The 288,358-nt window shown below is 39.4% G+C and overlaps 1 long non-coding RNA gene and 1 pseudogene across 3 annotated transcripts, besides 6 other annotated features; both read left to right on the forward strand.

The window, feature by feature from the left end:
• Positions 4,386-4,435: an enhancer, noted in NCBI's record as "active region_28122". NCBI's record gives its function as "activates an Ori minimal core promoter by ATAC-STARR-seq in GM12878 lymphoblastoid cells {active_cell/tissue: GM12878}" and the evidence as "EXISTENCE:reporter gene assay evidence [ECO:0000049][PMID:35858748]".
• Positions 10,993-11,494: an enhancer, noted in NCBI's record as "NANOG hESC enhancer chr9:1273747-1274248 (GRCh37/hg19 assembly coordinates)". NCBI's record gives its function as "activates a minimal SCP1, AML or CMV promoter by ChIP-STARR-seq in naive H9 embryonic stem cells {active_cell/tissue: H9 hESC(naive)}" and the evidence as "EXISTENCE:reporter gene assay evidence [ECO:0000049][PMID:30033119]".
• LOC102723803 (uncharacterized) lies at positions 35,514-218,137 on the forward strand. 3 transcript variants are annotated; one of them, XR_002956872.2, is made up of 8 exons: positions 35,514-35,677; positions 36,560-36,658; positions 48,186-48,278; positions 201,389-201,479; positions 207,786-207,945; positions 212,811-212,874; positions 213,755-213,902; positions 218,101-218,137. It is a non-coding gene; the product is annotated as an uncharacterized LOC102723803 (long non-coding RNA). The 3 variants fall into 3 exon arrangements; XR_929415.3 differs by lacking the exon at positions 207,786-207,945; XR_428436.4 differs by lacking the exons at positions 201,389-201,479; positions 207,786-207,945; positions 212,811-212,874; positions 213,755-213,902; positions 218,101-218,137 and adding exons at positions 64,320-64,419; positions 65,671-65,833; positions 70,393-70,429.
• Positions 71,083-71,199, forward strand: RNA5SP279 (RNA, 5S ribosomal pseudogene 279; annotated as a pseudogene).
• Positions 228,220-228,299: an enhancer, noted in NCBI's record as "active region_28123". NCBI's record gives its function as "activates an Ori minimal core promoter by ATAC-STARR-seq in GM12878 lymphoblastoid cells {active_cell/tissue: GM12878}" and the evidence as "EXISTENCE:reporter gene assay evidence [ECO:0000049][PMID:35858748]".
• Positions 252,701-253,202: an enhancer, noted in NCBI's record as "OCT4 hESC enhancer chr9:1515455-1515956 (GRCh37/hg19 assembly coordinates)". NCBI's record gives its function as "activates a minimal SCP1, AML or CMV promoter by ChIP-STARR-seq in naive H9 embryonic stem cells {active_cell/tissue: H9 hESC(naive)}" and the evidence as "EXISTENCE:reporter gene assay evidence [ECO:0000049][PMID:30033119]".
• Positions 259,801-259,850: an enhancer, noted in NCBI's record as "active region_28124". NCBI's record gives its function as "activates an Ori minimal core promoter by ATAC-STARR-seq in GM12878 lymphoblastoid cells {active_cell/tissue: GM12878}" and the evidence as "EXISTENCE:reporter gene assay evidence [ECO:0000049][PMID:35858748]".
• Positions 259,931-260,000: an enhancer, noted in NCBI's record as "active region_28125". NCBI's record gives its function as "activates an Ori minimal core promoter by ATAC-STARR-seq in GM12878 lymphoblastoid cells {active_cell/tissue: GM12878}" and the evidence as "EXISTENCE:reporter gene assay evidence [ECO:0000049][PMID:35858748]".

A 288,358-nucleotide genomic window follows, 5' to 3' on the forward strand; every position in this document is an offset into this window, starting at 1 on the left:
AACTGTGATACAATAGTAGTAGTACCACTCTGAGGGTCCATTTGTGTGTGTGTGTGTGTGTGTGTGTGTGTGTGTGTGTGTGCGTTTTGTGAAAACGTACACAGAGCACTTAGAACAGTCCCTCAGTAGCTACACCTGGTAGCGGCATCATTCATATAACACCTTTTAAATTCATTAAACAAATACTATTGAGCACCCACTATATGCCAGATCTTAGTGAAATAAGCAAAGTTTTCATTAGAGAGGGAGGAGGGATGGGGGTATTGGAGGTTTGAGGAGGGAAGGTATGAAGTAATCACTACAGAGAAAGGGAGGGTGTGTTGATTAGGAAAACAGAGTAGAATTCCTGCACAATTCGGAGGGACTTGAGAATCCCTCCTTAAAAGGTTGAAAAATGTGCAATTTCTTAACTGTGATTTTTCAGCTTCGATTTTTTTTGTTTTTTAAAGCAGAGGAACCACTTCTTCAAAGAAGTCCTGTGGAGGCCATCAGTATATTGAAGGCTAAAGGGGAGCTGTTCTGGTTGAGGTGGCTGGGGGAGTGGTAGCCTCCTCCACACATGGACTCAACCCCTGTCCTCTGTGAATGTCTTTCTGGTTCCTCAGTAGCATCTCTAGAGATCTGGGGAACCCAGTTTAGAAACCACTATTTAGCTCAGCTCAATAACAAAGCCTCAGTCATCAAAGCAGAAAAGCAACTCGAGATCAAGCATCATATTTGACATTCAGATTTGTGAACAGCCCAGTCTTCCATTTACTGTATCTGAGTTTTGTGGAAGTTGCAAAAGACAAAGAAAATATAATACTCATTTTGATATCAAGGGTTTTATGACAGTGCAATTTTATAAACAGCATTACTTTAATACCTTTATCAGATATTTCTTGCCCCAATAATGCTGCATCACAAACCACCTCCAAACTCAGTGGCTTAATTCAGTGATCATTTATTGTCCTACCCCTGGTTCTGTAGGTTGGTGGGGGTGGCTCTGATGCAGGCTGTGGGTCTGCAGGTGGTTTTTTCTTCTGTGTCTCATACTGGAGCCCAGGCTACCCAAGGTAGATTTGCACAGTGATAGCAGAAGCATGCTTGAAGCATCTGCTCACATCTTATTTACTGAAAGCTCATGTTAAAGCAAGTCATGTGGTCAAGGCAAAAGTCAAAGGGCAGGGAAGTACACTCTGCTCATCATGAGGTCACAGTAAGGATGTGGATGTATGTTACTACTAGAGAGGAGTGCAAAAGTGAGACCAGTAATTCAATCCACTACAATACCCATGGAGCAGAGTGTAATCACCTATGGGGAGAGTGACATTCTCTTCCCTTCTGCCTGGACTGCAGCCCAACTTCTACACATTGAGGAGAAGAGAATCCAGGCCTGCTTTGGCACCTGGAGGCTTCCATGCATCAGAGGCAGCACCTGGTGGAAGTGGTGGCAGTGGCCAGCAAGGTTGATGGTGCTTGGTAAGGGTAACTGGACCGTGTGTTCTGGAAACCGTGGCAAGTGTCCACAAGCAGTTTAGTGTGTCAGAGGTTTCAGTAGAAGGCAATGGTAACAGGAGGTGGAGCAGGAGAGAAGGAAAGGATCAGATATTATAGTGGTTAACAGGACTTGCAAGGACATGTGAAACATCCCTAGAGACCCCTAGAAACAACTAAGAGTGACTTCGGGTGTCTATACCAGCAGTTGGAGGTGGTTTATTGCTGTTAATGCAACACCATATATTTCAACAGTTTAAAGTGGCTGGAGAAACTGGTTTTCAACAATCAGACATAGAATCTCAGAGCTGAAAATGACCCTAGATCCATCTGACTCAAGCCTCTGCTCCATAATATCGCAGATATATGTCATTTGACACCTGTTTGAACCCCTTCAATGATAGATAACTCACGCACAGAAGGCAGCTCATCCAGCTTTAGATACCAACATTGACAATGACCTTCTGAGCTTGCAACATTCAGGACTAGAGCATGAAACAGATAGGAGAGGCAAAAGTCTAGAATGAAAAGAGGTTTTTGGAGAATGGCTAATTTAGAGAAAAGGTTCTTTTCATTGTTTTCAGAGGAAGAAGAAGAAGGGAAAGAGAGGCCAACTGAAGACAGAAAGAATGGGAACTATTTTTTTTCTCTTTTGCTTTCATGTTCTTTGTAGATTTAAAAATTAATTACCATGCTTAACAGGGAATAAAACCTGGGAAATGGAGGAAGTACAAGCATTGGCTGCTCCCTAGCAATTGTGTCTATGATGAGTTAGAGTGGAAGGAGAACTTTGGGGTAAGATCTATATATGGTTCTCCTGCAATACATCGACATTAGCTAAAGTTTGACCCTGGTTTAAACCTTCCATTTCCCATCTCATGAATTGCTCTCACAGATAAGGGAGCAGATAGCCAGGGACATACCTACCACTGAGTAATGTCAACCAAGGAATACAAATTTTATCCTATAGTTCTACTCTAATAAGCCTATCTTTAGAGCTGATAAGAACTTGGTGGTAAGTCTAGGGTACAAGTCTGAAGTTAGTTTATACAGTTATAAATTTTGTCCTCAATGTTTAATTTTTAGGGAGTTGGGAGCCAGAACCACTCTCAGGTTCTTTCAACAATAACACTAAAATCAGCTGTCAAGTCAGTTGGGTTGCAGGCGGGGAGATGGGCACTGGTCAGACTGGTTATTTCACTACTTAGGTATAACCAGCCAAAGAAATAACAACTACCACCGACAGTTTAAAGACTGAATTTTAAACTTTTCAACAAGCCGTGCCGACATATAGCGACAACCTTAATGTGCAAACCACTTCAAGCAGAGCGACTTTTAAAAGCTGTAAATTAAAATCACGTTTCTTTTGCAAACCCTTGAAACCTTTGAAAAACAAATAAATCAGTTAGTTGGTCCCCTATTGAGATCCCCAAATTTTTTCAGCAAACTTAGAGCTCAAAAAGAAATTAAAGCAGAAACTTGAAAATGTAATTTTAGACTAACGATTGACTGCCTGTCAGGGGGTATGAGCCACATTTTTATTCAATTTCATGATATATTCCTTCTCCTAAACCTTTCCTCTTGACACCTGGATTCAAATGCAGTCACAATGCTGGTCAACTGCAGCTGGACTTACCTGGTATGTCCTCTATGTGGTGATCTAGATTAGAGCCAGGCCCCGGTGTAGTGGTCTGGCCAGAGCAGAGTAGAATGAATGCTTATGGGCCTGAATGGCAATGGGGTCGCTGTCAGGAGAGAAAGAAACTCATCGAAGTGGCCCGGAGATGAGGTCTTTTTAGATCAAAACTAACATCAATGTTGATCAGAAATATTTTGCTCTAAAAATGCCCATTGTAAGAGGTAGAAACATAGAGTTTCTCAAAACCAGGACTGAGACACCACAGATCTTTGCTGAGATGATTACCACATTAAAACAGGCAGGTTTTGGTCAACAGTAATCTTGGTCCACCTAGATATCTGTGGTTCCAGCTACCTTAGGGGAGACCTGAGGCTGTTTCTGGAATCCAGTTTGTATATGTGCTTTTCTGTTCTCTATGGAAATATACATAAAGGTTTTGGGTTTGTGGCTGCATCTTATGTCTGCGCAATGCCACCATATTCTCCATCGTACAATACCGTTATTTGAGAATAGTCAAACTCACCCCTGTGGTCAGGGGAGAGGTAGAGAGCCTACACCCTGCCTGAATGGCTAGTTAAGAATATGATTTTATGGAGTTCACAAATTCTTCAAGAGGGCCATTCCTTGAAAGAACTATGTAACCCTGTAGCTGCCTCCAGTGACTTAGCAGAGCCACTTGCCCTCTAGAGAAAGAGCTGTCGAATAACCATAGCTGTCAAAATTTTCTGTCTACCAGAATGGCTTATGCTGTACTCCATGGCTGGCAGTCATTTGAGAGGACGGTGGCAAGCATAGCCACGGAGGCAGCAGGAATGGCTACTGGGAACAGAAAAAAATGTAGGACCCCCACATTGCCAGCCTGTTCCTCCATTCCAGCTGGGGTCTTTATTTTGGGAGCAAAGAAGGGTGACTGTTTTGGTGGTTTTGTTGTGCTGGTGGGGTGAAACAGGTAGTAGTCATCAGTGAAAATAGAGTAGGGATGAGTTAAAAATTATTGCAACTAGGAAATCTCAGGGTTTGGGAGTGTGACTCATACCACTTACAAGGTATCAGAAATACTTAATAACTCTCTGTTCTGGCAAACATCTCAGATTCTCAGATGGAAGGATTCAGTGGTGAAGGATGAGGAGAGGGTTTTGGTTTTACATACTATATATATATATATCTATATATATATATCATATATATATATCATATCGTCCATAGCGGACAACAATTCACTATTCGAAAAGTAATTGTTAGCAAGCTATTGGGCTCCAATAGAGACTGAGAGTCTAACTACAGGACAGCAAGTGGCCATGTAGTCAGAAGTGTTCATTATGCAAAGACAATGAGTCATTGCAAGAAGGAAGTGTTACATCCAGGGTTGGCTTGAGAAAGCTCAGAGGGCACAGTAGCTGAATGAACAGATGAAGGGGATTCCATGTCATCTACCACTGTTGCACAGATGGCCCTCCCTCAGCTCTCACCTATGGTTTCGTGGGAGTTTTCCCATGACCAGCTGATAGAAGAGAAAAAAGCCTAGGCTTGGTGGGCACAGTATATTGGTGCAAGCCAAAAATAGACAGCTGTTAGACTACCACCCCACCTAGGAGTGCTGAGGGGAAATCCTCAGGGAGGGGGCGTTTTAGGCAAAGAACTTGGCCATTCATTTTGCGTGAAGGGAGAAGTGATCCAAGGTAAGCATTTACACAGGTGTATGGGCATTAGTGATCGGCTTTGCTGGTGGTTGGGGCCTGGAGAGAGCATGGTCAGAAGATAGAAGACGAAGTGGTCTGGGGAAGAAGCATGTGGCCGATGATGTGGGAGCAGGAATAAAGTGTGAGGAACTTTGTATTGCATAGTGATGCTCACCAGAGAACATCCACTGCAGAAGTGGCATTAAATAACCACGTGGATAGGATGTCAGCCAGCTCTGCCCTTGGCCAACTCACTGGCAAGTTGATTACATTGGAACCTTGCCACCTGGGAAAATCAAGACTTCATCCTGCACAGGATTAACACATCTCTTGGGCATGGGTTTTTCTTTCTTGCTCCTGTCTGCCTGGCTATATGAGGGCTCACAGAGTATCTGAAAATTGGACACACGGTCCTGCAAAATATCACTGTGAAGCAAGGGGCCCACTCTATAGCAAAGGAGTCATGACAGTGAGCACAGAATTATGGGATCCATTGGTCCTGCCCCAGGCCGTGCAGCCTGGTGTGATGGTGGCATGACCCCTTCAAGGTGACAGCTGAGGCTCTAGCTTGTAGATAATACCCTGTGGGGCTAGAGTAGTACATTGCAGGATGCCATATTCATCTTGACCTGTGGACACTGGGTAGAATACGTGGGTCTTGAAACCAGGGGATGAAAATAGGAGGGCACCTGCTCCCCAATCACTCCCAGGGACCCACTTGGGGAATTTATGTTTTCCATCTTCAGTGTTAGGTTCTGTGGATATATACATTCTGATTCTCAGATGCGGATACTTCCACAAAGGTTCAAAGTAGGAATTGTACTAAATTTAAAGCTATGGCTGTGACTGGTCACTTTGGGCTGAACATGCCAGGACAGCAGGCAAAAACAAGACTTGGTCTATTGGCAGAGGTAATTGACCCCCATCATCATGAGGAAGTAGGGTTGCTGCCAAGTCATGGGGGCAGACAGGAAAATGGTTTGCAGTCCAGCGATCCACTGGGGTATCCCTTCCCTGTCAATTCTAACAGGCAATGGGCAATTATAGGAATGCTGATCTGTTAAAGGCATGGTAACCAGGGGCTCAGATTCTTCAGGGATGAGATGAGAACCCTCTGCCAGTGGCCTATGTGATGTTATCTTGACCAGGAGAAAAGCCAGCTAAGGGTGAAGGAATCTAGGATGGTTTAGGGTGGGATGAGGAATTGAATTAATCCTTCAATTCAACTGATGAATTGAAGCCATCAGTTCTAGCTCGGGACCAACTGAGCAGCTGAGACTGTACTCTCTCAAATGAGTCTTCCTTTTATATGTTTCCCTAGACATGCTGAGCAGTCACAGTCCCAGAGAAGCTGTTCCTGGAAGGACTGAACTTAATGTGAGAAACACAGGGCTCCGGGCAGCGGGTTGGTGCCCTTCCTAGGCTCACTTCATGGGGCCAGGGCCCCTCTCTGCAGCTGCTCTAAGGTCAGATGCTAAGCGCTCACAGCTTCACTCATTTCTGGGGTAGCCTGTCTTCAGATGGGAGGTTATGCTTCTCCCCTCTTTTGTAGGGGCAACCTGCAACCAACGACTGCATGATATGGTAGTAGTGGTGGTAATTTATTCTGAGACTATAATTCTGAGTTGTAATTCATGCTCCAGAGCTACCCATAGGATAAAACTGAAACTTGACTTCAGCTGCAACCTCATCCTAGCTGAGTGTTTTCCCCTTTGTGTCCTGCACCTCTTTCTCTCTTACAGGTTTCTCCTGAGCTTTCACAGGAATCTCTCTTTTAGTTCTCCTTCTACGGAACCCAAGCTAACACAGTGGTCAATAGGAGAGACTTTTGCTTGGCAGGCAGCCCTTTTCTGGGAGCTGAGACCACACCGTGCAGGCTCCAAAGATACCCCCTACAAAAAAGTGGTGTTGGGGGATGCATAACCTCCCATCTGAAGAGGAATTTCTTCAGAGATGAATGGAGCTGTGAGTCCTTAGGACCCAACACAGAGAGCAGCTGGAGAAAGGTGCCCTGGGCCTTTAAAGTGGGTCTGCTTGCAAACACACAGTCAGACTTCAAGCCAGGCGGCTCCCTCTTCACATTGACCCTGGGATACAGTCCTGGCCTCACCAAGTTATCATCTTTTTAAAATTCAAGCCCAGTAGGGTGGGGAAACAGGGCCTCACTTCTCCCACCTGGCATCTTCCGGCTCCCTGTGGATCCCCTGCTCTTCAGGCGCCTGGGGCTGCTCTTGTCAGCTTGAGAACAGGAGGGCAGTGGGTGGACAACACCTGGTGAAGAAATTTACACACTGAAATAATGGTTTCCACGTTGGTTTTTCATAATTAACTAAACAGACTGGAGTTAAGTTTCATGGGTAAAAAACTTGTGAAGAACTCTTGACAAGAAATGAAGGTTGATGAGGGAGTTAAAGTTTTTAAAAACTTTCATCTTCCTTGGACTTTGTTCCCTTTTTCTTTGTCTTCCTCCCCCCCCACATTTCTTTCTCTCTGTCTCCCTCCCTCCCTCTCTCCTTCTGTCTCTTTTTCCCTCGGTTTTTCTCCCTCCACCCCCTCTCTCCCTCTCTGCTTCATCTGCTTCCCTCTCCCTCTTCTACTTTTTCATTATAAAACCCTCATTGGTCACGTTTGGGTTTTCATGTATTCATACAAACTTTCACTTCCCAGCATGTGTGTGAAAAGAAAAATAGTAACATCAACAGCTTATATTAGTGCTTCTGTAATTTGAAAATTCCATCTGCAGATGTGTCTCTGATCTTGAAGGAAAAAAATGAAAGGCTTTGTTATGTCTCCGGCAAAAGAGATATGGAAAACAAATGGGACGGCAAGTGGTTGGAGCTGAGATGTGAAAGCACAATGAATGGAGGATGCCACATCATTACCTGGGGAGAGAGCACTCTGCCTTCTCATTGAATCTCAGCAACTTGTCTAGGGTAGGAGGGGGCATTGCTATAAAACCATTCCTTCTTTGTGAAAATGGACCTTGAACTTACCGGTTTCTTTAAGAGCCTACCATATTTGCTGAGAGAACAAAGGGCTTCATTCCAGTGCCTGGATCAGACTTAGATATTTTGAAACTTCACAGCTCATATTGCTGACAAAGAGCATGCTGCTCTTTCATGTGATTTATATGAAATGGTGGCCCAATAAAAACTTGAGGAAGAATGGCTACCTTCTGCCCTTAGGAGATTCTGCCTTTTTGACTCTATTCTTGGTTAGCCAAAAGAACAATGAGAATTAAGGTGCTTTGTTTTTTTTTTTATTGACAATGATTGGTTGTATTTTCTTACTCAGCTGTTCACTCAACACCAAAAGCCTTAAAAAAGTAAGAACCAAGATTGCAGATGGCAGTGAGGCCTTTGAGACCCTCAGTGCTCTGTGACGGTCTTTCAGGAAGTGAGCCTTTTTACCTGAGTTAAGTAGGAACCTTGTAATTGCATAAATTCTCCATGCTTGCTGGTTTTTTTTTTCCCCCAGAGTGGGTTTTTGTGGGTAATATATTATAATGTGGGTTCTGTAACCTTTCCTCATGTTCCAGACACATTTACTCTGACGTGGAGGGTCTATTCTGTGGTTTTTCTTTGGGACTGAATATAGACTGTAGATTCCTCCTACAGGCTCTGGGTGGTTTGGGGTAGACCATGGACATGTTTGGTGCTCTTGGTCATCTGAAGTGCCCACAGTTCCCACCCAACACTGGTATTTGAGATACTCTATATATTAGTTGCTATCTACTTATTTTTAGAAGTACTGCTTACTGATAAAATAGCATTATCCATAATAATTAACATATTGTTTTAGACATCCGAGTTCCTGAAAAAATGCTGTTTTCGGTGCTTAAGAATTGTAGGACAATGGAATCTCTTTACCCTCTTCCCTATAACTTTTTTTTTTAAAACAAATACTTCTATTAGAGAAATTCTAAACCTCATTTTCCAAACTTGATAGATTTGGGAAAATCATTACTTAGCAACAGACCAAACAGAAAACCCTTCTCCAGCCTGTCATTGAGAAACCAGATGAATTGCTTCCAACGTGGCCCCACCTCCACCACAGCCCTTTCCTGTGCCCTCCCCTCATACACAGGCTCTGCCCTGTTCTACCCACCCTCTCACAGCCACCACCCTCTGTTCTCAGCAATCTCCCTGCTTGACTTGTCTATTCTTCCCAATCCAGCTCTCTTCCTTGCCTTTCCCACAAGGACTCAGCTGACTGCTCCTGCTCACCGACTTCATTCTTTCTCTGGACTCCTGTTACACTCGTGTCAGTTCTACATAGCTTAGTATTTGCTTGTGTGTTCTCTAATAATATTATGTCAATTTTATTTTTTCAAACCTTTGCATCTAGTAGTAGTAGTTACAATTTATTAAGTCCCGTTATGTGTTAAGCTCATTAATTATGTGCATGACCTCTAACTGTCACAAGAACTCTGCCAAGTATTGTTGTCCCATTTTTAAGGCTAATAAGGTGGAAGTGAAAAGTGGTTAACAACTTGCCCAAGTGGTAAAGCCTGAATTGAAACCCAGAACTCTCTGATTCTAATTTTCATGCTCTTAACATTTGTCTCAGCCCTGCCTCTCAAAGGCCAACACTATATTGTATATTTTTTGTATATATACACATTTTTTTGAGACAGGGTCTCGCTCTGTCGCCCAGGCTGGAGTGCAGTGGCGTGATCTCAGTTCACTGCAACCTCTTTCTCCTTGGTTCAAGGGATTCTTGTACCTCAGCCTTCAGAGTAGCTGGGATTATAGGCATGTGCCACCACGCCAGGCTAATTTTTGTATTTTTAGTAGAGACGGGATTTTGCCATGTTGGCCAGACTGGCCTTGAACTCCTGACTTCAAGTGATCTGCCTGCCTTGGCCTCCCAAAGTGCTGGGATTACAGGCATGAACCACCACGCCCAGCCTATTTTTCTTTTAGTTTCACATTATTTAGCATACAACTGGGTACAGAAGAGGTGACATATAAATTCCTGAATGCCTCTGTAAGGCTTTATATAGCATTTTGTGTTTTCTCATAATGTTTCAACACAGATGTTTAAAAACTCATCTTCTGTTTAACATTTATTGAGTGTAATTTTCATGCCAAAGCCTGCACCTGCTGCTGTGGACACAGAGATGAGTAAAGTGGGGTCCTTATCTTCCAGGTGCTTACATACCAACCATAAAATCTAATATAACTGGTGCGTTATCCGGAAGGATTGCCCTTGGGCCTTATTTTGATCACTGGTATTGGATTTGTGCAGATGCAGCCATTTTCTTCCAACTTCATGACAAACGTGAATTTTTGTGATGTTTTGCTAGAACCAATCTGTAACAAATATACAAAAAGTAGGAAATCCACATGAATGGAAGAATCCATAACTTTAACCAACTAAGCAGTAATACATAATTGATCTTTTGCATTTTTGGAATATTTCTCTGTAATGGTATGCATGATATGAGTTTAGGTTGTCCAGGGAGTCAATTCTAATTATCTTTAAACAAAATGCAGTGTCTGGACATGGAATCACTAACTACTTTGCAAGGCTAGTATTTTAAGAAATTCTTGGTTCAGTGAAATCTTATATTGATGTTTCAAAATTCCTTAACTTTTTAAACTCTTAGAAAAATTTTAAATGCTGTTTAGGAAGTCTTTGTTGCTATGCCTCTCCTAAGAATAAACTACTGATGATTTGTAACACATATTTTTTCTTCTTTAAAACTCAAGACCTTTAAAATTTCTAGGAATGTTCCTAGATGTATTCTGTGTAGTTGAAATTTTGTGACATCTACCTGGAGAAGTGGAAAGTTACATTCGAACACAAAATGCTGGAAAGTTTATAGTGTATGAAATGTATTTTCCATGTAGTATTCTCAGTGTAGATGAGCAGTCTTTCAAGGAAATTCCCAAACTCTAAGCCATACCAATTAAACGATACATATTTAATTCATAAGAAAATTACTATGAAATGATTAACTTTCCTTTAAACATTTAAATCATTACTTAATTTAAAAAGTGAAATAAACCGTAAGTTTTTAGGGGATTATCTATATTCTGAGTATAGCACAGTACCCCTTGCATTCTTCCTGGTATGTTGATATATGGAGAATATACAAACTGTGGGCTAAATTGAGACACACATTAAGTAGAAATATTTTATTTTTCTGTCATTTGCATATCATCACACACAAAATTTTATGTTGTGATTCTGTTTACTCTTTTTAGCTTCTGACTTCCAGCCAACAAGATTTTCCTTCCAAATTTGCCCTGTTTTATTGAGTTGAAAGATTTGTCCCTCTCATGTAACCTGGTCTGGATCTTCCTATAAGAAATTTGCAGTCGTGCCATGAAAAATGCTTGTAGCACAGACATATGCAAAGTATTACCACTTTGCTTTAATCACCAGAGCAGAGTCACTCCATGAATAATTCGAGCCACTAGCATCCTGTTGAAAGCCAAGACCTCTGGGTTGTGAGTCATCTGTTCTTTTCTGTGGCAGGTGTTGGGGTCAAACACTTTGGATCTTTACTATGGTTTGTAGAAAGGACAGTTAGCCATGTATGTTCCTAAGCTGCTGCGGTTAGTGCACTTTCATTAGATGAAAGCTCATTTGAGGTGGTTGCATCCTGGAGGAGACAGTTTGCTTTTCTTTCTGCAGACCTGAGTTTTACGGTCTCTCTGTAGTATTTCATATGGAAGCAGCTGTTGATGGATTCTAGTTCCTCAGAGTTGGACATTTTATCTGAATCACAAAACCACCAAGTGATTTCACATGAGAATAAACCTGTCAAGGTCTGTTTTATGGAGAGCCAGGTATGGACAATGGTTGGACAGGCCAGTGCTGCTGCCACCTAGATCCCACATTCAATTTGGTTGAATTTTGATATTAATATTAAGTAATCGTCAGGCTGAGAGTAAGTGGGGATACTCTAGTACAATATTATTGTTTAAAAGAGAGTAGCATGAGTACATGAAATCCCAATTAAAAATGATATACTATGACTGAAAAATATCATTCATTCAATTCCTTTGTTCACTCATTCATTCATTCAATCCACTCTGATTAGTGGCAATCAGGAGGTTTATCATAAGTTATGATACTAATTTGTAAGTGGCATATTAATTGATTTTATACGTGCAGATGCCTCAAAAATTCCTGAAGGCACTAAAAATTTCTCCCTAAAGATATATAATACATAAAAATATAATACAGGATAATTTCTCGAAATGCCGTTTTTTCCCTTTCTTTCTGGTTAGGATCTTGAAAAAAGTTAAAAAGCAGTGATTACATTCAACATATGGTGTTGGGAAAATGGAATATCAACAAGCAAAAAATGGGGTTTGACCATTATCTAACATCATATACAAGCATTAACTCAAAATGGATCAAAGACCTAAATGAAAGATATAAAATTATAAAATTCTTAGAAGAAAACATAGGAAAAAATCTTCATGATGTTGAATTTGGCAATGGTTTCTTGGATATAACACCAGAAACACAGGCAAGAAGAGAAAAAATAGACAAATGGGACTTCACGAAAACTGAAAAATTTCGTGCGTCAAAAGACAATATCAACAGAGTAAAAAGACAACCCATAGAATGGAAGAAAATATTTGCAAATCACATATGGAATAAAGGGATTAATATCCAGAATATACAGAGAACTCCTAAAACTCAACAACAACAAAAACAAACAACTGGATTCAAATGTAGGAAAAGGACTTGAATAGGTACTTCTCCAAAGAAGATATACACGTGGCCAGTAATGGCATGTTAAAAAGATGTTCAACATCACTACCATTAGGAAAATGCAAATCAAAACTACAATGAGATGCCACCTTACACCCATTAGGAGTGACTACTATTGCTACTATTAAAAAAAAAAAACCAAAAAACAAACTGAAAACAACCAGTGTTGGCAAGGACATGGAGAAAGATGAAATCCTTATGCGCTTTTGATGTGAATGTAAAATGATACAACCACTGTGGAAAGCAGTAGGACAGTTCCTCAAAAAACAAAAATAGAATTACTGTATGATTTAGCAATTTTGTTTCTGGGTATATACCCCAAAGAATCGAAAGCAGGATCTCAAAAGATACTTGTATACTTATGTTTATAGCAACACTGATTCACAATAGATAAAATGTGGGAGTGACCTAAGTGGCTGCCAATGGATGAATGGATAAACAAAATGTGGTATACACAATACCATGAAATAGTATTCAGCCATAAAAAGGAAGGAAGTTATGACACAGGCTACATTATGGATGAATCTTGGGGACATTATGCTAAGTGAAATAAGCCAGTCACAAAAAGACAAATACTGTATGATTCCACTTATGTAAGATACTTAGAGTAGTCAAGAGCATAGAAACAAATAAAATAGTGATTGCCAGGAGCTGAGGGAGAGGAGAAAGGGGAACTATTGTTTGATGGGTATAGAGTCTCAGTTTATAGAGATGAAAATAATTTTGGAAATGGATGGTGGTGATGGTTACACAACAATATGAATATATTTAATAACACTGAATTGTACACTTAAAAATGGTTAAAGGCCAAGGTAAGGAGATTGCTTGAGGCTAGGAGTTCAAAAACAGTCTGGGAAACATAATGAGACCCTGTCTTTACATAAATAAATAAATAAATAAGCTAGCCATGGTGGCACACATCTGTAGTCCCAGCTACTCAGGAGGCTGAAGTGGGAGGATTGCTTAAGCCCAGGAGTTCGAGGCTGCAGTAAACTGTGATTGCAGTAAGCTGGGATTGTACCACTGTATTCCAGCCTGGGCTGCAGAGCAATACCCCATCTGTAAAAAAAAAAAAAAAAATTTAAAAATAGCCAAGATGGTAAATTTTATGTTATGTGTATTTTACGCCAATAAAAAAAAATGTGATAAGCAGCAATGATTCCACCGTCTAGCAACCATAGGCAATGTCTATATTTTTGCCTCTCTTGCCTCAGGATAGTTAATAGCTTCTTTGGATTTTTGTGATTCTCTAGAGAAAGTCTCCAGCAAGTCTTTGGAAGCCCTGGGGTTTCAAAGGGAAGACGCTGGAATTTCCTGTGTGTGGTGAACAAGAAGTGTGGTCAACTCAGGAGCTGACCTGGGCCTCCTCCTGTGCCATGTCACAGAAACAGCAGGCCCACTGAGGGGGATGGCAGTGTGAGTGTTGGGGATGGGACGCTAAGTGAAGTTTGCCTTGCAAAGTAGGCAAAGGACCTGGGGCAGAGCCAGAAAGAGAGGGGAGATGTTGTGAGCAGAGCAGTTGCTGCCTTCAAATGGTCCATGCTTGCTTGGACAAGGGCATCTCAGGGGTGACCAGTGAGATGCTCCTTCCAATGACAGAGAACCTTCATCCATAAAAGTGGGAAACTATCATAAGGCCCTCATAGATGGTAGAAGGCATATGGTAAAATATTTGATTTAAGTGCTTTGTATATGGTAAACAATAACTATTTGCCATTTTATTATTTTATTTCCTTTTATACTCTTATTTGTCAAACTTAGGTATTCTGAAGGGTTTTTATGAAGGGTTTACCAACCAAAGGCAAACTTCAATCTGGCCTGTGTCCAAATTTTCACAAATTCAGAATTATGGAGATTTTAATATGGATTATATATGTGGTTAGCGTTTCTATTTTTATAGTAAAGATAATTACTACTTTATTTCTATTACATTTGTCACTTGAAAGTAATTTATACTCACTCTAGAAATGTTTGGAAAGCTTAAGAAAGTTAAAGAAAAGAACTTACTCAAGATCTTTTTACTTGGGGTTAACTACTATTAATTTTCATGTATTTCATTCCAGTATTTTTGAATACACATATAGAGTATATATGCACATATAACAAAATTTGATATATGCATATATTATAAAATTGGAATCATTACTATATAAAATTTGTACCGTGTGTTTTTAACATTAGTATTTTATCATAAACATTTACCTATGTTATTAAATATTCTTCAAAAATATGACTTTTAATTCCTACCTAATATTCTATTACAGGACCATACTATAATTTACTGAATCTTTTCCCTATTGTGGGATCATAACTGGGTGATAAATATTTTTGTACATAAATCTTTTACTACATCTCTCATTTACTTAGGATAGATTTCTAAAAGTATTATTGATTCAAAAGTATGAACAATTTTATGACTTATAATACATATTGCCAAATAGCTTTCCAAGTTAAATTCCAATGGAAATATATGAGAATACTTGCTTTTTTTTTAACCTCTATTAGCATTAAATATTACCTTTAAAATGCATTTTAATTTAATAGGAATTTTAATTTGTAGTTAAAAAAATTAGAAGTTAGACATGTTTTCCATTTTCCACAAGTTTTGGGTTCACCTTATGTTTTTCTCTCATGAGTTTTTTGGTCATGTTCTTTTTCTCTTTTTTATTGATATATTAGTATTTCTCCTATTGATTTTTGTAAGAATTTAAAAATCTGGTATAGATATTAACCCTTTATCATATTTATAAATTAGCTAATAATTTTTCCTAGTCATTTACCATTTACTGTTGTTTAGATTTTTTTAACATACAGAGTTTAAAAAATTTAATGTATTAAATATGTGAGTACAGGTTGAGCCTTCCTAATCCAAAAATCTGACATCCAAAATGCTTCAAAATCTAAAACTTTTGGAGTACTGACATGACACTCAAAGTTTATGCCCAAAGGAAATAATCGATTACTGGAACATTTTAGATTTTGCATTTTTGGATCGAGGTGCCTAACCAGTATGTATAATGCAAATATTTCAAAATCTGAAAAAAATCTGAAATTTAAAACACTTCTGGTTCCAAGTATTTCATTTAAGGGATATTCACCTGAATTTACTTTGTGATTTGACTCACTGTTTTATATTTTGAATAGCCTTCAGACTCTGATCAGTTAAAGAGCTTCCTACATATTTTTTGTGCTATATTAAAAAAGAAGTCTGACTCCTTAACTTTTAAAAAAATTAATGTCATTTTAATTGACAAATTGTTATTGTGCACATTTAAGGGGTACCGTGTGATATTTCGAGATACACACACACACACACACACACACACACACACTCACACAATGATGAATGATTAAATCAGGCTAATTAACATATCTATCACCCCACTTGCTTATTATTTTGTCTGGTAAGACATTTGAAATTTACTAAGTTATTTTGAAATTTACAATATATTATTATTATCAACTGTAGTTACCCTGCTGTACAGTAGATCTCAAAACTTATTCCCCATGTCTAACTGCAACTTGTACCTTTTGACCAGTAACTCCCCGTTTCCTCCCCCGTGACTCCTTAACTTTTACGGAAGTTGTTTTAGCACATGCTATAAGACAAGACTCTGACTTTGTGTTAACTGACAGGGCGAGAAGCTCTGGAGCTGAAGGCTCGGGTAGGTCTTATAGACTGGGCTCCCAAAGCTTTCTCTTTTCTCTGTCATTACTGAGTTAGTCTACACAGAGCTAATTGAGATGGGATTGATTTTGTTTTAAGCCATGACATAGGATTTAACTCATGATATAAGATGATCCATGACTTGTTCTCCTTGATCCTATCTTGTTTGTTAAGAGTTTGTATCAGGAAAGGTAGTTAACTTTTTAACATTGATTTATTAATATCTAATTTTCTATATTATGTCTAAAGAATGTGGCTTCTATTTCTAATTCATTGAGATTTCTGTTGTGTCTCATCCTGTAACAAAATCATGTTCTCATTGATTTATTTTTATTTTTATCATTGTTTAAGAGATCAAACACATTTTTAGAGCTTGTTATGAAGAGCAGCAGTCATCCCCCTACCCCTAACTTCCCATCATCTCGACCTTCTCAGAGGCCACCAATCTTTCCGTAGATTGTTTTAGCATTTCCCTCCATGTCTCTCTCTCTCTTTTTTTTTTTTTTTTTTTTTTGAGACGGAGTCTGGCTCTGTCGCCCAGGCTGGAGGGCAGTGGCGCGATCTCTGCTCCCTGCAAGCTCCGCCTCCCGGGTTCACGCCATTCTCCTGCCTCAGCCTCCGGAGTAGCTGGAACTACAGGCGCCCGCCACCGTGCCTGGCTAATTTTTTTTTTTTTTATTTTTGGTAGAGACGGGGTTTCACCGTGTTAGCCAGGATGGTCTCGATCTCCTGACCTCGTGATCCGCCCGCCTCGGCCTCCCAAAGTGCTGGGATTACAGGCGCGAGCCATAGCGCCCGGCCCCATGTCTCTCTTTATAACATATTTATTTTGCTACTTCTCACAATGGAAGCACAAAGACTTACTCTTCTGATTTCCTCAGACACATACAGACACACAGACATACTCGGAGTTCTCACAGCCCCCAGTCTTTCCATTTTCCCCTGATATATTTATATATTTACTGGTAATGTTAGTTTGCTTTCTATTCAGTGTTTATGTTCTCATTTATTACATCAGTACAGTTCACAGCTGGGGAGCACTTGGATGGGACTTATTGATTGTTGGTGTCCTTGCATTTTGAGTTGACTTGGCTGTTTCACTGGGAAGCCAACCCTTGGAGGCTAAGACCTGGGTGACTGCATTGGAAGCTGTGCAGGGCAGAGGCTGGCAAGGAGGGGTGGTGGTGGTTGGTGTGTGCTAAATCCCTTTATTTCTGGTATGGTCCAGCACCCTTGCCCTCACCTGTATCTGATATCCCCTTGTCCAGAGCCTTCTGCTATACAGTCTCTAGAGAACAAACTTCCAATTTTATGTAGAAATTGGAGGAAGGCTGGGGAAGGGATGGGCTGTTGGCTGGCCACCTAAAGTAGAGGGGGGATCTTGGGGATCTAATTACTTCTTAAACGACTTGCACAAATCCTTCTTTAGTCTGACCTTCACCTCCCCCTTACAGAGGTACTTGGTGCTGCCAATTTCTGAGTCTTTTGGGTGTTCTTCAGGGTAAATTGGGTTGTTCATGGCTTTTCCCACTGTCAGCTTAGAATTCCGCTTTCTTAGGTCTGCTAAGTCAATTACCATGGGCCATCTGCTTTCCAGCTTCCAAAATTGTGTTGCTGTTTTCCTTTCTCCTGCTCTGTTTGTTCTTATGAGTTTTTGTCTTTATGAAGCTCCCTTTACTGTCACTTTAATAAATGAAGATTGTTAAGAGCAGTTTATGCAGATGCAAGCAACTCCCTGTCTCTTTAGTAGCTCATTTTTTCTCTATTAAACAAATGCTATGTCCTCATTTTAGAAAAGCTGGGAAATACAAGGTAGGCAAAGTATTTAAAAATCATCCATAATTTCACTTTCCACACATACCCATCATTAATATAATTTTGTTGTAGAGCTTTCAAGATACAAATATTTTTTATTTATTGAATATATTTTTAAAGAAATGGGAATATGATTTCCATACCTTTGGTAACTTCACTCAAGAGCATCTTAATCTGGTCATAAATATAAATTTACTTTATTCTTCATACTATACTTAATTGGAGCAAGTAAAAAAGATTGTCTAGATACTTTTATAAATATGGTTTCAATGCTGAATGTAAATGTCAAAGATAATGCTGAAAGGAAAGATATATTAGTAAAAAATAATTTCAACTATATTCTTGCTTTTATCTACCAAACAGTATTAAACAAAGGCTTAGGAAATGGGAGTAGGAAGGAGGTAGAGTAAATTCCTTCTTTTAGATAACGGGATGTTAAGAGATTCCATTTTATTTTCAATTTTGATTACTAGAAAAAAATACAGCTTAAAAATATTTTGTTTAACTTATGTGGTAAAGATAAGAGTAAATACAACGTAGAAAGAAAAGAGAAATTGCAATGAAATGAATACAATACAAAGGAAAAATAAGAGCAGAAAATGAAAGGCAAAAATAATAATTTCTCATGTAATGTTTTCTTTTTCCTTCTGTATAATTTCTTGTCAGCCTCTTGCAAGTTAGTTAAATTGATTGGACCATGATGCCAACAACGGTAAAAGCCAATTTTCTTGTTTTAAAAGTATTTCTTGTAGGAGTGACTCCAGTCAGTCATTTATAAAAATATATGCAATTTCTCCAAGAGTCTCTAGCAAACATGTGGATGACTGGTAGCTGAAAGACATTCTTTTTTTTTTTTTTTTTGCGACAGTGTCTCATTCTGTCACTGAGGCTGGAGTGCAGTGGTGCGATCTCAGCTCACTCCAAGTTCCGCCTCCCAAGTTCACACCATTCTCCTGCCTCAGCCTCCCAAGTAGCTGGGACTACAGGCGCCTGCCACCATGCCCGGCTAATTTTTTGTATTTTTAGTAGAGATGGGGTTTCACCGTGTTAGCCAGGATGGTCTCGATGTCCTGACCTCGTGATCCTCCCATCTCGGCCTCCCAAAGTGCTGGGATTACAGGTGTGAGCCACCACGCCTGGCCTGAAAGACATTCTTAAATCATGGAACAGTAGATTAGAATACACATCTTTTTCATTGTGAGTCAACTGTATTATGTTCTATATTTTAAAATAGGTGTTATATTGGCACTTGTTTGCTGGGCATTGCCAGGCACTTAAAAGGTATATACATAATCTCTAATCATAAAAATAAGGTCAAGGTATGTATTATCCAGTGCACTTATTATGTAAGGAAGCAAAGGCTCAAAAAGGTTAAGTAGCTTGTTCAAGTTTTCTTACTTAGTATGTAGCAAATTGTGGACTTGAACTAAGGTCTTCTATTATCAAATTCTGTGCTCTTCTGCAAGGGGCTACTTCCAACAGACATAAAGGTTCACTTACTTTTCCCCAATCAAATGATTAAGCTGAGCCCCAGTGCAATTCCACCTCCAAATGCCAATCTTGGAAAACTGTTTTTCAAGTTGTAATTATGTATTCCAATGCTTGGAAAAGCTTAGGGGGATGCCGCATTAAGCAATGATAAATAAACACTTCTGGGAGTCTTGTGAATGCTGGTGTGTATTGTGAATCATTAGAGGCAGTGCTTTATAGCTAATTTTATCAAATTCCTTGACTATGAAACCCCTTTTGTTTCTGATTTTACTGGAATTGATTCACCTAAAATAGTTATATGGGGAACATTGGTTTGGGTCATTATGTTTCCAGTGATCAATACTAAGTAGGATCAATACTAAGTCTTGTAACTTCTTTCCTCCCAAAAAAAAGAAATGGAAAGAAGGAAGGTGGAAAAGAAGGAAAGAAAAAAGGAAGGAAAGAAAAAAGAGGGAAGAGAGGCTGCACCAATTATGGGCAATATCCTTTCCTTGGGGAAAGCAGTCACTAGGTTTTGCCATTGGAAGAGATTTTCTGTGGTTTTGGAAATCACAATAGACAAATGATACAAGCTTTTCATGATTGGGGGAGTGTGTATTATTTAGCTTTATATCTATAGTCCTTAATGCAGAGCCTACCACAGAGTCAGTGCTCAATAAATTAATGAACAAGTGAATAAATAAGTGAACAGAATGGCAAGTCTGAGGTGTGAAGTCCTTGGGTGACTTTGGGAAGCTCACTTGGTCTCTCTGGTCCTTGTGGTTAAAAATGACAACACATCTTTTGTTGCAGGGTGTTGTGAGGTCTACACAGATGGTAACATCCCTACCACAGTGTCCAGGGAGAGTAGAAACTGACCTCATCTCAGTTACCTTCCTTTTCTCTTCCAGGGGAAGACTTCTTGCTTGACACTGGCAGATTATTTTAGGAATCCCTGTTTCTTGGGGACATTAGAGATGAGGTGAAGATGTCCATAAATTAATATGTTCTTAGTATTCAATCATCTTTCTTTTATCTCAAGGATTTTCCTTTCAAATAAGTAGTCTCCGACCCATCCTGTTACACTTTTCTGCACAACACTCATATGCTGAGTATTGATCAAGACTCCAAAACATACAAACGCCTCCTCAACATAAGTATGGGGATTGATTTTATAGCCATCACCTAGCTGCTGGACAGCAAGAAAGTACTGCGTGATGCTTAGCTAGGAAAGTTAATGTATAAAAATAACGGGCTTGTCATTACATGGGCACCAAAGGCACCCCTTGGGAAGAGACAGGCAGGAAACAGTAGGGGTTGGGGCAAAGTTCATTGGCTGGCTTTTAATTATCACCACTTCTTTCTAAAAACTAACAGAATCCATACAGATTTTGTGAATTTAACATTTTTATTCCACTAGGTTTCCTTTCTTTCTCACACCTCTGCTCCTAGTCATGTCGTATTACCAGGGATTGAAGCTTAGCTTGCTTTACCTTCTTCTGTTTGTTTAAAATTCTCTAAGAGAAGAGAGAGTAGTGGGCCAATGAACACCTAGTAATCCTTCAATGAAAGCAGTGGTTTTTCCTTTTTCCTGGTTTTTGGGTGGAATAATTCTGTACTCTGTGTGTGTGTGTATAACTCTGTGTGTGTGTGTACACACACACATACACACCCCCCCACACACACAAATGCCTTTAACAATAGACCAGAGACAGTGTCTGATTTCACACCTGATAAGCCCTACGAATGGAAGGAGGAGAAAGAGAGTTAATTTTAGGTGCTGAATGTGAATACTTTTGTTTCCCCTGGGACCTTGTATTCTGAGACGGTACACAGTTTGACTCCTCAAATTTCCTCAGACTTCTCAACTTGGTATTTAAGCTGATGGTATGTTGACGTCTCTCTCACCAGCAATAGCAAAACCGCCACTGCACATATTTCTTTCTACCTCTCTCTGCATGGATGGATTGCTTTCTTCCAAAAAGGTTTAGTTACCACAGGTTGGTGTTCTCTTGAGTGAGTCTTTTCATTATTTTTCTCAGAAAAGCGAGGGGAGAGGAGGGCTCTTGTTTGAGAGCATGTCTATCCATTAAGACCCGATGAACCACATAACACGTAGGTTTAGTTTGTTTGGGGATCATAGTGTGTGCTCAGCCTGTCACTTGCGGGATGTCGGCCAAGTTCTCCTCATTCTGTTCTTGAGGCCTCCCATTGGCTGGCCTGCCCTCCGTCTCACCCATACCTCTTGTTCCCGCTCTGAGTCCTTCCTTCCCTCTAACTTTGCTTGCTGACTCACCTCCCTCGGGGACAAGCTTTGGAAGTCGCAGAGCTCAGCTCTAAAGAACGTGAGGGGCTCAGGTGATCCCAGTTCCTCCTGTAGGACTCGGTGTGGTGGAAAGACCCCTGGTTGTGAGTTAGAGACCTGACTCTCCCGCTTACTGTCCCTGACCCCTGAGCAAGCCTTGGTAGCAACACCCCATGTTCAAATCTATAAAATGGAGGAATGACATGTGGATGGGTGTGTGGTTTTGTGAGGCTTAAAATAATAATCACTACAAAAGTAGTTTGCATTTTGAAAAGCCCTGGGCTTTCATAGCTATTATGGCTTAGAAGGGGGGAATGTACCTATTTACGTTCTTTTTCCACATCTCAGCAAACCCCACCTGCACTTTCACCAGCGTAATGAGATCCTTTCCACTGTCTCAGCCCTTCTTGGTTCTCTCTCTGATGCTTTACCCTGTTGCTCTGACCACACTGGTCTCTCCCTACTGGCAGACTATGTTTCATCACTTTAACAAATTAGCATAGTTTTGTGTTTTAATGTAACTCCTCTGCTTGTATCACACAATAGATTGATTCTCCTCCTGACTAGTCTGAGCAGTGTCATATTCAGAAAACAGCTAGGTTCAAACTCTAAAATTAATTGAACATCTATTAGGTCATTACTATAATCTTTCTACAAATACCAAAGAGGGCTGACTTTGCAGGACCCAAAAATGCCTCCTCCTCGTCACAGCATTACAGCATCTCTTCTCCTCCCTCAAAACTCCTTTTATAGCCATTATGGCTTAAAAGGGTGGATGTGCTTGGTTTTTCTTGGACCCAGGTTCGTTTTTTCCATCCTCCTGGGTCTATTTTCTTTTCTCTGTGAGTAGATCTCTACTCTACCAAAGATAAAGTTAGCCTTTCTGACCATTTGAGGGAAAAGAATAATTTTGAACCCTTCACAGTGCCTAGTACAAGGCTGTAATAGGCATGGGGTAGGTGCGCACTCAATAATCGTATAGAATCCATCCCATAATAACCATGCAGAGAGTGCAATGAAGAAAATCAGACTGATGGTGCCACAGTTCTTGGGTCTTGGGGTGGCTACAGGAGATGAGATGGCTGTGTTCTTGGAGGCTGGAGAAATGTAAGAAACAAGAGCCTTCGTGACTATTTTGTGTTTCCAGCCTGGCAGCTGGCCAAGGTCTGCTGTCAACTCTGGGGCCAGTGGCAGGCGGAGATGTAGGACTCAGGCTCAGCCCCCGTGTCCTGCCCTCTCCTCCTTGGCCCTTCTCCATTGCACACTCTCCAGTTGGTGCTGTGACCAGGGCTTACATGGTTACTTTTTCTTGGAAAAGGAACCTCTTGAGCACATCTCCCACAATCTCAGTTTATTACCCAGCTAGGCCCTTTTCATCCCTTACATTTGTCAATAATTCCCAGTTTTCAAGCTAATTTCATGTACATTTTTTACGATATGATATTCAAAACAACCATGGAAAACAGAAAATACAGGGCTCTGAAATGGGACATTATCTCCTGTTCACAGATGAAGGAAGGGAAGTAGAAGCATGAAGTTTCTTTTGTCCCTTTCTGGCCACACAATGTCTTCCTAAAACCCTCTCTGGTATATACGTATCCCAGTCCTTTAAGTTTTTTTTAAATTTTTATTTCTTTGATCCATGAGTTATTTAGTTAATTAGTTTTTATAATTGACAAGAGACAATCTACAGAATGGGAGAGAATATTTGCAAACGATATATCTGATAGATTTACTTAGTTTTATCTACTACTTTTCCTTTTCTTTATTAATTTAATTGATGCCATGATCCATTTGTCCTATACCCTTTAGGTTCGTCAGCACTGGTCTGTCTTCACTGTGTACTCTCTGGAGAACAAAATCTCATCAATCTGAACTCATGGAGGGGGAGTCAGCACAGCATTCTGCATTTATTTTGAGAAATGCTTCTGTCTTGATGGTGTTGACAACGGCATGCCTGTTGGAAGCAGGGTTTGGGGGCACAGATGGTGACCAAAGGAGTGAAGATCATTTGGGAAGATTCTCCTCTTTGACATGTAACAGAGTGGAAGGCACACCTGGACTTTTATGGGGGGAAATGAAAGGGAAATCATTTCCAGGAAAGATGGGTCTTTAACCAGCTCCGCCCAGTCCATCTGGGCTAACTCTTAAACATGAGCCCTGCACCATTCATCCATGGTTTTGTGAACATCATCTGGTTAAGATACTCAGGTCTGTACTTTAATAAGCTCGCCAAACCTGACACTGTTTGGGGTCCAGCTGTATTTTACTGTTTTTGCTTTTAAGATCAATGTTCCCAGGTTCAAACCATGAAAAGTAGATGGTTCCTTGAAGTCACGAGTCCTAACCTGGTAGAGTTTGGGCCTCATTTGACCCCACAGATGTGTTTTGTTTAGCTTTCTTTTCTTTTCTTTTCTTTTTTTCTTTCTCCCTTCTGCTTCCCCTTCTCCTTCCTTCCTTCCTTCTTTCCTTCCTTCCTTCCTTCCTTCCTTTCTTTCTTTCTTTCTTTCTTTCTTTCTTTCTTTCTTTCTTTCTTTCTTTCTTTCTTTCTTTCTTTCTTTCTTTCTTTCTTTCTTTCTGTTAGTTTTCAACCTTTACAAAATGTGAGGTTTCAAGTAAAATTGTATTTATGGCATCTTTAGAAAAATTAACTTGTCCGGGGTCAGTGGGGTTGAATAACTGCATGTGAGTGTTTGGCTAGGACTAGCTAGTGTTTGGCCAGGACTAGCTAGTGTTTGGCCAGGACTAGCTAGTGGGGCTGTGGTGTGCCGCAGTCCTATAAGACTGCCTCCCTCATCTGTATTGCTTTCCTGGCCCCTGGGGGCACTTTGAGTTTCCCACCTCTTCTACCTAAATGTCATTTTCCCCCAAAACTCTCTTTTTGAGCATGGCATTGAGAAACACAAAGATGGAATGTGAAGCTAGGGACTGAGGGGAGAAAAGAGGAATGGTTGACAAGGAAATCTTTTTAGGTTTCATTGAACTTCTTTTCTTTCTATTCCCAACCTCTTCTCTCATGGGTAACTTACTTAAGACCAGTGTATTACAAAGAAGAGGCTGGAGGCATGCCAGGTTTGTTCTGTGAATGATAGGTTACAAGAGTGGTTCTTGACCTTGGTGCACACGAACTCCTATACAGTCATTTAGATGAGAACATACCAATGCCTGGGCTCCACTCTGGACCAATTAGAGTTTTTAAGGGTGGAACCTGAGCATCAATAATTTTTAAACTTCCCTTAGTGGTTCTAATGTGCATCCAGGTTGAGAACTGCTGGGTTAGGCTTTTGACAAGGTTTATGGAGGATCTTTCGGGTCTTTGAGCTGAAGGATGTTCTTTACTATTTTGCTAGGTGGACACAGAGAGGCATCTTAGATGCATCTTTCCAGGGTTAGCTGAGAAGACTTGAGGGCAGATGTCTTCTCCATCAAGTTAAAGGGTCCAGTCCAACATTTAATTTCCTGCCACAGTGGGACTGGTACATTGGTCAAATGCCTCATCTAAGTTCATGAAACTTTTTCAAAGCACTAAGGATTCTTTAACTTACACTCTGAACTTCCAATAGAGCAGCAAAAATAAGTTATCTCCTACCCATCCCGAAATAAAATGTTAGAGCAAACCAAGACATTTTTTATTAGCTTTAAAACCAATGCCAGTAATACAAACCAGGAAATTTTATAGCTATATGTAGAGAAATAGGATCCGTGGACAGGGGTTGTATCTCAGGCACTAATTCTATCTGATTTTCAAATGCTACTTTCACCTACACAGGTCAGAGCTGCACGTGTGAGTAATTCTCAGTGAGATGACTAACTGATATGTAGCTAATGGGTACCTCCTGCAACCGTAGATGGTATACTGCAGAGGTTTCAAATTCTGACTGATCATTTTAAATCCCTTGATCACTTTAGAAAAATACAGATACTTAAAGTTCCCACCTGCAGATATACTGCATCAGACTTTCTAAGGGCATGGGGCCTTGGGCATCTTATTAAGAAAAAATTACCCCCACCCCTCCCCTGTAAGACTTCTTGTGTACTGCTGGTGGGATATAAATTGGTAGAACCTTTTAAGAGGGACAGTTTGACTATATCTATCAAAAGCTAAAATGTACTTCCCTTTGAACCAGTTTGAACCAGCAATTCTACTGCATGTATTGGATAAATTTGCACAAGTTTCAAATATATATGCAACTTTGTAATAGCAAAAAAAAAAAAAAAAAGAAAACAAACTAAACATTTGTTATAATGGTACTGGTTGAATAAATTAAAATACATCTCCACAATGGAATACTATACAGTTGTTACAAATAATAAATGAGATAATTTGGGAATAATCTATGTATGGTGGTATGGAAATATACCAAGTATACGCATGTATATTTTAAGTGAAAAAATAAGTTGCAGAAAGACTTGATTATTTTGATCCTGTGCATGTATGTGTACACACACACATGCATACATACACATATTTCAGCCTATAAGAGTACACATGCGGCTACACATCCATATTTGCATGCACATACACATGTGTATACACTGGTTGAACTGCCAAAGTTGGATTCTTGGGCCAAAGAAATAATCCTAGGAGCCTCCCAGGAGATATTCTGTGAATGTCCATTTTAACTGAAGAGAGAACCGCTGCTTTGGTCATGTTAAGGTAGCAACTAGATTGGTTTTGAGACCACCTTGAATGTCAAGAATTCATTGCCGTAGTTTCAAAAGTAGCACTATATTTATTTTTCCGGGCATTTTTTTTCCCTCTTTGCTTTCATGGATAAAGTAAATTCAGAAATATATTTTAAGAATAAAAGAGGTGATCTTGTTTTCCTGGTGGAAATAATATTTCAATGACTTTGACCCTATGCATTTTATTTCATAGTTTTTTATTTTATTAAATAAACTGCTTTTTCCATTTTATCAATGTAAAGAGGAACTTTATGATGGTGACCATTGATTTGAATCAATTGTTCAGTTTCAAGAAAGCAAGAGGCTTTGAGAAGGTTCTTGTTCTTATAAATAGTACATATGACATCAGATGGTGGAGGCACAACCAGTTTCTCATTTAGATTAAAGGCCTACCAAGGTAGCACTGTGAGAAATCTCATTTGAATGCTGTGTAAGTGGTGAGACACAACGGCCTGAATACGAGTGAGGAAAATGCCCGGGTCCTTTTATCAGTTTGGTGCGTTTGCTGCCGCTGTTGCTGCTGTTTGCCTCAAACACTGTTTAAACTGTTAACCTACAAGGTGGCTTTTATGTACAAAGTTGTTAATACATCCAGTTAATGATGTCTGACATGCTATTTTTGTAGGGAGAAAATATGTGCTAATAATAATTTTAGTTAAAATAACTTTAGGGGAAAATTTGCTGAAAATTTGCACTTTTGTTACAATGCTTATGCTTGGTACAAGCTTATGCTGTCTTTTGAAAAATATTTATTTATTTATTTATATGAGATGGAGTCCCACTCTGTCGCCCAGGCTGGAGCGCAGTGGCGCGATCTCAGCTCACTGCAACTCTGCCTCCCGGGCTCAAGTGGTTCTCGTGCCTCAGCCTCCTGAGTAGCTGTGACTACAGGCATGCACCACTATGCCTGGCTCATTTTTGTATTTTCAGTAGAGATGGGGTTTTACCATGTTGGGCAGGCTGGTCTCGAACTTTTGACCTCAAGTGATCAGCCCACCTCGGCCTCTCAAAGTGGCTGTCTTAAATTTTATATATATATAAAAAATAGTTTCTGTAAGAAACCAGCTGGTTTAGAAAAGTTTAGTATGTGAAGATAAACTAGAAGTTATCTTTATATTCTAGTATTTTCAGCACTCCATAAATTCCATTACCCAAGTATTGCCACACTATTTTGTGATTTTTAAATTCTTACTAAGGAATACAAACTTTAATATATGATACAAATAAATTCATTAAAGGGCTACCATTTTCTTGACCCTGCCAACCCCTTCTCCTCTCCTTCTCCACTACCAGGTGATTGCGCACCAATGCAAGGGGTATGAGAAACTAAAGAGAGCAAATGGGTTTTGAGAAGTAAACCATTCATACAAACTTTTATAATTTCTCTGAATAAACTCTGCAAGAAGCTATTACTATTCTTATTTTACAAATGAGGAAAAATATTGACAGGGACTTTGTGAGTTTCCCAAGGTCTCATCCAGTTCGCAAATGTCGGAACTAACATTGGGACTCAATAGGCCCATGTCTTTTCCACTGTCTCCACCAGGTAAGCCCTAAATTAATAATTTTTAATAATAATATTATCTTGGGTATGAAAACAACACAAGAGTCATTTTGTCAAGATTGGAGAATGTTGGTAGCAATTTTAAGTGCTAACCTTTTCCTGACTGATTCCAATATATTTGTGTGTGTGTGTGCAGATCTTCCTTACGTTCTGTGAAATGGTAGCAGGTTAACATTTTAAAAATATTTTCTCTAATTCGTTTTGTCCCTTTGACCCCTTTGCAATTCATTCAGGTAGACTGGAGGTATTGCTTGTCTTAGGGGAGGAATATTATGATAGCAATACTAGAATCTATTTTTGATAGATTCTAGTATTTGATAGGGCTGCAGTAACAATGTTCCACAACCTTTGTCATTTAAGGGTGGCGTAAATGACAGCAATGTATTATCTCACAGTTCTGGAACCTGTAAGTTCAAGACTTACAGAGTTGGGTTTTTCTGAGGGGGGTGAGAGAAAATCTGTTCCATGCCTCATGCCTGGCTCCTGGTGGCTTGTTGGCAATCTTTGGTCTTCCTTGGCTTGTAGATATCATCTTCACGTAGCATTCTCCATGTCTATGTTTCTCAGTGTCCAAATCCCCACCCCTTTTATAAGAACATCAGTCATATTGAATTAGAGCTCACTCTAATGACCTATCTTTACTACTTACTTCAGCAGCAAACTGGTTTCCAAATAATGTCACATTCTGAGGCATTGTGAGTTAGGACTTCAATATATGGATATTTGGGGGACACAAGTCAGCACATAGTACAATCCATGACAGATCTGGAGAACTGAGTGACAAGGAGACCTGTGGCTCACTTCTCCAGCAGAGGACCAGACCCCACAGTGGAAATGACCAGGTAGTAGGTCCATACAGAGAGGCCTCAGCCCTACAAGAGGGAGAGCAGCAGAATCATCCTGTGTGGTTGAGCAAGTAGACATGTAAATTGGAGCCATGGATACCTGGGTCATAAACTGGTTTTAGAGGGCTCATGATGTTTCTGAAACCCATGACAGTGCTGGAGCAGGAGAATGTTTGCATGTGCTGAGAGGGTCCCACTAAACTCAGAGCAAGATCCAAATGGGAAGGGTCTATTTGGACAGGGATGAGAAAGAACAGAGCTGCCATCAACATGGAAACTTGGAGGAAGAAAAGTGATTTCTGTTGTTGTCTGACTGTGGAGAGGACTCAACCCTTCTCTCCTCCCTCCACAAGAGGAGTTTTGTCTGGATGTGTGCACTCTGGCGAGCCAAGCTTGGGTTGTGCCAGGCTAGACCAGAAGTGATGCCCGCAACCTGTTCCTGCCATTAGCGCTAAAAGAGAAAAACCTCAGGAGGGCAGGGGCTGCTGGAGCCAAGCTGGGATTCTGGGGTATGCTATTCTCAGACACCCCCAGAGGAAAGGAGAAAGAGAAACTTCCCAGGGTGGCCATTTAGTAAAACAAATTGACTGACCTATTAGCCAACATTTCACTGCACATTGGGGAAAAACAAGTATGAACTCTTTTCCTCCCCATTGCTGATTATAGGTTGAAACTCCCTTATAATAAAATGCCATGAGACACTAGAAGCCAGGTAGATGTTTCAAAGAGAAACAGACATTTCTAAACATTGGCAATGATTTTCTTTGTAAATAGGTTTAACCTTAGACCTTCTGTCATCTCACATTTTTATACAGGAAATTAATTTTCTTCATCCTCTTGGTGTTTGAGGGAAGGGAAAGAAAGTTGAACAAGTCCCTGAGATTTCAAAAAGCTGCCATATAAACTTTAAAATTAAACAGATGTTATATGAATCACACGTAAATTGGAGCCATGGGAACCTGGGTCATAAACTGAATGGGATGTTCTGAAGTGAGAGAAGTGGTGGATTTTTTGGCAATTATTAAAGGTCTCATGGATCAAAAATATCAAATGAAAATGGATCTTCGTGTTCAGCAAGAGTTAGAGAATATTCCAAAGCATAAATCCTTTCCAGCAGATTTTAAACTTCCTGAGGGCAGAGGCTATATCTTTCTCCACTTTCCATTCCTAGCACCTACAAGTGCCTTGCACAGGGCAGACGCCTGAACCATTTACTGAATTCAACCCTTTGAGAGCAAGCATGTCATTGCAGTAGGTAACTTTTAAGTGCTGGGATTCCTATAGCTGACCCCAGTTTCATTCTTGACTGCTTTAGCTTAGTTTTTCTCAGAAGCAGAGGCTGAGTCAAAGACTTGAGTATAGAAAGTATATTTTAGAGGTGACCTTGAGAAGCAAGAGTGAGGGAGAGGTGACAATGAGAGGAGAGGAGGAAGAGACAACATTACAGTGGACTATCAGGGTCTCTGCTGTAGGAAATGGCCAGGATGGATTTTGCTGGAACCCCTTTGAAGTGTACAGAATGCCTCCTAGAATGGTCCATCCCAAGGACAGAGGCTGGGGCATTTATCCACTGGCTCTAGTGGCCCATGTTGAGAGCAGGCTTTGAGGCAGAAAGACAGAGAGATGGATCTACATGCACTTGAGTGGGACACTTATCATGGGTTCAGCTCTGTGGGGATTGAAATCAGAAGCGGCCCAGGAGGATGTGATATGGCACAGAAGAGTGTTTCCTCCACTTACTGTCATAGCTTCCCTTCTCTCCGTCTTCTTTGATGAAGATGCTCCTATTTGATCTATTCTAGGTGGTGTTTATGGCTATCTCTGAGTATTTTTTAAACAGAAAAAAACTTACCCTTGATTTTAAGTGATTACTTTTGCAATTTCTAGTAACAGGGTGGGGGAACCAAATCGGTATCAGAAAGCTTGTGAGCACATTCTGTCTCCTTAGGTGCTTGCCACACCTTTCGTGGGGAAAGATTCCTGGAGGGTAATTCGTCCCATGCCTTGTCCACTCAACCTCCTTACTCTTCCTTTCTCTCTGCTTCCTACAGTGAGTCTTGGCCCTGCCATGCCAATTTCACTTCTGCCCATATCTTTGCTGATTCAAGTTAGTCATCAATCAATTCACCTAAGAACTGTCTCTCTACTTCCATACCGCTTTCTAGCTGTCATAGGTTGAATTGTGTTCATCCTGCCCCCAACTCCCACCCTTCATGTGTTGAAGTCCTAACCCCCAGTACTTGAGAATATGACCTATTTATAAATAGAGTCATTGCAGGTGCAATTTGTTAAGCTTGTCAATACTTGCCTGTATACATAGCACAATCTCCTTTGTTGATGGCCAGTAGGAGTAGGGAGGGCTCCTAATCAAATATGACTGGTGTCCTAATAAAAAGGGGAAATTTGGACTGAAAGACAGACAAGTATAGACAGAAGACAAAATGAAAAGACACAGGGAGAAATTGGCCATCAACAAACCAAGAAGAGAGAGAAAGTGAGCAGATCCTTCCTTCACAGCCCTCAGAAGGAAACAACCTGGCCAACACCTTGATTTTTTAATTCCAGCCCCCAGAACTGTGAGACAACAACCTTCTGTTGTTCAGGCCAACAAAATAGTTGTGGTGCTTTGTCACCATGTTTGTGATACTGGGTTACCATGGTTTGTGTCACTTTGTTATGGGAACCCTAGCAAACGAATAGGCTAGCCACCCTCCATGCCTGGCTCAAAGCTTTCCTCTTCCATGAATTTCAGTGGATTGTAAAGAGCCTTGGACCAGAAGTTAGAAACTCTGGGTCTAGTCCTGGTACCTATCACTACAAGAAACAATAAATTGTATAAATATGGGCAAATGTCTTAACTTCTTTGGGTCTCTTTCTTCACAGGGCAAAATAAGGATAATACCACCCTGCCCCTGTTGCCTCAGAGCAGGCAGTGGGAATCCAAGGCAAATACATGTGAGAAAGTGTTTGTAAACTAGAAAGCACGACACAAATGTAAGGAGTGGGTGTAAAAAAGAGGAACTTGTTGAATCTTGATCTGGGAGTCAGTGCAACCTTGGGACAGTTGTTTATTTCATTTGAGCCTCAGTTCCATCTACTGTAAATTGAGATTATTTTGAAGGTCCCTCCCAGCTCTCAAGCTCTAGGATTACGTGCTTATTATTAGTCATTTATTGATTCAATAAACATGGATTGTCTGCTCCATGCCAGGCTTTGCATGAGGCACAAGGGATAGGAGCATGAGTAACTTCAGCTCTGGTCTTCCAGGAGTTTTGTTCCTCCAAAATTTTCCTTCTCAGTAAATCCCATAATGGCCATCTCCACCCTTTGATGACATATTTTTCTCATCCTTGGAGGAACAAAAGTTTGGAGAAACGTAAAGATGGGAGTAGGAAGTGATGGTTTTGGAGAGAGACTACTTCCAAAGCCATGTTGTTTTGTCAACAGTCAAGGAAGCTGTTGGCTATGGATTCCCCTTTTATAGGCCAAGAGTGACATTTTATTAAAGTTTCATCTTCCCAAATGTCCTAGCTCAGTCTGGCTTCATTTTGTTGGCATACCTCTGGGTTTACTAACAACATGCAGCTGTGTAAGGTGTGGGGCGAGCATGTCCTTTCCTTGAGTTACTTCTGACAGCCAGTATTTGCACTGTAAGTTGTGTCACCATCTCTTCTTTGGTTTTCAATTAATCTTTGTTGTATTTTGCATCATGGACACTCTGTTTATAAGAAATGTAAGCTGTCTGTCCTTATGTCACTCAGGCAAAACTCTGTGTGTGTTTGTCTCTGTGTCCAAATCACAGTGGCTGGACACTGGACTGAATCTAGACCCTGGACTTGAAGTATTTTATTGATTCATCCAGCAAAAATGCTTTTTAGGGTATCCACACCTGGTTCTCTAATAGTAGTTGGGAACACAATAGTGACAAGCCAGGGAAGCTTATTGTGTGCATTGGAGGTTCCCTTCTGCTGAGAATGTAAGAAGCATATGAGGAAACAAAATAAGTTCAGATAATGAGTGCCAGGACAATGTGATAAACAGAGAGAAGGATGGACCCCAACAGCATTAGAAGAGGTGACCAAATAAGTCCTCTTTGAGAAATGATTTTTGAGCAGACACTTCAATGAAGAAAAGTGAGACATAGATTTGTGGGGAAGTGTGTTGCATGCAGAGGAAGCAGAAAATCTAAAGACCTCAATGACAGGAAGAATTTAGCACGTTGAAGAAATAAGAAGAAGGCATGGATAGATTATAGAAGCTGCTGGAATGCTGATATTATTCCAACCCTTTCCCACCCCTCATTTCTCTGCTTCCCTTTTGTTTGAATGAGTTCTTTGGACCGATTCCTCATCCTGCCTGTCTACTTCCATTTCATCAATCTGCTGCATTGTCTTCATGGTTCCCTGAGAACTGCATTTATTAAGCCTGAAGCTATGAGAAACTGTTTCTTGGGATAGTTTGCTTTAGTTAGGTAAATGGGAGAAGGCAGCACAGAGTTGAAGAAGTGAACTAAAATATATCTCAGACAGGAGTAATTTAATCATAAAAAGATGAACTCATTGAATTAGCATGAGAAAAGTAGGATTGATTGTAAGGATGGAAAGGATGCTCTTGGAACTCAAAGGTAGGGGGTACAGCTAGGCTTCATTGTCTTAGGCAGATCCTCTCTTTGTTGTCCTCTTTACGGGATGCTCGTCCTCTTATATCTACTTTTCTGCATGTCTGGTTCATTTTCTTCTTTGCAGCAGCTTCCTCAGCAAGGCTTTTAGTTACCTCTTGCCCATAACTTTGAATTGCACTTGACTTAGGTGGCAGGTATATAGCTTGACTGTTAGTGCCCAACCCTAAACCCTATAGTGACTATAGCCCAGTAACAATAGACTTCATTCTCAACTACAAATTCCAGAACAATGACTCTGGCTGGCCCAGCAGGGATAAGGCATCCATCTTTGGCCAATTCAGATATATCTGATATGGGGAGTGTTCTCTTGGTTCATAAGAGTGCCTCTAGGGCCTGTGGGTGGGACAGCTTCTCTAATGAAATGGAATAGGTGGGAATAAAGTCAATGCCATCTTTAGCAAAAAGGTTATAGGTAGAATGTGCTTGGAATAGGAGGATTTACACCAAGAGAGAAAATGTAGTCTAGACAGAAAACCAAGAGAGGGAAGGAAAATATTTGGTATTGTTAAGAAGTATGGTGGCCATGAAGATAGAGGTTTAGATTTTTTCTGATTTTTTAATACCATGCTTTTGTATACATGCACACACATACACTCCATCTCTTCCCACAAATGACTTGATGCAGCTTTTATGAAAACATCTAAATTAAAATTCAGAACTGGAAGAAATAATATGGAGCTTAAGCTATTTTATTCTGCTTTATTGTCTATCTTTCCTAAACAGACTATGAATTTTTATATATGTCATCCATAATTAAGATTTAATTATTTAAGGCTGCTATGTGCACAACAAAGTCCATGTTTTCTTACTTTTTTAGCAGATAAAAAACATACATTTCCCAGTTTCTCTGCAACAAGAGGTCTATGTAACTAGGTGGTGGCCAATGGTATACGAGCAAACTTCCCATCCCTGGCCTCTGAAACATTCCCAGTGAATCTCCATGCTCCAGTACTCTTCCATTTTCTGCCATCTTGATCCTGAAGATCCAGTAGGGAATTCCAAATTCATAGAAGCTGGTTTAGCCACTGGGTGGAAAAATCTTAAATTCCTGAATGACTCGATGGAGCAGAAACTGTGACGTGAGTAAGAAATGGGTAAAGCCATTGAGCTGTTCTATACTGACCAATGCATTGAGAATGTAGATTCTTTTCTGGGGTTTCTGCCTTCTCACTTAATGTGCGGCAAAGATGGTGGCATATTTCAATGTAAAACTAATAAATGCATATGATAGAATGGAGTAAAAAATAACTGCAAAGGGGATGTATCCATTTGACCCCAAGGAAATTGTCTTGAAATTGAAATATCTAGGAATGTGCCTAAGATGCTAAATCTTTAGGGATGGCATATAATTCACTTAGTGATTTGTTTTTTGACAACAGAAGTGGTTTGCTTTCCATAAGAATGGATTCATCAGCTTAAGTTCATTCCAAAATGTCATCTACAATGTGCCCTCTTATTTACTAATGTCGTGCAGAGAGACATTTTCTTAAGAAAAAAAGTTAATCCTTTCCTCTGCCAAACAATGAACTTTTGGTAATGGAAATGCAAATAGAAGCACAATTCATTAACGTTTAAATTTTTCCCTGGCCACACATATAACTGACATAGACATGTAATGTAGATGGTATATCCAAATACATAAAAACACACACGTGTGCATGCACACACACATACACAGAGCTATCTTAGTTTGCCTTACATGCTGGTAAAGGTGTATAGTTTGTTTATTCTTGCTGCTTTGAAGTTTCTAACAGTCCTGTACTAATTTGTTTAGTTTTGTTTTATCATGAATTCTAAGTTTGCACGTTGTAGAATTCTCTAAAAGCTGTAGAAAAAGCAGTGAGCAAGAGTCAGTGATTTTAGTCTCATCTCTGCCACTACTTGGCCTGTGACCCTAGACATTACCTCATCTCTTTGGATCTTAATTTCCTTAAGCATAAGATAAAGTTGCAGTAAGAAAATGGGCTTCAGAGTCTGATGGATCTGGGTGACTGGGCAAGTTCTTTAGCTTGTCAAACCTTCATTTCTCTAATTTATAACATAAGGACAGTACCTTCTTCCTGTCAAGGTTGAGGCAAGCATTAGTGAGAAACGTCTCAAGGCCTGGTTCACAGTGAGTATTTAATTATTTGCTTCCCTTGTCCTGTCCTCTGGATATTGAGAGCTGACGCCTTCTACCCAAAGGAGCAGCAGATGTGGAAATCCACTCTTTAGCTTGTTGGAGGTCAGGCTGTTTCAGCTTTTACAGGGCAGAACTGGACTTCTTCTATTCTATTCTCTTAGTGATCAAAGTAGACATGCCTAGAAAAGGAGTGTGTTGGAGACATCATCCATTACATATCACAGTCACTGTGAGCACTGTACCAGATAAGGACCTAGCCCTGTGCAAAAGCAGGGATGGGCACACACCCATGACAATTTAGACTCACTGTATGCAAGATTGAGTCAGCCATTGCATGCACTTTATGTTTGAAATGGAGTCTCGCTCTGTTACCCAGGCTGGAGTGTAGTGGCATGATCTCGGCTGACTGCAACCTCTGCCTCCCAGGTTCAAGCAATTCTCTTGTCTCAGCCTCCTGAGTAGCTGGGATTGCAGGTGCCTGCCACCACACCCAGCTAACTTTTGTATTTTTAGTAGAGATGGGGTTTTGCCATGTTGGCCAGGCTGGTCTTGAGCTCCTGACCTCAGGCGATCCACCTGCCTTGGCCTTCCAAAGTGCTAGGATTACAGGTGTGAGCCACCACACCCAGACCACTGCATGCGCTTTTATGAGGTTCTTGCTTCCTCTTATATGAGCACATAGACAATAGGAGAGAAGAGGTAGGAAGGAGGGTAGAGATCCCATCTTGGCTACATGTTACTCTGATGGTGTCAGAGTAAATCCACAAGGGAGTCATCAAAGATCAGTTATCAAGAAACATGTTTACAATCTATGACTTATAACCTCTTTTTTAAGATACTGTTTTCTCTCAGTAACCAATTGGTTTCTCTCAGTTAAAGGTCAAAAAAGAGAGAAAACATCACTGTTCTCTTCAGCAGAACTTTTGTCAGTGTGATCGAGAATTGTCTCAAGTGACAAGTGAGCTGACCAGGGTAAGACATAGTTTCCTGTGTCTGTTCTTGGCCTTGTTACTTTCCGGGAAGGGACAGATTCCAGAGGACCCCCTCATTGTCCTTGCCCTCAGCCTCAAAATGTGGATTGGGAGTTAGAGTTTTTTTTTCTAGGAACAGAAAACCTCATTTCTTTTTCTTTTTTTTCACACGGAGTTTTGCTCTGTCACCCAGGCTGGAGTACAGTATCACGATCTCAGCTCACTGCAACCTCCACCTCCCAGGTTCAAGTGATTCTCCTGCCTCAGCCTCCTGAGTCTCTGGGATTACAGGCAACCACCACCTTGCTGGGCTGATTTTTGTATTTTTAGTAGAGACGGGGTTTTCCCGTATTGGCCAGACTTGTCTCCAACTCCTGGCCCCAACCAATCTTCTGGCCTCAGCCTCCCAAAGTGCTGGGATTACAGGAGTGAGCCACTGCACCTGGCCAGAAAAACTCATTTCTTGTCCTGGCTTTGCTACTAACTCGCTTGTAACCTTTAGCTAATCTTTTAATTTTCTGGGCCTCGGTTTCTACGTTTTTAAAATTGGAGAGTTGAAATGATTGATCTCTAAGATATTTAGTACTAGTGTTATATAATTTCAGCATAGAATTTTTCTCAAGTATGTTCTAATACATGTGTCTCAAAATTCCCTAATTTGCACGTCACCTCACTCTACAGTTTTTCCCTTTGTCTATGCATTATATAGGCTAGACGATCATTTGTGGAATATTTTTATTTCAGTCCCTTTTGAAATTTATCTTCCTGAGCTGTAACATTCATGAGCTTACAACTTGATGGTATACACACACACACACACACACACACACACACACACACACACAAAATCCCCAGCTATTATCTTTTTTGTGTTCTTACATGTAATAACATATATTGGGAAATGCTACCATAGTATAGTATTTTGTGAGACAGATTAATATACAATACTCAAACATTGATCTTTATCTTGAGTGGCTTATCCAGTGAAGATCAAAAACAATGTGCCAATGTTTATGCTGGTCTATCGCCATTTCCCACTCACCAGGAAAAATCTGAAGTACGATATTGTTATTGTTCTAACAACCTTTGAGGAATGCGACTTGCTCTTCTTGGTAACACCTGTTGGTTTACACCTAGAATTCTGTGCAACACAGATGTAACATAGCTTGCAAGACCAGAAAATCAAAGAAAGATGCGGAAGGGGGGTTAGAACATTATTTAGATCAAATTATGAGTAATAGAATGTTACTTGTTTCACCGAGAAAGCATTGAATCATCTGACAATGCATTGTGTATGTCCTCTCTCTTCTATATTTTTGGCATATGAGCTAGGTTGTATATACACCTTCTTTAAGTCCTCTTTTAGATATTTAAAATATTGAATGTGTACACATTTATTTAATTAATCTTCATTTATTTAATTAATCTTGGAAGATGAATAATTTCTTGTACATCTTGGTTTTGAAAGAGTTCCATAAGAATTAGAATTCATGAAACACACAGCAAGTTTAACCTAGCCTTCATTTTTGAAATCACCTGATATCAATTAGCATTCCTCCAGTTTGGGACTGATTTATGATGCCCTTGTAAGGCCCTGAAAATATGAAAGCAGAGAAGCAGTATTTCAAAATGCAGCATAAAATCAACAATAAAATGTATATTTATAACCTGAAAAGTATGATTTCATCTTGGAGAATTACCAACCCAATAGCAGTAATAAGCATGATTTTCATTGTACCATATTGTACTTATTAAGCACTTCAGGGGACTTGTGAATAAATCAAATTGTGGGATCAGTTTTGGATATCTGAACACATTTTTAAATATTGTAAAAATGTGGAAAAGTATCACAACTGGTTATCATTTGTTCATGCTTTCCAAAGGGTTTTAATCGTAAGCTCATTCTTACATCCTCCTACAAGCTGGACTAAGGTTGGAATGGCCCTTAAAGTGAGGACCTTTGAATAAATGCAGGTTTAATATGGTCAAGAGATAAGATTAGATCCTTCAAAAATCCCATTCAAATACCACAGATTCTAATTTATGCTCATAAAAGTCAGGGAAAACTAGGTGGTTTGGAGGATGCAATGTTATCAGAGAATTTAGGGTGATGTACATGCCTGCTTTGGATTTAAACTTTAATAAAAATATTCAGGATGGAAAGTTAAGGCATTGAATTGAAATGTCCCAACTTGCTCTGTTTGCATTATGTTGGCTTCCACAAGTCAAGTCAATTCAATCCAACAAGTATTTGTTGACAGTGTACAATGTGTCAGGAAATGTGACAGGTGTGGGGGCTACAAAATCAAGAGATAGCAGTTTGGGGGAGCTCTTGCTGGCATACAGATCAGTGTGACAGAGCTGAAGTTCCAGGTTGACCCCAGAGCATAGCCTTCCCAGATTTGGATAGTATTCTGAATTTAGATCAATTATCATGCATTCCAATGGAAAAGGGATGTATAGCTTGGCCTGATCTGCAGAGATCAGTATCCCCAATGAGTCATTCTAGGGTGATCCCAGGTTAAGTCCCAAGTAGCAGTGGGGTTAAGCTGGAGTGTCTGGCAAAAGTGTCTCAGATGGATGGTTCACCTAATGAGAACCTCCATAATCAGGAGTAGGTTGGTAACAGGGGTTTCTCTAAGAAGCTTTAGGATCAGGACAAATAAACAAGATTTTTAAAAATCCCAACATTTTATTGACATTACCTTTTTTTATAGGGTAATTAGATCATAGGTTCTATAGCTGAAAGCAAAACAAACCACTTTTGCTTCAGGGTTATACGCATGTCAGGGTGTAAGCCTCCCTCCAGGTTTCTCAAAGGGAATGATAGACATGAGAGAGCACTAAAGAATTGTGTCAGGATGGCATGCCTTGAATTGGAGGTCTACTCACGCAGCCCTGCCCTGGCCCATATCACACATGCTGGAGACCCAGAGTCTCTGCCTATGAACCTTTGGGTTCTTGCCTACAAAGTAGCTGACCTACAGCTTCTGTAAGCCAAACTGACATCACTTATCTGATTCTGTTGTCTCTTTACAGTGTTAATAATTCTGGGAGGTGATGAGGAGCAAAGGAAAGCAAGTAAAAGGATATGGAGGTTATTTAAAATGTTTTCTATTTATATTCCAATGGGTTGCATGTTTTCAGTTCCAAATTTGCTTGGATACCAAATTCTAGTTCTTACTAAACAATGGAATATTGTGGTAGTTTTGGAAATAAATATAAAATTGGATGACTATCTTCTCACACTTTACTATTCCATCCTCCCTTGGTAACATGCATAGAGTACCTATCTTGCCAGAGAAATGCAGACTGCAGACAGGGGCCACATCTCAGTTGCAAAGTCTAATAAAGGGGACTGATGACACAGATGCTTCCAGTGAGTAGATAATTTGAATATCACTTGCATTTGTGTGTGATCATACCAGTACTAAGACTGATAATAACGGCTACCATTTGTTAAGTGCTTACTTTGTAGGAAAATAACTGTGCTATGTATTTTATATAAGATCCTCCTTTTGAGCCCCACAATATTTCTATGAATTAGCTATCATTACATCAGTATACTTAAAATAAAAAAAATTTAAAGCTCAGAGAAGTTTACTTCTGAGCTGGATCTAAAACCAGCCATTTTTCTTCCACAGCCCACCCATTTTTATTCTTACCCTATACTGCTTACGTTGAGATAATATATCAAGGTTTTCTGATATGCTTTTCATGTTTTTATGAGACTGGGAGTAAACCCCTCTGGAAAACCCCTGGATGGATCATTTGAACCCTGGAAAAATAGACAGTGAGCCAGTGTATTTCAAACTGGATTTTAGCCAGTTAACAGATCACGAAATCAATTATTAGTGGATTGTAATCAGTAATTTTTTAAAAAGGAAATAGACCATAGAATAGAAAATATCAGAATACATAGAACTGAAGCTAACTGTTATTTCATGAAACTTTTGGCATATATATTAAATAAAAATATTATATATTATGTATTATATAATTTTGGGTATATATTTTATATAATATTTATGTGTGTGCATGTGTGTACTCACAATGTAAAATATTTTTTTTTACTGTGAATTTTAGTCACAAAATTTGAAAACCACTGCCTTAGGATATAGATAGGGTGAGCAGGGAGTAAGACTTATGGTGTATAAGGAAGGAAGAAGAATTTGGGGTTATTTGTGGGGGTCAAGCTAGGGAGGAGCAAGGAGGAAGTCAAAGGGAAGAGCAAGGAGACCCCAGTAGCAAGAAACTGTCGCCTGTAACGTTGGGAGGATATACTGGATAAAGGTTGGAACAGAGGGATGTTGACTCTTGTGCTAAGGAATGTGGACTTGATTTTCTGGGAGTGGATGGAAATCCATCAAACAAATTTGAACCAAAATGTGACATGACAAAGCAGTCCCTTGGATGGAATAATCAGGCCACTGTATGTATGATGAATGACAGGTACAGAGACTGGAGCAAGGTGTACCATTTAGGAGGCTTTTGAAATAATCCAGGTCAGGGACACTGAGTGCCTTGAATAGGCAGAGAGGAGTGGGAAAAAAGAGGTGGGAGATACAGTAAACATGAATATGGAAGTAGAGGCAAATGACTGGGAGATAGGCAGAACCTTTGACTAACATAGAAACAGGGCAAAGAAGCAGGCCTCGAGGGTAAGATGATGAATTCAGTTTGGCACATGCCCAGTTGATCCGCAGGAGGGACATCTAAAGTGGATGACTACAAAGCAGGGAGCCATGGAAACATGAAGCTTGGTGCAATGTAGTTGAGTAAAAGGGCTAACACACAGTTGAGCTAGGCAACAATGCAGCATTCTCTATATAGGTGCTGACTGAATGGTTGATCTTGGTGACAGCGGTGGGATATATGCATTTTTCATCTTGATACTCCCTCCATTAATATTGAAAGAGCAATGAGACATTTGTCCACTGGCCTGTGGGATGTTCCAGACTTTGGGATTTTAAGACAGCATTAATACAGAGGAATTGGTTTTGATGGAATGATTATCAGTATTTTTAAGCATGGTTATGTTTGTCAAATATCTGTTTTGTTTTAGAGAAAAGTCTTTTCCAATGAAATGACTAATGGTCTTAGCATCTTTGGGATTAGGATCCTTGGGATCCTTGGTCTTAACATCCTTGGAATGCTTAAGGGTCTTGGCAACCTTATCAACCTTGGTCTTAGCATCCTTGGGATCCTCTTGATTGTTGTTCTTGTCAGGAGAAGGGAGAGGCAACAGCCTACGAGCACTGAAAGTTGCCTAACAGTTGGGCATAAAGGAAATTTGCCTAGGCTTCTCCATGGAGGTCATCCCAAGAGTAGAAACATAACTGGTACCTTGTGATAGGATTATGTCTGCAGATAAGGCATCTTCTATTTGGATGCTTTTTGTGTGTGTGGAGGAACAACTTTTATCACTCCTAAGTGAAGTTTAACTTTGTGGCCTCATTTACAAGCATGAAACCACACGCAATGAAAACACATTTACTTCCCTAAATTTGGAGTTGCTTTGGCTTTTCTGGACCAGGTTTCCTAACAGTATTCAGTTTCATACCCTGAATGGATCCTGGTGCTGATGGTAGTCCTTTAGGTAGAGATTGGGCTGATGTTTTCCACCAAAATACTGACTGGTCTCTGCAACATGCACATGAACAGATGCATTTTAGAGCTTCAGATCCTGAGATGTAGTTCTTATTCCTTGATTGGTAGTATGCAAATGACAGGGATCAGGCCCTGGAGGTGGACCGAGGTCTCTAAGCTGCAGCAGTGACATGCAAGGTGACTTGTTCTAGGAGTTCCTGCAGAAACAGAGTTTGGTGATTTGTGGGCTTTTAACAGACTAAGTTACTTCCTCCATCGTGTCTACCCTGGTCTCTTAGTCTGCAGACCTTACAGTAAGAAATGCCCAATAACCAAGAAGCTGAAAGCAAAGCCATGGCAGGCTTCTCTGCCAGTCAGTGCATTCCTTAGGAGAGCCCTTGGTATAAATCCATTTCCCCATAACTGGTGAGTTGATTTTCACACCATAAAACCTCATCTTGTTAGCTGGAGGAAAATATCATGAAAGTAAGGTATGTCATTTCCATGAAAAGAGAAAAACCCTGAATCATAGTTATCTCTTTGAATACTCTATAACCAATTATTTATTATTTGTGCCTCTAGAAATTTTAAAAATGTATTAATTAAGAATCAATTGTGAGCTAAGGCAAATAAGATCAACGTGTTGTTTGCACACCTTATGATGGTTAAGACATTCCTAGAGTTAGTTTTGTCTGCTGTCAAAAGCCACTCATGGCCCCAGGAATTTAATATCCAGGAACCTGTAGAATTTATGGGGATAAGTGATCCCATGTGATGCTTTTGGGGCCTGGAAGGTCAGCACTAGATCTGGAGTGTAGGTTGACTTAGGATGGGGAAGCAGAGGGCCCTCAAAAGTAAAAGCGGTCCTGTTTGGGGAGTATGAGGAGCACTCTATGAACTAATAAATACCAATGAGGGTCAAAATACCTGGAGAATCCCTAGGACAAAGTATACCTCAAGCCACTGGCTTTATCTCTGTCTTCCAACCGTTTTGTGAATTACTATCTGTGGGAGGCTGAGAGAAAAGGAAGAAAGAAGTGTCTAGAATAAATATGGATTATAGTCAGAATAAATACAGGAGTCTAAATGAGACCTTAACCAACATTTGCACACTCTTCTGCCCTCATGCTCAATGGTTCAGGCAGTTGTGAAGTTCTTACGGCAATGAGCATACTTCTTTTATGTTTGAACCCCTAAGAGTTTCTAGTTTCTGGCTCATTGTGTTAAAAAATTACTGGACAAATGGATCATACAGAATATCTAATCTTTTATTTAAATAATTCCAGAAAAGAGGCTAAAACTTTTGCGGGAATTCACTGCAATATATCTGATCCGGGTTTTTTGTTTCATTTTTAAAAAGTGTTCTTAGAACTTATCTACTATACTGTATAGCATCTATTAAAGGCTTACCATGTGTCATTTATTGGGGTAAGGAGTTTACATTGTATTAAGAGCCTCTGTTGTAGGTACTATTTTTATTCTCATTTCTCAGATGAGAAGATAGAGCATGAGTAGGTCGTATAGGTAGAAAGTGATGGAGCTAGGAGTTTTTATTTCAGATTTTATGTCTGTAGAAAAAACATATTAGAGCTTATTATTTTAAAAAATAGTCACTTAACTGGCTAGGTTCCTAAGACAAGAATCTGTTCTTATCTATACCTAATTTCTCTTGTGTGGTCCTCCATGGCAATGAAGAAGGAGGGTCTGCAGGGTTTAGTCACTTCATTGTCTTGAAGACCACTCTGAAGTCATGCACTAAATTTTTTAACTTAAAAAATATGATTTGAAGTTTTGGAGCTCAGAAGACTTAGACATTTTAATTTTGATATCTCCAGCACCTAACATGCAGCCCGGCAGATCCAGTGTCAGGTTATGATCCCAGGCAGGGTCATGTGGCATATGCCTATGTGAACACTCTCTGTGCAGATGGTGCATCTAGAGTTGTGTGATGTCAGGCCCTAGGCCGCATTCTGTTCTAGTACCTTTCTGATACTAAAGGTGCCACACACTGCACCATCTCTCGGTAAGCACAGATTGATTATTCCAGGAGGAGCTCCAGATGCAAATGGACCTGAAACTACACGGTTCCTGAGGCATGGAGTGCAGAGCCCTCTGGATTTTGAGGTGGAAAACTCAGGGGCAGGTGAGGGGCCATCCAAAGGTTTGGTCTGCATCAGAGTCACAAATATGGTGTGTTCTTACTACTAATTCCTCAGAAACAGCTGCTGGTTGGAACATAGGCATGGTTTCGTGAACTTTTCTTTCCAGAGTCTCAGAAATTCAGACTTTTAAGAGGCGGTTGTGATGTATTAATGTATCATCAGATGTTTCCATGATTGATATTTGTGGAGACCAGGGTCAGGGATAGCAATTTTTCAGGGAATGTTTTGCTTTGTAGTTCCATTACAATAAACAGAATCTCATACACTCTTTGCAATTCTTTTCCACTTCATTTACTCCCACAGACATTTTTGCATTTCCTACTGTGTGCAAAAAAGGTGCTCGGGCTCCTGCCCGCTAGGGATTTAACGTTCACTCCTCTGTCAAAGAATGACATTTTTCTTCTGACGGGTGATTTGCTGAAATGTTATGTATGTGCACTGATTATATATATGCTACTTAAAACTTTAGTGGAATTATAAGGATAGCCAATAGGACAATATAAGCAAATGACTTTTTAAAAGTGAAAATTCTAAATTGTGAATATTTCAAAATTTCTGAAACTGATAGAATGTATTTTCATTTGAAGCCCCCTTGATCTGGCTTGTTAGTTTCTTCTTCCCTTTGTCTCTGGCTGGGGACTCCCTATGTCTCTCCTGTCTCTCCTCTTCTTCTGACTCTAGGACTTTGGGTCTTTCCCTTTCCCGGTAATGAGTCCTAACCATATCTTTCATTTACCCTGAGAACTGTATGTACTCCACCTCCTAACCTGTCAAACTCTCAGTAGTGAGTGAGTCTGGGTCTCCACCTGTTATACTTTTGCAAAATTATCTGGACAAGCTGAGGCAGAGACTGTGACTTGCTTCTCCCTTTAGGTTTGATATTCCAATGGAAGCGCTGCATGTGCGGCCAGGAGAGGGGTGCGCAGGGGTGGTCATGGCAGGCTGTGTGGACCTGGCACCCACAGCAGCCCTGTCAGCATTTGGGTGTCTGGATGTGGATTGTTGTCTTTGGTGAACATCAATAGCACATTTTCAAAGCCCTGCTGGCTGCTGCTTCTCACTGAGGATGCCATTAACCACCTCCCTCTAGACAGCTGATGTGTGTTCAAGGAATAAAAACTAATATGAATCCAGCATATGGACTGTAGACACAATTGATCTGAAATCTTCATAATCTGAGAAATAAACATCAGAATTTTTTCTGCATTAAAAAAATAGACAAGATATAAAACATAGCTGAATTTGTGAGATGGCTTTGGTGCTCCCTTCTCCCCACTGTAAGTCTTTGACTTCTTTAATGAAATAGGGCCAGAGTGCTCAGAGATAGGTGGTGAGGTCACAGTTGGGCCCTCTAGTAAGTCATGGATTCAACTGACTTAGGATATATAGTCTGTTTGGCTATTTGTATAGGATCTCATGTAATACCACTACAGTTTCTTTCTTGTGCCCTAACTTAACATCACGGAGCTTGGAAGCTCTCTGACCTTTACCTCTCTTCTGTGAGGCCTTCAGGTCTTTGGCTTCCTGTGTGATGATGTGTTGTTTTCCCTAGCATCTCTATTCTTTCTCCCATTCCTCCCTTCCCTGCAGGCTTCAATACTCAGATTCTACCTCTTCGGGTGCAAGAAACTGCAAGTCTTCCGTAATTCTGGGAAAAAAGTTGTTGTACTTGGGGTAAAAACATTTCAATTTTTGTTAGAAATCAGTAATGTGTGTGTCATTCATTCATTTATTTATTGGACAATTATGAAATTATTAAGTACCTTTTATTTGCCAGAGAACACTCTACAAGTTGGGAATACAGGGTTAAAATCTCTGCTAGACCAAATAGAAATTGGTACTATTTTCTCCTTATTCTTCAGGCATGGGTGTGTCTTATGTCTCAATTAAAGCGGCTTGAGAGGAGAGATTGCCTTCTGTCAACCACACAGGCAGTAGAATTCACACAGGCTATGGGTTTCTCCCCATCTCCTTTAGAGTGGCTCAGGCTGATGGTAATTTTGAGGGGCCAGAAAAATTTGGGATCCTTGCCTCCCCCAAGGGTAACAGTGTATTTGCAGAGTACCTGCTATTTGGAGCCACGTGGGAGGACTGGTGTCCTGAGGTAGTATATTTAGAGTGTCACCTATTTTCTAGGATGGGCCAAATGACAATTTCATGTCATTATTTGGCAGGGAGGGAAAGGATTAGTCTATCAAGCATGTAACTAAATATGATTTCATTTTACATCTTTTAAATATTCTCACAAATAAAAATACATTCTTGTCAAACTAGGAATCCTAACTTTGGGTTTAGAAATATATGCAGGGACATAATGTAAATGTACATTGATATTTTCAGTACTATCTCAGCACAACTGACATTTAGCTTGACTTGCAATTAAATTCTGTCAGCAGTTTCCAACACTAAAATTTTGCGTGGCCAAGTACACCAAAAGGAAGCCAGGGAAAGTCTTAACCTTGAGTTTGCTTTCTGTTAAAGGGAGTGTTTTTATGGATTTTATTAAAGATCATGCTTGTAAAAAGAATTGGGTACATTATTTTGCCAAAAAATAACTTGAAAATTAGTTTTTCCTCTTGCCTTTCCCACTGTATATGAACCTGAGAAAGAACAAATGTGATGCTGTGCTAGGTAAGAGACATGTGGCTGCAGATGGTCTGGAGAGCCTTGAGGCTACCCAGTTCAAGTCAGATGCACCTGGATCTTTTTCAGGGGTTGGGATAGAGGGGCTTGGAGTTTTTTGGCCTGGTAACTGATGTGCTTGATTAACTAACAGCATCAAATGAAAGCAGGCCAGGGCTTGGCTGTGAATTTCACTACCCTCTGCAGACTCACCTAGAGTCCTCCCACGTTGAGTGGAAGCACAGGCTTCTGTCTTTCATGTGTCTAATCTGCTTTTCTACTGCACACTCTCTGGTTTCTCCCATCATGATCCCTGGGAAAGAAGGAAGGTCCAGTCTCTTTCTGCCCCTCAGGAACAGCCTACCTTATTCTCTCCTTGGCTTCCTGCAGCAGCCAACGCTTCAGGCTTAGAAAGAAAAAGAAAACCCTAAAGGAGAGTGACATCTGCCAGAATGATTATTCCCACATTTAAGGCCTGACTTGGGTTAGCATGAATTGAAAGATCAACAGGCATGTATTTTTTTTTCTGAGGAAAATGTATCTTTCTTATTCTTTTTTACTGGGTGGGGTAGTGGGATGTGTATGGGAAAATCCAAAGACAGGGTGTACTGTGTGTTTCAGAGCTGTATGAATATGAGATATAATCCAGGAGTAGAACTCATGTCTACTCTCACCCCTTAGGCCTCTAGCGGAATTTGTGGAAAATGAAAATAAGACTTGAAATATTCCAGATATGGCTCACTGAGGCCACTTCTTCTTCTTTCTTTTTTCTTCTTCTTTCTTCTTCTTCTCACTTTGTTGCCCAGGCTTGAGTGCAGTGGCACCATCTTGGCTCACTGTGACCTCCACCTTCCGGGTTCAAGTGATTCTCCTGCCTCAGCCTCCCAAGTGGCTGGGCCCACAGGCATGTGCCACCACTTCTGGCTAATTTTTAGTGGAGATGGGGTTTCACCATATTGGCCAGGCTGGTCTTGAACTCCTCACCTCAAGTGATCTGCCCCTCTCAGCCTCCCAAAATTCTGGGATTACAGGCGTGAGCCACTGCGCCCAGCCCTCACTGAGACTTCTAATGTAAGTTGCTAACCTTGACTGAGTCAGTATTAAGTACTAGGTATTGTGCATGTACTTCATGTGCATCTTCTTTAATTTTTACAGGAACCCTGGGTGGCAGGTACTATTGGCACCATTTTCCAGATAAAGAAAATGAAGTTCTAAGCAGTCAAATGACATGTCAAGATCACCCAACTGGTAAGCGACTTAGGGGGTATTCCTGCCTTCCTCAAAGATGTTTGGGTTCCCCCAGTGAGGATCTCATAACATTGTTGATAGACATGTCAAGACACCCTCGAGTATACTAGCTGCAAATGTCCTGTCATACATCCCTGGTGCCACATGATGGTAGGCATTGTTGAGAACAGCTCCAACACCAGGGAGGAGGACATAAGGCGTATATGTAAGGAGCATCTATGATAGAATTCAAAACAAGCAGGGCACAGGCAGAGGGTCTTCTATAGTATTCTTTCATAACTGGGATACCTGTCTTCTTGTGAAGAGGACAGCAGCTACTTTTCATTTTTCTGAAACCTTAAGATTGTAGGGAGGCCAGGGGCTTGACAAAGCAAGCATATGTGTGTGAAATGTGTGTGTGACACAGACTCAGGTCTGTGTCAGTGTATGTGTGTGCAAGGGCACTGATGCTGGTTGGAATCCTTTTCCATCCAGAACCCAGTAAACCTCAGAGAGGGAGGCTTCTTGGCTAGACTCTATCTGACAGGACAGAGAGATAATGGTAGCCATTAGAGGGGATTCCAAGATAATGATTGGAAACCCAGCTTCATAGGCTCACTCATTTCACAAACCCAGAACTATGTCATGGACCAAAGAACACAGGGACAGAGTGAACTATGAGAAAACTTGCATATCTAGGCAAAGGCTGAGGGAATTTCCGAAATTATTTCTAATAAGATGTGAAAGTTAGGCTTAAAAGATACTTGATCTAGTATGTTCATACTTCATGTAGCTTAGAATAAGCTATTCAACAGTAAACTGCATGCTCAACTTGAGTAAGGATCTCTGCTCTACTGCTTTATAAATGAGACGAGAATGTGGTTTGTGGCATCAGCATCAAATGGAAGATTGTTAGAAGTGCAGAATCTCAGGTCCCATCCAAGACCCACTGAATCAGAGTCTGCATTTAAAAAAGATCCCCAGGTAGGTTGGATGTACAGTGATGTTTGAAAACTACTCTGCTAAAACATACTAAACAATAGCACAATGTGCCAAAGATATTGATTAGTAGTCTCAACCCTGGCTGAATATTCCAGTCTTTGGGTGGCCCCACTCCAGACCAATTATATCAGATTTTTTTTTTTTTGGAGTAGAGGCCAGGCACTGGCATTTAAAAAAACTTGTAGGGTGCAGCTAAGATTGACAGTGCCCTGATTTAGATGGTAGGTGCCCCACATGAGTGGGTAAATGTTGCTTTATTGACTGGAGTTCTGAAAGAGTTGGCCCTGTGACATGGTATTACTTAACGTGTCTGTTAGTGATTTAGGAGAGTACATATAAGACATCCTGATTCCATCTGCCAATGATAGGGGATTGCACTATATTGCTAGCTAACATCCTGAAATTCAGCAGGATTAAAATGCTAAGTGATTGTGACAAGAGTGGAAAAAGTGTGGACAAGTGTGAAGGTCCTACTGATTCTCAGAGGACATTCATCCATTCATAACAAGAAATTGTCCAGCGGTCAAAGTGAAGAATGGCTCAGCAATGGAGGGCTGTGATTAAAAAGGCAGAGAAAAATAAGAGCATGAGAAATGTAGAGGAGAAACAAATCATTACATAGTCTTCCCCTGGTACTTGATATTGGTTAGGACTTTCTATGGCATCACCCAAGTTAGGATGCTGGAATTGAAGTGCAATTATGATGAGCTTTGGATATTTTCAGGGGAGAATAATAAATATCAGGCATAAAAAAGCAAAAGAGGCTGCTTTTATTTAGTATGCTGAAAACAAGACTAAGGGGAGAACTTAACATTTTTCAAATACAGGAAAAGGTGCTTTTACATGAAAGATGGTGATTAGCTGATCTTTTACCAGAAGGAGAAGAGAACAGAGAATAGACGTTAGGAAGAACTTTCTAACATCAAAAGTGGGCAGTCTCTGAAAAAGCTTGGGGAAAAGAAACCTATATCTACTAATGTTGCTTTGGGGCCCAAGAGGCAAAACGTGGTCTTCATGAGAAATCTGGAATGTAAGGCCCCCTACCAATGGGTAATAAAAGACTCCGGTAACTTTCGCTCTACATAGAAGGAATGAGACATTGCTCTGGAATCCTGAAAACATTGATGAAGTTAGTGCACCTTGAGTCTGCTAAACACCTGAGACAACTTTGATTTCTGCATATCCAGTCTTAGCCAAGTAGGACTAGAAGAAACTTCTTTATCCTAATTAAGGGCATCTACAGATGCCTTTCAGCAAACATCGCACTTGATGGAAAACATTTGAAAACTCTTAAAAATATTAATATATTATTTTAAATGGACAAATTATAATTGTATACATTTATGGGGTAGAGTATGATGTTTTGGTATTTGTATAGAATATGGAATTATTGAACCAAGCTAATTAACATATCCACCTCACTAACATCATTTTTTGTGTGTGTGATGAGAGCTTTGAAGTTTACACACTTAGCTGTTGTGAAATATATACTACATTATTATTGAATATAGTCACCTTGCTTTTCAATAAACCTCAAAAATGTATCTCTACTGTCTAACTAAAACTTTGCATCCTTTTACTATACTCTCCGGTCTCCCTGCTGCCTCTTGTAACCACCATTCTACTCTCTACTTCTATGAGTTCAAGGTTTTCAGATTCTGCAAATAAGTAAGATCATATAGTCTTTGTCTTTCTGTGCCTGGCTTACTTCACTTAGTATAATGTCCTCTAGGTTAATTCATGTTGTTGCAAATGACAGGATTTCCTTCTTTTTTTTTTTTTTGGAGACAGAGTCTTGCTCTGTCACCTAGGCTGGAGGGCAGTGGTGTGATCTCGGCTCACTGTGCAAGCTCTGCCCCCCCGGGTTCATGCCATTCTCCTGCCTCAGCCTCCCGAGTAGCTGGGACTACAGGCACTCCCCACCACACCCGGCTAATTTTTTCATATTTTTAGTAGAGACGGGGTTTCACTGTGTTAGCCAGGATGGTCTCGATCTCCTGACTTCATGATCTGCCCACCTTGGCCTCCCAAAGTGGTGGGATTACAGGCGTGAGCCACTGCGCCTGGCCAGGATTTCCTTTGTTTTGTGACTGAATAGTATTTTATTGTGTATATATGTCACATTTTCTTTATCCACTTACCTATTGATGGACACTTAGGTTGATGCCATATCATGACTGTTGTGAATAATGCTGTGGTGAACATGGGAGTGCGGATATCTCTTCAACATATTGATTTGAAATCCTCTGGATATGTACCTAGACAGAGGATTGCTGGAGCATATGGTAGTTCTATTTTTAGTTTTTTGAGAAACCTCCTTACCACATTCCACAATGGCTGTACTAATTTGCATTCCCATCAATATTGTACAAGGGTTTTCTTTTCTCCATATCCTTGCCAACACTTTTGTCTTTTTAATAGTAGTTGTTCTAATAGGTGTGAGGTAATATCTTATTGTGGTTTTAATTTACATTTGCCTAACGATTAGTGATTTGAGTATTTTTTCATGAACTGTTTTCCATTTTTATATCTTCTTTTGAGAAATATCATTCAGTTCTTTTGTCCGTTTTATAATTGGGTTCTTTGTTTTCTTGCTATGAGTAGTTTGAGTTTCTTATATATTTTGGATATTACCTCCTCATCAGATGTATGGTTTGCAAATACTTGCTCCTCTTCTGTGGATAGTCTCCTCACTTTGTTGTTTCCCTTGCTGCACAGAAGCTTTTTAGTTTGATGTAATCTGTTCTGCCTATTTTTGCTTTTGTTGCCTGTGCTTTTGGGATCATATTTAAAAAATCAGTGCCTGGACCAGTGTTGTAGAGCTCTTTAACTTATGTTTTCTTTTAGTCGTTTTAAAGTTTCAGGTCTTACATTTAAGTATTTAATCCATTTGCATTTATTTTTGTATATAGTGTGAGATAAGGATCCAGTTTCATACTCCTGCATGTGGCTATTCAGTTTCCCAGTACCATGTATTGAAGAGACTGTCTCTCTCTCATTGTATGCTCTTGGCACCTTTGTTGAAATTCAACAGACAATAAACACATGGATTTATTCCTGGGCTCTCTATCCTGTTACACTGGTCTTTGTATCTGTTTTTACGCCTGTACCATTCTGTGTTGATAACAATAGCTTTATAATATCTTTTGAAATCAAGGAATGTGATGCTTCCACCTGAAAACATTATCTTGAAGGTTGCAAACAAGACAAAGTTGCCTCTGTCACCACTTCTGTTCAATTGTACTGACATTCCCAAACGATGTGTAATACAAGAGAAAGAAATTATACATATGCAAGCCTTAGAAAGGAGGAAACAAAACTATAATTCACAGATGATATGTATAACTAGGGTTGATTAGAAAACCATAATGAATCTTTAAAGAAATGACTGGAAATACTAGCAGAGTTTGACAATGTTGTTGGATATAAAAATCAATATAATAAAATCAATCACATTTCTATATACCAACTACAATTGAAAACTAGTTTAGAAAGATAGCATTTACCACAGAATAAAAAAAAAATTTAAAAACTAGAGTTTTGCTTCCAGTAATGGCTGACTACAATATTCCAGACCAATCTTTATAGAAAAGCTGGATAACATACAGAAGGTTGTTGGAAGATGCAGAGAGAATTTTCAGGATCAAGGCCTGGAATAAGAGGGAAGCTACAAGAGAAGTGAGTTTAGCATTTGGAGGTTGCTTTTCATCTTGAGGTAAATGCAGATTCTGAAATCAAAAGCAATGACTGAGAGATCCAGAAGCTGGCCAGAGCTTTCAGCACTCTAACAGGACTGGAGTGACAAAAGGAGTAGGTCAAGGCCCATTAATAAGGAGGTGCTCTGATAAACACCCCAGGCTTTCAGTTGGAACCCTAAAGGATTATATGCTAGGAGTAAGAGTGAACCTGAGCAAGTCAAATCCTCACAGGACTAGAGCTCAAAACAGCCTAATTTTTATTGGATTAAGGTGATTTGCTCCCACCCTAACTGTCTGAAGAATAACAACATCATTCAGAGTAGCATATTGCTTCTATAATTTGTCCTACGAAATGTCTGGTATGCTATCAAAAATAATTGGGTATACAAAAATATAAGTGTATTAGCCCATTCTTACACTGCTAATAAAGACGTACTTGAGACTGGGTAATTTATAAAGGAAAGAGATTTAATTGACTCACAGCTCAGCATGGCTGAAAAGGCCTCAGGAAAATTACAATCATGGCAGAAGAGGAAGCAAACACGTCCTTCTTCACATGGTGGCAGGAAGGAGAAGAATGAGAACTGAGCAAAGGGGAAAGCTCCTTATGAAACCATCAGATCTCATGAAAACTTACTATCACGAGAATAGCATGGGGAAAACCACCCCCATGATTTAATTACCTCCCACCAGGTCTCTCCCATAACACATGGGGATTATGGGAACTACAATTCAAAATGAGATTTGGGTGGGGACGCAGCTGAACCATATCACTAAGACCTAATCAAAAAACAAGAGAAAAAAGATACAATACAAGCATACTGAACAGAGAGATTCAGTTATTAGAGTTAACAGATATAGAGTTTAAAATAACTGAGATCAGCATATTAAAAGAGCTAAAATAAAATATGGAAGACATTGGCGAAGAATAGGAAAAAAGAGCCGAATGGAAATTCTAAAATGGACAAATGCAATACTAAATTTAACAACCAATGGAAGGATTTAACGAGTATACACAGCAGATGAGAGAATGAATAAACTGGAAGATAGATCAGAATACAATATCTCTACTGAAGCCTGAAATGATAAAGGATGGACATGGGCGACTATAGAAAGAGCATAAGAGGCATATGAGGCAGAGTGAAAACGACTAACAAAAGTTGGTGAGGGAGAATGTGGCAGAAGCCGTATTTGGAGAAGTAACAGCTGAGAATTTTCTAAAATAGATGAAAGGCCTCAAGCCACAGGTTCAAGAATTGCCATAATCCCCAAACAGAAAAAATGAGAAAAAAACCATATCTGGGTACATTTTCTTATTTCTTTGATTCCAGTATTTCTTTCAGCTCAGCTGTCAGTCTTGCTATTGCTCCTATGAAGGTACTACATTTTTTTCCCTCTGACTTGCCCTACCCAGTAGGTATATTGGCATACGGGTAGGAAATAGACCACATGAATAGAATAGAGAGATCATAAATGGACCCATGAATACATGGAATTTATTATGATTATTTGGCAAAGTGAAAGCAAAAGTATATGTTTTTAATAAATCATGTGGAGACAATTGGTTACCCATTTAGAAAATAAATGAAATTTGACTCCTACTTCACATAATATTTAACAATTAATTTCAGGTACATCAAAGACCCTAATGTGAAAAAGGCAAGACTATAAAATTAATATGAGAGAATTATTGTGATATTATGCTAGAGAAGGACACAAGACACAAATAATAACCCATGAAGGGACATATTGATGAAATTAGTTTACAATTTCAATTTCTATTCCTTAAATTACATCAAATTAAGAATTTACTTTCATTAAAAGACACCATACATTGAGTGAATATATTATCCAGAAGATACAAATTCCTACTAATCAATAAGAAAAAAAGCAACATTATAGAAAAATGGGCAAATGAATTAAAGAGAAATTTGAAAGGATCAATTTCACATGAAGAATGAGTCAATGGTCAATTTCATTACTAGTCAGGGAAATGCAAATTGAAACCTACTATTTTATACTCAACTCTTTGACAATACCAAGTCGTAACTAGGACCTGCAGATACAGAAATTCTCGTCCACTGCTCTTGGGTGTAGAAACTGGTATACCATTTTGGAAATGACTTTGGCAGCACTGAATTATGAGCATACCCTGTGACCTACCAATTCCATGACAGGATATCTACTATAGAGGGAATCTTGCATGTGAGACACAGATATTCATAATGACACTTTAAAATTATGAACAAAATATGTAACATATATATTTATATAGTTGTTCATCAATAGAAAGATGTATACTCATATGCTGGAATACTATACAGCCATAAATATGAAACATTCTTTATGTGCATCAACAGGGACCAATTTCACAAACATAATATTGAATACAAAAAGCAAGTCACTAAAAAGAACATATTGCTATAATTCCATAATTTTAAAGTTCTAATATAGACAGTTAAATTACATGTTGTTTAGGGATACGTGCACAGATGGTAAACACTATGAATTATCAGAATTCAATATAGTGGTTACCTGTAAAGAAGAGGAATGGGTTGCAGTCAGTGAGGTATAAGTGGCTTCTGGGGTATGGTAATATGTGATTTCTTGGAATGGATGATGGGTGTCCATTTTAAGAAATATTGCAGCAACTTTTCTCCTTTGTGTGGGGCTGGATGGTATTGCTCAGTGAACCTGTAATCACCGACATCCTAGCAAAGGGTGTGCATCTGAGCAAGCTAACTTAGTTGAGCCAAATTTAGCTAAGTCTCCAATTGTGATTTTCCTTTGGTTGCACTTCTCTTAAAATGATCAACTCACATTCATTTGAAAACACACCTAACTCGTGACATTCAAGTTATTTGTGACCAAATTGCTGAAATATGACTTGGGTATTGCTACTTGTTTCATGAAATCTTTGGAGACTATTTGGAACACTCTTTAAAGTTGTTCTTCTTTTGCCACGCCCAATAAATTCTGACAGATTTGGGATGATTCAGTTTTTCTAAGCTGAAGGCCCCCATCCAAGGTCAAATTATGGTTTTTGCTCCATTTGGATTCCATGAATGTCATGGTTTCACCCTTCTGCACTGCATATTGTTTTATATCAGTTCTCCTGAGCTCAAGGGAACACCCTTCAGTTCAGCTGCAGGAGCCCAGGGAAGCTCCTATCCAGAGGTTTGGAAAGCTCTCTCTGAAAGACGAGCTTGGTGTCACACAGTGTCTGTGAAAGCACAGTGGCTTTCAGTTCAAAGGTGACCTTTCCCTCTCCTCCTAAGATCATCTGCTGTTTGTACAGGCTACCGGTTCTTCCTCTAATCGTTTGGCGTAAATTAGGGTGAAGACCTGGAGGGTGTGTGTGTTTGTGATGGGGTGTGGGAGACTTGAGTTTTCATGAAGACTGTTTTATTTATTGTTTGTTTACCCCTGCTTAATCCCCTGTGATTTGTAATCCTCCCAATGAACCTTTCCCCAGTTTCCTAAAATATAGTGGATTTTAGCATTTCTCTCCTTCCTAGTGTTTTGGTGCTAGTATATACTTTGAACAAATTATATCCACCTAAAAAATCAGGGGAGGAGAGGAGGCTGCAGGCAGATCCCTTGGGTGAGGGCAGGAGTGAGTAGTGGGAGGAGAGAAGGATTGTTTGTGTTTTCTAAAGAGAGGTGCAAATGCTGCTTCTGAAATCTTTGGTGGATAACCCTTGCTTATTTCCTTCTGAAAATTTTGTGAATTACTGTGTTGTCCTTTATTATGCTAGCAGCAGTAGTGGCCGCTCAGGTTTCTAATAAGGAGGAGACATTGCCTCGTGGCCTTATGAATTTCTGGAGGTGAAAGAATGTAAACTTATGGCCCCATGTCCCCACCTCAGACCTTATTATGGCCCGACAGCTGGGAAAAGCATAGGAAGCAATTAAAACACCCTGTATTAGTCACAAAGGAGATCCCAGCCCCAGCCAACAGTGAAAGGAGCTGATCTGCAAAAGAGTGCGAGAGAGAGAGAGAGAGAGAGAGAGAGAGAGAGACAGAGACAGAGACAGAGACAGAGGAGAGTGAGCCAGAACAGTTAAAAATGGAGAGATCCTACCCAAGTACTTTCCCAATTAACTTCAGCACCTGTCTGGTTGGAAATTGTTTGTAAACGCATTAATTGAAAGGGGCATGTGTGTGTTTGGTTGGGGTGGGGGAGCAGTAATTCAACAATCCAGAAACCCAGAGAAGAAGAGGGAGGAGGAGTGGAGCTGAGCAGGGACCACTGGAAAACCATCATCCCAGAGGGGGCCCTGGTGCCTCCTCTCTCTCCTGCTGAAGGGGCTTCTTTGCTGGGACCTCTGGAGGGCAGAGAGCCTGTGATAGCTAAATCACTGGATGCCCAGGGAAGAGGCTTGTTTTTGCTTGGCCTGCTTCTGTTTTATAGCCTGATGGATTTTGGCTCTCTCTTTTCCTCTTCAGAGGCCTACAATCCGCACCAAATGTTTCACATTACTCAGTGTGAAAAACCTCCTATTCTTTCAGATTTTTTACAAGTTCATACATCCTTGGAAACCCGATATTCCATATTTCATTCTGCTTTGTGGATGTCATTGTGAAGGATGCGGGTTCACATGCAACAGGCCTCTTCTGTCTTTGATCAGTTTGACCGCAACTAATTGTAAATGGAGAACAAATGAAAGAAATATTTACAAATTTCATGGGAATTCAGGCGGGGTCTAAGCCTTTCCTAATGCCTCAATTCACTGTAAATGTTTATTGAATACTTTGACTCTACTGTGCACCTCAATATTTATATAGTATTAGTTTCTAGCTTGTTCCAAGGGGATCCAAAGAATTAGTAAAGTGACCTTCCCCTTCTCTGCTTTACCCCCTTCCCCTCCTGCAAACTTCCTTTGTTTCGCATCTCAAAATCTGTTGCTGCCTAAAGAAAACCAACTCAAATTCCAAAGCTACAGCTCTAAGAAGGAGAAGGAGAAAACGGGGTGGGGAGGAGGTGTTAACAAAGAGACCGGAAAATTTAAAACAAATTTTGAGTTGCATAGTCAAGTCGGGAAAAATCAAATGAAAATGTTAAAGATTTGTTCAAAATAAAGTCATAAATGCCTGGAGCCAAGTTAAACAGCTGTTGGGTCAGGCAGGCTAAAGCCTGAGAGGCAGCACCAACTAAGAGCTGAATATTATGCAATTAATCAGCACTTGCCTGGTTATAAACAAACATGTGTAACCCTGTCGGAAGATTTTAAATGGAGGCCTTGCCTTTCCTAAGCACACTTTTCCAGAAGAATTTCTGTTTACTCAGGAAGCAAGCTACCTTCATGGCTTCTCCCTGGAGGTTTTGGAGAGGAGATGCTCTAAGGCTGGGAAAGGGTCAACTGCCTCCCTCCAGCTCCCATGCCTCGTGGCATATGCTGGAAGCCCCGTCAGACATTACCTTCTTCCCACTGCTGTCATGAGCTGCCTGCACTTCCAGGGCAGCTTGGACAGATGACGGGCCAGATGCTGAAGGGAGGAAAGGAGGTGACCTCTGTCCAGAGAGTCCTTTTGCTATCACCTTCTTGGATGCCCAGTGTGTCTGGGGTCTGCCAACGTCGTCATAATAAATGCTCTAACAACTGCTCTTTTAATGAGGAACATTTCACATCTGTGTCTGCTGTACCCTGGGCCTGTTCCACCCCAGGAGTCGTAAAAGTTGGGCTAGATTCTGTCATCTGTGGAGGCTGGCTTAACCTGCCATTCTTCATCTTTCCACTCAGATATGAAAGGCAAGATTCAAGGATCACACCAACTAGAGGGTGAGTGACCCCAAACAACCCCGAATGTTTGATGATACAGGGGCATGTGGCAGAGGGCAGTTGGAAGTGGCTTAGGATAGATGGCTGGAAACAGAGTGGCAAGCAGCTGAACAGAGGAATGGGACTTTGGAGAAGGAAGTCAATGCCAAAGCTGATACAAAACGAGCATGACATCCTAAAGGAGGGTTTGGAGTATTTTACTGGTACAAATTTCTTTATAAAATCCAATTTTAACTTTTACTCTTTGAGGAGACATTGATTTCACTGACATCAAGAAAGCCTTTTTTTCTGAGCACAAAAATTTGAAATCAAAGTTATTGGCTTTTAAAATCAAGGCTTTCTGTGTGTTTTGGTTTCATGGCATTGAGAACATTCTTATTCATAAACATCAGTAGCTTCAAAAACGAAAGGTTTCAACATTTCACTTTGCGGTGTTGATTCTTTTTAAACTGATCTAGAACCTTGAAGGAGGATTATGCAATATTTTTGTTTCAGAATTCAACTGTTGACATTTCCTAACATAATTATAAAAGTCAGAGAAGCATCCCAAAATTATAAATGGCAAAACTATCTATATAAATACAACATCATAATAAAACATGTAAAATGTTTATATGTATAACTAAGATGCATTGAAAATATGGCTGACATTTAATTAAGCACAACATATGCATTCTATGTTAAGAATGTCCTTATTTGCCTAGTTTTATATGAATGGACTTTCACAGTTCTGATTTTTTTTTTTTTTTTGGGAAGGAGTCTCGCTCTGTCGCCCAGGCTGGAGTGCACTGGCCCGATCTCGGCTCACTGCAAGCTCCGCCTCCCGGGTTCACGCCATTCTCCTGCCTCAGCCTCTGGAGTAGCTGGGACTACAGGCGCCCGCCACCGCGCCCGGCTAATTTTTGTATTTTTAGTAGAGACGGGGTTTCTCCGTGTTAGCCAGGATGGTCTCGATCTCCTGCCCTCGTGATCCACCCACCTCGGCCTCCCAAAGTGCTGGGATTACAGGCGTGAGCCACCGCGTCAGGCCGTTCTGATTTTTTTTTAAAGGAGATGTCTGGTCATACACAGTCTACTCAAAGGCCTGTTTACAAAAATTCCTGTATTATTTCATAAGCTATAATGTGTGATATATGTGGACATTCAGATACTTTTGTCAGCGTATCAAACCGTTGGGGATGACTTTTTTTCCAGTGATGGGTGTCAGGATAAAATGACAAATTCAAGATTTTATGTATTTATTCCTGTGGTCTTTTCTGCCACAGACCCAGACTTCCAAATCCAGGGAAGGGAAGGAAAAAGATCTGGCACAGAAAGAAATTATCCCAACACTTCTAGATCTCTTCTGTGGGGAGAATCTCTCTCTCTCTCTGACACTGTCAGAGAACAGCACCCCATGTAGACAACCTTGATCTTTCACTTCCCAGCCAATACCGTCTTCTGGGAGCATTCTTCTCCTCATCCTAGGCTCTCAGTGGTGGAAATTTTAGGCTGCCCTCTTGAAGACCTTGCTTTCTCTCTCAAGATTTTAGGAGGACATGGCATCATGTTAAGCTTCTTCCAGGCTGAATGAAGGAGTGCCATGCACCACTCTGCCCCTGGTTTCACTATGGTCCTTGATAGATTAGTATTGAACAAGACTGAATGGCATCAATAGATCAGTAACTGTAGTTGTGTTAAACATCTAGAAATCAGTCCCTGAAAATCCCACATCCGGCTAGACTGGTCCTGAGTGATGTCCGTTTCACGCTCCTTCCAATTCTCTTCTTTTACCACTGGGGCTGCCACTTCTCGTCCCCAGGAGTCCTGTTTTTTCTTAGATGCCCTCTTCCCATCAAAACATCCTCTTACAGCCCTGTTTACCAGTAAATGTAACTGGATACGAATAACAAACTTTTCATTTTGAAAGAAAACTTGCAGTAGGGAAAATGGACCGACCCGGAGTGGTGGGATAGTGCCACAGATCAGGGCAGCTTGGAAGAGACCTGACTGACCATGTGCAAGCAGTGTGTCCCACAGGTGGTCATTTAGTGGGGGACGCGGGTCTTGTGAGTAAGGAAGTGCTCTGTAGATTCAAGGAGCAGGAGGGCATGGTGCTTAACAACTTCAATTTTGGAATCAGACAGCCAGGTCAAATCCTGTCTTTGTTACTTATTACCTGTGTGATGGGTGAGTTTCCCCAACTGCTGTCTGCTTTGGATTTCTTATCTATGAAACTGGGCTAAGGATAGCGCCTACCGCATAGCTTTGATTTGAGAAGTGAATGAGTTAATACACAAAGAATATTTTGAATGGCACCTAGCACATAATAAATGGTACATCATTTTTAGCTGTTTTTATTGTTTCAGGAGGCAGGAGGCATTTTCTTTATCAAAGCATTCATTAAATTCCTACTGCCATTTTAGCAAAAGGAATGTTTATTGAAGTTAGATTTCTTTACTTTGTTAAAGAGATCCCCTACTTTAGGACCTTTCCTGGATTAACAATCCTATTAATTTACATTTAGCACTCAGGGATTATTGGTATATAAATGTTTTAGTTATTTCTTTTGAATTTTAATCCAATGCTATATTTATTTTTAATCATACATGTATTTTAAGTATGAATTTTCCTCCTTAAGAACTGAGGGGCAGGGGGCGGAAATCCACCTGCAATGCATTTGCAGAAGAATGCTCAATTAGAAAGATCTTCAAACTTGCCCTAGCAGCACAAGTATCCTTAGATCAGTTTTCTTCAATGTGCCTCAACCAAGAAAATGACCTTTTCCTTAATTACCTATTCTAAAGGTGGTGATCAAAATTTTTAAGTGGTCAGATATCAAATGTATTGTTCCGAAACAAAATGAGAGGCTTTGTTAGTCAGTGTTAATTAATGGAAGCAGAAAGAGGAGAATGTGGAGCAGTGTTATTTATCTTTCCTATTAAGAACTTGTCTGGAATTTCATAAATGAGGTACAGAAGACACTTATTCTACTTGTAATTTGAGCTATGAAATTTGTCCTATGTCTAATGCAACCAGCATTTAAAAAAAACACAATTAAAAGAAAGAAAAAGAAAGCTAGCAGCTTGCAAACGGTGCCTCTTTGCACGAAAGGACCACATTTCAGAATGTGGTTTATGGGACTCCGCCTGTATTAAGCTGACCAAAATGGGGGTGACCCATAGACAATAGATTTCTTTATTGTATTGTTTTGACACAGAACAAGTGACATTCCTCAGGCCCCTTTTCATGTTACAGTCTGCCACAAAATACGTCTGTACTCCTTTTACCTGCAGAACTGGGTTATATCAACCCCATCACTTTTAGGCTTATCTGATGACAAATGAAAATTGATACTGGTGGGGAGGCTAATGACAACTTGGTTACCAGACAACCATTCACCTCTGTTTCAAAGTTCTTTGAGCTGTTTCAGTGTAAAACTGGAAAAATGTTTATGAGCAACAATAAACTCACATTTCCATAAATATATTTATACAAGAAAAATGGGAAACCATGGACAAATGTGTTCTTTATATAATATATAATATGTATTAATGCAAAGATTAGACATTATATTATGATTATGTGTACATACAGATTTCTTGTGTACCCCTGTTTATATGTTCTAATATGACTTTATCTGTGTATGTTGATGTGGATATAGTTATGTGTGTAGTCAAAGCATTTTTTGAAACACTCTGGAAATAATGCATATGTTGCTATAGAATGAACAAAGTGCCTAAACCATTGATTGTGTGAATGCTGCTCATATAATATGTAGGTTCTATGTGCTTCTATGTATCAGAATGGCTGGAAAAGGGAGGAGTTCTTAGAATATCTTCTATAATACTCCTAGTGACATCATGATTTCATTGTTTTGGAATATAGCATGAAATAGATTTGTACCTTTTTCCCCCCTTGAGCACTGAGAAAATTATATGTTCTACCAAATAGTAAGGAAATAAGGATCTGTTGAAAACAATCTATTTTAAATATTTTATGAATGATTACACAAGCATTATATAAATATGCAGTAATTACATATGCTAATACATACATTTGATATATCTAAGTTTTCAACTGCAAATATTTTCTAGCATGCTTTTCTATAGTTACATTTACTCTGTATGGAAATTGTATCTTAGCTTTAGCCTTGGATAAATTTCAAAGAATCACAGATCACTGCAAATGGCTCCAGATGCCACTGAATACAGAGATGGAAACCTGGCAGCCAGCATGCCAGAATTTGCCTGCAATGTATATATTTTTGGGCATTCAGTGTGTGTGTGTGTGTGTGCGTGTGTGTGTGTGTGTGTGCGCGTGTGTGTGTGTGTGCTGAACAGCTTTATTGAGGGGTAACTGACACAATAAACTGCACATACACCATACAGTTTGATATGTTTCAATAAAGGTAAACACCTGTGACATCCATTATTTGGATAAAGGTATACACAATGTTAAATTGTTTATCCTAAAGCTGCTTCCTTACGTATTTTAAGTTTGGCCTAAAGGTTTCTGTGTACATAGTGAACTGTAACCTACCTAGATACGGAAATAGACTATAACCTACTCCTGTACCAATCACGGAGTTTTGGCCAAAGGTGGCCAACTATTCAAACCATGTTCAAATAAGGCAAATGCTGAGCTGTAACCAATCGGGCTGTTAACATGCCTCCCTTTTAGTTTCTGTCCATAAATCCTCTCTGTCCACACTGACAGTGCCAGAGTTATTCTGAACCTATTCTGGTTATGGGGGCTACTCAATTCTTTGCTCAGTTAAACTCTGTTAAATTAAATTGTCTGAAGCTTTTCTTTTAACAGTGGGTAAAAACATCATCACAATCAAGATAATTAACATATTCAGCACCATCAAAGTTTCCTTATGCCCCTTTGCAATCTCCTTTCCTGTTCCAGCCCCTCCAGGCAACTGCTCATCTAATTTCTGTCATTATAGATTTGTTTGCATTTTCTAGACTTTTCTGTGAATGGAATCATAAAATACGTGTTTTTTTCTCTCTGCCTTCTTTCATTCAGCATAATTATTTTGAGAGTCCCTCCACAGTCATAGTAATTAAAAAGGTTTCTTCCTATGTTTACTTCCAGAAGTTGTATTATTTAGGTTTTATAATACATTAAAGTCTCTATCTATTTTAAGTTAATTTTTGAACAGTTGTCTGAGGTATTGACAGAAGTTCATTTTTTTCATGTGAATAACAATTTTTTTATTTTTTTGAGACAGTCTCACTCTGTCGCCCAGGCTGGAGTGCAGTGGTGCGATCATGGCTCACTCTAACCTCCGCCTCCTGGGTTCAAGCAATTCTCCTGCCTCGGCCTTCTGAGTAGCTGGGATTACAGGTGTCTGCCACCATACCTGGCTAATTTTTGTATTTTTACTAGAGACAGGGTTTTGCCATGTTGGCCGGGCTGCTCTCAAACTTCTGACTTCTGGTAGTCTGCCCACCTCGGCCTCCCAAAGTGCTGCAATTACAGGTGTGGACCACCACACCCTGCCAGAAAGACTATCCTTTCACCATTGACTTGCTCAGCATTCTTTCAAGCTGGGGCAATTGTAAGGCTCACCTCATTTTCCATTTTTCAGAGACTACTGCCCTTCATTGATTGATGTCCGGTGCCTGGAAAGCCATGGTTTTATGCAGTTTGTGGATTTTTTATTTTTTTTCTTTATTTGAAATGGGAAGGTAAGTCTGATCCTTGTTACTTCATTTTGGTCAGAAATGGAGGTCCCCTACTCAGTGTTTTTTTTCCTGTTTTTGAAACAGTTTAATTTGTTGCCAATGGATAAAAATGAGGAGATATCATATTAAAATCTAGATTTCCGGCTTCTCTTGAAAAATCTGCAGACCTGGATTTACACTCCACCCAGCAACAACAGATTTCAGAGAAGCAGTGGTTTCCCATGGTCCTCTCCTTCCTTCATCCCCCTGGGCCTGATTAGTCCAAACCTCTCATTTTATTCAGGAGGAAACAGCAGCAGACAGGCAAAGTGGGTTGGAATTCGAATCTGAGACTTCTGACTTCAAATCCAATAGTGTTTCCACAGAGATTGAGCAAGTACACTGTATTATTAGTACGAAGCTGAGCAAACTGAAGGTCTGAATATTTGCTGACAGATTTAGATGCTCAGTGCCTCTAATGCACACTCTTTTTTCACTTTCTAATAATGACCTGTGAAGTTTATTATAATTTATCTGTTGTCATATTTGGAAAGCAAACCATGTGGCAGGATTTAACTGTTACTTAATTCTCTTAAAGGAATTGTTCATCCAGCAAAATTACCATTTGAGAATTATGTTTATTTTTTCTCATAAAAAAAGTGCCTGCAGCATTTATATTGAGTGTTTCGATCTTTAATGAGTTCCCACCATAAAAGAATACTGACATGACTACAATGTAGAGAATATGTTTGCAGTATTCCTCATCCATGCATAACTTTCTGACTTACATTGTTGAAAATGTTCATGTCAGAATAAACTGAGAAATTCAATTTGTTAGCCTGGGAAATTGTGTGATAAAAAGCTGTATCTACCATTTTCCTTTCCTGTCTGATTAGCCAAAATGTTACCAAACTCTTGTGCAGTATATAGAAATACAAGTCAAAAAATAAACCGAAAAACCAGTAAGAATTATGTGAAGTAATACTTTGTAGATTTGGTAGACAGATGCATTTTTGGAAATAAACCCAATATTTAACAAAAATTGATATATTTACTCTCAATAGTTACACATGATGAAAATATAGACAATGAAGAATGATCTATAACTTTTGTTTTCATATTCTGACTTTTTCTTTAACCTAGATCCTATACGAGAAGAACTGAAAATAAAATATGAAATGACTTTGATATTATTTTACTGCATTACCACAGATGACTATTACTAATTTAAAAGTGAAAAGGAATGTTGAACTATCTTATGATTTTCTTGTTTAGGATCACATTACATCGAACAGAAACTGTTTTACCTTGCTTGCAAGGAGGTGGAGGCCTCCTTGCCCCCAAGTGTGGTGCCACTTCCGGGTTCCTTGAGCACTTCCAGGTTATCAGCCCAGCTCTCCTCCAGTTTCTGGGGCTGCTGAAGAAGCTGTTGGGGAAAGTAGGTACCCCTCTTGAGTCCTTGCTGTTGCACCGGCCTTCTCCACAGGACATCAGTAACTTCTTCCTCTTAAGCCATAGCATTATCAGTTATACAGAAATACACGTTAGGAAACTATCTTCAGGAGGACCTGGATGAGTTCATTTATACAGTCATCACAGATCACCCCTAAGCTCTACTTCAGTTAGAGAAGGCTGTAAATTCAGCATCTGCACTGATATGAACAGGAACAGGATCAGTTTCAGAGGATTTCTAAATACATACAGATTCTGTGATCATGTCTGGACTTTTGTATTGAATGATGTTAAACTCAGAGAGATGGCAGAGGTTATCAAAGTGAATAAAGTGAAAATTGTAGCCTGTGATGGTAAAAATATAGGCTCCAAATATTACAGAATGAATAGGAGAAAAAGGCTTTTTAAAATGCTATCATCTGTCATTCGGTATCACTTTTTGAAGAGCAGTACTGACAAGATTTAAAAAAAATTTTATTCTAGCAATGCAGAAATGGCTACACTGTGCTACACTAATCAGAGAATGTCAGATGAGAAATGCTTACAACTGTGGCCTTTTATATTACCTTTATTATGCAACATGAAGAAACATAACTTTTTAAATTGACAAAGTAAAAGTTGTCACCTTTCTAGAAACGTTAATAAACCCATGTTTAACTCAATGTGAATAATAATTGGTGGAGCTACGAAACTAGCGATGGGAAGATAGTAGATAAACATTTTGAAAAAGTACCATGTTCTTTGCAAGGGAAGTCAGAAAAATGTGTCATTTCAGTAAAGTCAAGTTAGTTTTATCAATTGTATTTTTTGCCATTGATAAAAAGCATTAGCAGGGACAATAGCAAATCCCAGATAGACTTTACTTAGAAATCAATTTTTTAGAAGTATAAAAGCAGGGGTAACACTGGTATGACAAATCTCCTAAGAAATACAATTCTGTTAGGAAAGTGGATAATCTTTTGTGAGCTTCCCTAGCCAAAACAAAACAACCAAACCAAACCAAAACACCTGTTCCCAACAATGTAAAATAGTCCCTATGTGAAATGTAAATTATTTCCTGAACTGGCCATATTTGCTGAGCCTTATACATTTTAAAATTATCTTAAATTCTGCCAGTTATTAGACTTTCAATTAACACATTTTACTAAGTGTAAAAAATATGCACCTAGTAGATGTGGAGACTCTTGAAGTCTTTAAGTTGAAACTTTTAATGCTTAGATTCATCTTGGTAAACAGGAACACAGTGAGTTGGAGTAGAACTCTGTGTTTTCTGGATTCTTCTTGGGGTTTCAGTAGCTGCCTTTTCTGTGATTCTCTTCAGCTGCCTTCCCTTTTGAAATAAAGGGGAAAATGCTACTATTGTATGGTGCAACCCCAAGCAGAAACAAGTAACAAGCAAAGAAAATTCTCCTAGAAGTAGCAGTTGCTGACCTGCTCATTCTGGCTTCTGGACCTTCACTATAATAGGTTGAGTCCATTGCTCCAGGGGTTCATACACAGCACTTGGAATGATATATTTAACATGGGTCTCTGAAAATTATGAAAGAAGGCATCATGACATGAAGCATCCAGCAAAGTGTGCTTCCAGACCATGGGCATTAGGAAGATCATGCAAGGCTGGGAGAGGTGGCTCATGCCTGTAATCCCAGCACTTTGGGAGGCTGAGGCCGGCCAATCCTTTGAGCCCAGGAGTTCAAGACCAGCCTGAGCAACAGGGTGAAACCCTGTCTCTGCAGAAAATACAAAAAGTAGCCCAGCATGGTTGTGCCTGCCTGTAGTCCCAGCTACTTGAGAGGCTGAAATGGGAGGGTCACTTGAGCTCAGGAGGTCAAAGCCTGCAGTGAGCTGAGCATGCCATTGCACACCAGCCAGGGTGACAGAGTGAGACCCTCCCTCAAAAAAAAAAAAAAAAAGAAAAAGGAAAAAAAAAGATCACACATCTCAGAGTCATCCTGAGGTCCAGGACTCTACCACAGTTCCATTCAAACTGTAACTCTTTGTGTGTGGTCTGAGAGCCCACAATTTGAACAAGATCCTCAGATAACCCTCACTGAAGTTCCGAAGCCTCTGCTCTTGTAGTCAGTTTCACTGTCTCTAGATTGAGTACATCTGAGTTCAAATCCTCATTCTGCACCCTTTTAACTGGGAGAGCTAGAAAAGCTCTTTAAGCTCCCTGAGTTCCACTTTCTCCATCTGTAAAAATAGGAATCATGATAGTGCCTACCTCCTAGGGTCGTGCTGAGAATTAAATGAGATAATGCAATGCACTTACCACTGTAGCTGGTTCATATGAAACACTTATAAATTAGAGAGGCTACTGTTATTACCATTATTATAAAAAGTTTTATGAAGGATATCCAAACCTCCACTCTGGTTTGAGAGCAATAAATAATGTATGGCTAAAGGAATGAGTACAAACTATACACTTCTTCACTAAGGGGAGCCAGTAACATGCTTAAAGCCATGGTTACCTCCCTAGTGCTATGGCTTGAATGTGTCCCCTCCCAAATTCAGGTGTTGTCAATGTGATAATATTAAGAGGTGAGGTTTTAAGAGGTGATTAGCCCATGAGGGCTCCTCCCTCATGAATGGGATTAGGTGCCCTATTAAAAAGGGGAAGTTTGGCTAGCTTGCCTTTCCATCATCTGCCCTGTGGGGATATAGCATTTCTCCCCTCTATAGGATTCATCAATGAGGCACCATTATGAAAGCAGAGAGCAGCCCTCAGCAGACACCAAACCTCTTGGCACCTTAATCTTGGACTTCCCAGCCTCCAGAACTGTGAGAAAATAAGCTTCTGTTCTTTATAAATTACCCAGTCTCAGGTATTTGGTTATAGCAGCACAAAATGGATGAAGACACCTAGGCTTGTGGCATTTTTCTTGTCCCAGATTCTGCTGATGCTCTTTTAGATGCTCTGTGTAGTTCTTGTCCCAAAGAGTAAAAGATACAGCCCTCTGTTATTGGTTTTAAGACCATTATTCCTGAGTTTCTGCTTTTGAAGCAGCTCCAAGGGGAGTCTTTAGCAGATGATTTACAAAGAAGTCTTTGATGTTCTCCAGTGTGTCCTGCAAAATGCTGTCAGTTTGCCTTACTTGTTAACCTTGGTGGCCTTTGAGAACAAGGGCCTGCAGCTGTCTCCCTCCAACCACTTTCTGGTCCCAGGCTGCATCCTTTTTCTGCTGGGTTGTCTTTTCTTTTGACCACAGCCTGTCCTCTATAATTGTAGAATCCCATTTTCTGAGACTTGGCAGGACAAATCACTTCCTTGTGGCCATCTGAGCAGCAGAGGGATCCCTCATGCAAATAGGATAACATTTCCTGGATAACACTACTAAATATTAAATATACTTAATTATTTTTGCAAATTATTTTTGTAATTTTAATCAATTTAAATTTGTTGGAGCTTAGGGGGCATATTAATGACAAAGAATCATTAATTATCATTAATTCTGAGGGTGGAAAAGCTCTTGAGCTATAATTTATTTGACTCTTCTAGAAAATATCCTAGGACAAATCCAACTCTTCTAAGTACAAGAAGCATAATAAATAATAATTCTTTTTCTTTTAAGTAACATTGGCCAACACTACATGTGATGTAAACTTGAAACTGTCAAGGTTAGTTGGAATGTCCTACATTCAACATTCCTTTTTCGTGACCACAGCACTAAGCCAAGGCATTAAGAAAGACAGCCTGCCTTCTACAAGAGTGCATCCTAGTTGGGGAGATAATACTCGTGACCGGAAATAGCTTTACATAAAGGCTGCATAAGGATGTGAATAAGTGCTGAAGAATAGAGGACTTGGGGAAGAAAGAGGCATGTGTGGGACAAAATGATTTCTTGGTCATTTCCTACTTGCATTTCTTGCTCTTACTTCCAGGTGATTCACCACTGACATTGCATTGACTTTGTTAAGGTTATCTGTGGGTAACATACCCACAGTAGGAGCCTGGCAGTCTCAGAAAGTTGGCTCTCATTGGCTGCTGCATCTTGTTGGCAGAGGAAAGGGGAAAGGGGTGGGGACAGAGTGACCATGCAACTGCCTCTGTGTGCAGGTGCTTTGCCTGCAATACCTTATCCAAACTTTCAGCAACCTTGGAGGAAAAGAGGTACCATTTCTGTTTAACATGCAAAAGAATGAAGGCTGGGGGTGTTAGTAACTTCCCCAAGTTATCATGCAATTAGTAAGTGGGTTAAAATTCATGTCTTTTTGATGCTATGACAAACCATCTCATGGTCTACTAATATTGAAAGCCCAGAATTTTAATGGTCATGAATTACTCTCTAGGAAAATTGGCTCAAGTTTAGCAGTAGCCTTATATGCCAGGAAGCTACCTAGGGGGTGAGCTGTGAGAAGACCCAGAAAAATCAGCTATAGACTAAACCATTCATTATGGATCCCTTAGGGCTAATGCTTTATCTCTTTCCACCTTCTCCCTTTCCTTTTTTCTGAAATTGAATGCTCTTTTAATCAGTTCTAGCTGTTATAACAGAATACCATGGGTGGCTTAAACGATACAATTTTTTTTTTTTTTTATCACAGTTCTGGAGGCTGGGAAGTCCAAGATCAAAGTGCCAGCAGATCAGTAACTGGTGAGTGCTCTCTTCCTGGTTTTCAGACCACTGTTTTCTTGTTGTATCCTTATGTGGTCGACAGAGAAATAGATCAACTCTTTTTTTGTCTCTTTTTATAAAAGGGCACTAGTTCCATTCGTGAGGCCTCCAACCTCATAACCTAATTACCTCCCAAAAGCTCTACCTCCAAATACTATCACGCTGGAGATTTAGGCTTCAACACATGAGTTTTGGGGAGATACAGATATTCAGTCCAGAGGCCATGCTATAGCTACAATGAGAGTTTATCAGAGACTCTCATTGTACAACTTGCAAATCCAGGGCACTTCAAGTCTTGTAGTTTGGTTTATGATAAAAAGGCAGACTTGAGATTTCTGGTCCCGAATGGAGTAAAAGATAGAGTCCTCCTGGAGCCTGGGACTCACTGGGCTGAAGAGTCCAGGTTCTTATGATGCCACAGAGGGCAGCATGAAGACCACACATGTCCTTGGTCAGAGAAGCCAGGAGACGGAACAGGCTCTGAAAGGGCAGGGGATAATGCCTGGATTTTATCATTTTTGCTGCAACTCCATCTCACATCGGCAGCTATGTGCAGAGGGTGAGAGTGTGTACATAGGCAGACTGGGCAGATTCTGACCCATTGGAAATTGATTAAGTCTATGGCCTTACCACCCTGAACATGCCCAATCTTATCTGATCTCAGAAGCTAAGCAGGGTTGGGCCTGGTTAGTACTTAGATGAGAGAAACTGGGTGAGCACCAGCTCCAAGCCAGGTACTAAACTTGCCACTTTTTTTTTTTCTATGACTTTAAGCTTTCCTGGGTGGTACCAGACAATCAACTCCCTCTTATTCATAAATGAGGGTCCTAGGAACCAGGATAAAAAATCTACAAGTTCCTTTGGGGAATATGAAATTGGAGCTGGGAGAGCTGGAAGATCTGAGGCAGATTCCATGAGGTGTAGTTCCTAGAGTCCCCTCTTTCTTGGGACGTCTGTGCCACTTGGAACAGGGTGCCAGCATGGTAGAGTGGTAAGAACGCATGTGAGTTTTGGCATTAGAACAATCCTGAATCAAATCCCAGCTCATCCATTTATTAGCATCATACATTTAGGCAGCAGATAACACCCACAACTAGCATTATTGAATTTCTACCATATATATCAGACACTGATCAGGTTTAGACACCTTGCAAAGTATTAACTTACACGTATTTTTCAGTATGCACAAGTAGGCTGTGGGGTACATGCTGTTATTAATGTCATTTCACAGTTGAGGAAACTTAGGCATAGAGGGTTAAATAACTTGCCTGAGGTCAGACAGCCAAGATTGGAACCCAGTAAATGTGCCTTCAGTGCCCATGCGCTTGACCACTATCTCCCATTTCTGTGTCTTTATCTGCAAAACAAGGACAAAAGTAGCTACCTCAATATTGTGAAGATGAAACTACATTGGATATCAATATATGAAGTTGGGACACACTGGGTACCCAACTGCTAGCAGCTGCATTCCTGCCTTCCTTCCTCATAATATACAGGAACACCTTTTTGGAATGAAGCTGGAATACCTCTTGTATGTCCAGCTCTCCTTTCCTTTGTCTCTGGTGCCAGCCACCCTTTTTTTTTATACTCATACCTGCAGCTCCACCTTCCTCATTTCTGCCCTTGTTCATCATAACTCATTATGATTTCTGAGGGTGGGCTTATTTTACGTGAAATCATTTCTAGCAAGCTGCTTCCTGGCCATGTCTATAAGGCACCTTAATCTCTTCAGTTATTCCCTACATCACACTGGGGGGTAGATTACTTCTGGGAAGGGCCATCTCTCTGTGCGTGGCTTTCTGCTAATTTCTCTTTCAGTGAAAATGTCTTTCCTGACCTTCTCTGTTGACTCTTTTTCACTTCCAGTATTCAATCTGAGGTCTGCCTAAGTAGACCAAAAACACTGCTCTAGCTCTGCACCCAGCAGCCCCTGCAGAATCTGAGAATCCACTAGGGAAGAGTCCTTCCCAAGTCCCATGCCTGGGATCTCTCTGGGTTTGACTACCTTGGGGAGGGTCCGTCCTGGTTAATTTTCACTGACAGCTGAGCCTGCACCCTCCACGATCCTCTCTCCTCTGTTCTTTGCCAGGCTGTGTGTTTTCGGAGGCTGACCCCCTGTGGACTGCATTACCTGGGATCTTGTGCCTTCTGGCTTCCGAGTGGGTTTGGCCAATGGGAGGCACCAGCTGCAGATAGAGAGGAAGCAGTAGCTATGGCTGTCCATGACAGGGCCCACCTCTCAAGGGGCTCCAGTCATTCTGCCTCCTCCCCTGGCCCCTGTAGTCCCTGGGGATGCACATGGCTGCTAGGCTCTAGGTATTTTCCCATCTGTTACATATTCCCATAACCCTGCCCACACCTTTATGTGTGGGCTCTTCATTAACGCGTCTTCAATTGAATAACATGGGATGAATTCTGTGTTATTTGGGTCCCTACAGATTTGACATAGGATGAATTCTGTGCCTTTTTAGGTCCTTACAGATTTGGGGTTCTTTGCTAGAACCAAAAGGTAACTGGGGATATCTTTTGTAATTCTCACTTTTGTAAGTATAATTCTTACTCTAACGAGTGAAATCACGAAATTCAAAATAAAAACACAGTGTCTCCAAGTACTTGGCTATCTCTTTACTCTTCAATGCAGGGGGGACGATTGCTATTTTATCAGGACCCTGTGAAGAGCACGGCTTAGTAGAGAAAGTTGTGTTTTAGTAAAAGCTCTGTTTTGGAATCTAAGTTTTTAAGATAGATTTCTAATTGTGTGACTTTGGGCAAATCATAAATTTCTGGATATCAATTTTCTTATTGAAAATGATGAAGCCACTGAGGTTATGAAGTCTAACCTTGTTCTAAAAAGGTAAATATCAGCAAAGGTGCCACTACCTGGAACATTTAGAGCTGGCCAAGGATCTTGCTTTGGGCCAAAGGTTAAGGCTGCCCCAAGCTTTTCCCACTTGCCCCCTGATTTGGACCTCTGAGGTTTCTGGTACACCCTTGACCACCCCTCAGCCTGAATGATTTCATTGCTGCACTTGTTTCTCCCAAGGTGATGTGCTCCATTTTGACACCTTCCCAGGCTTTACATGCAAATTTGTCTTTACTTTCCTACGAAGCTTGAGAGGTGAGATATTTCATTTGCCCTTCTCTTTGGGCCTGCTTATGTCAAAGGTTGGTTACTCTTTTCTATTTTAAATTTTATTTTTTTTTTTTGTCTTTTGCCTGCTGGAAGAACACTCGGAAGCCTGCAGAGTCGCTGCCTTGCTTATCGGGCGTCTTTTTTGCTTTTTCAGAAATTGCTATAATAAGGCATAGATGAGAAATGTGAGAAACAAGATAGGAAAAGTTTCTTAACAGTACAAGGCTGTGACCCGTATGGAAATGTCTCCTTCTGGAGGGAACCCAGAGGAAAAATATCTCCCTATTCCAAGGGTCACATCCAAAGCCACTCTGCAAGTGACCCGAACCCTCTTCCATCTCCAGTGGGCAGACTGTATTAGCTTTTACTTAAGATAACATCATTCACCTTGACAAAGTCAGGTCTCTGATTTCTGCTTTCCCTCAGCCTGAACATTCTTATCCACATTACTACTAGTTCCTTAATCTACTGGATGTTAGTTTCCGACTACTTTAATTTGAATAGTTGAGCTAAATATTTGTAATCACTTCTCAGGGAAATTATGGGCCATTTATATTAGAAAGAACTTTTGTAACTCCAGTGCTAAAATTGAATTATTTCTCGCTGACATTGTGGCAAAAATAACTCAAGGATGTGTACAAAATATCTTGTGGGTTATTTACCTTCAAATAGCCTCATCTGAAAATAATTACAGTAAACTCACACTTTCTGTATCTTGTGATGAAAAATATTGATATTTCACATACAGCATGTTTGAAACAGTTGGCCTCAACAGGCTTTTCAAGTTATTGTTTACATTTATTTTTTTCTTCCAAGTGAGGGATAAGAATGACAGGAGACAACTTCACTCAGCAGATGGGAATGTGGAAGAATCATGACTAATGGTTAGGCCGTGTATATGTTTGGGGTTGCTTGTTTGTTTTTGTCCTACCTATCCCCTCCCCAATCCTGCCAATTACTAGCTTGTGTGTCCTTGGGCAAGTTCACCTCTCTGAACTTGGTTTTGTGCCAGTTGTGCTAACACTGAGAGCAGTGGCTCTTAAGTAGGAATCAGTTTTGCCCCTCAGGGGATGTTTGACCGTGTCTGGAGATATTTTTGGCTATCACAACTGTGTAGAGGTGTGCTACTGGCATCTAGTGGGTAAAGGTCCCAGATGCTGCTAAACATCCTACAAATGGACAAAGACTCTCCCACAACCAAGGAATATCTAGCACTGCATGTCAATAGTGCCAAGGTTGACAAATCCTGCTTTACAGGTCATGGTTATGGAGAAATGTTAGCATCAGGTGCTTTGTGAATTGTTCAGAGATGTATAAATATCAAGTGTTACTATATTATCTCTCAGGCATGAGTGCTAATTATGACTGTAACTATTTAGTACCCAACTGCCCAAAGCACTGTTTAAACTCTGGGACTCCATTTCTTTATTGTGAAAACTTATTAGGCTTCAACGATCTCCAAGAACATTTCTGGCTCTGATAATGTATGTGGGAAAAGCATTATATGGTACTTTGGCCCAAAGTTGACAAAACCAATAGTTGCTAATTTCAGTATTTTTTTTTTTTTTTTGGCTCTCATGTAGATCACTGATCTGAATCTTTGCTCTCCAGATAATCTGAGATTTCCTAAAGCGGAGGAGGCAAAGAATTTTTTATTTATTTATTTATTTATTTATTTATTTATTTATTTATTTATTATACTCTAAGTTTTAGGGTACATGTGCACATTGTGCAGGTTAGTTACATATGTATACATGTGCCATGCTGGTGCGCTGCACCCACTAATGTGTCATCTAGCATTAGGTATATCTCCCAATGCTATCCCTCCCCCCTCCCCCGACCCCACCACAGTCCCCAGAGTGTGATATTCCCCTTCCTGTGTCCATGTGATCTCATTGTTCAATTCCCACCTATGAGTGAGAATATGCGGTGTTTGGTTTTTTGTTCTTGCGATAGTTTACTGAGAATGATGGTTTCCAATTTCATCCATGTCCCTACAAAGGATATGAACTCATCATTTTTTATGGCTGCATAGTATTCCATGGTGTATATGTGCCACATTTTCTTAATCCAGTCTATCATTGTTGGACATTTGGGTTGGTTCCAAGTCTTTGCTATTGTGAATAGTGCCACAATAAACATACGTGTGCATGTGTCTTTATAGCAGCATGATTTATACTCATTTGGGTATATACCCAGTAATGGGATGGCTGGGTCAAATGGTATTTCTAGTTCTAGATCCCTGAGGAATCGCCACACTGACTTCCACAATGGTTGAACTAGTTTACAGTCCCACCAACAGTGTAAAAGTGTTCCTATTTCTCCGCATCCTCTCCAGCACCTGTTGTTTCCTGACTTTTTAATGATTGCCATTCTAACTGGTGTGAGATGATGTCTCATAGTGGTTTTGATTTGCATTTCTCTGATGGCCAGTGATGATGAGCATTTCTTCATGTGTTTTTTGGCTGCATAAATGTCTTCTTTTGAGAAGTGTCTGTTCATGTCCTTCGCCCACTTTTTGATGGGGTTGTTTGTTTTTTTCTTGTAAATTTGTTTGAGTTCATTGTAGATTCTGGATATTAGCCCTTTGTCAGATGAGTAGGTTGCGAAAATTTTCTCCCATGTTGTAGGTGAGGCAAAGAATTTTTAACCTTGTTCCTTAATGAGTAGATAAGATTTATCTGTGACAGTGTTTTCTTTTGTACCACGTAGAATAATAGCAATGTTAACAGCAATAAGTAAACAATGGACAGTGCCTACTGGGTGACAGACATTTGAACACCTACTGTGTGCCAACCCCTGCCATAGCACTGTAACTGCAAGATCTCATTTTATCATTATAGCATGGCTGGTTAGTATAATTGCTTCAATTTTACAAAAATGAGGAAAATGAAATTCAGAGAGGTTGGGGACCTTGCCTGAAGTTGCACAGTTGTTGAGGCATCCACTTGCTTTAAAAGACAAACCAGGAGCACTTTCTGCTTCTCTAGATTCTTACTCAATATGGTCATTATTAGAAATTTGCAGTGGAGAGTTAAGCAAGAGTAAAATGAATGCCAAGAAGGCAGGAGACAGCCTTGCTATTTTGTAAAAAGCTTTGTGCTCTGTGGGTAAATGTTTGGTATCTGGTAAATTGGAGAAAAGACTGGGGGTAAATCTTGCCATCAGCCTGAGTTGTCAGAGGGCAGTAAAGGACAGTTCAAACAAGTGGTCTTTTTCTATCCTTTTCAAGTAATTCATAAAATAGCTCCTATGGATAGGGTCAGGGCAGAGCTCCAGGTACTACTGGAAACATTATTGATGATAATCAAAAAACCTATGGTAATATCAAGTGCCAATAGAGAATAACATATAATCTGAATAAGGATTTCAGATTATATTTGAATGGAGTTTTGAATATATAGGAATCAGTTATTCTCCTTTGATGAGGGCGACCATTCTTCTCAATCTGCGGTTTCAGTGTTGGCTTCCTTTGGGATCTTTAACAAATCCTAATGCCCGAGCTACATCTAGGCCAATTAAATCAGAAGCCCTGGGTGGGATCCTGGCATCAGTAATTCTCAAAGCTCCCCAGATGATTTCAATGGGCAGGCAAATTTGAGAACCAGAGTGCTATATCAGCGGTCCTTAGACATCTGCGTATATCAAAATCACCTGGAGAACTTGGTAAAGCTGGGGCTTCTAGGAGCTTTATTAACTCTCCAGGTGATTCTCGTAAACATCATAGTTGAGAACTGCTTCTCTATTTCACTCTTTAGGGTCTATTCTATTTTAAAATAGAAAAAAAATAACACTCTTCCTAGTTGAGGAATTGCCTAGAGTAAACACTACATGCAGGTGGGCACATTTGGGTCCTCACAACTCATTACTGGGTCTTGTGCCAGGCACTGGCAAGCTCCCATGTCCTGTAGATGCCAACCTTGCCCTCTGCAGCCCTTCTAACTCCTTTCTGGCAATGGCCCCTAGTCCAGTTTTGAAGTATCTCTCAGTCCTAATTTGAAAGTATGGCGAATCTGTTGTTCATATGACACATTTTGAGACTTGGTCCATAAGAGACATGGTGGTTGCTCAGTCAGGAACTCAAGGTAAGGCCACTTCCTGTAGACATCTTGTGTCTTATTTTACCTCTGGTTGCTTTTCACAGATTTTCATGCTTTCTGAATTGCTGATTTTTTTGAAACAGTTTTCTTGGTTGTTGTTTCATGGAACAATTCCCATGTTCCAGAAATGCAGTCCCAAGCCTGCCAGGACTTGTATTGTCAGGCACTTCAGTAAGTACTCTGAGTTTAAACATCTGAATCTTTGAAGCTCAAATTATTTACATTATTCTGTAGTTTGCTTTATGTTCCTCTTGTTACATTCAGTTTTAGGGAGTTGGGGGAGGCAGAAACTGTGGAATGAGGTAGTTCAAATTTATGTGTACTTTTAATTTAATTTAATTCTTTAGAGAAAAGAGGTCTTTGTTACCTGTGATGAGAAGTTGAGCAATTAGAAATTCATGAGGGAGATATAGGATTTGGAGAACACAGCAATTCATACTACTGCTTGTCTTTGGATGTAGCCAAGAGTCCATAGGAGTCCTGAGTGTGCATTTCCAGCCAGTCTTTCTCATTGGGCAGGGCTAAAAGCTTCCAGGAAAGCAATTTAATTGGCCTAATTGTATCAGAAAACAATATTCATGTTATAGCAATTGGTGGGTGCAATATTTAGGGCTATGTTTCTTGCTAGAAGAGCCACATCTTAGGCCACTATATAGGATGATGTGAATTGAAGGATTGACAATAGCCTCTCCAACCAAAAATAACTCTTTGGTCGTAGATGCTACAGTGTTTCAATGGACACAATTAGAGAGCTTTCCTTTGAGTTCATTTATCCAACAAACTTTTACCAAATACCCCTACTATGTACCAGATTTTGTGCCAGGCACCTGGGACATAAAGATGAATAAGACCTGATCTCTCCTGCTGGGAGATTCACAGTATAGTGATGGAGAGAGACAAACAAGTACATTTTGGAGCAAAATGGGGCAAGCACTTTCAAGTATGCATGTATGGAGTGCTGTAAGAGTCAGGTTAGAAAGGGCTTTTTTGTGGGAAAGGGCATTTTGAATTGGGGTTTAAGAGATGAAAAATTATTTTGTAAGTGAAGAAGGACTAGGATGTTTATTCTTTGAATGAAACGTCACTGAGCGAAGGATGTGCATGAAAGCCTAGGGTCCCCAAATGTTGATCAGAGAAAGTAAAAGTATGTGTGTGCCTGGACCATATATGGATGGAAATGGGTGTGGATAATGAGGCTGGATCACATTCAGGAGCATCTTGTACACTACATAGGGAGGGTGGGCCTCTATCCTGAAGGTATTAGAAAACAAATTGAGATGTCTAAGCTGGGGATGGAGCTACGTGTTTATGAATTTTGTGAAAGAATATAACTCTTACAGTATGAGAGATAGTTTAAACTAGAAAGAGGCTGGTTATGAGAAGTGAAGCTTTTTACAATATTTCAGGCAAGAGATGATGAGGCCATAGGCTAAGGATTTCATATATCTGCCATGTGTCCTACTACTCCTTTCTGCACCATAACAGACATTACTAGTCAATCTGTTCTGTTCCCTGGTTATCCTAGAATTTTTCTCCATACAGCACATCAGGAAGCCACTGTTTATTAACATACAACATATAAACATATAACATATAAACATAATAATAATGTTTATAATGATGAAACTTGTTTATCATCTTTGTCAGAGAAGAGGGAAAGAAACAGAATAAACATGATAACTGACAGCTTAAACGTTGAGGCTTAAAGAGAAAGTCAGGAATAACTAACTCTTTCTCTATTGGAAGGCTTAGAGGCATGGTGATACAACTAAATAAAACTGACCTCAAAGGACACAGAACATCCTTGGGGTGGAAGATGATAATTTCAGTTTGGGTTGTGTTTTGAGATGCAAGCACAACATTCAAGTGGAAGTACACGCAAGTTAATAACTACGAGGTGCATATAAGACTTTAAACCAGTGTTATTCACCACATTACCCCACACTGGCTATGGTTCTTAGCCAGGAATGTATGTCTGGAGCTTGCAAGATATTTTAGAGCTGGAAATATAGGTTTGGCATATTTTACTCTAGAATATAGATTTTGCCATTTAAGCCATGGACATCATTCAAGGAGAGGGCTATTAACTCAGAAGTCTTTTTTAAAAGTGTCAATACACATGAGAATAATATTAAATTAATTTACAAAAAAGTATTAGCATGATTTCAGATATCTTTCTCAAGGATTATGGCCTCAGGCAGTATCCTAAAATCAATGGGATATGGAAAGTGAAAAGTGATAGAGGGTTAAAAAGGGACATAGAATGTAGATGAGTAAGTGAAAGACAGATTTCGCTCACTTGGCAATTTTATTTGGGGTCGAGTCAATTCTTAAGGGAGGCAAGACTTAAGAATAGTTTTGATCTGTGGCACTGTTGAATGAAGTACTTTTACTTGGTTTTAGCCATGGAGTTATGTGCTTCCTAGCCTTATCTTAATATTTTCTTCCTCAATGAATAATTATATTGAAGCAACTTGGAGAGAAGACCACATAATAATATGTTAAACTGATTTGTTTTCCTCCTGATTAATGTACACCAGAAGATTTTCCTCTTTGTTCTTGTTAAATCAATTAACTTGGTATCTGAAATACACCAACGGGTTATGTTGCCCAGAGGAGAAATAGAAATGTCTAATATTCTATCATTTCATATGAAAACTATAGTACTGCTTGGTAGTTGTTCGTTTACTTAGGGTTGACTATAGGAAAACAAACCATCAGCCTTCAAAACTGAGATTTACCTTCTCCCTGACCATGACTGGTAGTGAAGTCTTGAGAACTGTGAGGAAATGTTTTGGCTACTTGTTCCCCTCTCGGTGGCCTATAGTGTCTTGGAAGCATGTGGCAGGCATTCAAGGGATGTTTCAGCTTATTTTAAATCCCTGGTTGAAAGGAGTTGAGATACAGACATGGCAAGGTGAGCCACTTGCTCTGGCAGCACAGGCCAAGCTCATTCTTTCCGTCTGTGCTCAGAAAAGCTGCAGCTCCGGGCTTTCCTGGGCTTGGAGTATTCTGTCTCTGTCCACTGGTCTTTTCACTCTTGGGCCGGGGAGGGCATGCAAAAGGAAAGGTTGTGTCTTAGTCATCTTTGGCTGCTATAACAAATTATAATAGACTGGGCAGGTTAAACGCAGGTATTTTTTTCTCACTGTTCTGGAGGATGGAAATCTGAGATAAGGGTGCTACCATGTCTGAGTTTTGGTAAGGTTCCTCTTTCTGATTTGCAGACAGTCATCTTCTAGCTGTGTCCTTACATAATGAAGAGAGAACTGTCTCTCTTCCTGTTCTTCTAAGGGCCCTAATCCTATTATGAGTGCTCCACCCTCATGGCCTCATGTCTCCCTAATCACCTTCCAAAAGCCCCATCTGCAAACACCTTCACTTTCGGGTTAGGGCTTCAACATATGAACTTGGGGGGACACGATTCAGTCCATAGCAGGTTGGCTGCACATTCATAAATTTCTGGGTTTCCTGGATAGCTGGATTTACTAGGCTCATTTCATACCACGCTCTTTCCAATGTATTTACTTTTTTTATTTTTTTAATTGGCAAAAATTGTTTATATTTATCTTGTATAACATGTTTTGAAGTATGTGTACACTGTGGAATGGCTAAATCAGCTAATTAACATACGTATTACCTCACATACTTATCTTTTGTGATGAGAGCACTTAAAATCTACTTTCTTAGCAATTTTCCATAATATAATACAGTGTTATTAACTATAGTCACCACATTGTACAATAGGTCTCTTGGACTTATTCCTCCTGTCTACCTGAAATTTTGTACCCTTTGACCAACATCTTTTCCCCTTTCCTACCCCAGCCTCTGGTGCCCACCAGTCTACTCTCTGCATCGATGAGTTCAGTTTTCAGATTCCACACGTGAGATCATGCAATATTCATCTTTTTGTGCCTTGCTTATTTTAATTAACATAATGTCCTCCAGGTTCATCCATGTTTTTGCAAATGATAGTATTTCCTTCTTTCTTATGGCTGAATAGTACTCCATTGTGTATATATGCCACATTTTCTTTATTCATCCTTTAATGGACACTTAAGTTAATTCCATGTCTTGGCTATTGTGAATAGTGCTGAAATAAACATGGGAGTCCAGATAGCTCTTTGACATACTGATTTATTTCCTTTGGGTTTATACTCAGCAGTGGGATTGCCGGATCATATGGTGGTTCTATTTTTAATTTTTTAGTGAAAATCCATACTGTTTTTTATAGTGGCTATGCTAATTTACATTTCTACCAACAGTGTGCAAGGGTTTTCTTTTCTCTACATCCTTGCCAGCACTTGTTATCTTTCGAAAATAGGCTTTCTAACTGGGGTGAGATGACAACTCATTGTAGTTTTAGTTTGCATTTTCTTGATGATTAGTGATCTTAAATATGTTTTTTCATATAGCTGGTGGCAATTTTTTATGTCTTCTTTTGGGAAATGCCAATTCAGTTCCTTTACCAGTTTTATAATTGACTTTTTTTTTTTGCTATTGGAATGTTTGAGTTCCTTATATATTTTGGACATTGACTCTTTATCAGATGTGTGGTTTGCAAATGTGTTATCCCACTTCATAGTTTATCTCTTTCTCTGTTAATTGATTGTTTCCTTTGCGTGCTGAAGCTTTTTAGTTTGATATAATCTCTTTTTTTATTCTTGCTTTTACTGCATGTGCTTTTGGAATCATATCCAAATAATCATTGCCTAGACCAACATCATGGAGCTTTCCTGTATCCTTTTCTCTAGTTACTTTACAGTTTCAGGTTTTAAGTCAGTAGTTCATTTTGAATTGATTTTTTTATCTGGTATTAGTTAAAGGTATAATTGTATTCTTCTGTATGTGGATATCCAGTTTCCTCAACACCATTTATTGAAAAGACTATCATTTCCTATTGTGTGTTCTTGACACCTTTGTCAAAAATCAATTGACTGTAATTGTGTGGACTTATTTCTGGGATCTCTATCTTGTTCCACTGGTCTGTGTATCTGATTTTTGCCAGTGCCTTGCTGTTCTGATTATTATACCTTTGTAGTATATTTTGAAGTCAGGTAGTGTGATGCTTCCAGTTTTCTTGTTTTTGCTCAAGATTGTTTGGCTATCTAGGGTCTTTTGTGGTTCCATGCAAATTTTAGGATTTTTTTCTATTTCTGCTAAAAATGTCATTGGAATTTTGGTAGGGTTGCATTGAATCTGCAGATTACTTTCGGTAGTATGGACGTTTTAACAATATTTATTCTACCAATCCATGAACTTGGGATATCTTTCCATTTATTTGTGTCTTCTTCAATTTCTGTAATCAATGTTTTATAATTTTCAATGTACAGGTCTTTCACCTCCTTGGTTAAATATATTCTTAAGTATTTTTTTTTCTGGTAGCTATCATAAATTAAATTTTTTATTGATTTCTTTTTTGGATAGTTGTCAGTGCATAGAAACACTATTGATTTGTATATGATGATTTTGTATCCTCCAACTTTACTGAGTTTTTCAGTTCTAGCAGTTGTTTGGTAGATTCCTTAGGGTTTTCTAAATATAAGTTCATGTCATCATAACATGATCTTATATTTATAAATAAATATGAAAGGTAACAAATGTTTGTCTTAAAAGACAAGACAATTCTCTTATCTTTTAAAAACCTAAGTCAGATCTCCTTTCATCTCTACTCAGACCCCAGAATTGTCTTCCCATCTCGCCGAGGGTAAAAGCCAATGTTCTTACATAGCTTGCAAGACCTTTGGTGATCTGGCTCCTGAAATGCTCCCTGTCATTCATTCTTCTGCAGCCATCCTGTCCTCTCTCCTGTCCTTTAAACAATCAGGCACCTCCCTAGCACCTCAGGGCCTTTGCACTGGTTGCTTGTTCTGCCTGGAGCACTCAGATGTACACACGTCTTGCTCTCTTTCTCCTTCAAGTATTTGATCAAATATCCCTTTCACACCTAGGCTAGGTGTGAAATACCCTACTTAAAATAAAATTGTTGCCTGCCCGCTTACTGGTCTGCTCAAACTAGTCACCCTGCTTTATTTTCCTCCATAGGACTTACCAGAGTCTTACAAACAAATCCTTATTTATTTTCTTTATTGTCTGCCTAGCCCCTTTAGAACAAAAGCTCTATCAGGGAAGAAATTTTAGTCTGTTTGGCTCAATGTGGTTTCCATGTCTAGATTCTACGTAGGGCCTGGCACAGGTATTCAACAGACATCTGTTGAATAAATGAATTTTCTTTCTGTGGTAAAGAGAGGAGTCCCTGGGGATATGGTAGAGCTGGAATTTCCCCGTTAAATCCTTTTCATTTCATGCTTTTCTGTTCTGCGTTATGCTCCACTTTGGAATAACTCAACTAAATAACCATTAGGTAGAAGACCAACCCTACACATAGTGTTTTAGAAATTTCTATTCCCCAAATGAATTACATACTCCCAAACATCTCCCTGTGGGCCTACCAAATGCCCCAAATAGTCATTCCAGCATATTTATCCAACTGAAACTGCCTTGTTGAGGACACCAGTGGTAAAAATAATGAGGAACATTTGTTCATTGTTCACCACGTGCCAAACACTGGAGTAAGCACTAATGTGCATTATTAGCTCATTTCCGATAATACTCATTTTACAGTTGAGAGACTAAGAGTTAGAATTGGAGGGGAAGGGGGTTTGTTTGGGAGAAGAATGTCCCAGTGAAAGGTACAGCAAATTTGAAAGTTTAGAGGAAAGTGAGAGTACCGGAAGACATCTAGAAAGGTGGAAGTGGAGAGTGCATGAGAAATGAGTCAAGTTAAGGATGGAAGAATCATAGTTATAAAGGCTTGTGGTTCATCAGCTTAGAAGTTTCTACATAAATATCTCGGTTAAAATTTCACCAATTTTTAGACTCTTAAGCCCATGAAATTCTAATCTATCATTTTAGTCCTTCCTCCACTTTACTGGGAGGTTGTCAGTTGTTTTCATGTAAAGAATTCATTTTCTTCTGGGCATCTTAAAACTAAGGAAAAGCAGGTTCTCTTTTTAAAAAACAATGTGTTTTCCCACTCAGTATGTTCATATTTTTGTTTTTGGTGATTGTCAGACACTTTTGCTTTATAAACAAAAGCTACTGAATTCATAGTTATTATTCTGCTTGATTCTGCTCCAAAGTAGTTAAATGGAACCTAATGTCAGAAAAGTTTACATGACAATGTATTTACTAGGATTAATCCTTCACTCTAAGATCAAACAGGAGAACTAAAGGCAATAATTTTTATCAGATTGCAAATATCTGAAGCAGTGGTTCAGGGAAGAATTAGAGGAAATCACAACTTCAGTCATAAAAGAATTATACTATTTATATAAATAAAATCATTCTAGAGTATTGCCTATTTATAGCAAAGGTTTTTTTTGCCATATGAGATGAATTGATAATTAATCTGTATATATTTTTTGTTGGCAATTTCTTTAGAAAAATACGACAAAATATAAAGTATTATAAAATAAATACAAAAGGTCTACAAAATTGCAACCATATTTGTTATAAGCTAAAAACATAATTCTTTTTAATACTCCAGAAGACATTATCAGACATTTACCAAATTAACATGATAGTGAAGTTTTAATGTAAACTATTAGAAAATGGACAACAGGTAGATAGATATATATCATTTCCCTGATGATAAGTTATATCATGAAGAAAATGCAAGGCTGGGTGTGGTGGCTCATGCCTGTAATCCTAGCACTTTGTGAGGCTGAGGCGGGCAGATCACTTGAGGTCAGGTGTTTGGGGCCAGCCTGGCCAACATGGTGAAACCCTGTCTCTACTAAAAATACAAAAATTATCTGGGCCTGGTGGCATGTGCCTGAATAATCCCGCTACTTGGAGGGCTGAGGAAGGAGAATCGCTTGAACCCAGGAGGTGGAGGTTGCAGTAAGCCGAGATTGTACCACTGCACTCCAGCCTGGGTGATAGAGCAAGACTCCATCTCAAAAACAAACAAACAAACCAACAGACAAACCAAAAAAAATAAAAAAGAAAATGCAAATTAAAACAATGAGATATCTTAAAAAGAATAAAATCATATTTTTGCAGCATCATGGATGAACCTGGAGGCCATTACCTTAAATGAAATAACTCAGAAACAGGAGGTCAAATACCACGTGTTCTCATTTGTAAGTGGAAGCTAAATAATGAGTATATATGAACATAGAGTGTGAAATAATAGACATTGGAGACACAGAAGCTGAGAGGGTGGGATGTGGGGAGGTGGATGAAGGAAGATAAAAACTTAATGGGTGCAATGTACATTATTTGTGTAATGATTACACTGAAAGCCTAGACTTCACCACTACGTAATACATCCATGTAACAAAATGCACTTGTACCTTTTAACCTTATACAAACAAAAAAACCGAATGAGATATCACCTCACATCTGTTAGAATGACTATTTTGAAAAAGAGATGAAAGATAGTAAGTTTAGGCAAGGAATCAGAGAAAAGGTTCAGTTCTGAAGATTCATTTATTCATTCATTTAACAAGTATTGAATGCCAGTTATGTGCCAGGCACTAGTATAGCCACTACAGTGAGTAAAGTAAAATTTTGTGGTCATTGACTCTATATTCTGGTGGAGAAAAACAGACAATAAACAAACCAATAAATATATATCAAATATCAGATGATAATTTCTAAAGATTAGGGGACAGAGTATGCGGGCTGAAGATGTTGCTGCAGAAGTTATATATCAGAGGGCAAAAATCAGATTACCAACCAAATGGCTAACCAGGCAGCTAACAAAGAATGTAACATAGTATTTGTGGCTCTGTTACAAGTCTGGTGTCCTCTGTTCTATGTTCATCTCATACTCAATGTCTGACCCTGGGTACATAATATTTTCTGAGACCCGAATTATTCAATTGTCAAGGAGAGGGTTGTGTAAGTCAGTCCTTGAGGCCTTCTCTGGCTGTGCATTTTCGGCTCTGTCTGAAATTGAATGAATGCTTAGCTGTAGACAGACAAAGTGCTCAGAACCCTGTGCACTTAGTTGAGAAATCAGGGGAGAGGGGAGACTAAAATAGAATATGGTAGTTGTTCCACTTGTAGTTAAATACAGGATCCCAGTTCTCCTTTCTTAGGCTGAATAACGGTCCCCTATGTTATCAAGTCCTAATCCCGAGACCCTGCAAATGCTGCTTTATTTGGAAAAAAGGGTCTTTGCAGATGTAATTACATTAAGGATATTGAGTTAGGGGGATTATCCTGGATTATCCACAAGGGCCCTTAATGCAATCACATGTATGCTTATAAAACAGGCAGAGAGAGACTGGACCCACTCAGAGGGGAAGACCACATGAAGAAAGGTCTGAAGATGCTGGTCTTGATTACAGTGAGGAGGGGATAATCCAAGAAATGCCCACAATGACCAGGAGCTGGAAGAGGCAAAGAATGAATTCTCCCCTAAAGCCTCCAAAGAGAGCATGGCCCTGTTAATACCTTGGTTTCAGCCTAGTGATACTGATTTTGGGTTTTTGGCCTCCAGAGCTCTAAGTAAATAGAACTGTGTTGTTTCAAGCCATCAAATTTGTGGTAATTTGTTCTAGCAGGTTCGAGAAACTAACAGTAGGACTAGCACTTCCCTGTGCAAGTTAGATGCAGCCATATGGTTGCTTTGGCTGATGCCATGTGAGTGGAAGTGATGTGTGTCTTTAGAGCAAGTGCCTGCTTTTCCATGCTCTCTTTTCCATTTGGTGATGGAAAGTTTGGAGATGGTGGCTGCCTTGTTGTCCTGGTAGATTAGAGTTCTCCAGACAGAACCAATAGGAGATATATGTAAATATGTGTAATTTGGAGAAAAGGGTCTTTTATATAAAATTATGCTATATATAAATACATATCTTATGTGTTACATATATTAATTTATTATAGGAATTGGCCTATGTGTTTATGGAGGCTCAGAAGACCTATGATCTGCCATCTGCAAGCTGGAGAACCAGGAACCTGATAGAGTAATTCAGTCTGAATCTGAGGCCTGAGAACTGTGGGGCGCAGTGGGGGGAGGCTGATGATTTAATTTCCTGGTCCAAATCAGAAGACCTGAGGTTGAGGAGTTTGAATTCTCAGGCAGGAGAAGAAGAATTTCCCAGTTCAAAGACAGGAGAGTGAATTCATCCTTTCTCCACATTTTCATTTCATTTATGCTCTCAACAAATTGGATACTGTCTGCCCACCTTAGTGAGGGTGATCTTCTTTACTCAGTCTACCAATTCAAATGCAAATCTCTTCCCAAAACACCCACACAGACATACCCAGAAATAACGATTTACCAGCTATCTGGGCATCCCTTAGTCCTGCCAAGTTGACATGCAAAATTAACCATCATTATAGGGTCTCCGAGTGACCATGTTGAAAAGAACTTCCTTGTTGATTTATAAAGAACGTAAGTGTGATTGCAAAATTAATCTTTGTGGTTTCAAGCTCCTGAGACTTGGGGATTGTTTTGCAAGCCTCTCCTAGCTGGAGGTAAGGAGGCTGACTGGCTGCTGTCAAAACATTTCCAGTAACACTTTGTTGTACCTCTTGCTCTTTGGTGGTCCTGTGGTCCCTGGAACCTCTCCTCTGGCATCCCAGTGAAGCCAGGACAGTCACAAACCATGACCTCCATATCTAGTATTTCCATGTGATGATAATGCATAATTCAAGGTTCTGTAGTCAAATATACAGAGAAATGCTGGGCTATTCAAGGTGAAATGGTTTAATCTTCCTATAAGACTTCTCAGAGGCTTCCGTGTACAGTGCAGCTCCATAGGATGAGGATATAGTGTACGATGTTTCAATCTCTTTTTGTCAGAGTGAGGCAGATCCCAGGTGAAACTAGTTCCTTATTGCATTGGGCCATGACACTTCCCGTGTGTATCATTAACACACCACATTCCCTCACTCAGCTGACCCAGGGGCAGCATAGGTGTAGGATAGCTTTAAAATGTCTTCCTGTTCAGTATGAGTTGGACTGTATTAGACTGTTAGGATAGCAGATTAATATATAACTTGTAGACTATTACCTGACAGATGAGGAGGGCAGGATTTAGGTGCAATGGTGGAGTCATTTGCTTGAGTTTTCCTTATTCTTTGCATTTGCCCCTTTGAGCCTGCCCCAAAGCCTGGTTGTTTGAAGGATGCATCCAAGGGCTTGAACTTGTAAGGCCTCCTTTCAGCTGTTATTTTGATTTTGGATGGATTCCACCTCTCAATTGTCTCAGATATTTTTCCGTCTCTGCAATGGTTGCGATCCCAACCCTAGAGTTCTTGGAGCTCACAGGCACTAAGAAACAGGTCCCTGATTTTTTATTACCCATAGTCCTTGGAAAGACTTAAAGTGCCCTTTTAACATTCAAGACCACATGAATCTTTATGAGAAAAAGAATGTTTGCCAAAATGAAGAATCAGCATAAAAGTTCAAGTGACCTGACTAATAAAAAAATAAATAAGTAAAAAAGGGACTTGACTGGTCCCACAATTTGTGGAGCCTGGCAAAGTCGTCAGTTCTTCTGGCATTGTTGAGTACCTGTTGTAAATTCCAAAAAAGGGCTCCAATTCTTCACCACTCCCCAGATCTACTCCCTTTATGGAGCCCTTCCCCTTGGTGTGTTGTTCTTGTTTCCTCCTTCACTCTGACCTCAGCCATGTGGTTTGCTGTGGGCCAGTGGCACACCAGTTCTGCAGTTTCCATTGTTATAAATGTTGTTGCTAATATTCAGAATCAATAGGTAAGAAAAATCCTTAAATGATGTGCTTTTAAATCAAATGGGAAAGGGAAGAATTCCTATTCTAACTTTTGAGAGTATATACACTTTTAAAAAGGATGGAGATCCTACCAAAAACCTAAGCCCACGTAAGAGGAACTGGAGGAAGAAAAGAAAGTTGAAAATGCTGCTCATGAAGACAAAGGAAAGGGGAATAGACCAGGCGGGTAGACCACAGGCTCCCCCAAGGCTCATGTGAACCTGCCAACGTGCACAAATGGTAACCAAAGGCACAATGTTGGATTAAATATATTATATTGTCATACATGGAAGTATCTTGCCTTATTTCATCTGATAGGGAAAGAGCATGTCTCTATGTTCCTTGAAAGACTGAAGAGTTTTTGTTGGGGGAAGGTTCTAAAAGGCAATTTTGAGGACACTTTTAAGGTAAACCATGGGTCAGGATTTTGTTTTTCAAATAAAACTGACTGAGGGAGTTCGATTTCTCCGTCCTTTCTTGAATTATGTCCCCTCCTCACCACCACTGTTGCAAAATAAGGTGTGAGAAATGAGGTTGTAGATGTTCTCTTGAAAAATATACCTTTCTGTTTCTTAAGAAACCATCACATTCCTTTTTCACTTCAACTTCAGATTATATCAAAGGTAGGCCCATCTTTAAAATGTACAAAATGGCCCAGATGTGCGTTTACTGTTTTCCCCTTTTATCTTTCATTATGTTGTTATTTTGTGGTCATAAAGCCTTAATGCTTTGGTTTAAATGGTAGCTAAATTCAAAAGTACCTTCTGCTGGATTTGATTCCAAGTTCACAAAATTAAGTTTTCATTATATTTATGCCTAGACACTGTTTTTCTTCTCCACCTGTCAGTTATTTTTAAGGACTGAATAATAAGTGTGTGAAGTGTGACATCAAATTATGAGATTACTGTTTCAAGAGGTAAACTGAATTTGAGTATGAAAATGTCATATTCTCTGGAAGTCAGGTGCCATTTCAGTAATACTACAATTATTCAAAAGACTTTCAGATTCCTTTCTTATATTGCTTTCTGGTCTGACTTACTAACCTTAAAAACAAGGGATAAATTTTTGTAGACACTTGCTTGATAACCCCTCGTAGCTTTCCCTACTAGAGTATCACATGTGTGAGCGAAGCAGATTGGCTTCCAGACCAGCCCATTTTAACTGTGAATATGACTAAGCAACTTCAATTGACACCATGTAGAACAGAAGAATCACCAAGCAGAAACTTGCCAGAATTCTTGACCCACAAAAGTGAGAATGACAATAAAATGGTTGTTGGTATAAGCCAGTAAGCTTTAGGGAAATTTATTATGCAGGAGTGAGTAACTGGAAAAGAACTCCTGAAAACAAACAATTGCTAGAAGTTCATTTTCTGTGTTATGCAACTTAAAATGGTTTATCCCTCAGTCAAGACCTAGGTGTCATTGGTTCATTGTTCATATCTAGTGGCGAAATCACTGTGAGACTCAGAGACACTTGTCTCTGTGGAGTGCCTGACACAAAGGTGGCCAATTGTGTCCATCCACATAGGCACTGCCTCATGCCAGATATTGTAGTACCTGGCATGCGGTTCACTGCCATATCCCTAGTGCCTAGTACCCTACATCTTTCTGTGGGATGCAGACAAGATATGAACAAGGACTATATGTTATTTCAGTTGGTAATAAGTGTTGTGGAGAATACTCAAGCTGGACAAGGGGACTAGAATCTTGGGGAAGGTTTGAGAGGGGCAGGTAGAGGGCCCTTGTAATTTTAGAACAAGCAATTTTTTTCTGATAAGATGAAATGTGAGCAAGGATCTGAGGAAATTATGACGGTCTGGAGAAAAACATTCCCGAATGAGGGGACAGCTAGTGCAAAGGCCCTGGGGCAGGAGTGGGCTTTGCATGTGCCAGGACAGTATGGAGACCATCGTGGTTGGAGTGGAGTGCAAACAGGGGAGAGTCACAGTAGTTTGTTTGGAGAGAGAGCAGGGACTAAGTCATCCACGGTCTTGTGGTTACTGCAGTGGCTGTCACTCTGGGTGAAATGGGTACCGACGGAGGCATGGAGCACATGAGTCATATATGTGGTAGTTGTTATTTTTCATTATTAGAATTCCTGTTAGCAGATGATAGGTCTAGAATTAGGCTATGAGTCCATTTAGCTTCCCAGTCCATGCTTTGACATTCCACAGTGCTGTCTTGTTACTTGTGATGTCTGTGGTCTCAGAGTCTTTGTGGTATAAAAGGACTCGCACTCTGCAAGAGTTTACCATGGAAGATAAAGAACCTGAGATTCTGAAGACCCTCTTACCCCTCAGGACTGTGGTATTTGCCAACCTGTGAGTTTTTTCAGCCTCTGTTTATCCCTACTGTTCTTCAGTTTCGCCCAGTTTGCAGGAAGAATTGAGAAATAGATAGACTTCTCCTAAAGGCAAAGAATTGTCCTTGTAGAAAGTTTGAGGGTTTTTTTTTCCTGCCCTCCTTCCTCTTCCTGGGACTAGAAGAATATCTAGATGAAGAATATCTTATTTCTCAAAGGGGAAACGATAATGATATTTGGCCCAAATAACCTTTCTTGGCCTTGCTCCTTCCACTGAGCTCATCACAGGAGGACACAACTTACATAAGAAATGGATCTGTAATAAATTTCCCCATGAATTCTTTCCAGCGGCATGCAAACCTTTTTAGTTCCATGGTGTATGCTCATATAATGATCCTCCACCTGGCTCGGGACCTTTTTATGTGGGAACATTAAACTAATTTTGTTTGGAATGTGGGATGGTTTCTCAAGATGGCACACCTGATTCTAAATCGCAGTTCACAAGGCTCTTTGGGAAGACAGATGGATCCCCGGAGGCTCTTTAGGCTTTTCGTTGCCCTTAGAACTTCTCTCAGAGCCCAGCTCATCTCTGAAAACCTTCTGCTTCACATTTGGTATCCTTGTGACAGCCACCAAATGATTGGGTAGGGTCAAGAAGTCAAATGACTTCCTCATATGCTTCTGCCATCACTCCATGCCTGGGTGGGGGTGGGAGCCAGCTGAGGTGCCTTGGGCTTCTGTAAGGGTGTGAGAGTGACTGGGATACTGATGGGATTAAAATATCAGTTAGAATTCTTTACCGGGAATGGGTTAAATGGCACATGCCAGGAGTTGCTTTTGTCTGGCAGCAGCGAAACTGAGTGATATGATCTCTCCTCCATTGTTTATGACATGAGGATATGCTCTTCTTCTGGAAACAAGCTGATTCTTAGAGGTGCATAGAATGGTGCTACTGGGAGACCTAACAGGGGGTTAATTACTGGGGTGCTGTGAATACAGATGACGTGCATTAAAGTATTTCATCTGTCAGCCACCAAATGCTACTCTGTTCAGAAGCTAGGGGTGAATCTGAGGGAAGCTTGGCATGAAAGGTCTAACTTAATGAAAAGAATCTAAGAAAACATGAAAGTATTATGTTTGCAACTAGACAAAAAGCTAAACTAGAGTCTTGTGGTGTTTGTTGCCTAAATGGTAACTCCTGCTGCTTTCTTAACTTTCAGAAAACCTCAGCTGAATCTAAATCTCCTGCTTATGCTTTGTGGAGTATCTCAGCTTAAAGCAAAGCCACATTATCCTGCTTGATATAGCTGGGATGATTGCGGGGTTATGAGTGTAGTCAGAAAACCCTGGCATGAAAGAGATTTTAAATGAACAGATGAATAGAGCAATCAAAGGGCCATCCAATCAGATCTAAGCAGATTAGAACTTCATGCAGCCTCAGACAGAAATAGAGAGTGCTCTGTGACATATCAAAGTCACTCATCTGAGATGCTCATGTTGCCCTGACCATCAAAAGCTGCTCTCAAGGCTGACTTCAGCTCCATTTTCACAGGTATCAGTCAAATAGTCTCCATGGAATGGGATCTTGACTTTTATTATTGCTGCAATTTGTCTCTTCCTGTTTTTCATTTAAAAGTATTTCTATGTTTAGGTTTGGATCAAGCAGTTTACAATTATTATTAGGATTATTTTCCATGTCTTTTACTTACTGTTTTTTATTTAAAAGTATTTCTATGTTTAGGTTTTAATCAAGCATTTTATTTTTCAAAATGCTTTGATAAAATTTCATTTCAAAAATTTAGCAAGTTTTATCACAAACATTTTCCATACAGTGGCTCTCAACCTGGGGCGATTGGAGACATTTTTGGTTGTCACAACTGCAGGGGCAGGGGCACTACTGGCATCTGATGGGTAGAGGCCTGGGAAGCTACAGTGCATAGCACAGCGACCCCACCAGTGGAGAATTATTCAGACCCAAATATTAATAGAGCCAAGGTGGAGAAACCCTGGGTAGCAAATTTCTATAATTTCATGTTGCCTCAACATCCATTTGGAATCTAAGTTGGGCTGTCTCATACCAGAAGCAGTGCGCAGTCACCCCAACACAGTTTCCAGTTCTCTGTTTCCTCCCAGTTCCTCAATAAGGTCAATCCAGATATTTGCCTTATACAACTGCCTCATGGTGACCACCTCCTTATGGGCCAGCTTAGATACAACCTTCTTCACTCCACCCGTTGGCCCTCACACCCTGCAGGAACAGATACGCAGCAGCAACACACCCCCAGCCCTCCAGTCACAGTGTGACTCCACAGAACTCATGCCTGCTTGCTATAAACCCACCAGTCAGATCTCCTGAGAGAAACCTGCTTGGGTAATGCCCTGGAATCTAAGAAAGGCTTTGACCCCCATCTGTCCTGCTCCCCACCTGCTGGTTGAGGCTGTGTGTTTCTTATGGACCCCTCCCTGCTGCCACCTTCTATAATAGTTGGCCCTGTGAGGCATGCTGCCCACTCCTCTCGGGATCTGTGAGTAATACACAGCTTGTTATTTCATGTTTTGTTGATTTGCCTCCTCTGTGTCTCACTTGAGCGACACACCTAAACCTAACTTCTTTCCCAGTCAGGGCTCTCTGAGAGAGTGGCTATTTTGGTAGAAATAAACTGGACACAGGTCAGACAAGAGCCACAAGAGCATCTGCCAGTGTAAACAAGTTTCCAGTGAGAGGGACAACTTGGCACAGGTCAGACACGAAGGACGAAGTCATCCACCAGGATAAAGAAGCATCCATCCCCTGAAAGGCACACTGAAAAACATCCACAAGCACCTTTCCTGGAGCCCTGCCAGGGCGGGGCTACAGTTCACAGGCCTGAGAGAGACCTCAAGACCAAATCAGAAAAAAAAAAATACGACACCTTGATTTAGAGTGAGGGCATTGGCAACCTGGCAATCTTTGTTTCCAAAACAAAACAAAACAAAACAAAAAAAAGCAAGCCCCCAATAGCTATTGACTTAGGCCAGATCTACTACTTATGTCTTAAGTAGACATTATCAGTAACTTTCTATTTTTAATGATCTGATTACATCATATTTCTGCTTAAAATCTTTTAATGGCTTTATGTCCCTTACTGTGTATAGTCCAGATTCCTTAGCATGCCAGAGCGATCTCCACTCACTCCACCAGACTGAATTCAGCCTCCAGATGAGTGGGTTCTGCCTCTGTCATGTGTCTCCATCCCCTCTAGCATCCTAGCTAGGCAGTACTTCTCCATTATGATAAAGAACCACAACTTTGAAATTGACCTGAGGGCCAAGTCCTGGCTCCTCTGTTGACTAGATCTATGACTTTGGACAAGTTCTGTAACCTCTCTGTTTCTCATTCCTAAAATCAAGATAGTTATAGAACCCACAGGGTTGGGATGAGATAACGCCTCATGCACCTCATGCATGACATGTGAACACTGAGCACCATTTTATTAGCTCAGATGTTAGTCATTTTCAAACCAAGACTATTGCAAAAATTTCTTGACTGGCCTCTCTTCCTCTTTCCTTAGAATAATCTAGGGAAGGTATGCATACTTTAAAAAATAAAGAGTAATTGAAAGAAACCTAAAAAAAGCTATTGGTCAAAGTTTTCTTACTCAAAAAAATAAACAGCTTTATTGGGATTCAAGAGGGTAATATATGGGTTCTTACAGTTTAGATTAATTGCTTTATGAAATTAAAGAACATCAATGAGAAAACTGTTATTTAGCCTCCAGGTAATGGCTGAATATTGTTTAAACAAGAATAGTGACATGAAAGTGGCTTACTATCCTTTCATCCTCAAATGAGATCACAGGTTTTATCACCAAGCTAGGGCAGCTCAGTGTGGCCCCAGGGTCCTGGTTACTTACTACTCATCTTGTCCATTCATCACACTGCTGACTTGGACATCACCCTTAAACACAGGTTGGAATGTGCTAATGTCCACTGCAAAAACCATTAATAGTGCTTCAGTTTCTCATTGCTGTGTTCAGTGTCTCCATTATGCAGGTTTGTCCTGCTTATCCGGTTTTCTCCCACTTTTCTTCTTTACTGACCTTCTCCAGCTACACAGAATGATTCCACAAACATGCCCTGCCTTTTTCATATGTTTATGTGTCATTGCTAACCAAAGCTATTCTCTCATCCTAGAAATCTGCCACATTTCTGCCTGTAGAAATCCTGCCCTTCACTTCTGTGATGCTTCTTTGAATTCTTCCAATCAGACAGGATCACTCAGTTCTCTGTGCTCCCATTGGATTTTACTTGTGTTTTGGTTAAAGGATTGATTTAATTCTCCCAGGGATTATAAGGAGCTCTTCATTTTCACATTAGTGATGATCTATATTGAATCAGGATTGCCTTATTCTTCTCTTCTATCTTCTACCTTTATGTCATAATGCTATGCAAATTGTTGCAAAGCAACCATTGCTCATTAATCTTTTTTCCTAAGGAAAACAGAAAAAAATCACATATTAATATGTTACACCTTTCTCAGGATGGTTGGGATCAAGTGACCTAATGTGTATTAAGACATTTTATAACCTTCACAGTATATTTCAAATAGTATTTTTTGCTCTAATTATTGCACGACGGTAAACCATGGATACTCTTGATAGACAGACTCAAGTTCAATCCGATTATCATTTCCTAGGTGTCATATGCAGGCACTGAAAGCTTTGGGGGCAAGTTACTTTACCCTCTTTGACTCCCCTTTAAAAAAATTTCTATGATGGGGGTTTTTATGAATAATAAATGAGATGGTATCTGTTATTTTCTTAGCCTAGTACCTGGCGCATTGAAAGTACTCAAACATCATTAATTGTCATTATGACAGTTAAATATGTAAGTCATTGTTCAGCTTGGCAAATGAAGACAAAAAGTTGGAGAAACGTGTTACCTCTCTTCTGCATGCATTTCTCTAAAGAAAGGGTAATGTTTTAGCAGCAAATGAGCTGTTGACTTAGAACAGTTTCCAATGTAGAATTGGACAGTTTTCTTTTTACCCACACTATGGCCCTATTTGCTCAGGGCCCCTTCTCTAGCTTAGCACTGGAAAGCCTGCCCTGTTGGCAGGATAAGGATGCTCCAATGTGCTTAGACAATTGAATTCTTTAGAATTGGGCCAACAGTAAAGAAAGATTCTGTGTAAGATTGAGTGAAGAAACATGATATCTCTTCGGGTATACTTTTTTGTTACATTTCTTTATTACAAAAGAAATATGTGTTCATCCTTACCCAGCATGGATTATTACATGCTACTTACTATCTGTCCCATTAAGTGTGTATGCCTTCATGCTCATCTATAACTATTTTTTTGAAGTTTTGTTTTATGTTGCCAATATTATTAGATTTTATAAGTTTTTCAAGGCATTAGCTATGTCTTATGCTATTTTTTTCTTTCATAAATAAGCCATTGATTCATGCGAATTCCTGAAATAAGTATAACAAAAAACACCTTTTCTATTACAGTTTAAAATATGTGCATAGGTGGAGCTTAGAGTTCATAAATCCAGACAACCCTGGCCTCAGTTATGGACCTTAATTTCTACCTATTCTGATATTTTTAACTGTATGGGATTCTTAACTCTGCCCAATGGGTGAGCCACTACCAGCCACAGATAGTTGTTATGCACAAATGCAAGCCAGGGTTGCTGGACATTTTGATTATTTAAGAAAAGGTAGGAATCAAGAATTTTGACTCAAAGTGCCTGGAACTTAAATTTGATGTTTACTTCAATTATTTTTAAAAACACTGGACCAAACAAGATATGTCTGTGGGGTACTGTGGGCCTCTATATTGTGACCTTTGATGGGTGTGGTTGGACATCAACTTAATTTTCAATTTAGGAAGTAATATGGTTTGACTGTGTCCCTACCCAAATCTCATCTTGGATTGTAGCTCCCATAATTCCCATGTGTTGTGGGAGAGGTCCAGTGGGAGATAATTGAATCATGGGGGCAGTTTCCTCCATACTGTTCTCATGGTAGTGAACAAGTCTCACGAGATCTGATGCTTTTATAAAGGGAAACCCCTTTTGCTTGGTTCGCATTCTCTCTCTCCCCTGCCACCACGTAAGATGTGACTTGTTCTTTCTTGCCTTCCGCCATGATTAAGAGGCCTCCCCAGCCATGTGGAACTGTGAGTCAATTAAACCTCTTTATAATTACCCAGTCTTGGGTATGTCTTTATCAGCAACCTGAAAACGGACTAATACGGTACGCAAATTAACAATTTGGAGCAGAGCAAGGGAGTGACCCTTTTCTAGTGAAAAGCAAACTTAAGAGTATCTAAATGATATTCATGAACCATAGGAACTAAGTAAATACCTAGGAAAGGTGATTACTATATTATCAGGGGTGTCTCTGTTAATTTCTCAATTACCCTAATATGTGTAATTATGACTGGGAAGCAGGAGAGAAGGAATAAGTGAAGTAATAGCCCTGATCATGGCATTTTCTTTAAAAGCTCCATTTTGACCTATATAGCTTATGAGCTGTCTTCTCTAAATAGTTCAACACTTAATCAGGTACATAGATGGTGGATCCATCTAGTTAACTAAAAATGTAATAAAACATTTGCTTGTGATCTTTTACAGTTAAGGTTACTAGCTGAGGCAAAGGGCTGTTTTTCTCAAGCCACTAATCATTAGTAAATAGAGATAACTCTATTGCCTGAGGCTGGATTAGAGATTTACGCTGATGTAGACCCTGCTGGTTGCCTACCCAATGTGTTTTTTTCCATTCTTCATTAGTATCAGAATGGGGATTTGGGGTAGGAGGATAGTAATGTGTCCAGAAAATGAACAACCACCCAATAAAAGAAACACTGTACTTCTACTTCTTGCCTCTCAAGTGGTCATTTGACTTGCTCTGGCCAATAAGAAGTCAGGAGAAATTGCTGGATGAGGCTTGTAGAAAATGTTTTTAAAAGCAGACAGATTCACCTGACACGTGCCCTTTGTCTCTCATCTGTCTTCTGCTTTCTGTCTGGAACCTGGACATGATAGTGATATAATATTTGTATTCATTTATTTCCTGGTACACCTCTCCGATATTTTTTCCTCCTACATTGGTTGTCTGCATCTTTTGGTTTTCCTTTTCCTGTGGTCCTACTTTTGTAATACTACTTTCTGCAGGGAGAAGGGAATGTTTTCAGTCTTACTTAGAGAATGGCTGATCACAAATTGATTATTATAGGTAAATTGTAACCATAAACACAGACTTCTGTGACTGCATACAGAGATAGGCTCCTTCTTTGCAGTACTGATCAAGATTGTGTCCCACACACCCAGAAATTCTGTTGGATTCAACTTCATGTGACTAACGTTAAAAAAGAACCAAAAATTTATGTTGTTTATGATAGCATCAATATATTATAAAATTCATTCCTGAAAGCTCATTCCTCAAAACTTCCATTTTGACTTTGCCAGTAAGTACCTAATTTTCTAAACCTCTGTTTATAATTTTACACATTTGATGATTAGTGGAATATTGCATGAACCAACTTCTCAATCGATATTTTCAAACAGTGTCTCTCTTCTCTTTCCTGTTCATCCGTTCTGGACACGGCGGGGCATGTTTGTATTGTGACACAGCCTTGGGCCCTGCATCTCTGTGTTGCTATGTTGGGTCAGGTGGTATTGTGGGCTGTGGGAGAATTCCTGACAGTTGCACCTATACCAGGATGGCTAAAATATCTAGATGTGGAAGTGACTGCAAATCACATAAATATGTCTATATGATCCAAAGAACATCCATGCCTATGTTAACTTCCCTTTCATCAGATCCCTAAAATGTCAGTGGCCACACAGACTCACCTGACAGGAGGGGAAGTGTGACAGAGGCATAGCTAGAGAGGAAACAGATCGGACCCTTACCCTACTACAGTGAACATAGGATGCAAATTTTATTGTGACTTATGACATGTCGACACAAAGGTGGAACCCCTCCTGGGGCATTGGAAGGCAACTGTGCAATTGAGTGTAAGCTTTGTTAGCTTCCGGGTAAATCTGCCTTTGCTAAAAACTTGAACTGACTTTAGACATGTCTGCTTTTAGGGGTAGTGACCTAATTAATATCAGTGGAAAGATAAATTTCTGTCCTGCTCTCTTCTCACAGATACACCTGTGGGTAGACAGCCAGAGCAAATTATAAATTTTAAAGCATTTTTTTAGTTCTATGCTACCAAAATGTAGACTTGGAGGTAAGAAACTATGTTTTAGCTAAGAATACATATGCATATTTAGACAATAAACAGGAGGGACTGAGTGTAGAAGCAAAAACAAGCTATCCTGCATAATAAAGAGGGAAGCATTTACATTATCACTGTGGAACAAACCATCCCAAACATGGTGGCTTAGAATACAAAGTCATTTATTCTCTTTTGTGATTCTGTGGGTTGACTGAACTCACTCGGAAGTTCTGCTCCATGTGAGATCAGCAGGGGCTGTGTCATGTGGTGGCACAACGGTGCCAGCACATCCAGCTTGGTTCACTCACACGGTGGCCAGTTGATGCTCCCAGAAGGGAACTCAGCTGGGGCTGTTGGCCATAGTGTCTTGGCCTTCTTCCATGTAGCTTGTCTGCATCGGATAAGGTTCTTACACCACGGTTTTCAGAGGTTCTAAGAGAGCGTGTTGGAACAAAAATGGAAAGTGTAGTTCTTTTAGGGCCCAGTTTTAGAAAGTTATATAGCATATTTCCAAAACATCATATGGATCAAAGGAAGTCATAGTCCAACCTAGGTTCAAGGAGGGGAGGAACAGAATCCTCTTGTTGGTGGGATGAGTGGTAACAAATTTGTGGCCACCAGAGGAGATAAAGGGATCCAAAGGTTTGCATTCATATAGGGTCATCACTTACATCTGGATTATAAAAATAGAAATAAACAAAGATAAGAAGACAATGCCTAACACATAGTAAATGCTTAAAAATTGTTCATTGATTTAGAATTTATGGGCCTACAACTTTTAATGTACGTGATCTTACATTTTCATTTCTTGAAAATGTTTATATTTTCAAATATTCTGTTCTAGGCTGAGCAAAGTGGCTCATGCCTATAATCCCAGCACTTTTCGGAGACTGAGGCAGAAGGATTGCTTGAGTCCAGGAGTTCAGGACCAGCCTTACAATATAGCCAGACTCCATTTCTACAAAAAAAAAAAAAAAAAAAAAAAAATTAGTTAGGTGTGGTGGCACATGCCTGTAGCCCCAGCTACCCAGGAAGCTGAGGTGGTAGGATTGCTTGAGCCCAGGAGTTTGAGGTTGCAGTGAGCTATGATTGTGCCAATGTACTCCAGCCTGGGTGATAGAGAGAGATCCTACCTCTACAAAAACAAAAACAAAAACAAAAACAGAACAAATATTCTGTGCTAGTCTCACAGCATCCATCAAATAAAATCCTCCATTTTGCTCAGAATATCTGATCACTGTAGTTATAGATCATTTTTCTGTGGTCTTGATCCTATAGATCTATGGGATTTGGGTTTTGTGGGATAATTTACAGCCCCCTTTGCTTTCTTTTTTTACTTTTCTTTGCTCCATTAGCTTTTGTGGATGGTGATGGGAGAGATGGTCTCTATGGCGAGGTCTCCTCTAGCGCATAGGCTCAAAGGCAATTTTCCAGTGTGAGACAATCTGCCACAAGAGGTGAACAATATCACCATGCGAGTGTTATCCCCAACCATAGCACATGTTTGCCTCACACCACAGATTCTGACAATTAAGAGGGTGGAAAACCAGTTTTCCAAAAGCAAAAAAGTTTGGACAGTGGAAGAGGGAAATAAGGGGCTTGCTCGTCCACATGAAATATTAGCTTGAACACAAGAGGAAGCCATGAGAACCATAAAGATGAGGTGGGAATAAAAACCCCTGATGCATGCACAACTCACCTGGGATTAAAACCCAAGGCCATCCTGGAACCTGATATAACCATTCCTGTTGTAATCTAAAGCCTTGTCAACATATTGCAGGTGCACACCACATGACCAGGTGGGGAAAAAAGAGGCGAAGCCAACTGGGAAGAGATGTGTCAGTTTCATCTTCATAATACGTACATCCCAAGGTGCATGTGTGCATCTGGTTTCTATTTCAGAACTTTTTACTAGTAGCTTTACAAAAACCGGGCGGACAATTCTGTGAGTTAAGGAGACCATATGTTAACGAGGGGTTGGGAGGGACGTGGCAGTGTTGCTGAGGGACCTAGCGGGGCTGCTGGGGACCAAGAGGAAGAACCCAAGAGACCTAGGAGGGGGTACTCAGACTTGAGGTTGGGCCACCTAAATGGTCATATGTTGCTTGGCAGTGCTGAATCTTCAGAGTCCAAATAATTTTGAAGACACAAATTAAAAAAAATTGTTTTGAGGCTGATTGCATTTTGGACACAGTGAAAATCCTTTTCTGATGTGGAACAGATTGAATTCTAGAGCTGAAAGGGACTTTAGAGTCATTCTAGTCCCAATCTTCATTGACAGGCGAATCCCTCTTGAAGGCCTTGTGTGACAAATGGGATATTGGACCTGCCCAAGGTTACAGGATTTGTGTTAGAGGCAACCCAGAGACCCATATTCATGAGCCAATCCAGGGGTCTTTTCTTAAATATGTTCTGCTCTTATGGAGCACTAGCCTCATGAATGTGTTAAGACCCCTCAAGTCCCAGGTTCCTGGGCCACTCCTCTCCCTCTAATGATCAACTACCTTGCATTTGTCCAGTGGTCTTCGCTGAAGATCACAGTTGGAACATTTTTCTTATTGTTAGGTAAAGAAATGCCATAATGATACTCTTGCTGTAAGTCCTTCTCAATGGTTTGGCCACACAGGAATTTATTAATTTTCCTCTGGAAAGCTATTGTCTCCACTTTTATAAAGTGGTACCTGGGTCCCCCCTACTGCCATCAATATGCCAGCGCACCCATAGAGTTACTTAAGACCTCTCAATTCGTTCTCATTTATTCATTAATTTGTTTATTGGAGAGAGCTTTATTGAGGACTTATTTTAGGTAAGGCATTATGATGGATCCTATAGGGGCAACATATAAAATGGATATAAACCCCAAACTCAAGAAACAGACTGCTTAGTAGGGTTGAAAATGTAATACTATTTTTTTAGAAGAAGTGTTTAGTCAAAAATGATAATAGGAGTTTGGTTTTACAGCTGAAGTTGTTGATCTGGGACTTAGTTGGGTCAGATTTGGTTGTGGAAGAAGGAGAAGAGGCATCTAGATGGTGGAGGCTATTTGAGTAAGGGCACTTCCTTTGTCTTTATTTCATTCTCATCTTTAGAAGCTGGGGTCTTGAAGAAGAGAATGACTGGGGTGCTCCTCTGCTGTTGCTACCCCTGTCAACAGTTTTCCCAACTCTTTCACTAAGAAGATGATAATTTTTTGAATTTCTCTTTGCTCTTCTTTCTTCCTATCTCTGATATTTTTATTGGGTATCAGAAGAAACTGGGAAACAAATAAACTGTTTCTTAATACTTACCATCATATTATCATCAGACTCTCTAAGTGTCCCATAAAAAAAGAAAAGGGACCACTCATGCCTTGTAAATGTCAAACTAGACTGTTTCCCCTGAAAACATCTACTCTTGTAGTCTCTGAGGCTTTTCCCATGTTCTGCTTTGTTTCATTTTTCTTGAAACTTCCATGATATGCTTCTGAACATCTAGCAAACTCAAAAACATAGGACTGCTTCTCTGAGTGGGGAAAGTCCAGGGAACTCCTTTATGTTGTCCCAGTGAGTTCAAAAGGGCCCATTTCACTTTTCCTGCAGGGACACCCAAGTGAAACCTTCAAGTGATGTGCCAGGGAGCAGCAGGCCCTGATGTGTGCTTATTCTTTTGGCAGTGTTGAGCTGACATGAGCATCTGTCAGGGCTGCTTTTTTATGACTCCCGCTAGACAGCTTGAAAAGAGATGAAAAGGTTTATTGGATCTGAGGAAGAAAGTGGTCAGGAAAGAGCATAAGGTGGGTGGGGCTCCTTGCAGATCTGAAGTTCCCTTCTGATTTCTGAGAATGCATGGTTGTTTTTGCTAGCCAAATAAGGTATGTGGTTTGTGTTCTCTCTTTCTCTTTCTCTCTCTGGGCCATCTTTGCGAAATATCTTAAAAACCTCTTGCCTTATATTTCTTTGTTTTTCAGGACCTGGAGTCAGCCTGTGAACCACCTTTTTTGGTATTTCACATGGCAGCAATCTCCTTAGCCCTGTGTTTTTGGAATCCTTTCTGGAAAATGCAAGAGGAAGAGGAGACGATGATTTAAGTGTCATTTCAATCTTTGTGCAAGCCCCCTACCCATCTCTTAGAACTTCTTGAAGCTGTTTGCTTTTGTCTTATGTAGCTAACAGTACTTCTTTGGACTCTGTGGCCTAAGGCCTCTTTTTGATGCTTATTTTAACCAAATTTTACCTATCTAATGACTTGGTCCCTACCTAAAGTCTTAGTCTTTTTCTAGGCTCTAAAGCCAATGCAGTCTTTGACTGGTTTAGCTTAAGTTTCTCAAAATAAGGTCTTTTTGTTGCCATTTGAGATCTGACTCTGTGACTCAATTTTGTTCATTCATTTGTTAATTTAGCAAATATATATTGACTACCTACTAGTCTCAGACACTGTCCTAGTGTCTGGGAATATGGTAGGGAAAAAAGCAGACAAAATATGTATCTTCAAGGTAGGCCATATGACAACTCAATAAGCAAGTGAATGGTGCATAGAGTACATTAAATGGTGTATTAGGCCATTCTTGCGTTGCTATAAAGAAGCACCTGGGACTGGGTAACGTATAAAAAAAAGAGGTTTAATTGGTTTATGATTCTGCAGGCTTTATAGGAAACATGGTCCTGGCATCTGGCTGGCTTCTGGTAAAGCCTCAGGAAGTTTTCATTTATGACAGAAGGTGAAGTGGGAGCAGGCACATCACATGGAGAAAGCAGGAGCAAGCAGGGCGGCGGGAGTGGGGGTGGGGGTGGGGGTGGGGGTGGTGCCACACACTTAAATGACCAGATCTTATGAGAATTCACTATCACGAAGACAGCACCAAACCATGAGGGACCCATCCCCATAATCCAAACCCCTCCTACCAGGCCCTGCCTCCAGCATTGGGGATTACAATTCAACATGAGGTTTGGGCAGGGACAAATATCCAAACTATATCACATGGTAATAAGTTTTACAGAGAAAGATGAAAGTGTAAAGGGGTAAGATGTGGCAGTAGGGGAGAACATTACGGTTTGTAAAGAGTAGCCAGGGAATTCACTGATAAGGTAACATGTGATCAGTTGCCACATAGAGACCTTGAAGAAGAACATTGCAGGAAGAAGGAACAGAAAGGACAAGTTGCCTGAGAGTCTATTTAGACTGCCTGAGGTTTAGCAAGAATGTCTGCGTGGCTGGAGTGGGATAAGCAAAAGGAAGAGAATAGTTGGAGATGATGGCAGCATGGGGAATAGAGGCTGTCAGATCTTGTGGGCAAGTGTAAGACTTTTTAGCTTTTGCTCTAAGAAAGATGGGAAGGGTCTGAAGGGTTTTGTTCAGTGATAAGAAATGATACAATTTATATTTTTAGGGTATTATTTTGACTACTGTGTTGAGAAAGAACGATTAGAAAGCAAGAAAGAAAGCAGATTGAAGTTTTTTTCTAGGAGCAAGTTGGTGTCTTAGACAAGGGTGGTAGTGGCATAGGTGGGAAGAAATGGGGGTTGGATTCTGGATATACCTTGAAGGTTGAGACAACAGTAGTTGCTGATGGTTTGGATGGGATAAGTGAGAGGAAGAAAGATGTCAAGGACAATACCATGGTTTATAACCTGAGCAGCTAGAAGAGTAAAGATACTGTTTGCTGAGATATCACAGAAGGAATAGGCTTCAGAGTGTGGGGAAATATCAGAAATTGGTTTTGAGCATGTTGTTGGAGATGCCTATTAGACATCCAAGATGTCAACTAGGAATTTGATATAAGAATATAAAGTTTATGGAAGAAGTCAAAATGGGATATAATTTTGGAGTATATCATTTTATATATGCTACTTAAAGCCACGATACTGGCTAACGTCACCAAAGAAGTATGTGCAGAGAGAGGAGAGAAGTCTGAGGACCAAGTCATGGGATATCTCGACATTTAGAGTATGTGAGAGAAGAAGGAACCTACAAAGGCAGATGAGAAGTAGTAGCCAGTGATGTAGTGAAATAACCAAGAAAGGTGCCCAAAGCCAAGTGAAAAGTATGATCAACTGTTTCAAATGTTGCTGATGATTCAAATAAGATGGAGACTAAGAAACTGGCCATTGCATTTGTCAACGTAGTGATTATTAGTGACCACGACTGTGCAAAATCCTGACTGGAGAAAATGGAAGGAGACACATCGGTGATGTAAAACGCTTTGTAAGATCTCAATGAAAATGGAAGATGAAAATTTAAACCTTAATTGGAGAGAGATTTTGGGGTCAAGGGAGGTTTTTTATGTTTGCTGTTTATTTATTTTTGAGTTTATTTGTTAAGATAGGAGATAGTACATCATATTTGATGACAATGATAATGATGAAGTAGAAAGGGAAGGATTCATGTGGACTGAAGGGGAAAATTGTTGGAGTGAGTAGAGGAGAGGGGCTGAGACTTGTGGAACAATTGGAGGGGTTTGCCTTTGATATGTGCATGGAGAGGAAGACAGGAAAGCACTAGAAAGTAACCATCCTGAGGGCAGAGGTTTTGTGTGTGTGTGTGTGTGTATGTGTGTTTTACTGAAAACTAGTTTTATTTTAAAATTAAGTGCATAGCACTCATCTAATTCCATTGGTGTAGACTTTAGCACCATACTTGTTATTTGCAATTAATGTCATAACACAGATACATTTTGGTTTGCAGTCTGTGCTTGAGTAGTGTTTATTTGGTGGACCTCAGTGAAGCCCTTCATACATATTAATCTCTTCACAGTTGTGTGTTTTTTTTACTGCTCTCTCTCGGCACATGGAAAGTAATCAGTTGCTGACTGAATGAATAGAACAGATGCAGGATTTGGCTTAATATCCCTCCATGTTTCTCATTGCACCTAGAATAATATACAAATATCTTAACTCCACATAAAATTTAACTTGTGATCTGTCTCCAGCCTTACTCACTAACTCCTCCATTCTCCTTCTCACCTACTTACACTGTCTTCTTCCATTTCTATGAACTCTTAATTATCTTCCTTATCTCAATTTCCTGTCCTAAAATGCTTGTCTTTTTCATCCCCCACTCTCTCCCCTTAAAACATGGCCAACATCTCCTTATCCTTCAGCTCTCACCTTAAATTTCACTTCTGCAAGAAGGCCTTCCCTGCCTGCCCAATGGTTTCTCCTGTCAATCTCTCTCATCTACCTTCTTCTTCTTCTTTTATAATGTATATGTGTATTTTCTGTATCTTTTCCATCACTTTTAGTTTTGTCTTGTTCACTGTTATATAGCTCAATCTAGCACAGAACCAAGATCATAGTAGGTACTCAAAAATATCTACGTTATAAAAAATGGGGGCTTCCATGTCAAGAGGGCAGATTAAACCATATTTTCCCACTGTTTTCTAAAACCCCACTAAAATGAAAATAAAGGAATAAAAATATAAAAGCATAAGAACAAAGAACAAGGGAAGTGAAAACAGTGGATAACAGATAAATTTTTGGAAGATGAGAAACAGATGGAGGATAGGTAACTGATTTAGTGGAAGAAAGGAAGTTGAAAATACCTCTTTATAGAGGAGAATATATTGACAAGAAGTTAGCCATTCCTCCCTAACAAATCGTGAAAAGTTTCTAGAATGTTAGATGCCAGGCTTATGCCCTTTTGGATAGGGGGTTAGAAGATTCTTCTCTGGAGAAACAGGTCTAGAAGAAACATATATACAGATATTGTTATAGGGGAGGAGGCCCAAAACAAAAGCCCCATCATCCTAAAATAAAGCCCAAAAGCTTACAAGCCTAGCTCAAGCAAACAGAGCTTTAATTTTTTTTAAAAAGGCATTGAAATGACTATTTATTTTTTGTTATTTTATTTTAGATTCAGGGGAGTACATGTGCAGGTTTGTTACATGGATATATTGCATAATGGTGAGGTTTGGGCTTCTAGTGAACTTGTTACCCAGATAATGAACATTGAACCCAACAGGTAATTTTTCAATCCTCACTACCTTCCCACTCTCCCTTCTTTTGGAGTCCCCAGTGTCTATTATTTCCATCTTTATATCTATGTGTATGTATTGTTTAGCTCCCACTTATAAGTGAGAACATGCGGGTATTTGATTTCTCAAACAGAGCTTTTATTCTTTACTTTTCATTATAAATGGATGGTCAAAGAGCAATGGACAACATGAAATACTGAGACTATAAAAATATACTATATGCTGAGAACACAAAAAGAAGAAATGTGGAAGAAAGAGATGATTCAGAGACTAGAAGAGGGATGGGAAGATACTGCATTTATGAAATGAGAAAACGGTACTCCAAAAAAGAACCAGAGAAAAAGATTAGTAAGTAATCCCACGAGAGGCAACATTAAAACTAATAGAAGGGATAGGCATGGAAGATGAAGTCAAATTGCTCCTAGAAAGTAGACAGAAAGATTAAAAGATACTCATAGGAGAGAATACTTAAGCAAATTAGAGAATTGGTACAGAAATCAAAATGACCTAAGATAATAGGATTTCCAGAAAGAGAAGTGGGGGAGATTTTTCTTTCAAAGAAATAATACAAGAAAAAATTTTTCATAATGAAAGGAACAGGAATCTCCATACTGCAAAAGCCCACTTAGTTCCTAAAATCACGACCAGAGCCAGGATACATACTCATGACAAGAAAGAAGGGGAAATCCTAAAAGTTTGCAGAGAGGAAAACACAGCTCACTTACAAAGATGAGAAACTAAGATAACATTGTTCAATAGCAATGATGGAATAAATATAGACCGTAATAGAGCAAAGCCTTCTAAATTTGGAGAGAAAGTGATTTCCAACATAGAATTTTATACCTGGGGAGATTCATAATTAAGTATGAAAATAAAAGACAGAAAATTTCAGGTATGCAAGTTTGCAATAAATCTACTTTCCATGCTTCTTAGAAGCTACTGGAGGAAGTTGTGGAGTCTGGGGAATAGAAATTGCAATACAGTAAAGTGGTGAGGGGAACTTCCAGGATGGCAGGAAGGAAAACCTTGGGACATCAGCTCTGTGGCAGGACTGGAGAACAACAGTCTAGTCTGGAGCAAGAGAAGACAAGAAAAAAAATGTGATTAACAGATTTACCTAATAATTGAAGATATGAAAAATTAAACTGAGGGCCTCTAAGAGAGGGTAGGAATATCTGGCCATAAGTGCCTAGACGTCTAAACAAATCCCACGAAAAGCAAAAGTTTCTATGCTAAAGGTAATCATGCTTAATACTTGTCACACAGGTGAGCAACATTCAACAGTCACAATAATGTATATGTGAAATGATCATGAGCCTGAACAGTGCATTATATCAGGAAGGCGCAGAAAGGGTTAGTGAAGGTATGAGGAAGAGTGCTGTAAAAGAGCTAAAGTCTCCTCTACCACAATGAGAAGTCAACATATAGTGGGTAAAATTGAAATCGGGAAAGAATGACATAAGCACAATATTTAAAAATATTTAGAAAAACTGAAAAACTGCTAATAATGTTGAAAGTGGGTGTTTTTGGGAAAGAAGATGGTGGTGAGGAAGGGAGGAGTGAGTCAAGGAGCTGTTGTTTTTTGTTATATACCTCACAGCATGAATACTTTTTAAAAACTATGTATATTTATGACAAATAAGTAAGCATCGACTTCGGGAAAATTAAAAATGAGTGAGTGAGTGAGTAAGACACAGAGCAGAGGCTCATGGCATCTCTACCTTGGGATGTGAGTGGGGGAAAATAAAGGGAATCGGCAGCTAGTTTCCCCTAGGTCAGTGCATCTGATTACAGGAGTTGACTCCTGATTGAGCCCACCGGGTTAAACAATGATGTGTGTCCTCCTCTCTTGGGAGTAATGTACATCCCCACACTCACCAGAAGTTCTGCAGGATATTTTCACTTGAGTAGCATGATACCAAATATGATTTTTTATTCTTTGTAATTCAAACCTTCGGCCTGGATTTAAACACATACAAAAGTCCCTCTCAAATCACGTCCTTAGCATTTAAAAATGTTATAATCTGGATGGGAAAACCCGAGCTAACTGTTTGCAGGGAGGTCAAGGGGAATTTATTTACAGTCTTGTCTCTACTCTGACTTGACCCACATACTTGGGCCTCAATCCCCTGTACACTCTTATCGACTTCAAACAAAAAAGGTGCACCTTCATCTTCAGGGGTCTGCGAGGTAACCAGATGATTGGCTTATTGCAATAGTGATTCATCTCTCAACTAGGAGAGAAGAAAACTGCTCTAACGATGTAGGACATAAATGGAAACCAGAGCCCTGTTAGACTCACAACCTGAGTGAGCATTCTTATCTCTTGTGTTCCTTTTAAATCAACATGCCCATTAAAAATATATATATTACATGTGATATCATTTGAGGAGAAGAAAGTTGATTCTTTTAACAGGTCTGTTCTTTGCTAGGTGTTATACTCAGTTTTTACAAGGGGCTCCACAGTGTATTTCTGGACACCTTGTATATGTCTGATAAAGAGTAAAAAGCTAACATCATTTGTAGACTGAGGACCTGAACTGTGATGTTGAGTGTGGATATAATCAATAGGACAGTGATGAGTCTGATTAGATATACCGTCTATACTGATGACATCATTTCAATATAAATTATAGTTCAAAAATGTGGTAAATGGGGCAATGTGGTGATCTCCATGTGTGAGTATGTAGAAGTGTGTGCATACTCATACACACATATGTTTAGAGTAAATATGTACAAATTTATGGCAAAGATAAAGCCATAGTTAAGAAGAAAAGGGCGTAAGATCAGTGGTGTAAACCACGGACAAGAACTTGGGATTGTGGTAAGGGAAGGAGATTAGAAGTTAAAGGATTCATGCTGAAAGGTGAAAGTAAAGCCATTTTGTAGGGCTGGAAGGGTTTTTCTGCAACTCCCTTCTGCTTATAAACAAGGAAATGTTGCCCTGGGAGAAGGAACTGACATATTCAGGTCACACGGTTAGCCAGTAACAGAGTTAAAACTAGACCATGACACTGGGCCCAGTGAACTTTGCAATTTATTCTGTTCCTTGCCTGGTCAAGTAGTGACAAGAGTCAGAGGTCATGGTCAGGCTTTCTTGTGACCATAGGATGGTTAGAGTTCACACGGGAGAAGGGTGAAAAGGTTAAGCATCGACTGCAACAGAAATGACCTGTCATTTGCCAGAATTCAGGCTAAGAGGCTAAACAGGTTAGAGATGACTGAAGATGAAAAGAGGTTAATCTTGAATGCATGTTTTATGTGTGAATCCATACCAAGTGGGAGCTTCAGACAAAATGGATTGATAAAAATTTTTCTAATTGCTTTTTATATCTCAGAAATAACCACAGTATAGTAAATAAGAGGTGGCTTTCAATAATTGACTGAGAGTGTTAAGACTGGCTGATGGCAAAGCATGTAGAAACAGATTGGGAGAAGGCATTGGGCTTAGGGCACAGTGTCAGGGTCCAGTCATGGAGAGGAGTCAGGCACTCTTTGAATAAAAAGAACCAACGTTTATTTAGCTGTTGTATCAGAGTCCCAGCTGGAAATAGATGGCACACTCAAACTGAGTAATAGAGAATTTAATAAAGGAATGATTTTCAAAGGTGTGGCCAAGATTTAGGGAAAGCAACACTGATATTTCCACTCTTTAGGGCTGGCAGCAGTGGAGCCCTTAATACTCAAGGCCAGAAGAGACAAGTGGGTCAAACAGGCTCTGGAGCCTGGAGGCAGCAGCTGCAGCTCTAGGAAAGTGTTACTGGCAAGAGATTTTGATGTAAGGATGTAGCCAAATTATGGTGATCTGATGGGAAAAGAGTCAGAGGGTAACAACAACCACCACCCTCATTTCACTTTTCTCCAGTGCTCTGATCTCGTACCACTAACTCTCTTTATCAAAACCTACAAGAAACTGGAAGGCATTGGGGTTCATTGATAGAGTCTCCATGGGTCAACCTCTTAGGGAAGAGCAGGGAAGAAAGGGAATCAGAAGTGGCAAGTACAGGATATCCAACACAGGGGGCTTGAACGATTATGACACATTTCCCGTAAACTGGATATTGATTTATTATCTGGATAGACTTGTTTCTTGAGTGCTGTGGTCTGAATGCTTAAATCTGCCCAAAATTCATAACCTGACTTCCAAATTGATAGTATTAATAGGTGAGGCTTTCGGAGGTGACTAAGTCATGAGGCCAGTGCCTTCATAAATGGGATCAGTGAAGGTCCTTTAAAAGAGGCCCTGAGAGCTTATTTGCCTCTTCCACCAGATAAGAAAGAAGCAAGCAAGCACCATCTGTGAAGTAAGGAACAGGTCCTCACCAGGCATCAAATCTGTCTTGATCTTGTACTTCCCAGCTTCCAGACTGTGAGAAACAAATTTCTGTCATTTACAAGCTACCCAGTCTATGGTAATTTGCAATAGCAGACCAAAAGAACTAAGATATTGAAAAACAATTTTTTAAGAGAGTAACTTACGCCAACATCACACAAAATTACCAGGCTTTGGAAATGATGGAAAAAAGTCAATTCTGGGAGTGCTCCTTATCATGCTTCCATGATTATTTTTACTGTGTGCCACTGTCCTTTAACTTAACATGGTAAGATGGCTTTCTCAGGTGGGTTGATAAATGGAAAAGCCTCACTTGACCTTATATTCTTTCAAAAAAATTCAGCTCTCTTGACTGAATGGAATATATTAGTCACATGACAAAGTCTACTGTGATGACCCAGTCTCCTTACCTTTAGTCCTGACCCATGGAAACCACTGTGGTTTCCAGGTGTAGAGGAATATGAGACTACTTAATTTTGAAAGTGTATGGATTTTAGTGGAAGCAGGAGCACTTGTTCCCCTAGAGGCATTTTCTGCAATATAAGGCTAAATCTTCCCTCACTGTTTGTGAGTTTAGTAAAACATTTTATGAGCTCACCGTGGGGTATTAAGACCTATTAACAAGTAATTGGCCTTATAAGACCCTAATGAATAAAGTAGAATAACAAATAACTCATATACACTAAGAAATACAACTGTCAAATGAACAGGAATTCTTTCTTAGTTGAACATTTGATGGATTCTCATTGTTACCAGAAAGGCATCTCTATCCAGACCCCAAGAGGGGGTTCTTGGACTTCATGCAAGAAAGAATTCAGGGCAAGTCCATAGAGTAAAGTGAAAAGAAGTTTACTAAGAAAGTTAAGGAATAGAGAATGACTATTCTACAGGCAGAGCAGTGGCATGGGCTGCTCAGCTGCTTACACTTGTTGCTACTTCTTGATTATATGCTAAACAAAGGGTAGATTATTCATGTGTTTCCCAGGAAAACGGTGGGCAATTCGCAGAACTGAGGGTTCCTCCCCCTTTTTAGACCATATATGGTAACTTCCTGATGTTGGCCTGGCATTTGTTAACTGTCGTGGCACTGGTGGGAGTGTCTTTTAGCATGCTAATGCATTATAATTAGTGTATAATGAGGAGTGAGGATGACCAGAGGTCACTTTCATCATCATCTTGGTTTTGGTAGGATTTGGCCAGCTTCTTTACTGCATGCAGTTTTATCAGCAAGATCTTTGTGACCTGTATCTTGTGCTGACATCCTATCTCATCCTGTGACTAAGAATGCCTTAACCTCCTGGGAATGTAGCCCCGTAGGTCTCATAGTTATTTTACCAAGCCCCTATTCAAGATGGAGTTGCTCTGGTTTGAATGTCTCTAACATCATCACAGTAAAGAAGTGGTGATGATATAGACAATGATGTTGATGCTAATGAAGGTCAACAGTTCTGGAGTCCTTACTATGGGTAGAGGAGAGTTTCACATATCAACAACCAATGGGTAAGTCTATATTTTACATAGAGGAAACAGGCATGGAGAGGTTAAATACCTTTTCTAAGGTCACACAGCTAGCAAGTGATAGAGGCAGAATTCTTCATTCTAAATGTGATTATTTCATAAATTAAGTGATGAACAGGAGGTATCTTACTGAACAAAATATTAATAAATGTTTGGCATTAGTTTCTTTCTCTGTAAAGTGAGGTTAGTAACAGAACCAGCTGCTTAATGGATAAATGACTCATGTAGGAAAAGTACTTAAAACACGACCTGATACATTAAGGGAAGCAGCTTCATATAGTGGTTAAGAACATAAATTACTGGGGTTCAAATACCAGCTCTGCTACTTACTGAGTAGTGTAGCTTGACAAATAGTTTAATCTCTCCAGATCTTGGTTTTATCATATAAAAATAAGGACAATAGTAAAGGCCTCATAAGGTTATATATAAATTAAATGAGTTAGTATTTGTAAAGCTCTAGAAGAGTACTTGTTGAATAAAAGTTAGCTTTTGTGGTTCAAGGCACCCATTTACTGCTACAGTGCTTGAAGCACATTGAAAAATTCACACTCCTTTCTTCTTTTTCCTTTCATTATATATTACTTCATTAAATCTTCTGCAAGTCCTTTACCTCCTGAGTAACATTTTATAATTCCTCAGATTATAGTTCACATTAAATTCTAGGAACTTTACTTTCTTGGATAGTGTAGTGTATGCTGTGGTATAAATCCAGATTCCTTTTCAAAACAGAGACACTCCTTCTTCCAACTCCCAGGAATTTAGGCTGCCAAAGACTCATGTCCAGCTTCCTCTCTGGGAACTGCCCTTGGCCAAAGGGAGCTGTCTCACACAAGGTTACATCCTTTCCTGAGGGAAGCCCACATCTAAAAGCTGGTCTAAATGGGTTTAGGAGGGCATAGCCCCATGCTTCAGTTAGGGACATCTTTGAAGAACCATTTCAGCTTTAGATCTTCCCATAAGACCAGCTGAGGCAGCAGCTGCAAACGTATCACAGTTCAACTTCTTTCTGTACTCAATCCTATTGTCCTTGCTCCCACACAGGTGTCATGCCCAAAACAACTCCCCAGTAAATTTACTGCATGCAAATCTTCATATTGGAGTTTGTTTCTGACCTGTGACAGTTTGTACCAGGAAAAAACCTCAGAAGCAGATATTTCAAAATGGAATTTTGGAGCTGGATTCTGTCAGCTGGCTGTGAACGAATCTCCATTTAGTGGTGGTAGATGGAGGATTGCCAACTCCTGGCATGTGGTTGCAGAGCAATTGTTAAAACTTACATTGGTGTTGAACTTGGATGAGACACAGGTGGAAAGGACTACACTGCTGATTGCAGTATTTCAAGCTTTTGAGAGGGTCATGTAGTATTTATAAGAACTATAAAATTGGATAGTTCTTGTTAGGGCCTATGGAGATACTGGAAAAAGACAACGATAGGCTGAGGGTGACTAATTACCAATTTAGGCCTGAGTGTAAAAGCCAGAGAGCCCATGGTAGCATATAAAGAGACTCATCTCTTGCAGTTAGAGAACAAAAAGAGTGGATGACCTAGGGCTTTGTTCTAGATTGTTAAGGGTAGCAGAGCACCAGGGAAGGCCAAAGTCTCCACGCCAGTAAGTCTGCTCTGCCAAGGTTAGGACCCTCATTGGAAAAAGTGAGACCTTGAGATTCAGCATGGTGACAATACACTACAAAATTTTGTGTGCTTTGCTTTCTCCCTGAGCCTTCTGGGCCTGCAGAGGGCCTGCTCCTCTCTGTTATAGGCTAGTTCTCCCTCCTTTTTGCAGAAGGTGCAGAAGTATTTGTCTTGGATGACAACTTGTAGCCCTTTTAGGATCTACCCTCACCACCTTCCTGGCCATCAGACCAATGATTAGGGTCATATTACAACATAATCCAGCGGGGAAAGTGCTTTTATGCTAAGAGAGGAAAGGAATTGTACCTCTAAGAAGCTGCAAGACTAACCTAACTTATACCAGCAGGAGCTGGGAAAGTATGGCTCCCATGGGTGCTGAATCAAGTGTGTATGTGTTGGGCAGGGGGAAATATAGGAGAATATAAAGAAGTTTATTAACATGGGAGCATTCTCCTATAATAGAGGATTTAGCACCTGGGAAGGACGTAAGAATATGATGCTAACATGCAGCTAGAATTGCTTTTAAAGATTGTAGGAGGTGATGGTCCACACTAAGTAAAGCAGAGATGCCACAACTGCCATGACAGATGGTGGACAGAGAAATTAAAATGCTCAGAGAAGAGATCATGCTACAGTGGGAATACTATATAAGTCTGAAGAACCTATCAGTCAACTATATTCTGAGTGAGAGTTTAAAGGACACTCCACTTACAAAAGTGATAATGCACTGGTGAGAGGGGTGCTGGCATTGTTGAGAGGCTCAGTGGTAGCTATCCTCTGGGGCCAGGGCTGATAGAAGGGACACTGTTATAGAATGGGGCTCTAATAAATTGGGTTGATAAGAGCCTGATATATAGGCCAAGTGGTGGCACTTGCCCATCAGAGCAAGGTAGGAGCACTTCTTATAATTTACAGCAAGATTGGAATGGCAGCAGGTGTGCCTGATTCACAGAAAGCTAGGGAGATGGTTAATAGCATACAGAGTCCCTGAGGTAAGACAGATGGGAGGCCAAGGATAGTATTACTTAAATAAATCAAGAATAGATGATTAGAAATCTGAGGGCAGATTCCTCAGTAGAAAGTCGCAGTTCCTAGACCTGCTTCAAGACCTGAGCTAGACCACAGCAGTAGCTCACACCTGTATTCCTACTACTTAGGAGGCTGAGGCAGGAGGATTGCTTGAAAGCCCTGGAGTTTGGGACCAGCCTCGGAAATACAGTGAGACCTCATCTTTTAAAAAACCAAAAATAAAAAATAAAAAACCTGAGCTACTCTTCACACATGACATCTAAAAATTCAAGATGGGACTAAGTATTCAGGAAGAAAGACTTATGAAGACAAGTATATACATTAATTATGCTCCCACTCATTTGGCAAAGGGACCTGTGGTCATTTACTTGGGAAACCATACACTGGGAACAGGGTGTGAATCAAATATTTTGAGGACTGTTGGGCACAGATTCCAACTTGACATTGATTTCCAGGGCCCCAAAGCATTATTACTGCCCTGCTATTAAAGTAGTATATACGGGGGCCAGGTTATAAATGAGATTCTGGCCAGGTTTTGCTCATGTTAGGTCTACTGGGCCCAGGGACCCATCCAGTGGTCATTTTTTTCATCACTGATGGTATAATTGGAATGGAAACCTTTGGTAATTGAAAGAACTCCCATATTAGTTCCATGGGCTATGTGGTAAGAGATTTCATAATGAGGAAGACTAACTGGAGGCCTCTAAATCTGCTCTATGCCTGCTGTCTAGGAGAGCAATAAAAATAATAGCACTTTGCAGCAGAATTACAGAGATTAGAGCCACCCTTCAAGCCTTAACTAATGTAGAGCTGGTGGTCTCCATAATATTCCCAATTAACTAACTACTCTGGCACTTAATAAACAAATGACCCTCTAGTTATGGTAGTGGATTTCCACAAACTTAACCAAGTTGTAGGCCTGATTGCATATACTTTGTCAAATGAGGTAATCTTTACAATTAATATGACCTCATGCACATTGTATGTGTCGATTGATTCGGCAAATATTTCATTTTATATCCCTATGAAGAAGGAAGGCCAGATGCAGTTTGCATTCACATGAAATAGTCAACAATATACATCTATCATCTTGTCCCAAGGCTATCTTCACTCTCCAATCCTCTGTCATAATACGGTCTAAAGGAACAACACCATTTGCTTATTCCATAGAACCTCACATTGGTCCACAGTATCGAAGACATCCTGTTAATTGGACCAGATGAGAAAAATGTGGAAAATATGTTGGAGGTGAAAGAATTGGAGAAATGATTCGAGGTCCTGCGATATTAGTGAAATTTCAGGGGTCTCATGATCTGGTGCATGCCAGGGCATCCACTTTAATAAAAGGAAAAAATATTGCATCTTTCTCCTTGCATCATGAAGAAGGAAGCATAATGTCTGGTAACTGGTTGGGTTTTGGGGATAGTATATGTCACATTTGAGAATACTACTCTGACCAGTTCACCAACTGACTGCCAGCTTTAAGTGGGGCCAAGACCAGAAAGAGTTATGCAGTAAGCTGAGAGTGCCTTTAGGTCATACAACCTGCTACATCCTGTGGTATTAAAGGTAATTATGTAGGAAAAAAGAGGCCATGTGGAGTTTATAGAAAACTGCGGGAACTCATTCAATTCCATCTGTAGCAGAATACAATAAACTTTTGAAAAACAGCTCCTGTATACTACTGGACAACCCTATCAGTGTCCGTAGAGATGGACCACCTGAACATGAGTCATGATGTGGCCACCATGAGCTCGGTTCTCAGACCCACCATGTCTTAGGGTCAGGCAGGCCCAACAGTAATCTATTATGAGATAAAAGTTGTACATCCAAGATATCATGAACATGGTCGGGAGTGAAGTTGCTGAATCACATACCCAGAATGCCATGTAACCTACCACTGCCCCTGCTTCTCTATCTCAGATCCTATCTGTGTGGGGAGGGTCCCAATATCTAGCTGACAGGAAAGACAAGAGCCTGAGTTTGGTTCATGCGTGGAGTGGCTCAATATATAGGAGTTGAGAATCGCTTATGGTTGGACGGCAGCCCTATTTATCTGTGTCCTGGAGAGAAAGCAGCAAGAGAAATCCTCCCAGCGGGAAGAGGATTGGCAGGTGCATCTGGCATCCACATAGTGTGGAAAAAGATGTGACCCGATGTAAGAATATATATGGATTTATGGGTAGTGGCAGATGGTTGGTAGTTTCCAAAGAGCTTGGAAGAATATTAGAGTCAAGGAGGTTTGAGAAGTAACAGGCATGTGAATGACCTATGAGAATGGGCATGAAATTTGAAGGTCTTTGCATCGCTTGTTATTTACCACCAAGAGTATCCTTTGAGGAAGAGGCACTACGCAGAATGAGTCGAATAGCTGATGTCAGCCAGACTGTCACTGGCCACTCCATCACTGGCACAATGGACTCAAATGGAGTATCCATGATGACAGGGGTGGAAAGTCCTGAAGGGTCCAACAGCATGGGCTTCCACTCACCAATGTTGTTCTAGCTATTACTGTTGCTGAATGTCCAAACTACCAACCTGTCCAACCTGAGCCTCTGATACAGCACTACTTTTCAAAACCAAGCAGCCACCACTGTGGACCTCTTTCACTCAGAGGGGGAAGGAATTGACATAATTTTAGGTTTGGGGACTGCCTTTCTTAATGGAAGGACCATGAACACCATCACTATCTGCTGCCTTATATAGTGTTTCATTCACTGAAACAAGGTATCACATAATATTGCCTCAGACATGAGGCTAACTCATATCATCAAAAGAGGCAGTGGCACATGACTACAGGGTCCACTGGTCCTATCATATGCCACACCACTCAGAAGCCATCAACCTGCTAGAGAAGCGGAATCACCCTTTTGAAGGTATAGTTGAGGTGCCAGTTTGGAGGTGGTACCCTGCAGGGAAGGAGTACCATCCTGCAAGTTGGAATATGCCCCATATTAATTCACAAAGGCTCTAGGGTCTAGGAACCAAGCAAGGATTGGATGTTAAGGGTAGCCTATCTTATTTGTGATTTACCTGGAGGAATTTATGCTTCATGTTTTTGCAACTCTAATCTCTTCAGTTTGATCTTAGAGACTCTCAAAGGCAGAATATGTGCACTGAGGACATGACAAGGATCCTACTACATTTTAAACTAGGCTGCCACCCAGTCACTTTGGGCTGCTTGTGCTACGAGATCAGAAGGTGAGAAAATGAGTCCTCGTCCCAGCAAGAGTCATTGATCCTGAACCTTAGGATAAGACAGGGCTGCTTTTATACAATGGAGGCATGTCAGAGTGCCTTTGGCATCCAGGTGCTCTAATGGGATGTTTCTTGGTTCTCTCCTATACAATTTTAATAGTAAATGGACAAGTGCAGCAGCTACAGCCTGAAAAGGACATGTGGACCAGGGGTTCAGACCCCTTAGGGATGAGGGCCTGTGTCTCCGATTGGTAAACCATCAAACCCTGCAGAGGTGCTAGCAGAAGGTAAGGGGAATTTAGAATGGATGGTGCAGAAAGGATACAGTGAGTACCAGGTGTACACCCCATGACCATCTACAATCGCAGAAGTTCTAATTTGTCTCAATAACTGCCAACCTGAAAGTGTCCACAGGAATAGACACAAACCAGAAAGATTCCATGGGAGTTGTTTTCTGATGGAGTATACTCACTATAGGCAGCTATTGGTTTTGAGTGACAAGGTGTGGTCCCTACTAAATCTGTGATGTACCCAGGTTTGACTTTAGGAATGAGGTACTTATTTCTCCAGCTGCCACAAGTGATGGCTGCTGATCATTTGTGACTGAGCTCCTTTTGGAGAAATGCCCTCAGCTGAGTAAAGGTGCCTCTCCCAGGTTTACACCTCTCTCTGGATGCAGGTTGCACTCAATGACTGGCCAAGGTGTGGGGACAAATGTCTGGCCTCCATTGCTTCAATTTGGAACACCATTGATGGGCCATTCCAGCTTTAGAAACTTCTGAGGAATTGGCTGAGGTTGTTACTACTACTCTATAGTTTAACTCTTCCTTTATCCAATTCTGATTTCCTGCTTCCTCAGTGAAGTTATTCCCCAATTAATTCCCTTCATGCAAATCTTCATTCCAAAGTCTGTTTCCTGAGGAACCCAAACTACACCAGATAAGCAATCTTTAAACTGGAAAATATAAGAGATGCCTACACTTCTAGTCCTGCAGGGAGTTTAATTAATTTCAATGTTTTTACAGCAGGGTCTTTTCCTAACATTGTTGTTGGATTTTAAGTGTACCCTACATGCATTCTAGGAGTCCTCTATCCCCTTATTGCATTAATTAGTGACACAGAAATTCTATAAATTCTTAGCTACAGGAAAAGTGTCCATTCTGGAAAACATGTGGATTTGCAGTTTTCTATGAGCTTAGTTACTTGGTGGCCATGCCAGCTGTTATTTTGCCCTCTGGATGCTGTTAGAGAAAAATTTGATTCATTATTGTGTGCTTGTTGTACTGGCTCAACGTTTCCACACAGATTGTTTTATTTAGCTCTTAAAGTAAGATTGTGAACTAGATATGATGCTCAATTAACAGATAAGGAAAACTGACCCTCACTGAGGTCGAATATCTTGTCAATACAAGTAGCTAGCAAGTCTTAATAGTCCAGATTCAAAGTCAGATGGTGACCCCAAGTCTAGTATTGCCTTCTCCTTTCTCACCTTAATAACATAGTCTCTCCATGTGTGTTGATTTATATCGGTTGTGGACCATGCCTGAGTGACTCTCTATATTAAGCAATCACCTGCAATGAAGTGGGATATCTTGAAAGCCTTTGGAACACTCCATGTCCCTTACTAACTGGCAAGAATTCACTCTAAGTCATGGATGTTTCCCCCACTTTTGGCGAGCCCCTAAGTCCTGGCTGGGAGTTGCATCACCACCCTTGGCTAAATTTCTCTCTCTTAGATGAGAATGTCCAGTGAAATACTTATTTATGAGGAGCAATAAATATGCAGTGGAAAAGCTCACCAAAGACTTTGTTTGTTTGTTTTCTGCTATAGTCAGTATTACCTGGAAAGTCACCCAGTTTAACTATGATGTAAATTTGCAGTCCTTGGCTCGGAAAAGTCTTGTTGGCGAAGTCTGATACTGAAAAGTAATCTTCTTCAGGAAATGAGCACCAAAGAGCTGTTATTCTGTGTAATAAGAAAGAAACAAAAAGGATCCCAAGAGAAGTAGTTTGGCAACTGATGTTCAATGGTCATTATAGACTGAGTGCTCAAATAAAAATACCTTCAAACCCTGAAGAGTGGATTTCTGTGTTTTAAATATAGATTCTTACTTTTCAAATGGGACCGTTTCCAAATGACCTCCTGACTTGAAGGGGGTAGAGTTAAAGAGCAATTGAAGGCACTCGTGTGGTGGGAGGAAATGAAAGAAGACTAGCTGTGGAAATGGCAGAATACATCTTCTGGTGTTTTGTACTTGAAACAAAAAATCCGCAAGCATACACGTAGGAATATGTAATAGTAAATGTGTGGTATCCAACTGATGTTTGATGGCAAATTATCATCAATTTCATTGGTTCAGTGCAGAGGACTCGATAGGACTCATAATGGCCTCTTTGGAAGGTGATACACGGCAAAACTCCGAAAAGTCCATGTGATTATTCACTTAGAAAATCTCCACACCTATGAATTGTCTAAAGAAAGAAATCACTTTGCCATACAGCATTTCATCTGTGTAAGTCAATTCATTTGGCTGGTGGAGCTAAACTCACGAAAGCAGGAACTGATCTCACCAGGATGGCCAATTCCTTGGCTTTTCTTCAAAACACATTTAAAAAAAGAGACATGTTTGCCATTTGCCCTGAAAGTGTGACGATTTTATATGGCTTCCAGGAGAAGAGAGGATGAAGAAATAGCTCCCATTAACTCCACACATGAATGTTTCCAAAGAATTTGAAAATTCTATATGCATTGTTGCAACTGAATTTACTTTAAATAGCACCAAAAACATAAAAAAAAAAACCCTTTTCATTGGTTGCCTCATTCATTACATTTTCACTTAAGCATAGCATCTTAAAAAGATTCGCTTCAGCCTGATTTCCCCCTTTTCCTTACTTCTACCTAGGATTTTATTTTCTTTTTGCAAAATTTTAAGTTTAAATACATCACTTTTTAATGACTAGTTACCTAAACTAAAAATATCTTTCAAATAAACAGGCATCTTTTGAGTGTGGTTAAACATTTAAAAAGTATTAAAATACACATTTATTGATTCTTTCAACTTGTTAAAGTAAATTAAAACAGAGACCAGGCCTGAAGAACGCCCAGAGTAAGCTCAACCTTGCTTGATTTGCAAACAGAAACAAAACGAGTTATTTCTCATAAGTGCCTATATTAAAGAAACTTAAGCTCAACCAATCAGAAGCTGCCAACTAACTTATAATTATATCACTAGGAACTTTCCAGTGGGAGAGACCAAACAGGACAACTATGTAACTATAACCAATCAAATACATTCTTTGCTTTACCTCTGTGAAAGCCTCCCACTGTGTTCTCTTGGTGGATCTCCCAAACCACTTCTGGTTTGAAGCTGCGTGATTAATGAATTGTCATTTGCTCAAATAACTCTTTTTAAAAAAAAATTTTATTGTGCCTCAGTTTACCTTTTTAAAAAACTCAATATGTGTTGGGTTACTACTCTGGCCCAGGCACTGCTCCAGGTAATGGGTGTCAGCCTAAGGTGAGAAAAGTGTTGAAAACATGGTAGGAATTTTAACATTTGTTGAACTTCCCTGTACATCAAGTTCTGGTCTTTGAGTGACTGCCACTGCTGTGGGAAGTGATGGGAAAGATGAAGGCTGTTGGTGAACTACAACATTTTGTTGAAGTGTTTAGTTTCATTGGTGCCTTACTTTAAAGAGGTATCTTAAATGTTTAAATGGAGCTGCATGAACTAAAAACATCTTGAGTAATCTTAAAGCATGCACCTCCTTAAACTCTTATTGAGCCAATTCCCTTAGAACAAATTTCCATGTCTAAAATATGTTAGCTAATTAAATATGATAAGAATGTGTAAAAAGTATTAGTTTTGGTTATAATCAACAGACTAATGCCAGATAGCTGGGGAGTAAAAGGAAATGTATTACCAGGAAATATGAGTTTTCTCAGGAAATCCAAAAATGAGCATGCAGCTGGGAGTCAGGAATAAACTGAAGGAAGGGCTCACTGTCAGGCTTCTTTCTCCATCTGTCATCTCTGCGCTTCCCTCTCCGCATTTGGTCTCTTTGCAGACTGGCTTTCCCTGTTTCTCCAGTTTCTGTGGTGGAAACCATGGCAATTGAGAAGCCTCCGGTTTCATTCAACACAAGAACCTCCACCAGTATCAGTGGAAAATATCCTTCAACATAAGAATTCCCAATTCTCTGACCCAGGTTTGGCCACATGATCACCCTGGACCAATGAGCTGAGGCTGGATGGGCGGGGTCACATTAGAAGAACTGGACTGTTAGGAGCCCAACCACGTGGGTAGTTAAAGGATGGGGAAGTCAGTTCCCTAGTGTTTAATCCTAAGAAAAGGTGGCTGGAGGGCCTTTGGAAGAAACTATGCTGTCAACAAAATAATGCCACCTTGTCTACATGTATTAGGTATACATTTAAAAATTATTGTGTGAGATATTTTGGCAATAATCATCTATGGGCCAAATCTGTTTCATGGCCTGTTTTTGTAATAGTCCATAAGTGACATTTTAAAATGTAAAAAAAAAAAAAAAAAAAAAAAAAAAATGACAACTATGCAGCAGAAATTATCGGTTGCCCACAAAGCCTAAAGTGCGTATTAGCTGGGTCTTTACAGAATAACTTTGCTGACCCTTGCTCTACAGCAGGTGGATGAGCATGCACTCTCTGCCTGTGGTTCCCTGGGTATTAATCCTGGCTCAGCTATCTAGAGGGAGAACTAAGGCAAGTTGTAAAACCTATCTGTGCCTCTATTTTATCATTTGTAAGATAAGAATAATAAAATAATGCCTATTTCATGAAAGTTATGCAGCATAAATAAATACATGTAAGTAATCTATAATAATGGCTGATAGTAGTTATGAATGTTAAATATTATGTCCAATTATATATAATCCCTGATGTTTATATATAGAACATGTTCATATATATAATATCCTATACATATTTATGTATAAATGAGTATATATCACAAATGAATAAATATATATTCATATACACACATGTATACAAGTATCTGCATATTATATTTTTGTAAATATAACTGCCCATGAAATGTACTCCTGGAGAATACTATTAGAAGGAAGACTGTAATGTAATGATTTGAGAAGGAAACAGGTTTTTTTTTTAAGTGAAAATTCCCAGCTCTCTCTCTCTCTCTCTCTCTCTATATATATATATAATATATATGTAATATTATATATATTATATATATATGTAATATTATATATATTATATATATATATATCTTAAAAAGTCTTAAAGCAAAACAGAACTATATTTGGACATGGTCAGATTCAAAACCATATCTAACCAAATGATGTAAATTTGACGTTGTGCAATACTAATGTTTCAAAATTAAATTTAAAACATTTACAAAACTCCACAGATTCCACTTCAAATATTTTTCATAGTTCTCATTCAATATAATAGTACAATATAAATATCTAAGTATGGATTAAAATCTCCATGAATATAATTATCTACTTTATATGAGTGCATTTTATCCAGAAACAATCCCAATCTCAATCTCTCCCCCTCGTTCTCTGTCTCCCCCCCATATTTACATAAGTCTGTATACACACTGTATATAACATATTAGGGAACATGTAAAGCAAAAAAAAAAGAGGCACAATGTATATTTATCTGTGACCATATTTTACATCACATACTGTCTGCAAAAAATCACCCTTGTAATATTTTTATCAGGAATAAAACCTAGGGGTGAAAAAGTGTATCTTATTGACTTTATGGTGCTTCATTTAACACATATAGCATAAAGGCCCATTTGGAAAAGATCTTTCTGAAAAAGAGGTTATCTCATCAATCAAGCGCTTTCTGTGTATGTATTGTAAATAATAAATGTATGCCACATGTGTGGCTGGAAGAATGCTGGAAAAAACTCTACTGGCATGCCGAGAAAATGCAGCTAAAATAACCTCTCCTACCAACCCAGTTCATTCCACTCAGCAAAAATTGGGGAAGCCAAATTCATCAATATTGATTTCAGGTTTCATCAGCAGGGATTTTTTGAGTAAGACGCTTTTAGTTACATTTTCCATTTGACATTTCTCATTAGACTCAAAGCTTTCTCTGTGTATAAGTCTTTTCATGTAATTCAAAACCTAGCTCATCAAGCAACCTTTCCAACAGAAAGAAACAGGAGACTCGTTTGCTGCTTGAAGAAGTAAATTTCTATATTTAGACAGTCTTCATATGTCAATCCAGAGTCCCTGCTTCCTCCTTATCCCGTATTTTGAAATAAAGATTTTATTTGTTTGTTTTTGTTTTTAATCAGTCACAAAGAAAAGTACCGTCTCCTCATCAGACAATACTGGAAATAGCATGAGGCATGGATTCGGAGGGATCACTCTGCTGGGAATTTAGTGGAACAGAATGCTCTAGTCAGGGCTTTTGGAGTAAACTCATTCTGTCCTGTTGACTCTGGAATTCCGATCTGTTTATTATTCTAAGTGACTTTTACTTATCAGTCTCTGTGTCCATAGGCTGGAAAATAAATCACAAAGTATCTCAGTGTTCAGGTGAGCGTAGACTGTCACGTTGTTGGTTATGCTCATCTTCTTTCATACCTTTGCACCTCTCACCTTCCTCCCAAGCAGTCCCCATAGTTGCGGGTTTTTAAAACATTTTCCTGGCCTGGCGTGGTGGCTCACGCCTGTAGTCCCAGCAATTTGGGAGGCCAAGGTGGGTGGATCATGAGGTCAGGAGATAGAGACCATCCTGGCCAACGTGATGAAACCCTGTCTCTACTAAAAATACAAAAATTAGCCGGGCGTGGTGGCGGGTGCCTGCAGTCCCAGCTGCTCGGGAGGCTGAGGCAGGAGAATCGCTTGAACCCGGGAGGCGGAGGTTGCAGTGAGCCGAGATCATGCCACTCCACTCCAGCCTGGTGACAGAGCGAAACTCTGTCTCAAAAAAAAAAAAAAAAAAAAAAAGTTAAACCTTTATTTTAGGTTCAGGCAGATTTGTTATATAGGTAAATTGTGTGTCATGGGGGTTTGGTGTCCAGATTATTTGATTGCCCAGGTGATACACATAGTTCCTGATAGGTAGCTTTTCTATCCTCGCCCTTCTCCCACCCTCCATCCTCAACTAAGCCCTGATATCTGGTGTTCCTGCCTTTGTGTCCATGTGTACTCAGTGTTTAACTCCCACTTATAAATGAGAGCATGCAGTATTTGGTTTTCTGTTCCCATGTTAGTTTGCTTAGGATAAAAGCTTCCAGCTCCATCCACGTTGTTGCAAAGAACATGATCTCGTTCTTTCTTGCGGCTGAGTAGTATTCCATGGTGTATATGTACCATATTTTTTAAAAATCCAGTCTACTGCTGAAGGTAGTTTAGGTTGATTCCATGTCTTTGCTATTGTGAATAGTGCTGTGATGAACATATGCGTGCATGGGGCTTTATGGTAAAACAATTTATATTCCTTTGGGTAAATACTGCAATGAAATTTTTTTTTTGTAAATTGACAATTTATAATGGTATGAATTTATGGGGTACAAAATGATGTTGGAACTTATTAATATAATATGGAATAATTAAATCAGGCTAGTTAACATATCCACCATCTCAAATATTTATTATTTTTTTTGTGGTGAGAACATTTGAAATTTACTATCTTAGCCATTTGAAAATGTACCATACTCTATTATTAATTATATTCACCATCCTGTGCAATAGAACTGAAAAAGTAAAAGCTATGTTCCTCCTGTCTGAGATTTTGTACGCTTTGACCCTCTCCACAATCCCATTCCCCAGCCTCTGTAACCACCATCGTCCTCTGTTTCTATGACTTCAATTGTTTTAGATTCCACAGATAAGTGAGAACATGCAGTATTTGGCTTTCTGTGTCTGTTTATTTCACTTAACAAAATGTTCTCCCGTTCCATCCATGTTGTAAATGACAGAATTTCCTTCTTTTTAAAGGTTGAATAGCATTCCATTGTGGATATATACCACATTTTCTTTATCAGTGTATCTGTTAATGAACACTTAGTTATCCCATAACTTGGCTACTGTGAATAATGCTGCAATGAACATGGGGGTGCAGACATCTCTTTGACAAACTGATTTCAAATACATACAGTAATTACATTCTTAGTTTTCTGAGGATCCTCTATATGGTTTTTCATAATGGCTATACTATTTTACATTTCAGCCAACAGTGTAAAAGGGTTCCCTTTTCTCTACATCCTCACCAACACTTATTATTCGTTTTGTTTTATTTTTTTGAGACAGAGTTTCGCTCTTGTTGCCCAGGCTGGAGTTCAATGATGCAATCTTGGCTCACAACAAACTGCCTCCTGAGTTCAAGCAATTCTCCTGCCTCAGCCTCCCAAGTAGCTGGGATTACAGGCATGTGCCACCCTGCCTGGCTAATTTTGTATTTTTAGTAGAGACGCGGTTTCACCATGTTGGTTAGGCTGGCCTTGAACTCCTCACCTCAGGTGATCCACCCACCTCAGCCTTCCAAAGTGCTGGGATTACAGGCATGAGCCACCATGCGCGGACTATTTGTCTTTTTGACATCGCCCTTCTGAGAGCTGTGAGATGAAACCTCATTGTGGTTGTAAGTTGTGTTTTTTTATATCCAGAATAAGTCTCAGAAAAGAATCAGTATGGTAAACTAAGAAACTTAACTCCTTAAACAGAGTTAAACAGCTTGGGTAACATAGTAAGACCCAGTCTCTACAAAAACATTTTAAAAAATAGCCAGCATGGTGATGTGTGCCTGTAGTCCCAGCTGCTTGGGAGGCTGAGGTAGGAGGATTGCTTGTGCCTGCGAGGTCAAGGCTGCAGTGGGCCGTGATCATGTCACTGCACTCCAGCCTGGGTGACAGAATGAGACCCTGTCTCAAAGAAAAAAAAGATAGTTAATATTTAATATTTTAAAAACTTACTTTAATGCAAAAGATAACTTCTAGGTTTACAAGCATTCACTCCTCTCTGCGAATAGGCATGATGAATACCGATCCTGCTCTTGTTCTGGGGGTAGGCACTTGATCCAAATTGGGCAAACTAGGTTCTTGCTCCTAGAAATGTGAGATGGGGACTGAAGTGTTCAGGTACCTAGGGCTGCTTGAAGCCTAGTTAAGAGTAAATTAGCTCTTTAGAGAGAGCACAGTCATGGAGACTTTAGGGATGTCTTGGTGTCTATTTTCTCAAGACTTCCCTATTCAACAATTCCTTTAGTTCCAGCAAATTACTACTCTTTGCTTAAATTAATCAGAATTAATTTCTGATGCCTGCAGCCAACACAACAATAACAAACATATCTTTTATTAATTGATAATGCATACAAGGTAATCAATTTAATATTAATCTTAATGTGGATACATTAGGAATACGAAGGATGGAGTAATTGAATGGGAAATATTGATGACCTGAAAATCTTTGCCTGATAAAAGTAACACATAGAAGTGGATCTAGTCCAGCTATAGAACTGTACAAATGAAAATATGCTGATTTATAACTACCTTCACCTAAACTGGAGATTCGTCAGCTTTGTAGCTCCTTGACGTTCCTGGATCATTCAGAATCAATAATCCCAAATCCTGCTACTGAGATGGCTCTCTGTTCTGTATGCAGGTGGACAGTGACTCAGAATCTTTTGGTGCAGTAAAGCAGGAGAGTGGGAGAGAAAGATAAAAACTAGGCTGACTCTCATGCAGCCATCAGCAAAACCTAGGGATTTTTGTCAAGGTATTTTCTTTCCACAAACAAGTGTTCATTCCCGTCACTTCTGTTGTACTTATTTATGAGATGTGATTGCATGAAGTATTCTTATGCTAAGGTCTGCATCTTATTCACCTGTGTACGTAGTGCCAAACAGTTATTGGCACACTATGGGCTCTCAATGAGTGTCGAGACAAATTAGTATATATGATAATACAAACCAAGTTACTTCGCTTGATATATTACTTGAGGTTCTAAAAGTTTTATGAAAACAGAATTCTTGTTCATTTAATTAAATTTTACATATATTAATGTCAGGTATTATTAAAGAGAGTCTTATTATGAATCACTATGGGATGAAAATCATCATCTCCAATTTATACTCCTGATAGTTTGTGTTGCCATGTCACAGATTTGCTTATGTCACAGTACAAGTGTAAACAATTCTCACTTGAAACAATGGAAGTTATCTCTTGAGACAATGGAATGGGATTATAGCTCCCTGAACTTCAGGTTTGCATCTGTCAAAAATTAAAGTAGGAAATTCAGAAAAGCAAGGGGTTGGTGGAAGAGAGGAGAGACCCATCCAGTAGGGGACTGTCTCATAGGGGACTTACTGAACCAGATGGGAAGAAAGCCAGTTCCTTTTCTTTTCATCTTATAGATTTGTAGATACGCATGACATGATTCATAAAAACAAAGTGAAAAACTTAAAGCAAAGGAGAAGTTTTACTCTTTTCTAATGATCTTCGGTATTGTTGGCATGCAAAATCTAATGGCTACATTTGATTATATTTATGAGATCTGACTACACCTTTTTCTAAAATTGAATTCCTATTTGTTTGCTTTCCTTACAGAATAACAATGAATGTTCTAATTGTGAAATTTGGATTCACCTTTGAGTCCCTCATAAAAATTAGGATACCATTAAAATGTACTGTACTTTAAAAATATTTTAAAATTTAATTTCAGGCTCCTTAATAATAGTAGGAGGCAAAAGTGCTTTGCAGTGAATCTGGCAAAATGGGTGAATAGGAGGGGCTCCAGTCTGCAGCTCCCAGAAAGACCAACACAGAAGGCGTGGGATTTCTGCATTTCCAACTGAGGTACCTGGTTCATCTCATTGGTACTGGTTAGACAGTGGGTGCAGCCCATGGAGGGCTAGCAGAAGCAGGGTGGGGCATCACCTCACCCAGGAAGTGCAAGGGGCCGGGGACCTCCCTCCCTAGCCAAGGGAAGCTGTGAGGGACTGTGTTATCCGGCCCAGATACTATGCTTTTCCTATGGTTTTTGCAACCCGCAGATTGTGTGCCTACACAACCAGGGCCCTGGGTTTCAAGCACAAAACTGGGTGGCTGTTTGGGCAGACACCAAGCTAGTTGCAGGAGTTTATTTTCATACCCCAGTGGCACCTGGAACCCCAGCGAGACAGAACCGTTCACTCCCCTGGAAACGGGGCTGAAGCCAGGGAGCCAAGTGGTCTTGCTCATTGGGTCCCACCCCCACAGAGCCCAGCAGGCTAAGATCCACTGGCTTGAAATTCTCACTGCCAGCACAGCAGTCTGAAGTTGACCTGGGATGCTGGAGCTTGGTGTGGGGAGAAGCATCCACCATTACTGAGGCTTGAGAAGAGAAGGTGGTTTTCCCCTTAGGGTGTAAAGGAATCTACCGGGAAGTTTGGACTGGGTGGAACCCACTGCAGCGCAGCAAAGTGGCTGTGGCCAGACTGCCTCTCTAGATTCCTCCTCACTGGGCAGGGCATCTCTGAAAGAAAGGCAGCAGTCCCAGTCAGGGGCTTATAGATAAACTCCCATCTCCCTGGGACAGAGCACCTGGGGGATGGAGCAGCTGTGGGTGCAGCTTCAGCAGACTTAAACCTTCCTGCCTGTCGGCTCTGAAGAGAGCGACGGATCCTCCAGCACAGCACTTGAGCTCTGCTAAGGGACAAACTGCCTCCTCAAGTAGGTTGCTGACCCTCGTACCTCCTGACTGGGAGACAACTCCCAGCAGGGGTTGACAGACACCTCATACAGGAGAGCTCTGGCTGGCATCTGGCAGGTGCCCCTCTGGGACAAAACTTCCAGAGGAAGGAGCAGGCAGCAATCTTTGCTGTTCTGCAGCCTCCGCTGGTGATACTCAGGCAAACAGGGTCCGGAGTGGACCTCCAGCAAACTCTAGCAGACCTGCAGAAGAGGGGCCTGACTGTTAGAAGGAAAACTAACAAACATAAAGTAATAACATCAACATTAACAAAGAGGACACCCACGCAAAAACCCCATCCAAAGGTCATCAACATCAAAGATCAAAGGTAGATAAATCCGTAAAGGTGAGGAAAAACCAGCATAAAAATGCTGAAAATTCCAAAAACCTGAATGCCTCTTCTCCAAATGATTGCAACTCCTCACCAGCAAAGGCACAAAACTGGACAAGGAATGAGTTTGATGAATTGACAGAAGTGGACTTCAGAAGGTGAGTAATAACAAACCCCTCAGAGCTAAAGGAGCATGTTCTAACCAAATGCAAGGGAGCTAAGAACCTTGATAAAAGGTTACAGGAACTGCTAACTAGAATATCCAGTTTAGAGAAGAACATAAATGACCTGATGGAGCTGAAAAACACAGCATGATAACTTCGTGAAACATACACAAGTACCAATAGCCAAATTGATCAAATGGAAGAAAGGATATCAGAGATTGAAGATCGACTTAATGAAATAAAGCATGAAGACAAGATTAAAGAGAATGAAAAGGAACGAACAAAGCCTCTAAGAAATATGGGACTATGTGAAAAGACCAAACCTATGATTGATTGGTGTACCTGAAGGTGACAGGGAGAATGGAACCCAGTTGGAAAACACACTTCAGGATATTATCCAGGAGAACTTCCCCAACCTAACAAGACAGACCAACACTCAATTTCAGGAAATACAGAGAACACCACTAAGATATTCCTTGAGAAGAGCAACCCCAAGACATATAATCGTCAGATTCACCAAGGGTGAAATGAAGGAAAAAATATTAAGAACAGCCAGAAAGCAAGGTCAGGTTACCTACAAAGGGAAGCCCATTAGATTATTAGCAGATCTCTCGGCAGAAACCCTTCAAGCCAGAAGAGAGTGGGGCCAATATTCAACATTCTTAAAGAAAAGATTTTTCAACCCAGAATTTCATAAATGAAGAGAAATAAAATTCTCTACAGACAAGCAAATGCTGGGAAATTTGGCCACACCAGGCCTGCCTTACAAGAGCTCCTGAAGGAAGCACTAAATATGGAAAGGAAAAACCAGTACCAGCCACTGCGAAAACATACCAAATATAAAGATCAATGACACTATGAAGAAACTGCATCAACTAAAGTGCAAAATAACCAGTTAGCATCATGATGACAGGATCAAATTCACACATAACAATATTAAGCTTAAATGTAAATGGGCTAAATGACCCAATTAAAAGACACAGACTGGCAAATTGGATAAAGAGTCAAGACCCTTTGGTGTGCTGTATTCAGGAGACCCATATCACTTGCAAAGAAACACATAGGCTCAAAATAAAGGAACAGAGGAATATTTACCAAGCAAATGGAAAGCAAAACAAAGCAGAGGTTGCAATCCTAGTCTCTGATAAAACAGCCTTTAGACCAACAGAGATCATAAAGACAAAGAAGGGCATTATGTAATGGTAAAGGGATCAATGCAACAAGAAGAGTTAACTTTTCTAAATATATATGCACCCAATACTGGAGCATGCAGATTCATGAAGCAAGTGCTTAGAGACCTACAAAGAGACTTAGGCTCCCACACAATAGTAGTGGGAGACTTTAACACCCCACAATCAATGTTAGACAGATCAATGAGTCAGAAAATTAACAAGGATATTCAGGACATGAACTCAGCTCTGGACCAAGCTGAACTAATAGACATCTACAGAACTCTCTACCCCAAATCAACAGAATATACATTCTTCTCAGCACCACATAGCACTTATTCTAAAATCAACCACTTAGTTGGAAGTAAAACACTCCTCAGCAAATGCAAAAGAAAGGAAATCATAACAGTCACTCTCTCAGACCACAGTGCAATCAAATTAGAACTCAGGATTAAGAAACTCACTCAAAACCATACAAATACATGGAAACTGAATGGTCTGCTCCTGAGTGACTACTGGGTAAATAATGAAATTAAGGCAGAAATAAATAAGTTCTTTGAAACCTACAAGAAATAAGTAAGTTCTTTGAAACCAATGAGAACAAAGAGACAACGTACCAGAATCTCTGGGACACAGCAGAAGCAGTGTTTAGAGGGAAATTTATAGCACTAAATGCCCACAGGAGAGAGCAGGAAAGATCTAAATTCAATACTCTAACATCACAATTAAAAGAACTAGGGAAGCAAGAGCAAAAAATTCAAAAGCTAGCTTGAGCCAAGAAATAACTAAGATCAGAGCAGAACTGAAGGAGATACAGAAATGAAAATCCCTTCAAAAAATCAATGAATCCAGGAGCTGATTTTTTGAAAAGATTGACAAAATAGATAGACTGCTAGCGAGACTAATAAAGAAGAAAAGAGAGAAGAATCAAATAGACACAATAAAAAATGATAAAGAGGGTCTCACCACTGATCCCACAGAAATACAAACTACCATTAGAGAATACTATAAACACCTCTATGCAAATAAAATAGAAAATGTGAACACATACACCCTCCAAGACTAAACCAGGAAGTAGTCAAATCCTTGAATAGACCAATAACAAGTTCTTAAATTCAGGCAGTAATTAATAGCCTACCAACCAAAGAAAGCCCAGGACCAGATGGATTCACAGCTGAATTCTACATAGGTACAAAGAAGAGCTGGTACCATTCCTTCTGAAACTATTCCAAACAATAGAAAAAAAGGGAATCCTCCCTAACTCATTTTATGAGGCCAGCATCATCCTGATACCAAAACCTGGCAGAGACACAACAAAAAAAGAAAATTTCAGGCCAATATCCCTGATGAACATTGATGTGAAAATCCTCCATAAAATACTGGCAAACCGAATCAGGCAGCACATCAAAAAGCTTATCCACCACGATCAAGTCAGCTTCATCCCTGGGATGTAGGGTGGTTCAACATATGCAAATCAATAAATGTAATCCATCACATAAACAGAACTAATGACAAAAACCACATGATTATCTCAATAGATGCAGAAAAGTTCTTCAATAAAATTAAGCACTCCTTCATGCTAAAAACTCTCAATAAACTAGGTATTGATGGAACATATCTCAAAATAATAAGAGCTATTTCTGACAGACACATAGCCAATATCATAGTGAATGGGCAAAAGCTGGAAGCATTCCCTTTGAAATCCGGCACAAGACAAGGATGCCCTCTCGCGCCACTCCTATTCAACATGGTATTGAACAACCTGGCCAGGGCAATCAGGCAAGAGAAAGAAATAAAGGGTATTCAAATAGGAAGTCAAATTGTCTCTGTTTGCAGATGACATGATTGTACATTTAGAAAAGCCCATTGTCTCAGTCCCAAAACTCCTTAAGCTGATAAGCAACTTCATCAAAATCTCAGGATACAAAATCAAGTGCAAAAATCACAAGCATTTCTGTACACCAATAATAGACAAACAGAGAGCCAAATCATGAGTGAACTCCCATTCACGATTGCTACAAAAGAATAAAATACCTAGGAATACAACTTACAAGGGACATGAAGGACCTCTCCAAGGAGAACTGCAAACCACTGCTCAAGGAAATAAGAGAGGACACAAACACATGAAAAAAAAATTTCATGCTCATGGATAGAAAGAATCAATATTGTGAAAATGGCCATACAACCCAAAGTGATTTATAGATTCAATGTTATTCCCATCAAGCTACCACTGACTTTCTTCACAGAATTAGAAAAAACTACTTTAAATTTCATATGGAACTAAAAAAGAGCCCTTATAGCCAAGACAATCCTAAGCAAAAAGAACAAAGCTGGAGGCATCACACTACCTGACTTCAAACTATATTACAAGGCTGCAGTAACCAAAACAGCATGGTACTGGTACCAAAACAGATATATAGACCAATGGAACAGAACAGAGGCTTCATAAATAACATCACACATCTACAACCATCTGATCTTTGACAAACCTGACACAAACAAACAATGGAGAAAGGATTCCCTATCTAATAAATTGTGCTGGGAAAACTGGCTAGCCATATGCAGAAAACTGAAACTGGACCATTCATTACACCTCATACAAAAATTAACTCAGGATGGATCAAAGACTTAAATGTAAGACCCAAAACCATAAAAACCCTAGAAGAAAACCTAGGCAATACCATTACAGGACACAGACATGGGCAAAGACTTCATGACTAAGTCACCAAAAGCAATGGCAACAGAAGCCAAAATTGACAGATGGGATCTAATTAAACTGAAGAGCTTCTGCACAGCAAAAGAAACTACCATCAGAGTGAACAGACAACCTACAGAATGGGAGAAAATTTTTGCAATCTATCCATCTGACAAAGGGCTAATATCCAGAATCTACAAGGAACTTAAACAAATGTACAAGAAAAAAACAAACAACCCCATCAAAAAGTGGGCAAACGGTAGGAACAGACACTTCTCAAAAGAAGACATTTATGTGGCCAACAAACATATGAAAAAAAGCTCATCATCACTGGTCATTAGAGTAATGCAAATCAAAACCAAAATGAGATACTGTCTCACGCCAGTTAGAATGGCAATCATTAAAAAGTCAGGAAACAACAGATGCTAGAGAGGATATGGAGAAATAGGAATGCTTTTACACTGTTGGTGGGAGTGTAAATTAATTCAACCATTGTGGAAGACAGTGTGGCGATTCCTCAAGGATCTAGAATTAGAAATACCATTTGACCCAGCAATCCCATTACTGGGTATATACCCAAAGGATTATAAATCATTCTACTATAAAGACACATGCACCCGTATGTTTATTGCAGCACTATTTACAATAGCAAAGACTTGGAACCAACCCAAATGCCCTTCAATGATAGGATGAATAAAGAAAATGTGACACATATACACCATGGAATACTACGCAGCTATAAAAAAGAATGAGTTCATATCGTTTGCAGGGACATGAATAAAGCTGGAAACTATCATTCTCAGCAAACTAACACAGGAACAAAAAACCAACACTGCATGTTCTCACTCATAAGTGAGAATGTGAACACACGGACACAGGGAAGGGAACATCACACACTGGGGCCTGTTGGGGGTAGGGGGCAAGGGGAGGGATAGCATTAGGACAAATACCTAATGCACGTGGGGCTTAAAACCTAGATGATGGGTTGATGGGTGCAGCAAACTACCATGGCATATGTATGCGTATGTAACAAACCTGCATGTTCTGCGCATGTATCCCAGAACTTAGAGTATAATAAAAAAATAGTAGGAAGCTAATTTAACTCAATGGCTTATAAGTGCCAATGGGTTGGTATTTTGATGGGCATTGTAATTACTACAATATCCAATCAGATTAAAAATGGCAAGTTCTTTTTTATTCTCTAAATGTAAATATGACCTATTTCCACAGCACCTTTAGAAAGTACAATGTTTTCCTGCCCCCTGTAGCAACACAAGCTTTTGAAATCTATTTATATAGAGATCATGTATTCCTCTTAAACATTTTTTAAAAAGGTTTGACTCCATGGCCAACACCAGTTAATGACCTCTTTTTGTGAAAGGATGATACATGCTGAGTGTACAGGGCCTGCTGTAACCTAGAGATTGTTTTAATATCACATTGAGCCTCAGTGCAGAGATAGAACTTACTGTTTTTGAAAGATGGTGGATAGAGGGTTCACAACTGCCTGGACAGAGTTGGGATAATCTTTCACACTCCTGCCCTGAAAATTAAATTAAGATAAAAGAGCAACCTTTGCAAGAATAATTTTTATCATTTGTAAATTCAGTAATTGTATTAGTTTCCTAGTGATGCCTTAACAAAGTGCTGCAAACTGGATGGCTTAAACAAGAGCAATAAATTCTGTCAGTTCTGGAGGCTAGAAGTTGAAATCAAGATGTAAGCAGGAGAATCTGTTTCTTGTGCTTCTGTTTGTTTGTGGTGTCACTATCAATCCTTGGCCTGCGCTATATAACTGCAATCTCTGCCTCCCTCATCACAGGGCTTCCCCCGCCACTGCCACCACCCCGTGTCTTCACATTGTGTTGGTACAAAAAAAACAGTCATATTAGATTAAGAGTTTACTCCAGTATGACCTCATCTTAACTCATCTGCACAAGCCCTATTTCCAATTAAAGTCTCATTCTGAGGTACTCGGGGTTAGGACTTCAACATATCTTTTTGAGGGACACAGCTCAATCCATAAGCCATTATTGAATTTTTTTTAAGGAAGTGAAGTACCTCCGTTTTATTTTTTTAATTATGTGAGGAGAAGTGTTTGATGAATGCCCTGGAGTCTAGGGAGAAGTGTCTCTTCTCTGGAAACACCTGAAGGTTTCCAAGTGAAAGAGTGAAAGCTATTAATGTGTTGCATGTATCTACTCCAAGTTAAACCCATTTCACCATGGGCTTCCTGGAATCCTAGACAGTGGTACTGCAAACAGCATAGAGGACGTTTAGTCCTGGGCTTGTCAACCCTTATTGCTGGGTTTTGAGGTTTTTTTTTAAATCAAGCTTGATCTTGTGGGGAGCTTAATCTTTAAACAGAGGAAGACTGAGCTGCTTTCCTCAATGCAGTGGTGGAGGTGGTAAGGCCCTTTTCACATCCACCCTCTTCCTCTCCAAAACTTCAGGGGCACCTCCACAATCCCAGAGTCAGAATCAGCCAAAGAACATATTAATAATTTAGATGGCTGGGTCCTCCTTCCTCCCTGACCTATGGAATGTGAAGCTCAGGGGTAAGAATTTGAATTGTGAACACACTTCCCAAGTGATCCTTTATGTTCACTAAGGTTTAATAACCTCTTTCTTAAGAACTTCATGGAGCACAGTCGGAAAACCTCTGAGCTAGTCCAACCTTGAAGATGAAGAAACAGCCCGCAGAGGAAGCTGTCAGGCAGATGAGGATGGTTAGAGACAGAGCCAGGGCTCCCCCATTTGGCTGGCCTCCAGCATCTCTGCAACAGCAGTACAAGAGGCAGCTCTTTATTTTCTAGCGAAGCTGGGGAGAAAGCCCACCTCTGAACTCTTTCAGAATGTTTCCCACACATTAATTATCAGTAAAGGGTATTTATTTCTTTATTTCGATGGTGGAAAATAAATCCATTACTCGTGTTTTCACCTAATAGAACACCGTATTCCCCAAGGTCAGCATTTTAAAAACTTATAAAAATCGATCTCCAAGAGCTAATGGCTTCGACCGGGAGGTAAGGATTTTGGTTCTAAGCCCTTTCTGTTAACTAATGGCTCAATAACAGGACTGAAATCATTTGGGACTGAAAGGAATTCCTAATGATGAAGGAACATCCTAATAAGAAATGAGTGGGATAGTGCCATAACCCCGAAATCTTGGCGCATTCAGCCTCGTAAACCTGCCGAAGTCCATGAAAACAGCCTTTGTGCCTCCTCTGGCACCACATGTGAGAGAGATCCCAGATTTCTTATGAAGCGAAGTGGCTGGAGCAATGTATCTGACCGTGTGAGGTGACACACACCAGGTCTTGGAGCTGCCTGTAAATGAAGGTCCCTCTTAGTGTTTGGTATTGAACTCTGGGCAGGCGAAGTCAAGAGGACTTTCCCTTGTTTTTCATATTGGTTGGTTGTTAAAGGTATGCAATGTAACTTGGAAGTGGATTAGAGAAAGGGGAACCCATGTCCATTACATGTAAGTGTAACTTGAGTTTTTAGTAGAATGTAAAAGTAAGACAGGGCCCTAAAGCCTCTTAATTTTAAACAATTTGAATCTCCACTCAAGTCTCACCAGGCTGTGTGTACAATGTTTTAGCACAAGTCAATAAACTAATGTTTTTGTGCTGTGCTTGTTCTTCGGGGAACTGTCTGTGTAGCTAGTCCTATTTCCATCTTTTGCTTGTTGGGAAGTGGCCCAGTGGTCTCACAAAAGATAGACCATGTTTTTCAAGACTCAACATTGTACCCAATCTTGAAAGCTACACTCATGACTGTTCATAAAGAATCTGCTACCATTGTGGCATGTGGGTATGAGCTGAAGACAAAAGTTTCCTTTTTAATTTATGGAGGCTATCAGCTTCCTCACTGACAAGAATGTAGCTGCACCTTTCTGATAACAGTGCCACCTGGCACCTTCCTAAAGATGGATGCTCCACCTGATGACCCATTTGTGACAAAGAGAAATATAGCAGCTGCATGTCTTGGAATGCTCGTGCCAGCATGGGGAGTGTGCCTTCTCTCTCTGTGGGCAGCTTTCTAATTGCAAGCAGTGCCAGCTCCATAATTTATGAGGCCCAGTGCAAAATGAAAATGTGAGTCTTCTTGTTCAAAAAGCAGGAAAAAAATTTCATTAAAGGAACTAAATGGTAAGGCTTCTCCCTGTCTTCCTTTGTATTTCTCTCAACTTGGTATTTTAAATTTACAGTTTAATGTCATTTTAAGTGAAGAACAATAAAAAATTATTAACATGAATTTTACTGTTTATATTGTACAATGCTAGTTTTATAGGCAAATTTAAGATCATTTAACTCATATAGGAATCATGAAAATTACACAATGGGTATTTCATAGCTCACGCATGCATATGTATTTTGTTCTCACAAGAACAATGGAATGGCTGCACAAAACTAACCCAATTGTTTCTCTTTCACTTCTTGATTCACCAGTTTGTACTAACACTCCTCACTTTGGGCTTACTGAGGAATAAGGAAGAACTGAAAGGAAAAAGGAATTATGGGTTTCCCTATATGTTCCTGTCTATGCCATATTTTTCAGCATAAGTAGTTGGGCAATACAGAGAAATAACATGGGTAAGAAGATATACAATAGGGTTCCTTGGTAGTTCTTGTTACTTAGAACATCATTGCATTCTTTCTGCATCTGAAGCAAGTTCTAGTTAGAATGGAGAGCATGGCCACTCTGGGCTATCAGTGTCCCTGCTTATTCAGTTGTAGGCATAACATGCTTACATTAAACTCCCTTTGGATTGTGCTGAATGCCCATGAATTAGAAGTCCACCAGACTTCTGGGCTCATGGGGCATTGCAAATGCTGTTTGTGAATGGAAGAGCATGCACGTTGCCTGTATCTCCTTTGTTCATGTGCCTGCTCCATTGTCCTATTGGATTTCAGTTACAAAACACAGATTCAAAGATAAAATTACTAAGAATTTCAAGATGGCAACAGCAGAGCATTAAACCACACATGGGACCGTTCTGAGCATGGAGACTTGTGTGGCTGCCCAGGTCTCAAAGCCAGGAAGCCATCCCTGATGGGAAGTTATAATCAGAGAGTGTTTGGTAAGCATGAAATAAAGATCAAGGACTTCAGGAGACCTTAAGTGACCATTATGCGGCATTGAGACCAGGGCATGTTCTAGTTCAAGTGACCATTTCGGTCATGGCTCAGATGTCATCTTCTTAGAGGCTACTCCTAATCATCCATTCCAAAGTAACTCTCCCTTCATCATTCACTATTACAGCAGTGGGTCTCAAATTTCAACCTGTATGACTGATGGTCCCACCCCCAGCGCATCTGATTCAGAAAGTCTTCAGTGAGGGCTGAGAATCTGCTTTCCTAACATGTTCCCCGATGATGCTGATACTGCTAATTTAGGGATCAAACTCTGAGAACCACTGCTCTGTTTCATCACCCTGCTCTTCTTTTATACAACATTTTCCTGGAATTATGTTTGTATTTTAAAATTTGCCTATTGTCTGGTTCCACCACAAGAAATTAAGCTCATCGCGAACAGGAATTTAGTCAGCAAAGTTTAACTGCTATGTTTCGAGGATTCAGAATATGCCTAACTTGTTATAGGTACTCAGTAAATATTTATTGAATTAACAAATGGACGCATGGCCAGGAAGTTCAATGGGTGAAAGATTTTTTAGATGGTGGTGATTGGAGTGGGTCTGGGCCACAGAAATACTTGTATCCACACCCAGATAGGGGGCGGTGCTCATCAAATTTTCTTCTAGGCAAATAAAATACAAAGTTGCAAATCTAGGGGCAGGGAGCAGTAATCATGAAACATGATGCTAGTGAACCAACAGGATAATTTCAATAGTAGGGATAGGAGGGCTGCATAATTTCCTCTAAGGCTTGAGTATGTGGCCATTGCTAAAACAGAATAACATGCAAAGCTCCCTCCTGTGCCTAGGTGAATTCTATAGCCTCAGCAACTCTGTACATGAGGGGTCCCTGCATGACTTCTGGTTGACAAAAGCAGTTATTTAAGCCTCTTGGGAAGAAGCCTTTGCTGTTGGTTCTTAACCCCTGGTGTATTAAACTCACTCCTCCCTCCAACCTCTAGTGAATCTAATTTGCTGTTCCTAGGGGAGTGTATTTGGTCTGCATAAATAAGTACCACAGACTTTTTGGCAGGTGGCTTAGACAGCAGACATTTATTCCCTTGCCAATCTGGAAGCTGTCAGAGACCAAAAATTCATCAGGGTTGGTTTCTCGGAAGGCCTCTCTTCTTGGCTTGTAGCTGGCCATTTTCTCCTCTTTGTCTCCACATGGTCTTCTTTCTGCGCTTGTCTGTGTCCTAATCTTTCATTTTAAAGACACCAATCAGATTAGAGCCCACCCCAAGAGCTTCATTTAACCTTAAGTACCTCGTTAAAGACCTTGTCTCCATATACAGTCATATTCTGGAATCCTGGGTGTTAGGACTTCAACGTATGAATTTCGAACGGATGCAATTCAGCCTTAGCAGGTGGGACCCCAGGAAGTTGTATTTCTAGCAGTGTCTCCAGGTAATTTCGATGAAGCCAGGCCTAGAGCCCGTGTTTGGTAGCTTCTACAAACACCTGCTAGTTCTGCAGCCTCCTCCACTGGCATGACCCTCTCTTTTCACCTTTGCAAATGAGGGCTTCTCTGCCAGGCCAGCTGACTTTCAACTAGATTGTAACAGATATGCTCCGGAAGGAATCAGTAACCCAATACCTTGCTGCCTGCAAACATAATCTGGGTTTGTTTGTGGCTGGGCTTCTGGATATCAACCTAGAGACATTTCATTTCCAATGAACTATGTTCTCAAAAGCAAGGTAGGTTTGCTCTTTGCAGAAAAACCTGAATCTGAAGACGGGTTGTAAGTGAAGCTTAGTGTGTTGGAAAATGGATCAAATGTAGACCTAATTGCCTATAATTTATTGTCTGTGGTCACAATTTAGTCTGCTTTCCAAGAATCCTGATTAAATCCTCAACCTCAGGATACCCCAAGGAGCGGTGCAACACTAACAAGCATTTGCCTGAAAAGTCAATCTTCAGTATATATTTCCCTCATATAAATCCTTCCTTTCTTCCACTCTCAAAACTGTCCATATGAATGCAAATAACTCATCTATAGTAGGAGCCACTCTCTCTGCATGTGTGTTTTGGATGTAGGGAGTACGGGGGTGAGGTAGGTTGGGATTAGCCTTCCACCATCTGTGTGAAACAGTTTAATTTTAAAAGCACACTCTATTTGCCATTTTTTTTTGAGTTTATGAAGTGCTAAGTCTGCTCCCAGGTGGAGACAATATTTTCCTTTGAGTTTCGTGGAGCAAGAGCAGTTTTTGAATTGTGCCTTGCATGTCTCAGGGATAAAGTGATACATTTTCTTGACCAATCCTGCTATATTAACAGCGGTGGCGCCAATATCACAAGTTAAATATAGAATTTACTATTGGTGTGGGATGTCAAGGTTCAGCTGTCCTCAGCTTTGATTTTGGACCAAAAGGAGGCCTAGATACAGGGGCTCTATCATTCTTCTAGAGGGTTTGAAAATATGTGGAAATGTGTTTTAGGGGTCACATGTTTGGGGGTATTCCTGAAATGCAATGGAAGGAGGCAGAGAAATGAGACATCTCATTCTGTTCAGAGCAGTTTGGCACAATGAAGACTGATGCACCCAAAATGCTTTTAACAGGCCTCCTGGGAGCCTCACGATGGTTATCAAAGCATGAGTTTTAGTAACAGCAAAGATGGAATGAAAATTGATGTGATGCTTCCCTTCAAACCCTCAAGCACTGAAAACAGGCTGAGGGAAGAGGCTGGCCTGGCTTGTCCTACCTAACTTGTTCAGGAGGAAAGTGGGAGCCGAAGAAGCCAGTAGATCTTGCCTGTGCCTTGATCTCCAGGCCCTGCCTGGTTTGTACTTTGCACAGAACCTACAAGCTCAAGACAGTGCCCCTGAGCCTTAATGCTGCTGGCTTAGGAGAGAGGTGAGGCCACCCAAGTAAGTGTTATCCCCACCCAGAGAGAAACGTAGTCCCATGAAGGCAAGTCAGCCAGGCAGGGAGGAGAGTGTTGGGTAGAGTAAAAAACTGAAGTCCTGAACTTCTCAGAAAGGACACAAGAGTTTATGTGGTTCTGTTTACTAAGGGGCATGAATGGAATATAGGAGAACTATTCTTCCTTATTTTTTGCACTTCATCTGTATAAATTAATACAAGTATTTTCCTCATAACTTCTTCAATTCCTTGGCATCATCCTCAAGGGATATAGGACTTCCTCTTTGATTCCATTTTATTTTTAAACTTGTTTCTCCTGGAGTGGGTACTTTTTTACCCTTAAAATAAATATTATAAACTTTTCGTTTAATTCGACATACTGTTACATTTCACCAAATGGTTAATAAGTAAAACATACTTTTTAAAATTCATTTTTATTTCCTTTAAAGTTTTCAAAAATGATTATTTAAAAAAGAAACAATTGCTGTTGCAAGCACCCTTTCTATTTGTGGGTTGTAATAAGACACCTCAAATAAATTTGGGGATAATTTTGAAAATAATCTTTTCCAAAAATGACTTACAGTTGAAAATAAGATTACTTCTCAAGTAATAGAAAGCATATATTATTTTTAGAACTTGAGATTCAAGAATATCTTATTTTTATAGTAATGGTGGGCAGTGTGAGAACAACATGCATCACTTACTATGGATATAGTTATTACTAAAGTGTTATAATCAAGAAATGTGAAAAATCTTAATTTGATTTCATTATTTTTCAGAAATTTTCATTCTGTATGTGTTGCTGAGACTCTCCAAATGCATTTTTTTCCCTTTGTGAAGAATAAACTAGATCTTATTAAATTCAAAACTTTCTTTTTATTTTATTTTATTTTATTATTATTATACTTTAAGTTTTAGGGTACATGTGCACAATGTGCAGGTTAGTTACATATCTATACATGTGCCATGCTGGTGTGCTGCACCCATTAACTCATTGTTTAGCATTAGGTATATCTCCTAATGCTATCCCTCCCCCCTCCCCCAACCCCACGACAGTCCCCAGAGTGTGATGTTCCCCTTCCTGTGTCCATGTGTTCTCATTGTTCAATTCCCACCTATGAGTGAGAACATGCGGTGTTTGGTTTTTTGTTCTTGCAATAGTTTACTGAGAATGATGATTTCCAATTTCATCCATGTCCCTACAAAGGACATGAACTCATCATTTTTTATGGCTGCATAGTATTCCATGGTGTATATGTGCCACATTTTCTTAATCCAGTCTATCATTGTTGGACATTTGGGTTGGTTCCAAGTCTTTGCTATTGTGAATAGTGCCCCAATAAACATACGTGTGCGTGTGTCTTTACAGCAGCATGATTTATAGTCCTTTGGGTATATACCCAGTAATGGGATGGCTGGGTCAAATGGTATTTCTAGTTCTAGATCCCTGAGGAATCGCCACACTGACTTCCACAATGGTTGAACTAGTTTACAGTCCCACCAACAGTGTAAAAGTGTTCCTATTTCTCCACATCCTCTCCAGCACCTGTTGTTTCCTGACTTTTTAATGATTGCTATTCCAACTGGTGTGAGATGGTATCTCATTGTGGTTTTGATTTGCATTTCTCTGATGGCCAGTGATGGTGAGCATTTTTTCATGTGTTTTTTGGCTGCATAAATGTCTTCTTTTTTTTTTTTTTTTTTTTTTTTTTGAGACGGAGTCTCGCTCTGTCGCCCAGGCTGGAGTGCAGTAGCGGGATCTCGGCTCACTGCAAGCTCCGCCTCCCAGGTTCACGCCATTCTCCTGCCTCAGCCTCCCAAGTAGCTGGGACTACAGGCGCCCGCCACTACGCCCGGCTAATTTTTTGTATTTTTAGTAGAGACGGGGTTTCACCGTTTTAGCCGGGATGGTCTCGATCTCCTGACCTCGTGATCCGCCCGCCTCGGCCTCCCAAAGTGCTGGGATTACAGGCGTGAGCCACCGCGCCCGGCCTAAATGTCTTCTTTTAGAATTGTCTGTTCATGTGCTTTGCCCACTTTTTGATGGGGTTGTTTGTTTTTTTCTTGTAAATTTGTTTGAGTTCATTGTAGATTCTGGATATTAGCCCTTTGTCAGATGAGTATGTTGCAAAAATTTTCTCCCATTTTGTAGGTTGCCTGTTTACTCTGATGGTAGTTTCTTTTGCTGTGCAGAAGCTCTTTAGTTGAATTAGATCCCATTTGTCAATTTTGGCTTTTGTTGCCATTGCTTTTGGTGTTTTAGACATGAAGTCCTTGCCCATGCCTATGTCCTGAATGGTAATGCCAAGGTTTTCTTCTAGGGTTTTTATGGTTTTAGGTCTAACGTTTAAGTCTTTAATCCATCTTGAATTAATTTTTGTATAAGGTGTAAGGAAGGGGTCCAGTTTCAGCTTTCTCCATATGGCTAGCCAGTTTTCTGAGCACCATTTGTTAAATAGGGAATCCTTTCCCCATTGCTTGTTTTTCTCAGGTTTGTCAAAGATCAGATAGTTGTAGATATGTGGTGTTATTCCTGAGGGCTCTGTTCTGTTCCATTGATCTATATCTCTGTTTTGGTCCCAGTGCCATGCTGTTTTGGTTACTGTAGCCTTGTAGTACGGTTTGAAGTCAGGTAGCGTGATGCCTCCAGCTTTGTTCTTTTGGCTTAGGATTGACTTGGCAGTGCGGGCTCTTTTTCGGTTCCATATGAACTTTAAAGTAGTTTTTTCTAATTCTGTGAAGAAAGTCCTTGGTAGCTTGATGGGGATGGCATTGAATCTATAAATGACCTTGGGCAGTATGGCCATTTTCACGATATTGATTCTTCCTACCCATGAGCATGGAATGTTCTTCCATTTGTTTGTATCCTCTTTTATTTCCTTGAGCAGTGGTTTGTAGTTCTCCTTGAAGAAGTCCTTCATGTCCCTTGTAAGTTGGATTCCTAGGTATTTTATTCTCTTTGAAGCAATTGTGAATGGGAGTTCACTCATGATTTGGCTCTCTGTTTGTCTGTTATCAGTGTATAAGAATGCTTGTGATTTTTGTACATTGATTTTGTATCCTGAGACTTTGCTGAAGTGGCTTATCAGCTTAAGGAGATTTTGGGCTGAGACGATGGGGTTTTCTAGATATACAATCATGTCACCTGCAAACAGCGACAATTTGACTTCCTCTTTTCCTAATTGAATACCCTTTATTTCCTTCTCCTGCCTAATTGCCCTGGCCAGAGCTTCCAACACTAAGTTGAATAGGAGTGGTGAGAGAGGGCATCCCTGTCTTGTGCCAGTTTTCAAAGGGAATGCTTCCAGTTTTTGCCCATTCAGTATGATATTGGCTGTGGGTTTGTCATAGATAGCTTTTATTATTTTCAGATACGTCCCATCAATACCGAATTTATTGAGAGTTTTTAGCATGAAGTGTTGTTGAATTTTGTCAAAGGCTTTTTCTGCATCTATTGAGATAATCATTTGGTTTTTGTCTTTGGTTCTGTTTATATGCTGGATGACATTTATTGATTTGTGTATATTGAACCAGCCTTGCATCTCAGGGATGAAGGCCACTTGATCATGGTGGATAAGCTTTTTGATGTGCTGCTGGATTCGGTTTGCCAGCATTTTATTGAGGATTTTTGCATCAATGTTCATCAAGGATATTGGTCTAAAATTCTCTTTTTTGGTTGTGTCTCTGCCTGGCTTTGGTATCAGGATGATGCTGGCCTCATCAAATGAGTTAGGGAGGATTCCCTCTTTTTCTATTGATTGGAATAGTTTCAGAAGGAATGGTACCAGTTCCTCCTTGTACCTCTGGTAGAATTCGGCTGTGAATCCATCTGGTCCTGGACTCTTTGGTTGGTAAACTATTGATTATTTCCACAATTTCAGAGCCTGTTATTGGTCTATTCAGAGATTCAACTTCTCATGGAAAGTGAACAACCTGCTCCTGAATGACTACTGGGTACATAACGAAATGAAGGCAGAAATAAAGATGTTCTTTGAAACCAACGAGAGCAAAGGCACAATATACCAGAATCTCTGGGGCACATTCAAAGCAGTGTGTAGAGGGAAATTTATAGCACTAAATGCCCACAAGAGAAAGCAGGAAAGATCCAAAATTGACACCCTAACATCACAATTAAAAGAACTAGAGAAGCAAGAGCAAACACATTCAAAAGCTAGCAGAAGGCAAGAAATAACTAAAATCAGAGCAGAACTGAAGGAAATAGAGACACAAAAAACCCTTCAAAAAATTAATGAATCCAGGAGCTGGTTTTCTGAAAGGATCAACAAAACTGATAGACTGCTAGCAAGACTAATAAAGAAAAAAAGAGAGAAAAATCAAATAGACGCAATAAAAAATGATAAAGGGGATATCACCACCGATCCCACAGAGATACGAACTACCACCAGAGAATACTACAAACACCTCTACGCAAATAAACTAGAAAATCTAGAAGAAATCGATAAATTCCTCGACAAAACTTTCTTTTGACCACCAATGGGGTAATAAATTCAACTGTTCAATTTTATGAACCTAGTGCATTTAAAGTAATCTTGTAGGTACCTGGATGGGAGATGTCAAAATTAATAAGATGTATTCTTATTTACTATCTATTAGGAAATAGAAATGAGAATTGACATAGCTGGAATCTAACTAAGGCAGGCTTCTATCAGTACTGCAGTAAATCTGTGAGGAAGAAATGATGTGCTATGGAGTGCACAGTTATTCAAGCAATGTTTTTAACACTTGCCAAGCCAAGATCTCTCCTGTGTACTGGGAATACAGTGGTCAAAAAAAAAAAAAAAACATATACTGTCTCTGCCCTCTTGGAGCTTATAGGATAGGGAAAGCATATGTATCCAAAAGGGACAAATTCTGGCTGGAGTAACGAGGAGTAATTTCATTGCAAAGACCATACTGGGATTTTTGTGAGAAGGAAGGTAGTATCTTAACATAGAAACGTCAAAGGGAAAAGCATTCCTGAAACAGAACAGAAGCTCAAGGTAGAGACTTTGGAGAATGTATCTGGAAGTGGAAAGTAAGTCTCAGATGCTGGATCCCATACACTGGAGCACAGGATTAATCTAGAAAGATTTGGAGATTGATTCCATGCTGTGAAAGATTCTCAGTGAGCACCCTTTACTTGCTATTTCATGAATCATGAAGTGACAAATATCTCTCTTAATGGTGGAAGTATTTCCCATTAAAGTTTGTAAGGTAAGCACTTTTTCCCTTCTTGTTGTGAGTAGTCAAAAACAAACAAAACACAAACCATGGAGAAAGCATTTTTTTCCCTTCTTGCTGTGGGTAGTCAAAAAAAAACCTTGGAGAATTTTGATTAGGAGGATACTGTGATCATATGAGAATGGCAGTGGCAAGAGGGCTGTTTCACAGATCTCTATTATGACTACACTCCACTCCTGACTCCCAGTGAACAGGCCATGGTAGACATATCCCCCACGGGCAGATAATGTCTAGAACATCAGCTTACCTGTGGTGCAGCAGTAGGGCCAAAGTCTTGTTTTTGTGAACTTGATCTGTAAGAAATTTGCCATGTAACTGAAAGTGAAAGGAGGCCAAGAAGTGGAGTGTGAGCCACTGCAATACAAAGGCTTGTATGAGCCAAAAAATGGGTAGCTGATGAGGAAGCCAGAAGAGGGATTTGAACAGTGTAGTTAAACAGAGAAGAGCAGAGAACGTGAATAAGAAGAGGACACAGTGACACCAAGAGTGATTTATATTCATGACCATAAGAGTTAGAGGGGTAGCTAGGAAATCCATTGAGGCAGAACATCTGTGTTTTGGTAACTTGAGTGATGTGGAGAGGGGGATTTTGTGATGGGAGAAAGAGTTTAGGAGAACTCATTAGCCAGGCATGGTGACAGACACCTATAATCCCAGCTACTCCGGAGGCTGAGGCAGGAGAATTGCTTGAACCTGGCAGGCAGAGGTTGCAGTAAGCTGAGATCACGCCACTGCACTCCAGCCTGGGTGACAGAACAAGACTCCGTCTAAAAAAAAAAAAAAATTGCTCTAAGATTTCAACACTGAGTGACTAGATTGGTAGTGATTCTCTTGCCTGTGCTAGAATGCAGGTGTAAAGGAATTTTGTAGAGGCAGAAGGTGCTGAGTTCTTCCTTGGGCAAATTGGGTGGATACTTGTGGAATATCTATGCAGAGATGCACAGATGAATGGTCCTGTGAATTTATGATTTGGAAGAGAAATCAGTGAAGGGGAAGGGAGGCAGCATTTATAGTATCTTACTATGCATCAGGTACAGTGCTAAGTGCTTTACAAATGGATCTTCATTTAGTTAACGTTCTCTGGGCAGACTATGTCATTTGCCTGTTTGTTCTCAAATCCATCCCGTTTGTTTGCTCTGTGTTGCACTGAGAAAGGCTGTCCTTGAAAATGGCTTCTGGCTTGATTTGACAAGCGGGAGGGATGGTGGGAGATCGGAGGGCTGGAGAAAGATATTTCTCTCCTCTCTGCTTCCAGTTGCATCTCCAGTAGCAGTAGCTGCTTTATCTTTTCTTTGGTACCCTCTGTAACTGGACAGAAAAAGAAAAGGGGAAAAAAACCCCACAGTCTGTGTGCTAAATTTGGCTGCATCTCTTATATGAACAAATGTGCTAAATTTGTGCATATAAGAGAAAAAACTTGCCAAGAAGTGGCAGATATATATTTATTATATAAAAGATAGGCAGTTCACACCTATTATGGTAGCTTTGCAATTTCTTTAGGGACCTAGTCATGTATCTCTGCTCAGCCATATCTTACATGTGGTTTCTACTCCCAGGGTCTCCTCATGGTCCAAAATAGCTGATGAAGCTCAGCCATCATATCTGTGCTCTAGGCAATAGGAGAAAGAAAAGGTGGAGAAAAGGATTATCCCTCTAATGCCTTCACTTGTATCTCATTGGCTGAAACATAATCACATAGCCACAGGAAGCTGAAAGAGACGCTGGGTAATGGTGTTTTAGGTTGGTTGTAACTACTCAGCTATAAATCCAGGCTCTTTTGGCTTTGAAATTGGATCTTGGATTTGGATAAAAGAGGGGGGATAATGGACAGTACACAGCATCTAGAAGTCTCCGTTTCAGCCATGAGGTCACTATTATCCTCATTTTAAAGATAAGAAGTGGTCCTAGAGAGCCTAATGAGGTCTCACAAGTGGTACATGGCGGTGCTGATACTTCACCTCAAGCCTCTCTGACTCCAAAGTTCATGAGTTTTTCTCTATAGTAAGTGTAGGGCTGGAGACGAAATGGAGAGTCCACCACATAGAACTGATGACTGAAACATGAGGGAGGATGGATGCAAATTTCCAGGAAGAACATGGAAATAAAATAGAGGGGCTCAGGGGAGAAATAAAGAACCAGAGGGCCTGGGGAGGGCCTAGAGTTAAAGGTGGAAGATGAATAGCCATTTGGGGAAAATAAGAGGAAAGGTTGAAGAGGAAGGAAGAAAGCCAGAGAACCAAGGCCCTGAGCAACCAAGGAAGCAGAAGGCTGGGGCGGCAGTTTCACAGTGGAGGAACACTGGCCTTGGAGTCAGGGAAGCTGGGTTTGGTTCTGAGCTCTGTCATTCTTTGATGACATGACCTTGATAGTTCTTCCACAGCTTGAACCTCATTACACTCATTTCCTGGTAAACAGAAAACATGCCCAGGTCATTGGTGGAGAACATCAGAGCCATTTATTTTCGAATACGGATACAGGTCATATTGACAGGGTTGTTCTGCAGGCTATGTACTCTAAGTTTAGAAACACTACTTGATAAAGTCTTGCTCTTTTAATAGTTTCCACTGCCTTGGATGTGGCCTGGGTATAGGAGTTGTAGTTTATGGTGCATGTCTTAATTCCGGATCACTGTTTCTACCTCTATTTACAAAACAGTTGTGAAATAGTCAAAGGCAGGGAGAGGTCAAGCTATTTCCTCCTTTAATTCACTGCAGAATAGAGAGGCTGTGATCTATCAGAATATACCCACACCTAGAATGGGTCTGTGACACTGGACAACTTCAGCTGTCCACCTGTCTCCCTGCACTCCTCTCTCTTTGGAAGCCTCTGCCCATGGACTTGACTAGTGAGTTCCTTTCTGTTCCTTAGGAGAAGGTGCTGTTATTGCATTGGCCCTGTCTGTGATATTGTGCAGTACTCTGCACATTTATAACTTGCATAAATATTGAATAATAATAAATAACTACAAGAGAGGAAGAATATTATAGGCTGGGGAGAGTGAAAGATGCTGAATTCATTATTTGAGGGCCAATCTCAGGCCTCTTGGCTATCTCCTTCAAAGAGATTTGTTTGCCAGCTGTGTTGAGAAATATACTTTCCATATGATGAGCCCAGAGAAGCAGCCAGTTTCCCTACAGAATGCTTTTGGAGTATCCCCAGGAGGGCCTGCAGAATCCTTAGTGGTGTTTCTGAGAGAATAACCCCTCACGCCTCCTTGGCAACTGGGTTAGTGGAAAGCCCTGGGGAGAATGGCTGTAGCAAGATGGTGAAATTAGGGGAATGGGCTAGATCCTTTTTACTTCATTTTGTTTTCTGATTCCATGTGCAAGCAGGGAAGCTTTCCAACCATTTTATGGATGCATCATTGGCTGAGAAGGTCACTTGCTTTTCACTCACAATGATCTTGGCTCAAGGAGGGCATTTCTTGTTTAATACGTAATCCAGGTTCAATGTGTCAATCAGATGCTATCTCCTCCATCTGAAGACTTTTTTTTTTAATTTGATGTTTATGAATGAGTTAAGGCAGACAACTGAATTCTTAAATTTGAGGTATGGTAAAATATTGGGTAAATATTTACAGAGCTGGGAGACTGGAAATACTGTAATAAAAAAGGGCAATATGCAAACCAGTTGGGCTCACATCCTTTGTAGTTCTGACTGGCTGCAGCCCAGCCCAGCAACGGGAGTGTTTAGTAAATAAAACTAATACCTCCTTTATAGCATGATCAATGTCTGCATGTTGTACTGAAAATGCTTCCATTGAACAGATTGGTTTGGTTTCATTCACTCAGAATTTCACATTGTATTCATCTTGTGATGCGAGAGAGGTTTTCCCAAAATCTTGAAGAAACAAGAACTACTACTTGCCTTGCTCATGTGTTCCTTAGCCTTATATGTCAGTGAGCCCTTGCGATCACCCACCTAGCTGGTGAAACCCAGTGGGAGCAGGAGGAGGTGGAAGGTGAGCTGGACCGAAGTCAAAAGCAGGGGATAAAGGTGGGTAGAAGTTGCAGTTTTAAGAACAGCAGCTTAATTATGGTCTTCTCAAGATATCAGGGCTTTGGAAACCCCAGTGTGGATTTGGTTCCCACTGGTAGCTGGTAGCAACTGGCAGCACAACTATACGAAGTGGGAGACTTTTTCCAGAGACCAAGAACTGTTTGCAACTGAAGACTTGGAGATCAGATTTTAGGATTGCAGCTTTTTTTCTAACAAACAGTAAATGATACAGGATAAAAACTTTTCTAACTTGTGTCTCAACTACCCTGCTCTCCTTAAAGAAAGACTCTTAAGCAGATACTGTGGGACCCTTTTCTTATCCTAGAAGACTCATGCCTGTAAGTGAACTAGGGAGATGTAGAAGGGGCCCTCTCTAATCACTCTGTGTAGGAGGACTGACCAAAGAAACCATGACTGTTTCACACAGAGAAGAAAATGATTGTCCCTAGCTAGGCCTTAGTTGCCTTCAAATGTTTGAAGAAATATTACAGGGGAGAGAAATCTCTCTTTCAGAAAGGCCTTTCCTGACTTTCTTAACTTATGATAGGCCTCTCCTGTATATCTATCTGCCTTTGGTTGGTTTCCTTCATAGCAATTCTTATGATTTGCACTTATTTTATTCCTTAGTTTGTTTACTTTTTACATTTACTTCCCTTTCAGGAGAACAGGGATCATATTTATATAATTTATATGAATATGTTTTATTATATCACAATTCACTTCTTTCTCTTTAGCCCTGGGTGTGGTACTGCACATAGTTAACGTTCAGTAAATATTCGAGCAAAGGATGAGTAAGAAGGACAGCCCTGGAGACCCAGAGTGACGCTGTTGTTCCTGAAGGGACAGACTGATCTGAGGGTGTCTGCTTTCTGTCCCAGAGTTACAAGTTGCTCCTAATTCCACTACTAATCCTGCCAGTTGAAGTATAATTTCCCGCTGTGGGTCACCTGGGGGATCAGTAAGAAAAAAATCAGTGAGTTGATACAAATTTTCATTATGTATTATGTACATAAAAAGTAACATAAACTTAAGAGTGTATCTTAAGAATAATTTTCTTTTTTAAAAAAATAGAAGCCAGAATGTAAAAAGTCTCTCCCTCACCCACCCCTGCTCCTCTCTAAATACACACAAAGAAAGAGTGGGCAGTTCCTCTTCACTTTCAGTTATTACTGGTAGACAGCATCGGATTGTAACTCCAGCCTGCAATCAAGCAGACTTTGCACCTGAAATGCGAGCTACTTGGTGAGATGCTGAAGAGTTGGTTATCTGTCAGTTAGCTTCCTTGGGTTAATATGACAAGGGGCTTCCACTATGTTGTGAAGCAAAACAATGACAGTGACAACCCTATTCCCCCCACAAAAAAACAAAGATAGTCTTCAGTAAAACAGTTCTCTGCCCCTAGCTGTTTGTTAATTTCAAATGTATGACATGATCTCTTCCAAACCAGACGTTTGAAGAAACTGAGGCTTTGTTGAACCAGAATTGTGCTATCTTTCTCAAAGCAACAATTTTGTGAGAGTTCTTTGATTGAATGGTATATCATGGAAGCATCCTCTATATGGGTTCAAAACTCAGGTCCCCAACCCTGCCTTTGACAGATGCATTTTCAGTAATCCAAGAAATGGCTCCGCTTCATCACATACCACAGAATTGAAGGGCAGCTTCTAATAGTTACTCTGCCCCCATATGCATGCCAAGGGAGTTTCTCAACAGCGAGTAGAACACAGGAAACACAAGTTGTGTAGCACTTGAAGATCTGACTGAACCCATCAATGTTTATTCTGGATGCAGAAGTTACATCAGTTTTCTTCCTGAAAATGCAAGAAAACAACATGCACATTCTGCAAAAGAAAAAGCCACTGAACAGTCAGTGGAATAAAGTCCAAAGTCCGGGGCCTGTGGCAAGAGTTTTCAACACTGGTATAAAGGACTCTCATTATTTTCCTCACTACAGATTCCAGAAATTTAGCCACATTTTGAATTCAAGACAACATGCCCAGAATAGTCCAGATTGACAGCTCTTCCTAAGCGGCCCATTGGAGGTCATGTTCTCAAGTGTTTGGTCAATATTCAAGAAAGATACCATCCTACTATTACAGGAAAATGGCAGCTGTCTCTCCTCTTCCCTGTCCGCTAAAGGGAATTTGGTATTGTCTTCTGGGTCCCTCATGCCTTCTTCACTGGGCAGATTCTGGATAATGGATGAAGGGAGGAACTGAGGAGAATCAAGACAGGCTTCATTTGATTTTCATTAGAAAGCACCAGAGAGAGATATATACAAAAAGGGTGAAAAGGTGAAGAATCATTGAAGTTGATGTGACCAGATTTGGGGGAGAGTTAGAGTGGAGAAATAGTGAGTTTTGGGGGAACAATTCCTCTTACCGTGAGAAGTAAGGAGGCATAGAAAGAGGATTGTAACAATTTGGTCATACCTATGAATGAATCTTTCTTTGACATTTTTTCAAGATATTGCACTACAGTACCACATAGCTCTACAATAACTTTTGGATCCCAAGCTGATTGATATTTGAATGCAAATCCAGGTCCAAACTGGGTCACATGGTAGCTAGGTTTTTTAAGGGTTGCACAGTTATAAACATACATGTGAATGTGCACAGTCATTCTATTCTGGACAAGATCCCATGCATCACTGCAGGGAGGAGGCACAAAAATCCTCTTCATTAGGAAATAGATCAAGATTCAAGACATTGCTGTCACCATGACAGCCTAATTTGATATTTTCATTTTCTCAGAGTCAGTGAAGGACCTGAACTTTCATTGAGGCAGTCAGTGCTATTCTATTTGGTTTTCTGTATTATCCCAGTTGTTTTAAAAGTTGGAAATACACTTCATGCTGTAAAGGAAAAAATATTAATATTTTTAAAGGAGACTCAACCATCTAATTAAACCAAATGGCTTTAAAGTAATCATTCTTTAATCGGTGGGCCAAACAAATTCTGCTAGTAAGATGACGTTAAAAGTGGATGATAAAGAAGTCAAATAGCCACAATATTAAAATTGCTAGGACTTAGCAATCTATCAATTCCTTATCGGTTTCTTGCAGCAGGCAGGGGGCAAGTTTTGGTGAAGACCTTTTGGGAAGTTTTTTGTTTTTTATGCCATTAAAATTTCTTTTGCCTATGACATTTTTAAAGACTTTATGGGAGTTCCATTTTCTAGGATTTCAGAGTAGTGCCATTTATTAATGCTTTACTGGCATGATATTAGGAGAGGATACAATTCTCAAAAGAGCAGTAAATCTTACCTCAGATATTTTAGTTGGGGTTACAAAATCCCCATAAATCTAGAACTTCCAGTGCTAAGTTCTTGGCCTACTTCTAAAATGCTTTGGAATTAATTGCTCCCCAATGTGAGGTAGATTCAACCTCTTGGGATGTATTCCAAAATCAGTGCAAGTCCTTCTGGCTTCCCATGGCTTCTCAATATCTATTCTATATTCCTTCCATTCAGTTCCGTCACTGATGAATCCTTTAATGTCTACCATCCATCAAAATGAGCATCACTTACCACTTCATATCTTTTATGTTCTGACTTAGCATGTAGGGTCTTTGCCTAGCCTCAAAATACCAGATCCTACAATGTATTTGTCATCTTTACTGTATGTTTAGCATTTAAAACGCACTGGGGTAAAATGCATGGCAAATTTCCAAGACCAGTAAAAGGGAAGATCATCTCAGAATGATTCCAAGTCCTCTACTCCCATTTATGTCTTAGATCTCCATTTTGTTGGTCACTGCTTTATATCAATTATTTATAAAACTAGGGTTTTCTAGGCACTATGTTTCCTAGTAAAGTTTCCTCATTCAGCTCAATCAAACCTAATGCATTTGTGTTTAGGAACCCAAATTAAGAACCACTGTGTCTTTCCACTTTGAGCAAAGGAACAAACTTAGAAGAATGATACAGTCTACTGAGCATGCCTAGAGAAGTGGATGAATAGAGGGGATTTATCAGTAAGACTTTACAGGTTTGTTATTTGTCAACCTGTCATTCCATTTGCAACAACAGTCTTCCCTGGTTTATGTAAATCACAAATGTCATAACATCTCCACCCTTATGAAGACTTCATTGTGACTTCAATTATGATTTTTAAATTGAAAAAGAATAGATTAGAGATACTGCTCTGTTAACATTTGTGCTTAGCTCATTTTAATCACAAGGGCAAGTCTTTGCTGGTTAGTCTGGGTTAGGTTACAAATCTAGAAAAATTTCTGGAATTATATATTCAGATATGCTTTTTATATTTTCTTCTGGAGCCCTCTTAGAGTTATGTTTGAGCTTCTTGATGTATATTTTATACATTAGCTTCTCTTTCGTAATTCTCACCTCTTTGTCTTTCTGTGTTGCGTTCTGTGCGATTGAATCAATAGTATCTTCCAACTTACTAAATATTTATTTTCTTTTCTTATTTTTTTATTTTTAGAAGTAGGGTCTCACTGTCACCCAGGCTAGAGTGCAGTGGTACTATCATAGCTCACTGCAGCCTGAAACTCCTGGGCTCAAGTGATCCTCCCACTTTGGCCTCCCGAAGTATGTAGTGACATTATCCTCCTCTCTGAAATTTTTAGCCATTAAAGGTAGTAAGGTAATAGTGTTCTGGTTGCTTGGCCAGAAATCTGAACCTCAATTTAGGGATAGGGTAAGAAACTTATGACACAGCATATGACTTCTTCAAAACTGTGTATTGAGTAGGTGTAAAGGTAATAATTTTATATACACTAGGTTTTCTGGCTTCTTTGAATACAGTCATTCATAATCCTGCAAAGTTGATTATAAGTTTTCCTATCTCACATAACAAGCGTTCAAATGAGTCGCCTCTGGTTCCATTATTTCTTGGGTTGGATTCCTACCTTGTGACACTGTGAGGATTCTCCCTATAATTTCCACTAAATAGTGATGTATGTAAGCAAGAGTGTGTTAAGCGATTGTGGCCAAATGGGTGTGTGAAGCAAAATGTGGCCCTTCGTTATACATAACCACTGCTCATTCTCCCTCGCTTCTTCTGTAAATCATCAGTAGCAGCTTGATTCCATTCAAAACTTCAATGAGGTGAAAGAAATAGACTATCCATCCAGCTCAAAGCCCTGAAAGAGCAGAGAGTTGAATATGCGAAATGCATGAGAGAGAGAGTGAGATCCTTCATCCCTTTGGGGGAGATCAGGGAGCCTTAAAAAAAAGCTATTTTGTTTATTATTAGATTAGATGTTGCATTAAATACATTAAATTGGGGGGTGGAAAAGTAGGCATGCATATTGTTGCAAATGTATTGTTGCAAAACACATTAAGTAGTGACAGGCACACTTTGTCTTTGGAACCTCCAGGCTCTTTCCTACCCCAGCCTCTAGTGAGAAGGGCACCTTTCTCTGTCCTCAGTATGCACACCTGAACCATAGAGTCTGATTTTCACCTTTCATTCTATCTACTTATAAGGTGGGGCTGGTAGAGTTATTGAAAACAAATGCTCGGGACACATGGAGCCTTCCATCAGCAGAGGTCTGAATTCTGGAGCATAATCTGGCTCCTGCATACCTGTTTATCCTCCTGAACTGCCACACACTCTCTGAACTTCATGCTGTAGAACTAAACTCTCTCATAATCGCAGGTGTCTGTTCATACACTTTGTTCACGGTCTTCAGACTTCACTCCCACCCTTCACATCCCCACACCAGTCTGGCAGACACAGTCTGGCAGCACTTGTCCTTCAAGTGTGCCCCAAGCACTACTTTTTCCAAGAAGTTTCCCCTAATTCCACTGGGTGGATAGAGGCTCTGTCCCTCATATGCACCTGGCTCATTGCAGTCGCCACTTCTAGTATGACTTTGCCTGTTGGTCTGGGCCCTCAGTAAGGACAAGACTATGCGGCCTCACCTTTTTTCCTCAGGGGATAACACAAAGCCTATCCCTGGTAGTCAATACAATACTTGCTGAATGAGTGACTGTGAGCCATGACATCCGGAGGAACTGCCAATGTGACACATCAGAGCCAGAGATTGACTTTCAGAGAAGAGGTGAGAAGGGAACCAAACCTCCAGCTCAACTGTTTACTTTTGTCATGTCACAGGCATCTCAACATCTCAGGCATAACTTAGCATAGTACAACGAGCACCAGAGAGAGATGGATTCAGGTTATTGGTAAAGAAGCAGCTGAAATTGGGTTCAATTTTGATCCAATAGTCTCAGTTTACCAAATACTAAGATTAAATGTTTACCAGATACTGAGACTTTTTTTTTTAATTATACATTAAGTTTTAGGGAACATGTGCACAACGTGCAGGTTTGTTACATATATATACATGTGCCATGCTGGTGTGCTGCACCCCTTAACTCATCATTTAACATTAGGTATATCTCCTAATGCTATCACTCCCCCCTCCCCCCACCCAACAACAGACCCAGTGTGTGATGTTCCCCTTTCTTTGTCCATGTGTTCTCATTGTTCCATTCCCACCTGTGAGTGAGAACATGCGGTGTTTGGTTTTGTGTCCTTGTGATAGTTTGCTGAGAATGATGGTTTCCAGCTTCATCCATGTCCCTAGAAAGGACATGAAGTCATCATTTTTTATGGCTGCATAGTATTCCATGGTGTATATGTGCCACATTTTCTTAATCTGGTCTATCATTGTTGGACATTTGGGTTGGTTCCAAGTCTTTGCTATTGCGAATAGTGCAGCGATAAACATATGTGTGCATGTGTCTTTATAGCTGCATGATTTATAATCCTTTGGGTATATACCCAGTAATGGGATGGCTGGGTCAAATGGTATTTCTAGTTCTAGATCCTTAAGGAATCGCCACACTGACTTCCACAATGGTTGAACTAGTTTACAGTCCCACCAACAGTGTAAAAGTGTTCTTATTTCTCCACATCCTCTCCAGCACCTGTTGTTTCCTGACTTTTTAATGATTGCCATTCTAACTGGTGTGAGATGGTATCTCATTATGGTTTTGATTTGCATTTCTCTGATGGCCAGTGATGATGAGCATTTTTTCATGTGTCTTTTGGCTGCATAAATGTCTTCTTTTGAGAAGTGTCTGTTCATATCCTTTGCCCACTTGTTGATGGGGTTGTTTTTTTTTTCTTATAAATTTGTTGGAGTTTGTTGTAGATTCTGGATATTAGCCCTTTGTCAGATGAGTAGATTGCAAAAATTTTCTCCCTTTCTGTAGGTTGCCTGTTCACTCTGATGGTAGTTTCTTTTGCTGTGCAGAAGCTCTTTAGTTTAATTAGATCCCATTTGTCAATTTTGGCTTTTGTTGCTTTACACATGAAGTCCTTGCCCATGCCTATGTCCTGAATGGTATTGCCTATGTTTTCTTCTAGGGTTTTTATGGTTTTAGGTCTAATATTTAAATCTTTAATCCATCTTGAATTAATTTTAGTATAAGGTGTAAGGAAGGGATCCAGTTTCAGCTTTCTACATATGGCTAGCCAGTTTTCCCAGCACCATTTATTAAATAGGGAATCCTTTCCCCATTTCTTCTTCTTGTCAGGTTTGTCAAAGATCAGACAGTTGTAGGTACGTGACATTATTTCTCTTCTCGAGGAGTATCTTTGTGGTGTTCTCTGTATTTCCTGAATTTGAATGTTGGCCTGCCTTGCTAAAATGGGGAAATTCTCCTTGGTAATATCCTGCAAAGTGTTTTCCAACTTGGTTCCATTCTCCCCGTCACTTTCAGGTACACCAATCAGATGTAGATTTGGTCTTTTCACATAGTCCCATATTTCTTGGAGGCTTTGTTCATTTCTTTTTTTTCTTTTTTCTCTAAACTTCTCTTCTCGCTTCATTTCATTCATTTCATCTTCCATCACTGATACCCTTTCTTCCAGTTGATTGAATCGGCTACTGAGGCTTCTGCATTCGTCACATAGTTCTTGTGCCGTGGTTTTCAGCTCCATCAGGTCCTTTAAGGACTTCTCTGCATTGGTTATTCTAGTCAGCCACTTGTCTAATCTTTTTTCAAGGTTTTTAACTTCTTTGCCATTGGTTCAAACTTCCTCCTTTAGCTCGGAGTAGTTTGATCGTCTGAAGCCTTCTTCTCTCAACTCATCAAAGTCATTCTCCATCTAGCTTTGTTCTGTTGCTGGTGAGGAGCTGCATTCCTTTGGAGGAGGAGAGGAGCTCTGATTTTTAGAATTTTCAGTTTTTCTGCTCTGTTTTTTCCCCATCTTTGTGGTTTTATCTACCTTTGGTCTTTGATGATGGTGACATACAGATGGGGTTTTGGTGTGGGTGTCCTTTCTGTTTGTTAGTTTTCCTTCTATCAGTCAGGACCCTTAGCTGCAGGTCTGTTGGAGTTTGCCGGAGGTCCAGTCCAGACCCTGTGTTCCTGGGTATCAGCAGCGGAGGCTGCAGAACAGCAGATATTGGTGAACAGCAAATGTTGCTGCCTGATCGTTCCTCTGGAAGTTTTGTCTCAGAGGAGTACCCGGCCATGTGAGGTGTCAGTCTGCCCCTACTGGGGGGTGCCTCCCAGTTAGGCTACTTGGGGGTCAGGGACCCACTTGAGGAGGCAGTCTGTCTGTTCTCAGATCTCAAGCTGTGTGCTGGGAAATCCACTACTCTCTTCAAAGCTGTCAGACAGGGACATTTAAGTCTGCAGAGGTTTCTGCTGCCTTTTGTTTGGCTATGCCCTGCCCCCAGAGGCGGAGTCTACAGAGGCAGGCAGGCCTCCTTGAGCTGCAGTGGGCTCCACCCAGTTCAAGCTTCCCAGCTGCTTTGTTTACCTACTCAAGCCTCAGCAATGGCAGGTGCCCCTCCCCCAGCCTTGCTGCCACCTTGCAGTTCGATCTCAGACTGCTGTGCTAGCAATGAGCGAGACTCCGTGGGCATAGGACCCTCTGAGCCAGGCGTGGGATATAATCTCCTGGTGTGCCATTTGCTAAGACCGTCGGAAAAGCTCAGTATTAGGGTGGGAGTGACCCGATTTTCCAGGTGCCGTCCATCACCCCTAGGAAAGGGAATTCCCTGACCCCTTGCACTTCCTGGGTGAGGCGATGCCTCGCCCTGCTTTGGCTCAGGCTCGGTGCACTGCACCCACTGTCCGACAATCCCCAATGAGATGCACCTGGTACCTCAGTTGGAAATGCAGAAATCATTCATCTTCTGCGTCGCTCACACTGGGAGCTGTAGACTGGAGCTGTTCCTATTCGGCCATCTTGGCTCCACACCCAGATACTGAGACATTAAAACTCGTTAGCAGGCAGGCAACATCTAATCTAATAATTAACAAAAAAGCTTTTTTCCCCTAAGTTGTTGAAACATTTGGGGCAGAAGTCCCCTCCCTCAGTTATTTCTAGCTCCTGTTCCTTTCTTTTGCTTGCCAGTGTTGACATTTAACTTGGTTGAGTCACATTTGGAAACACTGTCACAGGTGGGTACTGTTTAGCACAGAGTTTCCACTGGTCTACATCCAAAAAGATTATGGATAACCAAACTCTGAGTTGCAAGAGGAAGGATGTGTCCCTAAAATCTCCATTTTCATAGCAATCTTCCTGGAATCAGAGACAGGGCTGTGCTGTCTAGCCTCTATGCTGGGTGGGTGCCCCATCCCCTGCTTTGGAAAAAGACTCCAGAAGCATGAATGTGATTTTAGGATCCAAGTGGGCCTCTGCACAGAGACTTTCTCAATTTGGCATTGCTGGGGTTAGAGGGTCAAGGTGATCAAACCTGCAGCTCACTTGTGATATTTGCTGGCAGAAACAAGGGGATGTTGGCTTGCTTCTGCAGTTGTTGTGGATTTTTAGGAAAGCTTTCAGAATGTGGAAAATAATTCTGCCTTCATTTTCCCTCACTTGTATCTTCACTTTGCTTTACTTATAGTTTAGGTATGATATTTATCAAAAAACATTAGTTCTAGTTTTAAAAAATGTGTTAAAATTTGCCTCTCTTGTCATACATATTTTTAAAATGTCCCTAGCATATTAGAACAAAAATATTAAAGCTTGAAGGCCCCCAGAGATCATCCAGTTTTTCAGCCTCTTTATAGATAGGGAAACTGAGGGCTGGAGGTACTGTGACTTCTGGGATATCATTTGATAGCATTGTGATTCTAAAAGTGCGATGATCTTGGTCTCTCTTGTCAGACTACAGAGCTCTTTTTAGTTTACCAGGTCACCTGATATGTTTGTGGTCATAGAAAGTCTTAGGTCACAATCTCTGTGAAACAGAGCTCTTCAAAAATATTTAATTAAATCAGTTTGTACTACAAACAAATGAGTGTTCTCTCAGAGTGTAACTTCCCTTTAGTTTTCATTTATGGTCTTTGCAGCAATAAATATATCTGTACAATAGCTAGGCAGTCTCAAAGAAAATATTTTTAGTGGAAATAAATTATTTTTCTTCCACCAATTTCCCTAGGTGAGACTGAATTGAGAATAAGGAAAATAGAGAGGATGTCTGCAAGCCTGTGTGTATTCCATATAGGAATATGGAGAGTGATTCTGTGGTTGATAATTATGCTGCCTTATTTTCTGACAGACCGAGTTTCAGGTCCTAAAAATGTAATATAATCATCAATCTGAAACCTTTTTACAGCATTTGTCAAATTCATCTCTTTTTTTAAATTCAGAAAAATCAATTTTTGATGGATAGAAATCTCAAGGCCCAGAAAGCAGGCATCCTTGGGGTAACTTCCTCTGTAGTAGGCACAGAGCTGTACATGAGAGTTTGAATTAATATTTTGATGTTTCCCAAGCTTCATTCTTACTTGAGTAAAGGGGAGAAGTGGAGGACTGGGGAGGTCTTTAGCAGTGGGAAACCCTTTTCAAACAGAATAAGGAAGACATCACTTTTGATACCTAACCCCAAGCCAAACACAGAATGTTCTAGCAGCCTTAAGATTTCTGGTTTAATTGCTCTATCTAAGAGACTAATTTATATGCCCATCCCCTTGAAAGCTGTCAATCTGAAATTCTCTTTGAAAGTCAGGTGGCTTGCTTTATACTCAGCAGGCATGTTCCATGGTAGCTCTGTTGTCCAGAGCTCTCAGCAGAAAAGTTTATGCTCTTTGTAATTCTATATCTCTCCTTCAAATCTCTTTGTAATTCTACATTGATCAGTTGGGACATGGAAGCTGAAAGAATTTCAGGCCATGCTGCAACTCTGTACATTCTGAAAATTCTCTGGAGGAAATTCTTACTTTACCCTATTTGTTTACTATAGACAAAATATACATATAATAACATATTTATTATTATAAATATAAATATTTGTTTATTATATAATAATCCCAGATAAAATAATCTCAGAAATACTCTGGTGGCAAGTATAGACTGGCTTTTAAATATCTCTAATTATCTGAGCATCTAGGGACTCAATCTATCTAACTTGTGTCATTGGTGCTGAAGTCAATCATTATAATGTGGAAAGAAACCTCTTTTCCATCAAAGTCAAGAATGCCTATCCTTGCACTCTGGGAAAATAATATTTATTATAAAGGCAATTGTGACATCCCAAACCATAGTTGTTATCAAGTTCCTCATACTCTAAGATCCTTTATGTAAGAATGGAGGGAATAAATTTCATAGTTTCATTCTTTCGTAGGTACTGGAATTGCCATCTCCAATATACGTGTTATTAAAAATTATCTTGAAATAATCAAACAGTCAAAGGGGACATTGGAAATGAGGTAGTGAAAAGACTACGGGACTCACAAGTAGATAGACTTGGGTTAACACACTGCGGGTGGTAAGGTGGTTGACTTGGCAAGTGAGTTGTCTAACTTTTCTAATCTCAGTGGTTTTTCTTGTGAAGTGGGACTAATAAAATTATCACAGTGTTGTTCTAAGAATTCATTGAGACAATGCGTGTAAAGTGTCTGGCTTATTAGGAACTTAATAAATACTGATGTTTCTCCCTGCTGAAGACTTTAATACTACTTTTGATTTATGTGCTGGTTTTGTCCTGAAAGTTGTTTTTAGGTCCAGTAGTTTTTGTTGGCTCAGTTGGGAGCTCTGAATGAATGAAAATCCCAGGCAACTCTGACATTGGGCTGGGTGAAAGATCCATTCCCAAGAAGTTCAAGGAAATCAATACCTTCCTAATTTCTTCACTCGGTGTAGAGTTATAGGTGTTGCCCCAAATTCTGATACTCAAGTCTGATAACAGTGTGGTGGTTTCCACTGTTAGAAAACCTACCCAATGTTGTATTACTCCTTGTGCCCAACATCTTCTTAAAAAAGCTGTGGATAAACTGATTTTTTGAGAGGCTATGGAAGTTTGACAAACTGGTATTCTATTGCCTTGGGTAGAGATGGTTAAGTGTGGGAGTCAAATGAAGAAACACCACCATCAGGGAGGACACTAGAGATAGGGGCTCATACACACAGAGCTCACGGCTTGTGCGATGATATTGTGAAGTCATGTTTAAGTGGAAACTCAGACACCAGATGTGTACAGCTGCAGTAGAGGAGCCAACCCAGCCAAAGCCAGAAAAGCCCCATGCTGGTTGTTTTACTTTTGAGTGAGAAGGAAGGGGAAATAAATCTCTCACAATAGATAAAGAGAAGATAGTTCATGTTTTTTTTTATCACCTTTTTCTTTTCCTTTATTTTAAAGTCTAAATGGGGCCATTTGTCTTTAATGTGTTTTACCTATCAAGAAATACGTGAGCAATTCTATATCAATTAAAAAATGTGAACAGTTCTGCAGAAAAATGTTCAGTTCAAGTGGCTTAAGACAGGTTCCATTTGTTCAACAATCTATACTTTTTAAAAGGCTATACTTTTCTTGAGAGTTCCTTAAGTTCATAGCATGAAGAGGGATGAGTTGCTGATCCTATATACGTAAGTATTGCCTTTATAACCGTATTTTTTTCCTCTTTGGGTAAAGATTTCATTTAAACAATCATCAGCAAATGTCTTTGCTAATGGTATATATACAGTGGGACTAACTTTTCTCTGGGGAAGTTAGTCCATTGAAAATTATTTGCTGTAACTTATTCCTTGCCGCAGACAGTATCATGGTCCAACAGAAAAGCATTTAAAACTTTGTTATGTGTTATTAAGGAATATTTACACTTGTGGGGCTATTCTTAAGATAGCCAGAGCACTTTTGTAGCTGAATTACAAAAAGAACACATCCAACCTAGGTTTGTTTGTTTATTTATTTAGGCTACTCCTTGCAGAGCAGGGCTAACTCCTAAGCAGTGTCCCCAGCCTAGTCTTTCTTAAATACAGAAAAGATGAAGCCCAGAATCCTAGTTTTCAGAGTTTATATCTACAAGTCTGACTTATCTGTGAAATTGGCTAGAGCTAGAATATACTTGATTACAACCCCTTTAAAACTGAGCTTCCCATTTTGTCTATACACATATTGAAGACTGTAAAGAAGGAAAACACGTAATGTTTTCTTAAAAATGTCCTAAAATGAGACATTTAAATGTCCTTAAAAATGAAATTCATCATTTGTTATCTTAACATACTAGTATATCTGAAACTTGACAACGCAAGTTTCAGATATACTAGTATGTTAGGATAACAGTAAAAGAAAGATTAGACTAGCAGGGGAATAAAATGCACAACAAAATCTCCTCTCCCTTCCTGTACTCTTATTTGAATGAAAAGACTGGAAAAGATGCTTGGTTTAAACCACATGGGAAAAATATCTTTTCAGCTGCAAACTGCTTTTTATATTTTAGCAATGTAAACACATTGTATGGGAATACAAGGGGCTGTGCTGCCTCCCTGTCCAAATACTGCATGCAGGTAACACCGAACAAGAGGTGGAGTGATAACATGGACAGACTGCCTGGAACACAGATACCATCTCCCAGGGCCCAGGATTCGGAGGCCTAGAGGTAACGCTGGTGTTTCTAGGCTTTGCAACAGTGAAGGACCACTGCCACCTGTGGACAGCAGCAAGCATTAGCGACATGCTGCAGGCCGAGTGAAGTGTCAGTGTTGTATTTTTACAGTGACAACAAGGCAACCTGGTGAACCAGATATTCCAAAATTTTCCCAATAAGTGTTTTATGAGTACCTCCATGGCCTGGGGTAGGACTTTTCACTGCAAATCAATAAGCATCCTTCAGACCATATGTATGTAGGACATGGTCATCATGTGTTAATATAAAACCACAGAGAAGGCATCTTAAATTCTAATGCCTTTGAGGGGCAGTTAGATCATGTAGATGTAAAAGAATAAGAGTGATCAGGACAGCAAATTGGAGACCGCATGCCCTACCTAGATGCATTCAGTTTTGTTTATTTATTTACTTTTTAAAGAATGTACTCCATCAAGCAACATGCGTTTGAAGCTCAGATTCAGCCTGCAACCATCTAGCACCAGAGGTCAGTGAGTGGATGTATGAGATCCCAGGTTACATTTGTGTACCCAGAAGCAAAGGTCTAAGCATGCTTCATTCACTCATTCATTAATGTAGAAATTCAACTTATTCACCGAAAAATACTTATTGCATCTTTGTCTTATTCTAGACATCACTCTATCTTGATAGACAAGTTGGGAAAATAGATATCAAACAAATAATCACACAAATAGAATTACATTTGTAATAAATGAAATGAATGAAAATCCCAGGCAACTCTAAAAATGTGTATCATATTTCATAATATGTGCTTGCTTATAAATCACATCACTACACTATATACCTCTAGAAAAAAAGAAAACCCTGCCAATTAAGTTATAGCTCTGTGCTTTTTTATACATTTTGTCTCATACTTACGGAGAGAATTCATTTTTTACTTAGTGCAACATAGAATTTTTATCACACATTCTTGTGCGTACATAAAAAGGAAAATATAAATTGAATAAGACATTTCTAAAACCTTTTCACATTGAGAGTTGAACTCATTTGAAGCACTTTTTGACACAGAGTCATCAACATCCATGCTGTTGTATGCACTTTAATTTTCTGGTCAGCAAGAGAGACGGACATCAGCATTTTTTGAGAGTGCTCTACTGTTGTCTGTGAGGTGTCTTCCCAGCAGCTGACACTAACTCTTGAAGTTTAGATGCTGGTGCTTTGTTATTTTTATTTTTTATTTTGTAGACATAAGGTCTCTCTCTGTTGCCCAGACTGGAGTACAATGGTGCAATCATGGCTTACTGCAGTTTCAGCCTCCTGGACTCAAGAGATCCCCCCACCTCAGCCTCCCTAGTAGCTGGAACTACAGACGTGTGCCAACATGCCCAGCTAATTTTTAAAATTTTGTGTAGAGATGGAGTCTCACTATGTTGCCCAGGCTGATCTTGAACTCCTGGCTTCAAGCCATCCTCACACCAAAGTGCTGGGATTACAGGCCTGCGTCATTGCACCCCGCCACTGGTGCTTTCTTGATTTTACCAACAGGTGCCAACAGAAGCTTTTCAGACATTAACTAGGATGTCTATACTTTCCTGGAACAGTCCTTTCATAGTTTATTGATGAAAGAGGGAAGGGGGCAGTATTTGCGGAATCACACTGCCAGAGCTAACACTCACATTCACGCACGTGCCAGCAATGATGATCATGTCAGGATGCCCACTGATGTTGAGTGGAGGAAATTGGAAGACCCCATGGTTAGAAAGTCACGTCTTGATTTCAGAGATGTAAAAATATGAAAATAATGATCAATGAAAAAGAGTCACTCTATGATCCGACTTGGTTTTCTCTTGAAGGAGGTGACATTTAGGCTTAGATTTGAAAACTAAGAAGTTATTCAGAAGATGAAGTGGGAAAGTTTGATCCTGGTAGAGACAGGGCTGGATTACAGGGCAGATGAGCTGCTGGACAGGAATGCTATAATATTTCCAGAGTAAATGTAAAATGCGGTAACTGCCATCACAGGTTTTTGTACATGAAGGCTCACCGTCCTGAAGAGATGAAAGTAGGTCTCACCCTCGCTGAGGTGGAGAGAGGATTTGGGAGTGCAAAATAAAATAAAACCATCACCGGTCTGTTTCTTGAGTGCTTTTAATGTGTAGTTACCCAAGTTGCTTGGCACAGCTACTATCTGAAACTGGCAGTCATGATCATCTGAAATTCCAAAACCACATCATGCATAGGGTGGTGATAGTGTGCTGGTATAGTGTTGTGCATAGTGTATGATAAGTGATAGGATTTGTGATCTAAATGCAAAGCCCTTCAATACATTTCCCACCCCCTAAGAAGTTGTCTTGTTTAATAATTGACAAAAGAAACAAATGAAGGTTGTGCACATTTTTCAGAATATTGGTTTTGCTTTAACCAAGTGAATTGAAGTGTTTATAAATCTATTTCTGTAAGCAATTTTTATTAATAGAAAACTAGGTTTACCCCGCTCTCACGAGAGAAACATTGAACAAATATTTAAAGACTATCGGTTTGAAGGAGCTCCAGACACTCAGTCCTCCAGGGCACGGCCGTGTCTTTAGCTGTTGCAGGCTTGTGAGGAGGTTAGTAAGTTCAAGGAATCAAAGGAAGGGCAGGGTATCTGGGACATGGTGTAAATGATGAGGAGAGTGCAGGGAGGAAGGCAGAGGCCCATCCAGGATCATGCCATGGAAACTCTCTGTTAAAGATTTTGGTCTTCATGTTATGGGAATTTTGGAGTTGTCAAAGGGTTTTAAGCAGTGAAATAACATGATCATATCTGCACATTTACTGTGTGTCTCCTGCAGAGCAAACAGTCTGTTGGGAGCAAGTTATTTTCTCTCCGGGAAAGGCAGAGTTCTTTCATGCAGCAATCTGGATTTCAAACATGGGTGAACCTTCTTTCAGGTGTTGCCTAAAAGGGGTATGTGAAGATTATTAATCACTCACAGCAGACATTTGGAAATTTTGCAGAGCAAAAATGAACAAACTACATCAACAATAATAAATCTATAAGTAATCAGATCCCAGTTAAGTGGAGCCTTCAATGGTTTTATTTCTTTTTTTCTTATTTTCATTTTGGATAAATGAATGAAATAATACTTGAACAAAATCAGAATTGGGGACCAAAATAAAATTTCCTTGTGCCTCCTAGGGTGAGAAGAGATTCAATTCAGTCTATACCATATGAATAAACCTCTCAGGTAACATACAGTAAGTTGAGTCTCAATATATATGAAAAAAGTGGCTGGGCACGGTGGTTCATGCCTGTAATCCGAGCACTTTGGGAGGCCGAGGCGGGTGGATCACCTGAAGATGGGAGTTTGAGACCAGCCTGGCCAACATGGTGAAACCCTGTCTCTACTGAAAATACAAAAATTAGCTGGGCATGGTGGCTTGTGCCTGTAGTCCCAGCTACTTGGGAGGCTGAGGCAGGATAATCACTTCAAGCCAGGAGGCAGAGGTTGCAGTGAGATGAGACCCGGCCACTGCACTCCTGCCTGGGTGACAGAGCGAGATTCAGTCTTTAAAAAAAAAAAAAGTAATGACAATGAGGCATTAAACTGTTAATGACAGTTTTGATTTATTTGGTGGCAAATACTTTTTTTTGTTAGAGAATGGTCAAATTCATTTCGAGAACACTCAATGACAAGAACTTATGATAAAGGTGGGTTTTGGCTAATTAGTAATTCCTCTTAAATACTTCTGCACATAGCATTTGAGCTAGGTACTGTGATCATTTGTTCATTACCTTTTTTTTTTTTTTTTTTTTTTTTAGACAGAGTCTCACTCTGTCGCCAGGCTGAAGTTCAGTGATGTGATTTGGCTCACTGCAACCTCTGCCTCCCGGGTTCAAGTGATCCTCCTGCCTCAGCCTCCGAAGTAGCTGGGACTACAGGCATGTGCCACCATGCCCTGCTATTTTTTGTATTTTCAGTAGAGACAGGATTTCACTATGTTGGCCAGGATGGTCTGGATCTCTTGACCTCGTGATCTGCTTTCCTTGTCTTCCCAAAGTGCTGGGATTACCGGCGCGACGCACCACGCCTGGCTTCATTATCTTTTAATTCTTTTAAAAACATTTTGGGGCAAGCATATGATTCTCCTTTTATACCCTTTACCTGCGCATTGCATTTAAATGAGAATAATTTTCATAGTAATGATGAAAGCCAACATTAACACAGCACTTATTATGGGCTAGGAACTCATTTAATTTTCATAACAGCCATCGGAGCAGGCACTATTATATTACGACCTCACTTTTGGAGATCGGAAAATGAAATCACAGAGAAGTTAAGTAACTTGTCCAAGGCCATACAGCCTGTAGGGAGTGATGGATCTGGAATTAGGGCTCAGAGCGCCTGGTTCCAGAGTCTGTGCACTTTACCACTATACATATCAACTCTTTAAAATGAATGCTTTTTGAAAAGTCAGTTCATGATATATAGATATGTACATACACAACATTTTTCTTTTGAACACTTTCACAAACTCCTTTAACTGGGTCACCCCAACATAAAAAATATGGGAGATTTTTGAAACCTAATCCAACTTTATGGTATAAGATGAGTAGAGTTTAAAAGCAAGCAGATGTTTGCAAAGCATATAAAACTCAAAATTGCTCTATACTTGATGTTATTTGGAACACAGGCATAATTCTTTTCAAATATGATTTTTATCTAAATGGTGTCCCTTAAAACTTCATTTTAACACTCAAACGATCCCCAGCTGTTCGGGTAGATTGGCCCCTGCTGGGTCTGTTTCCCAACACTTCCCATATTCCACCATAAATATTCATGATGCAGTACTCCTGCCACCCAAAGGGGGGCCAGGATTCATTTTTATGAACTCCTCTCAACTGGGATTAGCCTCTTTCACCTATTACCAACCCCTGAGTTATGGTTTTGTTCTGCCGTGGTCTCCGTTTTCTTTATTTTTGCTGATATCTGAGAAGCCTGAAGAGAATGTGAAGTGTTAAAGAAACTTCTAATCCCAGGAAGTTGGCCTAAGGACTATACAAAATCAATTTTTAAAATTCAATATCTTATTCAAACTGTACACCCAGATCAGTGTGAAACCACTGTTTTCTTACTTTGCCAGATTTCCTAGGCAACAGCACTGCCTCTGTAAGAGGTTTGTAAACTTAATTTGGGGGCTGGGAGCGGGGAGGATGGAGAAGCGAAATGGAGGGGATGCTATTTCCGCAGACAACACATGCTTGGGCAACAAAAATGATAGATTTTTTCCATATGATTTATGTTTGAATGTGTTTAGACCTCAGAAAATACTAGGAATAAATTTTCTCCTTTTTTCTTTTTAGTTAAGAAAACAACATTTGGGATCGTGAGGTGGCAGGAGAAGTGTGAATTTTCCCATCTCTGCAGTTCTTTCTCTTTCCCTCTCATCTTCAGTAGGCTTTGTAAATCAGACCTATTGTTTACATATGCCATGTTTATAATATATTGTTATGCAACCCAGAAGTGCTCTTGATCTCATCCAGACCAAAATCTGGAAACTGTGACAATTTGCCTCATCAAGGAATAAACACTTGATCTTTGATGTTAAACTTGAGTTCTTATAACTGCTTGGCACTAATCAGTCAGATAAACTTGGACACAATGTTTAACACTTCTTGAAATCTCTACTTTTCCGTTCTTAAATAGGGAGGAATATCAGTCACAAAGGCTTCTTGTGAAGCAAAGTAAAGTATGTAGATAGAATACTCAGCACAGGCCTAAATAAGAAATGTGTGTTCCATTCCCTCTTGCTTTAAGAGACAGCAGCTGCTTTGATGTTGGAAGAAAAAGTGAATAGTGAAAGATGAATAGTTGGACCTTACCATACTGGGGTACAGTAGTCACAGTCCACTTTTCATGGCTTTGCTGCATTGCAAAATGGCAAGAGGTTGGCTTCTGAACATCTTGGAAATACCATCCAATTCTGTAAATGTTTCTGCCATAATATGAGTGAGTTGTGAGGAGGGACAGACTGAATGGACTACACTTCTAGGGTTGATTAACTACATAGTAGAGTGGGCAGTATTTTCAAACAGTCTTTCTGCAAGGGCTATTCTACTCGCTTGAAAACCCACTGGAGGCAACTGATTACCACCAACTACTCTTTCAGCTCCGCCAAGACTACTTCAAGGAGGAGATGCTGAAAGAACCATTTACTCATTGACAAGGATGGATTATTGTCTACCTTGACATGGATCCCATTAAAAAACAAAACAAAACAAAGAAAAAAAACAAAAAAACACCTACTGATACTGATACTGTTCCAGTCAGAAGAACTGGCTGGAACAGAGTCAATGACCAAAAAAACTGGAGGCAGTACATTGGACTATTTAAAGGATAGAAGGATAGTATGGATTTGTAGTCATATTGCTGGGGTTTGACTCCTGTCTTATTGAACCTAACACTATGACATTAGGCAAATCACTTAACTTTTCTGAACCTGGGTTTCTAATAGCAGTAGGACCTGCCTTATATGATTGTGACAGGGATTAAATGAGATAGTCCAGGCAAAATATTTAGCACACTAACAACAGTGTTGGCATGATACCCAACTTATATTAGCTTCAAATTGTTTCTGAAGCACATAGCTGAGAGTAAACATTAGATTCCCATTCCATATTTCATTCATGGGACAAAGGAGCTAACCACGGACACTTAATGGATCATGCTGGCAGAGATGTGAGTGGAAATGCAACAAAAGTATTGAATGTCCATTGAACATAGAAAATAGTTGGACCTTACCATACTGGGGCACAGTAGTCACAGTCCACAGTTGTCAAAGTCCTTGACAACACTGAAGGTTTTAAAAATATGTACTGGTATCTACATTTTGAAGAGCGAAACTTGGTGGATTGCTCTGCTCTGTGTTTCTACGTGGCTCTTTGTGTGCATTTGGAAGGTGCAAGCATGCTTTCCAAGGTGTATGCATGGAATGGTCCTTTTTTGATATGAAGTGGCAGTTACTATACACAGAGCCTGGTGTCACCTGTGATTGCATTTCTTAAGTATGACTGTCACTCACCAGGCAGAGCTATTGGCTATTTCAATCTCAGGCAGCTTCAGGCTTGCCATATTATTTTCAGCTGTACTTCAGCATGTATTTGGAGCATTTCTTTAGCTTTCCTTGCTTCCAGTTACATCATTTGGTCCCTCTTGGGCTGTCTCATGGTCGCTATGCCACTTAGGAGTCTAGCCCTGTGGGGTAGTGAGTATTGTTTAGATGCATTCCGGTACCATACTACTGATGGTCATTTTGCATCAGCTAAAATTCACTTAGCTGATTATTATCAATAATAACATTGTTCAAAATACTGTGTATAACATCATAGTGCACTTTCTTTTTCCTTTGTTTTTGAGACAGAGTCTCGCTCTCCCGGCTGCCCAGGCTGGAGTGCAGTGGCACGATCTCGGCTCACTGCAACCTCTGCCTCCTGGGCTGAAGCGATTCTCCTGCCTCAGCCCCCCAAGTAGCTGGGATTACAGGTGCGAGCCATCACCCCCAGCTAATTTTTATATTATTTTTAGAGATGGGGTTTTACTGTGTTGCCCAGGCTGGTCTCGAATTCCTGATTTCAAGTGATCCACCTGCCTCGGCCTCCCAAAGTGCTAGGATTACAGGCATGAGCCACTGCTCCTGGGCAACATCGTTGTGCTTCTGATGTGACATACATGGCAGAGTGGGGTCAGAAACTGATAGGGAGAAACATCATCACGACCCTTGTCAACTCACTCACCCTTATCTGTTTCCTCAAAAGATATACATTAAAAGAATATTATTTGGCTGGGCATGGTGGCTCATGCCTGTAATCCCAGCATTTTGGGAGGTCAAGGCAGGCAGATCACGAGGTCAAGAGATCGAGACCATCCTGGCCAACATAGTGAAACCCTGTCTCTACTAAAAATACAAAAATTAGCTGGGCATGGTGGCACATGCCTGTAGTCCCAGCTACTCAGGAGGCTGAGGCAAGAGAGTTGCTTGACCCGGGAGGCAGAGGTTGCAGTGAGCCGAGATCGTGCCACTGCACTCCAGCCTGGTGACAGAGCGAGACTCTGTCTAAAAACAAAAAACAAAAACAACAACAACAAAACAAACAAAAAACATTGTTTGAACAAGAAGTGGAAGTGTTGACGAAGAGCCTAGTACAGTATCTCTTATCCATCTGACATGTGACCCCTTGGACTGGGGTTGAGCCTCTTTTGATAGAGTGTGAGAGGGAGAAATTGACTGAGTTCATGGAAAACTGTGGGTCTAGGGTGGGCTATTTTGTGCTCAGGTCAGCAGGTGAAGCAACACAGGAGAACACAGTCTTGCCAACTGTGGTCGGAATTGAACACTATTCTGGCTTGTGAGGAGCTGGCAGTTCCTTGTCTTCTCCAAGCATCATTGCTCAACATTGGCACTATCAACATGATCTAGGGGAAGCTCCTGCAAGCAGCTTCAGTTGACATTGACCAGTTCAGTTGGAATAGGAGGGGAAAAACTGGAGGCCAAGAGTAACTGTGGCTAAGAAAGTGGTTTACTTTAGGGACCCCAGAACATTCTGGGAGAAAGTTCAAGGAAGTTTCTCAGTTCCTACATGGTAGATCTAATAGGTGGTAAATAGAAACTGCTAAAACTATTGTAATTTGGGTGTTTAAATTCAATGTTGTGACCTTAATTTTCATAACAAAACATTTTTTTGTGAAGGAATGTATAGGTGGAACCACTTTTGGAGTAGCCCCTTAGATTGAGATAGAAAAGGATTCTAGGGGAAGGTTGCGGTTGCAGAGTTAGTAGCCCACAAAGAATTTCTTTACTATATTATCCATAAGTAAGTTTTGCACCCAAGTAATTGAAATCAAACATGTACAACTTTCCTTATAACATTATTTATGTGTTTGATTTTATTTTTTAAAAAATTTCAAATAATGGTGAATCTTTACAATAATCTGTAATGAGGTTGTTAGTGATCTGAAATAATATCACCCCAAGCTTAAATGTGTTGGCTATTAAAAGAACTGTTCAATTTTAAGACCTTTCCTGATCTGTTTTCACTTCTAAACATATGTTTTTGTGAGGATAAAAGGAAAAATTGCCATAAAGTGCGCAGCATGATAGGTCCTAAATAATTGGTAGTCTATTATTTCTATAAATTATAAAGGGCCTTACTTCATACATTCTGTCAAGGCAGGATTTTGGGTGTGGGCATTCTGTTCTGAATATAGAGACATCTTAATAAGAATAGGATTTTGGTAGCAATGTGTAGATGTAAAGGGGATTCTGAATGCATGTTAGAAATGCACCATGGTGAATTAGGAGGCCATATTATGCCTTTCTTCCCATAGATCTTTATCTGGGAGCTACTCCTCCATAAGCCTTGATGATAGGAAGGCCCAGGGAACCGTGCAATTCCATCACCCAGTCCCCTAATTCCAGAAGATTGAATGATGAATGGTCATATGAACCAGATCAGGCCAATCATACTACCTCTGCTAGAGTTTTAATTTGGGCCACTGAGGGAGATGAGGCATCTTAGTTTGGTTTTCTCCAAAACTCCAAGGCGAAGATTTAATTGCAGCAGTTTATTTGAGAGAGGATCTCAGGAAACATCTGTAGGGAAGTGGAGAAGTGAGATGGGAAAGGAAAGATAGCAATAAAAGGTGAAGCATCAGCCGGGCGTCGTGGGTCATCCCTGAATCCCAGCACTTTGGGAGGCCGAGGCAGGCAGATCACCTGAGGTCAGGAGTTCAAGACCAGCCTGGCCAACATGGTGAAATCATGTCTCTATTAAAAATACAAAAGTTAGCCAGGCGTGGTGGCAGGCGCCTGTAATCCCAACTACTTGGGAAGCTGAGGGAGGAGAATTGCTTGACCCTGGGAGGCGGAGGTTGCAGTGAGCCGAGATCATGCCACTGCACTCTAGCCTGGACGGCAGAGCGAGACTCCTTCTCAAAAAAAAAAAAAAAGACTCATTAAACTAGTGACAAGTTTGGAACTAGAGCTTAATCCAGCTAGGAGACTCTGGTAGCCCATTTGGAATATGTGTCTCAATTATTCCGTCCTAGGGGCAAAGGAGCTAAGTTATTTATCCATCATTTAGTATGAGTTATTTATTAAAGGAGTTAAGGTATTTATCCATCACTTGGTATGAGTTATTGGTCACAGACTGCCCCCAGGAGGTGTTAATTCACATGCATTTCCTGTGGGCAGAGGAGACCCAAGCCCAGAGATAACACTGGGGTTAGGAGTTGCCGGTGCTGGCATGGCAAATTGAGCCAGCAGTATGGAAGTCTTCAGGGCCAAGGGGATATGAGGAGGGTCATGACAGAGCATGATATAGATTCAGTTTGTTGCCAGGTGATGAGCCATTTAAACAGAGTGTCTGAAGGCAAAGTTGTAGGCATGTGTAGGCTAATGAACGAGAGAAAACTGGTCTTCAAACTGAAGCATGTAGTAGGTACACAGACAAATAAAGAAGAGGGGGGCATGTGGTCTCTGAAACATGGCAAAGGCAAATTCTGCCAGTGAAGACGCTCCAGTTCACAAAAGATTCAGCTGTGTTTGATTTTTCTGTTTCTAGATTGCATAAAAATACGTGGGCCCAGCCCCTCTTAATTTTGCTAACTCAAGTGTTAATTATTCATAAGATGTGGCAGACTGTATTTTCCAGAAATGTCTACAGAAGTACTTTCAGTCTCATATACTCTTTCAGAAATGTAACACTCCCCCATCAGAAGGCTGAGTCTATTTTCCTGCCCCCCACCCACCCTGAGATTATGTGGGCCTTTGTGGCTGCCTTGGTGCGCTGCTGCATGAGTTCTGATGCTCAGTCATAAAAGGTGGATCTTCTACTGGGCTCTCTTTCTTGGCATGCTCACCCTCAGAATCCAGCCCCCATGTTGTGATGGAGCCCTGGACATATGGGGATGCCACGTGTAAGCATTCCAGCTGAGTGTCCCTGCTGAGGTCTCAGCCAGCAACCCGCATCAGTCCCTAGATATGTGGATGACTGATCCTGGAGATAATCCCAGTGCCTAGATTTTGAGCTGCTCTTGTCAACACCATGTGAAGCAGAGATGAGCCATCCTCACTGAACTTCACCCTAACTGCAGAATTGAAAGCAAGTTAAATTTTTTAAAAAGTCACTAAGGATAACTGGAACACAAAATAAAATAAGCTATGTGGATTCATATGAGATCTTTCAAGTGGTTCAGGGTAGTATGAATCCATGCTTAGGTGGTTACCCATTTGTTAACAGTTAAGAACAAGGAAAGGCTGAGAAATGGGCACACAATGGAGAAGATGACTGAGTGCAATGTGGTAACCTTGATTAGATCCTAAAGCAGAAAAAAGAACATTAGTGGAAAAATTGGCATGCTGTCCTCCGAGCCCATCAGCACTACTGGAGTCTTATATGGGGGATTTGTCATAACTCTCACTGGTTCATAGTACCAAACCCAGATCAGCAAACTCTTATCCAACCTAGTATGTCTTATTACTCCATTACAATCATACTCTGGACCCTGAAGGAAGACTTAGAGCCTGAAGCTCAAGAAGACTTGGGGCTTTTTGTACATGCCATATTTTGTTCCTATATTTTTTTCAGCAACTGTGCTTTCCATGCATTGTCTCACCTAATTTTTGTCAAAATTCTGAGATATAGATATCACCTGTCATTTACAGTTGAAGACTCAGAGATTCAAGATTCAATGACTTGCTCAAGACCACACAATAAATGTCAGAATTGGGATTTGGACACAGTTCTGGCTGATCTCACAGCCTGCATTCTTCCTTCTGTGCTGCTCTGCCTTCGTCTTGGGGTTTCAAAGGACTTGGGATTCACAGTTTGTATTTATCCCATATTAGCTATGTTTTGCACTACACAGACTTTGAGAGTTGGCATGGTAACATAACCAATAGTTACACCTTTGGTTTATGAGAAATTACTTTCTGAAGTTAAAAAATTTATCACATCATAAATAGAGGTGCTCTGCTTATATATGTGTGTGTATATATACATACATATATAATAATGTGTACATAATACATTATATAAAACCATGTATCATTACATATATAATATATATTACATATTACATATACAATTTTACATATTACTAGATATGATATGTCTTTACATATTATATATAGAGAATCCATGTTTGTGGTAAGAATTAATAATTTATTTGTGCTGTTCTATGAAAAATGAAGCACTGCTTTATATAATGGCTTATAAATTACTGTCATTCACCTAATTTATTCAAGATTTATTGATTGCTTGATTTTATAACCTTTTATTTTGAAATAATATTTAGATTTACAGAAGAGTTTCAAAGATGGTACAGAGCTCACAATATCCCTCTACTCAGCCTTCCAAAATTAACATCTTTCACACGAAATTAATATAGGTACAATATCACTATCTTAACTATACACTGTGTTAAAATTTCACCAAATTTTCCACTAGTGTTCTTTTTTCTGCTTTAGGGTCTAATCAAAGTTACCACATTGCACTCAGTTATCTTTTCCATTGCATGCCCCTTTCTCAGCCTTTCCTTGTTTTTCATGAACTTGGTACTTTTGAAGAGTGCTTACAGGTATTCTGTAGAATGTATTTCAATTGGGTTTGTGTATTGTTTTGTCATGAACAGACTGGAGTAGTGGGTTTTCTGGAAGAATGCCACAGAGGTGGGTGCCTCACTGACCTTCTCATTGCATCACAGCCTGGGTACCTGGCATCAACATGACTTAGTTCCGATGATGCCAACCTTGGTCACTGGGTTCAGGTGGTGTCTACCAGGTTTCTTCACTCTATAGCTACTATTTTTTGCTTTCCACATTCTAGAAGTGAGTCACTAAGCCTAGTCCACACTCAAAGGGAAAGGAATTAAGCTCCACCTTGCAGAGGAGAAGTATGATTGATTGGTTTTTTAATGTGGCAGTGGGAAAGAGTGTTTTCACTCCTGGAGTGGTCTATGGATCCACAATATTAGTGGACCTCTGGCTTATGGAAACACTTCTGGGAACTTAAGCCTTGAGTCTTCCACGTCTGTAGTTTCTTCATCATCGGAAATATACCTGATAGAGCAATGCCTGTTCTTATTTGCTGTGTGATTGAGAACCAAGTTTTAGGTCTTCTAAACATTCCCTTTTCACCCCTGAAAGAAAGGGCTCTGGTTCAGTTTTGCCTCTTAAATCTTGAAATCTGTAATGTTTGATATAAAGCATACAGAACATTTTTATGTTTATAGGCCTTCTTTTCCCTGAAAGGAAGAGAATATATTTTTTACTTTTTTTGAGAGAGGGTCTCGCTATGTTGCCTCAGTAGGAGTGCAGTGGCACAATCACTGCTCACTGCAGCCTCAACCTCCCTGGGCTCAGGTAATCCTCCTGCCTCAGCCTCCTGAGTAGCAGGAACTACAGGCACATGCCACCATACCCGGCTTATTTTTGAATTTTTGTAGAGATAGGGTTTCACCAAGTTGCCCAGGCTGATCTTGAGCTCCTGGGCTTAAGTGATCCACCTGCCTCGGCCTCCCAAAGTGCTGGGATTACAGGTGTGAGCTACTGTGCCTGGCCAAATATGTCTTTTTTATCTATTAAGTTTCCTTGACATCTAGAAAATAATAATAATCATTATAAATCATAAAATGTATAAATATATAAACATATGTATACACATATTTATATGTTCTATATTATTTGCATTATTATTTTATAAATACATATAAATTTGTTAATATAAAGTTGTAAAACTTATAAACATTATTAGATAATAACAATAATTTCCATTAAGTACCTCCTATGTGTTTAGCATTATGGTTGATGTCATACAATCTTTATTTTTAATCCTTGCAAAAATATCTATGAAGGAAGTATTACAATTCTCATTTTACAATAAAAAGAAGCTGATGTTCAGGTGGAGAAATGATCATTCCCAAGATGGCATAGTAAGCAGCAGGGCTGGGATTTGAATTTAGGTGTCCTTTATCATGGACTGTGAACCCAGTAAATGTTTGTAGATTGACTGATTAAAATTGTTTGGAGGAAAAACAGTATTTGAAGATTGGGCTAGCAAGAAGTATTTCAAAAATTACACACCATCACACATGACTGAAGAAGACAGATGTTAGGCTGTGCTGGCATAAAGAGGAAGTGCCACTTCAAGTCAGTCAAAAGAATCACAATGACACTCAGGTGGATGTGTGAAAACAGCAGCTATGTTCTGACTTCTGCGAGGCCAGAATCCCAGCTTCCACTGCTTCCTGCAATCATGGATAGTGTATTAGTCTGTTCTCATGCTGCTAATAAAGACATAACTGAGACTGGGTAATTTATAAAGGAAAGAGGGTTAATTGACTCACAGTTCAGCATGGCTGGATAGGCCTAAGGAAACTTACAATCATGGTGGAGAGGAAGCAAACACGTCTTTCTTCACATGGCAGAAGGAAGGAGAAGTGCAGAGCGAAGGTGAGGAAAAGCCTCTTATAAAACCATCAGATCTCATGAGTATTCACTATCATGAGAACAGCATGAAGGTAACCTCCCCCATGATTCAATTACTTCCCACTGGGTCTCTCCCACGACACGTGGGGATAATGGAAACTACAGTTCAAAATGAGATTTGAGTGTGGACACAGCCAAATCATATCAGATGGATTATATTATTTAATCTCATATCCTTTACATGCCCCATAAAAAATGATTCCTCTATCTCATGTGGAAGCAGGAAGTAAGAAAGATAATTTTCTTAAAATATCTTCAGAAATCATAGAATGAAAAGAGAAAAAAGTTGATAGAATTGAAGCTCTCACAAAATTATCAAAGAACGATACTAGATGAGATATAATGGAAACAGGTAAAAACCAATCTCTCTCTCTCTCTGTTTCTCTGTCTCTGTGTGTGTGTGTCAGAGAGAGAGAGAGAGAAAGAGAGAGACAGAGACAGAGAGAGAGAGAGACAGAGAGAGAGAGAGAAAATGAGAATGTATGAATATGACTCTCCCAAAACTTTAGCATAAGCAATATTCCATATCTATAATTCTGGAAATAAGTTTAATTTTTATTTTGTGCCCCTTCACTACTATCCTGTGGGATACTTCACATTGCTTATTATTTGGCATTTTCCCCAAACTGCCTCATGTTGAAATGCCTAGAGATCTTAATACTGACCTCTCCACTTAGGACCCCATGGAAATATCCAACGTCTGGCCATAGTGTTCCTTTGGGTTAGGACATAACCTTCTGTACTCTGTGTGGAATAAAGATACCATCACGAGCCCAACTGCTTTCAACTCAAATGACCAGGGACGTCCAACCGTAAGGGTTAGAAAACCCTAACAATCTTGTTTTACAGAAATGGAAACCTCAGCTCTGGGAGGAATGTGTGGGCACTGGTGGCTCAAGGTTTCATGGCCTGAACTGCCTGAACTACTGCAGTTTCAATGGAACAGGAAGTTGAGGGCACCAGAGCGCAAGTCTAGCACATGCATGTCCCATTAGAGAAATCCTAGTTCCCACTCTGAAACGGACTTGGGGATTCCCAGGTGTTTCTTTCCATTTCTCTTTCTTGGTTACTTGGTTTAATATTTCAACTCCAGCCACTGGGAAGCACCAAGAACCTCCTGTTTTCCTAGGCTACCTGGGTCTGCTCTGCTGCTGGAGGAAGAGTTGAATGGGCCATGCATATTGACAGCCACCTTTCCGAGCAGGTTTGGCCCTCGTGGTACCCAAGTTGCTGCTGTTCCACAAAGACTGGTGCTGCCAAGCTGTCGGCTGAACACAGGCCTTTTAGTTTAGCCATGATGAGGTGTGTGTAACTGAGCCCAGGGGACAGACACATGAATCTATGCATGTCTGCTCCCTCCTCGACACCCAGCAACCACCCTCCCCCTTTCCTTTCTTTTCTGTCTTCATTCTGTATTTTAAAGTGAAAACAGAATTTCTGCTCTGCTTTCTTCTTTCCAGTATCCTTTCTCAAGGATTACTGTCTGTTTCTCTTTCTTCCTCAGTGTCAACAGCACCAGCCTATTTAAGCATTAATTTGGGAGACAAACCAGTTCTCATCTGTACTTCCAGGCTGATCTTGAAAGTGTTAAAAGACTTCAGGTTACACTCAGCAAGCCTGTGCCCGGTGGGTCGAAAGGGTACGCAGGGCTGTCCCCTGTTTCTCAGCTCTGAGTTCATTGATTTGATACAGCTTCTTCTGTTACTACTGAAATGGGGGCAGGGAAGATGTGGATTAATAAAAGCATGAAATAGAATACATGTGTAAAATGCAGTAAATAACAAGGAAGGGTGGGGGTGAGGAACAGAGGGCAGAAGAAGCTTGTTGTGTAAAAATGAAAGTTTCTCTGGTCGATCCTGTGGTTTATTTGGGAAATCATGGCGTGGGCACCTTAAGAAATTCACTGAGGACAGTTGACTGATGGATTTCCAAATGAAAATCATGCATGAGAAATGAACTTCCAGGTGTGCATGACCACTTAATTTAGATTTCTTTCCCTTGTTAATGTTGCCACAGGCACAACTTTTATAAGGTAATAAATATATCTTTTGTGTCACTCAGGTTAGGTGCTCTGCATTCAATGGGCTGTGAAAGAAAATGCTCAATTGGTGCAAGCAAAGGCCTTCTTCAAGGATTACTTTGTCTTTATGGCAAGACATGCCTAAACTGTTTGGAAAATACTAAAGAACTTGATAATGGTCCATGGAGGTAGAGTATTATATAAAAAATAATGATTCACTAAAAATATCTATATAGTTGTTATTATTTTGTCTATGTTTGTAAGAAAAAAAAACACTTCCGTGTTTGATGAAAACAGATGCTACATTCTAGTTGCTGTGGTTTTGATGACTGCTGTCATTATAAAGCAGTTATGACATATCTGAGCTCCATCAGAAATTGTATAAACAGACACAGGACCAAATTCCTGACTTTGATCCCAAATAGATGCATCACCTTTTACAAATCTATCAGTCAAGGCCTCATATCTGTGAAGAGAGTAAGTTGGTCTACGTAATTTTTATTTCCTTTTTATTTGTAAAAATTCTGTGATTCTAAGTCACAAAGATTTAATAAGCGTTGATCTGAAGCAACGCTGTAAATTATTTATATTTTGTCTGACTGTCCATCCATGCCTTTATGTGTGGCAAGGGAGAAACCTTATAACTTAAGCTGTGATGGGGAAGAAAAAATCCAATTGCTGCCTCTTTAGCCTTTTCTTACTAAAAGAAGGATTAGACTTTCCTCGTCCTATAAAAGTCATCTGGAGAATGTTCACTTTAATTACATGCAATTTAGTTATTTTAAGTGGCATCCTTAGACAAGGAAAAGTGAACTGAAATTCCTTCAGGATAGACTAGCACATAGCAGTGCATAAAATCTTGCTCAACTGTAGGACAGGCCTCTTCCAAAGCTCCCTTATCAGATGTTCTTAACTGCTAAAGCAGGTCATCCATTGCCTTCATATTTTCTAACTGCCAAAAAAGGCTTATTCAGTCGGCCTCTTAAAAATTATCAGAAGGCATCACAGTTATTCAAGATTCACAATATAGTTCACTTGTTACTTGTTTACAAATGACTTTTCCTTATAATGTATTTTTATGCCATCTTATATTTTTATTTGCTTCTTCGTATACAAATAGTGTAACATTACAGGGAATTTAAAAGCAATATCAAACCCCAACTTTCATTTTGCATATTTATTTCCAGACATCTCAGTGGAAAATCTGTGTTTACACAGTTATCATCATTCTCTTTGGGCGGTGTAAGTCTCTTTTCATCACTGTCAGTGTCAGTAATTTTGATGCTTACTGGGCTGAAGGGTATTTATACAGTTTTATGTGTGTGCTCGAACTTTCTTCTTCCTCTTCATTTTTTGATATTTCCCTTTTGAAGAGGTAGATTCAGCACAAAATAAAAAGAAAGACTAAATAGTAAAACTGAATAACTCTGTATCCAAGTGAATAAATTGGGATGCAGCCTCTCTCCAGAGCTGGAAATCAAATGGGGAAGCAAGCATGTATTGCCTAATCATTGTTAAAAGAGGAAGGAAGGAGAGGACTTGTTCCATGTGGAAACAAGGAATTTTTTTAGCTTGCTCTGTAGCCATCATCTGCCCTGTGCCTAAATTGTTGCTTTTGGCTTTCTTCCATTAAATAAAGATGATCAAATCTCTTTCACTTTGAGTTCTGTTCATGAAGATGGTAACTGTGTCTATATTTATGAAATGAATGGCCTCCTGTTTGGCCAATTGATCATTTGTCAAATGCTGAGAATGACTTCATTACTTATTGGGCTGCCCTCCTATGGTTGGAATCCAAGGACTTCCAAGATTCTAGAATCACAGGCATTAGAGATCATCAAACACAGCCTCGAGCCCAAAGTAGTATCCACAACACAAAATTTCCTTCCCATTGAGTCATTCACCAACTTTCAGTCTTCTAGGGGTAGGGGGCTCACTACCTATGTATTGGTCTATTCTTTTAGAGATACAAATTCAAATACCTATGGGAGTTGATCAGGTAACATAGATGAATAAAATAGTCCTGGAATAAGAAAATCAAATGCAGAAATGGGTTCAAACTGTTTTTATTATTACTGAACTATGACATAAGGATGTAACATGATATAAATATGTAAATGTGTAAATGTTTTAAATCCAAGGTAGAAAAAAATACAAATTGAAAATAGAAGCATTGATTCTTTCAACACCGCATCCTATGTATGCATATTAAACCCATATGCCTTCTCTCCTTTTCCTTGAAATGTGGCTTTTTCAATCTGTCTTTTATTTTCCTACACTTGATATAGATGCAGATTCAGAGAAATAATTCTCTACTGTAAGGAAAAAAATGGGTGAGCATGATGCTAAGTGGCAACTGATATTAAACCCCCAAATCAGGAAGGCAACAGTCCTGTAGTGGGGTCTGTGGTGACCTGAAGAGCTCATGCTCCCTCCAAAATGGGCAGCCGCTACTGAACTCCAGATAATTGTTGACATGTGCTGACACGCAGGAATGTGGGCCGTGGTTACCAATCTTCCCCCTTCTCAAGAAAAGCCAGGAGTCTGGATTTTTAGTAGAATCCTCTAACTTCTAAATGTGTTCTATTTTAAAACTCTAATTGGGCCAAATAAAACATGTCTGGGGTTTATGTGATATTTGCGAGCTGCCATTTTGCCCCTTCTAGCTTATGCTAGGGATTGGCAAATTATGGCCTGTAGGTCAAATCCAGCTCACAGCATGCCTATTTTTATAAATAAAGTTCTATTGGAACACAGCCATGCTTATTTGTTCATGTATTGTCTATGGGTGCTTTTGCACTACAGTAGCAGAGTTCATCAGCTGCCACAGAGATCATATTGACTGTAAAGACTAAGATACCTACTATCTGGAACTTTACAAAAAAAAAGTTTGTTGACCCCTTGTCTATATTGATCTGGTTAAAAAAAAAAAAAACAAAACCCTAACTGTTACAAATCTCTTCATTGTTTTTGAATTAAAATCTGCCTTTCTATAACTTCATTCATTGATCTTGTGTTTGTTCCTGATCACCTTTGGACATTTGTAGAAGATATTTGAATCCTACTGAGGCTATTTATTCATAAGATCATCCAGGATGCATTGAACATCTTTCTGGCCCAAAAGCTGTTACCCAAATTAGACCAGACTTCTTGAACAAGTGATGTATTTTGGAATAATTCAAGACATGACACATTTATCCAAAAGGTGGGTAAAAGTTGTTGGAAAATTGCAGGACTAAAAAGAGCCCAAGAGGTGGTTAATAGGAAGACTGGATCAATCACCACACGCTATGTGAATTCAACCTATGAAAGGTTGACTGATGGCATGTCCCCTATGTAGTCTAAATTCCTCATTGCTCCTAGAATAATATTTGCATTTTGTTGTATGGCCACCATGTTCGGCACTACTAATCCAGCCTCTCCATTCTCTCTGCCATACTCATATTGCTTTAGTCACATGGCTTCTTTTCTAATTGTTCAGACTTTCTAGCTTTTTCCTGTCTTAGGCTCTTAGCTTTTGCTATTTTCCTACCTGACGCACTTGCCCCCATCTCTTCAAGGTGGAAATTCCTTTCTTTTGGATTTAGTTTAATGTCACCCGCTTAAAGACACATTCCCTGACCACCATCTCTAAGATGACACATCTACTTCTAGAAATTACCTCTTAGCATACTTACTCATTAATCAAATTCCTCAAACTTATTTGTAGTAATCTTATTCATCTGTACTCTAGTTTACTGACAATCTCCTCTATTGGAATTTAAGTATCTTAAGCAGGACTCTTCTAGTCTTATTCAATGTTTTTTCTTAGGACCTAGCAAATTGTAGGCACCCCAAAATATTTGAGGAATAAATAAATTATACATCAGCAGTAGTTTGGTATTATATAAATTACACTTGTGATTATTTTGACGAATGAATTTGCAAACTCCATCTGCAGCATCTTAAAGAATAACCTTCTTAACTTTGAAAGAATGCTTTGAATTAAATTATGTCTGCTTGGTAATAACTCAACATTTCTATTTTGGGTGGGCATTTTTTAGGTGTACCCATAAGTGGAAACCAGTAAGCACGCACTAACATGTTGATTATTTGTACATTATTAAGAGACTATTTTCTATCTGATGCTTTGTCATACACAAAAACACGTTGCCAAAAGCTCCTGTTTGTGCTTCTCCCACAAAATGAAAATCAGAAGGACTTAGTGGTTTTTCACTTTATTTTACAGATGAGAAACTGAAGCCGAAAGATTTCTCAAGGTTCCATAGCCAGTTAGCTGCAGAGCCAGGAGGACAAGTCAAATTGCTACATTCCCACCTTCTGTACATTTAATATACTGTATTTCTTTTTCCCTTTGATGGGTATTAGTTTATTTTACACATGCTGGTGGCAGTGAGAACACCCTATGTCTGAATAGTAGCACTTTTTTCTTGTTTTTAAATTTTTAGTTCTGGGGTACATGTGCAGAATGTGCAGGTTTGTCACATAGGCAAACATGTGCCATAGTGATTTACTGCACCTATCCACCCATCACCTAGGTATTAAGCCCAGCATGCATTAGCCATCCTTTCTAATACTCTCCCTCCCCAACCCCAACCCCCGACAGGCCCCAGTTTGTGTTGTTCGCCTCCCCATGTCCGTGTGATACCATCGTTCAGCTCCCACTTATAAGTGAGAACATGCAGTGTTTGGTTTTGTGTTCCTGTGTTAGTTTGCTGAGGATAGTAGCTTCTAGCTTCATCCATGTCCCTGCAAAGGACATGATCTCATTCTTTTTATGGCTGCATAATATTCCATGGTGTATATGTACCACATTTTCTTTATCCAGTTTATCATTGATGGGCATTTGGGTTGATTCCATATCCTTGCTATTGTGAATAGTGCTGCAATGAACATACTTATTTATGTATCTTTGTAATAGAATGATTTATATTCCCTTGGGTGTATACCCAGTAATGGGATTGCTGGGCCAAATGGTATTTCTGGTTCTAGCTCTTTGAGAAATAGCCACAATGTCTTCCACAATGGTTGAACTAATTTAGTAATTTACATTCCCGCCAATACTGTAAAAGGGTTCCTATTTCTCCACAACCTCACCAGCATCTGTTGTTTCTTGACTTTTTAATAATGGCTATTCTGACTGGTGTGAGATGGTATTTCATTGTGGTTTTGATTTGTATATCTCTAATGATCAGTGATGTTGAGCTTTTTTTCATATGTTTGTTCACTACATGAATGTATTTTTTTTTTTTTTTTTTGAGACAGAATCTCGCTCTGTTGCCCAGGATGGAGTGCAGTGTTGTGATCTTGGCTTACTACAAGCTCCACCTCCCGGGTTGACGCCATTCTCCTGCCTCAGCCTCCTGAGTAGCTGAGACTACAGGTGTCTGCCACCACACCTGGCTAATTTTTTTGTATTTTTAGTAGAGACAGGGTTTCACCCTGTTATCCAGGATGGTCTTGATCTCCTGACCTCACTATGCGCCCGCCTCAGCCTCCCAAAGTGCTGGGATTACAGGCGTGAGCCACTGTGCCTGGCTATGAATGTCTTCTTTTGAGAAGTGTCTCTTCATGTCCTTTGCCCACTTTTTAATGGGGTTGTTTGTTTTTTTCTTGTAAATTTGTTTCAGTTCCTTGTAGACTACACATATTAGACCTCTGTTGGATTGATAGATTGCAAAGATTTTCCCCCATTCTGTAGGTTACCTGTTCACTCTGATGATAGTTTCTTTTGCTGTGCAGAAGCTGTTTAGTTTAATTAGATCCCATTTGTAAAGCAAAAAAACAAAATTTTTGTTTTTGTTGCAATTGCTTTTGGCAATTTCTTCATGAAATCTTTGCCTGTGCCTCTGTCCTGAATGGCATTGCCTAGGTTTTCTTCTAGGGTTTTTATAGTTTTGGGTTCTACATTTAAGTCTTTACTCCATCTTGTGTTAATTTTTGTATAAGGTGTGAGGAAGGGGTCCAGTTTCAATTTTCTGCAAATGGATTGCCAGTTATCCCAGCACCATTTGTTGAATAGGGAATCATTTCCCCATTGCTTGTTTTTGTCAGGTCTGTTAAAGATCGGATGGCTGTAGATGTGCAATCTTATTTCTGAGTTCTCTATTCTGTTCCATTGGTCTATGTAACTGTTTCTGTACTAGTACTAGTGTCTGTTTTAGTACTGGTTATTGTAACCTTAGTGTATAGTTTGAAGTCTGGTAGGGTGATGTCTCTACCTTTGTTCTTTTTGCTTAGGATTGTCTTGGCTATATGGGCTCTTTTTTGGTTCCATATGAGTTTTAAAATAGTTTTTTCTAATTCTGTGAAGAATGTCAATTATAGTTTAATGGGAATAGCATTGAATCTATAAATTACTTTGGGCAATATGGACATTTCATCATATTGATTCTTCCTATCCATGAGCATGGAATATTTTTCCATTTGTTGTGTCTTCTCTGGTTTTCTTGAGCAGAGGTTTGTAGTTTCCTTGAAGAGGTTCTTCACTTCCCTTGTTAACTGTATTCCTAGGTATTTTATTTTCTTTGCAGCAATTGTGAATGAGAGTTCATTCATGATTTGGCTCTCTGCTTGCCTGTTGTTGGTGTATAGGAATGCTTGTGACTTCTGCACATTGATTTTGTATCCTGAGACTCTGCTGCAAAAACAATTAGCTGAGTGTGGCATGCGCCTGTAATCCCAGCTACTCTGGAGGCTGAGGCAGGAAAATTGTTTGAATCTGGGAGGCAGAGGTTACAGTGAGCCGAGATCATACCACTTCACTCCAGCTTGGGTGACAGAGAAAGACTCCATCTCTAAAATAAAAACTAAAAAAAATTTAAAAAGCTATGTACAGTGTGATTCCATTTGTGTCATATTCTGGAAAAGACAAAACTACAGGGACAGACAAGAGATCAGAGATTGTCAGGGGTTTGGGGTGAAGGAAGGGGTGACTCTGAAGGGGCAGCAGGAGGAAATGTTTTGAGTTGATGGAATTGTTCTGTGTCCTGGTTATGATGGTGGCTACATGACTCTGCATTTGTCAAGCTTGTAGAACTGTATAATTAAAAATCAATAAATAAGTTTAACTGTAAAAATAATAGTACTTTTTTCTGTATAAAGTATGCATGTCCTGCTGGATCACATGCATGATCCTACTAGATCCACATTAATCCCATGAGAAAATTAAAACAACCTCTATTCTAGTTTTTAAAATTTGAGAAATGACTAAGTATAATTTGGATAGCAGTAATGGCACATGACAAAGGTCTCACAGGTAGAATGTGGCAGAAATTGAATTTGAATCTAGACCTTTTACTAGATGTTCTTTCTTATCCTTTGATATGGTACTTGCCTGTCCTTGTTCTTCTTTTAATGTGGGGTCTGGAATTATTTTCATGTGAGCTCAGTATTTACTAAAATATTATGTGTTTGCAGATTCATAATGATGGCAAAAACTTTATGTAGTGATTAATATATATAGTCATGATTCTAAGAAATTTACATTTATTAACTCGCATAATCTTTGCAAAAATCTTATGAGATAGATGCTAGGCCTATGCCCATTTTAAGGTAGGGGAGGCATCAACAACCACGCCTAAAGTAATACAGATAGTGAGTGGTAAAGCTGTGATTTGAAGCCAGTCAGCCTGGCTTCAGACATTGCCTTAACAACTATGTTGGAGTGCTTACTTTCTGGCCTAAAAATGTATAAAGCTGAAGTAATGGGCATGTTACGAAGGCTGAGCTTAATCCCTGGAGAGCTTGGATCAATAGGGCACAGCAGAATTCTAGGCTACTGGGGTTATCCATCTCCTCTCCTGCAATGCTGTCCTGGCCCATGGAGAGGCGACCTCTGCTCCCTTCTGGGGGAAAAGCTGAAGAAGGTGCTTTCCTCTTCACATAACCTCCTAATTGGCTTCTCTCCATGGAGTAGGAGGGATGTGTTTGGCTGCTGGGATATTCAAAACCTGCCCAGCCATGCTAATCGTACATAACCAACCTGGCTCACCAGGGTGAGGTGCCTCCTCCAGTTATTACCGGCAAGCTCTCTGTCCTCACTCTGTCCTCACACTATAAGGCCGTAATAATCAGCCTGCCATTTGCTGTTGCCCCCACCTCTTATCTGCCTCATGAACTAGTGATTGTCCTTAATGTTGGAAGAGGGCTCAGGTGTTTGGGAATTTGATCAAATATCTTTCCTTTGTATCAAACAGAACAGCAGAGGCAGTGAGGAGAGGGGATTCAGTGTAGTGGTGCTGAGGAAAGGGAGGTCACTTTGGGGCTTTGGCACTCACAGATGAGGGAAGAGCAAGGACAGGTCCTCAAAATGGGCAGTTTTGTGACTATTATCAGGGAATGGAATGCAGAGTAAGAGCAGATTTCATTTACTGAACAAATATTTGTTGAATCTTACTGGGTGCCCAGGCCTTGGGCATTCAGCATTGAACAAAACAGACATTGTCCCTGCTTGTGCAGGCCTCACATTCTAGTGAAAAGAGACAACAAACAAGTGAGTAGATGAATGGGATAATTTCAAAGAGGGGGAAGTGCTCTGAAGGAAAAACAAATTGTCACACTGATCAGTGAGGGGTAGGAGAGGGGTGACTTCAACGTAGGTGGCCAGGGGAGCCCTTCCTAAAGAGGTGATATTTGAGTGATGAGGAGTCAGCCTTGTGAGCTGCTCGAGAAGAGTATTCTTGCAGAGAAAATTGAACCATGACCTGCCTCTCCCTTCCCCTCCCACTTCAGCCATGTGATCAATTTCCCAAGTGCCTCTTCCATCTTGAAGGGTGTGTCTACTCTTGTCTCTCCTAGTTGGCCTGATTCCACCAATGAAGAAAGCTCTGGCATTAGCAGATGTCAGTAAAGACTATCAGGTACCTAGCTGAAGCAACAGCCCCTCTCTCCTGTGAATTTCTTAGTCCAATCAAAAAAGAAATGAGGTTGGCTTGGCATGGTGTGTTTTTAGTGAGCCCACGATTTCCTTTGCTAAGAACTCAGAGCCATCTGTTTAATAATCTATTTTTGAAATCACACAGAGATTGATGTTATGCGCCTTGGGATTGAATCTTTGAAATTCGCCAGTCCCCTTCTTTTGGAAATCTGGACAACATTTGTAAGTTTGCAATCTTCTGGAACCACGCCTGCTTTCTATGATTCCTCCAGGATCGCTGACACTGGTTCTGTGACCACATCTGCAAGTTCTTTTAATACCCTGGGATCTTGATGTGCGGCACAGGAAACTTCAACTCATTCACTGCAGCCATTTCCCCTGTCTATCCTCATCTTTCTTTGGCAACAACCCTTTCCTATGAATATGTTTGTTGTATGTGATTTTCTGATTAGGAAAGTAATGCATGTTATAGAACATTGTGAAAGATAAAAGCAGAAAAAAAAATCACTCATGTTTCCAGTACTTAGTGATGATGACTTATAGCATTTTGGGATATGTCTCTTTAACTTTCCTTCCATCACTGTCCCCATACACATATATATGTACTCACACACAAAAATTCACATACATGCACATACATGTTCAAGTGTGTATATTTTAAAAATTGGGATAGTAAGCATGATCCACATTGTAATATGATTTTTTTTCACTGAAAATATATTGTCAGCATTAATCTTTACAGGTTGAAAATTGCTTTTTATGAAACAAATGATGCAAGGAAAATAGGATTGAAGAGCTCCTTTACCTCTTGGCCATAGAGCATTATATCCCTTGTCTCAAGTAGAAGTAATTCACCTATTCTGCACTTTCTCACTTTCTGTGCTGACCATAACTAAGGAAGCTGTGGGTGGCCCCTTGTAGTAATACTGCCTTTTCTGGAGATTGAGCGAAGAAGAAAGAGTCCGTTTTCCTGTCTCTCCTGGGAATTTAAAAACTCATATTATCCTTGCAGTAGGACTGTGACACTGTCTTGCCTTTGAGATTGTGTAACACTCGAGGCAGTACATTTGTTTAAGTAATTTACTCCAGGTAATTAGTTTCATGCCAGTTAGCAGAGCCTTCTTTCATGGGTCTCCTGGGAATATCTGAGAGAAGAGATCAGCATCCCTTCCAAAAACTTATGTTAAGACTTGCAATTTGCAGAAATTGGTATACATTGTACACATCCAACAATAAACAAGGAGATGTCTTACAGGTATTGGAGATTTGTCGGCCACCTCAGGCTGCAAAACCCAACCCACCCCTGATTCTGCTCCCTCAAAGAGATTCTGCTCTTTGAGGAATTGTTTCAGGTCTTCCTTGGGCTATTCTGAAAGGCTGACCCTCTAATAACCTTTCTCTGTATTATGTTCCTATGTTGCATCTCATTATACCCTTTTCCCAGTTTCCGTAAACACCAGGCATCAATCTGAGTTCATCAGAGTGGCCCTTTTGCAGCTTACATCTTGTAGGCTCCAGAAGGGTAAGGGCCATGTCTGCTGGTCATGCTAATTCTCAGGGCCTACCAGAATGCCTGGCATTACAATATTAAACCTGCTTCATGCCAGGCATTCTGTTAATATTATTCACTAGCTTGACAAGTGCAACTTGATTACTTACAACATGCCAGGATATGTTTCAAAAACTGGGAGTATCCTAGTCAACAAAACAGACAAAAATCCTTTTATGGAGCTTAAATTCTCATTAAGGAAGACAGATAATGAAAACTGATTATAATAGTTACATATTATGATAGTACATGGTAAGTGCTATTCAAAAAATAAAGCAAGGTAACCAGATTGAGATGATGGAAGCTGGTAATTATTAATTGGGTCATCACAGGTTGCCTCATTTCAAAAGCTGATATGCGAACAAAGACTGGAAGGAAATGAAGGATTAGCTATGTGGCATCTGGGAGATATATACAAGCAGAGAGCATCTAGGCCAGAGGCCCTGGGGAGGATGGGAGCTTGTTTGGCAAATTCAGGGAACAGCAAAAAGACCAGCGAGCGTGCATAATTTAAAGGGAACATATTAGGAGATGAAATCATAGTGGTAACAATTAGAAGTATGAAATTGCCATCAGTTGAGATGGGGAGGACTGCAAGTGCAGTAAGTTATTGTGTATGTGTTGCGGGGAGGGGAGATAAAAAATACATATGGGGCATGTTAATTTTGAGATGACAATTAAATATCCAAGTACAGAGGGTGAGTAGGCAGTTGAATATGTCAGTCTGCAATTTGGAAGAATAGGGAGATTTCAGTAGATAGCTGGTTTTAAAGCCAAGAGACATGATTTCAAGTGATTATACAACAATAGAGAAGGGGAGGGACCAAGAGTGGGGTCATGTCATGGTATCCTCTACTGGTCGGAAATCTAGGAGAAGACAAGAAACCACCTGAGAAGGAGTGACCAGTAAGGATGGAGGAAAACCAGGACATTGTAGTACATGGAAGCCAAGGGGAAAAACGATTGAACAAAGGCATTTAGTGTATTCCTTTTGATAGATTTTTAAAAACTCATTTACTTTTCTTGTAGGTTATACCTTTCTCATTTCAGCTACTCCTTAATAATGGCTTTAACGTTCCTCTATTTCTGATTATTTTTCTTTCTGACATCCTGTATTACCATCATGGATCATTTGTAATATAGGTACTATCTATTCCAATAGCTACTCCTGCACCTCATTCTATTTGTGCTAACATTATCTGGCTTATAGGGAAGTGAAACAAAGTATGAGCATAAAAACCAGACTACCTGAGGCACCGACACAGGGCACAGTGATAACTATGAACATTAAAAGAAACCTGGAAGCATTATATCTGGTATCATTTTATCCAAGTCTCTTAATGTGATATTAACCTTCATGTATCAGATCAATTGCTCACTCTCAGGAACTGAAGAGTGTACATCAGAACAAAACCATCAATCAATTTAAGATTTTTATATTGATGAATATCAGTCAAAATAAGAAATAGCACTTTCTATGTAATTCACTATAGTACGTATAATTAGATTTAATATAAAATTCTAGAGCAGTAATTCAACTCAAAAGACTCATTTAAGCAAGTTTATTGTATAGATTGTTATGGCCAATGGGATAACTCACAGAAATAAAAGATGTAATCTGTACCTGTGTTATTGGTAATGGCTAAGCTGCCAATAACTTGAGACTGTCAAGATAACAATATGAGAATAACAATTACTTAAGTAATATACTAATGATAGTTTAAAATCCTTTTGTCTTATTTGAAATTTACAATGACCCTGTGAGGTACAACCAGTCATTTGATAAAGGAGAAAATGGTTCCAAATAGATTAAGTGATTGATCAAGCTCATATAACTTGTTATTAGCTATTACGACCAGAACTCAGATCTCCAGATGAGCATTTTAATTTCTTTCCCATAAACTATATGAACTCAATAAATACTTGTTAAATATACAGTGAAAGAATGCAATAGGAATAAATTCTAACAAAACTTAGCCGTACTTTTCAGTTGGAAGCTGAGGGATTGGGCTCAATGGAATCGTTTTAGCTGATTTTATAATACCATGATCCTATGTGGTAACTGCTGACAGAAACTGGGGTAGATCAACTCTTTGATAACATGGGAAAGTGCTCCCTATCTTAGATTATGATTGCTATTAGTTTCAGATTAAAATGTGGGGTATTTACACAAGACAACTTAGTGCAACCATATTTGAGTGGTTCTTAATGACACATTTATGACCACTTGGTGGCTGAGTCATGAGGAAAAATTACTCAGTGTTGCAGCAGATGTCATTGTTCATATTCCCACTTGAGGTGATGAGTCATAAATTGGGTTGGAATTTAAGATTAAGGCAGAGCATATGGGTGAGACCTCACACAGCTCATAAATTCACTGTCCAGAGAGGCAAAAGTATGCCAAAGAGAATACTTAATGAACCTGTTATATAATTGAACTTAGTGGGTTCAACACATATAGCATAAGCAATGACCTTCCAATCCTCTTCCTTAAAACTATACAGGGTTTTACTTGATTTTTGAGATAGGGAGAGGAGAACAGATATATCTATATATCTATATCTATATCTATCTATATGTATATATATCTATATCTGTCTATCTATCTATCTATTCTTTGGCATTTTGATGTGGAAATTTAAAATTAAAAAATCAGCTGTAACATACTTAATATTATTGTTTTTAGAGATGTAGCCTACACAATGTTTTGGACTATTTTGGGGTATAAATTTTGTCAAAAACAGAGTAGTTGTGGCATATAGAATTTGCATAAATAAGTTGAGAAATTCCTTGGATGACATTGTACAGCATAACAATTATACACCTGTTGGAGGGCCTAGAAGCATGAGTGTGCTCAAGCTACAATTGAAGGTCCATGCATATATAGGGATGTGGTAAGCATTTCATGGGCTGCTTACAATGGGGCTGGGTTAGGGTGGGGAGAAGAAATCAGATTTCATGGTGGGGCTCAGACTGTTGGAAAAATCCCATTAACATGTGTGAAGCGTTTACTGAATTCAAACAAACAATTATCCAAGCTTATATAGATATTGTGAAGTGCTATGGAAGAAGCAGGTTGAAACTATGGGTGATGGGGGAGGAAGAATACCTTTAATCCCATCACATCACCTATAAATTTCCCTCTTAAAGAGCCTGGTTAAGAAACAGCAGACCTCTGGGAGGCCTGAAACTAGCACAACAAAAAGAAATTTTATACAATATCATTGTTGGCCACGCTTTGCATAATGACCAACTCCAAAGAGCATATCATAAGCTAGCCCAACCCCTCCTATCCAGGCCTTTTAAAACAGCATAACGCAAGCACATACATTCAATAAGATAATGTATTTTATAATACATTTAATTTAATTAAATAATACTATCCTGCCATAGCACCTTACTAGAACCCAGAAAACAGAACATGCTAGTGTCACTCTTCACTCCTAACATAGATTTAAAGAAGGTGGTGATAGTGACCATTTGTGGTCGCTACGACACGTCCCTTGAAGGGTCTTACTCTTTCTCTCCAACGAGGTTATAAAAGCGCCCAACCACACACAGTACTTTTCCCGAGAGGTGCTCTGATAAATCTACATTTTTCTATCTAGTGCACTATTTAGCCAGTGATGATTTAGTGCACCTTATAGTAACAAGGCAATTTCCCAGTTGACCTGCTTCTTAAAAGTGCTTTTTCTACAAGTTCTCTTATATGCATACTTAAAAATTGCAGTTTTCAAATTCACTTTACGCTTTCTCATTAACTCCACAGATATTTGAGGACTGTCTGCAATTTAAATGTGCACAGAATGAGACTCAGAAAGGTGGAGACTCCCAGGTATGATGGGAAGGAGAGAAATGGAAAGTAGGCTGTGATCCTCTTTACCACTAGGGGGTCCTCTTGCACACCCGGTGAAATGCTTTGTTTAATTTGCAAACATTCTACTGGTTCAGAGACCAGTAGAAATGGACGAGTGAGGGTTTGAGGCAGAAAGGAGTGAGGCGTGGATGTATTTTGGGGCCCCTTGAATGCTGCAGACAGCAGAAACAAACAAACAAAAAACCTAATAAGAGGATAAAGCTTTTTAGGGTATTTTCCTTATCAGGGTATTCTCTTGGATAACATGCCTTGAAGGCAGCAGAAGGAGCCTATGCTTTGTGCTTCAGCTTGGTGTGGACACAGAGCATGGGGAAACACTGGAAGGAACACAGGAAGAAAAGCAGGCGGGGGGTTGGGGTCATATTTAGCTTTGGGCACTCTAGGCGTGAGGAGCATATGGGACACCAGGTAGAGATATCCCATCCATAGGGATCTGAGGCTCGAGGGAGCTGGCCTGCAGTAGATGTATTCATTCAGGGGTCATTGGCCTTGAGGTAGAAGTTGAAGTGGTGAGAGTGGAAGAGCTTTCTAGGGAAAGATAGGTAGAAGGAGAAAGATAACAGAACTAGAACAGACCTCATGGGAACCTTGTACAGTCCAGGCTAGGCAGAGGAAGGGGAGGAAGCAGAAAAGACTGAGAGGAAGAGGCGAGTGGCTCAGGAGGCCACCTGACTCTCGGTGGACCAAGAGGTCTGAATTCCACAAAGTAGGTTGCTTAGGGATGTTAAAGTGCTTTATGGAAGTCAAAGGGCAAAGGGATTTAAGTAGTGGCTATTGGATCTGTCAATCAGGAAGTTATAGAAAACCAACTGATACCTTACAGTCTGCTTCTTGTGTCCAGAAATGGCACAAAAATGTATCAGACTGTGTGTCTCAGTTTTCTAACACAAAGCCCCCAGCACACACGTTCGAGATAGAATTGTTGCTCCTCTGTGCCCCCGTCCCTGCCCCCCGCCATGCCTGAGCTGCCCTTTCTCTCTTCTCTCTAACCATTTTATTTTTACTCCTTTCTCAAGGTGTGACTCTCTCCTCCCTCCTTCTCCGACCAGCCTCCTGGCACTTGCTACTAAGACACTTGTTGTCTCTTAGCCTTTGTGTGCTCATTACCTCAATTAAAGGCCCATGCTGGTCATCATCTATTTGAGGACAGGAGCAAGGTTTTCTTTCTTATTCTGTTTGCCCCAGCTTTCAGCATGGGGCCTGAAATACAGGGAAGACTCAGAAATTATTTGAACGATTGTTAAATATTTGCTGCTTACATTAGCACAATTAATATAATCTTGGATTATTAGAATTTGAGGGGCCCTTGACATCATAAGAGACAACACATTCATTTTATTTCAGTTTCCAAGAGAAAAATAGAAACTCTGAGTTTAGTAACAAGACTTCACAGCTTGAAAGTGAAGTAGTGTGAATTTGAATCCAGGCCTGTTTAATTTCAGAGCTCATGTTCTTGCTGCTACTCAATGCCGTTGTCTCACCAGCAGCCCATTATTTGTGCATTTACCAACTAAAATAAAACGTGCATTTAATGAAGTTCAAAGTTCAATTTGGTAGGGTGCACGTCTTTCTACCAAGGTCACCTCATGCATTCTCATGCATTCTTTCTCTTGGTTGCATTTCTGCCATTTCCTTTGCAAATTAGAGTGGCACCAGGGAGATAAATGTCAGGCTTCTGTGGCAGGCTGGGAGGTCAGCAACTTGGTGTCTGCAATTCACACAAACCACAATAATGGGAATGGAAAGCGCAGATGTTTGTCTAACAATTATTATACTGAGCGGGAGTACAAGCAGCCTCATCTTTGCAAGAACAGTGTGTGTCTGTAGATCTTTCCAAAGGGGGAGTAGATTTTTCCCCTAAAGTTTTTCAGATCAGGAAATAAAAGTGGGCTTCCCAGAATCAGCAAGGGAAAATCTCCTGTCTTTAATTAGCAGGCACTTTGGTGTGAAGAGACAGTCTTCTTGGACTGGAGTGGGAGTGGATGGACAATAATTTCTGGACAATGTAAATGTTAAGAAATGAGGCATTTGGACACTACCTAGAATCATGTTGTCCTCAGATGACCCACCTAAATCATAGGAAACCCTGGAGCTGGTGCTCAGTGGGGCCTAACAGCTGACAGCTGGGCAGTAACTCAGGTCAACTGACGGGGACAAGAAGGTACAAACTCCTACTCATCCCTCAGGACCCCATGTAAGCCTTTTTTTCCTCTGTGAAGCCTCCCCAATAACCCCAGGGGCAGAGTGAATTATCCTGAAAAGCACAGATGGCCTTCCACTGTGTTATGCCTTGCACCATATTGTATTTATCCATGATTAAGTATCTCTCCTCCCTAGGACCGTGAACTTTCCAAGGTAGGGCTGACTCTTATTCAACTAGGCCTACCCAGTGCCAGCTACTGTCCTTGGAACACCAGAGGAGTTCAGTAAATGTGTCAAATAAATGAATGACAAATCTTGAGGTGCTGAGAGCTGACGTTTGAATGAACTGTGGCACGTATTTTTATGAGCTGTAAAAAATGGGAAACACTTGTGACACTAAGCTTCCCTTTATTTATCCAACTCAGCATTGCTCACAAAGCATGTTTACCTACATTAGTTCATTTAATCCTCCCATAAATCTTGTGTGGTTGGGAGGGACAACACTTTCCTTATTATATTGATCATAGAACTGAAGCTCAGAGAGTTGACACAATTCATCCAAGGTCACACAGCTAGCAAATTACACAGGGAAAAGGAGGCAGAGGGGTGTAACATGAAAAACAGTGATTTATTCCCTCCTTTTGGCCTTCTTCCCTTCATGCCTCTTCTCCTTCCCTCCCTATCTCCCTCCCTTTCCCCCTCCTTCCTTCCTCCTTTCCTTCTTCTCTCCCTCCCTTTGTTCTTTCCTTCCGTGGATCAATCCTATAATTGAATCTTGGCCCAGTTTTCTTTATCTGCATAAAACTGAGAGTAATCTTTTCCTTTCTGACCTCACTTTCCTTATCTGTGAAGTGGGGATAAGGATAAGCAGCCTTTCATTGGAGGCAATGTAATTATAATAGATAATAAGTAACATGTATGGGTTACCATTTGCTTTGCAGCCTTTTTTTTTTTTTTTTAACTTTCAGAACAGTTTTGCATTTACAGTAAAAACTGTGAAGATAGTACAGGGAATTCTCTTATACCCCACACCCTTCTGGCACTATTTTTGAGTGTTTCACATATATTTTATTCACTTAAAGCCCATAATAACCCTGTGAAATATCAGCCTCATTTTATAGACAAAGTCATTCAACTGAGAGGTAAAGTGATGTTGCACCAACTGCTAAATGGCATTGGAGAGGCCAAGACACAAACAGGCTTGGAAGTCTGACTCCAGGTCTATGCTCTTAACTGCTGTGCTCTCCTGCTCCCTGGGAGGTGAGAGCATAGGCCCGGGCCTAGCCATGCTGGGTGTGTCATTAGACTTAGGACCCCAGTCTTTAAAAATATAGTCTAATCTCCTCCTACCACACCCATGGTGTTGTTGACAAAACTGATGGAATCACCTTTTGTCATTCCTACCTACCATTTAGTTTTCAACATTTAAAGTTGCCTTTGTATTTACTTAAAATTGACTTTTCTCAAATGGAAATTTTAGGAACAATAGAACTCATCATAGATGTTTTTGGCATCTCCCTAGGGACATATAACCCATAAATCACCCAGTTTTCTAGTTTTCCTTAAGAATCTGTAATGTACATTGAACCCTGAGTGCAGCATGCTGAAACGGAGTCTTTTTGGAATGTAGTGAAGTCAGGGCTATTGAGACATGTGTTTACGTATATGTACCTTCTCTCTTCCAGTAAAGGATGACAGAGGGCACAGAAGCCACCAGCAGATTCTTTGGAAGGAAGTAACAGGAGTGGAACTTCATTTTCCCATGGATTGTAAAGGGTGAGAGAAAAGCCATATAAACGCCTAGCCTTCCTAAAATGCCCTTTAAGCTTGTAGTGAATGATAGGCATTCCTGGCAGCAAAAACTTATTTTCAAGAGGGTCTTTCAGGTTTGAGAAATGAGGTAGTGGCTATGATATTTCAGGAAAAGGGAAAGGAGCATTTTTTGATGTTTTGGGGAATATTTTGATGTCAATCATTTTTAACTGATATAAGAAATTCCAAGGGGAAAGCTGAACTATTTTCAAATGACTGTTGTCTTTTGAACTATGCTTTTTGAACAGCCTGCTACTCAGAAACACAATGTGTGGGATATACTTATATTTCCATTATACAGAACTTTTATTGCAATGGTCAGATTAAATAGACACATCCTACACAGTTTTATTATAGTAACTGGAAAGATTGTTTAACTGGGACTTTGGAATAGCAACAAAAATTGTGTAGAGAAAAACTTACCTCACTCTGCAATAAAAACTATATACACTTTGGAGTTGATTTAGTATAAGCATATAATCCTGTTTTGAAAAATATACAGGGTGGTCCTGCTATTGATTTCCAGATTCTTCTCACCCAATGATAGATGAGAACCTGTTTTACTCTGGTTTAGTCCAAAATCTTCTGCTGGCTTTTTGTTAATTCTCATGACTAGTTGTCTTGTGTTCCATCTTGTCCCTACTTGCTGTGGTTAAATTTTGTATTATCCTAAAATGTGTATGTTGAAGTCCTAAGCCTTGATGTGATGGTACTTGGAGGTGGGGTCTTTGGGAAGTAGCTAGGTTTACATGAGGTCATGAGGATGGGTGCCCTGTTTTGGGATTACTGTCCTCATGAGAAGAGGAAGAGAACAGAGATGGTTTTCTCTCCCCTATGTGAGAATACAGTGAGAAAGCAGCCATCTTCAATCCAGGAAGAGGCCTTTACCAGAAACCAAACTTGCTAGTACCTTGATCTTGAGCTTCCTGGCGTCCAGAACTGTGAGAAATAAGTGACTGTTGTTTAAGCCACCCAGGCTGTGGTATTTTGTTACAGCAGCTTGAGCATGCTAAGACACAAGTTAAACTGGTCTATGCCAGGAGTGACAGCTTCTTGAATCAGGCGTCTTACTTTCAGTGTCTCCTTTTGACATCCCAAAGTTCATCTTCAGTAAAGTATTTAATAAGGTCTCACGAAAAATTGTCCCTGCAAATTTCGATTTTGCTTTCTTCCAGTATGACTGCAAACTAACAACTGTACCTGCAGCAGCCTTTGTTCCACACAGTTTCCTTCTCTGCATTTTGCTCTAGCTGCTCTGAAGGGAGGGGGTGATGTTGTTTAATAAGGAGCAATTACTTCTCCAATGGACTCGGCAGTAAAACTGGCTTTTACAGCTGGACAGAAATATGTAAGCCATGAAGTTTCCTATGTAACACCATTAAGTACTCCGGAAACAGCATGACTTGGTGGAGTGCCACAAATTAACCACTTCATATCCAATAACCTATGGTCTATAAGCATTATTACTTAAACAATTAGAAATATTAGGGGAGAAAGATATTTCACCACTTCTGTCCTAAGTATTGAATTGAGCCTTTTCCTGATACCTCGAGAAAATGTGCTAAATCATAGAGCAGAGGGAAGTATGTGATAAGTACCTTCATTCTTAAAGAGAATGCCAAGGATCTCCTATATATTTGCTCAAGGCTCCCTTACCACCCAATGCCCCATATCTCAGACTATTTCAAGTGAGGAATAAAATGGGAAGAGGGCTCATGGAGGTAGAGAGCTTTAACTTGTCTAGTAGATACAACTAATTACTTTTTTTCTGGTTGGAGATGGTAAAGGAATGCTGTGTCCTAGGCCCAAACCAGGTCCAAGTGTGGGTGGTTCAAGAGAATCACTCATCATTGACATCGTAGATGACAATGTAAAAAGCCTGCAGGAAGGGGAGAGAGCATCTCAATTTCAGGCTGTTTACTGAGGAGGCAAAAGTTGTAGGCCCACTCATGGCACCAGAGCAAAGCATGGTGAGAGAGATACTAGGAGAACTTGTGTCACCTGCATGTACACAAAACATGCCTCTTTCCACAGAATTGTAAAGGCAGCAGTTTGGCTAGAAGAGCCAGTGATGGGAGGGCAAGGGAGAGTCAAAGTAGAGCATTGCATCCTCTTATTGGTTGATACGGCCAAGATGTGGAGCTTCCTAGGGCCAAAGTGGGTGCTGCAGAATGTGACCAACTCTAGCTGTCTTGTTGAAATCCAAACCAAGAGCACAACTTCTAGAGCAAGGGGACTTCAGTAAAAGAGACTGTAGAGTGACCCTCTGGGGCAGGAGCTGGGAGTGAGGAGTATGTTGAGGTCAGCAGAAGAGCACCTCATCTATGTCAGGGAACAGTAGTGCAGGTACCTAATGGATCTCTGAAGCACCCCAGAGCTTTGTGTCATGACAAGGCCAATGTTTAAACATGCACTACACATTTGCTGTTTTCCATTTCCTCTCCTTTCATCCTGAGGAACCCATTACAGAATGGGAAGAATCAAGGAGAAAAGGAAGGAGTGCACCTCATCTCCTTTCAGTGTAGGCACCTGAGCATAGGTCAAGCCTGAGTTGGAGGAAGGAGGGAGGGTAAATTTTATGTGAAATCAGAAGATCATTTTTTAATATCTGGGAGTCAATTTTAATGAAACAGGATATAACAAATGTAAGACTGATGAAGAACCTGAAACCTAGTCTAGATGAAAACATTATTGAAGAATGCCTCCTGCTATTAAAAGAAAAAAATCGCAAAGGCTGAAATGTCTGAAAATAAATGGCTAGATGTGATGAACAGCTAACAACAAATTGAGAACCAAAATCTATACCATATTTTATATAATAAATCTATGTATAAATTTAATGCATAGAATATTCACGGAAAAAAATTAAATCATGATGTAAAGGAATAACCTGCAATAATTATAGTGAATGCAGCATAAAAGTAAAAAGAGAAAAAAATTAAAAAGAAGTGGATAGATATGGAGAAGCCAAGTATAGTCCAATAAGTATCAACTGACATTCCTAAATAATAGAATCTAAAAAATTGAACCATTCAAAGACATAATGCTGGAAAAATCTTCTGACATAAAAGAAGAATTTCACAGGCAAAGCAAAAAATTGAGTGCCAGGAACATTTGATTCAGAACGATAAATATCTAGACATATTCTGGCTAAAAGAATTAATGTAAACAATGACAAATTTTTTAAAGAAAATGAGTAGGAAAACAGGTCATCTACAATAAAACAAAAATCAGGCTTAAGTCTTCTTTATAGCACTATTCTATGGCAGAACACAAAGGAGAAATGTCTACAAAGTTCTGAAGGACAGAAAATAAAAGCAGACCCAGGAATCTTGCATCTATCTACTTGTTCAAATATAAACAGAACTGTCAATCTCAAGTATACAGGAAATCAAGGAATATAGCACTCGTTAGCACTTCTTAAAAATCAACTCTGCAATAACATCTTGCCCCAAAAAAAGATGAACGAAAAGAAAGAGCTCAGGAACAGAAAATACTTGGTAAATCTAAATATAAAATTAATTTAAATTTGAATATAGTATAAATTTAGTAAATTGAGCAAAGATAGCTAGAGAACAAAATGAAAAAGAGTTAAACCATGGCAAAGTAAGTGTGCTATATCATCCTATATGGAGAGAGAAGAGAGGGTGACAGGAAATGGAAATATTTTAATCTGGTGGTAGTGGGAGAGACAGTACTTCCTAAAATATTTATCTAAAGTTCAAACAGAAATTATGAAACAATTAAGAGATTGGAAATTTTCTTCTTAAACTTCCTTAAGTCTCTATTTCAGACAATATAGGTGGCTACTTTCTCATAATGCATCTGAATGTATAAGACATACTTACAAAAAAACTATTAATAATTATATTGAACATGGTTATCAAGTTATTAAAAAGAATTGTTTGATATCAAAATAATTTTGCTTCTTTATTAATGCATTAAATAACCAAATCCAATAGTGGGTTTAATAAATATTATAATTTTAAAGAAGTGACAAGTGTTAATGGTATTTTGAAATATCTGAAACACATGTAACGTGATACGAAAATGTCTGTCACAGGTACTATCAATGCTACTATGATTTGCAGTCTTCCTTCATAGTTGAATGAAATACTAAATTTCAATTAGAGCTTAGCAAAAATGAGGATGTGATTTTTTTTTCCTCATTCAGGTTCACAGACCATCTGAATTCTTTCTTTCCACAGGTTTCCAGGCATCCTTAGACTTTCATATTAAGAAATTCTTTTCTAATGCTAACATAATTTAGACTCTCATAATTTTTTCATACTTGAAAAATAGTCTTAAATATATGAATAGATGAAATTATTTTTTCCTCTGTCCTTAAACAGTGATGAAATGAATCACTTTTCCTCTCATTATATTCAACTTCCAGTGATTGATTTGTAGATTACAGTATCAGTTTTAAGTGTCCTTATCTTGATACATTTAGATTATGAAAAGAAGAAAAGGCTAGGAGAAAATTTTGTTTTCAGTCTGAATTGCCTTAGGTAGGTTATGAATATGGGAAATAAGAGATGTGGCATTTGCTTGCACACAATGCCTTCTTTCTGGTTTCTTGGTGCTCACTAGCACTATATTGGGTGAATGAGAAATTCCCAAAGAGTTGTAGTTATGGCCTCTATAATTCCTAGTGGCATTAAACATTTCAACACAACAGAATTTGAAAATAATACATCAGTTATAATTTGCCTACCTGAAACCATTGAACTTTGTCAAGTAGAAAAATACCATATGTTCAAACAACTGACTCTACTGAAGCTGCAACTTTAGAGACAAACAGAAGGAAACGCAAGTCTGGGGGGCATAAGGTAAACCTTGGCAAAGTGACTTTTTTCTAGGATGAGAGCCTGGTAGACATTTAGATTGTTTTATAACTAGGATTCTCTGCAGGATGTGGGATAAAAAGAATTTTACTGCCTGTCCAATGAATCGAACCGGTTTTTTATTCATACATTTTTGAGGTTCACTTGAACTTGACTTTGTCCTCAAACTCCCGTGGCCACTCTGGCTTCCTGTTATTATCGGCCAATGAGTCCAAAATGTATCATTTTCTTCCTTGATTCCCAGATGGTCTGTATATGCTGTTCACTCTTATACTGCATGTTGGGCTTGCTCTGTCAATCAAAGATAGACTATTTCTTCCTAAAGCAGCCTGCTTGGGTGGTCAGTTGGCCTCCGGGTTTCTATATAATAATGTAAGATGAGAAATTACTCAACACATGCTGAGTTATACGAGGAACATTAATGGGACGCTTCCTGGGATAGAAAACGATGGCCCCTTTTTTGCCTTTGAGTTCTTTAAAGGTTCCACTGAAAACACTTTAATAAATGTAGGAGTCAGGCAATAAATGCCTCATTTTTAAATAAGCAACTCCATTGTGATTTAGACAGCAGACATCTCACAGTTCTTAGGCAAAAGTATCAACTTCCAGGAATTTGTTTTCAAGTATTCATTTACAATAGCAAGAATAAAATATGCTACTGGATGCCGGGTGCTGTGTATTGCAGTGGGTTTCTGCCAAAGCAATAATCATAACCTATTTGCCAATAAGGTTCCAAAATATATAATAGATTTCTAGGTAGTTTGGTGTGCAGTGAATATTTATAATTGGCAGTGTCTATGTCTATGGTGCAGAAGTCTGTGTAGTGTAAATAATAAAGTTAGTTACCAATGAATAAAGTAGCGCTCAACTCTAGGAGTGGCTGGTATCTTCTGCATTCGTGAGAGATCAGAGGAGATTAACAGAGACTTTCTGAAAACAAAGACAGGTATGACAGACTTTGAATTCACAAGTATTGCACTAGACTCTTCTATAGCAATATGTAAATTACCTGCCTGTGTCTCCTGGTGAGTAAGCATATTCTAAGAAGGCAGAAGTAGACTCATTTTTCATGAGAGAAATCTAGAAAAGAAACAAAGTCATGAGAAAGTAGAACTCCCTTGAGAATAAAAGAGAAGAAGGTGCAGAAATGGTGACTTCATAAAAAGATGAAACTAGCAAGCACTATGGAATGTCCCTTTATATCTGCATGCAAGAGTTTGGCCAATGTTGCAAGAGATGATATCTTCTGAGTTAGCAAACATAGTTTGTTGGAAGCATTTATATTTTAATTAAAATCTTGCATAACTTATATCAATTTCCTACTCTCAGTCTTCCATGTTGTTGTGTAGGTATTCTTTAGATTAGATTAACATTTAAATCAGTAGACTTTGAATAAAGCATATTACCTTCCAATCAATTGAAGGTCTTAAGAAAAAAACTAATTGAGCTCTCCCTGAGGAAGAAGAAATTCCAGTCTGGCAGCAGACTGGCTTCAGACTTCAGCTGCAACATCAGCTCTTCCTTGGATTTCCAGCCTACCTAACTACTCTGCAGATTTTGAACTTGCCAGCCTCCACAATCATGTGAGCCAATTCTTTGAAATAAATTGTTCTCTCTCTTTCTCTTTTTTGTCTCTGTCTCTTTCTCTCCCTCTCTTCACACACACACACACACACACACACACACACACACACACACACACAATTAGTTCTATATCTTCGGTGAACCATCACTACTATAGGTCCTTACCAGAGTCTCTTTCAAAACGATAGAGGTCTCCAACTCCAGAATACCCTCATGATATGTTTGGGGGACTGGACAAAAATTGGAAGTGCTGGTGAGCCCTTTTGTATTTGAGGCCTGAAATGGGAAGTGGCCCTAGCCCAGGACAAGCAGGTTAAGGCAGGTTCTATTCATTGGCAGAGGTCTCAGCACAAATGGAGCCTATGTTCCCACATCAGCTTTTGCCCAGGAAGTAACTGTGTATATAAATGGAGCTGGGAGCAGCTAGTGTGATGCCATCTCTCTATGCCACCTCCTATCTCTTATTATTGCTGTCATCTATTTACCAGTGGGTTATGCCACTGCAGCCCACCCTCAGTTCCCTGACAACTTTGGCTCCTCACCCTAAATCTATTGCCATTTTTTGTGACTTCAACATCTACAACAGATGACCCATCCAACACCTGGTTCTCATTCCCTTACTTCCTTATATCCAACAACATACTATTTATTTTCCACCCCACCACAGTCAAGTTTCATCTTGGACCTTATCATCACTGGTGACTGCTCCAATTCCAACATCTCAATTTCAAATTTCACTCACTCCATACACTTCTTTCAGCTGACTTGTTCTAATATCCCTCTTCTACAATTCTTTGACCAAGAAGACCCACAACTCCCTTGATCTATTGCTTTCTCACTCTCTGTCCATGTCTTCTTGTTTTGCCTGCCCCCATTCTTGTTCAATTTATCATCATCTGGTTCCCATTGTGCTAACACCATGGCAAATGCCTTCAACTATGTGGAGGAAAAATGCGTGCATCTCACTGAGCATTTGAACCTAGGGATTCCTAAAAGACTAGGCCCTCATAATTTTGAAGGGTAGTATATTCTTAGGAAAGGTGATGAGGTAGCAGGGGCACTTAAAGGCCTTCAGGGAATTGGTAACAGATTTATCAGCAAGTAAATTAAAAGTAAAAAGCATTTTTGTTAGTTTATTTTAGTTTATCGGGTTGGGGGCTCCTTGTAGATGGCAAGAATTAACCTTGACTTTCTGAATCCCCTCAACTGAAGTAACTTTATGCAGCCACCAGATCTGAAAATCCTTCCCTTGTTCTAAATGCAAACGAATAGAAAGATTTTTTAAAAAATAACATTTAGGCATTTTGTGGGACTTTTTGTTTCATATTGAGTAAAGACATATATCATCACAGTTACATTTGCTGGTGGCTGACTGCTCACTTCCAAAATCATCTACTCGTATTTATTCCAAGGGGTTGGTAGTTCAAATAATCTGTAAATTATCTGCTCATGTTGGTGAGCTAATAGCCACATATAACTATTTAAATTAAAAATAATTGAAATGAAAGAAAATTAAGAATTTAATATTTTGGTCACATGAGCCATATTTCATGTGCTCAGTAGCCATATATGTCTAGTGGCTACCGTGTTGGACAGTGTAGAGAAACTTTCCATCATCACAGAAAGTTTTATTGCACAGGAGTAGAGACTACGGCCCCAGGCCAAATCTGGCTCCTGGCTTATTTTTGTATAACCTGCAAGCTAGGAATAGTTTTCACATTTTAAAAAGATTTTAAAGAAAAATATGTGACAGAGACTGTATGTGGCCTGCAAAGCCCTAAAATATTTCCTATCTGGATTTCTACAGAAGAAAGATTGTCAGCTTTGTCTTAGATAACAAAACACTTAAATGTGGATGTTTGTGTAATGCAGTTTGGAACGTTACTGCTCATGGTCAAGAATTTTATTTGTCACTATATTATGGTATGCAATTTAGTATAATACATGGTTTATGCTATTGAGCACTAATTCAATTAAATACTGAAAAAAAATTAAAACGTCAGTTGCTAGAAATGCTTAGATGAATAATGCATTCAAGGAATTCACATTTTGTTGGAGTAGGTAGATGTACAAAATTCTACCTGTAGCATTAATTAGACTATAAGTACTACTAATAATGGTATTAGACACAATGGTATTCGAGAGGAGAGCAGGGAGTGAAGAATTCTGACTAGGGCTGTGTTGCTTGGACGTAAAGAATGCAGCATCTAAGTGGGACTTAAGGATGAGTATGAATTAAGTAGGGAGGCAGGGAGAAAGGAGTTCCAGGCTATGGAAGCGGCAAAAGCAAATGTGTGGTGTGTGGTGAAAACACATGGGGCATCTGAAGAAATGTCAAGTAGCTGAATGTGATTAATCATAGCCTGAAGAGTAAGTGATGTACCAGGGAAACAAATAGGAATCAGAGTTGGTATTTGATGAGAGATGCTGCTTTTCTATTACTAGGCAGTGAGTGGGCAGACTCACAGGTCCTCAGAAGAAAGCCCTAATCTGTTGGGTACCTGAAGTATTACAGAAAATGATATAACCATTTTTTAATCCCTCTAGGTTTGGTATCTGTATTTACCAGATGTGATCAAGGGCTTTGAAGCTGCAGGAATGGTAGATTCAGGGACACTGTAGCAATGGGAAATTGACACAGCCACCTCTAATGATTTAGCTTGACTTAGTATTTTTCAGTTTCCATGTTGCGTTGGGCACAGCAAGTCATGTTTGGTGGGAAGAAGGATTGTAATGGTGGTCACAACCAAACAATTCTGAAGGTACAACCATAAAAATGTATATTTTGCCTGAGACTGCAGAAAAAAAACTGAAAAAAATGTCCCCCTCTGCACAGGAATTCTGCACTGTTGAATTCCCAAGAAACCAAGCTGAGTGATAGAGTCAATGTAAGAATCATAATACTATCTAAGAATAGTATTATGAACAGAATGGCATTGGATCTGATGAACTTGTACCCCTTCCACCTGCATTTGCTGGAGTTTTATGATTGTGAACATTTGACAAAGGGCTTAACTGAGCCCTCTGAAATTCTAGTACTTTGTTTCTGGGAGCAAAGCAAGTAGCCTGTGAGCTTCTTAAATAACAGGCATGGTTGATCCAAAACTCATGAGAAAGAGTTTGGATCTTTCCCTTTGCTGCATGATGACATCCAATGTCTTATTATTAGCTGCATTTGTTTAACTTTTTCATTTTATTTAAAACACAAGAGACTATCTTCTTTAGCCAATGGCCACAAGGACCAACTATAGGATAGGTTATGCCAAGTTTAGAACCTATTCAAAATTCGTGGATATGAAGTTTCAACCTAAACTCAAACCTTTTGGTGTCTGTGTTAATTTATATCTGGCAAACAATAATTTCCAGATTTTAAAAAGGAAAAACAAAACAAGAGAAACCTTCCTTGGAAGCATATATTAAGGCCTCTTCGATACTGTATACTTCTGAGGAAAAAAAAAACCCACTGATGTTTTAAGAGAAAGCCAATAAGAAACATATGGATTAAATTGCCCTCAAAAGACAGAAAACTTCAAAAGTTAGGAGGGAATAGGACTTTCCAAAAACCTGCTGATGTTTTAATGACCCCAAACTTTGTAAGAAAAAGGGATAAGCCCAACATATAACCATAAAGTGAATGTTTTTATTTCTAGCCAAAATTAATAATCACCAATTTGTCTCCCATTATCTCTGCTTCATGGATGATGAAATTGAGAGAGTATGTTGCTAAATCATGCCACAGGGAGATATAGGATTCAGATATCAGATGATGATGTCATTGCCCTTGTTTTTGAGTATGAGAAAAGGAAACTGCTGGAATGGTTTGCCTGGAAGTCCTAGACATAGCGACCTGGCATCCTGGTGAACTTCTCCAATCCTTTGGTCAATTTTCCCACAGAAAAGGACAAAAGAAACACTGGTTATCCATTAAGTCTAGATTTTGGGCCACACGCAAGGGATTATAAGGTATACTCTTTATATCTTGATGTAGTAGTGCTGCATCACCAATACATTTCATGTAGTAAACTCAACTCTGAATGCAGTCCAAAATGTAAACAGAGAGAGGGGGAGCAAAAGGACAAGAAAATGCAGGTAATTCCAGTGCCATTCTACTCAGTGAGCTTGAGATGGGAGACCAATCTCTTCAACCTCAGCTGATCTCAATTCCTAAGTAACTTTCCTAGTGAGCTCATCTTGCTTCACTGAAAGTAATTCTAGTGATTAAATAAACAGACATAAGTATTTATAGAAAATGACCCGAGTGTAAGCCACCTACTACAACTGCAGCTTGACTAAAGAAATGGTGATTTATTTTCCAAAGATAACTGTAATGGATTCACTGAGAAACTGTACATTGACTTGCCATGTGGCCCCTTTCTAAAGACTTTTTCAATAACAATTTTGATATCCTGCATGTTCCTTTTCTTTCGCCTTGACTTTAAAATTAAGCCCCTGCATAAGATGGTGTGACAGATATTTATTTATTTATTTATTTTTTTACTATAGTTGCTGCATCGGCATTCATTTCTAGGCCTAACATGAGTGTTTTGAAACCCAGTAGTACCTTTGGACTAGTTAAAATTTCCCCTCTCTGTGCATTTGTTTGTGAGATAGCCCACTTGCTCCTCATCCCACTGACAAAACACCAAGACACCTCACAGCTGCTGACCACAAATATCCCAAATGATCAACACCAGGGTCATGTAAATAAATTCTCCACTTCCCACGTGTTTCTGTAAACTAGCCAATCCACAACCCCTGAGGGAAAACCTAAGTGTTATCACACGTGGACCTTAATAAGGGCATAGTCCCAAATGCTTTTATTGAGAGGTCCACGGGTCGTCTTTTTCTCTCCCCTTACCTGCAGGCTGGGCTCCCTTCCACCTCTTCTCACTGGCCTCCTGTTTGTACCCCTGACCTCTCCGGGATCTGTAAGTAATATATTTATTCTGTGTCATGCATTTTGGGCTTACCTCTTCGTGTCTCAGCTGACTGACACACCCCAATCCAACTTTTCCCCATCAGGGCTCTCCTAGAAAGTGGTTATCTTGGCTTATGGCCCCTTGAAGTCTAGAAAAGACTAGAAGACCAAATTAAAAATAAACCATAACAATAAAAATCACAGCAGAAGGAATTTTTCCACTATGACCCACCTGCAGAAGCCCAGTAACTGGATAAAGACGAAGGAAATTCAGAGAGATGGGAAACTATACCCATGGTATAGCATTTTCAGTTAATGTTCAATAGAAAACATTAAAGGATAGAAGATAGAGCTGCTTACAATAAAAACACGGACAAGAGGCAGGCTTCGCCATAGGGGTTTCTTGTATATATTATTTGTCTCCCAGATATTAAGCCTAGTACCCATTAGTTATTTTTCTTAGTCCTCTCCCTCTTCCCACTCTCCACCCTCCAATAGGCCCCAGCGTGTGTTGTTCCCCTCTATGAGTCCATGTATTCTAATCGTTTAGCTCCCACTTATAAGTGAGAACATTCAGTATTTGGTTTTCTGTTCCTGTGTTAGTTTGCCGAGGATAATGACCTCCTGCTCCACCTATGTCCCTGCAAAGGGCAAGATCTCATTTTTATGACTACGTAGTATTCCATGGTGTGTATATACCACATTATCTTTATCCGGTCTATCATTGGCTGGCATTTAGGTTGATTCCATGTCTTTTCTACTCGGAATAGTGCTGCAGTGAACATACACGTGCATGTGTCTTTATGATAGAAGGATTTATATTCCTTTAGGTATATATTCAGTAATGGGATTGCTGGGTTGAATGGTATTTCTGGTTTTATGTCTTTGAGGGATCCCAACACTGTCTTCTGCAATGAAAACCCTGATTTTCTATATCTGGACAAAAGACTAGGACATAACGAGAATTTTAGCGGAAGGAACTGAGGGAGAGAGATTGCACAGCAGACAAGGACAAATAAAGGGAAGGTGGAAACAAGGGTAAGTGGACTTGCCAAAGAAATAGGCTTAATAGGAAAGAATTGTTACATGGGTATGTTTATGACTTTTAAGCATTTGACTTGCAATAAGAGTGCAGTTACTGTTTCTAATGGAAAATGGCAGACACTAAAAATACTGAAGATCGGCCGGGCGCGGTGGCTCACGCCTGTAATCCCAGCACTTTGGGAGGCCGAGGCGGGCGGATCACGAGGTCAGGAGATCGAGGCCATCCTGGCTAAAACGGTGAAACCCCGTCTCTACTAAAAATACAAAAAAATTAGCCGGGCATCATGGCGGACGCCTGTAGTCCCAGCTACTCGGGAGGCTGAGGCAGGAGAATGGCGGGAACCCGGGAGGCGGAGCTTGCAGTGAGCCGAGATCGCGCCACCGCACTCCAGCCTGGGCGACAGAGCGAGACTCCGTCTCAAAACAAAAACCAAAAAAAAAACAAAAAAAACTGAAGATCAGTTATGAAGGTGAGCAGTGATTGAGATTAAAAAACAACACAGGGTTTGGTGTCAGATAAAGAAAGTGAGAATTATAACGATTTTTATCTGCAAAATGGCTATAATAATAGTGCCCAGGTCACTGGATTGTTAAAAGGCTTAAATGAGGCCCAGCATAATGCTCGGCAAATAGGATGCAGAAAAACCTGATCTTTACTTGGGGGTATTCAGAAATTCTCTACATTTAGATATCTTCCCAGATCTCATAAGACCTTGAAATAAAACTCCATCTTCCTGGATATAGAAAGTAAGACTGGATGTAAGCCTTTGGGGTTAAAATAGGCTTGAATTTGAATCATTTTTACATCTCTAGCTTCTTGATACCCCTCAGACAATACCTCGATCTAACTTTCACAGTTCTTGTGAGGATCAAATGAGGTAATATATACATTAAAAGACTTAACACATGGTTTTCACTTAGAGAATCTTTGTTCCTTTCTCCTTCACTTTTTGTATTTTTGAAGTATCTTAAATAGCTTTAATAGGACTTTTTAAAAAGTTAGAATTACTTTTGCTCGTGATAAAGATCTGACATTTTTAACCGAAAGATGGCTTCAAATATTTTTAATTAGCATTTTCTAAAACTACAGATTTTGAATTTATAACAACCTTTATCACTATGTTTTCAAATATATTCCATCTTTTCACCTCAGATTTGTTTGACTACCTAATATTTGTGTGCGTGTGTGTATATAAATACATAAATTCAAGGGCAAAGAAAGTACTTTTGCTAGCTTTACTGAGGTATAATTTACATATAAAATCCATCAATTTTAAGTGCCTATACAATTCAATCAATTTTGACAATTGCATAAAGTCATGCAACCACGGGCACTATTCGGTTATAAAATATTTTCAGCACTCTAATATGCCTTCTGGCAACCCCTTCGGTGTCAATGTCTTTGTGCCACTACTGGGTCTCTGGTAAGCACTGATTTCTTTTCCTTAAAATATTTTCCCTTTTCTAAATGTTTATATTACTGAAATCATAATGCATATAATCTTTTTTTCACTTAGCATGAAAATGACAGGATTTCATTCTTTTTATGGCTGACAGTACTCCACTGACTATATATACACCACATTTTGTTTATGCGTTGATGGACACTTAAGTTGATTCATATCTTTGCTATCATGAATAATGTTTCAGTAAACATGTGATTGCAGGTGTCCCTTTGATATACTGATTTATTTTCCTTTGGGTAGATATCCAGCAGTGGGATTGATGGATTGAATGATAATTCTATCTTCAGTTTTTTGAGAAATCTTCATACTGTTTTCCATAGTAGCTAAACTAGTTTACATTCCCACCAACAGTGTATAAGTTCCCTTTTCTCCACATCCTTGCCAACATTTGCTACTTTTTGTCTTTTTATTCATAGCCGTTCTCACTTGGGTAAGGTAATATCGCATTGTGATTTTGATTTGTATTTATCTGATTAGTGATGTTGAGCATTTCTTCATGCACCTATTATCTGTTTGTATGCCTTCTTTTGAGAAATATCTATTCATGTTCTTTTCCCACTTTTAAATTGAATTATTTGTTTTTTGTACTGTTGAGTTTCTTGTATATTCTGGATATTAATCCCCTGTTGGATGTATAGTTTGTAAATATTTCCTCCCATTCAACAGGTTGCCTCATCACTCCATTGATTATTTCTTTTGCTTGAAGAAGCTTTTTAGTTTAATTATGTCCCATTTGTCTGTTTTTGTTTCATATGCTTTTGAGGTCTTAGTAATAAATTCTTTGCCTAGACCAATGTTCTGAAGAGTTTTCTCTATGTTTTATTCTAGTAATTTTATAGTTTTAGGTCTTACATTTAAGTCTTGAATCCATTTTGAGTTGATTTTTGTATGTAGTGAGAGACAAGGATCCAGTTTCATTCTTGCGCACGTGGCTATCCAATTTTCACAGTAACACTTATTGAAGAGGTTGTCCTTTCTCCAACTTATGTTTTTGTGTGTTTTGTCAAAGATCAGTTGATTGTTAAGTATTTTGCTTTGTTTCTGGATTTTCTATTTTGTTCTGTTGGTCTATTTGCCTACTTTTATACCAGCACCATGCTGTTTTGGTAATTAGCCTTGTAGACTTGACGTCTGGTAATATGATATCTCCAGCTTTGTTCTTTTTGCTCAGGATTGCTTTGGCTATTTGGGCCCTTACTTGCTTCCATATGTATTTTAGGATTGTTTTTTCAAATTCTGTGAAAAATGGTGTTGGTACTTTTATAGGGATTGCATTGACTCTAGATTGCGTTGGGCAGTATTATTTTAACTATATTCTTCTGATCCATAGCAAGGGAAGTTTTTCCTTTTGTTTGTATCATCTTCCATTTCTTTCCTCAGTGTTTGGTAGCTTTTCTTCTAGAGATCTTTCACCTCCTTGGCTAAATTTATTCCTAGGTATTTTATTTTTGTGGCTATTGTAAATGAGATTGCCCTGTTGATTTCCTTCTCACCTAGATTCTGATTGGTGTATAGAAATGCTATTGATTTTTGTATGTTGATTTTGTATCCTGCAATTTTACTAAATTCATTTATCAAATCTAAATTTTTTAGGGAAGTATTTAGATTTTTCTAGATATGAGATTATATCATTAACATAGAGGAACAGTTTGACTTCCTCTTTTCCAATTTGGATACCTTTTGTCTCTTGCCTGATTGCTTTGGCTAGGACTTCCAGTACTATGTTAAAATAGGAGTGGCAAAAGTGGGCATGCTTGTTTTGTTCTACTTCTTAATGGACAGCTTTCAACTTTTCCCCATTCTGTATGATGTTAGAAATGAGTTTTTCATATGTGGCCTTTATTATTTTTAAGGTACATTGCTTCTATGCCTAGTTTGAGAGTTTTATTAATCATGAAAGGGTATTAAATTTTTTCAAATCCTTTTTCTGCTTCTATTGGGATGATCCTATGGTTTTTGTCCTTCATTCTGTTAATGTGATGTATCGTTTTTATTGATTAGTGTGTGTTGAACCATCCTTGCATCCCTGGTATAAATTTAACTTGATCATGTTATATTTTCTTTTTGATGTGCTGTTGGATTGTATTTGCTAGTATTTTTCTGAGGAGATTTTCATTTATTTATTCAGGATATTAGTTTATAGTTTTCTTTTTTTGTTGTATCCTTTTGTTTTGATATCAGGGGATGCTGGCTTTGTACAATGAGTTAGGGAGAATTTTCTTTTTTTTTTTTGGAATAGTTTGAGGAAAATTGTTATTAGTTCTTCTTTTTATGTTTAATAGAATTTGTCTGTGAATCCATCCATTCCCAGGCTTATCTTTGTTGTGAGATTTTTTTCGTTTTTTTAAATTTAATTTTATTATTATTATACTTTAAGTTTTAGGGTACATGTGCACAATGTGCAGCTTAGTTACATATGTATACATGTGCCATGCTGGTGTGCTGTACCCATTAACTCGTCATTTAGCATTAGGTATATCTCCTAAAGGAGATTTTTTATTACTGATTCAACCTTACTACTCATTATTGGTCTGTTTGGGTTTTCTTTTTTCCTGGTTAAATGTTGGTAGGCTCTGTGTGTCCAGGAATTGAATTTTCTCTAGGTTTTCCAGTTAGTCAGAATATAGTTGTTCATAATAGACTCTGATAATCTTATTTATTGCTGTGATATCAGTTATAATGTCTCCTTTTTAATTTTTCCTTTTTTTTTTTTTTTTTTGATACAGTCACACACTGTTGCCCAGGCTGGAGTAGAGTGGCGTGATCTCGGCTCACTGCAACCTCCGCCTCCCAGGTTCAAGCGATTCTCCTGCCTCAGCCTACCAAGTAGCTGGGATTATAGGTGTGTGCACCGAGGTAATTTTTGTATTAGTAGAGATGGGGTTTCACTATGTTGGCCAGGCTGGTCTCGAACTCCTGACCTCAGGTGATACACCCACCTTGGCCTCCCAAGTTGCTGGGATTTCAGGCTTGAGCCACCATGCCTGACCTCCTTTTTAATTTCTGATTTTGTTTATTTGGGTCTTCTCTCTTCTCGGTTATCCTAGCTAGAAGCTTATCAATTTTTTCTATCTTTTCTAAAACTTTTTGTTTCATTGTTCCTTTGTAATTTTTAGACTCTTTCATTTAGTTCTGCTCTGATCTTTATTTCTTTTCTTCTGTTTTGGTTTTCTTTATTTTTGCTTTTTTGCTTGAAGTGGATTGTTAGGTTGTTAAATTGTAATCTTTCTACTTTTTAAATGTAGGTAATTGTTGTTATAAGCTTTCCACTTAGCACTGATTAGCTGTATCCCACAGGTGTTGTTTCCATTTTGTTTTAAGAATTTTTTTGTTGATTTTCATAATTTCTTCATTTACCCAGTGGTCATTCATGAGCATGCTGTTTAATTTCTGTGTATTTGTATAGCCATCTTAAAATTGATTAGATAATTCCATTGTATTGTCAGCTCATAATTTGTTTAGACATTAACAGGTTGATAGACATTTGCATTATTTCATTTTGAGGATATTGGGAATAAAACTGCCATGCACATAAATGCATAAGTCATTCTATAAACATATATTTACATTTCTCTTGAGTAAATATCCAGATGTGGAATTACTAAATCTCATAGTAAAAGTTTGCTAAAATTGATAAGAAACTCTTAAGCTGCCCAAAAATGATTGTCGCATTATGCTTTCTCACCAACAACATAGAATAAACTTTAATTTCTCCATCTCTCTCAGAATACTTGCTGTTGTCAATTTTTTAAATGTTAGTTTTTCTAATGGATGTGAACTACAACACAGTGCAGCTTTTATTTGTATTTTCCTAGTGACAATTATGTTGAACACATTTTTACATGCTTATTTACCATTCACATATAGAGTGACCATTCAAATCTCTTACCCAAATTTTTTAGTTGTCTGTCTTACTATTGAGTTATAAGAGTTTTTATAGATTATAAATACAAGTATTTTGTAGGATATATATTTTGCAAACATATCCATGTGTATGTACATAAAGAGTTCGCAATTTTATTTTCTTGATACTATCAAAGAGCAAAATTTATTAATTTTGGCAAGATATAATTTCTCCTTTATATGTCATACTGTTTATGTCTTATTTTAAGAAATATTTGCCTAACCCTAAGTTTTACTGTTCATCTCCTACCTACTTTTTCTTCTAGAAGTTTTATTGTTTTAGCTCTTTTATTTAGAGTCTCTGATCCATTTTGACATATTGTATGAGGTGAAGGTCAATGTTATTAGTTTTTAAAATATGGAGGTACCATCATTCTAATACAATTTGTTGAAAAGAATTCCCTTTGCAATAGCACTATTTTGGCACATTTGTCAACCCTCGATATCCAGTATATGTGTAGCTCTGTTTTTGGACTTTCTGTTTCATTGGTCTATGTATCATTCCAATACCAGCCTGTCTTTTTTTACTGTAGCTTTAGAGTAGACATTGAAATCAGTGTGAATCTTCCAACTTTGTTCTTCATTTTCTTCGTTTGTATATTCTGGATCACTTGGGTTTCCAATGGATTGCAGCATCAGCTTGCCAATTTTTACAAATCATTTGGACTCTGGTTTCTCCTCAGATCATATAAATCTTTCACCTTTACGAATAAATCAGTTGGGATTTTGCTTAGAAATGCATTGAATTTATAGGTCAGTTTGGAGAAAATAGACATTTAGCAATATCAAAACTTATGATCAGGTGAATGATACAGCTCCCCACTTTTAGATCTTATTAATTTGTCTCTGCAATCTTGTACGGTTTTCAGTAAATAGGACTTGCACATATTTTATTAAATGTATTCCTGTATCTTGTGTTTGATGCCAGGGTAATGGTATTTAAAAAATTTCATATTCTATTTTTACTAATTATAGGCCTGTTCAGATTTTTTAATTTCATTATTTATTCACATGGTAGGTTATATTTTTCTAAGAATTTATCCATTTTTTTTAGGTTATCCAATTTGTTGATACATAATTGTTCGTAACAGTCTTTTACGATCCTTTGTACTTCTGTGGTATCAGCTGTAATGTCTCATTTCTGATTTCATATCTTTGTGTCTTCTCTTTTTTCATAGTCTAGCTAAGCACTTGTCAATTTTGCTTAGCTTTTCAAAAAACCACCTTTAGTTGTGCAGATATTTTTAAATGATTTTTTTGTCTCTATTGATATCTGTTGAAATCTTTATTTCCTTCCTTCTGTCAATTTTAAGCTTATTCTTTTTTAAGTTCCTTGAGGTGTAACATTAGGCAAGTTTCTTGATCTTTTTTGATGTAGGCATGTAATGCTATAAACTTTCCTCTTGAGCTGCTTTTGCTGTATCCCGTAACTTTTTTGTGATGTTTCAATTTTCATTTGTCTGAAGGGGTTTTTTAAATTTCCCTTTTAATTTCTTCTTTGACCCAATAGTTGTTCAGAAACATATTGTTTAATTTCCATGTATTTGTGAATTTTCCATGATCTTCCTATTGTTTTCTAGTTTCATATCATTCTGATCAAAAAAGATACCTGATATGAATTCCAATTCTAAATTTGTTAAGGCTGGTTTTGTGGCGTAACATATGATCTATGCTGGAGAATGTTCCATGTGTGCTTGAGAAGAATGTATTATGTTGCTGGATGGAATATTCTGTAGATTACTAGATTCATTTGGTCTAAAGTGTAGTTTAAGTCCTATGTTTCTTTACTGATTTTCTGTCTGAATGATCTATTGTTGAAAGTAGAGTATTGAAATCCCACACTATTATTGTGTTGCAATCCACGTCTCCCTTCAGATCTCTTAATGCTGGCTTTATATGTTTAGGTACTCTAACATTAGGTGTAATATGTAGTTATAATTGTTAATGAAATTATATATATACATATATTTACAATTGTTATATCTTCATAATGAATTGACACCTTTATCACTATATGACGTTTGTCTCTTTCCATAGTTTTTGACTTAAAGTCTCTCTTGTCTGATATACAGTTACCCCTGTTCTCTTTTGGTTTCCATTCCCATGGAATAACTTTTTTTGCCCCTTTATTTTCAGTGTATAAGTGTCCTTTAAAGTGAGGTGAGTCTTTTCAGGTAACATACAGTTGGTTCTTATTTTTATTAACTCAGCCAATCTATATCTTTAGTTTGAAAAATTTAATCCATTTACATTCAACATAATTATTTATCACTTAAAAACTCACTAGTAAAATTTTGGGTCTTTTTATGGTTCTTTTGTAAATCCTTTGTTCCTTCTTCCTCTATTGCTTTTTTCCTTTATGGTTTTATGGTTTTTTATAGCGGTATACTTTGATATCTTAAATCTTTTGTGAGTCTACTTTAGGTGTTTGCCTTCTGGTTATCCTGACGCTTACATAAAACATCTTATACTTAAACGGACTATGTTCAGCTGATAACAGCTTAATTTTGATTACATATACAATTTCTACACTTTTACTTCATCTTCTGCCATGTTTTATGTTTTTATGTCACAATTTACATCTTTTTATTTGTATCTGTGAAAAATTGTAGCTATAGTTGTTTTTAATACTTTTGTCTTGTAACCTATACAGATAAAATTGATTTACATATTGCCATTACTGTATAAGATATTTGAGGCTAATCTATGGAAATATAATTGAGTTTTATGTATTGGCCTAGTATCCTACAATCTTAATAACCTCACATATCATTTCTAGGAGGCTTTTCGTAGACTCCTTAAGATTTTCTTCATAGATGATGATATCCTCTGTAAATGAAGACAGTTGTAATTCTTCTTCTCTGGTCTGTGTCTGTTTATTCTTCCTTTATTGTGCTGGCCATGATTTACAGTATAATGTTGAATGGAAATCATTAGAGCAGACATTCTTGAATTGCTCTTTATAAGAGGGACAGTGTTCAGTTTCTTCCCATTAAGTGTAATGTTAACTGTAGGTTATTTTTAGATGTCGTTTTTCATATTGACAAAGCTCCCTTTTATTCCTCATTTGTTAAATTGTAAAAATCAGGAATAAATATTAAATTTTGTTAAATTCATTTTTTGGCTATTGGGGTGTTCATATGTGTTTCTTTTAAAGATACTTAAAATGAAGAATTATATTTATAGATTTGCAAATGTTAAACTCTCCTTGAATTACTGGGATTAACCTTAATTATTCATAATGTAGTATCCATTTTGTATATTACTGGGTTTAATTTGCTAAATTTTTGTTAAACATTTTTTGCATCTACGTCCATTATAGATATTGTTTGGTACTTTTCTTTACTTGTAATTTCTTCTTTTGATTTTTGTCAAGGCGATGCTGGTCTCATCAATGAGTTGGGATGGGTTCCCCACTGTTGTACTTTCTGGAAGAGTTTATATAGAGTTGTCATTATTTATTTTTATGTCTTAGAAAATTTTCCAGTGATGACATCTGTGCTTGGAGTTTTCTTATGGAAAGTTTTAAAATTATGGATTCAGTTTTTTAATAGATACAAGGCTTTTCAGATTACCTATTTAGAGTTGAGCTTTGGTTGTTTGTGTCTTTCAAAGAATTTGTCAATTTCATCAAGTTATTGGACTTATTTTCATAAAATTGTTCATAGCATTCCCTTTTTAATATATGTAGGATTTGTAGTGATGTCCTTGTTCTTCCTACTGATATTGGTAATTTCTATCTTCTTTTTTAGGGTAAGGTGGTCTTTAATTTTTATTTTCTTCACAAAATAATATGTCAGCATTAAAACTTTTTATTTTTACTTTATATAGTCCTATGGAACTGAATATAATTATTTTGTAACCATAAACATTTTCAAAATCTATCTTTTGAAATAAAATTAATAGAGATTTTCCTATATATGTAAGTTTCTTTAAGATGATTAACAGTCATTGATTTCCAATCCCTATTTAATTGCTATTTTCATTTTACAAATGAAGAATTGGTGGTCAGTGTATGAGCCTTGAACTGTTTTGTCCCAAGTTCATGATTTCTCCAAGAAGCAGCAAAACTTTTTTTGACACTTACAGAATATGTAAAAATAACTTTGATTACTCTCATTTTAGACTAAGGAACATAAGAAATGTGTCCTAGAACATGAAAGAAATCAATGACCAGATCAGAAATAGAGCCTATGCTTCATGACCATATTTCTTTTTCATTTTTTAAGACAATAAATAATTTTTCTTTTTTGTGTTAGCATACTGGTTTTGTCTTAAAATATTTACAGGTCAAATGGTTTACATCATATTTTATGTAACAGTCCCTCTTTAAATTTAAGTCTCAAGTTGTATTTTTTAAAACCACATCATTGAGGTATAATTGACATACAAAAAGCTGTACATAATTAATGTATACAGTATTTGTTGAATTTGAAGATAAGTATACACTGATTATCTCTTCATTAGTCTTGCTAGAGGTTTATCTAGTTTATTGATTTTTAGAACAGCTTTTTGATTCATTCTGTGTTGTCTGTTTTGTTTCGAAGTACTGTTTCAGCTGCGTCTGACAAATTTTGATATGTTGTGTGTGCCTTTTCATGTAGTTCAACTGTTATTCCCTTTGGTTTCTTCTTTGAGCAAGGGTTATTTAGGTACATGTCATTTAATTTTAAATATATTAGGATTTTCATGTTCTTTTCTATTAATGACTTCACATTTAAGTATGTTTTGATCAGATAATATACTGGTATAAAGTTCTTTTAGTTTACTGATACTTGTGTTATGGCCCAGAATATGGTCTATTTTTGTAAATGTCCTGTGTGTTCTTGAAATAATGTCTTGACAATTACGTATATTGCAAACAGTGTTCAATAAACGATGATTATGTTCAAGTCTGCTATGTTTATACTGATTTTATGCCTACTTGTTCTATCAATTATTGAGTCAAAGTGTTTAATTCTCCAGCTATACAGTTTTAGATTTCTTTCTTCTTTCAGTTTTATCAGTTATGCCTTACTATATTTTAAAATTCTGTTTTTAAGTGAATATACTTTTCAGATTGTTATGTCTTCTTGACACATGACATCTTCATTATTATAAAGTGATCTCTAACACTGGCAATTCTATTTTATTTAAAATTCAGTTTATCTGATAATAACATAACCACTTCATCTTTCCTTTGTGTTTATATGGTGGTATTCTTTTCATTTTTTTAGTGTTAACATTTGCCTCTCTTTATATTTAAATGGGCTTAATGTAGATAGAATATAATGAGGTCTTTTTTAAAAAAAAAAAAATCTGGAGCCTGAACCAGTGTCTCGTGCCTGTAATCCCAGCACTTTGGGAGTCTGAGAAGAATCACTTGAGGCTGTGAGTTTGAGGCCAGCTTGAGCAACATAGTGAGACCAGGTCTCTATTTAAAAAAAAAACAAAAAAACCGGCTGGGTGCAGTGGCTCACGCCTGAAATCTCAGCACTTTGGGAGGCCGAGGCAGGTGGATCACCTGAGGTTGGGAATTCAAGATCAGCCTGACTAACATGGAGAAACCCAGTCTCTACTAAAAATACAAAAATTAGCTGGGCGTGGTGGTGCATGTCTGTAATCCCGGCTACTCGGGAGGCTGGGGCAGGAGAATTGCTTGAACCCGGGAGGCGGAGGTTGCGGTGAGCCAAGATCACACCATTGCCCTCCAGCCTGGGCAACAAGAGCGAAACTCTGTCTTAAAGTCACCTTTGCTCCAGTTCCCAGCAAGTTCCTCATTTCCATCTAAGACCCCCTCAGCCTGGACTTCATTGTCTATATCACTATCAGCATTTTGGGCAAAGCCATTCAACAAGTCTCTAGGAAGCTCCAAGCATTCCCACATTCTCCTTTCTTCTTCTGAGCCCTCCAAACTGTTCCAATCCCTGCCTGTTACCCAGTTCCAAAGTTGCTTACACATTTTGGGGTATCTCTGGAGCAGCGCCCCACTCTGCTGGTATCAATTTACTATGTTAATCAGTTTTCATGCAGCTGATAAAGACATACCTGAGACTGGGCAATTTACAAAAGAGAGAGGTTTAATGGACTTAGAGTTCCACGTGGCTGGGGAGGCCTCACAATCATGGCGGAAGGTGAAAGGCACATCTCACATGGTGGCAGACAGGAGAAGAGAGCTTGTGCAGGGAAACTCCTTGTTGAAAAACCATCAACTCTCATGAGACTTGTTCACTATCATGAGAACAGCCTGGAAAACCAGCCCGCATGATTCAATAACCTCCCACCAGGTCTTTCCCACAACACGTGGGAATTCAAGATGAGATTTGGGTGGGGACACAGCCAAAAGGTATCATATAATTTTAGGTTAACAGTTGTTTAAAAAGAAGTAATGGTATTCTCATATGACTTGAGTTGTTTTTAATGTGAAATCTCCTTTCAGTCTTGTCTTTGTTTCTTTGGCTGCATTTCTTTATCATTTGTTTTTAAAAAAATTTGGTTATGATATGACTTGCTGAGGATTTCTTTGGGGTTTGTTGCTTGGGGTTTGTTGACTATTTTGGATCTGTGTATGGTTTTCTTCAAGTTTGGAAAAAAATTGTCATTTTTTCAAATAGTTTTGCTTTCCCATCCCAACCTCCTTCAGGGGCTCTAATTGCACATATATTGAAATGTGTGATATTGTCCATAGGGCTATCACTCAGCCTATCTAATCTCTATTTCACTGTGGATAGTTTCTATTGCTATGTCTTCTGGTTCCCCAACCTTTTCTTCTACAATGTCTTCTGATTTTAATTTTTCACTTCACATATTGCATTATCTATAAAAATTAGTTGGGTGACTTTTTACTACTTTTCATTTCTGTTTTAACACTCTTGTCTGCTACTTTCTGTCATGTCATTTCTCATTCTATTTTTTTTTTTTTTAACTGGTTAGAGGTCACATTAGTAAAAATTTTTTTTTTTTTTTGTGACAGTCTTGCTATGTCACCCAGGCTGGAGTGCAGTTGCGCCATCTCGGATCACCACAACCTCCACCTCCTGTGTTCAAGTGATCTGCCTCAGCCTCCCAAGTAGCTGAGATGACAGGTACGTACCATCACACCCAGCTAATTTCTTGTATTTTTAGTAGAGATAGGGTTTCACCATGGTTCCCAGGATGGACTTGAACTCCTGACCTCAGGTGATCCACCTGCCTTGGCCTCCCAAAGTGTTGGGATTATAGGCATGAGCCACTGCGACTGGCCAGCAACTTTTGATTTGGATGAAAAAAAATCTGAATTTCACATTCTTGGATGCTAGGGGTGTTTTTTCTTTCATTTCTTTAAATATTGTTGGGGTTTGTTTTATAATCCACTTAAAATGTAATCAGTTTGATATTTTTGAAATTTGCTTTTAGTTTTATCAAAGCAGGTCCAGGAAATACGTTAGTTTAGTATACATTTGGCTCCACTATCGAGGATTCACCTGATACATTTTTACTACTCAGGTCTCACTCCTGTGTTCCTTAGCTGCTCTGTGTTAGAAGGTGTTTCCATTCAGAGTGTTAGGAATCAGAACTAGCTCACTGGTTCTTTGAGTGCCAGAGATTTCTGCCTCCTCTTTTCCAGCAGAATTTCTGTGGTATTGTGGCTGGGAAAAAGGCATAATGTAATCTTGGATAAACAGCAGACAAACTGAAATTGAGGAGGACTCTATAAAAATAATTGGCCTATATTCTTTGAAATGTCAAGGTTATGAAATCCAGAGGAAAAACTGAGGAATTTTTTAGATTAAAAAACTGAAGATACAGGACAACTAAATGCAATGAATAATCCTGGATTGGATTTTGGACTGGGGTTTAAAAAAAGCATTTAAAGGACATTGTCGGAACAATTGTAGAAGTTTGAATATAAACTGTGGATTAGGCAATAGTAATGTAACAATGATAAATTTCCTGATTTTAATGGTTGAACTGTGGTTGTTCTTGTCTTTAGGACATACATGCTGGAGTATTTAGGTAAAGGGGCATGAGGTATGAAACTTAACTTCAGAGGGTTTAGGAAATCACACACTCCACAAGCAAGCAACGATAAAGCAAAATGTAAATAAGTGTTGAATCTGGGAAAAGGGTATATATAATGTATAATTCTTGTAACTTTTCTGAAAGTCTTAAAATTATGTGAAGAAAATATTACCAAAAATGGGTTGGCTCAAACACACAGGATTGAGTTTCTTTTTATTGCTAGGTACACCTTGCTCAGCTTCCTGGAAGAGTTGATAGTTTCAATCTAAACATAGAGAAAGTAGAATGATTTATAATTATCTCCTGATACCTCTTTCTTTCCAAATCAAATTGACCCACAGTTCAGCAGCCCTCTGTTGCCAGGACTGACGTGATGGTAGCTTATCTTTGTCAGTGAAAAGAAAGTTTGCTGCATGCCTTCATGCCACTCCCCATTATCTAGGGAATGGAACTGACACTGAAAGAGAAGAAGCATAAGAAATAGCAACCCTTTCTTCCTAGAGTCATTCATCATGAGCTTGAGTAGCAAAATGTTCCCAAATTGCAAGTACAGCCTCATGAAACTGGAGCTGACTTCTTGCTAAATTCCATTATTAGTCACAGTTCTGTGGTCACAGTGCTTTTTGGTTGGTTTTTCTGTTTGTTTTTGTTTGTTTAATAAGACATTTTTCATGACTTTAACAAGTTACTATGGGTGGAGGCAGTAAAGTTTGGGGCCGGGGAGAAGAGGGAAGCAATTCTCTATCATCTCCATCACAGGTGATCACAGACAGCACAAGAGGGGCAGAAAATCTCTCAGAAAGTGGTGAGAGTTGTCCAATTTGGTCAAGCAGGAACAATGTGGGCAGTGTTACACGCGAATGAAGACTTTTCAGCGAGAGTGGAAAGGGGTGAAATGTGTAACAACCCACACAGAGCTGCTTTCAGCTTCACTCACCTAGTCAGGTTGTGGATGGCCCCATAACCCCTTTTGTATTTGCTTGTTAACAGGGAAGAATGCGTCTGATCTCAGTGTCTTGTCCAGGTGATTAATGGGGATGCTGTTGCAGAGATGCATGCTGCTTTCTTCCATGTAGCCTTGGTATCAAGTAGCACCAGCTCAGTAACCAGGTTGTATTATCTTAAAATCAGTAAATGAAATCGGGGAGAATCCGAGTGAGTGTCCTGGACTAATGGTGATGTTTAACAGGGCAGGAAGCTGAGCTGTAAGAGTGATGCTGGAGGGTCATATGTTTGGATTCTTCAATCAGTTTAAATATGGCCTGGGTCAGAATCATGGACTGTTACTATGCAGAGATTATTCCATTATCCTCCCTAACATATCAACTTTTATCCCAGGAATACACTTAACAGTTCCAGAGAAGTTGAAGGATAGAGTAAATATTCGCAGGGCTGGCCCTAAATGAAATGACTATTTCATGTTCTGCCCTCATGCTCCAATTTTCTTTCTGGGGACTCTTTTCTCTCATTTCTTCCCACTAGAGTCAATCTTATATGAGCCTTGAGATTTAGGATTGCACTCTGGAAGGGTGAGGGTTTAAAAGGAAGCGGTCAAGTGCTGACCTACATGACTTAAATAGTCTCTTGTCTATCTACAAACCTTCTAAATGTGTTATTACTTCTGTTTTAGAGATGAGGAATCTGAGGCAGTTTCCAAAAAGATAAGCAATTTTCCCTAAAGCAAACAGGTAATATATGAAGGAAGTAGGGTTCAAGCCCAATTCTGCAAGACTCAAAAGTTGTCTTCTGCACCAGGCTGTGGAGATGCAAATCTCTCATTCCACGTCTATTCTACTCACAAAAACTGCCACCTAAATCCTACCTCTCCTTCACTCAAAAATATATATCTTGAATACTTTATATGCTAGGCACTGGTCCAGGTTTTGGGAATACAGTGCCAGTGAGACTAATATGATTGCTGCTTTCATGAAACTCACTAGGCAGTGGGAGACATGAAAATATATAAGCACAAAACTGTAATTACAGAGATAGATAAGTTTTATAAAAGGAAAAATATATGATATGATAGAAGATACGTGTGTAGGGAGGGGATCTTTTTTATTTGGTTAGGGACAGGCTTTCTGAACTAGTCACATTGAGGCCTGAGTCCTTACAGATGAGAAGCAGAAAGCCACGCAAAGCACTGAGCATTCTGGACAAAAGGATCAGCAAAAGTAAAAACCCTGAAGCAAGGAAGAAATGGTCTGTCCATGGAGCTGTAAGTAGACCATCTTGGGAAAGCATGCAGGGAAAGATATGAGATGTAATTGGAGATTGAAGCTAGAGCAAGATCATTAGATCGTGTAGGTCCTCACAGGATTTGATTGCATGCTAAGTGCACGAAACAGGTGCCAGTGATCATGTTACTCTCCTGCTTAAAAAGCTCCAGTGGGTTCCACGTTCAACTCTTTGTTGCTTGTGTACCTTCTATGTTGCCTTGTGTTGGTTTTGACTTCTCATTACAGGCCCTTTTGCTGATTTTAGGATAAATGACAGTACTGTTAGTTAAGCAGGGAGATCCTAGATAACTGTCCCTGCTAGTTCACAAACAGTATCTTTTACCACTAACAATTGTCTCCTCCAACCTCCGCAGGAACTTTTGATTTGGTTTTAGTTCTCATAGAGTCTGTCATGGAGACACAGAGGGAGGAGGATGAGCTAGGGAACATTTCAGCAGGTTTCTGCCTCCATTCCCACCCTTTTCTTTGTGCTTCAGCAAATCTAATCAATTAGGTTAAAGTTTTTTTCTAAGGACCATGCAGTTTCAGACCTCTATTCATTCTTCACATCTTTTACAAATCCTTTGTGTGTGTTCTTGATTCTTCCTAGAGTACCATTTTCTATAGTTTGCCTGTTTGGCAACCTTTAAACCAACTTTTCTTTGAAGACTCTCTGAGAATTACTCTAACTAGTTATGTTTCCTTTATGCACTTCTATTAGTTCCCTTAACACATTTTAATTGCTTATACACAGGGTTCACATCCTTTATTAATGTATGAACTCACTGGGGTTATTGACCTTGTTCATTTGTCTTTGCGTCGCTGGCACTCAGCTTAGTGCCTAGCTCAAAGTAGATTTTCAAGAAATGCTAAGTGAATGCCTAGTGGAAGTTCATGCTCTGTAATTAACTCAGAATTGATATGCATGCTCTTAGGCAAGTCATTTACCCTCTCAGAGACCTTAGTAAGTTATATAATTTATACTACTATGTTTTCCTGGTTTACTTTATAATACTAAGTTACTGAAAACTTGATCGATTGATAACTTACTCTGTACAGGCCCTATGCTAGGGGCTTTTAGATGGATTATCTCAATTTACCCTTAACGTCAACCCCATGAAGTAGCTTTAGATATTATCCTCAGTTGACAGACAAGGAAACTGAGACCCAGGGATGAAAAATGACTTGTGCAAAGTCACACAAGCTGCTAGAGTATGAGAGATTCAAACTAACTATGTTGCACTCCAAGGCCCAGGCTGTCAAGTGTTCTTCTGCTGAATTGTTTTCAACTCTCTAAATCAGTGGATAAAGCTACTCTTTTCTTTTTTTTCTTTTCTTTTCTTTCTTTCCTTTTCTTTTCTTTCTTTCTTTCTTTTTTTTTTTTTGACAGAGTCTTGCTCTGTCATCCAGACTGGAGTGCAGCGGTGCGATCTCAGCTCACTGCAAGCTCCGCCTCCCGGGTTCACGCCATTCTCCTGCCTGAGCCTCCCCAGTAGCTGGTACTACAGGTGCCAATCATGCAAATCAGCCATCATGCCTGGCTAATTTTTTGTATTTTTGGTAGAGACGGGGTTTCACCCTGTTAGCCAGGATGGTCTCGATCTACTGACCTCATGATCCGCCTGCCTCGGCCTCCCAAAGTGCTGGGATTATAGGCGTAAGCCACCATGCCCGGCCTAAAGTTGATCTTTATGAGGTTAACCTTTTCTCCTTTTCTTTCTGATTTAGATAATTCTCAAGCCAATATAGATGGCGATTTTTAAAAGATTAATCTATTTTTAAATTGACATATAAAATTGTATGTATGTAGTTTGTACAACAGGATGCTTTGAAGTATATATACATAGTGAAATGGTTAAATCTAGTTAATAAATTCATGTTATATGGTAATTTTTGTGGTGAGAATACCTAACGCATTTTTCAAGAATATATCATCAACTATAGTCATCATGCTGTACAAGAGATCATTTGAACATAATCCCTCTAACTGTAGACATGTATCTTTGAACCAACAGTACCCCAAGCCCCTCTACCCCCTAACCACCCCAGCCTCTGATAACTACCACTCAACTCTCTGCTTCTATGAAATCAACTTTTTAAGATTCCACTTATGGGTGACATCATGCAGTATTTGTCTTTCTATAACTGGCTCATTTCACTTAATGTTCTCCAGATTCATCCATGTTGTCACAAGTGGCAGGAGCATTCTTTTCATGGATGAATAGTATTCCATCATGTATACATACCACATTTTTTCGCCTGTGAATCTATTGATAGACACTTAGGTTGCTTCTATATCTTGGCTACTGTGAATAGTACTGCAGTCACTATAGGCATGCAGGTCTCTTCCACATACTGACTCCATTTCCTTTGGATATATATCTGGTAGTGGGTTTGGTGAGTCCTGTGGTAGTAATAATTTTAACTTTTGAGGAGCCTCCATGCTGTTTTCCATAATAGCTCTACAGTATGATTTACATTCCCATCAACAGTGTACAAGGGTTCCCTTTCCTTCACATCCACACCAAGATTTATCTTTTGTCTGCTTGATAATTGCTCTTCTATGAGGTGATATCTTGTGGTTTTGGTTTGCATTTTTCTGATTAATAATGAGCATTTAAAAAATTATACCTGTTAGCCATTTGTATATCTTTTAAGAAATGTCTATTCAGGTCATTTGGCTATTTTTAGTTGGGTTATTTGCTTCCTTGCTATTGAGTTGGGTTCTTTATGTACTTTTATATTAACCCCTCATCAGATATATGATGTACAAATGTTTTGTCTTCACTCTGTTTTTTCCTTTGCTGCACAGAAGTGTTTTAATTTGATATAGTCCCATTTGTCTATTTTTGCTTTTGCTGCCTATGCTTCTGGGGGCATATCCAGAAAATCATTGCCCAGACCAACGTCATGAAGCTTTTGCCGCATGTTTTCTTCTAATAGATTCATAATTTGGAGTTTTACATTTAAGATTTCATTCAATTCTGAGTTGATTTTTGCATATGATAAAATAAAAGAATTTAATTTCATTATTTTACATGTTGTAATACGGTATTTTTTTGTGTCTGTTTGCTAAATGTGATGGTTGGGGAAGTGGGGTCTCTCCCAGGCTGAGGTAAAACTCAGCTTTGAGTCTTTAACAGGATGTTCTGAAAATTAGGTCTGAAGTGAACTTTTAGGAAGGGTACATTCTACCACCAGGAGTGCTCCATCTGGTAAGATAATCAGGAAGGACTGGCACAGCACAGGAAAGGGAAGCTGGTGGTGAGGAGAACAGTGGGGAGCTAGTATAGGAGGTAGCTGGATTGAAGAGAAGGGGTAGAGGCCTCACAGTGAAATGTAACCAATTTTAAATCCAAAGCCTTTGAAGCAAAAATAATTCAACCTTGAAACATGACTATATTTAATTAGTGGAGGTTTAACATCATGACTCCACAATTTAACCCTGGGGAACAAACAAAGCTCAAATTACGAATCTCACAGAAATGACAATGGCAGCCTGAAAGACAAGTCACTCAGGTAAGTAGGATCTTATAACCAGAATACTGCCAAGCACCTGGCCTGCATCACAGCTGTGGGTCTGTCTTGGTCTTTGCCTACATCAGCTACTTTAGGGGGAGGATGGACATCATGGAGTGGGGAGGAAGAGATCAGGTGTCACACAGATGCATTTTAGTAACACACAGGTGGCGCAGAGTTCTGTAGTTCAGAGTAGGGCTGAATGGCAGCTGAGCTGCATACAGTGTAAAGACAGACCATGGAGAACTCAGAAAACATGTGTGAACAAATGTACAAGTTAGTGTTTTCTAACTCCTGGCTTATCACAAAATGACCAGCGCTGCCCTAAAGGTCAGGCCCCAAACCAGAGGTCTAGTTAGGAAGGTTGTCTGAATCCTGGATCATCTTCCTGTTTATACCCTCCATTTTTCTCCCCAGACAACCCAAGGCCATTCCAAGTGCTTTTCCCTATTTGACTCTTGAAGGGCTGCTGCTGCTGATAATCAGAAGAGTCATCAGTTCTGTTTACCAAATACTCTTATTGCTATAATTTGGATGTTTGTCCCATCAAACCTCGTGTTGAAATTTGATCCCCAATGTTGGAGGCAGGGGGACTAATGGGAAGTGTTTGGGTCATGGGAGTGAACTGTTCACGAATGGATTGGTGTCATCCTATGGTAATGAGTATGTTCTCACTCTTATTCCCGAGAAAGCTGGTTGTTAAAAAAGAGCCTGGCACCTTCCTCTACTTTCTCTCTTGCTTCCTTTCTCACCATGTGATATCTACACACGTCAGCTCCATTTCACCTTCTGCCATGAGTGGACGTGGTCTGAGGCCCTCAGCATAAGCAGATGCCGGTCCCATGCTTCTTGTATGGCCTACAGAACCGAGAACCAAATAAACTTTATAAATTACCCAGCCTCGGGGTTCTTTTATAGCAACACAAATGGGCTAAGACACTCTAACGTAACACTCTATCCTGGAAATCCTGAGGAATAAGTATTGTTACTCTCCTCATTTTATACCTTAAGAAATGGAAGCTGAGTAAAACAAAATTATTTGCCAAAGGCCACAGGCTAAAAATTGTCATAAAACCATTGTTAGGAAAGAATCAAATCACTTAAGTGCAATATTTGTCTTTGCTGTCCGCCCTCCCTCCTTTCTTCCTTTCCTTCAACTGTCTCTCGGTTCTTCTCTGCCTCCTTCCCTCCCATACCTTTTCCCTTCCCCCTCTCTCTCCCCTTCCTCTCCCTCTCTGCATGTCTTTCTCTTACAATGTCTTTCTTGTACTCTCTCTCTCTCTCTCTCTCAGATGCTCTGTCTCTCTCCTTTCTCTTGCCCTCACTGTCTCCCCTTCTTTCTCTACCAACATTGACATTTAGAGTCTTTACCCAAGTAAAGTCTGTCATATTCCTATGAATTAAGCCAGCTCCACTCTATTAGAGAATATTAGCTATATATCTGAGCTTCAACAAATTTTGCATGAAATGTGATATGTGGGAGCTCCAAGTTTGTAACTGCTGTCAATTTCTTCTGAGAGAACATCTTTGTTAGGGTGACCAAGAAATTTATTGTCCAAATTGGAATATACTCAGATTAAAATGAACAATAAAAATAATGAAAATTATATGATAAAATAATTTTGAAATATTTACTTATTAAGTAGGTATACAGTTATATTAAAACAACTTTAATATACATAATTCCTTCTAAAAATAAGAATAAAAAATTTTAAAAATATGGATTATAGAAACACTAATAGTAACATATGCAAAATAATTATTCAGGTTCTTAAGGCCAAGTGTGTTTCTTATATCAAGTCACTGATACTTTTCCTAAAGAATATATGTTTTAATATCACCATATTATTATCTTTTTAAAAAACACTTTTAGGTACATGTAATTCACATGTACCCCTGAACCTAAAAGTATTTTCAAAAGGTTGTAAACCTGTGTCACGGGGGTTTATTGTACAGATTATTTTGCCACCCAGGTATTAAGTCTAGCACCCAGTAGTTATTTTTTCTGACTCTCTACCTCCTCTTTACCCTCCTCCCTCCAGTAGGTCCTGGTGTCTGTTGTTCCTCTGTGTCCATGTGTTCTCATCATTAAGCTCCCACTTATAAGTGAGAACATACTAAATAACTTACAGTTGTCTTCAAAATAACATTTTATAGTCAATTGAAATTTTTGGTACATTCATTGATTCTCTTATGTAGACCACAATGTTGTTACTAGAAAAAGATTTTTCTCTACAGGAAAGCTCAGAGCAATTTTACTAAATAAAAATATTTTCAGTTTTAATATTTTATGCTGAAATGCATACATATTTCAGTCTGAATATTTTCATAAGTACTATGATAGTGCTTTCATTTAGTGTATCTTTCTTTAACAAGTAGCTTTATTGAAAATCGAATAAATGAACTACAGTTGTTTAAATTTCACCAAAAATACATGTTGTAAAATTCAGGCTTTCTTCGTTTCATTCCATTCTGATGTAGAATACAGCTTATGCAGTTAAAATGAGAGCTCCATCAAAGATTTGCCACAAGTCAAGATATCTTAAAATTCAATTATAAAATTTCAAAATTAAATACCATATACCACTAGCATTCTCATTGTTTAGTTGGCTCAGTTACCTCTAGTTAACACAGAGATAAATTTCAATGTCTTCCAGTTTTTTAGCTTTGTTTTTAATAAATGCAATTTAATAAAAGCAAACATAAAGAGCAAAAATAAGTTTTTGTGCTCTATTCATTGAATTCTTTGACTAAAGCTTTCCTAATGATTTTGAACAAATTGCAGACAAATTGCATACAAAAAGTTTGCCATTGTAGTACACTTAGGTTGAATTATGTGATAGTTTTTGAAAATCTCAAACTCTTTCAAGATTTTTATTTTCGAAGGGAAAAGAGAAATTTAGTGAGACATAAGGTTGATATGTAAAAGTAGGCAGCCAAAAAAAAAATACCTCCATGCTATAACATTTTATTCAATATTAGCTTCATTGCAAAAAATTGTGTTCATTCGCTCTGCACATAAATAAAATATTTGTAGATTTTGATATTATGGGTTTTATATTTTAGACTCTTAATTTACAGACTTGCAGGAAGTTGCAAAAATAGTAGAGTCATGTGTACCATTCATCTAGCTTCCCCGAATGGCACCATCTTAGACAGCTGTAGTATGTCAATATTAGGAAATTGACATTGATATACTATTATTAACTGACTACAGACCTTGAGTTTTCCCCAATTTAAAAATTTCATATATGTATGTGTGTATAGTTATATATACTTTTATCCCATATTTAGATTCATGTGCAGCAGTCCCCCTTTATCCATTAGTGATATGTTCCAAGACCCCCAGTGGATGTCTAAAACTGTGGATAGTATGGAACTCTATGTAGGCTATGTTTTGTCCTATAATGTAATGGGTGGATAGTGTTTACAGCATGGATATCCTGGACAAAGGGATGATTCACATCCCAGATAAAGCATGACAACATGAGATTTTGTCATACTACTCAGAACAGCATGAAGTGTAAAGCTTATGAATTATTTCTGCCATTTTTCATGTAATATTTTCAGACAACAGTTGACCACAGGTAACTGAAATCACGGAAAGTGAAACCGCAGTTATAAAGGGACTACTATAACTACCGCCATAATCAACAACCGCACTTGTTCATCACTGTAAAAGAAAATGCTTGTGCTACTCGTTTGCATATGCGCCTTCCCCATCTTCCCACCCCTGAAATCCAGTCTCTATCCCCTGGCATCCATTAATTTGTTCATCTCTTAGTTTTATAATTTCAAGAATATTATATAAACAAAATCAACAGTGCGTATCCTTTGGAGATAAACTTCTTTTTTTCCACCAAGCACAATGCCCTTGAGGCACATCTAGGTTGTTGTATGCATCAGTAGTTCATTTCTTTTTATTGCTGAGTACTGTTACACTGCATGGATATGCCAGAGTTTGTACTATTATTTGCACATTAAATTATATGTGAGTTGTTCCAATATGTTGCTATTATAAATACAGTGGATACAAACATTTTTGTACAGGTTTCTGTGTGAACCTAAGTTTTTGTTGATTGCTGGGTCATATGGCAAGTACATGTTTACCTCTGTAAGAAACTGCCAAACTCGTCATTTACATTAAGTAAAATACCACCTTGGTTTCCAAGAAATAAAATGTAACGAAAACCCAATGGACACAGGCAATCGAATTTTTAGTTGCTTATTATTTACATACCATATTCTTATTAATGATAGTTACACATTTTTCATTTAATAAAGGAAGACTGTTCGGATGTCCCTAACTCTCCCAGACCCACCCACCAAAAAAAGAGAAACTGCCAAACTATTTCTAAGAGTGGCTGTTCTCTTTTATGTTCCCATCAATGGTATATGAGGCACTCACTTTCTCTACATCTTTACCTTTGATATTGTCACTTGAGAAAAAATTTAAAACTGTTGGAATGGATATGTAGTAGTATGTCATTATGGCTTCAATTTGCATTTCCCTAGTGGCTAATGACATTGAACATCTTTTCATATGATTATTTACCATCTATATCTCCCCTTTGATGAAGTACCTGTTCATATATTATGCAGATTTTTAATTAAATTTTCTGTATTTTTTTAATTTTATTTTATTATTTCAGTTTTAGAGTACATGTGCACAATGTACAGGTTTGTTACATATGTATACATGTGCCATGTTGGTGTGCTGCACCCATTAACTGGTCATTTAGCATTAGGTATATCTCCTAATGCTATCCCTCCCCCCTCCCCACAACAAGCCCCGGTGTGTGATGTTCCCCTTCCTGTGTCCATGTGTTCTCATTGTTCAATTCCCACCTATGAGTGAGAACATGCAGTGTTTGGTTTTTTGCCCTTGTGATAGTTTGCTAAGTATGGAATACTATGCAGCCATAAAAAAGATGAGTTCATGTCCTTTGTAGGGACATGGATGAAGCTGGAAATTTTCTGTATTTTTAAAAAGTTCTTGAGTTTAGAGAGTTCTCTATCCTAGGTATATGGCTTTTTTTGGAAATGTGATTTCAAAATATTTTGTATCTGTCTGTAACTTGCAGTTTTATTCCCTTAACATGACTTTCATAATGCAAAAGACTTTAGTGTGAAGTCCCTATTAACATTTTTTTCTTTTATAGATTGTCTTTTTGGTGTCATGTGTAAGTAGGCTTCACCTAACCCCAGGTCCTGGATGTTTGCCTAAATATCTTCTGAAAGTTTTATAAATTTACAAATTATTTTAAATTAATTTGGGGATACAGTAAGAAGGTTGATGTTCTTTTTTTCTTTTCCAATGGGTGTCTAATTGTTCCAGCATCATTTGTTGAATAGAGTACGCTTTCTCCATTGAATTGCTTTTGCATCTTTGTCAAAAATCTATTGGGCATATTTGTGTTGGTCTATTTGTGGATTCTTTCTTGTGTTCCATTAATCTACATGTCTATTCTTCTGCCAGTACCTTACTATATTGATTATTATAGTTATAAATTCAGTCTTAACACCAGGTAGAGTGATTCCTACCACCTTAAACTTCTTTTTCAGAATTGTTTTAGCTATTATAGCTCCTTTTGCCTTTATATATAAGTATTAAGCTAAGCCTGTTCTGTCTTTATAAAAAGCTTACTTGGAACTACAACTTCTATTCATTTCTAAATAACTTTATTGAGATATAATGCACATAGCATACAGTTCACTCATTAAAAGTGTACAATTCAATGGCTATACAATTCAATGGCTTTTACTATTGTCAGAACTGTACATTTATCACCATAAGCAATTTTAGAACATTTTTACTAACCCATAAAGAAGCTCTGTTCTTGTTCATCTTCACCCCGCTTCCCCCCCGCTGCCCCAATCTCCTCATCCCCTAACTTTAGGCAATCAATTATCTATCTACTGTCTCTATAGATTTGACTTTTCTGGAAATTTCACATGAAAGAAATCATATAATTTTTGGTCCTTTTTGACTTTTTCATTTAGCATAGGCTTTCAAAGTGCATAAATGTTACAGCATCTATTAATGCTTCATTTCTTTTTGTTAAATAATTCATTGTGTGGAAATGCTATCTGTTTCTTATCTGTTCATCAGTTGATGGACATTTGGGTTGTCAACATCTTTTGGCTACTATGAAAACTGCTGCTATGAACATTCATGATGAGTCGTGTGGACATATATTTTTATTTGTCTCAGGTAGATTCCTAGGAGTAAAATTGCTGGATTATATAATTCAATCTTATTTGAGGAACTGTCAGCCTACTTCCCACAACAGCTGTACCATTTTATGTTGCTACTGGCAGTGTATAAGTGTTCCAATTTCTCCTCATCCTTGCTAACACTTACTATCTCTCCTTTTCAGTATAGCCATCCTAGTGGGTTTGAAGCAGTAAATCCTTGTGGCTTTTCTTGAAGGCTAATTATGTTGAGCATCTTTTCCTGGTGCTCATTTGTATATGTAATCTGGTGGCCATTTGTGTATCTTCTTTGGAAAAATATCCATTTAGATCCTTTGGCTCGTCTTCCCATCTTAAAAATTGGATTGTGTGTCTTTTTAATTACTGAGTTGTAATTTTTTATATATATGTACTGTATATAGCAACCAGCTACGTGATTTACAAAACCTTTCTCCCATTCTGTGCACTCTATTTTCACTTTCTTGATACTGTCTCTTGAAGCCCAAAAGTTTTTAGTTTGATGTTCAGTATATGTTTTTGTTGTTGTTGTTGTTGTGTTTGCTTTTGGTGTCATATCTAAGAAAATATTTTATAATTTAAGGTCATTAAGAACAAAGTTGAAAGACGCACATTTGCTGACTTCAAAACTTACTATAAAGCATCCCTCATCACAAATTCATAGTACTAGAATAAAGATAGATTTATAGACCAATGGAATAGAATTGACAGTCCAGAAATAAATCCATACAGCAACAACCAATTGATTTTTGAGAAGGATGTCAAGAACATTCATTGGGGGTAAAAAAAATGGTCTTTCAACAAATGGTTCTGGGAAAACTGGAAATCTATACTCAAAGAATTTGGACGCTTACCTAACACCATATACAAAATCAACTCAGAATAGAACAAAAACCCTGACTGTAAGAACTAAAACTCTAAAACTTAGAAGAAAAATAAGAGTAAATCTTTATGACATTGGATTTGGCAATGGATTCTTAAATATGACACCAAAAGCATAAAGAAAAAGTAAATAATTTGGACTTCATAAAAATTAAACTTTTGTTCATCAAAGGACACTACCAAGAAAGTGAAATAAGTTACAAAATTGGAGAAACTATTTGCAAATTACATACTTGATAAGAGACTACTATTCAAAATATATAAAGGAATCTTATAATTCAACAATGAAAAGACAAGCCAATTAAAATATAGACAAAGGACCTGAATGAATGCTTCTCCAAAGAAGGTATACAAATGGCTAATAACCACATGAAAACATGCTAAACATTATTAGTCATTAAGGAGATGCAAATCAAAAGCACAAGGAGATATTACTTTACAAACACTAGGAGGTCTAGAATTTTTAAAAAAGGAAAATAAGTGTTAGAATATGGAGAAATTTTCAGCCCTCGTATATCACTGGTATTGATGTAAAATGGTTAAGTCACTGCTGAAAACAGTTTGTCTGTTCCTCCAAAAGTTAAACAGAATTAACCCAAGGGCTACCAATTCCTCTGCTAGGTATATATTACCAAAATTTAAGACAAGTATTCAAACAATAACGTGTATACAAATGTTCATACCAACACTATCCACAATAGCTAAAATATGGAAACAACTCAAATGTTTATTAACTGAAGAATAGAAAAGCAAAATACAGTGTATTTGCACAATGGACTACTATTCAGCCCTAAAAAAGAATGCTTGTTTTGATACACACTACAACTTGAATGAACATGGAAAACATTATGCTAGGCAGAGAAGCCAGACACAAAATGTCTGATTTTGTGTGATTCTGCTACAGACAGCAGAGAGGGAAACAATGGGTAGAAGAGGGTGGTTCCCCAGCAAAGGTGGTTCCCCACCCTCAAGCCTGGAAATTCGTGGCCCTAAATGGGAATAGGGATTCCTGTTTTCATGCCCAGAAGTTGCCTTTTGGCCACCACGTCCCCCTATCCTGTACCTGTATAAACCGCAGACCCTAGGATCTAGAAGCAGACAAGGTAAGAGATAAACAAAAGAGCAGAAGAACAGCAGAATGGCTTGGCAGAGGAAAGAGGAGGAGTGTCTGAACATGGAGAGGAGTTTGGCTGGGGACGGCCAGAGAGGAGACTGGCTGCTGAATGGCCACACTCCAGGGGAATATCATCTTCCCACTGCATTCCCTTTCCAGCTCCCCATCTACCCCACTGAGAGCCACTTCCATCACTTAAAAACTCCACATTCGTCCTTGAAGTCTGTGTGTGGCTTGATTTTTCCTGGATGCTGGACAAGAGTTTGGGATACAGAATGCTGTCATACTGGCCCTCTGCCCTTGCAGAAAGGCAGAGGGTCTACTGAGCTAACACTTAAGCCACCTGCAGACAGCAAGGGTAAAAGAGCACACGGTAACATGTGCCCACTTGGGCTTTGGGAATCACAGGCACCCACCCCTGGACACTGCCATGGGGCCAGAGCCCAGGAGCACTTGCTCAGGCTCCCACATCCGCCTGTCTGTGTGCTCCCGCTCCTTAGGGGTTTGAGCAAATAAGACAAGCCATAACCCTGTCACACGTCCTGTAAGATGGGTCAGGGAACTCTTCCCATTTCAATTCCATTTATATGAAATATTCAGATTAGGTAAATCCATAAAGACAGAAAGCAGGTTAGTGGTTGCCAGTGCCTGATGAAGGGAAAACATGGAGAAATATGAAAACGTTTTGGAACCAAATGGAGTAACAGTTGTACAATACTGTGAATGTATTAAATGGCATTGAAGTGTATTTTTTTAACAGTTAATGTTATACTATATGAATTCTACCTGTGGAAAAAGAAAAATTAAAGATCCTGAGCAAATACTAAGTCAAATGGGACACTAAAACAATAGGCATAAACAAAGTACACCAGTTCAGAGGGTAACCCTAACGTCTGCATGTTAGGGCTTAAGAGTATTGAAGTTTTAAAAAAACGCGTAAAGATACATTTGCTATATACTCTATTAATTTTTCATTACCCTCTCAGTTCTTGTCTAAATCCAGCCTATGTTGGCAATGTTCTTCTCCTGGTCTTTCTTCCACTCAGGAATTTGCTATGAATTACCAGTGATTTCCTTTTATAGGAGTTCCCAAGAACAAATCTGAATGTACCAGTGTTACTTTCAGTCAATTGAGACGCCAACTGTCACACAAATTTTCAAGAGACAACTGCCTCTTTTACCAAAGTTAATATGTGGTTCACACTTAGGTTCTTCATCTTTTTCCCAACATCTCACTGAAAATCAGGATTACAGACTCAAATGCTGTCACTGATGAGGAAGGAAAAATTAACGCAAAGAGTGTACAGATAAAGTATGATAGGAAGATTAGGGTTTCTAGCAAAATGAGATGCTCTACTTAAGGAAAGTCAACCTTTAAGACACTGTACCAGCTAAACAAGACTTTATCTACAAGCCAGAATTCAGCCCATCGTCTGAATTTACAATTTCTGTAAGTAAGTGCACTGTCATAGAAAACTGTTTTCTGTGCTCTTGCTCAGAAAGGTTTGATGGAGATAATACAGAGAAGAAAGATTGTTTTTTGTTAAAATAAAAAAAAATTTCTTTTGTAAGTGAAAATAGTTTAAATTCATTTGTTCCATTTTATGGTATCATAGAACCTTAGATCTGGATGGAAACTTCGAGTCTCATTTTCCACTTAAGTGCAGGACTCTTCTCTGTAATACCACTGACAGAGGGCCCCAGGTGTCATTTAACACTTCTTGAATGAGGACTTCACAATACGTAAAGGCAGTCATTTCATTACTGGCCTGCTGAAGTTGTTAGGAGGTGGTTTTTGAGATGAGCTGTGTTCTACTTTCTTGCCTGTATCTCCTTTCCATCTTGATTCTCCCTGTTGTCTGGAGACAAAATGAATCCATTCCTGCTTCTACAGGTTTTCCCTTCAAATATTTGAAGATTGTTCTCAAACCTCTCTTTGGTTCTATCTTTTCCAGGCTACACTGTCCCAGTATTCAGTGATACCACATTTTGACATGATTTGCAATTCCTTATCTGATAGAATGCAATCCTAAAATGGCCCTCTCTTTCATCATTACCCTTTTGATTTTTGGTATCTTTAGAAAAAGACATGCAGTCCAAAGAAAGTATGAAAACAAAGCATGGTAAGACTAGTGCTTCTAGTGTTCTGAACTTCAGCTCTTATTCTTTGTTCTTCACCCCTTTTAGATTGTATGCTGCATGAAGTCAAGGACTGTGTTTTTCTGATTCATCGTACTGTTCCCAACACCTTATACAGTATCTGTAATATAAAAATTCCCAATACATAATTGTTGAATCATTTAACAGTTAACTTATGTCACTGTCCCTTCATTGGCTAGATGCAGAGACTGGAAATAAAATTTTGTAATACCTGGTCCTGTTGGGATATCCAGTTTTCTCTTTTCCTCCCTCCCTCTCCTTTTAAAAATTTCTCCAAATCTTTGGAGAAATTTAGAGACGTGAATATTACAAACTAGTGAACTCATGACAGTGTGTGAGCTAAATGCCATCTGTTTCAGGGAAATATTGTCCTGTGCCCATCAGTGTTTTTCACCCAAAGTGAATTCCAACATGTGCAAAAACTGGAACTAGAACAGAAGTACTTTATCCCTTAAAGCCTAGATTGCTGCAGAGCTCTTTTTCTTGGTGAATGTGTGTGCACGTGTGTGGTGTGGTGTGTGTGCATTGCATGTAAGAGTTTATGGGATAGAGAGTAAGCCTCATGGCCTGGGAGCAGGGCTGATCAACTCTGTAGAGCAGTGGTTACCAGTTCGCTCATGGGTGAAATAACTGGAATTAAATTAGCAATTGCCATACAGCAAGTGATGGGTGGAATTGGGAATCAAACTCAGATCTTGTGAGGATAAATGCAGTGCTCTATCCATTACATGGGTGCTTCTTAGTTTTAAAATGTAAAAACGAATACCCTCCAAGTTAATTTGCCCTCTACTTTGATGAATGATTTTATTTTTTGGATCAATGGCCCTTGGTGGAATGAAATTTCACCAGCTCTGGACTACAGGGCCCAATTGTCATCCTTTATTTCTACTTCTTAGAGATATGGACAGCTGCTTAATTTGTAGCAACCTAGTGCATTTGCAGATCCTGGGACACTATTTCATGTACCAGAATCCAAAATTTTATGGAGTTTAGAAATTTGCATTTTTAACTATAAACTCAATTATTCTCTATAGGCTAGAAAGAGAACATGGTTTTTGTGTGATTGTTATTTTGTCCGGGGTATTAATGAGGGAAAATAAGCCCTAGGGAAAAGGTTTTTGATGCGGGAAGAGGTGCTGGAAGTGAGCAGTAGGTCTGTAAAAATATCAGGTGGCAGGATTTCTACAAACAAAGGGAACAAAGGAACACATGAAGAGTAATTCAGTGGTCTAAGGCCATCTAATTTGGGGAAAATGGCTATGCTTATCTAAATGACTGGCATCACAGGGACTTGCTCAGTAAAATGATTCACATGAATATGGATGATGAATAGACACAACATCTGAGCAGTTACATACATTCAGGTACCTTTATTTTAAAAATAGAATCATTAAGAGGAGTGATGAATTTATTAGCATGGAAAAATGTCCACAACACATTAAATAGGAGAGGCCCTGCTTAGATAGTGAAAGTATAAAGAGAAGGGCAGAAGTGGTCACTGTGACAGTTTTCTTAGTGGCTACCTTTTTGGGGAGAAGAAAGGGGCACAGGATTGTGAGGGTAGCAGGAGTGACTCTCTGGGATGTTGGTGCTATACCATTTCTTGGCCCCTGTGCTGGATACACAGACACTGGCTTCATGATAACCCCGGAAGATGTATGTTAATAAAATGTGTGCCCTTTCCTGACTTGTGTGCTATCTTTCTCAGAAAAATAGCTAAATTTTGAAGTTTTAACACCAGCACCTTACTATTTGAATTGTTTCAAATTCATTTAGGAAAAACGCCCAAATCTAGTTTCTTATTCCTGAAATGGAAACGTTAAATGTTTACATTTATCTGTGATTCATATGACTTGATTTTAAATAGGTGGCATGAGAACTCTCTTAAACAATTTGCTGGTTTACTCAAAGATGTTATACTCTAGAACTGAATCAGGATTTCTCAGCTTAAAACCAGTTCTTGAGTCTTTGGTCTTTATCTTTCTCTTATTTTCTCATTAAAAATTGTTTCCCCCTGTATTACTTTATGGTTGTTTTTCTTAATTCTAAAAAGCTGATACTTTACAGGTCCACTGTGTGGTTTACAAGCAGCTTTGCCTGAACTGTTTGATTTGTTTTGATTTGATTCAGAATATTTCTCTAAGGCAATAGAGAGGTTCCTCCTAACCTCACTCTATCCTAGGCTCCTCACATATGAAATAAGTGAAATTAACTTAGCTGTTGCCATACACCAAGTGATGGGTGCAATTGGGAATCAAACTCAGATCTTGAGTATAAATGCAGTGCTCGATCCATTACATGGGTGTTTCTTTTAAAAATGTAAATGCAAGTGGCATCCAAATTAATTTGCCTTCTACTTACCAGGCTCATGAATGATGTTATTTTTTAGATTACTGCCCTTGGTGGAAAGAAAAGAAAATTTTAACAGCTCTGGACTACAGGGCCCAATTGCCATCTTTTATTTCTACCTTGTAGAGAAATGAAGAGTTGCTTAAATGAAAAGCTTTACATTTTACATTCAATGAAATATACATACAGAAAAGTGTACATTGGTGTGTGTAACTCATTTGATTTTTTCCCAAGCAAATATAACCTTGCAACCAGCACCTACATCAAGAAAGGCAGTCTTTTAACATCTCAGATGTTTCCCTGTTACTAATGTTGAATCAGTATCCACATCCAAGGCCAGGCACTATCATGACTTTTGCCCCATAGATCAGTTTTGCCTGTTTTTATGCCTTCTGTAAATGGAATCACATAAGATGCATTCTTTTATGTCTGGCTTCCTTGGCTCCATGTTATATTTGTGAGATTTACACACATTGTTATCTGTACTTACAGAATATTCATTCTCTTTACTGCATAGTATTTCATTGTATGAGTATATCACAATTTTTCTATCAACTATTGATGGGCATTAGGTTAGTTTTTGGTTTGGGAATATGAAAATCATAATACTGTCATCATTCTAGTCTAGGTCTTTTGGTGAACAGGTATACATATTCCTGTTAGGTATATGGCTAGGAATGGGATTGCTGGGTCCTAGCTTATGAAGTGTTCAGATTTAATAGAGATTGCACAAAATCTTTCAAACAGGTTTATACTCCCACTGCTCCATGACAGCCAGCTTGGAAGAGAGCTGGGGAAATAAGTGCCCTACTCTATCTTCTGATTTCTTGCATGTGCTTTCCACTGTCTGAGCCCAACCTGAAGCTGGAATAATACATTACTTGAGGTCAGCCTCCACAATGCTGAGCAAGGTGAAGGGGGCTGATTCTGGAGATTCAAGGGGAAGGCATCCAGCTCTTCCTTTCATTCCATGCTCCTGGGAAAATTGCTGATTTTCTTCTCTGCATGAAAATTTTTTTGAGTTTTTCTCTTATTTTCACTACTTCGTAAAAGCACTTTAAAAAAGTAAATGGAGTTATTCGGGCGGGCGTGGTGACTCATGCCTGTAATCCTAGCACTTTTGAGTGGCTGAGGTGGGTGGATCACTTGAGGTCAGGAGTTCGAGACTAGCCTAGCCAACATGGTGAAACCGGTCTCTACGAAAAATACAAAAATTAGCCAGGTGTGGTGGTGTGTTCCTGTAATCCCAACTACTCAGGAGGCTGAGGTATGAGAATCACTTGAACCGGGGAGGCGGAGGTAGCAGTGAGCAGAGATTGCACGACTACACTCCAGCCTGGGCAAAAGAGCAAGACTGTTTCAAAAATAGTAGATGGAGTTATTAAATATGGATATGTGAACTTTTTTATGTTCCTGAAGTGTTGTCATATCTAGAAATGGCACATCTGGACATATCACACTTAGATCTGTAATGTGAACATGCTTCTCCATATGTCCATATTTTAAGTGCTATCATACTTGATGCATGCATTGTTTTGGACGGAAAAGTTTTGGGGAACGTGAAATAGTAAATGGTAAAGTAGAACCAAAATAGCACACGTCTAACCATCCTAATTTAGAAAAAGGAAAACAACACAGGGGGAAGGGAATATGAAGGCGCAAACATGTGTTGTATGTTTACTATGCGACAGGCACTGTGCCTGCATACGTTTTCCACAAAATAAGAATGGTGCTCAGAATTCTGATTCTTCACATACATGATACATTGTAGGTGCTACCACAACTACTTCATTCTATCAGCTGTAGTGTATCAAGAAACGGGTAGTATTAGGTATAGAAGTGAGTTCTGGGATGCATGAGCAAGTTGCAAGCATAGGTTGCTCAAGTTCTTAGTGTGCCTACACCTGTCCACCGCACCACCCCCCGCCCCTGTGGCCTGACCTCCCTCAGTCAGCCCCTTTGGGTTTTTGGGGCTTCCCATGACCAGGAGTCAAAAGATGAAAACACTTCGGCCTAGATAACAGATGAACCTTTCCACTATGCCAGCACAGGTGGATTGCTGCAATATTACAGCCTCTCATGGGAGGGGCCCTGCAGGATGGTGGGCAAGTAAACACTCCCAATAGGCAGAATTGAGGCAGTGTATCTTGTTGGATGAAGACATGGCTAAGGTCAAGATTTACTGTGATTTCTGAACAGCAGGTAATGGCCTGGCCCAGATAGTCAGGATAATGTTATGAGCAAGATGGGGGAATTGATGTGAACTGTGTCATGCCATCCCATAAAACGCTTGATTTATGGGAAACAGAACGTGTGTGGCCCAGAGCAACAATCACAGATTATTCTGCGGTACCTTACTGCCCACTAGGAACAAATGCCCGTGTTCACAGCCCTTGCTGGGAGGGCATGTTTAACTGAGCATTCTTATATCTGGTGACTCACCTAGCCCAGCAGGTAGGACTGGCATATGTTATGAGGGTAGAGGGAGAATGACAGTTGTCTGGGCTGAAAAAATTGCATTCTCTTGGATAATTTGAACTTAGACATTGTGGAAAGTCACAGGTGGGTTTCAGAGATTCTGGAAGCAGACATAGGAAGACAACAGGCCAGGTTACTGGTAGAACATCAGCTTCCAAACTCTAGAAGTCAGGCTGCCCGAACTTCACAACATCCCTCCAGCCTCCAGTTCCCTTTCCTAACAACTTTGGTGATGCCTCATTTCTCATTCTGGCATCCAGGAAGTCTATATCCTTACAACACCTAGAAGTTTGCTTTAACTCGATTGACTGAAGTTTTATGCTTTCAACTAATAAATCCTTGGTATTAAAACAACTAAAACCACATATTGGGTCTTAGGCTTCTAGGGATTGACAATATGTGGTTCCTGCTCACATTTTAGCACTGAAAATTTTTAAAAAGTAATTTATGCTATTTATTTTGATAAACGCTATAATTGAAATAAATTTAAAACAATACAAGCAAAACAAGGAAATGGCTAAATATATCAGTGAGTTTTCTGTGAAGTTAGTGAGCTTAAGGGTCAGGGTCTCTCACTTGCTCAGAACCCTTCCTAAGCCCTGAAGGGAACCAGGTGGTTGTGTTTATATACATTTTGCAAAAATAAGGTATTTTTACTGCAATTAATATCCATAGTCTTTTTAAATTTTTATTTATTTTTTTTGAGATGGAGTCTATCTCTGTTCAGGCTGGAGTGCAGTGGTGTGATCTCAGCTCACTGCAACCTTCGCCTCCTGGGTTTAAGCGATTCTCCTGCCTCAGCCTCTGAGTGGCTGGGACTATAGGCACCCGCCACCATGCCCGGCTAATTTTTTGTATTTTTAGTAGAGATGGGGTTATTTGTCCTTTGGGTTCTGCAAAACCAGGATCTGCTCCTTCTGGGGAGTTTAGTAATGACTTCAGAGAGGAGGTGACTTTGAGCCAAGTCTTGAAGGATGAGAATTTTTCTCAGGTGGACAGGGCAGACAAGCTAGGATAGGCAGTAAGAACTGTGTGTCAGGGCATGGCAATGTGAATCAATCTTGATTTTTTGGGGAACAGACAATAGTTTGAAGCTAGAGCTAAGCGGGTGTTGGCAGGGAGTGGATAGCACTGGAGTTGGTGAAGAAGGAATTCGGGGAAATGGGTGGAAGCCAGTCATGCAGACTCATGTATGCCATGCTTAAGATCTTGGATTTATCATGTGGGTGATGGGAGCTGGGAGAAAGGGATGATGGCACGAAGGAATCCTAGGTAGCTTTCATAGATGGAGACTCCCTGCACACCCCAAATGTTTCTAGCTCTAGAGATGTTCAACAAGATCAGGAAGCCTGCAAGCTTTTACAGATGCAGTAACATCGAGAAGGTGAGAACATGGTAATAGAGAGAGAAGAAAGCAGTAACATACATTTGGAGAGAAAGGTAACACAGTGGGTGAGAATAAAAAGTAAATTGAATTATTGTAAAAAGTGCACAGTTGAAAAGGTTGAAAGCCATTTCCAAAATGTCGGGGAGGAAGCCTAGAAGAGAGGTGGAGAATGAGAAAGATATTTTCATCAGCTTCTACTTAAAGCAGTCATTCCCATAGTGTCTCCACTGAGAAAAAGATGAGACACAGTCCAGAAGAAACAGCAGTTGGTTGGAATTTTCCCAGGAGTCTCCACACATGCTTGTGTAAAAGTGCATGCCTTAAGTGCTGCTTAGTTTAGATCAGGGGTATGAAGTCCAAAGTGGCAGGGAGGGGCCCTTTCTAAATGCCCACCTCCTCATGAGCTATGACTCCCCAGCCACTAATCCCACACTTTTTCAAGAAATGCAACATAACTCATAGCCAGTCAGCTCTGGGATTTCAGCATGTGGCTTTGCATGCCCATAACCCTAGTATCTTGATGACAGTTGCCCTATCACTTCTGCTCCATAATTCTTATCTGGGCATGAGAAGTTTTTACATTGCATTTGAGGCTAAGACTTCAGCAGCAGTAAGTTAAATCCAAGAAATAAGCATGCAAGATTGTACGTGTGTTTCTATAAAGCTGTTGTGTCAAACAGACATCCATTAGGTGGTTGCCCCAGATGTGGCCACTGGTAGATTTCACACATTAGGGAGCTGTTTTTTGACCTATGTTTGTCAAATCCATGGCTCTGGTGAGACATACATGGAGCCAAGACAGAGGCTCATGACTTCAAACCCCTACATCAAGAAGAGTTTTCCCTATGGGTGCTCTGTGGTCTGCATGCAGAAGCATGCATTCAACTTCATTGTTAACAAAGGTCCTTCCAAATGGGCGTCGGTCACTTTCTGCTTCCTGTATCTGATATCATCTGAAAACAGCAAGTCTGGGCAGAGGGTAACCACCAAATAGGTAAGAATTAGAGCATATTGTCTTTGCCTCCACCTCCACCTCCATAGTCTCACAGTATCAACTCCATGCATTTTAGCAAAAAGAAAAGACATGAGTCAGGAATAAGGTGTGATTCAACTGACATTTGTGTTAGCTTAATGAATCTAACATTTCTTGGGCTCTTATAAGGCTGTTATAAAGCCATTAAAGCCCAAATTTCCTTTCCCACTTTTCAGAGCAAGGAGGCCAACTTAATGCCTTGTGAGCCAGAGAATATAGGCTAAGGTTTTCTCTTCTACATCTTTGGTCCTTCAATGGAGTGCCAGTAACGGCTCCCCAAGCCCATGTCCAGACAAACTTCCATCAGGACCCGAAAACCAGGGATGAAGCCAGGGTATTTAACCCATTTATGCCAGAGGCTGCAGTTTTCTGAATTGCAGATGTGTGAAAAATCAGACCTTGGCAATGACCTTGAGCAGTAAGATACAAATAACTCCCACATGCTTAGTGTTCCAATAATAGAACATTAAGCATAAATGAGTGTGATTAAGATCTTTATGGATGGATGCATTACCACTCTCATGAGCTTCCTGTCCAGGAGGGCCTTTAGTGCCTCAAGTCAACTTGGTATGAACTCTGAAGTCCTTCCCACCCCTACAAGCCACCCCTCAGGGTGAACTGAGATCAGCCAGTGGGGAACAGTGGTCAAAAGGAATTGTCCTGGGGGTTGGTTAGCAAGCAGGAGAGCAAAAGGTGAGAAGAAAACCATGTACAGGGTTTTGACACCTCTAGCTGAAGAAGGTGAGGCATAGAGGTGTCTTACCATTAGGGGATGTATCCGAGTCACAGCACCAAAGTATGTTAGCAGTGGCGAATCTGTACAGGTCTGCCGAAAACTCGATTCTTGCCTCAGAAGAAACACTTTGGCCCAGGGACATAAGGCAGAGTGAGAGACTGAGGCAAGTTTTAGAGCAAGAGTGAAAGTTTATTAAAAGGTTTTAGAGCAGGAGTGAGAGGAAGTATACTTGGAAGAGAGCCAAGCAGGCGACTTGGGAGGTCCAAGTGCTGTATCTGACCCTTGGCTTGGAGTTTTAGATATTGGCATGGTTCTGGGGTTTGCATCTCTTCTCCCTTAATTTTTCCTTGGGCTGGGCTGTTTGCATGCACAGTGGCCTGCCAGCACTTGGGAGGGGCCACATGTGCAGTGTGTTCACTGAAGTTGTGCACATGCTCATTTGAGGTGTTTTTCTTTGCAGTCGGGTGTTCCCAGAGGAAGGTCACATACCAGTTAAACACCACCATGTTGCCTCTTAGTGTGCATGCTTGAGCCCGCTCCCTCACTCTTGAGATCTTATGGGGAAGCTGAGATCACCAGTTTCAGGTGTTTTCTGTCTATTGGGTAACTCCTTTTCCCTGGTGCTGGCTGCGAGCAATTATTATTTTAAAGAGTTTAACACCTGCCTGACCATCATCTGATGGTCACCTGACATTCCTGGGCAGGGTGGTGGGTGTAGAATGGGGATGGTGGTGGGGAGTGGAGGGGGTGGTAAGGGATGACAGGGGGCCTCTCCTCCCCTGCTTATGTCTGCCTACCCACTCTAACACTGACATTATGACAGGACTCCACTGCACCAGTACAATATACACAGCCGATGCCAATTATGACTGAACTTCACAGACAACAAGTCAAATCTCACTTTGTGTGCCTCTTTTAAATTATTCCCTTTTTAGTAGAACATTGCCACTTTTACTCATCACTTTCCCCATTACCCCAAGGTTAAGTAGAGCCTGATGTTGAGCACATGGACCCTGGAACCAGACTAGCTGCATTCTAATTCTGATTCCTTTACTTATTTCCTGTGTGACCCTAGGCAGGCGAGTTACTTGACCTCTTTGTTCCTTCACCTATAAAGGGAGTATGATGAATAGTAGAGAAGACTATAGCCTGCTAACTTCCTCATTCCCAACATACAGAAGAAAAACAGGTTAGGGAGAATTGTTTTTAAAATTGAATTAATTTATATAAAGAAACCACTCCATACCTGGCACATAAGTATTCAAAATGTTACTGAAACTGTTAGCAGGAAATGAAGAAGTCCCCGGTATCTAACTTCGGAGAAAGATTTCGGCCAAGAGATGGTTCAAAGACAGTGGAGACCTTTATAATAGGAAATAGGGAGCAAAGAGCTTATTATAGGGGGAAAAATAAGTACACTTCAAGGGAAGAGTGGGCTGATCCTGTGGGAAAACAGCTCTGAGGGTCTTGAACTGTGAGTTTTATTTATCATGTCAGATTCCTTCTTCAGGTTCCCACTTCTGTCTCATCTGCCTTTTTTCTTTGTTTAGTTTCTGTTTCTGCCTTAGATCCCCACCTTTGTCCTCACCTAGTTTCCTCCCAGGCTTGTGGGACCCTTCCTTACTGCTGAGTAATGCGCATATGTGCGCCAGGAATCAATACAAATCTTGCCTAATGGCGGCATTGCTCATTACTGCCACTCCAGGAAGGCTGTATAGCAGTCAAATCTATATTTCTTGCAACTGTGTATCTCTTAGGAATTTCCTCTTTGTACTAATATATGCTTATGATGCTGGTGTATCTCTTAGGAATTTCCCTTTTTACCCTCTTTCCTTATCAGTATGTACCTTGTGACATCCTGACATTTTAACTGCAGAGTATTGGGGAACTTAAGAGGCATTCTAGGGCCTTCCTTTCTGCCTAGGCACCTCTTCTTCCTACTCACAGTTGACTAACTGCTCACCCACTCCAGCATTAGCGATGCTATTAATATGCAAATTTTGGGTGGTCCCTCAGGCTTGAGACTTCCCAGACTTTTCCCTTCTGCTCATATCTGGCTTTCTGCCTATTGTGACATAACCACTGGCTTTTTCAAAATCTGAACTTACCTTCCCATTTCTTTGGAGGGAGTTGTGGAAGGAGTGGGGGCAATGGAGTCACAGATTTATTTTACCACTTGCTAGATCATGACTTTGGTTAAGTTACTCCCACTAGTGGATTACTTTTCTTTCCATAAGACGTTCATATTAACAACGCTATGTGCCACACAGTAAATATTCAATACATATTTTTTTCTTTCTTCCTGTTTGATTCACAGACCTCTTAAGACAAAGAGATAATCCATATGAACTTCTTATTGAAAAAGGAATCTCTTTTCCATGTTTTCTAAGAAAAAAATGGGTAATGGTGAAAGCTTTTAGCTAAGAAAAAGTATTGAATGAGGATAAAGGCCCCAAAGATCTGCTTTGCTCCTGATAGCAAGATAAATATGGAGGAGGGGTTGATGTGCAGTTAACTAAGGGTAACATAGTGAGCTCTGGAATTTTTCCTTTTGAGCCTAGAATTTAGAAGTATGCCACTTTATTCGGCTCTCTTCTTTGTAAAACGCTGTAGGGTACCAGGAGGAGATGGGACTAAACAAGAGATCAGAGACATAGTCCCTTTTTACAGAGTCAACAAACATCTAGTGTAGTATACTGCCATAGAAACTCCCAATAAGATGAAGATATATAGTGGCCAAGTGATACGGTTTTGCTGTGTCCCCACCCAAATCTCATCTTCAACTGTAGTCCCCATAATCCCCACGTGTTATGGGAAGGGCCTGGAGGGAAGTAGTTGAATCACTGGGGGTAGTTACCTTCTGCCATGATTATAAGTTTCCTGAGGCCTCTCCAGCCATGCTGAATGGTGAGTCAATTAAACCTTTTTCCTTTATAAATTACCCAGTCTCAGGAATGTCTTTATTAGCACTGTGAGAACAGACTAATACACCAAGATAAGAAGGAAAAGGGAGAAATATATGACCATATACAGAGAACTCATGAAGTCTAATCAGAGGCCACATGAGCCTATTCATTTTATCAGGGTATAAAATGCATAAAAAGGACTATGCCTATTTAACTCCAGGGAAAGAATCAACAAAGACTTAATTAGAAGACATATTCCCCAAAGCAAGGAATAGTTAGACAATTATAATACTTGTTTACTTATGTGATAAGTTATATATGAAGCCAAGTACCATAGCATTCAGCATAATTTCATAAAATTCAAACTGTATTGCTAATTAAAAAGATGAACAACCATAAGCATAAATGACCAATTAATTTATAGGGTCTCTTTTTTGCTGGAGGATAACTCAAAATCCAGAAACCTAATTATTGGTAGCAAACATTGCAACAGAGACATAAGCAAAGTTCTGGGACATTGATAAAGGATGTTTAGGGTAGACCTGTAGCCTGAAGCTCCTTCCTCCCTCATTAAGTTGAGAGCTCGCTCCTCCGAATGTCACTTTGCAGTATCTGTGCTAGAGGGTGTGTCTATGAATAAATAACATAATTAATAACTTCTAAGAAGACAGGGAGTTATTAATTTTGCTCCTAACAATATGAGACTTCTCTGGGTCAATGTTTATTGTTCTTGATATCCCTTTGGTTTGGCTTTACTAAGCTACATACTAAAAGTGCAGAAACCAAATCTTTTCTAAATTCTGTTCCCTTAACATAAAATGCCTAGAAATGCACAGCCCCCTTTGGGCATTTTGCAAATGATTATCGGAGCCAGAGGGATTAAATTACACATAAGCATTCTGCTTATCTTATAGGAAATTATACTGATCTCATAACAGCTCTTAGCCCAAGGTATAACTTAAATTTTCTAGCATGGTGTGGACTCCAGAAACTGGCAATCCAAAGGATTAGGTGTAAATGAGACCAACGTAACATCTGGGAGTGGTGGCCATCTGGTTCAAAGAAAGTGAGACCAGTTAACTGGGCTGTGGAAAGTTGATTGGCTCCAGACTCTCTGTTCTTACTGTGCATCTCTGAGCTATTGGAATGCTAAGGCAACTTCCACAAAGCAAGCAAGCAAACAGCCACATGGAGTCCTGTAAGATGCTTGACAGCTTTTGACCATTAAGCCAAAAGGGCAGTGTATATAACCCAATGTCCCAGTTGTCTCATGGCCCATCAGCCATTGGTTGCTAAATCTCAAGTTCTATAATGGAAGAATAGGGAAGTTCATCAGTGATCCTGCAGACAAGGATAAATTCATCAAGGTAAGGCTATAAGATGAGAATGGTTGAAAACTTTGTGGTCATGAGAAAACCATATCTACCCCTGCCAAGATATCTTGACCCTCATTCTAAAAGCTACTTTGTTCTTTTACTCTGAGAAGTTTTATACTCCATCAGACTAAACACTTCTCCTTTTTTTGTTTATCATGGATATTATACTTCCCCCTGTTCTATTCTGAAATGGAAGTATGTTAGGTAATATAACGCCACCTACATTCATAGAAATCAGGGCAATACCCTAAATGTAAAATAAAAGAATAATATAAAGAAATTAATAAATTATTATTTATTTGAACATGCACATTTTGGGGTGTAAATAAACTCTATGACATAATTGTAACTATGCAAAGAACACTGATCTACAAGTGCAGATTGATACCCTCAGGTATCACAAGTGGAACTGCTATTGGTGATGCAACTTTTCTGAAATGATGAGCCATTCTTGGTAAATAACAACATAAAGATAATCTTCCCTTGATTTGAAGGTAGCTGCATTCCTAGAAAATTGAGCATATATTAAAACTAAGAAAAAATACTTGATGTTTATATTTTAAATGGAGTTAGGTTCTAGGCCTGTTTAATTTTAAACAGATGTTTCATCTATATGGATGCCTGGCAAGACATTCAGAAATTATGGAAGATGTGAAACAGTTCTTCTTTGGGAGGGATTATTCCATATATTATAAAAGAATTTGCATCTTTGACCACATCCACTAAATACCAGCAGGAGATTCCACCCTACAATTCCACAATCGTTGTGACAACCAAAAATTCTCTCCCAAATTTCCAAAACAACCTAGAATGTAGTTGCATTAGTTCAAGTGCTCAGAAAGCAAATGCTATGATGGGATTAGACATGTAAGAGATTTAAATCATGAGGGAAAATTGAGAGGGAGCAGGAGGATGCTGGGAATACTGTCTGACCTTGATGTAGGTCTGCCTCTTAAGAGGAAAGAGAAGGAAGGAAGGAAAGAAGCTCTTAGACTGTAGTGAAGGTCTATAAAAGTTTTCACAGAGTCAGCAGGAGACAAAGTTGCCTATCAGAAGAGTCTGAGTCCCACGTCTTTTAAGAGTGTGCCTGCCTTAGTTTTCCTGCCAAACTCAGTCATTGGGTGGAAACAGCCCACAGAGAGCATTATCTTGGCACAAATACAATGGTGGTTTTCAGAGGACAGACTCCTCCGGCAGGAGATCTGAGAGGTGCATTTTTATGGCCACCACCAGTGTTCCTCTTTTCTACCTATATAACTTTACCGGAATTTCAGCTCAAATTCCAGGCCTCATCTAAAATTGCCCTAAACAGGCTTCACATTCATAGGTTTAATGTGTAGTATCAACCAATTTTGAAAACCTAGGAGGTTCATGGTGGGTAATCATTGGAAATTTGACTGAGATTTGTTTTGAACTCCAAGAACTATGAGGCTGGCTTACATAAGTGAGGCATATGGCTAGTGACTGCCTTTAGCTGACTATTCATCCTCCATATCTCATGTTTCTTTGTGAACACAGCAACTATAGTATAAAAGTTTTTTTTTTAGCATAATTTTTCCCATAAAGAAACATGTTGCTGGTTCTGGTAATGGAAGTAAAAAGCAACTGAAGAGTTACAAAAAGGTGATTGTTCCTAGCCAGAAATAGGGTATATTGCATATGATTTTCATCCTATGCAGAGAAAATCACTGGAGTCTGGCAGTGCCATTTAAATTTTTGACTACATTTTATGAAAGTTTTATGTGATATATTTGGGAATTCAAGAAAGTCTTGGGACATAATTCTTAGGATATGAAGAGTCTTTTATACTGCTCAAGCTATATTGTATGCATCTTGTCTTTGCGCTGTAGATAGTGTGACTTCCCAAGAGTAGGAACTATTTTATTACTCCATAGCTCCTAGCATGGATCCTTTTCCAAATATACATTGCTCAATAACACCCCAAATTTTCAGATGCAAATGTAGGCCACACAATTAATGGGAAATAAATGGCAAAATGGCAAAATGAACTGTAGCAGCCAGGGTTGATACTGATTTCTGCTCCAGTTTCAACCTAAATGCCAATATGGAAGACACTCATTCCACCAAAAGTAAGTAGATTACAATCCTTCCCTCATCACTACAGTGATCTACTTACATCACTATAGCCACGCTTAGAGGCAATTGACAAGAGAGTGCTCAAAGAGGGAAAGAAAGTTTTCAGCTATGTGGTTGAAATGAGAAAGCACTTCCTGGATACAAATTCATTGTCACAAGGCATTTAGTAGATAGTGTTGGAGGAAAGTGACCACTTTTGAATAGAGTAGCTAGGATATGGGAGGGGGCGGGACAGGGAAATACTGGCTAGATAAAGGCAGGTCCCTGGCTCTAGGGCTCTACCCTCGGGCCTGTGCCCACAGACCTAGGTGTGGATAGGCACTCCTGCCTTTGTGCCCAAATGTTGCGTTTTCCAAAACCATTGGCCCACCACGTCCCATCCTGTGCCTATAAAAACCCCAAGACACTAGCAGGCAGTGACCACAAGCGGCCGGATGTCGAGAGGAGCACATCAGTGGAAGAACATACAACTGGCTGGACATTGAGAGGAGCATATTGGCTGGAGCATGCTGACAGGCACTGGCAGACTGGCAGGCCATCAACTGGTGGAACGATGCAGAGTTTGGCTGGGGCGGTCAGAGGAGAGCCCAGGCCACCAAGAGACCCGACTCCAGGGGAAAACCATCTCCCTTCTGGCTCCCCCATCTGCTGAGAGCTACTTCCACTCAAAAGCTTGCGCTCATTCTCCGAGGTCATGTGTGATCCGATTCTTCTGGTACACCAAGGCATACGGAAAGCCCTCTATCCTTGTGATAAGGCATGGGTTTAATTGAGCTAATACAAGCCACCTATGGACGACTAACCTAAAAGAGCACTCTGTAACACACGCCCACTGGGGCCTCAGGAACTATGAACATTCACCCCTGGGTACTGCTGTGGGGTCAGAGCCCCACAGCCTGCCCATCTGCATGTTTCCCCTTAGAGGTCTGAGCAGTGGGGCACTGAAGAAGTGAGCCACACCCCCATCATATGCCCTGTGCGAGAGATAAGGGAACCTTTCATGTTTCAGCTTGATCTTCCTTTTTAAAGAGAACTTGGAATTTTTGGAAATGCAGATTGGGAATCTGGGACCTTTATATGGGTAAGTGACCATCACCATGCAGGCTACTGTGGGGCATGGCAGCATAATGAATACACAAAAAAGGAGAAACAGGATCAGGATACAAGAGAAGTCCAATAGGGCCATTCTCTGAACTGCACCCTTTGGGGAGTTCACCTGGAGTTACAGGGATGAGAAACTGGAAATACACAGTCAGAATTCCGTTGCGCAATGCAGGTCGTAGGGCACAGTTGTGTTGAGGTCAATGTATGCTATTTTCATTTCATATAAAAAGTTGAATACTACTTCAGTTAAAGTATCCCTCCAGGTATTGCTGTAGAAAGGGGCAAAGCTGGTACTCCCATCTGACCATTGTGGTCAAGATGTTGCTTCTCAGATTCGGCAGATCCAAGCAAGGTGGGTCCCTTTAGCTAATGCTAAAACTTTAAAACATTAATAAATTTCATTTCTTTCTGGGTGGGCTATTTGTTACACCAATTTCAAAAGAAGCAGAAAAATCATCTTTTTTCCAAAATGATTCAGTAGGTCAGTACTAAGTGGTCAGGTTTTCTCTGAACTGTAATGTTTGCAATAAAAGGGGCTGTTTAAGTAAATTTTATAATTCTCACAGTACTTAATAATCTGCCCAATGCACCATTCAATTAAATACTTGATTATAATAAATGATAAGAAAAATAAATGAATGATGCTTTTGGACACCATCATTGTAAAATTTTCAGGCACTCTGGATTTCAATTTGTTTGACTCTGGGGTCCTCTTAAGCATGTTTTTGGCTCTGAGTTTTCAGTCATCAGCTGACATAATGAGGACATCATTTCAAAACTGAAAGAAGGCAAGCCAAAGAGTCTCTTCATTTTATAACCACATAATCATATTAACTCAAGAGGAAAAACATGTTATTGAAGAAAAAAATTCCTAAAAAATATTTTTAGATGCTCTTAATTCCATGATTTTCTGAATTGTTTTAGTTATACTGTATTATGGTTATAGCCTCATTGTTTTCCTTTTGTAAAGGGGGCAGAGTGATGTTAGCTTCTCACATGGTTCTCTATTTGTCCATACCTTGTTTCATTGTAAAGTGTGGTAAAAACATTTTAAAGTCAGTAGTGGTCAAATGCAAAATACTGTGTACTTACTATTTCAGAGTTCAATAGGTACTGCTTAATGATCTAGTTTCCCCTTCCAAAGACGGTAGCAACCACAAATTTGAGGCAGCTTGCTCCTTTTAGCTTCTCTGGACAAAGATACCTATTTACAAACTATGAAAGATCCCATTTCTGGTTATTTCTTCTTGTGTTTTGTTAGCTGTTTGCAGATCTCCCTTACTGTGATCAGTGTGAGCATCCCCAGGGCAGGGACTATGTCCTAGTCATTCATCTTTAGATCCCCTACGGCACATGACAGAGTGCCTGGCACAGTAAACGTCTTGAAGTCAATGAAACTGAAGGAGGACAACAAAGTCCTTGCCCTTTCAAAATAACTGACTGAAGGAAATGTCCAGTCTTCAGTATCTTTAAGAAGTTTAACCAGAATGGATGATATTTCTGGAACCCAGGCTTTCCTTTGGAGTTTGGAACACAGTCACTGGCTGGACTTCATGTTAGAGCAGCTTTTCACACACTGGATTTGGAGGATGTTCTGGGAAATGTATGGAAGGATAGGTAAATTACTGTGTTCTGATATCAGGGACCCATTTGTGTTTAGGCCAAAGTTGTGCTCAGCTTGCAGCTCTCTAGAGGAAACAGTAAACTTGGCGTAGTAGCAAGTGCCAGGGGTTTGGCCTCTGCCAGAAATACACACAAATGTTAGCACTTAGCTGTGTGACTGAAAAATAAAGATACAATATTATATCCACTAGGAATTTTGATTTTGGGCATAGCAAAAGTCCACCTCAGACTGATGTAAAGCCAAAGGCATTTTATTGGCTCAAGTATCTTATAAGTCCAGGGGTAGTCCAGAGGTTCAAACCTTGAACTCAGGTCAGGTATAGTTTCCTTGAATCTTTTATTCTGCCTTCCTCTATGTAATGATTTCATCTTGAGTTGGCTTTCCTCATGGCATAAAAATGGCTGCAGGAACTGCAAGCTTCATATCTGAATACTACCAAGTCCAGTGGAAGAGAGGAAACTCCTCTTTCCCAGAAGTCTGAATATACATTTCCTTGTGTCTCATGGACTCTGACTGGAATTCTTGCCATCCTGGAACCAGTCACTGTGCCAAAGGGAGTGTTGTGGACTGGATTCTGTCCCCTCCTGAGTTTACATGTTAAAGTACTAACCTCCAGTGACTGTATTTGGAGCTAAGACTTTTGAGGATGTAATTAAGTAAAATGAGTTCATAAGTGGGCCCTAATTCAGTACGACTGGTGTCCTTATAAGAAGGTCATATCCTTATAAGAAGGAGAGATTAGGACAAGCACAGAGGAAAGACTTTGGAGACAAAGAAGAGAAGATGGTCATCTGCAAGCCAAGGAGCAGGGACTCACCAGAAACCAGACCAGCCAATGCTTTGATCTTGGGTTTGTAGCCTCCAGAAATTTATTTTATGAGAAAATAAATATTCTCATAAATTTCTGTGGCTTGAGGCATCCAGTCTCTGGTATTTATTGTGGCAGCCATAGCAAAGTAATACAGGGAGACAGGACACGTTGATTAGTATGCACCAATCAGGATCTAATCATAGTAATGGGAGTGTGGCCAGCTTCTTTCTTTCAACTTCATGGTTAAGGATAAAGACAGACAAATTTCCCAAAGGATATTCTAGTTTCTGTTTCTAGACAGAGGAGAAATAAATCCTGAGTAGCCAAATTGACATGCCCATTATGTACACTTACTCTATGGTTTCCTGAGGAGAATTAAATAAGATAATATATTTAGTACAAGGCCTGGTTGATTGTAGATACTAATAAACATCTATGTCACCCTTTCCTGCTTTCTTTGTCTTCTCTTAAGACCAATTCTATTTTATCTCTGTAATTGTACTGAATTGGTTTCCTAAGAGGCCAGAACTTTCCAATTTCTCGCACAAAGTCCATGATTTTCCTTTATTTCTATACATTCTTTTGGCCCCTCAAAAGAAGTCTTCCTGAATTTTAGCAGGATTTGCTTCACATTTTCCTGGTGTGTTAGGAGTTTCTAGAAAATGAAGATGCATTACTTAAGGAGGTACATGGAGTCTCTTTCCATCGTAGGGGTGGAGTATCATCTTATTGGAAGTCAGGTCAGTGCGAACCCACAGGGATAATTGTCAACTGGAGGCAAGTGAAATAACAGGCACGTGAGTCAGTTTATCAGGAGCCCACATAGTCTGCATGGTGTTCTGTAATTGTCCATGTGGTGAGAAAATTACCCTTCTATTATTCCATGAAAGAGTGGGGTTGAAAAATGTGCAGCGATGGGGTCTATAAACCAAAAGTAAAATTCGAAGGCCCCTCGCCTCAACTATCTGAATGGACTTCCTCCTTTAGGTCAGGACCCTCTAATTTTAACCTGAAAGACTGGTTCAGGGCATGACAGGAAGGGGCTGGTGTGCAAACATGTCTTATTATGCACTCCTCCCTTTTGGAATTCATGAAAAGACAACCAGCATGTAACATCAACACAGACCTTAAGTCTGATAAGAAACATTTACAACAAGTATGTCCCATCTTTTGGCTTCCCTGGGCCACATCGGAAGAAGAATTGTCTTGGGTCACACAAAAATACACTAACATTAATGATAGCAGATTAACTTTAAAAAATCACCAAAATCATAAAAGTTTACGAATTTGTGTTGGGCTACTTTCAAAACCATCCTGGGCCGCATGTGGCCTATGGGCTGGACAAGCTTCATTTACAATCTGTTCTCTCTGAAGCCTGCTACCTGGAGGCTTCAACTGCATGATAAAACTTTGGTCTACATAACCTCTTATAACCCAGACATTCCTTTCTATTGATAATAACTGTTTCAACTATTGCCAATAAGAACATTAAAAAATCCTAGCTATAATCTAGAAGCCCCCTGCACTCCCCAGTTTGATGGACCAAACCAGTGTATATTTTAAATGTATTTGATTGATGTCTTATGTCTACCTAACATGTATAAAACCAAGCTGTGCCCTGACTACCTTGGGGATATGTTCTCAGGGTCTCCTGAGGGCTGTGTCATGGGCCATGTGTTACTTATATTTGGTTCAGAACAAATCTCTTCAAATGTTTTAGAGTTGGACTTTTCTCATGGACAGGTGGGAAGATTCAAGTCCAGATTCTGCCTATGAATCTGAGAGGTCTTGCTTGGGGATCTGCTTTGATCCTTGGTTTCTTCACCTGCTACCGACTTCACTGTGTGTTCTAGATGGTTGCTGTTTGCCCCTCTAATCTTCCCCTCACTCTCTGTACTCTGAAGTCCTGTGTGGACTTCTGGCTTCTGTCAGTCTCAGCCAATGAGGAGCATTAGCAGAACCAAGGAAGGGAGGAAGGGTGAGGCCAGCTATTGAATTCCCTGCCCCTTCTCTTCCTCATCAATCTGAGGTCACAGGCCCTGTCAGATCGTGCAGAGCTCTCTGTGACTCTGGGTTCCTGTGACCGTTTTCTCCCCTCCTTCCTTCAGCCCTGGGGGTAGGAACAACACCCCAGTAAAATTGGCCCTGCCTGGGGCGCTGTACTGTCTTACTGATTCCCTATACCCAGCCTACAGCCTTGCACATACTTTATTAATCTGTCCTTAAACTACTCATTTTGAGTGTCATCACCTTACTGCAGGGATCCTGACACATGGTCATGTACTACTATTTGAATAATGTGTCACAGCTTACAAAACTCTTCAAGATAATCTTACCTCAAGTTATTTTACTTTTTAATGTATTTAGTGATTAAGTGCATGGGCTCTGGAGTTCCTAGAAATATGACCTTAGGCAAATTGTATAAGTTCTCTGTGCCTTAAGTTCCTTTATGTGCAAAGTGGTGATGATAATAATAGTATCTATCCCACGAGTTTATTATTTTCCTTAGGCTGAAACAAGACATATACTGAATATAAAGCACTCAGCAAAAATCCCTGGGTCCTATTAGTGCTCAATGAATTTTACCCATTGCTGGTTGGAGTATTTGATTATTCTTACTGCTTGTCTGCTGCTTCAGGTTTTGGATTCTCCAAAAGCAGACACTGAGATGGAGTTTGGGGTGCAAAAGGTTTATTAGTGATCAACACCTGTGAAAGGCAATGAGGAGAAAGTAGGGCTGAACAGAGGAAGAAACTGACCTGTGAGGCAGGCCTGATGAAGCTTCAGTCCTCCCAGCAGTGAACTCTGGAGTGAATATTGCCCATCAGTGTTCCATATTGAACCAAAATGGACCAGCCTTTTTATCCCTGCCTCCTTCAGTTGCCAGGAGTTGGCTGTACAGAGAAGGGCATGACCTTAGCTACCTCTGTGCAGCTGAAGCCAGAGAAGGAGCTGGCAATTGGAAGCTGTCTGCTTATGGTCCCCAGACAGGCAGCAAGTTCATCCTTGAAGAGGAATCTGGGCTGTACAATTCTGTCAACTATAGTGCCTTTCAGATTCACTCTTCCATATACATTCAGGGAGCAACTTCTACAGGATCTGATGGACTTCACTTCCTGAGGGGAAATAAGAAGAGGGAGGTTGGAGGTATAAACTATAGTCCATGCCGTTGTAGTTGGTTTCAGAGCTACTAGTTGGTGCTCATTTCCCTCCTTCACTATTCAGCCTAGGTTACCCTCCCCTCTGCCTCAATGGCTTACCTGTTAATGAATGAAACCCAACCATCATGTTGAAGGGGAGCACCTAAGCACCTGGTCATTATGCCCTTCACAGGCTAGGGTTACTGCACTTGTCTATTTACAGTCAAATTGGGCAAGGGAGTACCAAGTGAATCACCTGGGTTCCACGTGTATTCCTGTCTCTGTGCACACCATCCCTACCTTCTCCTCATGATCAGGGTCAATTGCCCCTGCCAGTGTTGTGACTCCTCTTCTTGCCTATCGGTCTCTGTCCACAAGTCACAAATTCAGAGTGCCCAGGTGGCAACGGCAGCTGAAAATTTAATGGGACTCTTGCGTTGTCTCCTAGCAGTGAAAGTGTATCTCATTTGGCACCAGAACTTCTAACTGTCCAGAGCCTGGAGTGGTAGGAATGGAAAGCACAAAGTCCCCCTGTGGGTGATAAAGAGTGATAGTAGGTGGGGCCACTACTGCCTCTTCCGTTTGGTTTCCACACACACGTATTCTTCCTATTGGAGACATAATGCCATATAGCATTTGATTCATTTCTGTATGCTACACCCTGAAGGATGGCAACCCATCATTATAAATTATTATGTATGGGGCTGGCAGTTATGCCTTTGGCAGGCCATTCCAGCACTCTATCAGGCTGGTAGCTCCTGGGTACCGTGGTATAAGTCCAGGAGGATCCCAGCAGTGGGTCCTGGGACCACTCCTATACCTCTTTTGCTGTCGTGTGAATCTACTGGTCTGATTTGAAATTTGTGGAATCCCATGCCATTGGAGCAAGCATTCCTTACTCAGATAGTCATGTGGATTAGACCTTATGGGCAAGAAAGTAAAACCTATATATGAGTAAATTGTCTATTCCAATGGGAAAGAACCATTGGCCCTCTCAGGATGAAAGGATCCAACGTATGCAGCTTGCCACCAAGTGGCCAGTTTATGTCCTTGAGGAATGGCACCGTATTGGGAGCTCAGTGATGGTCTCTGTTGCTGGTGCATTGGATATTTGATTGCAACAATTGCTAAATCAAACTTGATAAGTGGAGTGCATGCTGTTGGGCCCCCATTTCTGCCACTGTGGTCACTAAGTTCATGTCCCATTATGCCAGCACTGAGATGGTCAGTGACAGAAACTAGCTGGCATTAAGTGGATAAATAATTTTGTCTGGTTGGTATCAACAAACACATTTTAAAAAATCTTCAGATTTCGTGTTCAATCCCATATGTTCATCCATGTGACTGAATCACAAATTCCTTGCTTTTGATCTTCCAATTTTTTCCCTTCCAGACCCCCGGCCAGCTGTCCAGTCTATTCAGTGCTACACAGCAGTCCATATATATTCTAAATTTGGGTCTCTTCTCTTTCCAACTAAGAAAGTGAATGACTCATGCACTGCCCAAAGCTCTTCCCATTGGAGGGATTTTTTGCCTTTACTGTCATTTAAGGCTATCCCTGAAGGTAGTACAGCTGCTTCCACATACAGAGCCAATTCATCTGTAAGCCATTTTTTTTCCTCCTCTTTTAGCTGGTCATAAGGGATCTGTCACACAGATATAGATATGAGCTGAGAGAGTCATGCTTTTGTAACAGTGTTGGACACCATGGGAGTCTGAGCTACCTCCATGGTCATATTGATGCAAAATATAATGCTTCCGTCTTATGATCAATTGTTGCTAAGCCCATTTGACTTTATGATTTGGTGTATCTGGTAAGACTTAACTAATCATGGGCAGTTCTAGTATGGCCATTTGGTGTCCCATGCTCAGGAATTCTGTCCCTCCAGTAGCCTAGTAGCATGTCAGGGGTTATTTTCGAAGGTATATGCTCCTCTGTTGTGAATGACATAACCTTGCTCCAGAATTCCAGGTGCCTGTGTTGAAATTGGGCTTATTGCAAAATCCATGTGACACCTCTTCCCACAACTGAAATCTGCAATAGATAGTCTCCACCAATATGTGTGAGCTATTCTATGTGTCAGGATCCTAGTTTTTTGTCCTTTTTTCCCCCCCAAAGAAGGCCTTGGCATTGGTTTAACCTATGTCCCTTGGCAGAGCATTTAACCGCATTTAAATTCAGCTTATCGGATTGGGCTTGGTCCTTGACTTTCTTGGTCATTCCTCGTATCCAAAGTGGCCCTTTGTCTTTCATATTTGGCTTTCAATTTCTTGAAATTAAAATTTCTCAATTTCATGCTCACTCTTAAATGTTCATTTTCTTTCCGTAGCACATCAGTGGTCCTTTGCAAAAGGTATTAATACCTTAGCCTGATAGCTCTGATTTCCTTCACATGTATCAAATGCCTGACACGTTGCACCCATTAGCCTCCATTCCACTGGTTCTCAATTCCAATTCCTTCCAATAAAAGTTTAACAGTTGAACTGCCAAAACCCCATCTTGTCACTTTTCCTCAGCCCGCTTCTAGAACAACTCTCACATGTTGGGTTCTTTGGAGTTTAGGACATGATGTTTATGGTTGACCACCTGCAATAGTAAAGGCAGGTGGGGAAGCAGGATTGGACTAGGAAGAAGTTGCACTGCCAATGCATGCCTGACAAAGTCTCAGCCTGGTAGGAAGTGAAAACTGCACATCTGAGTGTCCCACATTAAGCCAAAATGGCTTGGCCTTCAGACCCTGCCATTCTCAGCCACCTGGTAGAGCCTGCTGCAGGAAGTGTGTGGCCTTGGGCAAAGTGGTTCTCTGTAGCTGAGGCAAACCCTAAAGAGAGTCATCACTGGAGGCTGTTTGCTCATTGCAGCTGGGTAGAGAGTCCTTCCTTGAGGGGAGATCTGGGCAATACATCTCTGTCTACCACATGTGCTATTATTCAGCAGTTGGCATATGAAGTGGTATCAAATGTAATTGCAAGGCCACTTATTCATAAGTAGAATGTCATAAAATTCTCTTTAGATGGGGAGAATTATCAGCTTGATACAGAACAGCTTGGATCACCATTTTCCCAGAAGTGTCTTCCCATTATCGTTAGTTCCATGAGAAACGCTAAGCCAAAAACAACAACAACAACAAAACAAAACAAAAAACAAAAAAACACCTCAAGTCAAATCCATTTGAAAAGGTTGATGCATTACATCCCTCTCTTGGAGATTCATAGTGACAGTGACATATTTCAAGCTTTGAGAAGTCCTGCATGAAAAATACATGTTAAATTAGTTTAATTCAGTGTATCTAGCATTTATTTGATTATGGGAACCACCCCCACCTCTTCGTAGGTAACATCTGTCAGGAACTTGTGGAAATAGGATTCATAGAAACATACTTAGGACAATGCTAGGCTAGAGCACTTTGAGTGGTGGGCCCCAAGGAATCAAATCACCTCTGTGTTACACAACCCACATGTCTATTGACAGATAAGTGGATAAAGAAAACGTGGTACATACATACAATGGAATATTATTCAGCCTTAAAGAAGAAAATCCTGCCATTTGGGACAACATGGCTGAAACTACAGGATATTATGCTAATAATCCAGTCACAGAAGAAAAAGTACTGCGTGATTCCACTTACATGGTGAATCTAAAATAGTCAAACTCATAGAAGCAGGGAATAGAACCGTGGTTACCAGGGGCGGGGGAGTTGTTGTTCAATTGGTGTAAAGTTTCAGTTATGCAAGATGAATTAGTTCCAGAGATCTGCTGGACAGCATGGTGCCTGTAGTCCACAATGCTGTATTATGCATTCAAAAATTTGTTGGGAGGGTAGATCTCACACATTGTGTTCTTAACTAACACACACACACACACACACACACAGACATAGGAAATGTTGAAGGTGATAGATATGTCTATTGCCTTAATCTTATGTTAATAGTTTCACAGGAGTATGCTTATATCCCAATTTGTCAAATTGTATACATTAAATTTGTGCAGTTTATATCAACTGCACTTCAATAAAACCTTTTAAAAAATCACCCCTATGTTACAGTGGTACTAGCTTTATCCATCAAGCCTAACCCTGGAACTCATGGAAGGTCCCTAGAAATGCAAGAGGTTTGAAACAGGAGAAAGAGCTTATTGAGGAACTGACACTGCCCCTTAAAGGGAAGAAATGAAGTGCTCATGTAGATAGGACAGTCCTCAAGCACAGGAGGAAGGGGGTAAATGATTGCAGTCAGAGCCTGTGGAATAAGAGTGCTGCTTTCAGAAAGTGGCTGCAGAGGCTAGGATCCATTCTGCAAAGAGTAGACAGGAGCTGCCCTTCAAGAGGCAGATGACAGGAGGGTTCCATAGTCAACAGCAGGACACATGGGCCAACTTCCAGGCCAAATGGATGCCTTGGACTCTGGCTCTTCCAGCTGTTGCTTTTGGTCTTTTCATATAACCAAATCTAATACCAGTTTAGAGAAATATTTATACCAGTAAGCACCATGAATAAAACATGTACTTGGAATTGTTTGCATATGACATCACTTTGGAAAAATCATGACACCTGTTCACACAGTATTTACTGATTAACCAATTTAAACAAATCATGTGTAGAGAATTCGAGGAACAATTCAAGATTGTACTATTTTCCCCATAAATGGTCTCTTTTATACCCATGGAACTTGGAGTCCATAAACATTAGATTATAAATATCTGAATACAGTTAGGTGCCTTTCAAAAGCAGCAGGAAAGAAAACAATATGGAATCTTTGGGGAGAGTAAATGGTCAAAAGGTCATGGAGAAAACTCAGTGGCATCTCCAAACTGGGAAAAGCAAAACACATCTGTTTTTTTCTCCTTTCTGCAACAACACTTTTCCCCCCACAGGATTCATGCATGTGGCTGTAAAGGCTTTATAAAAAAATTCATTTACATGATGTTCTGAATAGATAGGAATTTTTATTATATAAAATTGTATAAGTGGAAACACATGCATTCTCCTTGTTTCTTATCTCTATAGTTACATTTATAAAGAGTAGCTTCTTCTCTAGGAAGATGTGTTTATTTGGTAACTCTCAATGGCAGACAAGCAGTGCGCCACGGAGGATTGACACACCCATATCTCTCCTTCCATCCTGTGCCTTCTGTAGGTTCTGTATTTCCCGGTTCCTCTGGGATTTGCATCTCTCTAGAATCATGCAGCTGAGTTTTGACTACAGAACATGGTCAGAAGCCATGTGTCCTCTTGTTGACCTCCAAGCTTACTGCATTAAAACCTCCCCCACAATCCTCCATCTTGTCTTCTGCTGTCCACTGGCAAGATGCAAAGGACCTGGCAGAAGGTTCTGAGGCTGCAGGGCAGGGTGATGCTACATGGAAGGCCATCCATTGACCTGGAGCATGCACGTTGCATTTTGCTTCAGTAAGAAATGAATTCATATTTGGTTAAGCTTCTTGAGGTTTCAGAGTTTGTTTGTTATAGCAACCAGCATTTCTTAAGTAACATAAGTTACTTACCATTGTGTTGAATGTCGTTAAAGAGACAGTTTCACAAACAAGGGAGGGGAAAAGTAGAGACAGACTAAAAGTTTATATATATATAATTTTTTTCTTCCTCCTCTTTAAATAGAAATAAAGATCTCAGAGCTTTATTTACACATTCATTTCCCCACCGTAATATCACATCAATCCCTAATTTTTACAAATGACAACACTGAGGCTCAGAGAAGGGCATTGATTTTCAGTGTCATATCAGAGAATGGTGGAGCTGGGACGTGAACTCTGTTCTATTTCTACTATGCTGTGAGTCAGTACATATTTTATCTATTTCATTTCACCAAGAACTTTGAAAAACCAAAATGTAATGAATGTTAGGGAGGTGATGATCAAGACAGAGAGCTGGGCCCCTCATCCCAGTGAAAAATAACTTCGTAAATTTAGACAAATCATTTAACTTCTCTGTGCCTTACTTTCTCATCTGGAAAAATTTAGATGTTGGCCCTGCAACAATTTGCAAAATATACACCACAAACCTCCAGGATTTCAAAGAATTCCTGGACAGGAATGGTGGGGGCAGGACGAGTGTCCTGGACTGTAGCCTACGCATCCATTTCAACCAGGACGGCTCCGCATGACCTTTTTGTGTATATAAGTGTTCCTTTAGATACAGGTTTATATATAAGGTTTTGTTTTATCAATGTTTAACTACTAATACAATTTCAACAATTGGAAATTGTACTTCCAGGTCCATGCCTGCAGTATTCTAAAGAAGGGGCGCATAGCATAGAGATGTTGCTGAAAGGATTGCACAGATTAAGTCTTTGGTTATTAGGTTTTGTCCAAAGCATTCTCAACTCTGATAACTCCAGTTCATCTGACGGACTTCTGTTTTAGCTGTGCTCTTTTGAAATGTCACTCTCCACAGTGCCCTACAGAAGAGAAAATTCAATTATGCAAAAAACCTCCACTCCAAATGACATCACCAATTTGTTTTACCTTTCCTGCCCTCTTATATTCCACCCCCAGCCTTTTGCAAACATAATTCAAAATAAATATTGCCTCTTTCATCAAGACTGGAACTTGAGGCTTTGTTTGAAATCACCTTGGCATATTCCTTAGGCCAGGGGTGAAGAATGACAAAGTGAGACCTGAACATGCTGAAATGTTGGGCCCCTTTATTGCACCTCAGGTCCTGCCAGCTCCCCTTTCCCAGGTTTCTAAATTGCCGAACACTCAAACTCCTTTTGTACTTCCTTCTATGGGACTTAAACTTATATTGTCAGATCTTACAAGGCCAAATGGTGTCATGAATAAAGTGGCTATGGGTGGCAAGGATGGAGGTCATGCATGGGCTCAGCCAAATGTACTTCTACTTACCAAGGTGGACCTGGTTACAGCAACCACTGAATATATACAAACTGTTAGCAATAGAGGCCAACACTCAGCTCCAATGTGGTACCATTCCCTGGGGTGATCAGCTAGCTACCTGGTGGCAGGAGATTGAGTTATGGTATAGGGACATGTGTTTGGGTGCCAAGTTGACAAGGGGTGGACTTAATTGTATGTGTCAACTCTACTGGGTTAAGAGATGCCTGGGTAGCTAGTAAACATTATTTCTGGATGTGTCTGTGAGGGTGTTTCCAGAAGACATTAGGATTTGAATTAGTAGATTGAGCAATGAAGATTTGCCCTGAGTAAAGAAAACTTGAGGACATCATCCCATCCTTTGAGGACCCTGATAGAGCAAAGAGGGGAAGGAAGAGCAAATCCTGTATTTCTCTTCTTGAACTGGGACATCTGTCTTCTCATGCCCTCAGACATTGGAGCTCCTAGTTCTCAGACCTTTGACGTTGGGCTGCTAGTTATATCATTTGCTCACTGTGTTCTCAGGATTTTGAACTTGGATTGAATTGAACCACTGGCTTTCCTGGTTCTTCAGCTTACACATGGCATATCTTGGGTCTTCTTAGTCTCCATAATCATATGAGCTAATTCCTCATAATAAACCTAATCTCATCTATCTATCTACCTACCTACGTACCTACTTACTATTATCTATCTACTATCTATCTGCTTACTGTTAGTTTTTTTTCTCTGCAGAACCCTGACTAACACATAGGGGATGGATGGTGTTATCTGAACAAATAAAATATAAACAATCTACTTCAGTGAGGACATCAAAAATCTGTTTGCAAGAGGGAAAATTCTATCCAGGGTATAGTTCTTCATTGATTGTATCTTCTGAGTTATGTTTGGTACTCTTACAACAATATCTGAGGAGAGCAAAACAAATTATATCCCAAAACCAAAAGGCAAACAGAATGAAAGGAGAAAGTAAAAAATATTAATTTCATTGGAAGTTAAAATTCATAATACATCCTTGACTCTTAAGATACATTCCAAGGATTTTCTGACTGATGTCCACATATATATTTTTTATTGCGGTTAAATTTACAAACATAAAATTAACCATTTTAAAGTGAACAATTCAGTGGCATTTAGTACATTTCCAGTGTTGTGCAACCGTCACCTGTATCTAGTTTTGAAAACATTTGTGTCATCCTGAAGTAAAGTTCCATACTTGTTAAGCAGTTACTTTCTATTCCCCTCTCTCTCTCTTCAGCCTCTGGCAACCACCAATCTACTTTCTGTTTCTGTGTATTTACCTATTCTGAATCTTTTATATAAATGGAGTCTAACAAAATGTGACTTTTTGTTTTTGACTTCTTTTCACTTAGAATAGCATTTTCACAGTTAAATCATGTTGTAGCCTATATCAGTATCTCATTCCTTTTTATTGCTAAATATTCCAATATATAAATGTACCACAAGTAAAAAATCTATTCATCTGTTGATGGAGATTTGGTTTTAGACTATGGTAAACAGTGCTTCTATGAACATTTGTGTACAAATACTTTTTTGAGCACCTGTTTTCAATCCTTTCAGGTATATACCTAGGAATGAAATTACAAAGTCATGGAATAATTCCATGCTTAACTTTTTAAGGAATTGACAAAACTATTTTTCACAGTGGCTGCACCGTTTTACATTCCCACCAGCAATGCACAAGGGTTCCGATTTCTCCATATTCTAACCAACACTTGTTATTTTCCATTTTTTAAATGCTAACCATCCAAGTGAGTGTGAAGTGTTATTGTGGTTTTGATTTGCATTTCCTGAATGACTAATGATGCTGAGCATCTTTTTAAATGCTTCTTGGCCATTTGTATATCTTTCAAGAAATGTCTATTTAAATTCTTTGCTCAATTTTTGATTGGGTTGTCTTTTCATTAAGTTCTAAGGGTTCTTTATGTATTCTAGATTCTAGCCCCTTACCAGAGATGTGATTTGCAGAGATATCCTCCCCTTCTGTAGGCTTCCTTTTAACTTTCTTGATAGTGTTATTTCATGCACAAAACTTGAAAAAAATTGATGATATCCAATTTATACATTTTTCTTTTGTTGTTTGAGTGTCATATCTAGGACATCATTGCCAAATCCAAGGTCATGAAGATTTACCCGCTTTCTTCTAAGAGTTTTATAGCTTTAGCTTTTATATTTAGGTCGTTGATCCATTTTGAGTTAATTTGTGTATATTGTGTGAGATAGGATTCCAGTTTTATTCTTTTGTGTGGAGATCCAGTTTTCCTAGCACCATTTGTTGAAGAGACTGGTTTTTTCTCCACTAAATAGTCTTGGCCCCCATGTTGAAAATCAATTGACCATAGATGTATGGGTTTATCTTTGAACTCTCAATTCTATTCCAGTTGTTATTATATGTTTGAAAATTGACCTTGAGCATAATAAAATTTTATTCATCATGCAACCAACATAATTCTGAATTAATTAGGCTGAAGTTTTTCCAGTCAAGGTGTAAAAGCACTTTGCATCAGCCATCAATGGATGCTCAACATGGAGATTATTTCAGGGTTAGATTGCTCTGTAGCAGCATCTGCTTTCCTTCAATATTATGCCTTCAAACAAAATTTCAGTACACGTTTTCTGTCTAAGTCCACATATGTCAAGTCGAAATGACTCACTTTAGATTCCTTGACCTAGGCAGTCTCAATATGAATCACCTCTTCTCGCTTTGCTTTTCTGCTACCAACTTTCCTACTCCCACCTTCCATGTTTTGTAAATACTTTTACTTCTTTTTAATGGGAACTAAATACTTAGAATGAATTTTATTCTTCTTACCTTATCTTTAAGGAGAACTCATTTAGGTATAAGTTCACATGCTTCTGGAAGTTTTTAGGGGAGTTCTTGTAGAAGGGAAGAAAATTATAAAGTAACTCTGTACTTTACACTTCTGAAAAAATGCAACTACAGCAAAGAAATTGGCAAGTCAATCAAACAGTGGTTAGCAAACTCTTCAGATCCTTTTAGAAAAGGTCGTATGCCTGATTAGGTTTGTGATTGAGGATGACACTGGAGAACAAGGGCTCCATTTGATGTCAAGTGTGCACTGCCTTTGTTATGCTACATGCTAGATATTTTTGATAATGGCGAGAGATTTTGCTTCCTGGATTTGCCATGAAAACCCTATTTTTAAAAAAATGTAGTCCTTGGCATGGCGTCAAAGCACCTGCCTTCTCCTTAAATGGAGCTGCTTTTGGGAGTTCCTACTTAGCCACTCAACATGGACAATGTATGAAACCACATTGCATTTATCTACATGACAACCACAATCCATTTTATTACTAATAGGAGCAATTGTGTTTCCTTTTGAAAGGACAGAGTGGGTGGGAATGGAGTAAAGTATCACCATCTCACATCTGGCTCCTAATTTATGTCTCTCAAATCATTGTGGGTTGGAGGAAGGCAGTGACAGAGAAATTCCAAATATGAGTCTGAACTGTTGATGTTAAGACTTTCATGACATTATTGAACAAAATAAGTTCCTAAATATTCCTCTTTGTGAGTATCATGACTATTCATTTGTCTCCTAATCTAAGGATGTTAGAAGGGGTAGGCAGGTACAGGTAAATCTAGACAAACCGTTGGAAAAAAAATCTCCTTTTCCAACATAGCTAAGTTATGATTTTAGAAGTTAAGCCATTCGTGTAAATGGAGCTAGCTCACTCCATGGTGATTCTAGCTTTGCAGCCGTATACTTAATGCCTGCTACTTGCTCACATGTTCTTCTGTCAGCTACCCAATGCATGAGATTCCATTCCCTTGAGTTTTCTTCCTCCCATTTAAAGCTCTGATTACCTCCAAAATGAACGTATAAGTAGGCTAATACCGAAGTTATTAAGGCAAATTTATGCTTTAGTGTAAATGAGAGTTTGAGCTTCAGGGTTCTGACATTTTGATAACTGGGTCTGATTTGGGGAATACTGTGCACAGATTGGAAAGGGGGCAGTAGCTCAGTCTAATGAAGCCTGTGTTGTGGGAGTAACTACTCTCCAAATTTTCCTCAATTTACCTGGATTGACGACTGACTTGCACTTGTTGCCATAGGCAGAATTTCATCAACTGTTGGGAAAGTGCGGAGGAAAGAGCACTGAGTTTGAGCTGGAAGATCTCTCAGTCACCAGCTGTGTGATTTTAGACAAGTCATTTGATCTCTCCAAGCGTCTGTTTCTACAGCTGTAAAACATGGCTAACAATTCTCTTTCATTGATGTGAGGATTAAATGAGCCAACACATATAAAGGACTATATACGTGTATATCTATTATTATCTGAGGTATTTAAAACATCAGAAGTGAGGTATAAAATCTTGCAATCCACTCATTAGCTCTGTCAGTGGAGAGAAGAAGAACGGATTAAATCTGGCAGGTACTAAGCTTCAAGTTTGATTTAAGTTTCTTTCCTCCCACTCTCCTATTTGCAAAGAGTTTTCTTCCATTGTTGAGAGTCACTGGAGCTTGGGCCAATTACTTGTGTTGACAAGTCATTAAAGAAAGTCATGTAAGCATCTGGCTCTGGAGTCTAGGAGATCAACAGCAGCTCCAGACCCTACCAGGTTGTGTGTAGTTGGAAAAATCTGTCTCTCCCCTTACTGGGCACACATGGGCCTGATAGTAGAAGCATGGGCGCCGTTAACTCTGCTTTCAAGAGTGAAGAAGATTGAAAGATTAGCAAGCTGAGCTTTTAAATGGAATTCTTATTTTTCTTTTAAATATTTCATTATAATTATTATTATTTACATGTAAGGAAGCATGGGCTTCCTGACAGTATGTACTCACTCAGAGCACATGACTTATTTATAATAGTCACCTGAGATTTACTTAATCCAAATATATATTTATAGCCATTATTGTATTTTGTCCACTACATAATAATTATTTTAAAAAATTTGGAAAATCTGTGTTTATGTTTTTACATTATGCAAAGAGGTCCTTTTAAGTCAAAACACTTAAATAGCAGTACAGTATAGTTAATTGAGAACTAAACTCACACCATAGAATTAAGTTGGAAGACCATTCACTTAAGGCAGAATATATATACCGCCAACATGTACACACACGCATACAACACCTATACACAGACACGTACACACATATACATGCACACACGTATTTATGTTTGGAAGATATTTATACATATATAAATACACATATACACACACAGATATATAATGGTATGCTGACAGTGTTTAACAACTGGCTCTTCAAATAAAACAACTCTATAAAACTCACTGTTTTGTAGTTTATCAATTTCCATTGTGTAAATATTCCCATTGTGGCTGATTTTAAGCTACTATGGTGATGTCACCGAATGTGGAATTGGAAGACATGTGCACAATCAGTTCTCACCAACCAGTATGGGCTGGCTTCAGCACACTGCTGGATAGATGCAGTCAGAGTATAGCCACTGGGTGGATACATACAGATGTCAATGAAGAAAGTCAAACTCTGTAAAATATTTAAAGAGATTTATTCTGAGCCAAATATGAGTGACCATGGTCCATGACACAGCCCTCAGGCGGTTCTGAGAACAAATTATGGTAAAGAAACATGTTTTGGGGTAAAATATTTTGATTTTCTTCTTTGTCACATAATGTTATGCCAGAGTCAGATTGGAAAGTGTGGGTGAAGGATTACCCAGGTGCTGAGGCAAGAGACTGAAGGCACAAACTGTAGCAGTATAATAAAGGAAATAGTTAGAATAAAGAATCGTTATCATACAAATTGGATATAGAGATGATCATGGACAATTATCAATCATTAGTATAAACATTAATCATTAGCTTTTAATATTATTCTTTGTTACATTACTAACATAACCTAGAAATAAGCGGTGGGTATAGGGTTAGGTGCTGAGGGGACATTGTGAGAAGTGACCTAGAAGGCAAGAGGTAAGCCCTCTGTCATGCCTGCATGATGACATACAATAAACTGCACATATTTAAAGTGTATAGCTTGGTAAGTTCCGACAGAAGTATGCACCTGTGAAATGACCACAACAATGAAGACTGTGGTCATGTCCATCACCCCCAAAAGTGAAGTCCGGCTTCCTTTGTAATCACTTTGTAATCTTGTTGTGCACCGCAGGAAACAAGCCAAACTGGCCACTTAAATCAAGGCAGGTAAAATTCTAACAGTGTTCAGCTCTTTCTTATTTTCTCCACGCAGCACACGTGTTAAAGCCGACGTCCTTTATAGTTGGTAGTCTCAAGTCTGACCCAGTGTAGAACCTGTGGGGTAATTAGGGGATAATAAGAAGGGGGCACAGAAAGACACCCAGACCCCTATTTTTAAACAAAAGATTATTACTCTGATAACTTAGTTATGAGTTTCAATATCTGGATATGACAAAATTTGCCAGTCATATTCAGACAGTAATGCAACTTTTACAACGCATTAATTAGGAAAACGAGACATTCTTTTCACTTTGTCCGAGTTCGGTAACCTATCCATCCAGATCTCTTATCTTCTAGCATGGTTTACATACGTCCGTTAGCCTTTCTTGCTCTGGTTCTCCTCCAGGTTATTTTTGGATCTACCTGCTGGATAGAAAATTAGCAATGAAGAATGACAACAGCAACCTGTTTTTCCCTTGGTTATCTGTTCGATCATTCAGTTAGGAAATAATGACTTTTCAGATTTTAGTTGAACATATTTTTACTTCAAAATACAAAAGATACTTAAAATAAGCTTTTTTCAGTGATGTATATAACAAGGATTATCTTAATTTTTTAGAGTTCCTGGAACTCAAAAGTTCAAAAAGAGAATAGTGAAAAAATTAAGAATAACATATTTGATGGTTCATATTTCACCTATGTGAAGGTCAAGTTCTTTAAAAATAACTTTAAGTCATTTTACATTGTGAGTCTCAAAGTTTGTTCCTTGATATACAGTATGAAGTTTTACAATTGTGAGACAAACCCTTAAAAAATCCACTCAATATAAATTCTTTCTTACCCTAGATGAGACAATATTTCAGAAACAGTGCTACTGATGTTTCCTGCTTTAGAGCATTTTATAATTCTTCAAAGCACTTCACTTATACTACTACTTCTGATACTTTCTGTATTGCTGTGAAGCAGGGAAAGTAGTTCTTACTTCCACTTAAAGATGATGGAAGAAAACTGAGGTCTGAGGGATGAACTGACTTGACTAGAGCTGGTTGATGGTGTTGCTGAGATTAAAACCCAAATTTTCTAGGCTTTTCCCTCATCCAGGACTATTTGTGTTCATTTTCCTGATAAGCATAATTTTAGAAAACTGTACCAAATAGTAGATAGGAGAATATATGTATTTTATTATCTTACATTACATTCTAAGTGAAGGAATTCCTTATAAGTCATTTCTCTATCTCAGACAAATGAAACTAGCTGAGTTACATGAAAATAAGAGTTTTTGCTCAAACACTCTTCAACAACAGTCCGGAAATAGTTAAGGGACAAAATCAAATACCCTGTTTGTAGTTCCCCCTTGTGTAGAAAAAAAGACAAAAGAATGACCGTTGTACAGGTTCCTGCAGGCAAAGCAAAGGCTGGAACTTCTCCTCCCCATCTGTGTTTATTATGAAAAATACCATTTAATCTTCCACTTTCACTTCCAATTGCTGGATTTTTTTTGTTAAAAATAAGAAAAAAATGATGACAACATAAAAATAAAAGGCAAGGCCCAATTAAGAGTCCTCATTGTCTACAGAATAGTTCTGAACAAATCTCTGCTCTGGGCTCCACCTGTCCTGTCAGCTCCTTAGTGAAGGAGAAAGATAGACGAAGGCCCTGAAATTTCCATGTGAATAGAGAAAACCATTTCCCAGGTCCACAGCTGAGAGTAACATAAATGAAACTGTTAAGACAGTCACCAAAGGTAGAGAAAACCAACCAAACAAAAGGCAAACAAAAACATTTGTTTTCTTGGCCAGACAGTGCCAAGAGTAAAAAATTAAGATCGTTTAAGGTCAAGAAAGAAAACACTACCACACTGAAGCGGGTGATAAGGCCCTAAGTCAGCCCCTTGCCAATGTCACAAGCTCTCATGGCTATGGGAACCCCACCAGTTGCTAGTATGAGAAGGACAGATGGAGAAAGAAGATGGAAAACAGGAAGCCACATACCATTGTGTGTGTGGGTAAGACAAAAGCTGAAGTCATTTGAGCTCTCACTTTAACCTCCTAGGCTATTGGGCTTTGGAACTGTAAGGAGATGGAAATGGCTTATTTTGAGTAACTCATGGGTTTTGTGTTATTAACATACAGATACACCTTTTATTATTTTTTATTTCAATAGCTGTGGGGGTACAAGTGGTTTCTGGGTACATGGGTAAACTGTACAGTGGTGAAGTCTAGCATTTTAGTGCACCTGTCACCTGAGTAGTATATATTATACTCAATGGGTAACCGTTCATCTCTCACCCTCCTCCTATTTCCCTGCTTCTGAGTCTCTAATGTCTGTTACACCACTCCATATGCCTTTGTGTACCCATAGTTTAGCTCCTACTTATAAGTGAGAACATGCATCGTTTGGTTTTCCATTCCTGAGTTACTTGACTTTGGATAGTGGCCTCTAGTTTCATCCAAGTTACTGTAAGAGACATTATTTTATTTTTTATGGCTGAGTAGTATTCCATGATGTATATGTACATTTTCTTTATGAACTCATTGGTTGACTGATGGGCACTTAGGTTGATTCTGTATCTTCGCAATTGTGAATTCTGCTGTGATAAACATACACGTGCAGGTGTCTTTGGATAGAGTGACTTTTCTTCCTTTGGGTAGATACCCAATAGTGGAATTGCTGAATCAAGTGATATGTCTACTTTTAGTTCTTTGAGAACTATCCGTACTGTTTTCAATAGGGGTTGTACTAATTTACATTCCCACCAGCAATATCTAAGTGTTCCTCTTTCACCACATTCTTGCCAACAATTATTGTTTTTTGGACTTTTTAATGTCATTTTGACTGGGATAAGTTGGGGTAAGCAGTTTTGCTTTGCATTTTCCTCATAATTAGTGATGCTGAGCATTTTTTATCAGATGTTTGCTGGCCATTTATATATCTTCTTTTGAGAAATGTCTGTTTACGTTATTTGCCTACTTTTTAATGGGATTATTTCTTTTTCTTTATGACTTGAGTTCCTTGTAGGTTCTGGATATTAGTCCTTTGTCAGATGCATAATTTGCAACCACTTTCTTCCATTCTCTAGGTTGTCTGTTTACTCTGACAATTATATCTTTTGTTGTACAAAAGCCTTTTAGGTTAATTAGGTCCCATTTATTTTTGTTTTTGTTGCATTTGCTTTTGGGGTCTTAGCTATAAATTATTTGCCTAAGCCAATGTCCAGAAAAGGTTTTCCTCTAGAATTTTAATGGCATCAAGTCTTAGATTTAAGTATTTAGTCCATTTTGAGTTAATTTTTGTATATGATGAGACATAGGGATCCAGTTCCATTCTTCTACATGTGGCTATCCAATTTTCCCAGCACCATTGATTGAATAGAGTGTCCCTTCTCCAATTTATGTTTTTGCATACCTTGTCAAAGGTCTGCAGTTGGTTATAAGTATTTGGCGTTATTTCTGGGTTCTCTGTTCCATTTGTTTGTCTATTTTTACACCAGTAGCATTCTGTTTTGGTTACTATAGCCTTATAGTATCATTGAAAGTCAGGTAATGTGATGCCTACAGATTTGTTCTTCTTGCTTAGGATTGCTTTAGCTATTCAGGATTTTTTTGGTTCCATATGAATTTTAGATTTTTTTTTCTAGTTCTGTGAAAAATAATGTTAGCATTTTGATAGGAATTGCAGTAAATTTGTATATTGCTTTGGTCAGTATGGTGATTTTCATGATATTCTTCCAATGCATGAGCATGGGATGTATTTCCATTTGTTTGTGTCATCTGTTATTTCTTTCAGCAGTGTTTTTTAGTTCTTCTCATAGAGATCTTTCACCTCCTTGGTTAAGTATATTCCTAGGTATTTTATTTTTTGTAGCTATTATAAAATGAATTGAGTTCTTGATTTCATTCTCTGTTGGTTGTTCTCGGGATATAGCGGTGCTACTGACTTATGTTCATTGATTTTGTAACCTGAGACTTTACTAAATTTATTTATCAAATCTAGGAGCCTTTTGGAGGAGTATTTAGGGCTCTCTAGCTATAAGATGGTACCATTGGCAAATAGAGATGGTTTGACTTGTCTTTTCCAATTTGGATGCCCTTTATTTTTTTCTCTTGCCTGATTGCTCTGGCTTGGACTTCCAATACTATGTTGAATGGAAGTGGTGAAAGTGGGCATCCTTGTCTTGTTTCAGTTCTTGGGAGAAATGCTTTCACCTTTTCCCCAATTAGTATGATGTTCATTGAGGGTTTGTAATATACGGCTTTTAGTATTTTGAGGTATGTTCCTTCTATGCTTAGTTTGTTCAGGGTTTTTATCATAACGGGATGCTGGATTTTATCAAATGCTTTTTCTGTGAGACATACCTTTTCCCTTCACCTTCTTCCATCCACCTTGCGATTTCTCTTCCAGCCTTCACACATTTTTTCCATGGCTCCAATTTCACCAATGTGTCCCCATTTAGGTCCATCAATTTTCTCGGATTAAATCAGCCAAATGCCTGCAGAAAATCTGGAAATGCTAAGAAATCTCTCCTTACTCTTCCTTGCCTGTGCTTATGCTAAGCTGGGACCGGTCAGTCATCTTGCCTGCTATGACCAGCCCAGTTCCAGTCCAGTGAGCTCTCACATGGGTCTCCTCTTCTCTCTCCCTGTGATGTCAGCCCCTCTCTAATGTTCTTCTAATGGCTCTGCCTTTCATCTTTTCTACTCCATTCTTTCCTAAATGTTTCCATCAAATTAGTATTTCCTGGATGCCCATTCACTCAGATCACTCTTCCACTCAAAACTTCTCAGTAACTCTTACATATGTGAGAAAACCTAGTTTGGCCTTCAGCTATGTTGAGGGAGATAGTCCGCTGCCTTGGGTCAGGAGAATCTCTCTCTGCCTGTCCTCTCTGAGGACACCAAATGAAAGTCCTAACAGTCCTCTGGCCCTGAGGTGTTTTTCTAGCTAGTCACTTGTCATGGCAACAGCAGCCTGACTACCAAGACTGCTTGCTCCTTGAGAGGAAGGGGACTGCCTTGCTTATTGCTTGCTACAAAGAGTGCTGAGCCTTTGGCTGTGGATTCCTCAGTGGCACCACAATCCACTGCATGCGTAGCTGTATTTGTGTCCATTGCATCACCCCTTTGGGAAAACGGGACTTTGGATACGGGAGTGTATTAGTCCCAACTAATAGGATAGATGTATATGTGAACGGGAGTTTATTAAGGAGAATTGACTCACATGATCACAAGTCAAAGTCCCACGATAGACCATCTACAAGCTGAGGATCAAGGAAGCCAGTCTGAGTGGTTTGCCAGGGGCTCTCAGGCCTTCGACCACTTCCCTCAGGAGAAGCCAACAGTGCAAGCCTTCAGTCTGTGGCTGAAGGCCTGAGAGCCCCTGGCAAACCACTGATGTAAGTCAAGAATCCAAAAGCTAAAGAACTTGCAGTCTGATGTTCGAGGGCAGGAAGCATCCATCACTGGAGAAAGATGAAGGCTGGAAGACTCAGCAAGTCAGCTTCTTCCACCTTCTTCTGCTTGCTTTTTCTAGCTGTAATGGCAGCCAATTGTTTGGCACCTGACCACACTGTGGGTGGGTCTTCCTGAGTGTGGATCTTCCTCTCTCAGTTAACTGACTCAAATGTTCTTCTCTTCTGCCAACACCCAGAAACACCCAGATAAACCCAGAAACAATACTTTGTATCCTTCAATCCAATCAAGTTGATACTTAATAGTAACCATCCCAGGGAGCCACTGGGAGTGTGCTGATACTTCTGCTGTTTACTATGCTGTGAGGAATGAACCATCTTGCATGGATCTATTGAGTCTTATTGTCTACTTCTGCCAACTGTGAAGCTGGCCACACTGACCTGCTTACTTGCTTAGTCTAAGGGGGTGGGTTCTTTCTGACCAAGTGTTTTTATTTTTATTTTTTGTTTTTTTGGGGTTTTTAAAAATAATCTACCTCCCACAATTCTTTCTAGTGCTGGATATTTATTGTTTAATGAGTCAAGCATCAACCAAACTCATGAAACCAATTTGTTTAATGAATCCTCAGCGCCAGCCAAATTAAGCTGGGCTCTTTTCACTTAGAAACCCACTACTTATTCACATCTGCTTATGCCTTTGCCGTCACCTGGAGTTGTCATTTCTTGCATCACACCGTGTTCAAATTCTTCTCTTCCACTAACAGCCACCTCTACTGCTACCAGCCATCATAGTCTGAGTTAATTAATCTCTTCTTCCTTTGTTCCTTTGACCTCCCATAGGGCATTAAATGCACCTCTCATACAACACTGATTAAGTATTTGTACTTACACATTTAGGCATTTTCAATTATCTTCCAAAACAATAGGAATTTGTTAGATACTTGACATATGTCAGAAAGGGAACTATTTGTAGAAAATGTTGGAAATGCAAAATGAATAAGATATGGTCCCTACCCACATTAACTCTCATTCTGTAACAAAATAATCTTGAATAAAGTGAATAAAAGTATAAATTCTATCATAAGAGTGTTTTACTGAATTCTTATGATAGTACAGCAGGGGCTACAATTCTCCATGAATGGAAGGTCTAGGAAAGCTTTAAGGACAAGGGTACATTTTTTTCCTATGTTTGTCACTTATGCCCATGGGCATGGGGCTTGTCTACCTTCCTTACTAGTTTAGTTTTAAAAAGGCTATATTGTGTCATCTTTGAATCCCTCACAATAAACCAAAGTATTCGCTTAAATAAGTGGATACTTATTTAAATAATTTTAACTTAAATAATAATTTTAACTTAAATAATTTTAGTTAAATAAATTAAGTAAAATTAGTTAATTTAGTTTAAATAGTTATTTAATACTGAATTTAGGTACATTTATTGAACACTACTAGGTACAAGGCAATAAACTAAGAACTAGGTAACATACATCTTTTAATAAAGGTACTCCTGCCTTAGGGAAGTGCAACCTCTTAGCTACTGATGTCCATAAGGCTATACGGAGAGGATCTCAATCTCCTACGGGAATGTGTGCCATCTTTATTTACGATGTTCAGATTTAACTTAAATCATTGCCCTAATATAATTTATTTCAATAGGATTGTCACCGTATTTGTACAGTTTTTATATGTGGCATACTTGTATTCACTTTTAAAGGCTCAGTTCAAATGTTATCTCAAAGTCTTTTTTGATCTCCACACTTAGAAAAACTTAACTGTTCCCTGCTCTCTGCTCCTATGTCATTTGTTTGTATCTTTATTGTGTCTGTGTGTGTTTAATGCATCAATTTCGTCTTTAACAGTGAGCTCCTTGAAGGGAAGTATTTTTCTCCATTTTATTAGGGCCTCTCAAAGTGATTGGCACTTAGGAAGTACTCAATAAATATTTAATGAATTAATCCAAAACTGTTCCTCGTCTAAACTTCTGACAGCTTGATCAAGCAACTGTAGTCAAACATAATTTAGAAGTGAACTTTAAATGTTATTGTGACTAAGGACCTGCATTTAGAATATATAAAGACCTCTCATAAGTCAATAATAAGAAGACAGCCCAATAAAAAATAGGCAAAGGTTTAATTAGACACTTTATAATAGATTTACAAGTGACCAGTAAGTCATGAAGAAGGTGGTCAATGTCACTAGTCACCAAGAAAATGCAAATAAAACCATAATAAGATACCATTTATCAAACCATAATAAAATACCATTTCATGACCTTGAGAATGGTTAAAATGAAAAGTGACAAAACCCAGCGTTAGTCAGATGTGGAGCAACTGGAACGTGAAAACATTGCTGGTGGGAGTGTAAAATGTTACAGCTACTTTTAAAACCAGTTCATTACTTTCTAAAGCAAAACATATACCACACTTACAATATAGCCCAGCAATTCCACTCTTAGGTATTTACCCATGAGAAATGAAAAGCTACGTCCACACAAAGACTTCATAAATATTCATAATAGCTTTAATCTTGAAACAATCTAAGTGCCTATCAACAGGTAATTGAATAGACAAAATAGGGTATATCCATTCAATGCAATTCTACTGAACATTGAAATGAAAAGGATACAGATACATGCAATAACATGAATAACACTCAAGATTGTTTTGCTGAGTATAAGAAAGAAGCCAGACTAAAAATATGACACCCATGTCTAATTCTATTTATATAAAAATCCTAGAAAATGCAAACTCATCTATATTGACACAGAGCAAATGAATGGTTGCCTGGGATGAGATGGAGGTAGTGATAGATAGAAAAAAGGCCCATGGAAACTTTTGGGGGTGATCAAATGTTTGTTATCTTGATTATGGTGACGGTTTTGCTGGTGTGAGTCCATATATGTGTGTGTATGTGCATTTGTGTGTGTGTGTGGGTATGTCAAACCAATCAAAGTGTACATTTTAAATATCTGTAGCTTATCTGTAAATTGTATGGTAATGAGTTATATCTCTAGAAAGCAAGAAAAGTAGTATTAATTTTAAAAATAAATGCTACCATGTCTCATAAAAACAATGAAAAATGAAGTGACAAAACACAACCTGAAAAGCATCATTTGAAACTGCCCTTGATAGCTGTCACAATGTTGCCACACTGAGTACAATCCAAGCACAATTGAAGGGTACCTGCCTCCACAAATAGCATTTGGAACTCATTGAGATTGGCTGCATCGCACAGGCTATGGGACTAATACAGGAAACACTGGGGAATGTTTAGGGGACTTTTATGTTCAATTCAGATGTTAAATTGAAATAAAGCTCATCTGAGAAATGTCTACAGCACATTTTCCCCTAGCCTGAAATTCCTTGATAATGTTGCTATTAGAGGACAAGACAAATACTAGTATCATCCTTGTTGGCTAGCAATATTACAGTAGGCTTTTACATATAGGAATGATGTTTTGATTGTGAAGATATGTAAGGATGAGGAGTGATACAGTGGGATTCTGTCCTCCAGAAGCATAGGGTCTAACGGGAAAACATGACATAAATACCACCAAGAAAGATGTGGTTTATAAATTATGCACAAGAATCAAGAAAAGATTCACAGACAGATGAGTGAACAGCCTTCTGCCTTTGTGAGCAGGCTGAACAAAAGCTTCAGAGCTTAGAATTTGGCATTTGGATTTTAGATGGCCAGAAAATTTCATAAAATCTTAAATTTTTTAAATTTGGTTTATATAAATTTGATTCATATAAATATAAATAAAGTATGGCTGTGCTTATGGATACAGATACAAACAGATCTTCTCCTCTGAGGCTGTCCATGGTATGAAACTCACACTCTATAGTGAAGAAACCTTTGGCTTAAAGACATTTTAAAGAAAGAAAAAGATAGAAGGTGGGATTGTGGGTGTCTTGAATAAATAGTGTTTATAAAGCACATTTTGGAAAATTTTATCAAAGTAGATGACTTTAAGATGCTGTGTGTGTGTGCATGTGTATGTGTGTGTGAAAGGGAGAGAGTGGGAAGGAGGGAGAGGGAGATAAAGGCAGAGATAGAGAAAGATAGATACACAAAGCCTGACATAGAGAGATTGAGCTAGCGAGAGCAAGTGTTTGCATGTATTTAGAAAACTTCCATGTGTGTCTTTGGAACAATGGCTATTTTTCTTCCTCTATCTTTTTGTGTTTTCTTTTTTTACCAAGAATTTTTCCTAAATTTGTCATCTTAGTCATCTAAGATGACATGAAAAACCATGCATTAAGTGGCAAGGAGAGTTGACTTACCTGCTGTGTTCCTGAGACACCTGTGGAAGAGATCTGTTAGTCTTAACTTGCAGCTGGAGCCCTAACAGTAGTGTCAGTCATCGGGTAGAAGTCAATAATGAAAGAATTTTAAAAGCCTGTCCATATTCCCATGCCACCCAGATTCCTTAAGTGCCATGAGAAGCAAAATTCTGACAGGGATTTTTTTGTTTTTGTTTTTTACTTTAATCAACTTGGGAATGGTGTAGCTTCACTAAGTCTATGAAAAGTAAGAAAGAAAAAGGAAAAAGAGACAATAATATTCTTGTCCTTTTCATATGTTTGGAGAGCTCTTTGTTGCTACTAATATGGGATTTGTTTCAACATAAAAACTGGTTAAGGAAGTGGGAGGAAGGGGGCGGAGTTCTTGGGAACAGAGGATAGAAATAGATATCATAAAATGTCTTGTGTGTTGGGACCCCTAGCCAGTCCCGAGTGACAGGGCATGGCCATCCTGGAGACAAAAATATTAAGATTTGTGCTCCTAGGAATGGGTACAAATATATGACCAGGCTTTTTTCTTTTGTGTAGCTTTTCTTTGTTCAGAATCAGTTCTTTATATGTTTTTTCTTATGTAACTTGGTGTTTTCATCTCCCCAGGTTTCTTTACCTCTTGGGTAGCATGCACCTGAGGGCTGAATTTAGACCACTGGGTTCAGGTTCTAGGTTCACCACTTACTACATGTGGGAGCGTAAACAAGTTATTTAACTTCTCTGCGTCCCAATTTTCTCATTCATAAAAGTGAGAAAAGGATTAATAATCATTGCATAGAAATTTAGAAAGAATTTGTCATGATAGTACCTATGCATTGGAAATGCTTGATAACTGTTAGTCTTTTATGGTTTTTATTTCTCAGCCTCAGCTGCCTGCCTTTTCCTCTGCTTCCTGCACCAGATGGACATCCTCAGAATAGTATTCACGAACCCACAGCTTGGTTAACTAAGGACTCAGGGAAAGCTGGGTCCTACTAATTGTCTTGGGTCTGGTTACTCATATGTAGATTCTCAACATAGCAGTCTGGTAAGAACAAATATTTCCAGACCACCTGTTTGTCTAAGTATATGCCACAGCCTTGGGGGCAGAAAGTGAGGAGGAGGAAGAAAAGGAATAGGAAGAGGCAGAAACAACATATTCTATTTTGAGGCTGCAATAAATGAAAGCATTCAGAAACTATTAATTGAGAAGCCAGAGTAGAGTCTCTGTGAATTATAGATATTGGTATTAT

The sequence above is a fragment of the Homo sapiens genome, chromosome 9, assembly GCF_000001405.40.
Source record: "Homo sapiens chromosome 9, GRCh38.p14 Primary Assembly".
Taxonomy (NCBI): Eukaryota; Metazoa; Chordata; class Mammalia; order Primates; family Hominidae; genus Homo; species Homo sapiens.